The 266,388-nt window shown below is 43.7% G+C and overlaps 2 protein-coding genes across 6 annotated transcripts; one reads left to right on the forward strand and one right to left on the reverse strand.

Annotated features, from left to right (window-relative positions):
• Positions 1-41,674: 41,674 nt before the first annotated feature.
• On the reverse strand, positions 41,675-43,395 carry CCDC71L (coiled-coil domain containing 71 like). Its single transcript, XM_040415741.1, has one exon. It carries the CDS (start codon positions 43,261-43,263, stop codon positions 42,664-42,666), a length of 600 nt encoding a protein of 199 aa, XP_040271675.1. The 5' UTR covers positions 43,264-43,395; the 3' UTR covers positions 41,675-42,663.
• Positions 43,396-112,586: 69,191 nt separating this feature from the next.
• PIK3CG (phosphatidylinositol-4,5-bisphosphate 3-kinase catalytic subunit gamma) lies at positions 112,587-226,104 on the forward strand. Of its 5 annotated transcripts, none has more exons than XM_040412781.1 (12): positions 141,377-141,491; positions 143,796-143,836; positions 145,547-147,565; positions 151,458-151,523; positions 152,757-152,982; positions 160,648-160,751; positions 166,288-166,434; positions 168,165-168,255; positions 186,270-186,400; positions 192,487-192,598; positions 217,134-217,291; positions 225,382-226,104. In XM_040412781.1, exons 3-12 carry the CDS (start codon positions 145,559-145,561, stop codon positions 225,661-225,663), a joined length of 3,324 nt encoding a protein of 1,107 aa, XP_040268715.1. In that variant the 5' UTR covers positions 141,377-141,491; positions 143,796-143,836; positions 145,547-145,558; the 3' UTR covers positions 225,664-226,104. The 5 variants fall into 5 exon arrangements, with proteins under 5 accessions (XP_040268698.1, XP_040268715.1, XP_040268708.1 ...); XM_040412790.1 differs by having other exon boundaries at positions 141,433-141,522; XM_040412764.1 differs by lacking the exons at positions 141,377-141,491; positions 143,796-143,836 and adding an exon at positions 112,587-112,642.
• Positions 226,105-266,388: the final 40,284 nt, after the last annotated feature.

The following is a 266,388-nucleotide window of genomic DNA, read 5'->3' on the forward strand; positions in this document are numbered from 1 at the left end:
GTTTTGATAACAGCGTCTAATATACCTGCTACCTGGTCCTCTGGTGGTCCCATTTGTTTGGATCGACCACCAGAGGACACAGGTAGCTCAGTAAAGTCCCACCAAGCACCACTACACTACACTACACCCCCCCCCCCGTCACTTATTAACCCCTTATTAGCCCCTGATCACCCCTGATCACCCCTGATCACCCCATATAGACTCCCTGATCACCCCCCTGTCATTGATCACCCCCCTGTCATTGATTACCCCCCTGTAAAGCTCCATTCAGATGTCCGCATGATTTTTACGGATCCACTGATAGATGGATCGGATCCGCAAAACGCATCCGGACGTCTGAATGAAGCCTTACAGGGGCGTGATCAATGACTGTGGTTATCACCCCATATAGACTCCCTGATCACCCCCCCTGTCATTGATTACCCCCCTGTCATTGATCAACCCCCTGTAAAGCTCCATTCAGACGTCCACATGATTTTTACGGATGCACTGATAGATGGATCCGATCCGCAAAACGCATCCGGACGTCTGAATGAAGCCTTACAGGGGCATGATCAATGACTGTGGTGATCACCCCATATAGACTCCCTGATCACCCCCCTGTCATTGATTACCCCCCTGTAAAGCTCCATTCAGACGTCCGCATGATTTTTACGGATCCACTGATAGATGGATCGGATCCGCAAAACGCATCCGGACGTCTGAATGAAGCCTTACAGGGGCGTGATCAATGACTGTGGTGATCACCCCATATAGACTCCCTGATCACCCCCCCTGTCATTGATCAACCCCCTGTCATTGATCAACCCCCCTGTCATTGATCAACCCCCCTGTCATTGATCACCCCCCTGTCATTGATCACCCCCCTGTCATTGATCCCCCCCCCTCTGTAAGGCTCCATTCAGATATTTTTTTGGCCCAAGTTAGCAGAATTTTTTTTTTTTTTTTTACAAAGTCTCATATTCCACTAACTTGTGTCAAAAAATAAAATCTCACATGAACTCACCATACCCCTCACGGAATCCAAATGCGTAAAATTTTTTAGACATTTAGATTCCAGACTTCTTCTCACGCTTTAGGGCCCCTAGAATGCCAGGGCAGTATAAATACCCCACATGTGACCCCATTTCGGAAAGAAGACACCCCCAGGTATTCCGTGAGGGGCATATTGAGTCCATGAAAGATTGAAATTTTTGTCCCAAGTTAGCGGAACGGGAGACTTTGTGAGAAAAAAATTAAAAATATCAATTTCCGCTAACTTGTGCCAAAAAAAAAAAAATTATATGAACTCGCCATGCCCCTCATTGAATACCTTGGGGTGTCTTCTTTCCAAAATGGGGTCACATGTGGGGTATTTATACTGCCCTGGCATTCTAGGGGCCCCAAAGCGTGAGAAGAAGTCTGGTATCCAAATGTCTAAAAATGCCCTCCTAAAAGGAATTTGGGCACCTTTGCGCATCTAGGCTGCAAAAAAGTGTCACACATCTGGTATCGCCGTACTCAGGAGAAGTTGGGGAATGTGTTTTGGGGTGTCATTTTACATATACCCATGCTGGGTGAGAGAAATATCTTGGTCAAATGCCAACTTTGTATAAAAAAAGGGAAAAGTTGTCTTTTGCCAAGATATTTCTCTCACCCAGCATGGGTATATGTAAAATGACACCCCAAAACACATTCCCCAACTTCTCCTGAATACGGCGATACCACATGTGTGACACTTTTTTGCAGCCTAGGTGGGCAAAGGGGCCCATATTCCAAAGAGCACCTTTAGGATTTCACAGGTCATTTACCTACTTACCACACATTAGGGCCCCTGGAAAATGCCAGGGCAGTATAACTACCCCACAAGTGACCCCATTTTGGAAAGAAGACACCCCAAGGTATTCCGTGAGGGGCATGGCGAGTTCCTAGAATTTTTTATTTTTTGTCACAAGTTAGTGGAAAATGCTTATTTTTTTTTTTTTTTTTTTTTTTTCATACAAAGTCTCATATTCCACTAACTTGTGACAAAAAATAAAAAGTTCCATAAACTCACTATGCCCATCAGCGAATACCTTGGGGTCTCTTCTTTCCAAAATGGGGTCACTTGTGGGGTAGTTATACTGCCCTGGCATTCTAGGGGCCCAAATGTGTGGTAAGGAGTTTGAAATCAAATTCTGTAAAAAATGACCTGTGAAATCCGAAAGGTGCTCTTTTGAATATGGGCCCCTTTGCCCACCTAGGCTGCAAAAAAGTGTCACACATCTGGTATCTCCGTAATCGGGAGAAGTTGGGGAATGTGTTTTGGGGTGTCATTTTACATATACCCATGCTGGGTGAGAGAAATATCTTGGCAAAAGACAACTTTTCCCATTTTTTTATACAAAGTTGGCATTTGACCAAGATATTTATCTCACCCAGCATGGGTATATGTAAAAAGACACCCCAAAACACATTCCTCAACTTCTCTTGAATACAGAGATACCAGATGTGTGACACTTTTTTGCAGCCTAGGTGGGCAAAGGGGCCCACATTCCAAAGAGCACCTTTCGGATTTCACAGGTCATTTACCTACTTACCACACATTTGGGCCCCTAGAATGCCAGGGCAGTATAACTACCCCACAAGTGACCCCATTTTGGAAAGAAGAGACCCCAAGGTATTCGCTGATGGGCATAGTGAGTTCATGGAAGTTTTTATTTTTTGTCACAAGTTTGTGGAATATGAGACTTTGTATGAAAAAAAAAAATATAAAAAAAAATCATCATTTTCCACTAACTTGTGACAAAAAATAAAAAATTCTAGGAACTCGCCATGCCCCTCACGGAATACCTTGGGGTGTCTTCTTTCCAAAATGGGGTCACTTGTGGGGTAGTTATACTGCCCTGGTATTCTAGGGGCCCAAATGTGTGGTAAGGAGTTTGAAATCAAATTCAGGAAAAAATGAGGAGTGAAATCCGAAAGGTGCTCTTTGGAATATGGGCCCCTTTGCCCACCTAGGCTGCAAAAAAGTGTCACACATCTGGTATCCCCGTACTCAGGAGAAGTTGAGGAATGTGTTTTGGGGTGTCTTTTTACATATACCCATGCTGGGTGAGATAAATATCTTGGTCAAATGACAACTTTGTATAAAAAAATGGGAAAAGTTGTCTTTTGCCAAGATATTTCTCTCACCCAGCATGGGTATATATAAAATGACACCCCAAAACACATTCCCCACCTTCTCCTGAGTACGGAGATACCAGATGTGTGACACTTTTTTGCAGCCTAGGTGGGCAAAGGGGCCCATATTCCAAAGAGCACCTTTCGGATTTCACAGGTCATTTTTTACAGAATTTGATTTCAAACTCCTTACCACACATTTGGGCCCCTAGAATGCCAGGGCAGTATAACTACCCCACAAGTGACCCCATTTTGGAAAGAAGAGACCCCAAGGTATTCGCTGATGGGCATAGTGAGTTCATAGAACTTTTTATTTTTTGTCACAAGTTAGTGGAATATGAGACTTTGTAAGAAAAAAAAATAAATAAAAAAAAAATCATAATTTTCCGCTAACTTGTGACAAAAAATAAAAAGTTCTATGAACTCACTATGCCCATCAGCGAATACCTTAGGGTGTGTACTTTCAGAAATGGGGTCATTTGTGGGGTGTTTGTACTGTCTGGGCATTGTAGAACCTCAGGAAACATGACAGGTGCTCAGAAAGTCAGAGCTGCTTCAAAAAGCGGAAATTCACATTTTTGTACCATAGTTTGTAAACGCTATAACTTTTACCCAAACCATTTTTTTTTTACCCAAACATTTTTTTTTTATCAAAGACATGTAGAACTATAAATTTAGAGCAAAATTTCTATATGGATGTCGTTTTTTTTTGCAAAATTTTACAACTGAAAGTGAAAAATGTCATTTTTTTGCAAAAAAATCGTTAAATTTCGATTAATAACAAAAAAAGTAAAAATGTCAGCAGCAATAAAATACCACCAAATGAAAGCTCTATTAGTGAGAAGAAAAGGAGGTAAAATTCATTTGGGTGGTAAGTTGCATGACCGAGCAATAAATGGTGAAAGTAGTGTAGGTCAGAAGTGTAAAAAGTGGCCTGGTCTTTCAGGGTGTTTAAGCACTGGGGGCTGAGGTGGTTAAAGGGCGTAGTTTCCAAAATGGGATAACATTTTGAGGTTTTACTGGTACCTCATTGTCTCTTCAAATGCAACATGGTACCCAAAAACCATTCCATAAAAATCTGCCCTCCAAAAACAATATGATGCTCCTTCCCTTCTGAGCCCTGCGCTGTGACCATATACGGGGTGTTTCTGTAAACTGAAGAATCAGGGTAATACATTTTGAGGGTTTTCTTCTGTTAACTCTTGTTGTGTTACAGGAAAAAAAAATTGCCTAAAATGTAAAATATGCAAAAAATATTAAATGTATAAATTTCACCTCCACAGGTGAAACACCAAAGGGTTAACAAAGTTAACAATCAGTTTTAAATACTTTAAGAGTATAGTCTATAAAATGGAGTAATTTATGGGTGGTTTCTATTATGTAAGCTCCTCAAAGTCACTTCAGAACTGAATTAGTAATTAAGAAACTGGTTTGGGAAAGTTTCTTGACGATTTGAAAAATTGCTTCTAAGATTTTAAGTTAGCGCCCTAAAATAAAATGACATTTACAAAATTATGTGAACATGAAATAGACATGCTGAATGTTGATTAATAACTATTTTCTGAGGTATCACTGTCTTAACAGCAGAGAAATTCAAATTTTGAAAATAGCTTTTTGCTAATTTTCTGTAAATTTTAGATTTTTTATAAATAAAGTTAAAACATATGAACCCAAAATTACTACTAACATGAAATATGATGTGTCATGAAAAAACAATCTCAGAATCACTTGGATAAGTAAAAACATTCTATCACCACACGTCAGATTTGCAAAATTAGGCTCTGTCCTGAAAGGAAAAACTGCATCCTAAAGGGGTTAATTTTGGCAGTGCAAGGGTTAATGCGCCGGCATCAGTGTTTATTACAGATGCCGGCACATACAGCAGGGGTCCGGCTATCAGTGACTGCCAGACCCCTGCAGCCTATCGGGCAGGCGCAGTTCCTGCGCCCGCCCGATCAGAGCGCCGTAGCTGTATGGCGCTAGGATTTGTGACCCTGATACCAGCGCCGTACATGTACGGCGCTGGAATCCTACAGGTTAAGGTAATATTCGCCACTTTCTGGCTAGGGTTGACCAATGTATAGGTAAGATGACTATATCGTACATATTAATATAGCCTTTGTTTATATTCTGTGCTGTTTACTATATTTTATAAACCATTCCTGCTTGTTAGGCAAATCTTCTGTGCTGTCTGCATAGAAGTCCTGTCCATAAGATGGGTGCTGATGGGGGGTTCATGTGACCAGACACATCAATCAGCCTCCTCCATTCCAACACACCGCATCTGTAAGGGGATTATAGTGAATGGGGATCTGGTGGTGCCCTGCTATGCCAAATACAGTAACTAACTTTCTGAAATGTGTGAAAACATTGTGAGCTTAATGAGCACTTGGAGAGCTTGGCAAAAGATTTGAAAGTTTTACCCTAATTACAGTTTCTTACTGTAATAGACAATCCTGACTTCCAAAATGGCACCTGTCATAAAGCCTTTTATAACTGGTGTTGAGGGGATATCCACTGCCTGAATCAACTTGTTGACATAAAAATTCTCCCCATTTCAGACCCAAACTAAGTTTCCTCCTGCTTAAAGGCTATGTACACCTTTGGGGAATTTATTTTAAAATACTGCATTGCACTCTTTGGGCTGAAAATATATATTTTTAAACTGGTCTTTATTAAAAATATAGTGTCAATTTTTCTGTACAGAGCTGACATGCTCTAGTAGCAGCCTTTGGATTTTCTGTCTTTTCTGTCAGACCAGATGCAGATGGACTCCTTATCTCTGTTCTCTGCCCTTATAATACTCATTAAAGCTCAGTTCTTATCTTACTGATAAGAATGTGGCTTAAAGAGGACCTTTCACCAGTCCTGACTTGTCTGTTTTATTAGCTTCATGCATTCCCCATGTAATAACAATTCTGGAGCATCTATTCTTATGTCTCTATGTTGTGCCATTCCTTTATTATTTCTACTAGAAGTTATGAATAAATTGCTAGCAGTCTGCAGTAAGGGTACAGAGGGGTGGCAACAATCAGTTGGGTGTGTGTCCCTACATTGTCTGAAAATGGCAGCACTGATTGGATAGAGTGAGTCTGTGCAGGCACACCTCCCAACTGGTTACCTCCCCTCTGTACCCTTACTGCAGACTGCTAGCAATTCATTCAAAACTTCTTGTAGAAATAATAAAGGAACGGCACAACATAGAATAATAAGAATAGATGTTCCAGAATTGTTATTACATGGGGAATGCATGTAGCTATTAAAACAGGCATGTCAGGAGTGGTGAAAGGTCCTCTTCAAATAAGTGTTTACAACCTCTCATTGGTTTAGAGCTAAAGATTAGTAGATGACTGGCACAAAGTGAAAGTACCGGTCACACAGCTAGAAAATAGTTAACCCTTTTTTAGCCAAAAATGAGTAATATGCAATAATAAAAAAAATTGCCTCCAATGTATATAGCCTTTAAGTAAATTTTTCCTTTATCTACAGGCACATAGCTACATCTCTAGGGTGCTCCCTCTCGTCTCAAAGAAGTAGTCTAATGTTGCTTTACATAAGGAGCTATTTCACCCACCATCTCTGAGAGGTCGCATCTCACAATACTGCAAGTTTCTGCATGTCCCACTAAACTATGCTAATGTCTAGATGGCCTTTAATAAACGAAAGCGGTTATTCCTCAACTAATTCTATGTTGCCCCTTGCTGTTGAGTGTAGTATCAAATACCGCCCAGCCAGCCAACATACAGACATGGTACTTCAGGTAATCCACAGGGTATATATCACTCCAGTAAGGGTCTTCAAGATTGGGGATATTTCCCACAAATTTTTGTTTTTGATGCCAAGCCAAAGCGGCTGATCTCGGGGACTGCCTAATCATTCAACAATTCTGGAGATACCACTATCTATCTGGGCATTTTTACATAGCAGAAAACCTCTCTATTTGATAGCTGCAGCTGGTGTCAAGGCCACTCTCCACACCTGGATACAAACAGGACAGCCACTACTCAAGCTATATCTGGAAAAATGATCATTCATTATGAAGATGGATTCGGTGGAGGTGGCTTCCAAGAAAAAGAAACACACAGATTTTTTGATGTCTGTGAAAGCTTTATTGTGATATTACCCTTTCACACACAACATGGTCTTAAGGCAAGGATCTGCAACCTGGCTGTTCTCATAACTCCCACAGAAGTAAAAGCAGGATTCTGGGAGCGGTAGTTTCAGAAAAGTGTCGGAGGTTGCTGATCCCTGTCTTAGGGAATGCTATAAACTTATACTAAGCTTCAGAAAAATGTTCTGCTTGGGACACTCCAATTCCCTAGTGGTAGTCACTTCTGACAGCCATCACCCTTTCCGGTGCCGAGGAGTTCTGCATATTACACAAGATCCTCTAGATTATCTGATTGACCTCCTTGTAAGGTCGAGAGCTAATCATTAACATATATGGACATAGGTGTTGTATTGTTTATTTTAAATTTATGCATGTTGTCTATTGTTTCTCTATTGATTCCTATGAAACTGACATTGAGGCTCCCATAGGAATGAATAGAGAAACTGATTTCCCGTCCACACATAAGACACTGTGTCAGTTGGAAAATCAGATTTTCAGTCACTTGACACAGCCAAGGAACAGAAGGGAGGGGATAACTGAACTACAGCCAACGCAGCCAACGGTAAGAAAATTACCTTCACTACAATTTACATCATGTACCTTTCTAATAGGTCAGAGAATAGAAATGTTTGCAGAAGCATTTCTTTAATGACAAGGCCCCAGGATGACAGATCGGACTTCGTTTCTGTCCCTTGGTTTACCTGCTCATTTAGGCTCCAGGCTTTAACCGCATTGGTACAGTACCGTATTTTTCGCCCTATAAGACGCACCTAGGTTTTAGAGGAGGACAATAAGAAAAAAATATTTTTACTTAGACGTCAGATCAGACCACCAGACCCCCAATATTAATAAGACCCCAATCAGACCTCAGCTCAGACCCCAATGTGAATGACCCCAATGAGACCTCAGATCAGCCCCCAATTCCATAGATCAGCCCCCAATGCTTCAGATGACCCCTCTGCTTCAGATCAGCCCCCTGCCTCAGATCAGACCCAGTCTCACTTCAGTCCCAGCCTCACGTCAGCCCCAGCCTCAGATCAACCCCTGCCTCAGGTAAGCCCCAGCAGATGAGCCCTCTGCCTCAGGTCAGCCCCAGCCTCACAGCAATTAAAATAAAATAAAAACATTTACCTCTCCTGCTCCGGATGCCGCCGCTCCTCTCCTCCAGCTCTCCTGCTCTTCCTGCCATCGGCTGTACTGTGACCTGACACACTCTGTACGCAGATACAGCACAGCCGACAGCAGAGAACCTGGAAGCGGTGAGTACTGAGCCTTCACCGCTTCCCGGTCCTCCGGTACTAATGAGCACTTCCATAATGGAAATTCCCCCCCCCCCCCCCCCCCCCACTTCTGGGGGAAAAAATGTGTCTTATGGGGTGAAAAATGATTGTATTTTCACTTTGTCTTTATGCAATAATGTATTGTACTTATGTGATATCATGCTTGCTATGTCTGAACCTTCAAGTACAGAATTTCATGTTTAGTTGGTCTTTCACATCCTGTGATAGTCTGTAACATTTGTGTAATGGCCAGGATTTGTTTTTTGGTTTAATTTTTTTTTTGAAAACGTATTAAAAACATTAAAAGCGAGAAAACAGAACTCTGACCATCCTCATTTTCTAGCCCAAGGACGGTAGGCATTCCTAATGCTCTGGGCCCTCAGGAAGTGCCACAAGCCCATAAGTACAATCTACTGATGCCAAGTATTCATGAAGCAGATGATTCACACTTGATAGCTTCTTTAGTCCTAAAAATCTTAATTTACCTACATTTGTGATGAGAAAATAAGTCAGTATTTTTTCCTTAGTTTTGCAGCACAGTAGTAGTAAGGCTTTGTGTAATAGCACTATTGCCTTATCTGAATACAGCATTAGGCAGAGCTCAGAAGTGCAAAGGTGATTATTTTCACACCATTCCGGAAATTCCATTGACACGGTATGTGTAAGGGTATGTTTATGCGGCAAACTTGTTGCAGGAATTTCAGCGACTGTCTCATGCTACTTCAATGCTGTTTGTTGCAGCAAATCTGACACATGCAAACATACCTTTTATAATGTTTGGTTATTTTTAACTCTTTTATAACTGGGCGATTTTCCATTTTTTTGTTTTCATTTTTATTTTTCTGTTCACATAGCTGTATGAGGGCTTGTTTTTTGCAGGACAAGATGCCCTTTCTAATGGCATCATTGACAGTTCCATACAATATGGTGGGAAGCGGGAAAAAATTATAAATGGGGTGAAATTGGAAAAGAAAACTATTCCAGAACAGTTTTTTTTATTTATTTTTATTTATTTTTTATTGATGTTCACCGCACAATGAAAATAGGTACAATTTCCAATATATGTCATGAGTGATACATATTTTCTTTTTATAAAACATTATAAAACATTATAATAAACCATAAGACATAAATCACATTAGTATAACCATAACCCCCCCTCCCATTCCCGAAAACCCAAGGATATCTGTCAGTAACCCCCCGCTTTCCTCGAGGAAACAAAGAAAGATGAGGTAAGTATGGAATGTATAACAGTATCTGTGCACGTATTACATCTCAACAGACAGGTTACCCACTGTTTACTGTTTCTTTCAGCGATTCCCTGGCATACCATTCCGTGTATTGGAAAGTTCTCATGAGGGATGTGATTTCTGTTTGTGGAATATGTTTTCTAATAAAGGTCCTCCATTTGCGGAAGAAACCCTTGGTCTTCCTTTCTTTCTGTGTTTCTGTCATCTGAGATATCACCTCTTTTAGTTATGGTGTGCTTGGTTTCAACCAATGTTGTAGGAGACTTCTCAAACCTAATAGCAATGCTATATAGAATGTGTCGGCAGATAAGAACCATTTGGCCCATCTAGTCTGCCCAATATATCTGAATACTATGGATAGCCCCTGGCCCTATCTTATATGAAGGATAGCCATATGCCTATTCCATGCACGCTTAAACCCCTTCACTGTATTTGCAGCTACCACTTCTGCAGGAAGGCTATTCCATGCATCCACTACTCTCTCAGTAAAGTAATACTTCCTTATATTACTTTTAAACCTTTGCCCCTCTAATTTAAAACTGTGTCCTCTTGTGGTAGTTTTTCTTCTTTTAAATATGCTCTCCTCCTTTACCGAGTTGATTCCCTTTATGTATTTAAAAGTTTCTATCATATCCCCTCTGTCTCTTCTTTCTTCCAAGCTATACATGTTAAGGTCCTTTAATCTTTCCTGGTAAGTTTTAAACTGCAATCCATGTACTAGTTTAGTAGCTCTTCTCTGAACTCTCTCTAGAGTATCTATATCCTTCTGGAGATATGGCCTCCAGTACTGCGCACAATACTCCAAGTGAGGTCTCACCAGTGTTCTGTACAGCGGCATAAGCACTTCACTCTTTCTACTGCTTATACCTCTCCCTATACATCCAAGCATTCTGCTGGCATTTCGTGCTGCCCTATTACATTGTCTTCCCACCTTTAAGTCTTCTGAAATAATTACTCCTAAATCCCTTTCCTCAGATACTGAGGTCAGGACTGTGTCAAATATTCTATATTCTGCCCTTGGGTTTTTACGCCCCAGGTGCATTATCTTGCACTTATCCACATTAAATTTCAGTTGCCAGAGTTCTGACCATTCTTCTAGTTTTCCTAAATCCTTTTCCATTTGGCGTTTCCCTCCAGGAACATCAACCCTGTTACATATCTTTGTGTCATCAGCAAAAAGACACACCTTCCCATCGAGGCCTTTTGCAATATCACTTATGAAGATATTAAACAAAATTGGTCCCAGTACAGATCCCTGTGGAACCCCACTGGTAACATGACCTTGTTTTGAATGTTCTCCATTGACTACAACCCTCTGTTGTCTGTCACTCAGCCACTGCCTAATCCATTCAACAATATGGGAGTCCATGCTCAATGACTGCAGTTTATTGATAAGTCTTCTATGTGGGACAGTGTCAAAAGCCTTACTAAAATCTAGATATGCGATGTCTACTGCACCTCCACCGTCTATTATTTTAGTCACCCAGTCAAAAAAATCTATAAGATTTGTTTGACATGATCTCCCTGAAGTAAACCCATGTTGTTTTTCATCTTGCAATCCATGGGATTTTAGATGTTCCACAATCCTATCCTTTAATAGAGTTTCCATTAATTTGCCTACTATTGATGTCAGACTCACTGGTCTATAGTTGCTCGATTCCTCTATTATTTGTGGTTTGGGTTCTTCTGTGAAGATGTGAAAGAGCAGAGGCTCTGGAGCTAGTCTCAGGTCCTTGAAAGACGAGGATGCAGCACACCATAAACGCAAGGGGTGCACGTCCGGCCAGTGAGGACCAGCACCTAGGTCCAATGAACTAGAAGTGGAAAAATAGCCAGCAGCACTCCAGTTTAGCAAAGAAAACGTGTGCTTTATTGACCCAAAGTCAAGCGACGTTTCAACAGCTTGTTGCTGTCTTTATCAAGCCTAGTGCACATGTGTTACAAGCGTGCTTTATATATAGACATTGATCAACTAAAAATTTAGCATCAATTGAAGAAATACAATCAAAAACAATAAATGTAGTGATACATATGGTTACATGAATACATATAAATGACTGCCACGATCTGGCAGGTATAGTGCATACAAATAGTGAATCATTATTGCAACATCCTTTACATTATATGAAAAAGATCTTAACAAGTGCAGGTGAATACATTAATCACGTAAAATTAAAAACTCACTGTCAGCTGGGTGACTGTATGTAATTTGAATCGTGTGCTCAGCGGCGTTCCCATTCACTAACCGCGCATGCGCGAGAGAAACAAGTCTCGTGATTTTTCCGGCGCCTGGGGACTGACTGGCAACCACAACCAAGATGGCCGAGATAGCTCCACAAGTGATATGCGCATGTCCGAACCGTAGTAGGGGCGGCCTATCAGTCACTACGTAATCGTAGTTGTATACATGAATAATTAGATGCATATGATGAACAGTATTATAAAGAATTTCATAATGATGAAAGGGTCTAGGACACTGCCAGCCCGTGACCTACATGGGGATACATATACGATCACTAGATACAGAGCCTTATCAACCCATTATAACGGCTATAGGGAGACAATACAAACGGTGAAGAAAGGGTGTCACCCAACAATGACAGGTCATGTTAATGATCTATCAGTGTTGAAACAAGGGAAAAGTTGGCGTCGCCAGGACTTTTTTGCTTTCATTGCTCAGATTTGTTTTGACTAAAAACTATTTTTTATTCCAGGACGACGTCTTTGTCCAGTTGCGTGGGACGGCGATGGGGTCCAACGTGGCGCCCACGTATGCTAACATCTATATGGCCCACCTTGAGGAGTCTTCCATTTATGGCAGCCACCACTTCAGACATGTGCTGGGGTGGTGGCGCTATATTGACGATATCTTCTTGGTGTGGACGGGCGACACGTTGGGCCTCCTCGCGTTCCACGCATACCTCAACGAAGTCGATCCGACCATGAAATTTACCGTGGTTCATTCCACGGATAGATTGCAGTTCCTTGACACGGAGGTCCGGATCATGGGACGAGGTTTGAGTACAGATTTATTTGTAAACCCACTGACAAGAACACTCTGTTGTGTTATGATAGTCATCACCCTCGTTCCATGATCCGGTCCTTGCCTTTCAGCCAGTTCCTTCGTGTTCAGCGGATAGTCAAGGATGGACAAATGAGACACATTAGATTTAATGAAATGGGCCACAAATTTGCCACACGTGGATATCCAAAAAAATTGATCAAAGAAACCATCATGAGAGTGGAGAATCACTCCACAGTCATTAAGCCGAATGTTGCCCCCAAAAATCCACGCATTCCCTTCATCTCCCATTTTTCCACTGATAGTTCGCAAATTGCTACTGTCATTCGGAAGCATTGGAGTTTGATAGGGAATAGTTTTCCTCAGATTGTTGAAGTCAATACACCCCCTTTGTTTTCCTATCGGAGAGGGCGAAATTTGGGAGACAGATTGGTAAAAGCGGATGTGGGTAGTGCCAAGACAAGTGTGAGAACAATTTGTGGCTCCACTCGTACTGGGTGTTACCCTTGTTATCATTGCATAAACTGTAAACTTATGATCAAAGGAGATACATTTTTCAATCCAGCCACCAATGGAGTGATTAAAATCACTCAATTTCTTACTTGTGACTCATCCTACGTGGTCTACCAGCTGACCTGTCCCTGTGGGAAGTGGTATGTTGGTGAGACCACGTGGGATGTAAAGACACGGCTTAACCAGCACCGTTATTCCATTAGGAAGGAGAAAATGGATTTGCCTGTGTCTAAACATTTTAAGGATGCAGGACACACACAGAATGACCTAAGATTTTGCATTTTGGAACAGATAGAATTGGGGAGACGGGGGGGAGACAGACAAGCTCTCCTCAAAAAACGTGAGCTACACTGGATATATACTTTAAAAACTTTAAAACCCAATGGGTTAAATGTGGATTTTAGGCTTGATTAGTACTGTCTTATTCCGTTAATCATTTGATCCGTATTCCCAACTGTATGATGAATGCACATGTATACACACTAAAGCGTTTAACCAAGCGTAATTTTTCATGAGAATTTTACTAAAAATGTTCTCTCTTTTTGTTTTTAGACTTCAAATACTCTCAAGGTCATGACTGAGGTGCTGTATGATGCGAAGTATATTGCGGTTCTAGTTGGCTACCCATATTGTGTATTTTTTTTTTTTTTCCACACCATGATGTTTGGACTGCTGCTGCAACATTAATGCGGAGTTCCGTCCATACTGTGCTAGATGCCTGCCCAAACAGTCTTTATAACTTTAATAAATATTTCTATTAAATATATATATTTTTTAAGGAACTTGGATTATCTATATTATTTATTTCTATATACAATTACGGCTTAGAGACCCAAATGCATTGGTGATAGAGTGTCCACCCCTATGGGGGATTAGTGGCGGTTCGCGGGGTCATCCTGGCGACGTCAACTTTTCCCTTGTTTCAACACTGATAGATCATTAACATGACCTGTCATTGTTGGGTGACACCCTTTCTTCACCGTTTGTATTGTCTCCCTATAGCCGTTATAATGGGTTGATAAGGCTCTGTATCTAGTGATCGTATATGTATCCCCATGTAGGTCACGGGCTGGCAGTGTCCTAGACCCTTTCATCATTATGAAATTCTTTATAATCCTGTTCGTCATATGCATCTAATTATTCATGTATACAACTACGATTACGTAGTGACTGATGGGCGGCCCCTACTACGGTTCAGACATGCGCATATCACTTGTGGAGCTATCTCGGCCATCTTGGTTGAGGTTGCCAGTCAGTCCCCAGGCGCCGGAAAAATCGCAAGACTTGTTTCTCTCGCGCATGCGCGGTTAGTGAATGGGAACGCCGCTGAGCACACGATTCAAATTACATACAGTCACCCAGCTGACAGTGAGTTTTTAATTTTACGTGATTAATGTATTCACCTGCACTTGTTAAGATCTTTTTCATATAATGTAAAGGATGTTGCAATAATGATTCACTATTTGTATGCACTATAACTGCCAGATCGTGGCAGTCATTTATATGTATTCATGTAACCATATGCATCACTACATTTATTGTTTTTGATTGTATTTCTTCAATTGATGCTAAATTTTTAGTTGATCAATGTCTATATATAAAGCACGCTTGTAACACATGTGCACTAGGCTTGATAAAGACAGTAAAGCTGTTGAAACGTCGCTTGACTTTGGGTCAATAAACCACACGTTTTCTTTGCTAAACTGGAGTGCTGCTGGCTATTTTTCCACTTCTAGTCTCAGGTCCTGCTCCCATGTACGGGCAATACATATTTGGATGTTTTCCCAGAATTTTTGTACATGAGGGCAGTGCCAGATGCAATGTGTCAAGTCATCTCTTTCCAATCCACATTTAGGACATGCCCCAAGATAATCAGGCTTATCCAGTCTACCAGGGAAATTAAATGCATATATGGCATCCAACAGTAATGTGACTCCCTCCACTTTTCACATGGAACTGCTCTGCACATTGTTCCATCCCTGTAAAAACAATTCAGGTGTTGCTTTGATCTTAAGTTTCTTTTCCCATTTTTTGAAAAAGGTAGCTTCCACCTTTTTGTTCTCTGGCTCCCTTATAAGTTAATAAATACGTGAGAGCGTCTGCTTGGAGTTGGCAGATCCCAATGAGTTAATCAATGTGGTGTTGCTACATTCTATGGAGGGATTTAGCAGCCTTTGCCAGCAGAAATGAGTTACCTGGTGATATGGCAAAAAATGTGCTTTGTTAAGTTTGTATCTGTCACATAGTTCCAAGAATGTGAGATATCTGCCCTCTGAGGTCTGTAACAGATCCAGAAAGGAGTTAGTTACCCTTTCTCTCCATGTCTCAAACATCTTGCTATGTGTCCACTGGGGGGAATTCTGGGTGATGCCATAACTCCATTTCCCTTGAAGCCAGAAAGGGTCTCTTACCCAGTTTACGTGTTTCTTTTCAGGCTATCATGGTATCCCTGATGATGATCGATTGTTTCAGATGTGCTGGTAGTACACTTCTCCTTGAATGTAGTAGATTAACCAATGACCACGGAGCTGCCAGTTGTTGTTCCAGCAGGTATTTAGAATAATGGTGGGTCTTGTGTATCCAATCTATGCAGTGTCTAAATAGACATGAGATATTGTAAAGTCTCAGGTTGGACAAATTTAAGCCTCCGTTGCTTCTAGGCAACATTCATTTAGTAAGGGTTATCTGAGGTCTCTTCCCCGCCCATAAGAAGGTCGTGAAGGCCAACTGGAGCTTCTTTATATCCGAGTGCTTTAGTAGCATCGGAATTGTCTGGAGGGGGTACAATAGTTTTGGAAAGCAAACCATTTTGATTAAATGGCTTCTGCCTGTCAGGGACAGTGGAAGACTGCGCCATCTCAGTAGGTTCTTGGCAATCATTTTGAATAGGGGAATATAATTTAGTCGGTATAAGGAATTGGTTGTTTCCCCTATTTTGATACCCAGGTAGGTGATATATGAGTCAGCCACTGAGATTTGGTCACAGCTGTCGTGCAGGCGAGATTTCAGTGAACCAGTGCCCAGGGGCAGTATTTTGTATTTATCTATGTTGACCCTGAACCCGGAAACTGGTCCAAAGGAATGCAAGAGTTTTAGAACTTTTTCAAGTTCTTCTAGCGGGTCTGCCATAAAGAGGAGGAGGTCATCCGCAAAATGAGACGTGCGTACTTCTTTTCTTCCTACCCAAATTCCTCTGAAAATGTCTCCTTCCTCTAATATGCGCACAAGAGGCTCTAGAGCCAAGTTGAACAGTAAGGGTGATAGGGGGCACCCTTGGCGGGTGCCTTTATATAGGGTGAAGGGCGCAGAGAGGAAACCCCGGGATAGACACCCTTGCTTTAGGGGCCACATAGAGAACAGAGATAAATGTCCTAAAGAGGCCAGAGAATTTCATCGCATCTAGCACTGCCTCCAACCAATCCCATCTGATGTTGTCAAATGCCTTTTCTGCGTCAATTGCTACCAGCGAAGGTGTGGGGAGGCTGTGTGATGACCACTGTATGGTGTCTAACACTGTAAGCACCTTCCTTATATTGGATACCGCAGATCTGTATCTAATGAACCCTGATTGGGATGTAGTTATAAGACCTGGGATAATTAAGGAGAGCCTATGAGCCATGATTTTGGCGATAAGTTTAAGATCAACGTTTATCAGTGTAATGGGGTGGTAGGATGAAGGTTGCGTAGGATCTTTCCCAGGTTTGGGGATTCGTTTTGTGTATGCCATGTTGTCTGAGAGTGACAGGGAAGGGAAGCCATTAAAGACCCTAGTGAGGGGCTCCTTGAGTTCTTCCCCTAATAGTTTGTAGAATACCCCGGTATATCCGTCCGGTCCCAGAGGCTTATGTAGGTGTCGTTTTTTTATGGCTTTGAGTACCTCATCTTCTGTGATGGGTGTATTTAGTTCCTCAAGTTGTATCTGCGAGAGGGGCGGGAGAGATGTGCATTTTAGGAAGAAGTTTGACATGTGGCCTGCGGTGCCCAGGTGTTGGTATAGTGCAGCATTGTAGTCCCCTAGGATGGAAACTATCTAGTTAGGGTTTCTGTGAGTTACTCTGTGGACGTCCGTCAGATTTAGGATATGTTGCTGTCGCCTGGAGTTTTTAATAAGGGCAGACAGTAAGCGGACGGATTTATTGCCACCTCTAAAAAATCTAGCTTCCGTGTATGACATGTCTAGCTGCATCCTACGTTCATACCACAGCTCATATTTTTGTCTCGCTGTCTGCCAAAAGTGTTTGGTTTGAGTGGATGGTGCGGTTTGATAGTTTGTATATGTGGTGCGTAGTGTTTGACTGATCCCCTGAAGTTGTTTTGTAAGACCTCTTGTGTATGCCAATATTCGTCCCCTGAGGACTGCCTTGGCTGTGTCCTAGTAGACAGAGGGCACATCTACATCTGTTGCGTTATCCTCTCTGAATTCAAGGTACCAACCCCGCATATTATCGCTGAAATTTTGATCTTTGGACAGAAAAGAGGGAAAGTACCACAAAAAAATCACTTTCTCTCGGGTGGTGCTCCAGAAGGGTTATGGATATGGGGGAGTGATCAGAGATTATCATGTCATGTTTTAAGGGGTCAGTCACTCTTCCGTGTAGAGATTCGGCAATTAGGAAATAGTCAATTCTAGACCATGAGTCGTGAGGGGGGGAGTAGAATGTGAACTCTCTGGCGTCCGGGTTAGCGGTTCGCCAGACATCCAAAGCTGTATCCCTAAGAAAGGGGTCCAGAATTCCATCATGGAAGTGCGGTGTTGTTGATTGTTGGCGTGCCCCTTTCCTATCTTCATAGCTATTAATCACTGTGTTAAAGCCCCCCCCCCCCCCACACACACACACACACACACTATTCGGGAAGCTGTAGGGTCTCTTTCTACCATAATGGCCAGATCTACAAAAAATTGTTTGTTTTCCCCATTTGGTCCATACACGCTATATAGACTGATCTCGCCTGCCCCTGTAGTCAAATGTACATGACACCATCTCCCTTTGTCGTCAGTGGCCGAGTCATGTATGTTATAAGCCAGGTTCTTATTCAGTAACACCAATACCCCTGCTTTGCGGTTAATTGAGGGTGAGCCCAACACTTCCCCTACCCATGATTTCTCCATTCTAGCAAAGTCTGCAGCCTGAAGGTGCGTTTCTTGCAGTAGTGCTAGATCGGTGTGCTAGTGTTTTAAGTGCCTGAGGATTTTGTTGCGTTTTTTTACGTTCCAAGATACAATTCTCATGCTAGTGTATTCTATGTATAAAATATGAAGTAACGGTAGATACCTTCAGACATCCTATAGGTTCCCAACAATCCACTTTCCCCCCCCCCCCCCCCAACATAGGTATAAGAACAAAAGCATAAATGGTACATAACAAAAGTAACATTAGAGCTGGGGGTGCCAAATAATCTCTTTAAGACCTCTCCATGGCTCTCGCGGACCTCACTTTTTTCCGCATGTGTTAAGGCTACAATACTAGTACTCTCTCAACTGTTTAAGAGTTTCCTGCCTCGACTACTAGTAGATAGGAGAGCAACGTACATATTATTTGTTATACATATTAAATGCCACTGGTAATAACGTATATAAATAAATGGATGAATAGGGGGTTTACTGTCTCCTTTTCTCAACCTCAGGCTTTGGGGGTCGGCCAAACTAGCCTTTATCAATGTCAGGGAATCCCCCATTCATTGCCCCACCCAGTCTAGGTGCCGCGGCTTTTCTTATCTAATATTCCCAATAGGTAATAAGGTGACCCTTCAGCGTTGTCTGGAGTGCATTCTTGCTCGTCTTTGTTCCATCGGAAGTCCCAGAGTATTGTATGATCTTTTTTGATGTTTTGGACTCCATTTGGCTGTGTGCGTCGGAATCTCGGGCCTTCTTTATCCTCCTGTAGCACGATCGTCGGGTCGTCTTCTCCCAGTTCTTTGTAGGCTTCCTTAGGGGTAGTGTACGTTGTGGCGGTGCCATCTGCCCTGAAGACCTTTAGAGTTGCCGGGTAGATGAGCGAGAACCTCGTGTGTTTGCGATACAGCTGGGTGCATAGAAGTGAGAAAGCTTTGCGGTTTTTGGTGACCTCAACCGAGTAGTCCCCGAATAAAAGGATCCTCACCCCCCATAGAATAACAGGTTCCTTGCTTGATTTGAAAGCTCTGAAAATGGCTTCTTTGTCAGTATAATCGAGGTAGCGCATTATGACCTGCCTCGGTCTGGCTGGCAGTCTGTGCCCCGCAGATCTGGTCCCACTCTGTGCACACATTCAACTTTGTGCTAGTACTTGTTCGCAGATTTTAAGTAAATCCCCTGGAGGTATAGATTCTTGCAATCCCACCACTCTCAGATTATTGCGTCGAGACCAATTTTCTAGGTCTTCCAATCTATCCCATAGCCGTTTGTTATCTGCAAGAGTGTTTTGTAGTTTGTGCAGTATCGATTCTGTGGTGTATTCCACTATTTGAATCCTACTTTCTGCCGCTTCTATATGGGTGTCATGTTGTTGTAGCGTATGCTGTAGCTGCTGCATGGCATTTGTGATAGAGTTGGCTAAAGTCTCTTGCAGATCAGAGGCAAGATGTGAAGCTACCCCAATGGCAAGTTTCTTGTAATCTATGTGGTTTATCGGCATATCCCGATGTTAAAACTCTGATGGATCTCCCACCTTTTCTGGTAGTTCAGGCATTTCTGCAAGTTCTTCCCCCTCCTGTGGACTGGGCGCCATGCTGTAAAGTTCAGCGTCATCAAGTGGCGTGGGGAAGCCGCTTTGCTCTTGGTTTTCTTGCCCATGTTCAAGATGAAACGGTCCATGCACCGTCTCAGACTCCTAGGCAGGTCTCCTGTGTTTGCAGGCGTTCTTTTAAGAATGAACACGGGCAATCTGGCATGCGATATGGATGCGTAGTCGAGGAGCTCTCGCACTCTGCTGCCTCAAATGTCTGCACCGGAACTGGAGGTGGGGGTTTGTTTTTACAGCGTTCCCTGTATCATTAAACTGACCAGTTACTTTGATTCTCCAGGTCAGTACGAATCTGGCAATACCACATATGTATATTTTCATAGCATTTTTATACTGGGGAGGGGGGGGACTTGAAATTTTTTATTTTATTTTTTAGTCTCCATTTTCTGACCCCTATAACTTTTTTGTATTTATATATGCAGAACTATGTGAAGACTCATTTTTTGCAGGGTGATCTGTACTTTACAGACTAATCGGCCATTTAGAAACTTTTTTCAGTTTTTCCGTTTTTCGTATAGGATTAAATTTTAATAGTACGGACATTTTTGCACATCGGGACACCTATGATGTGTATTTTATTTTATTTATTTTTTCATTTTGGGCAAAGGGGGTGATTTGAATTTTAATATACACTGCCTGTCCCCAAAAAAAGTCGAAACCCCAAAAAACACACGCCTTTAGCTTTCATTACGGCACACATTCGCTGTGGCATTGTTTCGATAAGCTTCTGCAATGTCACAAGATTTATTTCCATCCAGTGTTGCAATAATTTTTCACCAAGATCTTGCATTGATGATAGTAGAGTCTGACTGCTGCGCAAAGCCTTCTCCAGCACATCCCAAAGATTCTCAATGGGGTTAAAGACTGGACTCTGTGGTGGCCAATCCATGTGTGAAAATGATGTCTCATGCTCCCTGAACAACTCTTTCACAATTTGAACTCGATGAATCCTGGCATTGTCATCTTGGAATATGCCCGTGCCATCAGGAAAGAAAAAATCCATTTATGTAATAACCTGGTTATTCAGTATGTTCAGGTAGTCAGCTGACCTCATTCTTGGAGCACATACTGTTGCTGAACCTAGACCTGACCAAGTGCAGCAACCCCAGATCATAGCACTGCCCCCACAGGCTTGTACAGTAGGCACTAGGCATGATGGGTGCATCACTTAATCTGCCTCTCTTCTTACCCTGATGCACCCATCACTCTGGAACAGGCTAAATCTGGACTCATCAGACCACATGACCTTCTTCTATTGCTCCAGAGTCCAATCTTTATGCTCCCTAGCAAATTTAAGCCTTTTTTTTCTGGTTTGCCTCACTGATTAGTGGTTTTCTTACAGCTACACAGCTGTTCAGTCCCAATCCCTTGAGTTCCCTTTGCATTGTGCATGTGGAAATGCTCTTACTTTCACTATTAAACATAGCCCTGAGTTCTACTGTTGTTTTTCTTCGATTTGATTTCACCAAACATTTAAGTGATCACCGATTACGATCATTCAGGATTTTTTTCCCGCCACATTTCTTCCTCTAATACGATGGGTTCCCACTATCCTTCCAGTTTTTAATAATGCGTTGGACAGTTCTTAACCCAATTTTAGTAGTATCTGCAATCTCCTTAGATGTTTTCTCTGCTTGATGCATGCCAATGATTTGACCCTTCTCAAACAGACTAACATCTTTTCCATGACCACGAGATGTGTCTTTCGACATGGTTGTTTAAGAAATGAGAAGCAACTCATTGCACCAGTTGGGGTTAAATAACTTATTGCCGGCTGAAAGATAATCGCCCATGCAGTAATTATCCAATAGGAGGCTCATAACTATTTGCTTAGTTAAATCATGGACAGGCAGTGGACTCATCAGTGGACTCAATGAACTGAATGGAATACTAGAAAACATAAAAGGGAAACAAAAAATACATAGAACAATGGTCACTTACAATCCTATATGACAAACTACACATAGAAAGACCAAATTGGTCATAGATGTTGGTTTCTACTTATTGGTTTCGACTACAGGAAAATTCCTTGTAGTGTAAAATGTAGGGACTTTCAATAACAAACGTCTGTACCAAGGTGTGGGTATTTGGGAGAGCGCTGAGTAGTGCACTATCTCCCATTTAAATAAGAAAGATATCCGGCTTGGTCCACCCCGTAAGTCCACCACACCTGGCTGTCATGACCCGCAAGCGGGACTCGTAACCCGCAGGTGGAACGCACGCCAGCAGCGTGCGTTCAACAGCACCGTTAGCAGGCACCACATGATATACGGGTTGCCGGAAGTGAAGTGAAAACTGTGTGTTCGCGTCACCCAAAGCTAGGCAACACTACAAGGAATTTTCCTGTAGTCTAAACCAGTAAGTAGAAACCTACATCTTTGACCAATTTAGTCTTTCTATGTGTAGTTTGTCATATAGGATTGTAAGTGACCATTGTTCTATGTATTTTTTGTTTCCCTTTTATTTTTTCTAGTATTCCCTTCAGTTCATTGAGTCCCTCTGATGAGTTCCGGTTATTTGGAACGAAACATGGCATGTAGGGCTTTATAATGGGATCATATAGGGATTAGGCCCTAATACAGGGACATGTTCCGTATGGGGTCGCCCCTATCTGGGCGTGTGCTCTGTGTCTGTTAGGCAGGTGACTTCTATAGCACCTGACCCTCCTGCCAGGTAGGGTAATACCATTAGGGCATAATAGGAGAACCATTCACTGCCATGGATCACAAGAGTGCCGGTCACAAGTGTTCTTTTGCCACCCAACATTCGGACATCCACGCCATCTGGCGCAGATTTTCCTTCTACTGAGAGTGGTAAGATCCACCCTTTTTCCTTCTATTACACTGTGAAATTAGTAGGTGGCGTTTACGTATTGTTGTCTAACCTCTCACTGCAATGTGGTTTGTTTACAGTCTTTTTTTTAATTACCATAGTAAAAGTTATGTTTTAATTATACCCAGTTCACAAAGTTTATGATAAGTAATTATATCTAGAAAGTAGACACAAATGGGGAAGCACTGGAACAGGAGCAACAGGAGACCAGTGAAAAGTATCACTTTTTTGTTTTTTTTAAACTGTAGGTTTTTATTAGGGTACTTTCACACTTGCATTGTTGGATTCCGGCAGGCAGATCCGGCAATCTGTATGCAAACAGATACCATTTGTAGACGGATCCGGATGCCGATCCGTCTCACAAATGCATTGCAATACCGCCCCTAGGACGGAACTCAATACCGGAAAAGTTTAACGCAAAGTACCCTAAGTACAAACGTACATATTTTCAGTAATACAGAAGAAAGAACACAGAATGGTACATCAAAGCACACGTAAGGGCACTCAAAGAGCCACTGAGATGTGGAAGAGTGCAAGAACATGCAAGGAGTATGTCAAGTGGGAGTCCCAGGGTAGCTAGGTTGCTTGGAATTGCTCCACTGCATTGTTGAGGGATGCCATGAGATACTCCAAGGATCTGATGTCGCAAACCCTAGTCAGCAGCATGGACTTGGTGGGAGGGTTAATCTGTTTCCAAGACTTGGCAATCTGAGATTTAGCTGCAGTACATATAGAGAGAAGCAGCCTGGAGAAACACTTATTCAATCCTGTGGGTGTAAGTTGAGCAGGTAGACCCTTTGGTCTAGTGGGACGGGGGACCCAAAGAGGGAGTGTGCCACCTCTTTCACCTCCTCCCAAAACGGAGTGATAAGGGGCATGTCCAAAAGATATGGTACAAGGAACCCACATTGCTCAGGCACCTCCAGCAGACAGATGGGATAGCAGGGTTGTAGAATGTAGGAGGGGAGGGGTATGGTACCAGTGCATGAGCAGTTTGTACTGGATTTCCTTATAAGTGGTGCAGATAGAAGACTGGGCTGCCCTGTTCTATATAGTCTGCCAGGTGGTGCTAGAGAGAGGCGACCCAAGGGCGGTGGTTCATTTATACATGTATGTATGATGGGGGGCCTTACCTTCTATCTCTGTAGACCGGAGGCAGTAAATAATAGAGATATCACTGAAGGCAACTTCCTAAAACTGAAATTTTTATTAAAACATCCAATAAAACAGGTCCCTACAGGACTGATATAATCGTAGTACAACAGCCAAAGACCTATCAAATAGGGATGGCTAGCATCAAAAACGGGTAGCACCAATGGGAAATCAATACCTATCCCTAAGCTTACCCTAAAAAGAATCTGCTCAGCCCAGAGATACACTTTGATGGTAGGAGTACTCTGTCCACTTGCCTCGGCTAGCCTGTCCTTACGCAGCCCTATCACTTATCTTATACACACATCTGATACAAATCTGATACAACAAACTAATACAAAGTACAAACTCCCAATTTGATACAGAATACACAGTCCCAACGCGTTTCCCCTTGTATCACACAAGTGTCACGGCGGACGTGCACAGTATAAAAGATAACACACCAACCAGGCTCTGGACGAGAGACAGGGGAAGGGTCACCTCCTAGTTTATCCCTGACCTCTTTCCCTGCACTGCTCAGCCCACAGGCAGACCTTGAAGGTAGGTGTGCTGTGTCCTCCAGCCTGGACTGAAAAAACCCTGAACTCCCTGAGATGGTGAAGTGGGGAGATAGGAGCAGCCTGCTCGCACAGAACCTGGATGGGATAGATGACACCAACAACCAAACAAGAAATTACACTTATCTTCTGAGAGCAGGAACTGACAGCCAACCTTCCCTCCAAACTTCCCAGACCAAAATGATCAGTATAATCCGCTCAGAGCACTTAGCTGGAGACCATTTAAACTAATGACTCCACCCAGTGCACCTGATGAGAGGCGGATCCAGCACTGCACCAAAACAAATGCTAAACTCGTGCTGCTATCCTGGCCGACCTCTGCACATCGTCAGAGTGGGGCATGACAACAAGGCTCATCAGGGGACAGATGGTATCAGTGTAAACATAGGATACCAAAATAGACAACAAGCATGCCCAAGATAAATCGATAAGCATAAAATACATAAGATAAGTAACCAAACTGGAGCGCCCCGACCTGCAGTGGTCTGGGATGAGATCTGCATCTCAGGCCCCCAGGAGCCCTCCAGCCTGTGAGAGGATGACGTCCATCTTTATCAGATAAGTTAGCTTTTTACTAACGGTCTTTATCTTTTCTGATTATCAGCATTACACTGTGTATATGTATCAGAGACTGACTATAGTCTCTTGATCTCATCACAGAGTGCTGCAGGTCAGGGGTGCACCAGTTTTGTTACTTATCTTATGTATTGTATGCTTATCGATTTATCTTGGGCATGTTTGTTGTTTATTTTGGTATACTATTTTTACACTGATACCATCTGTTCCCTGATGAACCTTGTGTATTACAAGGGGAAACGCGTTGGTACTGTGCATTCTGTATCAAATTAGGACTTTGTACTTTGTATTATTTTATTGTATCAGATTTGTATCAGATGTGTGTATTAGATAAGTGATAGGGCTGCGTAAGGACAGGCTAGCCGAGGCACGTGGACAGAGTACTCTTACCATCGAGGTGTATCTCTGTGCTGAGCAAATTCTGTTTAAGGTAAGCTTAGGGATAGGAATTGATTTCCCATTGGTGCTACCCGTTTTTGCTGCTAGCCGTCCCTATTTGATAACTCTTTGGCTGTTTGTACTTCGATTATATCGGTCCTGTAGGGACCTGTTTTATTGGATGGATTTATTAAAAGTTAAGTTTTAGGAAGTTGCCCTCAGCGATATTTCTGTTGTTATTGCAACTGTCTTTGAGTTATTATTTTCAGTGACTGGGTAAATAGAGATAAAACCTCTCGTCCCCGAGCCCAAGCGGCACAAACGTTCAAAAGGGGTGGGTAGTGACACCTTGAGTGATCCAAAGATAGAACTCATATAGTGACGGATCTGAAGGTAGTGGAAGCCCTCGAGTGCTCCTCCACACAGTCTTACAGAGCTAGGTCAGGTGAATGTAATGATACCTTTCACTTTCTTTATTCTGGAAAAAAAAAGTATTTTTAATCCATTTGCAAATGAGCAGTTCAGGGCACTGAGGGCGGGCCCAAGCGACTCTCTGCAACCTTGATACCATTACATTCAGCTGCGCTAACCCTATAAGGCATTGTGTCTGGTTTAACAGTGAATTTCCTAGTGAAAGACTCCATGATTTCTGGCGCAGGCGGCTGTCTAGCATGAAAGCTCCACCTATCTGATATTGATGATCTTTCAGGATAGACCTTCAATATCTAAGCAATAAAAAAAAAATATAGAAACGCTAGCGCCTGACTGAGATGGCTGCATAGTCATTCGCTCCGCTACAATTGCCGTCCTTAGCACCTGCTATCTTTAGCCTACCGGCCCAGTGATGGTGAAAATCGGGAACCCCAAGTCCGGTGAACACCCCCCAGCCAACAAGACTCCTGTCCCCAGCAGCGATATGGAAAAATTCCTCAAGAAAGCGGCCACCACGATTGCTGCACGGGAATCAAAGATGGCGCCGGCTCACTCCCTCAAGGCCTCGATAAAAGCCTCAGACCTCTCTGAGGGAGACAGCGATACGGAGGATCCCCAAAACAACAAGGAGCTTCCACTTACCAGGCGTTACCTGGACCAGGCTTTATGTAAAGCTATGGAGCCCGTTCTAAGTGAGATTTCGGCACTCCGCCGCGATGTGCAGCAGAATGGAGACCGAGTCGAGCTACTTGAAACCCACCAGGCCTCAATGCTGGATCATCAAGCAGCAACCACTCACTCACTACGCCGATGCAGCACTTACCTTACTGAGCTCCATAATGCCCTGGAAGACCAGGAGAACAGGGGATGCTGCAACAATTTGCGTCTCTGGCGAATCCCGGAATCGGTTCCCCCAGGTGAAATATCTTCAGCTCTCTACTGGGCCCCGATTTTGCCCTTGATATCATCATAGAACGTATCTACAGGGCCCTGCGCCCTAAACCCTAACCAGAGGAGCCTCCAAGGGACGTGATCTGTAAGTTCCTGAACTTTCAAGTCAAAACTGCAGTGTTAGACGCAGCCCGGATCCACTCTGACCTATCATTTGAGGGCTCCCAGATTGCGGTATATCAAGATCTAGCGCCTTCCACGCTTAAAAAATGCAGAGCCCTAAAGCCACTGACCGACTGGCAAATAAAATCCAATACAAATGGCCCTTTCCCTTTGGACTTTCCTTCTTTCACTCAGCCTTAATGTTTCGGGCTACACCGACCTTGACGCAGTATTCGACCACCTGGATATTCCTCCGTTGAGGATTGACAATTGGGAACTTTTCCGGGATGTCGCAGATCTACCAGAGCTCCCGACAGTACTGCCATTTGAACACCAGCGTACCCCAAAAGCGCAGAAGGCTAAAAAAAAGACCCCAGCAACCGACGCCTGCATTCCTCTGTCTCTTCATTTTATTGTTTAGGTGTCTTCTCCTTGCCTTCCCCATGTCTTCCATCTGTCCATGTACCCCTATGTTTGTCTTAAAGTACACGATTCACCACCCGATTTTTCTCTAGCTCTCCGCATGTATTCTCCTGCCTTATACTGCTTACCCCATCATGCTCCCCATTTTATAATGTGCTAGATGGTATATTACTAGGTCTTGTGACCAAATTCCCCCACCATGTCTTATGTGAATGTTGCTCTACATACACATTGTTGCTACTATGTTATGACTTCTGTTCTCACGGGTTTTCCCTCTCCCCTATTAGGTTTAAGGTACAAGCTGCTCCCATTCCTATCCTTTGAAAGGTGGCGTGCTACCCCTGGAACCCTGGCTTCTCCTTCAGATCAGATGAGTACTTTCCATTCTGGTTGTGTATTCTCCTGGAAGGATGAAACTCAGCCGCGATGTGTTCTTATTTACACACGGGACCATGGTTGATCTCCACATTTTATCCTATAATGTGAAGGGCTTTAATTCCCTATCTAAGGCTACTTTCACACCTGCGTTCGGGTGTCCGCTCGTGAGCTCCGTTTGAAGGGGCTCACAAGCGGCCCCGAACGCATCCGTCCAGCCCTAATGCATTCTGAGTGGACGCGGATCCCCTCAGAATGCATCAGTCTGGCAGCGTTCAGCCTCCGCTCCGCTCAGCAAGCGGACACCTGAACGCTGCTTGCAGCGTTCGGGTGTCCGCCTGGCCGTGCAGAGGCAAGCGGATCCGTCCAGACTTACAATATAAGTCAATGGGGACGGATCCGTTTCAAGATGACACAATATGGCTCAATCTTCAAACGGATCCGTCCCCATTGACTTTCAATGTAAAGTCTGGACGGATCCATTCAGGCTACTTTCACACTTAGATTTTTTTCTAAGTTTTAATGCAGACGGATCCGTTCTGAACGGATACAAACGTCTGCATTATAGGAGCGGATCCGTCTGAGCAGACATCAGACGGACCCACTCTGAACGGCACTGTGAAAGTAGCCTTAGAGAAGCCAAATTTTCACATTGCTGCGCATTTTGGGCTCTAGTGTGTTGTTCCTCCAGGAGACTCACTTCAGATTTATCCACTACCCCAACCTTGCATTTTCACACTACACCCTCTGGTACCACTGCGGAGGTAACTCCTCAGCTTCTGGGGGAGTTAGCATTGGGTTCCAGAGGAAAGTACCCTTTAAATATGTTAGATATATCCGAGACCCATAAGGGAGATACCTCCTGGTTAAAGGTCACATTGGTCCACAAATGTATACCTTCATAAACCTCTATGCCCCCAATACTAAACAAGCCCGCTGGCTTACTGACACCTCCCTGGTCATAGCCTCTTTTAAGGAGAGTATTGTGATTTTGGCGGGAGATTTAAATGGTTCCCTCAATTCCCAACTTGGCTCATCCTCACACAAATCGGCCCAATCCTTACGCTCTTTAAGAGCTATGAGAGACACTCTATGGAACCTCCAATTAGTAGACTCCTGGCGAGCACTTCATCCATGTGCTCAAGATTACACCTTCTTCTCCCATGTTCATAATACTTACCATCGCATAGACTAGATTTTCATCTCCAAAGAGCACTTCCAGCTCTGTCCTGAAGCTAAAATCAGTTCTATCCACATTTCTGACCACGCCCCTGTATTCCTTTCGATCCTTGCCCCAATGCACAATCCTAGATGTTTCAATTGGCGCCTTAACAAATCCCTTCTAGGTGACCCCAAAACTACTGAGAAAATTGCCTCCCTGCTTGATGAATACTTTGATCTGAGTAACAATCCTTCCCTTACGGCCCAAACTTTATGGGACGCACCTAAATGTTTCATTAGGGGCCAGTTCATTAGCATAAGCTCTCACCTGAAAAAACTCAGAGAAAGGAACATCGATGCCCTTCTCTCTAAAATACAAAAGCTGGAGTCTTCACATAAACGCTCCCTGTCCAATTCTCAGCTTCAGGAACTATCTAACATGAAAGCGGAATTGAAAGCTCTATTACAAACTAGAACTGCAAAATACTATCTCAACTCCTAACATAAGTTTTTTGCCCATGGTGACAAAACTACCAAAATCCTGATGCGTAGAATCAAGGCCAGGAGATCGGAAGATTATATACACCAACTATCCTCTCCTAGTGGAGACCCTATTTTATCATCCAACTAAATAGCCAAACAATTTAGGGACTTTTACAAAAACTTATACAACCTCCCTCCACCCCTCGCCCCTGAGTCACACTTTTCCCTTGTCTCTTCCTTTCTCGACTCGATCACCCTCCCATCTCTTACAGATCCTCAAAAAGTACTATAGCCGCTCCCTTCACCATAGATGAACTCTCTATAGCCCTCTGTCAGATGTCTCTCGGCAAAAGTCCCTGCCCGGATGGACTACTGGCCTCTTATTACAAAACCTTTAGGAAACAACTCCTTCCTCATCTCCTTAAAGTCTGCAATCTTTCCCTACAGGGTAACCCACTCTCCAGGGACATGGCGACTGCTCACATAGCTCTGATACCCAAAGAGGGGAAGGACCCCAAGCATTGCTCAAACTATAGGCCTATTTCTCTTCTTAATATAGACCTTAAGCTCCTAGCCAAGATGTTGGCCAATCGACCTGCAAATTTCCTACCCTTCTTAGTACATGGAGATCAGGTGGGTTTTATTCGCAATAGAGAGGGCAGAGACAATACGTCTAGAGTAATCAACGTGTTGTGTCACGCTAAATATATGTCCTCTCCCCTGCTTCTTCTCAGCACGGATGCTGAGAAAGCATTCGACAGAATTAACTGGGATTACCTGAAACAAGTGTTATTGAACTTCGGCCTCCCTGATCTCTATGTACAGGCTATCTTTGCTATGTATGCTCAAGCCACAGCTCTCGTCATGGTCAATGGAGACATATCCCCCCCTTTCCACATACATAATGGCCCTCGCCAAGGTTGTCCCCTTTCTCCGCTCCTATTCATTTTAACTATGGAACCTCTTCTGGCTATGCTGCGAGCAGATCCAGTCATCAAGGGCCTGGAATTGGGTGGACGGGAGCACAAGATAGCGGCTTTTCGCCGATGATGTAATGATAATGACCACCAACCTTGCGGACTCTATGGGGGCATTATATAAACCATCACATACCTAGGAGTGAAGATTAGCCCCCATATATCGGACCTCTTTTCCCTTAACTACACTCCCCTAAAGGCGTCCATTTTTAATGCTATAGACAACTTTCTTTCCACCGCCCCTTGGTTCAGACATAAGAACCTTCTCACATCCCTAATTTTACCCCGCCTCACTTACCTCCAACAGGTGCTACCAATCCCAGTCCCTAAGTCCTACTACATCTCACTCAAGCAAAAATTCAGAGCTTTTATTTGGAACAGGAAAAAAGCGAGACTCTCTTACTCTCTACTGTCCCAACCTCGGCAGACTGGTGGCATTGGTCTCCCAGACCCAGAGCTGTATAGTAAGGCAATTCTCCTAGCCAGAACCGTGGACTGGCAATGGAATCCTGGATACCAACCCTGGTGGCCTTGGAACAGAGCATCATAGGCAGACCTCTATGGGCTCTCTTACTAGGCCACCAAAACTTACCACACATCTCTCTCTCTCTGCCTACCCTATCGCTAGACGCTTGGAATTGGCTAGGCTCTTCCAATTTTCTATCCCCTTCCCCTCCCCACTTCTCACGGTTTGCCAACCGCTGTCCCTACACAATGCTGTCCAGGTATTAGAAACATCACCATGCCTCCTTTTTAGTAGCACCCAGTCCTACTATGTTAACTACTTCATCTATGTACTCATTTGATGATCTGCTTTCATCAGTTTCTTGTACCATGTTACACCTTTACTTGTGACTTGTAATATATATATTTTTTTTTAACGAAAATAAATAATAAAAAACAAACAAAAAAAAAAGAGAAACCTGCAATGACACCCATATTGTACTCCTGGAGGCCTAGATAAGGCAGGATAGTAACAGTACAAACACAGAAAGACCTGTAAGCAGCTCCCATCTAGGGTAGGTGCTGTCCCGAAGACCATCTATGCTATTGCTCTGTAAACCGATTCCTACTTTACTGCTGCTGCCATAAAGCATGCCCTACTGTATACAGACAATACAAGAAAGATATGACAAGTAGTACAGTATTTTAGATACCTTTACAGTTAAAACAAACTCCACAATCCGAAGATAATTGGAAGGATTTTATTTCTAACAACTTAAGTTACATAAGGTAAGAAAAATGGCATGATGCAATAGTGAGAGAATACTTTAGTTTAAGAGTCTGTGTGATTGTGCTAATTCACGTGAAACATTTAGAAAAAAAATGTTGGGAGAAATTTGACCTTTTAATGCAATTTATCAATATGTATATGAACATTGCATCACACTCAGCTGCAATTTATATCTCTTCAGTTATAAAGCGTAGAAAGATGAATCACTATAGGAAAAATAAAAATACACTAACATTTATAGGTTAATGTTACAACCGTGGTTTTCTAGAAATCCTGGGCTAAGCGATGTAGCACACTCTGCTATGTCTTTGGAGAGCAGTTTGGGATTACTAGTTGGGAGGCGAGTATTTAGAGACAATCCCCCCCCAAATTTTTTTTATTTTTTTAAATAAAACATAAACATATTAACTAGTTACCTGAACCTTAATATAATATACTATTTTGCTTGTGCCTGCAGTTACAGTTGTCTACATGCCAAGCTTTACTTACAGCTGAGCTGCTGTTCAAGAAACTTATTGACCACTTCTAAGCGGCCTCATAATTCTACACCTTTACCTACCAGTCATGAGCAGTCAGAGTTTCTATAGGATTCTCATTCTGCTGAGCATCATACACGATGAACATCATCTCCGCAGGAAAGTGGACTCAGTGCCAATGGTCAGGAATGTGACAAAGGTGTGGCTTAGAACAATGTTCCTCACCTCCAGTCCTCAGGACGCACCTGCCGGTCATGTTTTCAGGATTTCCTTAGTATAGAGCAGGTGATATAATTAGTGTCAATGCATCAGGACTTACCACAGGTATTCATTCTGTGGGATATTCTCAAATCCTGACCGGTAGGTGGGCCCAGGGGGCTGGAGTTGAGGAACACTGGCTTAGAGGACAGCAAGCAAACTGCAACATGGCAACTGACACAAATAAAACTGTGTGGGCACATTTAGAATTCTGTGCAAAAAGATTGCCATGTCTTAAAGGGGTCGTCCAAGTTACAGGTCTAAAACTAGAACCTGGGCCAAAATGTAAAAAAACTCAAATATCTCTCCACTTCCAGTAATGCTGCTACAGTCCTCCCCTCTGGGCTTTAGTAACTTGGTCTAATGATGTGCCTGTGTACCCCACCTGCAGCCAAATAACTAGCCTAAGTAGTGTATAGCACTTAGGTTACTTTCACACTAGCGGCACGGACCTCCAGCAGGCTGTTCCGCCGGGGAAACAGCTTGTCAGATCCGTCCTGACGCTAGTGACCGCGTGCCCCCGGACTGCCGCTCCGTCCCCATTGACTATAATGGGGGCGGTGCAGAGTTCCGGCGGAGGCACGGCAGCGCACGGCGAGAGGCTGCTGGAATAAATGTTGGACATTTCGTAGTTTTATTCCGGCAGCCTCTCGCCGTGCGCTGCCATGCCTCCGCTGGAACTCCGCACCACCCCCATTATAGTCAATGGGGACGGAGCGGCAGTCCGGGGGCACACGGTCACTAGCGGCAGGACGGATCCGACAGACTGTTCACCTAACAGAACAGCCTGCCAGAGGTCCGTGCAGCTAGTGTGAAAGTAGCCTAAGCCAGAGGCTAGTGATTGGTTGCAGCAGGTACATAGAGGGTATACTTTAATAATTTAAAGGGGTTATCCAGGTTCATAGCTGAACCCGGACATACCCACATTTTCACCCCCCTAGGGAACACGGTAGAAACAAAGAGTACAGAAAGTACAACTTAGGGTACTTTCACACTAGCGTCTATTTCGCCGTGCCGCCGGACTGCCGCTCCATCCCCATTATAGTCAATGGGGACGGAGCGGCAGTCCGGCGGCACGGTGAAATAGCGGCAGGACAGATCCGACAGGGTGAACAGTACCCTTAACCCCCCCAAAAACAAGCCCTCCGTTCCAGAATTATGGCTCTTGGAAGGCAGGGAGTAAAAAACTAAATGTAGAAGGGGTTCACAAGCCCAAAAGTTTTACTTTCTATGGAGGTCATTACAAAGAGACCACAGCACCTCACAAATCGTTGCCTGGATATTGTTTTCATGATCTACAATGTCCTGCATTTGGAAAAAAAACTCAAATCTGCTGTACCACTGCATATTTAGCAGATTGTTTATCTCAGCGATATCACCCAATCATGACAATCTCTGTAGCATGACCTGCAGCAATCAGCTGATGTTTATTAAATTAATACCTCAGGCTGTGCCCCCCGTTCTCTTTTGCCACCCTGCATGCTAATCAATAACATCGGTACAGGGAGGAGGAGACGGCCGTGTTTCTCAGGGGACATCTCCTTCTCCCTGGCTGTGAGCGGTCCAATCACAGCGGACCACGTCACCCATTGAGAAAAAAGAGCTCACCTTCCCTCTGGCTGTGACGTGCTCCACTGTGATTGGACAGCTCACAGCCAGGGAGGCAACGCCCCCCGAGAAACATGGCCGTCTCCTCCTCCGTGTACCGATGCTATTGATTAGCATACAGGGCAGCAAAACCGAACGGGGGGCACAGCGGTGCAACGGAGCAGTAAAAAAGAATAATCCTAATCCTCAGCTACAGCCTGAGGTATTGATTTAATAAACTGGTTAAAGGTCCTCTTTAAGAGTAGGTTCACACAGTTCTTTGGTGGAGGTTTTAAAGCAGATTTCAGCCAAAGCGGATTCAAAAGGAATGAGAAAATCTGCCTCAAAACCTGCTCCAAAAAAATCTGTGTGAACCTACCATGCCATTTGCCACAACTGAGCCAAGCATGATTTGTTCCAGAATATTGCCAACACATACTGTGTCGCAGGCTAAGGCCTCATGCACACAACAGTGGGAAAAAAAGTCTGTTAAAAACTGACACACTGTCAGTTTTTAATGGCCATTTTGCATCAGCATGTGCATCCATTTTCTGGCCGTGTGTCAGTTTTTAATGTCTATTTTGCATCAGTTTTTCATGTCATGACATGAAAAATGGATGAATCTGATTGGCAGTTATTTCTAGACCCACCCTTCTGAGAACACCCACAGTAGGCCCCCAGACTAAATAATGTCCCCTATGTAGGCCCCCAGCTAAATAAATGTCCCCCACAGTGTATACAATTTTTTTTATAGTGCCCCCAGCTAAAATAATGTCCCCCATGTAGGCCCCCAGCTAAATAAATGTCCCCCACAGTGTATATAATTTTTTTTATAGTGCCCCCAGCAAAAATAATGTCCCCCATGTAGGCCCCCAGCTAAATAAATGTCCCCCACAGTGTATATAATTTTTTTATAGTGCCCCCAGCTAAAATAATGTCCCCCATGTAGGCCCCCAGCTAAATAAATGTCCCCCACAGTGTATATAATTTTTTTATAGTGCCCCCAGCTTTAATAATGCCACCCGTGTAGGCCCCCAGCTAAATAAATGTCCCCCACAGTGTATATAATTTTTTTATTGTGTCCCCAGCTTTCATAATGCCCCCATGTAAGCCCCCAGCTAAATAAATGTCCCCCACAGTGTATATAATTTTTTTATAGTGCCCCCAGCTAAAATAATGTCCCCCATGTAGGCCCCCGGCTAAATAAATGTCCCCCACAGTGTATATAATTTTTTTATAGTGCCCCCAGCTTTAATAATGCCACCCGTGTAGGCCCCCAGCTAAATAAATGTCCCCCACAGTGTATATAATTTTTTTATTGTGTCCCCAGCTTTCATAATGCCCCCATGTAAGCCCCCAGCTAAATAAATGTCCCCCACAGTGTATATAATTTCTTTATAATGTCCCCAGCTTTCATAATGCCCCCATGTAGGCCCCCAGCTAAATAAATGTACCCCACAGTGTATACAATGTTTTTTATAGTGCACCCAGCTAAAATAATGTCCCCCATGTAGGCCCCCAGCTAAATAAATGTCCCCCACAGTGTATATAATTTTTTTTATAGTGCCCCCAGCTAAAATAATGTCCCTCATGTAGGCCCCCAGCTAAATAAATGTCCCCCACAGTGTATATAATTTTTTTTTATAGTGCCCCCAGCTAAAATAATGTCCCCCATGTAGGCCCCCAGCTAAATAAATGTCCCCCACAGTGTATATAATTTTTTTATAGTGCCCCCAGCTAAAATAATGTCCCCCATGTAGGCCCCCAGCTAAATAAATGTCCCCCACAGTGTATATAATTTTTTTTATAGTGCCCCCAGCTTTAATAATGCCACCCGTGTAGGCCCCCAGCTAAATAAATGTCCCCCACAGTGTATATAATTTTTTTTATAGTGCCCCCAGCTAAAATAATGTCCCTCATGTAGGCCCCCAGCTAAATAAATGTCCCCCACAGTGTATATAAAAAAATTTTATAGTGCCCCCAGCTAAAATAATGTCCCCCATGTAGGCCCCCAGCTAAATAAATGTCCCCCACAGTGTATATAATTTTTTTATAGTGCCCCCAGCTAAAATAATGTCCCCCATGTAGGCCCCAGCTAAATAAATGTCCCCCACAGTGTATATATTTTTTTTATAGTGCCCCCAGCTTTAATAATGCCACCCGTGTAGGCCCCCAGCTAAATAAATGTCCCCCACAGTGTATATAATTTTTTTATAGTGCCCCCAGCTAAAATAATGTCCCCCATGTAGGCCCCCAGCTAAATAAATGTCCCCCACAGTGTATATAATTTTTTTATAGTGCCCCCAGCTTTAATAATGCCACCCGTGTAGGCCCCCAGCTAAATAAATGTCCCCCACAAGTGTATATAATTTTTTTATAGTGCCCCCAGCTTTAATAATGCCACCCGTGTAGGCCCCCAGCTAAATAAATGTCCCCCACAGTGTATATAATTTTTTTATTGTGTCCCCAGCTTTCATAATGCCCCCATGTAAGCCCCCAGCTAAATAAATGTCCCCCATGGTGTATATAATCTTTTTAACCGCCCCTAGCTTTAATAATGCCCCAATGTAGGGCCCCAACTTAATGTCCCCCATAGTGTGTGTGTTTTAGGGCCCCCAGCTTTATAATGTCCCCCATGGTTTATATAATGCCCCCATAGAGTCCCACAGCCCCAAAAAAAACTAAAACCTCACCTTATCCACTTGCTCGCGCTGCAGCAGTCTCTTCTCTCTTCACAGAACAGGACGTGCCGAAGGTGCGCGATGATGTCACTGCGCGCTCCCATGTGGCTACGTCACCACGCAGACCGCAGGTCCTTCGGCAGGTCCTGCTCAATGAAGAGAGAAGAGACTGCCGCTCCGAGAGCAAGTGGATGAGGTGAGGGTTTTTTTAACCCCTAAATGACCTGTGTACCCATTTTAACGGCCGTTAGACGGGTGCACTCCTGTCAATCGGCCGTTAAAAACAGTCCCGTTAATTTCAATGGGGTCTGTCCAGCCGTGAAAACGGCCAAAATATAGGACATGTCCTATTTTTGGACGGACGCTATTCACTGGCTGTTAAAAGAACAGCTATGTGAATAGCCCCTTAGACTTTTTACTGGTGCTAAAAATGGCCGTGTGATGGCCGTTACTTAGTCGTGTGCATGTAGCCTTAGTTAGTCCCCTACAATAGCAGTTGATCACACAGAACCTCAGCAGGGTGGCAGATAACAGCTGGTCACAGCACTAGTTTAAAAAGGGGTTGTCTACACCTGTTACCCCTTACTTAATGTAAGTGATCATTACTCAACGCAGGCACCTAGGGCGTGAAGAGTAAGGGCTCATGTATTTTGCAGTCTGCAAAAAATATGGATGATGTCCCTGTGCATTTCGTATTTTGCGGAATGGAACAGCTGGCCCCTAATAGAACAGTACTACCCTTGTCCGTAATGAACGGACATACGAAAACGGAATGCACACAGAGTAACTTCTGTTTTTTTGCGGACCCATTGAAATGAATGGTTCGGTATACGGTCCACAAAAAAGACGGAATGGACACAAAGAAAATACGTTCATGTGCATGAGCCCTAACAGTAAGTAAGCTTGAGTAGTACTGGTCACATTAGACACGCTGCCCTATATGCAGACAGCAGGATAAGCTGAGCAAATTGTATACAGTTCTATAGGTCAGAGGGAAAAAACTAAAATCTGTATATTTAAAAAAGGGTTTTGCAGGACCCAGCTCTGCTCAGGCTTTGAGAAAAGGACGTAAAGGGGTTGTCAACTTTCTGGTAACTGGTGACCAATGTGTTTGTAAGATGACTATGCGGCACTTACTAATATAGGCTTTGTTAAAATTCTGTGCCATTTTCTATATTTCCTAAGTTATGCCACCTTGTTTGCCAAGTGTTTTGTGCTGTCCACACAGAGATTCTGTCCATAAAATGGCTGCTGATGGAGGGAGATTTGGTAAGTCTCACGAGAACAGGCTATGAGCATAGTACTTGTGTTCTGGCAAAATCGCCTTCTCCCTGGCTGCGATGTGGCCGGGAGCAATTTGACACGGTGACAGCCAGGGAGACTGAGACGCCCACTGAACAAAAGCAGAGGTCTACTCCCTGTACCGATGGTAATAATTAGCAGATCAGGCACCAAAACCAAATGAGGGGCATAGCAGCACAACAGAGGAGCGGATCATAAAAAAAATTTGCAGGATGGCATCTCCTGAATCTGGACTACAGTATGAGGTATTGCTTTTTTTGGGGTTATCCAATACTATAAAAATGTCCTACATATGCCGGGCCCCTCACAGTGAATATACTTACCCCACTGCCCGCTTCTCCTCGTGCACGGATGAAAACATCCGGTGTCGGGGAGGGGCGGTGGAAGCAGCCAATGGCAGGCGGGGAGAGGCCTCCCTAGCGTCACCTGCGATGCTAGGGTGGCTCGTCCCCGTCTGCCATTGGCTGCTCCCCCGACACCGGATGTTTTCATCCGCGCACGGGGAGAAGCAGCAGCGGTGGTGGGGGGACCAGGAGCTGCATAAGTATATTCACTGTGAGGGGCCCGTCTTATGGGGGACATTTTTATAGTATTGGATAACCCCTTTAAAGCCGTTTTCAGAGACATTAATACTGATTATCTATCATCTGGATAGGTCTCAGTATCTGCTCAGTGGGGGTCCAACTCCCCGGATCTCCACCAATCAGCTGTTGGAGAAGGCAGCAGCGCTTGCGGTAGCACCGGGGCCTTCTCTCAGCTTTCCCTAGGCCAGTGATGTCCTGTTCATCGGTCACATGGCCTAGGCACAGCTCAGCTCTATAGAAGTGAATGGGACTGAGCTGTGATACCAAGCACAGCCGCTATACAATGTACGGCGCTGTCCTTGGTGAGCACAGAGAAGGCTGCGGCACTCACAGGAATGCTAGTGCCTTCTCAAACAGTTGACCGGTGGGGGTCCCGGGTGTCAGACACCCAGAGGATAGGTCATCCGTAGGGATGAGCGAACCAACTTCAGCTGCTTCATTGATTCGATGAGCCGAAGTTATTACTACGCGAAGTCTCGTAAGACTTTATGTAATAACTTTGTGAACTATTACTGTAAAAAAACCTTGATACCGAACTCTGGTTCGGGTCGAAGTGGTACCTTGGAACCGAACCGGAGTTCGGTATCAAGGTTTTTTATAGTAATAATCAATTCCCGAAGTTCTAACACAAAGTCTCATGAGACTTGGCGAAGTAATAACCTTGGCTCATCAGAGCCAATACATTCTAATACTTACGGGGCGCTCGCTCCGTACAGTATTACAACAAATGCGAATCGACTTCGGATGAAGCAGCCAAAGTCGATTCACTCATCCCTAGTCATCAGTATTAAAATCTTGGAAAACCCTTAAGGCTAAAATTGGTTATGTAACCAAGCAGACTTGTGTTCCCCGAGTTGTAGTGCCAACTATATTTACTTCAAATAAATTAAACATCTACAATAAAATAAGTGACATTTTTAGGAGGGTTTTTCCAGTTTTAATGTGACTGTACCTCCGGAAGAGAGTTTCCAATATACCTCCCACATCTAAGTTAGAATGGTCACTCTAAACCAGGGGTGGGGAACCTGCGGCCCGCGGGACCATTTCATGTGCCCCCCCCGCTAGAACATATTGTGAAATTGCTAATGACTGCTTCCATTATGGCCTCCCTCATTAGCATGCGGGAGGCACAGGAAGGTGAGAACAGCGCATTGCTAGCTGTACTCCCCTTCCCTGGTCTCCTTCTGACCCCGTACAGTGTCAGGACATAGTGCACTTAGACGCGCACTATGTCCTTACTCTGTACGCTGTCAGGTCACAGTGCAGCGCGGCAGGGAGGTTAAGTGAATCTGCTAAGTGGCAGCGCCGTCCGGAACTGGAGAGGTACGTTAATAATTATTATTTTTTTTTTTATGTCTGATCCAAGGTCTGTTTGGGGCTGATCTGACGCTGGGGCGGGGGTTTGATCTGAGGCTAGGAGGTCTGATGGGGGTGTGATCTGAGGCTGGGAGGTCTGATCTAAGCTTGGGGAGTCTGATCTGAGGCCGATGTAGGCTGGGGGGGGTCTGCTAGGAGGCTGATGGAGTTGGGGGACAGATCTGAGGCTGAAAAAAGAGACAATGGCAGGGAGAGTTGCAAAGAAAGAGGCAGGGACAGTGGCAGAGAGGGTGAAAGCTGGGTGAACCCCTCTAGGTTTAGCTTGGCTGCCATTAATGCCAAATAAAGAACTAAATATATAACCTTCTCAACTTAAAAATTAGACTGCTATATGTGTACAAAATGGCACCTGTACAATTTGTAATATATAGTGCACGCGCCATTTTGTGCTGCTAAAATACAGCACTCTGGATTTTTTTTCATTGAAGCGCAATTTCTGTAACTTACCCCTAAGTCACTTATACGTTTGACCAAATACAACCGTCAAATTTTTAAGTTGAGAATTTTGTATGGCCTCCGAACGATGTTACAAATGGCCAAATGGCCCTCATTAGCAAAAAAGTTCCCCACCCATGCTTTAAACCCATCACACGACATCTCTCTTCATAAAATACTACATCCAACAACATCACATCCTTTACTAGGTTTCCAGGCTGGTCACTGGACTGGGATGTCACTCATGCAGCCAAGAAATGTAAGTGCTGTGCTCAGGGACCGAACTACCCCTCTCCCTGGCGCATGCACAAACTCCTGAATCCACTCCTTATGCGCCAAGGGACAAATAGTTCTGGTCCAGTCCACAGCACCTCCTCTATACTGGGCTGCGAAGGAACATCCTCCATCCATAGACCAGTCTGGAAACCTAGTAAAGCACATGACTTCGTAGGATTTTCCAGAGAGAAGCATCACATGGCCAGAAAGGATAATCCTCACGACAGCAAGTAGACAATATATTAAGGTGACTTGCTGGTTCCTTGGAGCTCCTTTATGCTGCTCCACTCCTTCTGCTTTATGACATGCATATCTAACATAGCAGGTACTCTTTAAAGTTTTGAGCCAAAGGTGCATTGAGCATCAAAAAATGGGCAACTTGCTAACAGATTCCTTTCAGAGGTTCTGCACCATTATTACTCGATTGCTACTGAACCCGATTCACAACCCTACATCTGCTACTCTGCCCGTAAAATGGCCACATATTGGGGACAAGAGTCTTCTGCGACCTCTGATGAAACCCACTTCTCATAGTTTCCTCTGTGTTTGAGTAAGTTTTGCTCAGTCAGACAACGAGGGCATGCATAGTCTGTTTGTCCAAGGTTGTGGAAGAACCAGTCTTTGCATATGTCCCTCCTTCTGTAGCCGTGTCATGGACAGAGCCGATGCAGGCCAGGTGGCTTGGCTACAAAGATAAGAACTGCACATAGCTTCTAAAAAGACTTTAGTAGCAAGTTGCCTCTTTGGAAACCATGTACAAGTAGTGGCCAAACCCATGGAGGTATATGAAACCACCCTAAACACCTATGCTGTGTATGGCCCAGTTTTGGGTTTCAAAGCCGCCGCAACCAAGAAGGGTGAGATGGACATCCAGAGGGTTGCAGACCTGAATATGACATGGAGATAGAGAACATGAACCATAAGTGATCCCCACATTTATACTTTGTCCTCCTCATGGAAACCAATTTGTCTTTAACCAGCTTCAAAAAATAAATAAAGTTTCAGTCATATTTTTTGTTATAGGCAGCTGCTTTATTTAATAGCCTACACTAGTTTTTATACACGTGAACCACTGTGGCACCAGACGATAGGCATGAGCCTAGGGAGTGGCACAAGGGCAAAAAAAACAAAAATATATAAAAAACAAAAAGGGTATATTCAACTTTTATAACAAAGTAGAAAGAAAGCTGTAGAAGGGTTCTGGAAAAAGCATTAAATAATCAGCACAGCACCAGAAACCGTCCAACAGTCACCCGCGGTGGTGCCGTAAACACGTGGATTTGTAGAAAGGCACATAAATCGGTTACAGGTGGCACCACGTGCACGGTTACCGCCGGGTGTACCTGTCATGTCAGCACCAGTCACATTTATGGAAAACAAGAATAAATTATCCTTCCTCAAAATGTAACAATACTGCGTCTTGCGCAAGTTACATGTCCACAAGAACTACAGCTATCCCATGCCCCGCGGAAAACATGACTGGCGACTGGACTAAAGGTCTTTATTAAACACCTAAAGAAAAGAAAAGAAAAAAAAAAGGACTACGTCTAGTTTGTTCATCAGGCTTGGCACATACAAAAGCAGACACTTGTAATGTTCTTGCAATTCCCTTGACCCAATGAAAAAAAAATATATAAAAAAATACTAGTTTGCATAAACAGGCATCCAGTCGGCACAGTTCATCGCCATCAGGTCACTTTCAGAATACTTGGCACAACATTAACATTAGTGATGTAAGAAATCAGTCTTTGGATAGGGGACTGAGGTAGTGACAATGCACAGGTCGCACACAAGGAAACCTGTTGCCAGAGACCTGGCATCGCAAGGGGCATGCAGGCTGCCATAGTCAGGGCACCTCTCCAGTGTCCCGTCCATGCTTGCTGGACTCCCATGTGGGTTCTGCAGCGAGTCCGGTCCCGCTCTTCTAGTAGTAGAGGAGTAAAGTGCGGTGAGAGACATGTAAACAGGCTGAGCACGGGTCACTGGAGCAGCCACCTCCAGAGCCAGCAGTCCGCTCAGGGCCACGCCAGGGGGAAGCGGCGGATCCTCACCACCGGCTGCAGGTTCACCTGCAGGATCTCCTGAGCCCTCCGGCAGGCAGCGGCCACCTTCGCCTGGCACGAGACGTCCCTGACCCGTATGGTGGGGAAGGTGGTCAGTTTCGGGACCGCTGCTTTCCAAATGTCCTCCAGCGATCGGCCGACCAAGCTCGGGACCTCCGAAGGGGTCGGGCTGCTGCAGCCGCTGCTGGTGCCGCTGGACTCCCGCCGGCGCTTTCTGCAGCTCAGCCTCATGCCTCTCCGCTTTCTCTTCAGCGGCGGCTTCTTGGGCTGGGCGGGCGGCTGCGGCGGCGGCTGCTCTTTGGCTTTCTTGCTGGAGAGCTGGCTGGGGTCCGGCACCACGGAGCGGCACGAAGAGTAGCCGTACACGTCCTTGCTGCGGAGAATGACCGGGGAGAAGTCCCGCTTCAGACTGCACAGGAAGTTCCACAGCTCCGTGTCCGAGTTCATGAAATGCTTGGACTCCGGTACGAAGATTTCCAAGGCGTCTTCTAGCGGCTTCATGCCCGCGAACACCAGCTGCGACCGGGAGTACACAACTTTGTCCTCTTCCATGACTCCCGCTGCCTTTGTCTGTCCTCCGGCACGGGCAAGCAAAGAGTTAAATTTATCGGCTTAAAAAAAAAAAAAAAACTTAACTGCTGCCAAAGCTTTATGAAGCGCCCCCCTTCTGGCCGCCTGGTTTAACGCAGGGCGCTCCGATACAAAACAAAATGGCTTCTTCGAACGGCCGCTACAGTTGGCTATATAGCTGCTTCTTTGAAATACGACATACCCCGGGCCCGCCCACTTAGTGGGGCTCCGCTGTGGCGATTGGCTAGCCGCAGCATAGTCGTGCCTGCATTGGTTACCGGCAGCACAGTGGGCGGGGGTTTTGCGGGCGTGAAGGGGGTGCTAAAAGTGGAGTAATAGATGTTGGTCCCGCAGTCTGGGAACGTCGGCCATGTTACTTTCCTGGCTCGAGAATGTTACTTTGTTTGACTTAGCTACTTTGTGGTGGCGCCCGGCTCTCAAGGCGTTCTCCTCAGAGGAAAGTGTCTGAATGGGGGAAAGGTGACATCAGGTGGCTCAGAATGAAGACCAAAGCCTTGCCATTGTAAGGAGGCTTAGCCGTGTGGTGGTCTGATGCCAGATCCAGTGGAGCTCATTATAAAGGGAAACCCATTCAGGCTGTAACTCCAGTTATAACTTAAAGGGGTATTCCCAATGGGGGCATAAGGCTAGGAGATACCCCCACCTCTAGGACCCGCACCCATCCTTAGAATAGAGCCTGCAATGTGCTGGAGGTCGCATTGCACATGCGCGTCCGCCCTCCATTCATTTCCAAAGCTAGCTGAGCAGTGCGCTCGGCTGTTTTTGGAAGTCCCGTTGAAATGAATGGGAAGCGCACCACACAAGCGTGGCCACCACTCCATTCACTTCTATGGGGTTTACAGAAATACCCAAGTCGGCACTCTACTATTTTTGGCGCTCCTATAGAAATGAATAAGGGGTGGCCGTGCCTGCATGGTGAGCCTTCCGGCACTTTGTGGTCTCTGTTCTAAGTATAGGTGCGGGACCCAGAGGTGGGACACGCACCAATCAGACATTGGGGGCCCCAGTGTCCAAGATGAGAATAACCCTTTAATGTAATGTAGTCAGGGGTTCAGTCTCTACTAATTCATGTATGGAAAGAGGCATCTCCTTGGGAAAAAGAACCATCTCAGTAGCGCCACCTTCTGGAAGTGGCTCCCTATAAGTCAAAGTTCGACTTTTTAAAGGGGTTCTCCAAGGGTATAAAATGTCCCCCCATGTGCCGGGGACCCCACATGGAATATACTTACCCCGGTCCCCGCTCCTGGTCCTCGCACATCCAGTGTCGCGGGGGAGCAGCAAATGGCAGACGGGGACGAGCCTCCCTAGAATCGCTGGTGACGCTACAGAGGCTCGTCCCCGCCTGCCATTGGCTGCTCTCCCCCGACATTGGATGCTTTCATCCCTGTACAGGGAGTAGCAGCAGCGGCGGAGCAGGGACCAGGGTAAGCATATTCCATGTAGGGTGCCCGGCACATGGGGGGACTGTGACAGTCTGAATATGAGTTACCGTCTGTCATTCCCTTATTCCCATGAAATAATATCGCCAAGAATCCACAGAGTAAAATATTGCTGGTGTCGCATAATAATTCACACAGGAGCCAGCGAGACAATGGAGTTTTGGAAACATACTAAACTCAATTTATAAAACAGGGCTTGGTCACATAGCTTTACAAGCCATCACTGTGTCTTTTCCAAGACAATGGCCAAGAGTGTTATCTTGTGTATTTTAATTAAGTAGATCAGTCTTGTGGTTAGAAGCAGACTGAATGTCTCAGAAGTGTGTGTACACATGTCCTTGATACACATAGATGTCTACGTCCATTGTTAGGAGTAGGTATCCAAGAGGATTAAGTAGCAAGGAGGTAAAATAACTGAATGGTTACTGGGAAGATCTTCACAATGGCCCCCCTTTTTCTCCCTGCTCCGGCAGATACGGTTGGACCTTTCCGGGTCCAGTGGTGGGTAACAAGTCTGTTTGTCGGGACAGTCCATCTGGGTTCCCATTCAACTTGCCTGGGCGATAGTGAAGTCGTAGGGCTGTAGGGCCAGACTCCATGGCAGCAAACTGCATTATCACCAGAGACCCGGTTGAGTCAGACCAGGGGGTTGTGGTCTGTGATGAGAGTGAAGGCGCGGCTATACAGATAAGGAGTCAGTTTCTTGAGAGGCCAGACACTCCTTCTCAATGGCCGCATAGCCGACCTCCCTAGGCAAAAGTTTACGACTCAGATAGGCCACCGGGTGCTCTCTTCCGTCCTCTCCGACTTGGCTCAAAACTGCCCCAGTCCAAACATGGAAGCGTCTGTATAGACAATAAAGCGCTTGTTAGGATCTGGGGCAGCCAACACAGGGGCATTGACAAGAGCTTGTTTTAGAGCTTAGAAAGCCACCTCACAGTCCAGAGACCACAGGACCTGTCGGGGTAACTTCTTTTTGGTCAAGTCAGTCAGGGGTTTGGCCAGGGCGCTATAGTCAGGTACAAAACGCCTGTAAAAACCGGCTGTTTCTAAGAAAGCCATGACTTGTGTCTTGGTACGGGGAGTGGGCCAATTAGCAACGGCCTCGATCTTAGCTGGCTCTGGACGTTGCTTACCACATACAACCCGGTGACCCAGATATTGTACCTCCGCCATACCGATGTGACACTTGTCAGGCTTCAAGGTCAGACCGGCCCCCCTAATCCTATCTAACACTGACCCTATGTGTTCGAGATGAGCCTCCCAAGTATCTCTATAGATGGCGATGTCGTCCAGGTATGCACACGCATAATCATGGAGTCCATCTAGGAGGCGGTCTACCATCCTTTGGAAGGTGGCGGGCGCGTTCTTCATTCCCAACGGCATAACCCGAAATTGGTATCGGACGAACGGGGTGATGAAGGCAGACTTGGGGACAGCATCTTCCGCTAGAGGTCAGATACTTCCCTTTAGATATGCGGTCAAGCAGCTCATCCATCCGGGGCATCGGATAGGCTTCGGTTACCGTTTTGTCGTTGAGCCACCTGTAATCGACACAAAAGCGGGTCGTGCCGTCCCGCTCTGGTACCAAGACCACAGGTGAGGCCCAAGGACTTTCGGAGTGTTCTATTACTCCTAGCCCAAGCATCTCTTCTATTTTCCTCCGCATCCTGTCCCTAACAGCTTTGGGAATGCGGTAGGGAGGTTGTCTCAAGGGCGCCTGCCCTGGGGTGTCCACCTTGTGGATTGCTAACTGAGTTTACCCGTTTTCCTTGGAAAAAGTGGCCTGTTTGGCTTCCAGCAGGAGGTTGGCTTAAGCCCGCTTGTGGGGTCCCAACTGTTCCCCCAGCTGGACTAACCCTATGTTCCTCGTCACCCCCAACAAGTCTGGTAAGGGTAAGGCTTCTGTGTCCTCCCGTGCTGGGGCACATATGGTCGTCACTTCCTCGGCCCTTTCTTTATAAGCCTTGAGCATATTGATGTGAAACGTCCGTTTCACATCCTCATTCTCGCAGCTGGCTATAGTGTAGGTGGTATCGCACACCTGCCCTATAACTTTATACGGGCCCTGCCAGGCCGCCTGGAGCTTGTCGGTTCGTACTGGCCTGAGGACCATGACCTTTTGCCCAATTTGAAAGCTCCGGTGCCTGGCTCTCCGATCGTACCATACCCTCTGGCGCTGCTGGGCCGCCCAGAGGTTTTCCCTTACCGTCTGAGCCAACTCCTCCATATGGTCCCTCAGCTCCAGCACATAGGGCACAATCAGAGTCCCCTAAATCTCTGTCTGGCCCTCCCAATGATCTTTGATAAGGTCTAGGGGCCCCCTCACACGCCTCCAGTACAACAGCTCAAAGGGCGAGAATCCCGTGGATTCCTGGGGGACCTCCCGGTATGCAAAGAGGAGGTGCGACAGGATTCGCTCACCGTCCCTGTAGGCCCCCGTGAACGTCTTCAGCATTTGCTTCAGAGTCCCGTTGAAGCGCTCACAGAGACCGTTATTCTGGGGATGGTACGGGGAGCTTGTCAGGGGTTTAATCCCGCAGATCTTCCATAGCTGCTGAGTCAGCTTGGCAGTGAACTACTTACCCAGGTCTGATAAGATCTCTTTGGGAAATCCTACTTGAGAGAAAATCTTGACCAGGGCATCACAGTCTCAGCATGAATGTTGGAGACCGCTACTGCCTCCAGGTAGCGGGTAGCGTAATCCACTACGGTAAGTAAATAGCGTTTGCCGGAGCGGCTAGGCTGGGTCAGGGGTTCCCCTCGTGAAGTGTTCCTCTATGATGGGCATCGGGATCATTTTAGCCTTAGGGTTGTCTTCCTTTTTTCCCACCCTTTGGCATACCTCACATGTCTGGCAATAATTCCGGACGTCATTGAATACCCCAGTCCAGAAGAAGCTCTGGGTTACCCGGTGCAACGTCTGGCGTATTCCCAAATGCCCTGCTAACGGGACATCATGCCCAATATGCAATAACTCCCGCCGGTACTTCCTCAGAATTACCAGCTGGCGTTTTTGCCGGGGTCCGGGTGCGTTGACCCGGGTCTCCGTAAGTCGGTACAGCCGGCCACCCTCCCAGACTAACTGCTTCCCCCTATTTCCCCTTGGCCTACCCTAGCCTTTTCCCTGTACTTCCTGAGTGAGTGGTCCTCCACTACTTCCCTCCCGAAGTCCTCTGGGGTGTCCCAGGGAAGGGGCTCTACAGTCAGGGGTGGGGTAGGTTGGCTTACCTGGGTCTCGATAGGAGGCGGATGGCTCTCGGCAGCACAGATTTGGGCTCTGGTGGTGACGGCTTGAGCCTCGTGTGTAGTTGCGAGTACCTACAAAAGCGGAGGTTAGTGGCTCAATGTCATTGCCCAATACGACCTCTGCGGGCAAATCCTTCATGACGCCCACATGGATATTGCTGGCCTCAGCACCCCAGTCTAGGTGGACCTGGGCCATGGGAATCCGATAAATAGCCCCTCCCCCCCCCCCCTGCCACTCAAACAGCAATAGTTTGTCCCGATCTGTCACGGTAGATGGGGATAAGAGGAACACCAAGTAAACAAACAGCAATAGGAAAACAGACTAGGCCCCAAAGCTAGGGAGGATGGAATGGTAACCTCCTAACAAATCCCTGAGCCTCTCCCTGACTGCTGACAGTATGAGCAAGTCCTGATGGTGAACGAACTCATACGCTGGAACCTAAGCCTGCTGACACTGTCGCAAACCCTAACTTAGGGAGCGGGGAATGAGACAGCCGGTACCTTCCACCGTGAAGGGACCAGCGTCTCCCTGAGACCTAGAAGCAACACAAGCCCAAAGGAGAAAACAGGAGGATTTAGCTTGAACACGAGCGGGAAGTAGAGGATCCACAAACAACCAGTATAGGACTCCATAAGGAAAATATCAACCGCAAAGTCAGCAGTAAGAGGCGGACTTAAATAGAGCCTCTTAAAGAGATAACGAGCAGAACCTGTGGAGAGGTGGAATCCTGCCCACAACAACAAACAGAAAGGAAACACAGAGAGACCTGTCAGATAGACTCACGTGCTTCAAGTCTATCCGATCTTCTCATATCCCTCACAGGGCAGGCAGTGACACGGTCGTTCCGAATTGTCAATCAAGTGTCTTTGAACAAGGGTGATGGTAGCGCCGCTGTCCCTGAGGTCTCGGGCAGTTTTCCCATTGACCATCACTAACTGATAATGGTGTTTCCGGTTGTCCATGATGGTAGACTGGACCAGGTGAGCTTTGTATAACGTGCCTAGGGGTTCCTCACGGCTTAACTCTTTGGCGTCCCAAGCAGGGGGTACGGGATAGTCCACACAATGGGCTGCAGCCCGGGAATTGGAGAACCCGGGGCGGGTACAGTTGGGGGGCTTCCAGTGGGCAGTTGTTGTGCAGGTGCCCCAGTTGATTGCAGCAAAAACACCAGGGCTCGTTGCCAGCTGGGCGTCATGGGTTGGAGTGTGTGGGTATGCTGGGGGGTTGGTACCTGGTTGCTGCCGGTGGTGGGGTCTCGGTCTGAAGGGGTTGTATCCGAGGCGTCGTACGTGCCGCCTTGCGGGTATCGGATTACTCGTCCGCGAGTTTGGCTGCTTCAGGTAAGGAGAGGGGTCTGCGGTCCCTTACCCAATCCCTGACGTCGGTCTGGATGTGGTCGTAAAATTGGTCCAGTAAAATGAGCTGCAGGATGTCATCCACTGTAGTGGCCTGGCAGCTTGTGACCCAATTGGAAGCGGAGAGCTGCAAGCGGCAGGCCCACTCTTTATAGGAATCTCTGTCCACTTTGCGGGAGTCTCTGAATTTTCTGCGGTACGCCTCTGGGGTTACTCCGTACCGAGCTAGGAGAGCCTCTTTCACTCGTGCATAGCTGTGGATTTCCTGCTCTGGTACAGCCCTGAAGGCATCAGCAGCTTTGCCCGACAGTTTTTCTGATAATATCGAGACCCATTTGTCGGCAGCCACTCTGTGTAGGGCACACTGGCGCTCAAAATCTGCCAGATAGCCAGCGATCTCGCTTTCATTTTTGTTAAAGCTTTTAAATGCGCTGAAGGGAATCTTCTGCGAATCAACTGTGCTGTTCACTCCGTTCGGTAGAATTGCTACCGTTCGCTGGTTTTCAGCCAGCCTCAGTTGTTGCTCTCGCTGTTTCCTTTGGTTCACATGCTCTGTCACACTATTGATCACCTGTAGGATGATTTTGGTAGTTGGGTTTTGCCTGAACAGTGCCAGTCGTTCCCTGATTTCCCTGTTGAACAGTAGTTCTGTCTCCCGACCGGTCGGTGTTGCCGCAGCCAAGTTCTCCCAGTCTAGCTCTATTAATTCAGCAATTATGACCCGCTTGGCTTTGTTGCTGGCAATCCCTCCACAAACTCCCAACAGTTCCTTTAGTGAGCTGCGCTTTAGCTGTGTGTACTAGCCTTCCATTCACTGTACACCAGTGCCTTCCTTGGATTCTCAGTGCAGGGAAAAAGGATGATCCCACTGCTTGCTACCAGTTGTGACGGTCTGAATATGAGTTACCGTCTGTCATTCCCTTATTCCCATGAAATAATATCGCCAAGAATCCACAGAGTAAAATATCGCTGGTGTTGCATAATATCCCACACAGGAGCCAGCGAGACAATGGAGTTTTGGAAACATGCTAATCTCAATTTACAAAACAGGGCTTGGTCACATAGCTTACAAGCCATCACTCAGGGCTCCAGATGGCGACCAAAATGGTCGCCAATGCGACTTAGAATTGCAAAATGGCGACAAGACTTTGTAGTCTTGTCACCATTTGCGCCTAGACCCTCCGCTGCTCTGCCGCTTTAAGAAGAAAGGTCTTGCATCCAGCAGACACACAGCAATCCAATAACAGAGCTCCGTACAGTACAGAGCTCTGTTATTAGTGAGGAGGCTGCTGATTGGTCAGTATCAGCGTGCTGCCGTACCATTGGCTGCTCCTCTCACAACCCCCTTCTGCCGTGCTGAACACAGCAGCTTGCTTTTCAGTTATGAAAACGGGGAGTGTGCTCACTGCCAACTGCTCCATAGACAAGGGGCAGCTAAAGTAGATGAGTTTTTCAGTCATGCAAAAATTTGGCGACTAAAAAATGTAATTTGGCTCCTAAATTTTTCAGATTAGGAGCCAATGTCTCCTTGATGTTTTTTTTTGTCTGGAGTACTGTCACTGTGTCTTTTCCAAGACAATGGCCAAAAGTGTTATCTTGTGTATTTTAATTAAGTAGATCAGTCTTGTGGTTAGAAGCAGACTGAATGTCTCGGAAGTGTGTGTACACATGTCCTTGATACACATAGATGTCTACGTCCATTGTTAGGAGTAGGTATCCAAGAGGATTAAGTAGCAAGGAGGTAAAATAACTGAACGGTTACTGGGAAGTTCTTCACAATGTTCACAGGGACATTTTATACTCTTGGAGAACCCCTTTAACAAGCCATGGGACATGACAAGGGAAAATAGCCAAGCCAAATATCCAGCTGTTTTGGGGAGCTTGCCCCTGATCAGTACAGAGGAGGTTTCTGGCTGGCTGAGAGCTATCTCTTGGGTGCAGCTCGGGTAGGGGTTGGGGTGCTGAATCGCTTTAAAGATACCTGCTGCGTATGGAGACTTTAGGAGTGCTCCATGTTAAAGGGTTTGGGCACTGTTATAGTATTTTACATTTCCTTACATATATTTTCTGTAATCTTTCCATCGTATGAATTCCCTTTCTTCCTGACCCCTGCTTTGCTGCTATTTTGTGGTCACATCCTCTTCTGTGAACAGTGGCTGTTCAGTTCATGACACCCAGTGGAGGACTTACCTCACCCACCTGTCCATTCAGTAGTGTGTGCTCCTCGCATTCATTTTAGTGCACTGACTCAGTATCATCCACCTTTGCTTGCTCCTGTCCCATCAAGTGTTATGACGTTTGTTGCGCAGATGCAGTAGGAAGCATTCTGCGCATGCCCAATCTTGTCCTGCTCTGCATGGGGATATACTGTATGCAGGCTGCGGTCCTAGTTTTCACTGTGCCGACTCCCTATGAAGTGTTTGGTGCATGATTTTTCTAAGCTAAACGCTTTATAGGGAATCTAACGAGAGCCAGCACCCTGCCTAACCTAAATTCATGTTGGATACAGCTCGTGACCGCTGCAGCCAATTACAGTCCTCAGAGGTGTGCATCTGAAAACAGTGATTGGCTGCAGTGGTGTGTTGCCAAATCCAGGCTTGTCACCGCTGCTGTTTGTAAACAAGCAGCCGTGGGAGAACCGGAGAAACTCTGCAGAGAAAGGGTGAGTACATAATGTTTTTTTATTTTAAGACATTTTCCAGTTTGTCCGAGATCTTTAATTATAACCCCTTTAACCTGTTGCGGACACATGACGTACCGGTACGGCATGATGTCCCGCTACTTAAGGACACATGACGTACCGATGCGTCATGTGTAGTTCTGATCAACGCCACCCAAATCATTGAGCAGGCATCCGGGGACAATGCGCGGGGGGGTCCTGTGACCCCATCCCCCCCCATGTCGGTCAATTCAGACCTGCGGTTTGTGCTTTTACATGTTGCGGCGGGCGACGGTGCCATCGGGTCCCTGTGCGGCTGTAGGGGGGACCCGATGGCATGGAAGGCAGCGCGATGCCTTTCTTGGGCATTGGCACTGTCTTCCGGTGACGAGCCTGTGAGATCCAGCCCCCTGGATCTCACAGGCCGGAAGCTGTATGAGTAATACACACTGTATTACTCATACAGCCAATTCATTCCAATACAGAAGTATTGGAATGCATTGTAAAGGTGATTAGACCCCCAAAAGTTGAAGTCCCAAAGTGGGACAAAAAATAAAGTAAAAAAAAAGTTGAAAAAATAAAGTTTCCCCCCCCCAAAAAATTAAAGTTTCAAGTAAAAATAAACAAAAAAATTGGTAAAAATTAGGGGGGGGAAAAGTAGATATATTAGGTATCGCCGCATCCGTATCGACTGGCTCTATAAACATATCACATGACCTAACCCCTCAGATGAACACCATAAAAAATAAAAACTGTGCTAAATAAACCATTTTTTTTGTCACCTTACATCACAAAAAGTACAACAGCAAGCGATCAAAAAGGTGCATGCCCACCAAAATAGTACCAATCTAACCGTCACCTCATCACGCAAAAAATGAGCCCCTACCTAAGACAATCGCCCAAAAAATAAAAAAACTATGGCTCAGAATATGGAGATACTAAAGCATAATTTTTTTGGTTTTAAAAAATCTGTTATTGTGTAAAACTTACATAAATAAAAAAAGTATACATATTAGGTATCGCCGCATCCGGAATAACCTGCTCTATAAAAATATTACATGACCTAACCCCTCAGGTGAATACCGTAAAAAAAATATATAACGGTGTAAAAAAAAGCAATTTCTTGTCACCTTACATCACAAAAAGTGTAATAACAACCGATCAAAAAGTCATACGCACCCCAAAATAACCTACCTGCTCTATAAAAATACCACATGACCTAATCCCTCAGGTGAATACCGTAAAAAAAAAAAAAGTGTAAAAAAAGCTATTTTTTGTCACCTTACATTACAAAAGGTCATACACACCCCAAAATAGTGCCAATCAAACCGTCATCTCATCCCACAAAAATCATACCCTACCCAAGATAATCGCCCAAAAACTGAAAATACTATGGCTTTCAGACTATGGAGACACTAAAACATGATTTTTTTTGTTTCAAAAATGAAATCATTGTGTAAAACTAATGTGATTAGTGATGTAATAATTGTGTATAAATAAAAAAATAGTATACATATTAGGTATAGCTGCGTCCGTGACAACCTGGTCTATAAAAATATCACATGATCTAACCTGTCAGATGAATGTTGTAAATAACAAAAAATAGAAATGGTGCCAAAACAGCTATTTCTTGTTACCTTGCCTCACAAAAAGTGTAATATAGAGCAACCAAAAATCATATGTACCCTAAACTAGTACCAACAAAACTGCCACCCTATCCCGTAGTTTCTAAAATTGGGTCACTTTTTTGGAGTTTCTACTCAGGGGGGCTTCAAATGGGACATGGTGTCAAAAAACCAGTCCAGCAAAATCTGCCTTCCAAAAACCGTATGGCATTCCTTTCCTTCTGCGCCCTGCTGTGTGCCCGTACAGCGGTTTACGACCACATATGGGGTATTTCTGTAAACTACAGAATCAGAGCCATAAATATTGAGTTTTGTTTGGCTGTTAACCCTTGCTTTGTAACTGGAAAAAAATTATTAAAATGGTAAATCTGCCAAAAAAAGTGAAATTTTCAAATTGTATCTCTATTTTCCATTATTTTTTGTGGAACACCTAAAGTGTTAACAAAGTTTGTAAAATCAGTTTTGAATACCTTGAGGGGTGTAGTTTCTAGAATGGGGTCATTTTTGGGTGGTTTCTATTATGTAAGCCTCACAAAGTGACTTCAGACCTGGTATTTTTTTATAAATAAAAAAAAAAAATTTTTACTCTATTTTACCAGTGTCATGAAGTACAATATGTGACGAAAAAACAATCTCAGAACGGCCTGGATAAGTCAAAGCGTTTTTAAGTTATCACCACATAAAGTGACACTGGTCAGATTTGCAAAAAATGGCCCGGTCCTTAAGGTGAAAGTGAGCCCGGTCCCTAAGGGGTTAAGTCAGATTTTTAGGAACAGAACACTGTACTCTTTAATGCTGGTCATACATAAGGGGGGAATTTATCATATGCCAGTTGTGATGTAGTTTGCATTGGCACAAAATGTGAGGCGTTAAAAGGTAACTGTTATCCACAGCATAGGGGATAACTATTAGATTGGTGGGGGTCCTACCACTGGGGGTGACCCCCACCGATCACAAGACCAGATACCCCTCGGAGTGCTTTGAAATGAATGAGTGGCAGGTCGAGTATGCACCTTGCCACTCCATTCATCTCTACTGGAGTTTTGAAGGCAGCCGAGTACAGCACTAGGCTATTTCCGGAATAAGTTATGCCCTATCTGGAATACCCCATTGAGTCCTGGGCAATTTTCCGTTTTTGCTTAGTAGTTTTTTACTACCTGTCTTCCCAGAGCCATAACCTTTTTTTTTTCATTCGCATAGCTGTATGAGGGCTTGTTTTTTGTTAGACAAGTTGTACTTTGTAATGACGCCATTTTATATTACATACGATGTAGTGAAAAACTGGGGAAAAAATTCCAAATAGAGTGGAATTGGAAGAAAACAACACAATTCTGTCATAGTTTTATGGGTTTAATTCGTTCCTTATGTGGTAAAACTAACTTGTTCTCTTTATTCTGTGGGTCAGTACAATTATAGCAATACCACATTTTTATAATTGTTTTAATACTTAAAGAAAAATGTTTTGATCGCCATATTCTGACCCCCATAACTTTTTTTTTATAGTTGTGTCTACGGAGCTGTGTGAGGGCTCATTTTTTGCGGGCAATATATTCTATATAATTGACTGTTTATGACTTTTTGGTCACTTTTGATATTTTTTTTTATTATAGGGCGAAGGGGGTGATTTGAATGTTTTATTTCTTTAAAACGTTTTTTTTGCTTTTTTTTTTTACCTTAGGGAACTTGACTATGCGATCTTCAGATCACTTCTCCCTAAGGCCCCTTTCACTCGGGCGAGTATTCCGCGCGGATGCGATGCGTGAGTTGAACGCATTGCACCCGCACTGAATACCGACCCATTCATTTCTATGGGGCTGTTCACATGAGCGGTGATTTTCACGCATCACTTGTGCATTGCATGAAAATCGCAGCATGCACTATATTCTGCGTTTTTCACGCAAAGCAGGCCCCATAGAAGTGAATGGGTTTGCGTGAAAATCGCAAGCATCCGCAATCAAGTGCGGATGCGGTGCGATTTTCACGCACGGTTGCTAGGAGATGATCGGGATGGAGACCCGATCATTATTATTTTCCCTTATAACATGGTTATAAGGGAAAATAATAGCATTCTGAATGCAGAATGCATAGTAAAATAGCGCTGGAGGGGTTAAAAATAAATAAAATAAAGATTAACTCACCTTAATCCACTTGATCGCGGAGCCGGCATCTCCTTCTGTCTTCATCTTAGCTGTGTGGAGCAACAGGACCTTTGGTGACGTCACTCCGGTCATCACATGATCCATCACATGATCTTTTACCATGGTGATGGATCATGTGATGACCGGAGTGACGTCACCACAGGTCCTGTTGCTCCACACAGCTAAGATGAAGACAGAAGGAGATGCCGGCTCCGCGATCTAGTGGATTAAGGTGAGTTAAATTATATATATATATTTTTTAACCCCTCCAGCGCTATTTTACTATGCATTCTGTATTCAGAATGCTATTATTTTCCCTTATAACCATTTTATAAGGGAAAATAATACAATCTACAGAACACCGATCCCAAGCCCGAACTTCTGTGAAGAAGTTCGGGTTTGGGTACCAAACATGCACGATTTTTCTCACGCGAGTGCAAAACGCATTACAATGTTTTGCACTCGCGCGGAAAAATCGCGCGTGTTCCCGCAACGCACCCGCACATTTTCCCGCAATGCCTGTGTGAAAGAGGCCTTACACTGCAATTAACTAGCAGTGTATGGAAAATTTGCTATATTCTAATGGAGCCTGCCACCTGCAGGCCTTCGGAAAAACTACAGCTGTAATAGCCTGGCACCCTTCTTATGGCTTCAGGCTATTACAGAGAATGATTGACTTCCCTGAACTCTGTGCAGGAAAGCCATTCAGGACCCGGAAGCATAGCATGCCCAGGGAAAGCCGTTTGAGATGCCAATGGTCACAATTGATCACAGCATCTGAGGGGTTCAATGTCTGCAATGAGTGTTATAGCCGATCACAGAAATTAGCTCCTGGTGTCTCCTGTTTAAAACACCAGAAACTCGGTTGCTGTGGTGCCACCTGCACTTGCAAGAGGACGCCAGTTTTAAAGATCCAACCAGCGCCATACATGTATGTGAGGGGTTTAAGCTTGTCTGGTTGCCTTTGGGACCCCGTCACATTTTGTGCAAGAAACCTTTTCTGCTAAATATGTGAGTTTTTGGCATCCCCTTTATGGTGCACGCGCCACATCGGCTAAATGCCAGCTAAATGTGTTTTTCACTGAAGCCCCATTCACTTTTATGGGGCTAGGGCTGCGTGAAAAAAGCAGACTATAGAACATGCTGCGTTTTCACGCAACGCAGAACTGATGTGTGACAAAAAAATACTCATGTACACAGACACATTGAAATTAATGGGTCAGGAGTCAGTGCAGTGCAGGTGCTATGCGTTCACTTCATGCATCGCACCCACACGGGAAACTCGCTTGTGTTAAAAGGGGCCTTAAGGTCAGTTCCCCTGGTAAAGAAGCACTCCCACAAAAAATTTATTCTCTGACCCATTAGAATGTTACATGGTGTAAATTGTAGTAAAGGTAATCCTCTTACCGATGGATATATTTGTGAGTTATCCACTTCCTTCTGGTTTTCAGCTGTTTCATGTGACCAACACTCTGGGGGACATTTATCAATAATGGAGTAACTTGCGCCAAAAAAATACCAACATTACAAATCAAAAGTGGTGATTTGTTTCAACTCATATATCAAAAGGGGCACACCACTTTTAAAATGTGACTTTTTTAAAATATAAACTTGATTATCCACCTATTTCTCTCGATATGTGACATTTTAATGCCAATAGCACTAAAATGTGACTTTTTTTTAAAAAAAAAGCGCCATTTCAGCCAACCCTGCCAGACCGCACTTGCGACTTTTGAAGCATATTTGTGACATTTCCAGTAGTAAATTGCGACTCAGGACGTTTTTGTTATTGGTTTGTTTTTGCTAAATGTGAATTTACAGAAATTCAATACAGAACCCTGTTGTTTAGCTCATTTGTATTAGATAAAAATAAGTGCATCCTGTTTTAATACTTACCTATCATTTGTTCCCACAACAACCTGGTTTTCTTTTCATAAATGTGACTTTTTGAACAAAAGTTGCATATTTATGCCATAAATGCGACTTTTTACACAAAACACTACGACATAAGCTGTCTTATTTGTCCGCAACAATTTGAGCATTTTCTGCCGATAGGAGGATGATAAATGAGGCGTAATATGCGCCAATTTGATAGCCCTGCCCTCTTTGACATTTATAACTCATTTCTGGCGTGACGCATTCTTTATGGTGAAAATTCTGGAGAAAATAGTTGATATATTTGGTTCAAATCAAAACGCCATTCTTTTTAGCGCATTTTACGCCATAATTCTGGCGCAACATGCTTAGTAAATGTCTCTGACTCTCCAATTGACACATCAGGGAAGATTTATCAAAACTGGTCTAAAGTTAAACTGACTTAGTTGCCTATGGCAACCAATCAGATTTCAACTTCATTTTTCACAGCTTCTTTGGGAAAGAAAGTTGGTTACTTTAGACAACTAAGCCAGTTTACCTTTTCACAAATTTCCCTAAATCTCCCCCATCGTCTTGTGTGTGGACAGGATGGAAGTCAGTTTCTCTTTTCTTTCCGAAAGGAGCTTCGATGTCATCCTCAGGAACAAATAGAGAAACTGACTTTATGTACTGTACACACATAAGACGCTGTGTCAGTTAGAAAGTCAGACAGAATACCAGAAGAGAGTGGATAACTCACAACCACAGACAACACTAAAAAGATTACCTTCACTACAATTTATGTCATGTACCTTTTTAAAGGGGAAGAGATTAAACATTTTTGTGGGAGTGCTTCTTTAATTATATGATCTCTGGTGGTCTAAGACAGTGAAGGGGTTTAAAGAGGCTGTCTCACTTCAGCAAGTGGCATTTATCATGTAGAAAAAATTAATACAAGGCACTTACTAATGTATTGTGATTATCCATATTGCTTCCTTTGCTGGCTTGGTTCATTTTTCTATCACACTATACACTGCTAGCTTCCATGGTAATGACCACCCTGCAATCCATCAGTGGTGGTCGTATTTGCACACTATATAAAAAAGCACCAGCCTATCTGGTGGCCGGGACCATGGGAGCACATATAGGCTGGTGCTTTTTTCTATAGTGTGCAAGTTTGGCCACCGCTCATGGATTGCAGGGTGGTTGTAACCATGAAAGCGAGCAGAATAAAATGTGATGGGAAAATGAATCCAGCCAGCAAAGGAAACAATATGGACAATCACAATACATTAGCTTTGTTTTAACTTTTTTACATAATAAATGCTATTTGCTGAAGTGACACAAACCATTTAATGTCAGTATAACTGGCGGTAGGGTAGTGAGAGAGTTAATTCCAGTATTCATTATGGCCATTGGCAATTAAAATGTTAATGCCAGTGTCTCAGATGATCTAGGGTAGAGAAGGAGTTAATGCAAGGATTCTTGGTGGTCTTGGGTAGTGGAAGTGTTAATGCTGCATACTTGGGGTCCAGTCGTTACTCACCTTGCCAGGCTCCAGTATTGTCCTGGCTATAGCAGGAAGCTGAACACAGCTTCCTGTTTCCAACCTGCACTGATCATAGGGTTGTGCCCTACATGAGCTCCTAGAAGAATCCAGCCCACCCCACCCCACCTCCAAATTATTCTTAAAATCCATGCCCATTAGTAAAACAGCCCTTACCCCAAACTTAATCCTAACGCATACAAAACCACATATAACACCTAAAAAAAAGTCTCAGAGACCCAAAAATACAACCCTTTCCTGAACACTATTATTTCACTGCCTCCTGCCCCTCACAAGACCTGAATATCCCAGAAGCCCATACATTCTAAGCTTTACCCTGATTCATAGAGATAAAGGAAGGGAGGGAATAGAGAGGACTGTACACCTGTAATGGTACTGCTGCACAGGTCTCTATGATCGGGAAGAGCATTCCTGAATCACTCCGCCTGGTCATTACAGAGGTTGTGCCAAGATGTAAATTTCTTCTCTATCCATGATTTAAAGGCAAAGTGTAATCAGAAAATGTCATTTTGTTTAAATCAAGTTTTTATGTTAAATATATTTTTAAAGAAATTATGTTGATGTTATTTTTAATTTTCCTTGTCAATGTCTATATAAATTTTTTTTTTTTATTCAGCAGTTTTCGCACTGGCCGCTAAACCTAATGGTAGGTGCCATTTCTTGGTCTGCACAGATCATTTTTCAGTAGTAATCTCATTATTATCACTGGCAGGATTAGAATGACAGAGATCACCATGATATGAGAGGATCCACTGTATAGATGATTGTCAAAGCGTACAGTCGTGGCCAAAAGTTTTGAGAATGACACAAATATTAGTTTTCACAAAGTTTGCTGCTAAACTGCTTTTAGATCTTTCTTTCAGTTGTTTCTGTGATGTAGTGCAATATAATTACACGCACTTCATACGTTTCAAAGGCTTTTATCGACAATTACATGACATTTGTGCAAAGAGTCAGTATTTGCAGTGTTGGCCCTTCTTTTTCAGGACCTCTGCAATTCGACTGGGCATGCTCTCAATCAACTTCTGGGCCAATTCCTGACTGATAGCAACCCATTCTTTCATAATCACTTCTTGGAGTTTGTGAGAATTAGTGGGTTTTTGTTTGTCCACCCGCCTCTTGAGGATTGACCACAAGTTCTCAATGGGATCAAGATCTGGGGAGTTTCCAGGCCATGGACCCAAAATGTCAACGTTTTGGTCCCCGAGCCACGTAGTTATCACTTTTGCCTTATGGCACGGTGCTCCATCGTGCTGGAAAATGCATTGTTCTTCACCAAACTTTTTTTGGATTGTTAGAAGAAGTTGCTGTTGGAGGGTGTTTTGGCACCAATCTTTATTCATGGCTGTGGGCAAAATTGTGAGTGAGCCCACTCCCTTGGATGAGAAGCAACCCCACACATGAATGGTCTCAGGATGCTTTACTGTTGGCATGACACAGGACTGATGGTAGCGCTCACCATTCTCTGGACAACCCTTTTTCCAGATGCCCCAAACAATCGGAAAGAGGCTTCATCAGAGAATATGACTTTGTTCCAGTCCTCAGCAGTCCATTCACCAAACTTTCTGCAGAAGATCAATCTGTCCCTGATGTTTTTTTTGGAGAGAAGTGGCTTCTTGCTGCCCTTCTTGACACCAGGCCATCTTCCAAAAGTCTTCGCCTCACTGTGTGTGCAGATGCGCTCACACCTGCCTGCTGCCATTCCTGAGCAAGCTCTGCACTGGTTGCACTCCAATCCCGCAGCTGAATCCTCTTTAGGAGACGATCCTGGCGCTTGCTGGACTTTCATGGACGCCCTAAAGCCTTCTTAACAAGAATTGAACCTCTTTCCTTGAAGTTCTTGATGATCCCATAAATTGTTGATTGAGGTGCAATCTTAGTAGCCACAATATCCTTGCCTGTGAAGCCATTTTTATGCAACGCAATGATGGCTGCACGCGTTTCTTTGCAGGTCACCATGGTTAACAATGGAAGAACAATGATTTCAAGCATCACCCTCTTTTTAACATGTCAAGTCTGCCATTTTAACCCAATCAGCCTGACATAATGATCTCCAGCCTTGTGCTCATCAACATTCTCACCTGAGTTAACAAGACGATTACTGAAATGATCTCAGCAGGTCCTTTAATGACAGCAATGAAATGCAGTGGAAAGTTTTTTAGTGATTAAGTTAATTTTCATGGCAAAGAAGGACTATGCAATTCATCTGATCACTCTTCATAACATTCTGGAGTAAATGCAAATTGCTATTATAAAAACTTAAGCAGCAACTTTTCCAATTTCCAATATTTATGTAATTCTTAAAACTTTTGGCCACGACTGTATATATTCCCTTCCCAAGTAAAGTCATTTCCTAGGTTATGACAATGTATGAGTGAGCGTAATGAAAAATGTCAGTTGTGGGTTTCCACAGTTCATCACTTTTGACCATTGAGCTCCACGCCTTAAAAGGACCGGAAACAACGACAGAATTTTTAATTTTCCATGTCAATCAATTTTTTCAATGTCATCCGTATTTTTTGCGGATCCGTTTTTTGCAAAATACATACGGTCGTGTGCATGAGCCCTTACAGGTTGTTGAAAAATGGCATGAATCCACCCTTGAGTGTGAAGTGCTGGGTGGCATTTTTAAAAATGTATGTCTACTTTTATACAATATATGGGTACGGGGTGTATTTTTATTTTATAAGTCAGTTGTGTATGTCAATTGTGGGATATTATATTGAACATTTCTTGTATAAAGCTTTTGGTAGTCTTTCTTTTTATCTTTCATTTCACTGTGTAAAAACAATATTCTAGCTCACAGGTTTCACAATAGCCATTGTTCCCAACAAAAGGCTGCGACTTCCTGTGTTGTAGAGATGTTTTTTTTTTTTAGCTTGACCTGTGTATGCTGGGGGCATGGTGATGAGTCGTCTTATCATCTCAAGCAGAATTACAATTAAAAGGTAACACTTCTATTATAAGGCTGGAGACATACAACACAGGATCTGCCATTGACAAAAGGTGATGTAAACAGTTCAGCTGCTCCTCCCACTCAATGACAATGGGTGATGTACACAGTTCAGCTCCTCTTCCCACTCAATGACAATGTGTGATGTAAACAGTTCAGCTCCTCTTCCCACTCAATGACAATGGGTGAGGTTCAGCTCCTCTTCCCACTCAATGACAATGGGTGATGTAAACAGTTAAGCTCCTCTTCCCACTCAATGACAAAATGTCAGAAGAAGGCGACTACCATCACACACGAATAGGGATAGTGCAGCCCTAAAACTACCTGTACCCACTATCCCTACTTACTTGCACGGTCACCCTAGGCAGTGAACCCAAAACTGGGTGGCAGTCCCTATGCAGAAATACGTGCAATGACAACATGCAAACAGGAAACAACAAACAAACACATGATCAGAGAGTAGTTATATGGTGAAAGATCAAACGCCAGTCAGACAAAGAAGTACAAAAAACGCTGAAGCAAACAACAAAACCAACACGCTAATAAGTCAAGAACTAGGACATCAATACAATACCAAATCACCAGAAGCCAAAAACGTAGTGACAATGCCAGTCCAGAAATCCAAGCCAGAGGAGTCTTCAAATAAAACAAGGCAACAGCAGGGGGAGCCAGAGGACAAGAAATTTACCAGCAGGTGCCGACCTTATATAGTGTTAATGGAACAGCTGCACGCCGGCATCCCTGCACACCAGGCAGAGCTGCCAGCTGAGTGTCCTGACGCTCTGGAGCCCCACTGCGCCTCATCATTGGCCCAGGGCTCCAATCTCAGAGCGGGCCGCACAGCTGATCTGGTTCCCCTTGCAACCGGGCGCTGCTGATGCACAGAGGCACCGCCACCCAGGGGAACCATAACGCAAAAGGTAATGTAAACAGTTCAGCTCCTCCTCCCTCTCAATGTAGAGTAAAAGGTAGGTAAAAAGTAGGCTCAGGTGGGTGTAATATTCAGAGGAGGAGATTTATTAAAACAACGCGAACACAGTATAATGCATTTCCGAAGGCGTACAGACTACTTCTGCCGTTCGGTATCGGAAGAAGAAGGTGGCATGACTCCGAAAGGTGTCATACTGTGTTTATTAAAACATACATTGTTTTAATAAGTATCCTTCTTGGAATCCTGCGCCCATCTGAGTCTGCTTTTTACCTACCTGTTAAGCCTCATTCACATGTCCGTGTCCATGCTTAAATCCATAAAAAATTATAAAATGAATGCATACAGCACAAGTCTGTGGAACATGGATGTGTGAATGACGCTTTAAGCCTCATTCATGTGCCCGTGCTTAAATCTGTGAAAAGGGGGTCAGTAATGCCTCCGTGACTATTTCCGTGTTGGGTCCGTGTGTCAGTTTTTTGCTGTCCGTGTGTCATCCGTGTTTCACTGACACTAAACAGCTGAAAAATAATTTTCAAAGCATCTATTCCTAATGATCCGTGAAACACGGATGGCATCCGTGTTACATTTGTGGTTTGCACGGACCCATAGACTATAATAGGCTTGATGGATCCGTTAACATGGACAAAACAGAGCATGCATCCATGCTAAAAAAAACGGACCCACGGACTGTGCTTAAATACTGATGTGTAAATACACACATTAAAATGAATGGAGATGTGTGCTGTCCATGGAGAACATGTATAGCACACGTCCTTGGAACACTGACGTGTGAATGAGATTTTACTCTGCATCAGGAATCTCCTGGATGACTGGCAAGCCGTGCTGTGGATGTCAGTGCCCCTCATCCCTTTTGGTGAGTGCAATCTTTAGAGGGAGTTCACATCATCGTTATTTTTCTATTCTTCTGATCCGTCAGAAGAACAGAAAAATAAAGAAAAACACTTCATACTGTGTTTATTAAAACATACACTACTCACAAAAAGTTAGGGATATTTGGCTTGTGGGTGAAATTTAGGAATGAATTCTAACCTTTACAGGTGAACTCACTGTGACCTTCTCTAAACTTTTGAATGCACATGTCCAACTGTTCAATGTTTCAGTACTTTTTGCACAACTTGCTGTTCTCTAACAAGGAGCTTAACAGCGAAATTCACAACAGGTGTTTGATCCATGAATTGCCCAATAAATTTTCTGGTTTGATTAGAATTGGTATTTAAACAGTCCTCCTCATCATGCTGTTCACATTTTGACATTATGAGAACAAAACGACACCCAACAATTGATCAACAGTACCTCGCCATTGCAAGACTTCAAGCAGGATGTTCTCAGACGGAAGTGGCCACTGAGCTTTGAGTGTCATCAGCACGTTGCAACAGAGATACAGAGAGACTGGAAGAGTCACAGAAAGGCATAGAAGTGGACGTCCTTTGGCCTCATCCCACACTGATGACCACTTCAATGTAAACAATGCCTTGTGGAACCAAATGATGAATGCCACACAACTCCAGGCACATTTAAGGGAGGTTAGAGGCACCCAAGTCATATCAGACCATTAGGAACCATTTACATGAGCGTGGTCTGCGTGCTAGATGACCTGCAAGGGTTCCTGACCATGTGCATCATCATTTTGCATGGGCCAGGGAGCATCTATGCTGGAAGAGGGACCAGTGTGGCGCAGTGCTGTTCACTGATGAAAGTTGAAAAAATTTGTGCGGCTGTTGACATCATTTAATGATTCTTTATTGTCTATTTATTACCCTATCTTTATTAGTAGGAGCGAATAACAAGAAATGGACTATTATCCATGAGGGTGTTGCGGTGTCATATGCACGCGTATATATATATACATATATATATATATATATGTGAATTGTTTAAGCATGTACTACCACAACTTTTAGTTTAAATGTGATATACTTATTCTATATATTTAATTTATTTTTATTGCTCTTATATTGTATGTGTAAGCGATGTACTTGCACCTTTGATCTGAAAAAATGAACGTCACTTCCGACTCAAAGTTAATTAATTTAGTCTGCACCTGCTCTAGGTGTATAAAAGCCAGTCATTTCCATGGGTAGCTTAGCCACTGATGAAGGAGTCGTAGCCAACTCCGAAACATGTTTGGTAACTACCCCATGGAATAAAGCATTCACCGGAGGATTCAAAGCGCTAAAAGGAAAAGGAAACAAAGAAACAAGGGATCGGTGATTATTCTATCTTGAGAAATCCAAGACAAGCCGGATATCTGTTCGTTTGGAGAGTCGACCTTGTGGCAGAGTCCACCCCTGTAAAGCATCTGTCTAAACACAGAAGGAACACATCGCTGACTGATCTCCAATACAGTACGGCTATATAAAAGCACCGAGGATCCCAAAGCCGCATTATCCCTATTTGCTGCAATTTGTGTAATCACCGCTTACCACACGTGGGACGCCACCTGTGATGTAGCAAAAAGCCGACATTACTGCACTACAAATTGTGAGTATAATCAGCTTCGGCTTTCCTTTATTAAAAAGCAGCAACATTGTACCGATTTAATATACATAGCGACTATTGAGTCGTAACAGCCACAGTGACTATTCAAAAAGACTTTATTCAATTAAGCAGATTCAGTCCCTACTTCATCTCTTGGGGCATTAATTGGGTTAAGAACCCATCTGGAAGGACATTATTTACCACTCAACGATTTTTGGTGCATATACAGTCGAATTATTGAAACTTTACAGACACAAAATATCCAATACCGCTAATTTATACAATTATATTGGGTTTTATTGTATTCAATAATATTTACCATTTTACCATTTTATTATTTTTAAGATTGTCACATTTTTCTGTGTTTTAATGTATGTTTATTCAAGAGTATATATCACTAATAAATAAAATATTGGTATATTAATCATCCGTGTGGTACCGAATATTTGGTGTGCCCTACCATTTCTCGTTTTTGATTATACTATTGTTTTTTGAGGATTGGGTGAATCCTCTCGGTAGGTGCACCCATTTCCACTCTTGAGTATACAGGTGAGCCCTCTCTAAATATCTATATCTTGAAAGTTGATTCACGCTGAGCAGAATTGAAGGCCGCCAACGATGTTGGAGATTTCAAGGAGAGCGTTGTTTGCCACTGTTTGCCTTTGGTTTTTGTGGTGTTACATTGTGGACAGGTGTGTCTGGTCCAGGGGTCTGCAACCTTTAAGACATAAAGAACCACCGAAGGGAAAAAAACTGGGAGCCGCAAAACCATTGCGACATTTAAAACAAATATAACACTGCATATATTGTTTCTTACCTTAATGCTATATACAGGATCGTGCAGTCAGCTGTCAATCTGAAGAAAAAAATGACTTTTTCACTTAACAATGTAAAATATATTTTTGCAAATTAATAGCTAATTAAAATATTTAATTTACCTTTACCAGACCCCCCCAATCATGTGCCAGTAATACCAGACCCCCCAATCATGTGCCAGTAATAACAGATCCCCCTCCAATCACGTGCCAGTAATACCAGACCCCCCTCCAATCATGTGCCAGTAATACCAGACCCCCCAATCATGTGCCAGTAGTAATACCAGACCCCCCCAATCATGTGCCAGTAATTCCAGGGCCCCCCAAATTCCCCAATCATGTGCCAGTATAATACCATGGCCCCCCCATTATGTGCCAGACTGCCAGTTAAAAAAAAAAAATTAACACTTATACTTACCTCTTTGGAGCGATGCGATGCAGGCCTCTTCTGGTCTGTGTCCCGACTCCAGCGCTGTATGGCTCAGCCGGCCTCTGATAGGCTGCCGGCCTAGTAGTGCCGGCAGCCTATCAGAGGAACAGGAAAGGGACACACCTCCCTGCCCTGCTCCTCCGCACAGCCTTCTGTTTGTATCGCTGTCCTGAGGACGGCGATACAAACAGATCACTATGGAGATGAGCGCTTCGCTTCCACAATGGAAGCGCTCATCTCAGTGCCTGCCCAGCTGCCGCCGCACACACACTGCCGCTGGCCTGGGGGGGATTTGATACCCCGCTTCCTACGCCCATGCCGGAGCCGCGGCAAAGGTTCAAAAGAGCCGCATGCGGCTCCGGAGCCGCGGGTTGCCGACACCTGGTCTGGTCAATACAGAACTGCCCTACACTTTATGAATGGTACAGTGACAAGCCCATACTACTTGAATAACATAATTAATCCAGTCATTAACACAGGCCTAATTTCATGGACAACAATGCACCAGCTCAGAGACTGGGGTACCTCAAAAGGAGTGGACTGCACTTTCTCCAGACCTAAATCCCATTGAAAACCAAGGGGATCAGCTGAGTTGCCGTGTAGAGGCTTGTAACTCTGTACCCCAGAACCTCAATGACCTGAGGAAAGAGTGGGATTCCATGCCTCAGCAGACAATAAGTTGACTTGTGAACGGCATGAGACGTCGTTGTCAAGCTATAATTGCTCAAGCACACATGACACAACTTTTTGTGACATTGACATTTTTGTGGGGGTGTACCCACCACTGTTGGTGGCTTTAGTTTCAATAGACTGTTTGAGATGAGGAAATCATCAGTGCATGCTTCTACTTAAATGCCCTACTTTCATGATATAATATCACTGTAGTGTGAACTTTTTACGTTTTCCATAAATTTCACCTGAAAGCCAAATATCCCTAACTTTATGTGAGCAGTGTACATTGTTTTAATAAATCTTCTTGGAATCCTGCACCTGTCTGAGCCTACCTATTACGATGCGTACTTCAGGAATCTCCTGGATGACTGGTGAGCAGTGCTGTGGATGTCCGTGACCCCTCACAGAGCATGCATCCATGCAAAATAAATGGACCCTCGGACCGTGCTAAAACATTGATGTGTGAATACACACATTAAAATGAATGGGGATGTGTGCTGTATGTGGAGAACACGTACAGCACACGTCTGTGGAACACTGACGTGTGAAGAAAGCTTTACTCTGCATACTTCGGTAATCTCCTGGATGACTAGCGAACAGTGCTATGGATCTCCATGCCCCTCATGCCTTGTGATCTGTTGTCCTGGTCTGGGCCTCTATTGGTAGGATTCAGATTTTCCCCACGAAGGGACAATATAGGGATTTTCTTCTTCTTCACTTTTATCTTACATTTCTAGGCTTAACCCCTTAGTGACGAATGACGTACTATGTACGTCATGATGTGATGTTAGTTACCGCATTATGACGTGCAGAGTACGTCATGAAATGAAAGTGTCACCGCAAGTATACTTGCGGTGACACTGGCAACCATAAGCCGCAATCAAAGAGGCCTGCCCAAGTCTTTAGTTAACCAAAAATTGAACTCTGGGGACATAAAGGGCCTTTGCAATGGGGACATCTTACTTGTAAAATATCAAGAAAAAAAGATGTCCTCATAATGACATCTATACATCCAAACAGTAACAGCCCTGTTCCTGTGCGCGGCACAAATACCACCGTCTGTAGGCTTTTCTGCATACAGGATTACAATAAATATATGGGTGGGGTGGACCTTGCAGACCAAATACTGCAGCCCTATAGCGCGGTCAGGAAATCCCGCATTTGGTATAAGAAACTTGCAGCCCACCTTATGCAAGTAGCCCTGTATAATTATTTTGTCATGTTCCAAAAAGCAGAGAACCAAGGAACATATCTGGATTTTCAAGAACAAATCATTAAAAATTTAATATTTGGAGAGCAGCGCCAGGATAGCAGTGGGATAGCATCATATAGTCATGCCAGCAGAATTATCCCAGGGCAACATTTCCCATCAGAGGTGCCCCCTACTGCAAACAAAAGCAGAGCCCAAAAAAGATGTAGGGTCTGTTACAAGAATGGGATACGGCGGGATACCATATATCAATGAGACACCTGTCCAGATAAGCCTAGACTGTAGTCTCTGGTTGTTGGATTCAGAACACGCCACGTGTCTATAAGCTGATGTGTATACAGGAGTTCCTTTATTCTATTTTGTGAGGAACAGGGGACACATGATTGGCCCCTTGAAGAGTCAGTTAATGGGTCAACAGGGAGATTAAGGTGACCCCCCCAGTACTAAAACACCTTTTGTGAAATCTTCTAGAGCTGTAAGTGTTTTCTCTAAAAAGTGTACCTGTCTTGTGTTTGGGGCATATATCGTCGCTAATGTAATGGTCATTCCCGCTAACTTACCTTTCACGAAGAGGTATCGTCCCGCTCCACCAGTGCGAGCGTCAATCAGTTCCCAAGGGACAGCGCTGGAAACTAGACCGGAGACTCTCTTTGTTTTGGAGTCAGGCGAAGTGCTGTGGTACACATGAGGAAATCGTCTGTCGGTGAGAGACTGGACAGCGTCTGAACGAAAATGCGTTTAAAAAAAAAAAGAATGCAACTTGTGCTCTTTTTTGCCATAGGAGTCTGAGGAGGGAGGATCTTTTTTCCGGGATATTCAAACCCTGTACGTTAAGAGACTCCAGTAAGATATCAGCCATATTGGTAGTTAGTTAGGTAGAGGAAGGTAAAGCAAAGAGAATAGAAAGTAAAGGAGGGAAGGGGAAATAGTGAACGAGACAAGAAACAGAAGGGAAGGAAAGAGGGATGGGCAAGAGGGGGGAGGAAAGAAGGGAGTTATCTGGGTTAAGTATAGGGTGAGACCAAGTCTCGTCAGCTACTCTAACAATTAGCAATAATGATAATAAACTATGTATTGTCTGCCCTGGAAATACTTCCAAAGAGGACAGTAAACACAGTACCATAGTGGGGGAAATTGGAACAACTGACCAAATAAGTAAACAAGAAACAGTAAAAGAGAAACCGTTGATCACTATTATGATGGAAGATCAGTTATCTATGGGGAAGCGAAGCTTCAGATTGTAAGGCGTATGGCCTCATGGTGGACGTAAGGTCTGCAGTAAACTTAAGCAGTAGCAAGATAATAATAGAGGCAATGTTGGTAAGTCGACGGGTTTCCTCGGCAAACGTCCGAGAACGAAACATGCAAAGGATGCCATGATGAGTCACATCCCGTAACAGGGCAGATTCAGGTGGTGAATACAGCAGAGGCAAGAGAGTCCAGAATGTGGAATCCTCGGGTGCACTCAGCGGAGCGGAGTGCGTTGGCGTCTCGATGGTGAGCGATGTGGATGTCCCCAGGTTTTGTTCGGACGACCGCTCGCAGAACGCTGAGGTATAGGTGGTTGGCTCCTCCAAAATTGCTCCCTGCTCGGGGTCTGGAGCTGAAGAAGAGGTGGTACTGTCCAGTCAGGAACTTGGAACAGAGGAATGTCCAGAAATTCAAAGGCCTCTGGTAGATCCTCTGGAGAGCGAACGGAAAGGGACAGATCTCCAGGCTTACATATTATGATGTGGAATGGATGGCCCCAGCAGTAAGACGCTCTTGTTTTCTTTATGGCCTCTAGGAGAGGTCGGACAAGTCTCCTCATGTAGAGAGTTAATCTGAAGACATCAGGTAAGACCAGGATTGATTGGCCCTCAAAGTGGATCTCTTTCTTCTCCCATGCTTTGCGAAGGATGTCCTCTTTTATTTTGTAGAAATGCACACGGCAAATTACATCACGTGGCCTGTCAGAGTCACGATTTCCCGGACCCGCGTCCTGTGGACCCTGTCTAATTTGATCTCAGTTTGTGGGGGTCTGTCAAGGATTTTGTTAAATATGGATACCACTGTGTTGTACAAGTGGTCACTGGAAATTGTTTCCGGGAGATTACGTATTTTAAGATTGTTATGATGGCCTCTGTTTTCGACATCATCGAGGTGAAAAGAGAAGTCTTTTAATTGAGAGGTGTGAGAGGTCAAGATATCCGTAAGACATCTTGGAAGAGGACACAGCAAATTGTTGTTCAAGGGACGTCACCCTTTCATCTATGGCCTGTACTGCGTCTTGCACGGCCCGTAAATGGGAAAAAAAAAAAACGTTTGTGTGCAGGAGGCCTCTTTCCCACGGGCGTGTGTGCCCCGTTGCCGTATTGCGGACCGCATTTGCGAATCCGCAATACACGGGTGCCGTTCCGTGGGCATTCGCATCACGGATGCGGACCCATTCACTTCAATGGGTCCGCAAATCCGGATATGCAGAATGGTGCGGAACGGAACCCTACGGAAGCACTACGGAGTTCTTCCGTGGGGTTTCGTCCCGTACTTCCTTTCCGCAAAAAGATAGAACACTATCTTTTTGCGGAACGGCCGGATTGCGGACCCATTCAAGTGAGTCGGGGATCACTAGTCCGCACCACTGACACTAAGAGTAAAACACCAAGGAGAGGACAGACAATACAGACAAACATATAATCCCAGGTGGGCGACAACAGCAGACCACCAAGGCCCAACAGGGAACCGGAGGGTAACATTCTGGAACAACAACCAGGGAACACAGCTACACAGCTCCAGTGGGTCAGTATAGAAGTCCAGGCAGGAAGCTCTATATCTGGCAACCAGAGAAGTGAGAGATGGGAATATAAGGAGGTTGGGATTGCTGGACAAGAAACAGCTGAGGAGGAGAAGCTACGGATCCCTGAGTGAGCCAAAAAGGATTGCAAGGCAAACCCAGAAAGCTACCATTAATAAACAGCACTGTCGTTAGACATAGAGCGCGCAGCCACCCGCTGCGACTTCCTGACCCCGGGTATAACGGAGTCAGACGTGGCTCTTGACACCCTCATGACAGTTTCCTTGCTGGCTTGATTCTAGGTGACCCTGACTCTGTCCGTATTAAGTGCAGGGAGCCGGTGGTCGTGTCCTCTCACTATTATAGGGTCTTCAGGTGTCACACAGTCTTAGGTACGTGGGCATGCAATCGTCTACCATTCAGACCCTTGCATGGGCATAGCAGTCAGGGAGAGCTCTTAGGGTTTTATAGGGCTCATATAAATCACAGAAAAAAATGCACCAAACGGATATGACACTGACTATACTGGCTAGTCATAAATGCAGATATTAAAAGCTGAGACTTTTGACAATATATTCCTGTCAGGAAAATATCGGAGCCCATCATGCACCACGTCACGGTCACTCAGCATGGCAAGGGGTCCTACCACTACGCTAACTATGGTGTGAACAAGGTGCGAAGGTGATGAAATCCAGCTCACAGCCAAGCTTCCACACAACCGCCTAGCAGGACAACTAGTGCAATGTGAACAAAGCCAGACTGTAAGCCACACCCATATCAGACCATGTGATGGAGGTTACCAGGTGCAAAGGAGTGTTTAAATGCCAGGTAAAGGCACATACACTACATATAAAACAAAACAAAATCACAGAAATATCGTGGCAAATATGGGGGAACTGCTCAAACCCCAAACACTGTGGTGCATGATGGGCTCCGATATTTTCCTGACAGGAATATATTGGCAAAAGTCTCAGCTTTTAATATCTGCATTTTTTGACTAGCCAGTATAGTCAGTGTCATATCCGTTTGGTGCATTTTTTTCTGTGATTTATATGATTATATTTTCATCCACACAACGCTCCATTTTGTGTAGGATGCCTTTGTGGTGCATGTGGACCACTCCGACATCCTCCATTGTATGCATTTTTTTGCTGGGGATAGTCGTTTGCTGTGGTCCACATGCGGTGCGACTGCTCCCCCAATGAAAAACACGCTACAGTGTTAGGGGTTTGAGCAGTTCCCCCATATTTGCCACGATATTTCTGTGATTTTGTTTTGTTTTATATGTAGTGTATGTGCCTTTACCTGGCATTTAAACACTCCTTTGCACCTGGTAACTTCCATCACATGGTCTGATATGGGTGTGGCTTACAGTCTTGCTTTGTTCACATTGCATTAGTTGTCCTGCTATGTGGTTGTGTGGAAGCTTGGCTGTGAGCTGGATTTCATCACCTTCAGACCTTGTTCACACCATAGGTAGCTTAGTGGTAGGACACCTTGCCATGCTGAGTGACCGTGACGTGGTGCATGATGGGCTCCGATATTTTCCTGACAGGAATATATTGGCAAAAATCTCAGCTTTTAATATCTGCATTTATGACTAGCCAGTATAGTCAGTGGCATATCCGTTTGGTGCATTTTTTTCTGTGATTTATATGATTATATTTTCATCCGCACAATGCTTTGGTTTGTGTAGGATGCCTTTGTGGTGCATGTGGACCGCGCCGACATCCTCCATTGTATGCATTTTTTTGCTGGGGATAGTCGTTTGCTGCAGTCCACATGCGGTGGGACTGCTCCCCCAATGAAAAACACGCTACAGTGTTTGGGGTTGAGCAGTTCCCCCATATTTGCCACGATATTTCTGTGATTTTGTTTTATAGGGCTCACCTGGATGTTTATTTATAAGTTCCAGCTATCTGCAACATCATACATGACATTATAAACCGCCATAACCGTCTTAAGCATGGATCCAGTTTCAGCCTTGATTGACCCCATGCAAGGTCTTTCGCTGGAAGTAGCAGATCTCCGTAAAACTGTGTCTCAGTTTCAGGTGACCGGTTCTGCTGGCGTTCATGGAGTTTGTTCCGAGCCTAAGATCTCGCTTCCGGATACGTTCTCCGGGGGTAGTGAGAATTTTCTTCACTTTAGAGAGGCTTGCAAACTCCATTTTCGCCTACTTCCCCATTCCTCTGGTGATGAGGAGCAGAGGGTGGGGATCATCATCTCGCTGCTCAGGGATAACGCTCAGTCTTGGGCCTTTTCGCTGCCGGTGGGGGCACGGCCCCTCCGATCGGTGGATTAATTTTTTGTAGCCCTGGGGCAGATATATGATGACCCGTATCGTATTGCTCTGGCTGAATCTAAACTGTGTCTTTTATGCCAGGGTAAACAGTCCGCAGAGATATATTGTTCTGAATTTTGGAGATGGGCAGCTGATACTGGTTGGAATGATGCTGCACTCCGAAGTCAATTTTGCCATGGTCTTTTGGAAAGATTGAAAGATGCATTTGCTTTTCATGAGAGACCAGCCTCGTTAGAGTCTGCCATGTCTCTAGCTGTTCGTATTGACAGGCGTCTTAGAGAGAGAGAGGAGACTACTCCTACCTGTCATATTCAGCCCAAGGACAGTGGGGCTGTCTCATTCAGTGTGCAGGGGTCTCAGTCTCTCTCAATCCCTTCTGAGGAGGAAGCCATGCAGCTGGGTTTGCTTGCCTCTGATAGTAGAGGATTCAGCTCTCAGAGGAGGGTTTGTTTCTGTTGTGGGGGTATAAATCATTTGGCTAATGTTTGCCCCTCTAGGAGATTCATGGAGTTTTCTGAGGGTAATAAAAGAAAAATACTAGGTTCCAGCAGAATCAATTCACATAAATAATGGGGTGTATATAGTATACATCTAAGTTCCAGCAGAAAAATAACCCCTAAAATCACAATTTTAATGATATGCCTTTAAAAAGGTCCCATATGGGCCTCATATAGAAACACCAAAAATTACATACAGACTAGTTAACTGATGGCAAATATCCAGCAATTAATCGAGTTACCTGGGGTGGGGGGGGGGGGGGGAGAATTTGTCCCTATAACCACCCCTATCCTAAAGCCTCAGCCCAGGGGAGACCCCTGATGGTGGAGACCCCCTGTCCACGTACCTAGACTAATGTCCCTATTGAGTCCCTACAAGGATAAAAAATTATTCTAGAGTACCCCAGGTATGAGGTGAGGATAATAGAGTGCCATTGGTACCATCATTGACTAAATATTGCTGGATATCAACGACAAAGTACAAATACATAACAAAAAGAGTCAGGGTTGATATAGTAGTCAAACACCTGATACAAATAGAGTATAAATGTCATAGATAGTCACGGTTGACAATATAGTCAAAAAACACCTCGACGCGTTTCCCCCTAGTCAATGCTGTGGGATCATCAGGAAGTAAAGATAGTAAAGACACTGTTGGTCTATGCAGTACTCATATAACAAGATATATGTTGGGACAAAGCCAGATTATATAAATACATCATCGCTCTACAGATAATTAATGCAGGGGGGTGCCATTCTAGGGCCACTCCACGAACAGCGTGGCCCTGTACCAGACCAGCCACCAATCACGGATGTCTTGTGCGGCTATGGTCTAGGTGCTGTGGTCTAGATCCGGGAGGCCAGAAAGAGGTGTATTCCCCGTCCTTTTGGACAGAATAATCATATGCCCAAATCAATAAAACTTCCGACACATATGTATTCAATTCAATATAGTGTATTGCGCACTTACAGTTGGAGGATAGGATACACCCTTGTTTGAGGAAAAAAGTGCTTTCCCCACCCTATTGGACAAAATGATCATATGCCCAAATCAATAAAAGACTTCCAGCATAGATATATCTTAAAATCAGTATGGTATACTGCACACTTACAGTTAGAAGATATAGTATGCTCCAATTAGAGGATATGATGGATCAGATAGCGTTCCGGCCGTCCTGCCATGTAAGGGTCTTGATAAGACACACGCTATAATTAGGAGACAGGAACACCATAAGTGCTTACAAAAAATTACTATGTCCCTCCAATCAGGGGTTGTGGTAAGTGCAACTTACGTCCTGCAGGTCTCCCTCCGTTTAGAGCTCCCCCTGGTAGGCGACCTGTTAGCCCACTGCAGGTGCATTTAAACCGCTAATAATTAGCGCCACTCACATCATTGGTTGATCGCACATTGTTCCGAACTGCCTCACTTTCGGGTGTTGTAACGCATATGCGTTCCAGGAGACAGTTTCCGGTTTCTTGTATTGGCACCACACTACTGTACCGGGGCTGCCTCTCTTCCTACTGTTGGAACGCACATGCGTTCCAACAGATCAATTCCGGTCCCTCAAGGGAAACATTGCTACGCATCTATCTGCTGATCATACAACCGGATGTATGTGCTCCCAGTTCCGGTTCCTGGAACGCACATGCGTTCCAAAGGACAGCTTCCGGTCCGGCTCAGACTCCTATATTAGTATAATACTGCTCGCAGTGTAGCCGGAACACATCCTCAGTTCCGGTCCCCTGGAACGCAAATGCGCTCCATCGGGCGACCTTTAGATCCAGTGGATAAGTATGATTATAAGCGTGCATCTGATATAAAAGACAACCCCCCCCCCCCAGTTCGGGTCCATGGAACATTTTGCCTTCCAGATCATGTGTCATCCATACAAGAGTCCCTCATTACTGGATCCCAATCCCCAGAGCCATATTTATACCCTATAATGAATAGCCATACATATAAGATAGTCTCTATGCTGAAAATATTAAAGCACATAAGCTATATTGGGATATTATTAGGCGCGGGTCAGTATGAAATTATGAGATCTAATATAGAATAATGGAGTGATATAAATACATTGCTACTACAGTAAAGTCACAGTAAAGTCCCTAATAAAAGAAAAAAAAAAACTCTAAAAACTTTCCATTTGCTACTATTGGCAAGGCTGATGCGGAAATTGAAGGTTTGCCGTTTGCTTGTAGTTCCCATTTTCTCCTACCTGCCAGGGTGGCGCTAGACAGCAAGAACATTGTGAGATTTTTGTAGATAGTGGAGCAGCTGTCAATCTCATTGATAATCAATTTGCAATAACGCATGGTTTCCAGGTATGCACTTTGGAAAAGGATATACCTGTTTTTGCTATCGATTCCGCTCCACTTTATCAAAGATCGTTAAAGGGCATAGTTCACAATATCCGTTTGACTGTGGTTGACGCGAGGATATTGAGGATATGTCGTGTTTCGTCCTAAGCGGATTACCTACTCCTCTAGTGTTGGGGCTACCCTGGCTCACTAAACATAACCCCACCATTAATTGGCAAGCAAGGCAAATAAATGGTTGGAGTGAGTTTTGCAGAGAGAATTGCCTCACGGCGTCTCTTTCAGAGGTTTCTACCAAGACTGTACCATCTTTTCTCACAGAATTTTCAAATGTGTTTTCCGAGAGTGGCGTCCAGGAGTTGCCCCCCTCACCGGGAGTACGACTGCCCTATTAATCTCATCCCAGGCACCAAGCTGCCAAAATCACGTTTATACAATCTCTCCCAACCTGAAAGAGTCGCTATGCGTACTTATATCTCTGAGAGCCTGAGAAAGGGACACATCCGACCCTTGAAGTCACCTGTTGCCGCTGTTTTTTTTTTTGTTAAGAAAAAAGATGGTTCTTTAAGACTTTGTCTGGATTTCAGGGAGTTGAACCGTATCACAATTCGTGACCCATATCCGCTTCCTCTGATCCCAGACCTGTTTAACCAGATTGTTGGGGCTAAAGTTTTTTCTAAGTTGGATTTAAGAGGGGCATACAACCTAGTCAGGGTCAGGGAAGGGGACGAATGGAAGACGGCCTTCAATACCCCTGAGGTTCATTTGGAGAATTTGGTTATGCCCTTTGGTTTGATGAATGCTCCGGCCGTCTTCCAACATTTTGTGAACAGCATTTTTTATCATTTAATGGGGAAATTTGTACTGGTGTATCTAGATGACATTTAGATTTTTTCTCCTGATTTCAAGACTCATCGGGACCACCTACGTCAGATCTTGCTGATTCTGCGGGAGAATAAATTGTACGCTAAACTGGAAAAATGTGTGTTTGCGGTTCCGGAGATTCAATTTCTTGGTTTTCTTCTCTCCGCTTCTGGTTTTCTCATGGACCCTGAGACGGTCCGCGCTGTGCTTGATTGGGAGCTTCCTGAGAATCAGAAGGCGCTGATGCGGTTTTTGGGTTTTGCCAATTATTACATAAAGTTCATTTTGAATTATTCCTCTGTTGTTAAGCCACTCACTGATATGACTAAAAAGGGGGTAGATTTTTCCTCGTGGTCGGTAGATGCACTTAAAGCCTTTTCTAGTATCAAAGAGAGTTTTGCTTCCGCTCCCATTTTGGTACAACCTGATGTCTCTCTACCTTTTATTGTTGAGGTGGATGCTTCTGAGGTGGGTGTGGGTGCGGTCTTATCTCAGGGTCCCACTCCTGCCAAATGGTGACCGTGTGCCTTTTTCTCAAGGAAACTCTCCTCTGCAGAGAGAAATTACGATGTGGGAGATAGGGAGTTGTTGGCCATCAAATTAGCTTTTGAGGAATGGCGCCATTGGTTAGAGGGAGCCAGACACCCTATTACTGTGTTTACCGACCATAAGTATCTGGCCTACTTGGAATCGGCCAAGCGTCTGAACCCGAGACAGGCAAGATGGTCTTTGTTCTTTTCTAGGTTTAATTTTGTTGTCACGTTCCGCCCTGGGGTTAAAAATGTGAAGGCAGATGCCCTGTCACGTTGTTTTCCGGGAGGGGGGAATTTGAAGACCCGGGTCCCATTTTGGCTGAAGGGGTGGTCGTCTCTGCTCTTTATCCTGATTTGGAGGCAGAGGTTCAGGCAGCCCAGGCAGAGGCTCCTGATCTTTGTCCTCCTGGGAGGTTGTTTGTGCCTCTCGCTTTACAAAACAAGGTTTTTAAGGAGCACCACGATACTGTCCTTGCTGGGCACCCGGGGAGTAGAGGCACATTGGATCTCATTGCTCGGAGGTTCTGGTGGCCGGCTCTTCGTAAGAAGGTTGAGGGTTTTGTGGCAGCTTGTGAGACCTGCTCGTGTGCCAAGGTCCCTCATTCACGGCCATCGGGTTCTCTCCTCCCGTTACCCATTCCTTCCCGTCCTTGGACGCATCTGTCCATGGACTTCATTACGGACCTGCCTCGTTCCTTGGGGAAGACTGTGATTCTGGTGGTAGTGGACCGTTTTAGCAAAATGGCGCATTTCATTCCATTTCCTGGGTTATCCAATGCTAAGACGTTGGCGCAAGCGTTTGTTGATCACATTGTTAAATTGCATGGCATTCCTTCAGACATCGTTTCTGATAGGGCACGCAATTTGTTTCCAGATTCTGGAAGGCCTTCTGTTCTCGCTTGGGGATTCGGTTGTCGTTCTATTCTGCTTTTCACCCGCAGTCGAATGGTCAGACCGAACGAGTCAATCAGAATCTGGTATTCTTTTTTGTCCCTTGCTGAGTTTGTTTTAAATAATAGCAGTTTGGGACATTCTCTGGAGAGGCGTCTTCTGGTTTACCTGATGAGGAGAGATTTTCCTCGTCTTTGTCATTTATTTGGCAAAATATTCAGGGTAATCTGAAGAGGATGAGTGAGAGATATAAGCGTGTGGCGGATAAGAGACGTGTGCCTGGTCCGGACCTGAATGTGGGTGATCTGGTGTGGTTGTCTACAAAGAATATATCAAACTGAACACTGGCCAATCAGCGCAAGACAGCGCAAAGAGGCAGCTGCTGATTGGCCAGTGAATTGCTGGGATGGCACAGGCAGCAGGAGCGGGCGCCGCAAACTACACACAGAGCAGCTACTCAGGGAGCGTATTATCCTTCCTCGCTGCCCGCCTGGCTGAAGACTGGTCATCTGCCCTGCCGACAGCAAGTGCAGTGGCACTAGTGAGTGCAGCCCCCAGCCCAGACTAAAGGACCGCGGTCCGCTCCTGACCGGACAGGGAGGGGGGGGGCTCATAGAGGACAGTCTGCTTTCCTCCTACTCTGTCCTTTATGAGCTTCCCCCCCTGAGTCCTTTATGAGTCCCCCCCCAACCCCTAATGCCCCACAAAATGCCCAGGGGGGGGGAATAGGAAGATAACACGCTGTCCTCCATGAGCCTCGCCCGAGTCCTCTATGAGCCCCCCCAACCCCTAATGCCCCCCCAAATGCCCAGTGGGGGGGAGGAGTAGGTGTAAAGCACACTGTCCTGAGCATTTTGGGTGGCATTAGGCGTTAGAGGGGCTTGTAGAGGACTCGGGGTTGTGGGGGGGAGTGGGGAGGCTCATAGAGGACAGTGTACCAGTCATTTGGGGGGCATTAGGGGTTGGATAACCCCTCTAACTCCTTGCTGCTGATACTGAGTGTGCACATAGCCACCAATCATATTCCCCCAACCCACCCACCCCCAAACACATCAGTCACCTTTTGGGGGGGGGGGGGGAGGGATAGGTGGCTATGTGGACACTCAGCATCAGCAGCAAGGAGTTAAAGGGGTTTGGGCAGTGGCATACTGCAACCGTTTGGGGTAAGAGAAGTGATGACAAAATGGCGCTGGTAGCAAAGAGGTTAAGATGTGGGGGATGGCCTACGTCCGGCTTTAGCACAGTGGACATAGGCAGGAGGAGCGATGTGTATGCGGGCTCCTGTCCTGCACTCGTTCAGCTGTGCTCGCATACATATCGCACCCTGTGTCCACTGTCCTGTGCCCACTCTGCTAAAGCCGGACATAGCCTATCTATGCCCGGCTTTACCAAATATCTATATATATACAGTACAGACCAAAAGTTTGGACACACCTTTTAATTCAAAGAGTTTTCTTTATTTTCATGACTATGAAGGCATCAAAACTAGGAATTAACACATGTGGAATTATAAACATAACAAACAAGTGTGAAACAACTGAAAATATGTCATATTCTAGGTTCTTCAAAGTAGCCACCTTTTGCTTTGATTACTGCTTTGCACACTCTTGGCATTCTCTTGATGAGCTTCAAGAGGTAGTCTCCTGAAATGGTCTTCCAACAGTCTTGAAGGAGTTCCCAGAGATGCTTAGCACTTGTTAGCCCTTTTGCCTTCACTCTGCGGTCCAGCTCACCCCAAACCATCTCGATTGGGTTCAGGTCCGGTGACTGTGGAGGCCAGGTCATCTGGCGCAGCACCCCATCACTCTCCTTCATGGTCAAATAGCCCTTACTTTCAAAGTTTTCCCAATTTTTCAGCTGACTGACTGACCTTCATTTCTTAAAGTAATGATGGCCACTCGTTTTTCTTTACTTAGCTGCTTTTTTCTTGCCATAATACAAATTCTAACAGTCTATTCAGTAGGACTATCAGCTGTGTATCCACCTGACTTCTCCTCAACGCAACTGATGGTCCCAACCCCATTTATAAGGCAAGAAATCCCACTTATTAAACCTGACAGGGCACACCTGTGAAGTGAAAACCATTTCAGGGGTCTACCTCTTGAAGCTCATCAAAAGAATGCAAAGCAGTAATCAAGCAAAAGGTGGCTACTTTGAAGAACCTAGAATATGACATATTTTCAGTTGTTTCACACTTGTTTGCTATGTATATAATTCCACATGTGTTAATTCATAATTTTGATGCCTTCAGTGTGAATCTACAATTTTCATAGTCATGAAAATAAAGAAAACTCTTTGAATGAGAAGGTGTGTCCAAACTTTTGGTATGTACTGTATATATATACACTCAATAGATGTCTTGGAAATAGCTCACCGACCCCACAACCACAGGAGGTGCACAATCTGATGATTCACCCTTCAAATTGAAATAACTGTTAATATAAGAATGGCACACTCATACATGCGGAGCCCCGCATATATATACACTCACCTAAAGAATTATTAGGAACACCTGTTCTATTTCTCATTAATGCAATTATCTAGTCAACCAATCACATGGCAGTTGCTTCAATGCATTTACGGGTGTGGTCCTGGTCAAGACAATCTCCTGAACTCCAAACTGAATGTCAGAATTGGAAAGAAAGGTGATTTAAGCAATTTTGAGCGTGGCATGGTTGTTGGTGCCAGATGGGCCGGTCTGAGTATTTCACAATCTGCTCTGATGGCTATTTCCAGCAGGATAATGCACCATGTCACAAAGCTCGAATAATTTCAAATTGGTTTCTTGAACTTGACAATGAGTTCACTGTACTAAAATGGCCCCCACAGTCACCAGATCTCAACCCAATAGAGCATCTTTGGGATGTGGTGGAACGGGAGCTTCGTGCCCTGGATGTGCATCCCTCAAATCTCCATCAACTGCAAGATGCTATCCTATCAATATGGGCCAACATTTCAAAAGAACGCTATCAGCACCTTGTTGAATCAATGCCACGTAGAATTAAGGCAGTTCTGAAGGCAAAAGGGAGTCCAACACCGTATTAGTATGGTGTTCGTAATAATAATTTAGGTGAGTGTATATATATATAGTTTTTGGAACATCCAGGTGCTATCGGATTGCTATCATCGAAGGAAAAATGAATTCCCAAGTTTATCAAGACATTTTGCAGGAGAACTTAAGGCCATCTGTCCACCAGCTGAAGCTCAACAGATGGATGTTGCAACAGGACAACGACCCAAAGCATAGAAGTAAATCAACAACTGAATGGCTTAAACAGAAGAAAATACGCCTTCTGGAGTGGCCCAGTCAGAGTCCTGACCTCAACCCGATTGAGATGCTGTGGCTTGACCTCAAGAAAGCGATTCACATCAGACATCCCAAGAATATTACTGAACTGAAACAGTTCTGTAAAGAGGAATGGTCAAGAATTACTCCTGACCGTTGTGCACGTCTGATCTGCAACTACAGGAAACGTTTGGTTGAAGTTATTGCTGCCAAAGGAGGTTCTACCAGTTATTAAATCCAAGGGTTCACATACTTTTTCCACCTGCACTGTGAATGTTTACATGGTGTGTTCAATAAAAACGTGGTAACATTTAATTATTTGTGTGTTATTAGTTCAGTCAGACTGTGATTGTCTATTGTTGTGACTTAGATGAAGATCAGATCACATTTTATGACCAATTTGTGCAGAAATCCATATCATTCCAAAGGGTTCACATACTTTTTCTTGCAACAAAGGGTTCACAAACTTTATTCCCAGCAACGTTTCGGACTACTCAATGAGGCCTTTGTCAAGCTATTGACAAAGGCCTCATTGAGTAGGCCGAAACGTTGCTGGGAATAAAGTTTTGGGGTCTTCACCCTGTCACCGAAAGCTGGAAGTGCTGCCTCGTTATTTGGAAAGTATATATATATATATATATATATATATATAAAAAAAGAAAAACAATGGCGGCACTGGAGAAACAACACAGGAAGGGTGCTATGTCCAGGGATGTAGCAGCTTACCCCGTCAAATATGGATGAAAAACGGACAGCACTCCAGGTAAAAGTTGATGGTGTTTATTCACCCATGTGGATGGCAACGTTTCAGCTCATACAAGAGCCTTTGTCAAGCAATGAACACAATACAAAAGGGGGTATATATAGGCCAACCCCTATGACATCACAATGTGATCAATTATCAGCCAAATACAACAAAGTGCAAATAGTGCATATGTGATACATAAAAACATAAGTATATCAATGTACAAAATATCAATAGATCAGTGGTATATATCAAATATATTATAAAATCAATGCGTAATCGCAATAAAGTGCATAAAGATAAATTGATGAATCAATAAACATCAGGTGTATCCTGGGATATATAATGAGTGGGAAGAACAAAACGATGCTGCCAAAGGGAGGAGGAGCAATGACATACCCGATGTCGCTCGATGCCACACATGTCGATAGCCGCCACGTCCGGCGTTCAGGTGGATGCAATGCGCAGGCGCCGAGTCGCGTGAGGGATAAGATGTAGCTTCCTCAAATGACGTAACTGGCGCATGCGCATGAGTGTCAAAAGCTGTGTCGGCCATCTTGAAAGTGGTAAAAACCTCATATGGGAAAAAACGCAGACAATAGACCGCAACAATGACGCGATATAGTGTGATCTCCTCACAAATCACAGTGGGAGTATGCGCAGAATGGCACTACTTAAATCAAATAGAAAAAGGTAACTAATGATGATCACTGTGTGTGCGCATAGCCTGACAATGAACAGAGTAGCGCAAAACGGAAACAGTGCCGTTCACCGAATTGTGTATCCATAAGGAACAGAGAGAAACGAGTGCATAACAAAATGCAACATGCTTCCCCAAGTGAGCCATCTGAAGCAATATACCCAGCAGCAATCATGCTGTGGGCATGCCACAAAAAGGCCCACAGTTCCCCATGGACACACATGTCATATAGGACACACAGTATACAGCGCAATATACCAATTATATAGAAATCTGAAAAAAGTATGACCACAGCAAAAAACAACAAAAACTCTGTATGGAAACATGTAGGCAGATACGGGACATCTCGGGTACGTCTCACTTCTCCAACCTGCAGCATCATTCGTGTCTGTGAGTGAAAGAAAAAAGAATAGAAATAAGAAACTGGCTTAATAGTGTTCAAAATACACTAAATACCCTCATAGGATAGACACATATCGCATATATGACAATTGTGGGGCAAACTACTCCACTAAACATATAACCCCGGGTTGTAATCCGCATTGAGACCATTGGGTCTCAAGCTGTTGAGGGTATAAATCCAAAAAAGCTCTCTTTTTCTCAGGATCAACACCCTGTTGCCCCCACGTCTGGGCATGGGAATGTGGTCAATGACCCAACATTTGAGATCTCTTTCGGAGTGTTGAAGCTCCGTAAAATGTTTGGCAACAGGGAGGTCCTTTCTTTTTTTGCGTATTGACAATCGATGATTGTTCAACCGCGTTCTGAGATCCGTCGACGTTTCACCCACATATAATAATTTACACGGACAGATCAACACATAAATTACATAGTTTGAATTGCATGTAAGGTGAAATCGGATAGGGTAAGAAACTCCAGTGGTAGGATGGACAAAGGTAGAGCCCCTACCCATGTATTTGCAATCAATGCAACACAAGCAGGGGAAACTACCCTTGCCATGTGTAGTTAAAGAAGTTTGAACAGATTTGGACCTAGGCCCAATGTCCGCTCTGACAAGTTGGTCGCATAGATTCCTAGATCGACAGAAAGAGAAGAGGGGAGGGGATCTAAATTCTAAGATCTCACTATGACAACCACCCAGAATACCCCAATGACGCTTGATGATGCGATTAATGGCCTCACTTTGTTCCGTATATTTCGAGATGAAGGGTATCCGACTGACGGACCTATCGGACACCCTCCTCTCCAAAGTGCTGCTCCTGTCTATATCACGGACCTTTTGTATATGAGAATCCAGGAGCTGGGTGGGATACCCCCTATTCTGAAATTTCCTGGACATATTGTCCAAGGCCAGGTCAACCTGTTCAGGTTCAGAAACGATGCGTTTAACTCTGAGAAATTGAGAAAAAGGCAAACTTTTGAGCATACTCCGGGGATGTCCACTATTAAAGCAAAGAAGGGTGTTTTTATCTGTGGGCTTGGTGTATAACCGTCTATGCAGCTTGCCCTGATTGAAAATGACCGTGGTGTCCAGGAACTGCAATTCAGTCTCAGAGTGTACCAAGGTGAATTGAAGGTCCCTGTTGACACTATTGAGAAATAGATGAAAATCATCAAGTTGGGCAACACTACCTGTCCATATGAGGAAGATGTCGTCGATGTATCTCCACCACCGCAGCAAATGGCTGCGGTGGTGTGATACAAGGACGACATCTTCCTCAAAGCACCTCATAAAGATATTAGCATACGTAGGTGCTACGTTAGATCCCATAGCCACACCCCTTTGTTGTTGAAAAAACGTGTCCTGAAAAAGGAAATAGTTGTATCTCAAGATGATCTGTAATAGATCAATGATAAACTGTCTAGCAGCCGTGGAGTAAGATGAAGAACTCAACATACGTTCAATGGCACCAATACCCAAATCATGGTCAATCGAGGTATATAATGAGGTGACATCGAAAGATGCTAGGTGGACCTCATGGACACCAGTAAAATCAATATTCTCCAGCCTACACAGGAAATCAGTCGTATCCTGTATATACGACTCCGCCCCTGTAGCAAAATCATGCAGGACTTTATCAAGGAAGATGGCAATGCAACTAAAGATGGAGTCCGAACCGGACACGATCGGGCGTCCGGGTGGATCAACAAGCGACTTGTGCACTTTAGGAAGAATATATAAAACAGGTGTGACCGGATGGTCAACAGTAAGAAAAGTGCACAAGTCCTCATCAATAGTGCCCGCCAGTCTGGCCTCAGCCAAACATTCCTTGATAAGTCTAGCTATGCCAAATTTAGGGTCAGCCTGAAGGACCGAATAAACATCCTTGTCATCCAGCTGACGTAGAATCTCACTGATATATTTACTGGTGTCCATGACGACGACAGCGCCACCCTTATCCGCAGGTTTAATTGTCAAAGAAGGGTCCTGTCTAAGTTGGTCAAGTGCTTCAATCTCCACCTTAGAAACATTAGGATGTTTAAAAACATGATCCTTACAACTCAATTTATACACGTTTATGTCAGCAGTGACAGCAGAGATAAATGCATCAACAGAGGCCTCATTGACAATGGGGGAAAAATGGCTCTTGATGGACAGATCGAGGCGTCTCAGGGAGAACTCGCTAGCCTGAGGCGCCGTGATCCGTGCCCTAGTGTTGAACCATACTTTTAACTTGATTCTGCGAAAAAATGCAGATAAATCAGAGTCCAGATCAAACCAGTTGGGGGAAGACATGGGACAGAAAGAAAGTCCTCTATTAAGAACACTCACTTGTGCTGGGGTGAGTATCCTACTTCCTCTTGTTCACCAGAGATTTGCTGGTCTGAGCTCTGGTTTTGTTGATTCTGGACACAGTTGGTTCTACGGTGTCTACGACCTCCTCTCCTGGTCCGACCACGTTTTTCCTTAGTGTGTCCACATTGTTCCCTAAAAAAGGAGTAGACGCTGCAACAGTAGCTGGTGTATTCCTTTTTCTCTTTCTTGGATCTTTAAAATTGGAATTCATGGTATCAGCCTGCCAAGTGTACACCACATCCTTTTTGTAGTCATCGGAGTCACGATTCCATTTAGATCTTTTACCTTCCTCCAATTCGGTTTTGGCACGTGCCACATGAGCCAATACGTTATCGCTGAACAATGCATATTCCTCACTGGACAAGGATGACCGTAATGTGAGGTCAATCTCAGCCGTATCATTGGCAATGGTGGATAATTCCTGTTGTAAATACTGGATATTTAACAGGATAAAATCAAGTGAATACCGATTGGATAGCATTTCAAACTTTTTGCAAAATGATGCATTATGTGAAAATAAATTAGGTCTCAGATTGGACCGCATGCCACGTGGAATTCTCTGCATTTTGAAATATTCACCAAGCGTGGTCATGTGTAGCCGTCTTTTTAGATAGGAACTCAAACTTCTTTTTGAGCTCATGAATAGAGGGGGTGTTCAAAAAAGCAGCATCTCCCCCAATGTCATGCAATATGCGATCGGTCTCCTCCTGGGAGTACATAGAGCCACATGGGAAATCAATGTCCGTCATAGTGAAGTGTCAACGGACAATATTCACAGCATAAGAGTAAAACGGTAAAAAATCCGTGCTCAGCCACCCAAGCGATATGAAAAAAAGAAAAACAATGGCGGCACTGGAGAAACAACACAGGAAGGGTGCTATGTCCAGGGATGTAGCAGCTTACCCCGTCAAATATGGATGAAAAACGGACAGCTCTCCAGGTAAAAGTTGATGGTGTTTATTCACCCATGTGGATGGCAACGTTTCAGCTCATACAAGAGCCTTTGTCAAGCAATGAACACAATACAAAAGGGGGTATATATAGGCCAACCCCTATGACATCACAATGTGATCAATTATCAGCCAAATACAACAAAGTGCAAATAGTGCATATGTGATACATAAAAACATAAGTATATCAATGTACAAAATATCAATAGATCAGTGGTATATATCAAATATATTATAAAATCAATGCGTAATCGCAATAAAGTGCATAAAGATAAATTGATGAATCAATTGATGGCCGACACAGCTTTTGACACTCATGCGCATGCGCCAGTTACGTCATTTGAGGAAGCTACATCTTATCCCTCACGCGACTCGGCGCCTGCGCATTGCATCCACCTGAACGCCGGACGTGGCGGCTATCGACATGTGTGGCATCGAGCGACATCGGGTATGTCATTGCTCCTCCTCCCTTTGGCAGCATCGTTTTGTTCTTCCCACTCATTATATATCCCAGGATACACCTGATGTTTATTGATTCATCAATTTATCTTTATGCACTTTATTGCGATTACGCATTGATTTTATAATATATTTGATATATACCACTGATCTATTGATATTTTGTACATTGATATACTTATGTTTTTATGTATCACATATGCACTATTTGCACTTTGTTGTATTTGGCTGATAATTGATCACATTGTGATGTCATAGGGGTTGGCCTATATATACCCCCTTTTGTATTGTGTTCATTGCTTGACAAAGGCTCTTGTATGAGCTGAAACGTTGCCATCCACATGGGTGAATAAACACCATCAACTTTTACCTGGAGTGCTGTCCGTTTTTCATCCATATATATATATATATATATATATATATATATATATATATATACATACACACACACACACACACACACACACACACACAAACACCCCAGTAAATTAACCTCATAAACCACTGTAGCGGAGCCATAGTGCGACATAGGCTTTGTCCGCCGGTATTCAAAGGGTTACTTCAGGATCAAGTAGTTAGCACAGGAAGCACAGCATCAGTAGTAAATAAAACCATCCACGAATATCCCATCCCTCTTCCCAATAACTGGACGACACACAGTATCATATCAGGAGCAGGACCCTGTTAAATGCCACAGGGAGACACCCACAGAAAATTATACATTCTTTAATCACAGACTGGTTACAGCCCACATAACCCCTCCCCTCAGCCTGAGAAGTAATCCAATCAACAGTCCATTTGAGACATCCATTGTAGCCATTGTGTTTCTACTGCACAACCAGACGAATGCTCAGCAGGTTACTGTTTCCTTTTTGTCTTACAAGTAATGAACCATAGGGAATTAAACATAACATTGTAAATCCAATCAACAGTACAGTTTAAATATCTATTGTAGCCAAACACAATCCGCTACAACCACTAATTAAATGCAATATGAAAGTTAAGATTGTAATAGGGAGAAGGTAAGGGAGATCTTGATGTTAGTGGTGTAAAATGATGATTTTACATGAAAGACTCCCTTTAACCACTGAATATACTAACGATAATGTCACGAGTTGGAGGTCCCAGGAGAGACCACCGCGTCGTCAAGAATAAACAAACGGACATCAGGTACAGACACATAAGGCTACTTTCACACTAGCGTTCGGAGCGGATCCGTCTGATGTTTCATCAGACGGATCCGCTCCGATAATGCAGACTAAAACTTAGAAAATTTTCTAAGTGTGAAAGTAGCCTGAGCGGATCCGTTCAGACTTTACATTGAAAGTCAATGGGGAACGGATCCGCTTGAAGATTGAGCCATATTGTGTCATCTTCAAGCGGATCCGTCCCCATTGACTTACATTGTAAGTGTGGACGGATCCGCTCGCCTCCGCACGGCCAGGCGGACACCCGAACGCTGCAAGCAGCGTTCAGCTGTCCGCCTGGCCGTGCGGAGGCGAGCGGAGCGGAGGCTGAACGCCGCCAGACTAATGCAGTCTGAGCGGATCCGCATCCATTCAGACTGCATCAGGGCTGGACGGAAGCGTTCTGCTCCGCTCGTGAGCCCCTTCAAACGGAGCTCACGAGCGGACAGCAGAACGCTAGTGTGAAAGTAGCCTAAGAAGTACGTATAGAAAATGAGGGGGCACACACACATGGGAAACACTGGATGATTAGGTAAATATTATTTAATATTCTAAAAACAAACCCCTAAAATATACATAAAACAATGATGTGACAACCTATAAATTCACATATATATCAATACTGATGGCAAAATCGTATATGCGCTGGCTTGAACAATGCTGTGGGTATGGTATAATCACATACAGTCCGTACAAGCAATATCTCAATTCAAGTGTAGATGCAAAATCGTATATGCACCGGCATGAACACTACTGATGGTATAGTGGCAAATAGTCCATACAAGCAATGTCCCAATTAGTGTAGAAAAAAGAGACCGCACAATGTGTTCCAATAATTGTGATGGTGTTGGATATCCGGAGAATCACACCAGTGATTCTATGAACTGTGTCCACTTGTGATGGAACACTAATGTCCAATGTTCAGAGATCAGTAAAGCACGTTTGGATAGACTTCCCAGTTACTTACAGTATCCAGCCGCTTATGCACCCGGTCTCTCCCCTCCTTGCTGCCTGGCCGCAGCGCTGATTTCCCAGGTGGCCGTGCCTGGCCGACTGTGGCGTCCCACGTGACCTGGTGATCTGGGGTTCCGGGCTGACGCTTAGATGACGTCACTGCTGTGCGGCGGCAATTTCGAATTCGTAATGTAATAGCAACCAAATCCACTCCACATATTGGAACAAGCTGAAAAAAGCACAATTGTAAGTGGGTCAATACCATTTAAAAGGAGTGAGAATCCACTCACTCGGTGGCCACTGAGGAAGGGGCGTAAGACCCTGAAACGCGTCTGGCATTACAGAGTGAGCGTGGATTCAAGTTAAAGACTAAAGAAACTGGATACCAAGTTGTAAGCGCAAGAGATTCACTTCCGAATTCGAAATTGCCGCCGCACAGCAGTGACGTCATCTAAGCGTCAGCCCGGATCCCCAGATCACCAGGTCACGTGGGACGCCACAGTCGGCCAGGCACGGCCACCTGGGAAATCAGCGCTGCGGCCAGGCAGCAAGGAGGGGAGAGACCGGGTGCATAAGCGGCTGGATACTGTAAGTAACTGGGAAGTCTATCCAAACGTGCTTTACTGATCTCTGAACATTGGACATTAGTGTTCCATCACAAGTGGACACAGTTCATAGAATCACTGGTGTGATTCTCCGGATATCCAACACCATCACAATTATTGGAACACATTGTGCGGTCTCTTTTTTCTACACTAATTGGGACATTGCTTGTATGGACTATTTGCCACTATACCATCAGTAGTGTTCATGCCGGTGCATATACGATTTTGCATCTACACTTGAATTGAGATATTGCTTGTACGGACTGTATGTGATTATACCATACCCACAGCATTGTTCAAGCCAGCGCATATATACGATTTTGCCATCAGTATTGATATATATGTGAATTTATAGGTTGTCACATCATTGTTTTATGTATATTTTAGGGGTTTGTTTTTAGAATATTAAATAATATTTACCTAATCATCCAGTGTTTCCCATGTGTGTGTGCCCCCTCATTTTCTATACGTACTACTTTCCTTCCAGGTCCTGAGGGTAGGACCAGAGGGTGAGCACCTATCCATACGTGATAGGGGTGAGCCGCTGTATTCCATATACGACAGACACATAAGAGTTTATTGCACAAACAAAAACCAGGGAAGGCAGCACAGACAAAACATGAGCTCTATGTACCGTCAGCACAGTGGGAGAAAACCCCCACTGCGCCACTGTCTAGTAATACTCCAGAGGGGCGTGACTAAGCAACTCCTGGTATTCACTAGGGCCCCAGAAGGTAGGGTTAGGCTTTGCCGCAGGAAGTTGCCAGGGTCCACTCTGGAGCGTGAACTAGACAGTGACAGCAGGAACGAATGGACAACAGGTACCAGAAGGTACCGACGGCACATAGGCAAACATAACAGACAGGCAAATACAAAACAGGGCAACTAATAACACAAGCAGAAATACATAGCAAGGAAACAGGAGTGACAATGAGCAGAGAAGGACTTGCTCCACCAGTGGTATAATGTGTGGCCTTGCGCATGCCACTCTGCTGCAAAGAAAGGTGCAGCAAGGGCTTGCAGAACACAGACATATGAGTAAACACAAAGTAACTAAAACATAACTGGCAGAACAGATAACAGAAAGACAGGAAAGAGGACGTCAAAAAGGACGGGAATGAACAAGTAGGAAACCCACAGAGCACAGACAGACAGACACGGATCCCATGGGTCAGCAGCATGGGAGAGTGAGTACAAACAAGGAGCAGGACAGGACAACACACACCAGGAGAGCTGACACAGAACTGAGGAAACCTCAGCCTTATATACAGGTTCCATGGGTGCAGCAGAGAGACCACACCCATGGAGCAGACAGAGGATTAACTCCTAATAGGAACACAGGGGAGTTAACCCATACAGAACCACAAATGACACACAGGAACGGAGCTGCAGCGAGAGCATAGACAGAAGGTCACAGCCAGAAGTAACGACTGTGACAGATAAACTCTGCCTAAATAGCTTATAAAATCTAGTCCACTTGCCACCTATCGGCAAGCGACTTTACCACTCCTTCTAATAATAAAGTGACCGTGACAACTAAATCAACAGGGAGGGAGGAGGGGCTGGCAGCAGATCTTCAAAATGCAGCTTGGTAGACAGTGTAACGCTGGCAGCCACAAAAAATGATATACCCAACATAACACCATCCAATAACCCCTTATCTAATTTACGAACTGTTGCTTGTTTTCCCTAAACGTCAATAAGCCCAGCCACAATACCCTATAGGGCACCTTCCTAACAAATCCCATGTTACCTCATCCTACCTTGTAACTTAGGCTGTAACACTGGTTTTGGCATGTTATATAACCCCAAAATGAGCAAATACACCATGTGGATCATCATAATCCCATGCAGATCCCTCCATATAGGAATTTCTGGATCTTTACCTTTGTTATGATTTATGAGTTGTTTGTCTAAATACTTAAAGGATAACTGTCGTATTTAAAAAAAAAAAATAGTATTGGATTGTGGTGATTAATATCACCTTGGCGGCCCTATTTCAACTTTTCACTGTGTATTCAATTACCCCTTAATTCCACATTTTTGTTCCCTGTACTGCCTACTTTTACCTGTGCTTAAAATAGGGTTGCTAGGCATGGTCCGTTATTACTGACAGCCAGGGACTGTAAGTAAATGATTAAAGCCAGGTCCTCCCCAGCAGCTGATAACAGTGCCTGGGCTGTGTGCACTTCTCCCTGTCCCTGCGCTTGGCAGATGCTCCCTCCCTCAGAAGAGCTGGAGAATGCAGAGTTCAAGCAGCGCACAACAGGGAAGGGAGATCTGCCATCTGCTCAATGTATAAATGAAAGCAACATGTGGTAAGAGGACCTCTTTGTGCTGCAGGAGATTAACCCTTTAGGGGGGAGGGCTCTGGTTACTGAGACTTTTGGGGGGTCTATTGTTACTGGCTAGTGAGGGCAGGCGGGATTAGCCTCAGGGTGAGGGCAGTGGCGGCCATCTTAACTGAATAGTGAAATTGCAGTTTTATGCAGACTGGTTGCTAAGGGCTGAATCTTATTAAATATGGGGTAAGTCAGTCTAATAGTAACTGATTCTGGAATATCATGTTATTAGTAACTACATATATGAAAATTGAAATTAGGGTCTAAATGTGACAGTTATCCTTTAACATTCTGTTATTACAGCGGTTCCCATTCCATCGATCAAACACAGAAGAGCAAAAAAGTCTCTTCTAAATGTGGTGGAGGTCTCCACCACAATCAGCGGAGCAGGCTGATGGAGATAGAGAGAAGGCCGGACCCTCCGATGATGGAGCGGCCGCTCCCCCACCTGATTGGGGAGAATGTAGCTGCCCCTTCACCACCTGATGTTGGCAAAATGAATATACCATCTGAACAGCTAGGACCCTCCTAGCCACGGGATTCCCTTCCCCCACCTCCAGAAGAGGAGGAGGAGGTCTACACCCCCCACCAGGAGGGTAAATATGTGCACACATCAATATAATTTGGTATACATAACATGTTCACAAATATTACACGATACCCCCACCACCCTGCATCTCGGGACTCAGCTGTAATGCACATTAACCCCTTACGGACACATGAAGTACCGGTATGGCATGTTTTCCGAGTCCATAAGGACACATGACGTACCGGTACGTCATGTGTTGTTCCGTTCACCGCCGCCCGGCTGACGGTGATCGGAACAAGGTGCCCTCTCAAATCATTGAGCAGGCACCTCAGCTAAATGCGCGGGGGGGGTCCTGTGACCCCCCGTGTCGGCGATCGCCGCAAACCGCAGGTCAATTCAGACCTGCAGTTTGCGGCTTTTACCTGGTGCGGCAGCGGTGCCATCGGGTCCCCATGGGGCTGTGGGGGAGACCCGATGGCATGGAAGGCAGCGCGATGCCTTCCTGAGGCATTTGCGCTGCCTTCCGGTGAAGAGCCTGTGAGATCCAGCCCCCTGGATCTCACAGGCCGTGGAAGCTGTATGAGTAATACACACAGTATTACTCATACAGCCAATGCATTCCAATACAGAAGTATTGGAATGCATTGTAAAGGAATATACCCCCAAAAGTTCAAGTCCCAAAGTGGGACAAAAAATAAAGTGAAAAAAAAAGTTGAAAAATAAAGTTTTCCCCCCCAAAAATTAAGTTTCAAGTAAAAATAAACAAAAATGTCATTTTCCCCAAATAAAGTAAAAAAAAAATGGTAAAAAATAGGGGAAAGAAATAAAGTATACATATTAGGTATCGCTGCGTCCATATCGACCGGCTCTAAAAACATATCACATGACCTAACCCCTCAGATGAACACCGTAAAAAATAAAAAATAAAAAATAAAAACTGTGCTAAATAAACAATTTTTTTGTCACCTTACATCACAAAAAGTACAACAGCAAGCGATTAAAAAGGCATTTGCCCACCAAAATAGTACCAATCTAACCGACACCTCATCCTGCAAAAAATGAGCCCCTACTGAGACAATCGCCCAAAAAATAAAAAAACTATGGCTCAGAATATGGAGACACTAAAACATCATATTTTTTTTAAAAAAAAAGCTGTTATTGTGTAAAACTTACATAAATAAAAAAAAGTAGACATATTTGGTATCGCCGCGTTCGTATCGACCAGCTCTATAAAAATATCAGATGAACACCGTAAAAAATGAAATATAAAAACTGTGCTAAATAAACCATTTTTTGTCACCTTACATCACAAAAAGTGTAATAGCAAGCGATCAAAAAGTCACAAGCACCCCAAAATAGAACCAATCAAACCGTCATCTCATCCCGCAAAAATCATACCCTACCCAAGGTAATCGCCCAAAAACTGAAAAAATTATGGCTCTCAGACTATGGAAACACTAAGGCTACTTTCACACTAGCGTTCGGGGCTCCGCTTGTGAGTTCCGTTTGAAGGGTCTCACAAGCGGCCCCGAACGGATCCGTCCAGCCCTAATGCATTCTGAGTGGATGCGGATCCGCTCAGAATGGATCAGTCTGGCACCGTTTGTCCTTCGCTCAGCAGGCGGACCCCTGAACGCAGCTTGCAGCGTTCGGGTGTCCGCCTGGCCGTGTGGAGGCAAACGGATCCGTCCAGACTTACAATGTAAGTCAATGGGGACGGATCCGTTTGAAGGTGACACAGTATGGCTCAATTTTCAAACGGATCCGTCCCCCATTGACTTTCAATGTAAAGTCAAAACGGATCCGTTTGCATTATCATGAACAAAAAAAAATAATAATAATTTTTTTTTTTTTTGTTCATGGTAATGCAAACGGATCCGTTCTGAATGGATCTAAGCGTTTGCATTATAGGTGCGGATCCGTCTGTGCAGATACCAGACGGATCCGCACCTAACGCAGGTGTGAAAGTAGCCTAAAACATGATTTTTTTTGCTTCAAAAATGAAATCATTGTGTAAAACTTACATAAATAAAAAAAAAGTATACATATTAGGTATTGCCGCATCCGTGACAACCTGGTCTATAAAAATATCACATGATCTAACCTGTCAGATAAATGTTGTAAATAACAAAAAATAAAAACGGTGCCAAAACAGCTATTTCTTGTTATCTTGCCTCACAAAAAGTGTAATATAGAGCAACCAAAAATCATATGTACCCTAAACTAGTACCAACAATACTTCCACCCTATCCTGTAGTTTCTAAAATGGGGCCACTTTTTTGGAGTTTCTACTCTAGGGGTGCTTCAGGGGGGCTTCAAATGGGACATGGTGTCAAAAAAAACAGTCCAGCAAAATCTGCCTTCCAAAAACCGTATGGCATTCCTTTCCTTCTGCGCCCTGCCGTGTGCCGTACAGCTGTTTATGACCACATATGGGGTGTTTCTATAAACTACAGAATCAGGGCCATAAATATTGAGTTTTGTTTGGCTGTTAACCCTTGCTTTGTTACTGGGAAAAATTGATTAAAATGGAAAATTTGCCAAAAAATTGAAATTCTGAAATTTCATCTCCATTTGCCAATAACTCTTGTGGAACACCTAAAGGGTTAACAACGTTTGTAAAATCTGTTTTGAATACCTTGAGGGGTGTAGTTTCTTAGATGGGGTCACTTTTATGGAGTTTCTACTCTAGGGTTGCATCAGGAGGTCTTTAAATGAGACATGGTGTCAAAAAAAACAGTCCAGCAAAACCTGCCTTCCAAAAACCGTATGGCATTCCTTTCCTTCTGCGCCCTGCTGTGTGCCCGTACAGCGGTTTACGACCACATATGGGGTGTTTCTGTAAACTACAGAATCAGGGCCATGAATATTGAGTTTGGTTTGGCTGTTAACCCTTGCTTTGTAACCGGAAAAAAATTATTAAAATGGAAAATCTGCCAAAAAAGTGAAATTTTGAAATTGTATCTCTATTTTCCATTAATTCTTGTGGAACACCTAGAGGGTTAACAACGTTTGTAAAATCAGTTTTGAATACCTTGAGGGGTGTAGTTTATAGAATGGGGTCATTTTTGGGTGGTTTCTATTATGTAAGCCTCGCAAAGTGACTTCAGACCTGAACTGGTCCCCAAAAATTCGGTTTTTGAAAATTTCTGAAAAATTTCAAGATTTGCTTCTAAACTTCTAAGCCTTGTAACATCCCCAAAAAATAAAATATCATTCCCAAAATGATCCAAACATGAAGTAGACATATGGGGAATGTAAAGTAATAACTATTTTTAGAGGTATTACTATGTATTATAGAAGTAGAGAAATTGAAACTTGAAAATTTGCAATTTTTTTACACATTTTTGGTAAATTTGGTATTTTTTAATAAATAAAAATGATTTTTTTTTTTTACTTCATTTTACCAGTGTCATGAAGTACAATATGTGACGAAAAAACAATCTCAGAATGGCCTGGATAAGTCAAAGCGTTTTAAAGTTATCAGCACTTAAAGTGACACTGGTCAGATTTGCAAAAAATGGCCTGGTCCTTAAAGGGTTTCTATCACTTGGTATGACATAATTAGCTGTCAGACACTAGCGATCTGCTAGTGTCTGCTCTGGCCAACCATCCTACTATAATCACTTGTGGGGCAGCGGTTTTGCTAAAAAACTAACTTTTATAAATATGCTAATGAGCCTCTAGGTGCTATGTGGGCGTCATTAGCACCTAGAGGCTCCGTCTACCTTCATACACAGACGCCGCCCAGCGCGTCCCTCCAGCCCGCCCATGTCCTCCTCCGTGTGACGCAGCGGCCGAATTCTCGCGCATGCGCCGTGCGCGGCTGTATTCGGCGCATTTGAGATGTCTGAGCTCGGAGCGGTCAGACATTCAATGCGCATGCGCGGATGTATTCGGCGCATGCGCATTGAATGTCTGACCGCTCCGAGCTCACATCTCAAATGCGCCGAATACAGCCGCGCACGGCGCATGCGCGAGAATTCGGCCGCTGCGTCACACGGAGAAGGATATGGGCGGGCTGGAGGGACGCGCTGGGCGGTGGCTGTGTATGAAGGTAGACGGAGCCTCTAGGTGCTAATGACGCCCACATAGCACCTAGAGGCTCATTAGCATATTTATAAAAGTTAGTTTTTTAGCAAAACCGCTGCCCCACAAGTGATTATAGTAGGATGGTTGGCCAGAGCAGACACTAGCAGATCGCTAGTGTCTGACAGCTAATTATGTCATACCAAGTGATAGAAACCCTTTAAGGTGAAATAGGGCTGAGTACTTAAGGGGTTAAGGAATCCTAACAAAACAGCCCTTAGTTAACATATCTGCCTGTTTAGCTGAGCAGCCTTTGCCCCCGGTTTCCAAGCGATTATGCCTGGGGGCCGGGTGTTTGTTGGTCCATAATAGTACGTCCCTGTGCGTCAAGTCACGTCCCGATGCGGCGTACTATTATGGGCCGGTCGTGAATTATTTAAAAGTGCCAACAATGAGGGGTCAACAGAAACTACATTACTAGAAAACAACAAAACTGCACCCTTTGGCCACATGCACATGACCGTTGTGTGTTTTACTGTCCCCAAATTGCGGATCCGCAAAACACGGATGGCGTCCGTGTGCATACCGCAATTTGCGGAGCAGCACGGACAGCCATTAATATAACTGCCTATTCTTGTCCGCAACACGGACAAGAATAGAACGGGTTATTTTTTTTTCCGGTGCCACGGAACGGAGAAACTTTTGCAGCCCCATTGAAGTGAATGGGTCCGCATCCAAGCCGCTAAAACTGCAGCTTAGATGCAGACCAAAACAACGGTCGTGTGCATGAGGCCTAACTCTGTAAAATACCTACAAACTATTAACTAACCAAATAAATAACGTTATACTCTATCCGAACTATCACTAAGCAAACAATACTATAATTAACATAAAGATCTATAACTACTGAATTTAGATGTAAATCGGCAGTGTTTAAACACATACTCCACACAAAGCACTAATTGTCGTGTAACATGAATTACAAATTAATTTTTTTTTTTTTTGTTTTACAAACAGTTATAAAGAAATGCATTAAACGGCTGGCCAAGATGCAGCGTGACCAAAGTAAAGACATGAAAGAAATCGAGAAGCTGATCATGAGGGTCAACCGAAAGGTTAACAACATGAATAAGCAGCACCTCCAGGGGATGAAGGAAATGGGGGAGCTACTTTCCCAACTTAAAAAGTTGCCCTAGAGGCCTTTTTTTTATTATTATGTTAATAAATAGTTTTTGAATGGTTATAATGCGTGCTTTCGTGTTTTTATACTGTTATGTTATGGTGTAATTTTAACTGATACCTTAGTTGTAAGGCCCCTTTAGTCCAGGGTCAAACTCATCTGGATCAGGATAGACAGCAGTAGGTACATGGTAACACTGTCGTATAAGGCCCACACATTAATCAGCAATGTCATGACATACAGCAGCAGGTAGTTGTAACGGTTAAGTATAAAGCCCACACATAATTCATCAGGGTCAGGAGTGTTGTCTCAGATGGCGCAAGCTGAGCATTTCTGCAAAATATCTGTGTAATCAAAATGTTCACTCCACTTCTCAATAAATACCTTGAGGGGTGTAAGTTTCCAAAATGAGGTCACTTCTTTTGGGTTCCATTTATTATTTCACACCAGGACCTCTACAGTTCTCAGCACAAGATGCTTAAATCACCACATTGGGCCTCAGATGTGCATGGTGCTTTACTACTTCTGAGCCCTGCTGCATGTACAGGCAAAAGTTTAGAGCCACATGTAGGATGTTTCTAAAACCAGAAAGCATGGCATAATAATGAGAGGGCTTGTTTTTCACACTGGCACACAATGGTCACAACATATTGGGCACTGAAATGGAATATCTGTGGGAAAAATTGCAATTTTCACCATGCATTATCTGCTGTGAATTCATTTTTGCAAAACACCTGTGGGTCAAAATGTTCAATACACCCCTTGGTACATACTGTAAGGGTTGTGGTTTCTAAAATGGGGTCACTTCTTTTGGGGTTTCTATTTTTATTTCACCTCAGAGCTTCTGCCGTTGCCAGCCAGTGCTGTATAAATCACCATACTAGGTCTCAAATGCACATGGTGCTCTTTCTCTTCTAAACCCTACAGTGTGTCCAAACAGCAGGTTATGACCATATATGCGGTGTTGCCATATTCAGAAAGAAATCGGTAACATTGTGGGGTGCTTTTTCTCCTGTGGAAAATATGAGCCTAAGGCGACATTTTCTTGTAAAAAAAAATTATATTTCATGTTCACAGCCAAGTGTTTCTAAATTCTATGAAATACCTGTTGGGTCAAAGTTCACTACACCTCTTGAAAAATTCATTGGGGCGTAGTTTCCAAAATAAGTAAATTTTTGGGTGGTTTCTATCGTAGGGGTAGAGTCTTGAAAACCATTCCAGCAAAATCTGCCCTGCAATAGCATATGGCGCTCCTTCCCTTCTTAGTGCAGCGGTGTTCCCATACAGCTGTTTACGACCACATATAGGGTGTTTCCGTAATCGTTGAAATTGCATAACAAATTGTAGGGTCCTTTTTTCTCATGTTACCCCTTGTGAAAATTAAAAATCTGGGGCTAAAGCAACATTTTATTGGAATTTATTTATTTTTTTAACAGCAGGGTGTTTCTAAATTCTATGAAACACCTGTGGGGTCAAAACACTTACTACACCCTTCAAAAAATTCCTTGAGGGGTGTAGTTTTTAAAATAGGGCTACTGGCAGGCAGCAAGTGCCTGTAATTGGAGTTCTATGCCTCACTAGCTAGCTGTGTGTTTGCTAATTTGGATCACTGACCTTTGCCTGCTGATTTTGACATTGCTTCTGATTATTGATTTTTCCTCTGACATCCTGGTATTTGACTCTTCTAGTTTGTGACTTCGCCTTTGTCTGCTGTCTCTGTCTCTGACATTATCTCCTGGTTTCACCTTGCTGTGTATATGTATCTGATTTTGGATATTGCACCGGTCATTGTTTTGTCTGTCAGGTTTTCACCTCTTTGTGTCTTGCTACCCTTTTTCCCATTTTGGTTTAGGCCCCTACACTTAGTTAAGAAGGGACTGCCATCCAGTTGTGGGCCGTCACTTAGGATTGATGTGCAAGTAGGTAGGGACAGTGGTGCGGGTAGAGCACAGGGCTGCAATATTCTGTACACTTTCATGACACCTACCACTGCACTGTGACCTGACGTGGCAGAGCTTTAGGTCATAGTGCACGCCTATGTGTACTACGTCCTGATGCTTTACGCAGTCACGACATGTGCAGTGTGGTGCCCGGAAGAAGACCAGGGAGCAGTCAGTACAACCAGTGCAGCACTACACTGACTGCTCCCCGCATCTCCTGCATACTGATAACCGCTTCCATAATGGTAGTGGTCATTAGAATTCAGACCATAAGACACTGCCAAGCCCCCCCCCCCCCGCCGCTTTTGGAGGTGCATCTCATAGTCCGAAAAATACGGTACTTAGAAGTTCAACTTCCTTCTAACCCACACCAAATCTACACCAAAAAAATTGTGGGGGTCTCTTTGTTTGGTTTGTCCCCAGTGAGATGTCATCTAATTAAAATGATTTCCTAAGTTATTGTTTTTGTTACAGACTTTAGCAGTGGTATTACGGAACACAGGAAAAAAGGTACTATAGAGATTTCATATGGGGCTCTGATTCAAGCACATGAACTAGCCTTTTTAACCCCTTCCTGACACATGATGTAATAGCACATCATGGCGGCAGGTGACTTGCCGCTATTTGACGTACTATTACGTCATGGTGATTGGGCGGGCACTGGAGCGGTGAACGCCCGATCACTGCAGGGGCCTGGCAGTCACTGATAACTGGGCCCCTGCTGTATCTGCTGGCATTGCTGTAAAAGCCGATGTTGGCGGATTAACCCCTTCTATGCCACGGTCAGTGCTGACCGCGGCATAGAAGGGGTTTGCGGTCAGTGAGGGATCTCATCTGGTCCCGACTCTGCGGTGCTGGGGACCCAGTGGGTAAGAAGGCAGCCCGAAGCCTTGCAAAGGCTGCCCAATGCCTTGCAAGGCATCGAGACCTGCCTTCTACAGAAGCTGAGGAGATCCTGCCACGGGCTGGGTCTCCTAGGCAACCTGTTAGTTTATTACTCAGTGTAATACACTAACAGGCAATTTATTACAATACAGATATATTGTAATGCATTGTAGAGGGGATCAGACCCCTAAAAGTTAAAGTTCCCATAGTGGGACAGAAATAAAGTTAAAAAAAAGTACAAAAAAGTGTTTTTAATAATAAAAAATTAAGTTTTTTATAATAAAAAATATTTAAAAAACACACATATTAGGTATCGCCGCATCCGTAACTACTGGCTCTATAAATATATCCCATAATATACCCCGACAGATAAACACCGTAAAAAATAAAAACTGTCATCCTACATCAAAACAGTGCAACGCCAAGCGATCAAAAAGACTTATGCCCCCAAAAATGAGATCCTACCTAAGACAATCGGCCCCAAAAAAACTATAGATTTCAGAATATGGAGACACTAAAACATCATTTTTTTCTTGCTTCAAAAATGCTATTATTGTGTTAAAGTGAAATAAAAAAAAAGGTATAAGTATCGCCACGTCTGTAGAAATCAGCTCTATTAAAATATCACATGACCTAACCCCTCACGTAAACACCGTAAAAGAAAATAAAAGCAGTGGGAAAAAAAGCCATTTTTTAGTCACCTTATATCACAAAAAGTACAACACCAAGCGATCAAAAAGGCGTATGCCCCCCAAAATAGTACCAATCAAACCGTCACCTCATCCCACAAAAAGTGAGGCCCTACCTAAGACAATCGCCCAAAAAAATTGAAAAAACTATAGCTCTCAGAATATGGAGACACTAAAACATAATTAGTTTCGCTTTAAAAATGCTATTATTGTGCTATGGTGAAAAAATAAATAAAAAAGTAGACATATCAGGTATTTCCGCATCCGTAGCAACCTGCTCTATAAAAATATCACATGACCTACCCCCACAGGTGAACACTGTAAAACGAAAAAAATAAAAAGTGTGCCAAAACAACCAATTTTTTGATCATCTTGCCCCATAAAGTGTAATAATGAATGATCAAAAAATCATATGTACCCAAAAATGGTACCAACAAAAACGTCAGCACTTCCTTCAAAAAACGAGCCCCTGCACAAGACTATCGGCAGAAAAAAAAAAAAAAGGGCGTTCAGAAAATGGGGTCACAAAAACATAATTTATTTTCAAGTAAAATTTAGAAATTTCATCTCCTTTTCCTTTAATTCTTGTGGAACACCTAAAGGGTTAACAAAGTTTGTAAAATCAGTTTGGAATAACTTGAGAGGTGTAGTTTCTAAAATGGGGTCATTTATGGGTGGTTTCTACTATGTAAGCCTCACAAAGTGACTTCAGAACTAAACTGGTCCTTAAAAAGTTGGTTTTGGACATTTTAATTTGAAGCCTTCTAATGTCCTAAAAAAATAAAATGACATTTACAAAATGATGCCAACATAAAGTAGACATATGGGAAATGTTAAGTAATAAATATTTTATGAGATATCAATTTCTGTTTTAAAAGCAGAGAAATAGATATTTTGAAAATTGCAAATTTTTCCAAATTTTTTGTAAATTTTGGATTTTTTTTATAAATGAAGGTGAAATATATTGACTCAAATTTATGACTGTCATGAAGTACAATGTCTCAAGAGAAAAAAATCTCAGAATGGCTTGGATAAATAAAAGTGTTCCAAAGTTATTACCACATAAAATGACACTTTAAATTTGCAAAAAATGGCCTGGGCAGGAGGGTAAAAACTGGCCTGTGGTAGCAGGGGTTAAGTTGCAACAAACCAAAGGGCTTACTATCCCAAATCTACAGCTTATAGTTTAGCAGTGAGATATGCCATGGACTGGATTGGTAGTAGGCAGTGGCATAGCGTGGGGAAGGCTAGGGGGGCTCCGGACACCAAACTTTAAAGGTGGCGCCCAGGGGCATAGTGGGAACTTAATGTGGCCTTGGAAAAACTTTTAAAATTGGCCCTATTTTATACTCGGGTCCATATTGACAGAAGGCAGTGGTAACACAATTACGCGGTGGCAGCAATACCATATTGTGGCACATTATACCACCCCAGTAGAGCCAAATACCACAGTGCATGACAGCAGCACAAAGTACCTCCCCCAAAACTGCACCTCTGTGATGGCCAGCCCCGGCTGCCAAATTCTGTCCTCCTATTCCAGTTCCCGAAGGATGGCAATACAGTTGAATTCAGGAATCAGAAGGGGAACATCAGATCATTACTTACTTAAGGTACTTTCACACTAGCGTTTTTCTTTTCCAGCATTGAGTTCCGTCCTAGGGGCTCTATACCGGAAAAGAACTGATTAGTTTTATCCCCATGCATTCTGAATGGAGAGCGATCCGTTCAGGATGCATCAGGATGTCTTCAGTTCAGTCTTTTTGCCTTTTCAGGACAGAGATAATACCGCAGCATGCTGCGTTTTTATCTCCGTCCAAAATTCCCGACGACGGAACTGCCTGCTCGAATCCTCTGCTGCAAGTGTGAAAGTACCCTTAGCAGGCGGCCGTGTGAAGAGCTCAGGTGGCTCCCTGGGCATCGGCCCACCAGGAATGTGTTACACATCCTTCCATCGCCATTCAGTGAGTGATTCACTGAATTGCGCTGACAGGATGCGCACAGTGAGCTGCCAGCAACAGAGTGAATGGCACTGCAAGGGGGCTAGTTATAGCCTGCGATGACCTCAGGATTACACCAGTCTGCAGCCAACGATAGTGCCCGGCGTGTGTGCATCAATGATTAATCAGGACGCGCACGCACTGATGAGTCATCACAGTGTGAATCTGGCTCTGTCTACTGCCCCAAACCAGCTTGCACGCTGATCCAGTGAGGGGCAGTAGCAGTGAAGCACACAGTCTCCAAGCACTCAGGCAGTGACCAAAATGTTGCTAAATTTAAAATTTAAAAAAATTAACTCACCCCATCCACTTGTTCGCACAGCCGGCATCGTCTTCTTTCTTCATCTTTCAGGACCTGCAAAAGGACCTTTGATGACGTAAGATCCTTCTATCTTCATTCAGCAGATCCTGCGCTGACGTCACCGCGCTCACCACGTGGTGAACGCGATTACGTCATCAAAGGTCCTGAAAGATGAAGAAAGAAGACGATGCCGTCTGCGCGAACAAGTGGATGGGATGAGTTAATTTTTTTGGAATTTTTTTTAACCCCTCAAGCAACATTTTAGTAAGCATTCTGTATTACGAATGCTATTATTTTCCTTTATAACCATGTTATAAGGAAAAATAATACAGTACATTGACTTTTATTAATTTACTAACATCATCTCCTAGCAACCATGTGTGAAAATCGCATTGCATCCGCACTTGTTTGCGGATGCTATGCCATTTTCACGCATCCTCATTCATTTCTTTGGGGCCTGCGTTGCGTGAAAAATGCAGAATATACAACGTACAAGTGATCCGTGAAGATCACCGCTCATCTGCACAGCCCCATTGAAGTTAATGGGTCCGGATTCAGTACGGGTGCAATGCCTTCACGCATTGCACCTGCACGGAATTCTCGCCTGTGTGAAAGGGGCCTAAATGGGCATTGTGAAGGGTAATGTTATTAGTAATGTTGGTCTTACTGCTGTGTAATGTGCACCAGACACCACCTGTGGGACGTGTTGTGTTTCGGCAACCTCCCCAGTAAAATACTACAGTAATTAAGAAACGATATAGCTGTTTCTTAATACTGCGGTATATTGCAGATACCGGGTATCACCTAACCTTATCTTCACGTTTGCAGAAGGACAGGCAAGCACAGATGCACATTCACATACTAATTAGTTACACAACCAATAGTTGACCCTTGACCCTATGTCTCATGTTTGTCATGAGACATATTCATTTGGCTATATCACATATAAATGGCAATATAACCAGTCCAGTTAATTTCCTGTAATATTCCTCCTAACATCAGATACAAATTAGAGAGGTGACTGTAAGCCTTTGGTCCCTTTCACACGAGCGAGTTTTCCGTGCGGGTGCAAAGCGTGACGTCAACGCATAGCACCCGCACTGAATTCTGACCCATTCATTTCAATTGGTCTGTGTGCATGAGCGTTGTTTTTCACGCATCAGTTCTGCGTTGCGTGAACATCGCAGCATGTTCGATATTCTGCGTTTCTCACGCAGCCCTTGCTCCATAGAAACGAATGGGGCTGAGTGAATAACGCATTGCATCCGCAAGCAAGTGCGGATGCAATGCGTTTTTCACTGATCGTTGCTAAGAGATGTTGTTTGTAAACCATCACTTTTTTATCACACGCGTGAAAAACGCATCAAAACGCATTGCACCCACACAGAAAAAACTGAACGCAATCGCAGACAAAACTGACTGAACTTGCTTGCAAAATGGTGCGAGTTTCACTGAACGCATGTGGACCTAATCCGTATCATTCTTGTGAAAGTGGCCTTTCCCTTCCCGAGACAGAAAGAAGAATGGTTTCCCTCTACTAAATGGAAAGGGGGACACTACAGTCAAATTTTCCTGTCTCCAAACATACACTACAGCTTAAAGGGAACCTGTCATCAACTTTATGCTGACCTCACTGAGGGCAGTATAAATTAGTGACAGAAATGCTGATTTCAGCAATGTGACACTCATCAGCTAAAAGTCAGTGGTTGCTGAGAACCAGCCTCATAATCATTGCAGACTGGGCCTGGAAAAGAGTCACGGCCACCCGAGAAGAGTTATGGTTATTCATAATCTCCTGCTCTCCTGCCCACCTGCTGATGATTGGCAGCTCTCCTAGTTCGTCCCCATACAGATTTGTTGTTTGCTCACAGCAGAGCATGTTTTGACAGGACAATCTGAGATTTCAAAGTGGGATTTCGTCCGACACGATGGAAAGGACACAGTGTATCTTCGGTATAGTTACGATTATTGTTAAAGTCCTTCAATCCAATTTTACAGCATGGCCATGCTTGCAGACGTGGAGGTGCTTTTATTACAGGTGTGCGATCCGGCCCATACGCGTTTCGGGAACTCTACTCTCAGACACCACTGATGAAGGGAAGGAGAGTTCCCGAAACGCGTATGGGCCGGATAGCACACCTGTAATAAAAGCACCTCCACGTCTGCAAGCATGGCCATGCTGTAAAATTGGATTGAAGGACTTTAACAATAATCGTAACTATACCGAAGATACACTGTGTCCTTTCCATCGTGTCGGACGAAATCCCGCTTTGAAATCTCGTGAGATCTTGGGTAAGTCAGCTGCAGCTGAACGAAGCCAGACGCCGGCAGTGTCCCGCGCCGCCCGACTCACGTTTGTAATAGATCGTCCACAACGAGGGAGGTAAGAAGCTTTTACATATAAGCTTAAATATCCACAGTGATTACGGGACTGTTCAATATTATTCAGCAAGCTGGTGCATAAGATCGGCACCCTACGTTTGTGAAACATATAGGAATATTCCAGTGTATGCAGTCGACCAGAGACTGAATTAGGATATTTACACCATCTACCTACATTGATGTCACAATATCAGCATATATCAATTGCGAAATATCTGTGAAACAGAACTGTAATTAGAGATCTCCTGGACAGGAGGACCTAAGATATTTCATTTAATAAGCAGATTCTCAATACTATATGATATCAATTGTTTTACAGCACTCTGGTTCAAATACCATCAATCAGACTATAACATACTGTGAAAAAATCATCCTTTCAACTTTATAATCCGTGGCATTATTTAAAGTGTATTATTTTAAGTATACTATTTAGGTTTTATGGTATTTTAATTGATTGACTTGATTTTATGTATGCACACGTGTTCACGTATATTGGATTTAATTAAATTTTATGTACTTTATGATCCAAATGAAGTGTGCTCGCCCATCATTTTAGTTTTACAAATTTACTCTCTAGAGGGTGGGTGTCCCTCCAATTTGGGTTAGTAGCACCTGCTCCACAGTTCCGTCCAGAGTGAGCCACCGCCCTACTGTTTGTATACCATATTTTTTTAAATCTCTGTTGCCTTTTTAGTAAAATACAAAGAAGGAAATTATAAACAAAACAGGATAATAATTGGATCAGCTTACAAAGTCAGACACAAAAGCATAAACCCATTCATAAAGTACACTGCTCAAAAAAATAAAGGGAACACTTAAAGAGGACCTTTCACCGATTCTTACCCTATGAACTAACTATACAGACATGGAGAGCGGCGCCCGGGGATCTCACTGCACTTACTGTTATCCCCGGGCGCCGCTCCGTTCTGCCGCTATGCCCTCCGGTATCTCCGTTCCCTAAGTTATGGTAGGCGGAGTCTGCCCTTGTTCTCCTGTAGCGCTGGCCAATCACATTGCATAGCTCACAGCCTGGGAGTCAATAACCTCCCAGGCTGTGAGCTCTGCACTGCGATTGGCCAGCGCTAGGGCAGACTCCGCCTACCATAACTTAGGGACTGGTATCTCCGCCTACTATAACTTAGTGAGCGGAGATACCGGAGGGCATAGCAGGAGAACGGAGCGGCGCCCAGGGATAATAGTAAGTGCAGTGAGATCCCCGGGCGCCGCTCCACATGTCTGTATAGTTAGTTCATAGGGTAAGAATCGGTGAAAGGTCCTCTTTAAACAACACAATGTAACTCCAAGTCAACCACACTTCTGTGAAATCAAACTGTCCACTTAGGAAGCAACACTGAGTGACAATCAATTTCACATGCTGTTGTGCAAATGGGATAGACAACAGGTGGAAATTATAGGCAATTAGCAAGACATCCCCAATAAAGGAGTGGTTCTGCAGGTGGTGACCACAGATCACTTCTCAATTCCTATGCTTCCTGGCTGATGTTTTGGTCACTTTTGAATGCTGGCGGTGCTTTCACTCTAGTGGTAGCATGAGACGGAGTCTACAACCCACACAAGTGGCTCAGGTAGTGCAGCTTATCCAGGATGGCACATCAATGCGAGCTGTGGCAAGAAGGTTTGCTGTGTCTGTCAGCGTAGTGTCGGAGCATGGAGGCGCTACCAGGAGACAGGCCAGTACATCAGGAGACGCGGAGGAGGCCGTAGGAGGGCAACAACCCAGCAGCAGGACCGCTACCTCCGCCTTTGTGCAAGGAGGAACAGGAGGAGCACTGCCAGAGCCCTGCAAAATGACCTCCAGCAGGCCACAAATGTGCATGTGTCTGCTCAAATGGTCAGAAACAGACTCCATGAGGGTGATATGAGGGCCCGACGTCCACAGGTGGGGGTTGTGCTTACAGCCCAACACCGTGCAGGACGTTTGGCATTTGCCAGAGAACACCAAGATTGGCAAATTCGCCACTGGCGCCCTGTGCTCTTTACAGATGAAAGCAGGTTCACACTGAGCACATGTGACAGACGTGACAGAGTCTTGAGACGCCGTGGAGAACGTTCTGCTGCCTGCAACATCCTCCAGCATGACCGGTTTAGCATTGGGTCAGTAATGGTGTGGGGTGGCATTTCTTTGGAGGGCCGCACAGCCCTCCATGTGCTCGCCAGAGGTAGCCTGACTGCCATTAGGTACCGAGATGAGATCCTCAGACCCCTTGTGAGACCATATGCTGGTGCGGTTGGCCCTGGGTTCCTCCTAATGCAAGACAATGCTAGACCTCATGTGGCTGGAGTGTGTCAGCAGTTCCTGCAAGACGAAGGCATTGATGCTATAGACTGGCCCGCCCGTTCCCCAGACCTGAATCCAATTGAGCACATCTGGGACATCATGTCTCGCTCTATCCACCAACGTCACGTTGCACTACAGACTGTCCAGGAGTTGGCAGATGCTTTAGTTCAGGTCTGGGAGGAGATCCCTCAGGAGACCGTCCGCCACCTCATCAGGAGCATGCACAGGCATTGTAGGGAGGTCATACAGGCACGTGGAGGCCACACACACTACTGAGCCTCATTTTGACTTGTTTTAAGGATATTACATCAAAGTTGGATCAGCCTGTAGTGTGTTTTTCCACTTTAATTTTGAGGGTGACTCCAAATCCAGACCTCCATGGGTTAAAAATTTGATTTCCATTTTTTTATTTTTGTGTGATTTTGTTGTCAGCACATTCAACTATGTAAAGAACAAAGTATTTCAGAAGAATATTTAATTAATTCGGATCTAGGATGTGTTATTTTTGTGTTCCCTTTATTTTTTTGAGCAGTGTATATGACAAAGAGCATGACAAATTCCACAGATTGTCTAATGCGCAGGTTGACAGTCTGTTTAGTGCAATATAGCATCAACTAGGAAAGAAAAGTACTGGCACAGCATCATAAGTAATAAAACAAGGTAGAAGACAGATAAGAAAAAAGAAATGAGTGTGGAAAGGTAGGATTATAGGGGTGGAATGGCACACCGGAAGCTAATAGACGTAAGTACAGAAATAGACCAGGCAGTAATCACCCTAGGGAGCCGAAATAAGGTAAAACTGAACAAGAGTATTATAAAAGGGAATGTGTCCTCAGAAAATGACCTATTGCTTAATTCACATTTTTATAGTAAGCATTTTTTAAAGAATTTTTGGTCATTTTTCTTTTAATTTTCCATGTCAATATCTATATTTAAAAGAATACCTATAATTGTAAAAAAAAAATACCTATAATAGTAAAAGAAAATACCTATAATCACACTGGTCACAAGGCCTACTAATATGTCAACACTTCCTATTCTGTGCAGGTAACTTTTTAGTAGCCATTGCTTTATCATCAAAGGCAGGATTACAATGACAGATATCACCTCTGTATGGTTAACACAGAATCCACCGTTCATAATAGGTGATATCACAACTTATCTACTCCCTGTTGGCCTCTGCAAGTCACAGAGAATGGCTAGAGACATTTCTCATAGAAGTCAATGGGCCCCGCTCCAACCCCGTGTGTCTATGGCCCAGTGGGCTGCTCTCAAAGAAATAAGCATTGACATATTTAGGCCTTTCACTAGTGTAGAAACTGCTTGATTTTAGGATTTTTTAATATATAAAGGGAATGAAAAATAAAAAATAAAATCATTAAGAATAAAAAAAAATGGGGCTCATTTATCCTAGACCGGTTTTTAAACACCGTTCCTTGATATCACTGTGCCGTAGGAGGATGCACCTAATCTATGACAAGACAAAAGGCTCGTCATCCACCAGCAGTCTGTGCTCCACAGTTAAAATCTACTAAAGCTGGAAATAATGGTAAGTATGACGTGGCCGATGACCCCACCCACATCGCACCGCTTTTTCAGAAAGTGGCGTAGAAATGCTATTTGCACCTACGGTAAATGTAGGCACAAGGGCATTTAAAAAATGTACTAGTTTTTTTTCAACAGTTTCTGGCATATATAGTACATGGGCGACTTAGTAAATGTTTAACATAAAACTTGATTTAAACAATATGTCATTTTCTGATCACACATTCCCTTTAAGATGGCCAGTCATATACTCCATATCACATATGTCTTTAAAGGGGTTGTTCACTTAAATAAATAAAAAATTATAATAATAATTTGCCCACCAGCTAGCTGTACCTGTGGAGCAATCCATACTCATCTGCTCCCTACCACTCCATTCTGGCTCCCTGGCTCTCTTCACTTGGACTCTTCTGGTCCTCGTCTGTCAACCTCCACACAGACGAGGGTCATTTGTGCTGCTGCAGCCAATAATCAGCCTCAGTGGTGACATATCCAAAAGCAGTGGGTTACTGCAGCTTGAGGACACTTCACCACTGAGGCCAGTTATTGTCTGCAGCAGAGCACAGGGAGCTGGAACAGAACGGGGGGATCACATGAGTATAGATTTCTGGCTGGGGAGAAATAAAAAATAAAAAACTAGAAACTCCTTTAACCCCTTTCTGTCTGACACCGCAATGTTCCTTTTTTTTGTTTTTATTTTTTACTCCCTGCCTTCCTGGAGCCATAACTTTTTAAAAAAAATTCTGCTAGCATAGCTAGGCTTGTTTTTTGTGGGACAAGTTCTTCTTTCTAATGGTACCGTTTACTATTGCATGCGATATAGTGAGAAGCTGGAAAAATTGGAAATGGGAAAAAAAATTCCACCATATTTTTATGGGTTTGGTTATTACAGTGTTGCCTCCATTCTCTGGGTCGGGGTGAGTACAGTGACAACACATTGATGCAGTTTTTCTTGTGTTTTAATACTTTAACCCCAGGGCAATTTTCCATTTTTGCTTTTCTATTTTTTATACCCTAACTTCCCTAACCCATAACTTTTTTATTTTTCCATTCACATAGCCATATGAGATCTTGTTTTTTTGCGGGACAAGTTATACTTTCTATTAGCACTATTTACTATTGCATACAATGTAGTGTAAGCTGGAAAAAATTCCAAATGGGGTGGAATTGGGAAAAAATTTTTACAATTTCACCGCAGTTTTGTTTTTATTTATGGTGTTCCCTATGTGGCAAAACGGACCAGTTACCTTCATTCTCCAGGTCAGTACAATTGCAGCAATACTGTATTTGTATAGGTTTTTTTTTTGTGTTTTAATACTTAAAAAAATAAAAACTTTGGAAAAAAATTATCAACAAATCAGAATAATTGGTTTACATGGTGAAAACAAGTCAGGAGAGTCCAAATTGAAAAAAAAAGAAAAGAAAAAGAGCATGGGGAAGATGTACGTGAGGTAAGCAACTACATGAGCATGTCTGCTGGTGTGTGCGGCAGCCTCAGCTATGTTCCGCTAGTATTTAGTAGGGACATAGTGAAATTCTCATAGACTCCAATGCTTATGCATTTGCTATTAGAAAGTACAACGTGTCCCGCAAAAAGCCAGCCCTCCTATGGCTATGTGAATGGAAAAATGAAAAAGTTATGGCTCTGGAAAGGTTGAGAGTAAAAAAAACAACTTGAAAACGTGACAGTCCTGAAGGGGTTAAACTAGGTCCTCAAAAGAGGCAATGAGTTCTGCTACTTCTGTATTTCTATGGGCTGGTCCTGAAGGGGTTAAACTAGGTCCTCAAAAGAGGCAATGAGTTCTGCTACTTCTGTATTTCTATGGGCTGGTGAATGGGAACATTTTGTGACCTCCATTCCACCACCTCCTAACTAAACGTCTAGCGTCCACTAGATGGCGCCACCGTCCTGAAGTAACTCCACAGTCACTTCACAGCAACGGAAGAACTGTGCAGAATAAACAAGACGGGGTAGAGAGGCGGCTGAGGGGAGAATATGGTGAGTAGACGTGGCGCCTGTGTTTCTTAGCCCCCCGTCAACCTACTCTTATGTAGAGAAGCACAGTGGAGGACGAGGGCGCCTAACAATGGCTGACAAAACAGGTCTCCCACATGGAGGACGATGGTGTCTTGTGGTCACGTCAGCTGGGTGATGCTAATGACGTGGTGTTACAGTAGTCACATGTGTGCCACCGGTGCCACAGCCCTTACCCTCAGGGGTTCTCTGACATGGCATTACATTACTGGGGTCTTCAGTATCTGACATGGAGGCTTTCTGGTACTTGGCCCTCTAGTACTCAACAATCAAAAGTGTAACATTTGCTCCAGATTACACCGAATGTATCAAGATGGTGCAACTATACACATGTATCTTTCAGATGCCGCTTCATCCGCTAGTATTTTGTGTTTGTGGTGTATAATACCTTTGGCACAGCTATTGGGCATGGTTTAGCTGCGCCTCTTTGACAGATCTATAGTGCAGAAGATGGCGCATGTGACTGCCACAGTGGTCAAAGGGTTTTCACGGCAGACCATTGCCAGTATTAAAGGGATTCTGTCATTTTAGCTACAGAGATTTTCACATCACATCAGTCTCCATGATTTCGTTTAAAATATACTAGTCTTAGGCCCCTTTCACACGGGCGAGTATTCCGCGCGGATTGAACGCATTGCACCCGCACTGAATCCTGACCCATTCATTTCTATGGGGCTGTGCACACGAGCAGTGATTTTCACGCATCACTTGTGCGTTGCGTGAAAATCGCAGCATGCTCCTCTTTGTGCGTTTTTCACGTAACGCAGGCCCCATAGAAATGAATGGGGTTGTGTAAAAATCGCAAGCAAGTGCGGATGCGGTGCGATTTTTCACGCACGGTTGCTAGGAGACGATCTGGATGGGGACCCGATCATTATTATTTTCCCTTATAACATGGTTATAAGGGAAAATAATAGCATTCTGAATACAGAATGCATAGTACAATAGCGCTGGAGGGGTTAAAAAAAATAATGAAACTCACCTTAATCCACTTGCTCGCGCAGCCGGCATCTCTTCTGTCTTCTTTTTTGCTGTGTGCAGGAAAAGGACCTGTGGGACGTCACTCCGGTCATCACATGGTCCGTCACATGATCTTTTACCATGGGGATGGATCATGTGACGGACCATGTGATGACCGGAGTGACGTCACCACAGGTCCTTTTCCTGCACACACCAAAAAAGAAGACAGACGAGAAGCCGGGCTGCGCGAGCAAGTGGATTAAGGTGAGTTTAAAAGTAAGTGTATGTGTGTGTGTAAAGTGAATGTAATTATGTGCACACCGTATGTGAGTGTACGTTTGCAAATGTGTGTTAAGTGTATATTGTGAGTTTGTATGTACGTATATATATATTACAATGTGTCTATATATATATATTTATATATACACACACTGTGTATATTATGTATGACTTTATAATGTATATGTATGAGTATATACTGTAAAATGTATGTTGTGTGAGTGTATATATGTGTAAACAAATATACTGTATGTCTGTATGTTCATATGTACAGTACAGACCAAAAGTTTGGACATACCTCATTCAAAGAGTTTTCTTTATTTTCATTACTATGAAAATTGTAGATTCACACTGAACGCATCAAAACTATGAATTAACACATGTGGAATTATATACATAACAAACAAGTGTGAAACAACTGAAAATATGTCATATTCTAGGTTCTTCAAAGCAGCCACCTTTTGCTTTGATTACTGCTTTGCACACTCTTGGCATTCTCTTGATGAGCTTCAAGAGTTAGTCCCCTGAAATGGTTTTCACTTCATAGGTGTGCCCTGTCAGGTTTAATAAGTGGGATTTCTTGCCTTATAAATGGGGTTGGGACCATCAGTTGCGTTGAGGAGAAGTCAGGTGGATACACAGCTGATAGTCCTACTAAATAGTCTTGAAGGTGTTCCCAGAGATGCTTAGCACTTGTTGGCCCTTTTGCCTTCACTCTGCGGTCCATCTCACCCCAGACCATCTCGATTGGGTTCAGGTCCGGTGACTGTGGAGGCCAGGTCATCTGGCGCAGCACCCAATCACTCTCCTTCATGGTAAAATAGCCCTTACTTTCAAAGTTTTCCCAATTTTTCGGCTGACTAACTGACCTTCATTTCTTAAAGTAATGATGGCCACTCGTTTTTCTTTACTTAGCTGCTTTTTTCTTGCCATAATACAAATTCTAACAGTCTATTCAGTAGGACTATCAGCTGTGTATCCACCTGACTTCTCCTCAACGCAACTGATGGTCCCAACCCCATTTATAAGGCAAGAAATCCCACTTATTAAACCTGACAGGGCACACCTGTGAAGTGAAAACCATTCCAGGGGACTACCTCTTGAAGCTCATCAAGAGAATGCCAAGAGTGTGCAAAGCAGTAATCAAAGCAAAAGGTGGCTACTTTGAAGAACCTAGAATATGACATATTTTCAGTTGTTTCACACTTGTTTGTTATGTATATACAGGGAGTGCAGAATTATTAGGCAAGTTGTATTTTTGAGGATTAATTTTATTATTGAACAACAACCATGTTCTCAATGAACCCAAAAAACTCATTAATATCAAAGCTGAATATTTTTGGAAGTAGTTTTTAGTTTGTTTTTAGTTTTAGCTATTTTAGGGGGATATCTGTGTGTGCAGGTGACTATTACTGTGCATAATTATTAGGCAACTTAACAAAAAACAAATATATACCCATTTCAATTATTTATTTTTACCAGTGAAACCAATATAACATCTCAACATTCACAAATATACATTTCTGACATTCAAAAACAAAACAAAAACAAATCAGTGACCAATATAGCCACCTTTCTTTGCAAGGACACTCAAAAGCCTGCCATCCATGGATTCTGTCAGTGTTTTGATCTGTTCACCATCAACATTGCGTGCAGCAGCAACCACAGCCTCCCAGACACTGTTCAGAGAGGTGTACTGTTTTCCCTCCTTGTAAATCTCACATTTGATGATGGACCACAGGTTGTCAATGGGGTTCAGATCAGGTGAACAAGGAGGCCATATCATTAGATTTTCTTCTTTTATACCCTTTCTTGCCAGCCACGCTGTGGAGTACTTGGACACGTGTGATGGAGCATTGTCCTGCATGAAAATCATGTTTTTCTTGAAGGATGCAGACTTCTTCCTGTACCACTGCTTGAAGAAGGTGTCTTCCAGAAACTGGCAGTAGGACTGGGAGTTGAGCTTGACTCCATCCTCAACCCGAAAAGGCCCCACAAGCTCATCGTTGATGATACCAGCCCAAACCAGTACTCCACCTTGCTGGCGTCTGAGTCGGACTGGAGCTCTCTGCCCTTTACCAATCCAGCCACGGGCCCATCCATCTGGCCCATCAAGACTCACTCTCATTTCATCAGTCCATAAAACCTTAGAAAAATCAGTCTTGACGTTTCAGCTTGTGTGTCTTGTTCAGTGGTGGTCGTCTTTCAGCCTTTCTTACCTTGGCCATGTCTGTGAGTATTGCACACCTTGTGCTTTTGGGCACTCCAGTGATGTTGCAGCTCTGAAATATGGCCAAACTGGTGGCAAGTGGCATCTTGGCAGCTGCACGCTTGACTTTTCTCAGTTCATGGGCAGTTATTTTGCGCCTTGGTTTTTCCACACGCTTCTTGCGACCCTGTTGACTATTTTGAATGAAACGCTTGATTGTTCGATGATCACGCTTCAGAAGCTTTGCAATTTTAAGAGTGCTGCATCCCTCTGCAAGATATCTCACTATTTTTGACTTTTCTGAGCCTGTCAAGTCCTTCTTTTGACCCATTTTGCCAAAGGAAAGGAAGTTGCCTAATAATTATGCACACCTAATATAGGGTGTTGATGTCATTAGACCACACCCCTTCTCATTACAGAGATGCACATCACCTAATATGCTTAATTGGTAGTAGGCTTTCGAGCCTATACAGCTTGGAGTAAGACAACATGCATAAAGAGGATGATGTGGTCAAAATACTCATTTGCCTAATAATTCTGCACGCAGTGTAATTCCACATGTGTTAATTCATAGTTTTGATGCCTTCATAGTCATGAAAATAAAGAAAAGTCTTTGAATGAGAAGGTGTGTCCAAACTTTTGGTCTGTACTGTATATATATATATATATATATATATATATACACACACACACTGTGTATGTTCTTATATTAGTAGATGTGAGTATATATGTGTGTACATACTGTATAGATATCTAGATACTGTATAAATATATATTTATAGGCAGAAGTGCTCAGTCGAGTCTTGTCCCTCCTCACTAGCTCAAGACTTGCTAAGGCCTCATGCACGTGACCGTATCTGTTTGCGGTCCACAAAACACGGATCCTGGCCATAAGCATGCCACCTGTTTTTTCCAGTCTAGAGAAAAGAACATGTTATGTTTTTATGGAGGGACACGGAAGAGGAGTACGGATGTGGACAGTACACAGTGTTGTACACAGTGTGCTGTCTGCATTTTTGGCGGCCCCATTGAAATGAATGTGTCCGCATCCGAGCCGCAAAAAACATGGAATGCATGCAGACCATAAATACTGTCATGTGCATGAGGCCTTATAGAAAGTCTGTGGTCCAGTCTTTCGATAGTGAGGAGGGACAGTACAAGGCTGCATTCACACGTCCGTGGTGTGTTGCGGGTTCGCAACACACCAGCCCGTCACCCCCATAGAAATGCCTATTCTTGTCCGCAGCTGCGGACAAGAATAGGACATGCTCTATCTTTTTGCGGAGCTGCGGACCCAAAATCGGGGCCGCGCCCCGCAATTGCGGCTGCAGACAGCACACTGTGTGCTGTCCGCATCCATTCCGTCCCCATAGAGAATGAATGGGTCCGCACCCGTTCCGCAAAATTGCGGAACGGATGCGGACACATTTTGCGGACGTGTGAATGGAGCCCAAGGCTGAGTATTTCTGCCTCCTTACAGGGTCTCAATACCCCGATTCCCACCAATCAAAATTGGCAGGTCACTATGACATTTAATATACCAATAGGTCTAGATCTACTACAATCACTGTAACTGGGATACTCTATTACCATTATCAATGCACCACAAAAAGGAGGAGATTAAATTCCCATAAATTTAAAATGTAATATTTATTCAAAAGACAACAATAAAATGACAAAACCTATTCATACCAAATACATAATAGTAGTCAACATATGTAGAGACATCTAATTAACAGCGCCACCTAACCTGAATAATGCACTTGTTGTATATGGCCAATGGAAAGGTACTATGTGGGGGAATGTGACCTGTGCACACTGGATAAGGTACAGAGGGAAATCCATCCTCTCTAAAAAAAAAAAAAAAAAGTGGCAGTACGTACTGATTCAAATACATTTCCAAATGCAAAGACCATGAAGTGACAAGATTACTAAAATGACTAATCTGGTGACCAAAAAGAATAATCATACCAGGGTGATGACAGGGTATGTGATCGCTGGCTCCTCAAGGAGGAGAGGATGGATTTCCCTCTGTACCTAAGGCCTCTTTCACACGGGCGTTTGCGCCACGTTGCCGTATTGCGGACCACATTTGCGGATCCGCAATACACGGGTGCCGTTCCGTGGGCATTCCGCATCACGGATGTGGACCCATTCACTTCAATGGGTCCGCAAATCCGGAGGTGCGGAACGGAAGCACGGAACAGAACCCTAGGGAAGCACTACAGAGTGCTTCTGTGGGGTTTCGTCCCGTACTTCCGTTCCGCGAAAAGATAGAACATGTCCTATCTTTTTGCAGAACGGCCGGATCGCGGACCCATTCAAGTGAATGGGTCCGCGATCCGCTGCAGCTGCCCCACGGACTGTGCTCGTGCATTGCGGCCTGCATTTTGCGGGCCACAGCACGACCACGGGGCACACACGCCCATGTGAAAGAGGCCTTATCCAGTGTGCACAGGTCACATTCCCCCACATAGTACCTTTCCATTGGCCATATACAACAAGTGCATTATTCAGGTTAGGTGGCGCTGTCAATTAGATGTCTCTACATATGTTGACTACTATTATGTATTTGGTATGAATAGGTTTTGTCATTTTATTGTTGTCTTTTGAATAAATATGACATTTTAAATTTAAGGTCACTATGACATGTAGAAAGTGTTTTTAAAGGAGAGTTACACTTTAAAGGCTATATTTGTTTGTCTTTCCAACCTGCTTCTTGTTTTTTTTCAGTTAAAAGGTTTACCTGGGAATTTGATATGGATGGTCTATCCTCAGGATAGGACATCAGTATCAGATCAGTGGGGATCCGACTACCGACACCCCTGCTGATCAGGTGTTTGAAGAGGCCACTGCGCTCACAAGAGCTCCGGTAAGCACTGTGGTCTCTTTGTAGTTCACCAAGCCCAGCGCCATACGTTAGCAGCGATGCTTGGTATTGCAGCTCATCTCTCTTCACTTGAATGGGACTGAACTGCAACTAGGCCATGTGACTGATATTTAGTGACATCACTGGCCTACCAGTTGATCGGCAGGTGTCCCGGGAGAAGGACGCCAGCCGATCTGATATTGATGACCTATCCTAATGAAAGTCTTATACACCTTGCTGGTACTGTACTCTGCACGAGAATCTGCGTGGAAAACCCATGTGTAATCCGCAATCAGTGCAGGCAGGCAATGTGTGAATGGGCTGTTTGTGCAATATTTCTTTTGGGGCCCCACTTAAAATTTTGCCCAGGGCCACATTTTGTCTAAAACTGGCCCTGCCTTCCGTGTCGAGACAGTGGTAGGAAGGGGAGTGCATCAGAATTAGGCCTCTTGCACATGATCGTATGACTTTTTCAGTATTTTGCAGTCCACAAAAAATACGGATGACGTCTGTGTGCATTCCGTTTTTTGCGGAACAGGACAGCTGGCACCTGATAGAATAGTACTATGCTTGTCCATTATGCGGACAATAATAGGACATGTTCTATCTTTGAACGGAAATACGGAAACGGAAAGCATACGGAGTACCTTACATTTTTTTTTGCGGAGCCATTGAAATAAATGGTTCCATATATGGTCCGTATACGGAACACAAAAACCGGAACGTAAACGGAAAAACGTTCATGTGCAAGAGGCCTTAAAGTGGCAGGGAAGCAATAAGGTGCCCCAGGGACAGCTTTTTTTCTTGCAAAGGAATACCCATTTCAAATTGTGTATATTGAAAAAAATATATAAGTTTATAAATATAAAATAATTCTATAATAAATATATAAGGTGAGGTCCAATATACAGCTAGAAACCAGATCGTTTCTGGAGCATTTTACTATGTTTATTCATACACATCTATTTCCCAGGTCAAAAAGAGGAACATTTACCCCCTTTACACATAATGCCATACTATATGGCATTATGCACAAGGGATTGTATATCATGTCATGTAAACCTCTCACATGCTGTGGTCAGTAGTGATCGCAGCATCTGTGAGGTTAGGCAGAGGGACGGGGCTCTCTCTGCCTTACGATCAGAGCCCCCACAGTGAAATAACAGGGCTCCAATCGGTTACTATGACAGCCTGGGGCCTGCTGAAGGTTCCCAGGCCTGTCACAGCAAGCTGTCTGTAAAACTGTGCACGAGGCACGGCTTAACAGACAAGCAATGAAAATATCATAGACAGTTATAGTTCTCTATTATGGTCTATGGGACAAGTGATCAGAAGCTGGCAGGTTATATAAGTTAAGATTAAAAAGTAAACAAAATAAAATTCAAATCACCCCCTTTTCCAATTTTACATATAAAAATAAACAATAAAAAAAATAAACAGTATTGCCACATCTAAAAATATCTAAGGCTACTTTCACACTAGCGTTGTTTTAATCCGGCGTTCAATTCCGACACTGGAACTGCCCGCCGGATCCGGAAAAACGCGTGAAAACGGATTACATTTGAATCCTGATCAGGATTTTTATCACAATGAAAAAATGCATTGGAAAAAACGGATCCGCCATTTATGGACTTTAACTTTTTTTTTCACATTTTTCGGGTTTAACATGCAAAAGCCGGATCCGTTTTGACTGAACACACAGCGCCAGATCCGGCGTTAATGCAAGTCAATGGGAAAAAGGCCAGATCCGGCGTTCAGTCAAAGTGTTCAGGCTTTTTGGCCGGAGGTAAAAATACTGCATGCTACATTTTTCTGAAAAGCCTGATCAGTCAAAAAGACTGAACTGAAGACATCCTGATGCATCCTGAAGGACTGACTCTCCATTCAGAATGCATTAGGATAAAACTGATCAGTTCTTTTCTGGTATAGAGACCCTAGGACGGAACTCAGCGCCGGAAAAGAAAAACGCTAGTGTGAAAGTACCTAAACTATTCAATTATAAAAATATTTTTCCTGAGCAGTATACAACATAACATAAAAAAAAGAATAGCAACAGGTAATTTGCCATTTTTTTTCACCATGTCCCTCCCAAAAAATTTAATAAGGGCTCGTTCACACGAATGTGTGCTGCCCGTTTCCATATTGCGAACCGCATTTGCGGATCGGCAATACATGGGCGCCGTTCCATGGCCATTCCGCATCACGGATGCAGACCAATTCATTTCAATGGGTCCGCAAATCCGGAGATGCAGAAACGGAAGAACAGAACAGAACACTACAGAAGCACTACGGAGTGCTTTCTGGGGTTTCCTTCCGTGCTTCCGCACCGCAAAAAGATAGAACTTGCTCTATCTTTTTGCGGAACGGAAGAATCGCAGACCCATTCAAGTGAATGGCTCTGCGATCCCCATTCGCCTGCCCCACGGAGGGTGCCCGTGCATTGCGGACCGCAATTTGCGGTTCACAGCACGGGCACGGGCTTCACACGTTCGTGTGAACGAGCCCTAACACTGATCAAAAAGTTGTACGTACCACAAAAATGGTACCAGTAAAAACGACAGTTCGTCTCGCAAAAAACAAACGTCCCTCAAACAGTTCTGTATATGGAAATATAAAAAAGTTATGGCTGTTAGAACATGGTAATGCAAAGAAAATATAGATAATAAAAATAAAGTAAAAAATATACAAATTTGATATCGACGTGATTGTATTGACCTGCTGAATAAGGATGTCATGTCATTTTTAGCGCACAGTGAACATCGTAATATCAAAACCAAAATATTGTGGGGCTTTTTTTTTTTTATTTTACCTCACAAGCAATTTTTTTCCCATTTTCCTATACAAGACATGGGGAATTAAATGGTGCCATTAAAAAAAAATATAGGTGCATCTCAATAAATTTGAATATCATAAAAACGGATTTCAGTAATTCAATTCATAAAGTGAAACTCATATATTATATAGATTCATCACATACAGAGTGATCTATTTCAAGTTTTTATTTCTTTTAATTTTTGTGATTATGGCTACAGCTAATGAAAACCCAAAAGCCAGTATCTCAGAAAATTAGAATATTACATAAGGGTTCAAGAGGGGCCTGGATGTATTTCTGGAGTGTAATAATATTACAGGCTATAGCTACTAGAGAGGGGTCGTTGATCCAGGGAGTTAGTCCTCATGCTCACGGCCTTTGTTGTGGTCCGCATCCGAGCCGCATTTTTTGCGGCTCGGGTGCGGACCCATTCACTTCAATGGGGCCGCAAAAGATGCAGACAACACTCCGTTGCTCCGTTCCGTGGCCCCGCAAAAAAAATATAGCATGTCCTATTCTTGTCCGTTTTGCGGACAAGAATAGGCATTTCTACAATGGGCCGCCCGTTCTGTTCCGCAAATTGCGGAAGGGACACGGACGGCTTCCATTTTTTGCGCATCCACGGTTTGCGGCCCGCGAAAAACAGAACGGTCGTGTGCATGAGGCCTTATTCTGAAATTTTTTCCCCTTAAGTGGGGAAAATTAGCTTGTACCTCAGTTTTTTTTCTGCCTTCCTCTGGATCAACTTGTAGCATAAGGGTCCATTCACAGATCCGCAAAACACGGACAGCGGCAATCTGCGTTCCGCATTTTGCAGACCGCACATTGCCGCCACTGATAGAATATGCCTATTCTTGTCCGCAATTGATTTCCGTTATAACAGGGTCATAACGGAACATAACGGAATCCATAAGACGGAAGGACGGATCCGGAAGGACGGATCCGGAAGGACGGATCCGGAAGGACGGATCCGGAAGGACGGATGCATTCCGTTTGCTCTCCGTCCTAATAGAAGTCTGTGGGAATCAATACGGATCCGTCTGGTTCCCGTTATGCAAGACAGAAAACAAAGTCCTGTCAACAGGACTTTGTTTTCCGTCTTGCATAACGGGACCCAGACGGATCCGTTATGTTTTCCCATAGACTTCTATTAGGACGGAGCAAAACGGAATGCCTCTTAAAGGCGTCCGTTTTGCATTCCGTCATAGTGCAAGTCTATGAGCAGCAAAACAGATCCGTCCTTCCGTCTTATGGATTCCGTTATGTTCTGTTATGACGCTGTTATAACGGAAAGCCATAACGGACTCCATAAAGCTAGTGTGAACCCACCCTAAGCCATAATCATCAACATTCAAAGAAATAAACACTTGAAATAGATCACTCTGTGTATAATGAATCTATATAATATGAATTATAATTCATTATGTAAAAATAATTTACATTTTTGGTGATATTCTAATTTATTGAGATGCACCTGTACACCTTGTCCCACAAAAAATAAGCCCTCTTATGGCTATGTAAATTCAGAGTTTAAAAAGTTATTACTCTTGGAATGTGGAAATGAAAAAAAAAAAAAAAAGCAAAAATGGGCCCAGTCCTTAAGGGGTTAAGGAGCAAAGAGGGACAGAGGGACTTGGGTGAAAAGAGGGACTGTTCCTCCAATAGAGGAACACTTTGGAGGCATGGATAACCATAGCCACTCTTCTCTGCACTTTTCAAAACTAGTGAGTGCTGGAAACAAATTCAAGATTTTTGCAGAAATACTGTATGTCATGCACCACGATTTGCAAGTATTTTAGAGGGGTATTCCAGTTTTGCAATTTTCCATATCAGCTGACAGGAAACAATACATTATCACTTACTAATAGTGATTGGTTATCTGCAATGCCCTGTTTTCCTGCACTCCGTCATGATCATGTGACATTCTCAGCTGTGTTGGCTCCCTGTCCTGATGATGTCACATGACCATCTGTGCCCTGTAGACACATCATCAATGACCTTGCCTCTGAGGTGTTCTGCTAAACGCTGTCCTCAGCAATGAGGCTGTGTCTTAGGGCAGGGTTTTCCAGCAGGGCTTCAAGCAGGCTTAGATCTGTGATGTTTGAGCTGGGAGGGGAAGGAGAGGTAGAGACCTGATGCTACAGACGCCCCCGTGAGTCTGGCGCTAGGATATAATCACAGGCGGGTTATTTATTAATCTGAAATATGCCTAAATTAGGCGTATTTCAGGTGCAGATGGAGGCGCAACATGCTGTTATCTGCGACTTTTCCCCGCTCACACCAGGTCTAAAATTGTAGGAGTGGCATGGACAAGGTATTTTATGTAACTGTAAAACCCCTGTAATATATAATAATTGAAAAACTGAACTCGGATTCCTTGAGTCAACTATTACAATATGTAGAGACATAACACACCGTTCTATATTTGCAGCATATTTCACCCACTTCAGTCAATCTGTGGTAAAAAAAAGGAATCCATTCATTTACAAGTTACATGTTGTGCATCGCCCATGCAGTAATTATCCAATAGGAGGCTCATAACTATTTGCTTAGTTAAATCCAAGTGGCAACTTTTTTTTGGACAGGCAGTGTGTAATATATATATATATGATGAAAAACGGACAGCACTCCAAGTAAAAGTAGTGGTGTTTATTCACCCATGTGGATGGCAACGTTTCAGCTCATATCAGAGCCTTTTTCAATCCCCTTTATCTCCAAATATACAGAACAAAGCGAGGAGATCAATCGCATTATCAAGCGACATTGGGGGATTTTGGGAGGTTGCCATAGTGAGATCCAAGAATTTAGATCCCCTCCCCTCTTTTCATACTGCAGGTCCAGAAACTTGCGTGATCAACTTGTCAGAGCAGACATTGGCCCCAGGTCTAAGTTAACACAAACTTCTTTGATCACACATGGCAAGGGTAGTTTTCCCTGCCTTTGCTGTACTGATTGCAAATACACTGCTCAAAAAAATAAAGGGAACACTTAGGCTCCATTCACACGTCCGCAATGTGTTTTGCGGATACACGGAGACACGGATCCGCAAAACACGGAAAGCGGCAATGTGTGTTCCGCATTTTGCGGACCGCACATTGCCGACATAATAGATTATGCCTGTTCTTGTCCGCAATTGCGGACAAGAATAGGACATGTTCTATTTTTTGCGGAAACGGAAGCACGGATGCGGAAGTGCGGATCCGCAAATGTGGATGCGGACAGCACATTCCGTCCCCATAGAGAATGAATGGGTCCGCACCCTTTCCGCAAAATTGCGGAAAGGATGCGGACACATTTTGCGGACGTGTGAATGGAGCCTTAAACAACACAATGTAACTCCAAGTCAATCACACTTCTGTGAAATCAAACTGTCCACTTAGGAAGCAACACTGAGTGATAATCAATTTCACATGCTGTTGTGCAAATGGGATAGACAACAGGTGGAAATTATAGGCAATTAGCAAGACACCCCCAATAAAGGAGTGGTTCTGCAGGTGGTGACCACAGACACTTCTCAGTTCCTATGCTTCCTGGCTGATGTTTTGGTCACTTTTGAATGCTGGCGGTGCTTTCACTCTAGTGGTAGCATGAGACGGAGTCTACAACCCACACAAGTGGCTCAGGTAGTGCAGCTTATCCAGGATGGCACATCAATGCGAGCTGTGGCAAGAAGGTTTGCTGTGTCTGTCAGCGTAGTGTCCAGAGCATGGAGGCGCTACCAGGAGACAGGCCAGTACATCAGGAGATGTGGAGGAGGCCGTAGGAGGGCAACAACCCAGCAGCAGGACCGCTACCTCCGCCTTTGTGCAAGGAGGAACAGGAGGAGCACTGCCAGAGCCCTGCAAAATGACCTCCAGCAGGCCACAAATGTGCATGTGTCTGCTCAAACGGTCAGAAACAGACTCCGTGAGGGTGATATGAGGGCCCGACGTCCACAGGTGGGGGTTGGGCTTACAGCCCAACACCGTGCAGGACGTTTGGCATTTGCCAGAGAACACCAAGATTGGCAAATTCGCCACTGGCGCCCTGTGCTCTTCTTTGATGAAAGCAGGTTCACACTGAGCACATGTGACAGACGTGACAGAGTCTGGAGACGCCGTGGAGAACGTTCTGCTGCCTGCAACATCCTCCAGCATGACCGGTTTGGCATTGGGTCAGTAATGGTGTAGGGTCAGTAATGGTGTTGGCCCTGGGTTCCTCCTAATGCAAGACAATGCTAGACCTCATGTGGCTGGAGTGTGTCAAAGTGTGATGCTATGGACTGGCCCGCCCGTTCCCCAGACCTGAATCCAATTGAGCACATCTGGGACATCATGTCTCACTCTATCCACCAACGTCACGTTGCACCACAGACTGTCCAGGAGTTGGCAGATGCTTTAGTCCAGGTCTGGGAGGAGATCCCTCAGGAGACCGTCCGCCACCTCATCAGGAGCATGCACAGGCGTTGTAGGGAGGTCATACAGGCACGTGGAGGCCAAACACACTACTGAGTCTCATTTTGACTTGTTTTAAGGACATTACATCAAAGTTGGATCAGCCTGTAGTGTGTTTTTCACTTTAATTTTGAGTGTGACTCCAAATCCAGACCTCCATGGGTTGAAAAATTTGATTTCCATTTTTTAATTTTTGTGTGATTTTGTTGTCAGCACATTCAACTATGTAAAGAACAAAGTATTTCAGAAGAATATTTAATTAATTCAGATCTAGGATGTGTTATTTTTGTGTTCCCTTTATTTTTTTGAGCAGTGTATATGGGCAAAGGCAGTGTTTTTGTCCATCCCACCACTGGAGTTTCGCACTCGATCCGTTTCCACCTTACATGTAACTCCAATTACGTGATTTATGTTTTGATCTGTCCATGCAAGTTACTATATGTGGGTGAAACATCGACTGATCTTAAGACGCGGTTAAACAACCACAGATTATCCATACGTAAAAAAAGAAAGGATCTCCCTATTGCCAAACATTTTACGGAATTTAAACACTCCGAGAAAGATCTCAAATGTTGGGCCATTGAAAATGTACCCATGCCTAGACGTGGGGGCAACAGGGTGTTGATCCTTAAAAAGAGGGAGCTCTTTTGGATCTACACTCTGAATAGTCTGAAACCTAATGGGCTCAATGTGGATTACAATCCGGGGATGTATTTTTAGATAAGCAGTTTGCCCTACATTGTTCTATATGTGATATGCGACTTTCCTCTGGTGATGCATAGTGTACTATGAACACCATTAAGCCTTTTTTCTCATTTTCTCCTTTTTATTTTATCTTCACAGATAAGAATGATGCTGCGGGATCGAAAAGTGGGACGTACCCTGTGTGTCTACATTGTGCCTACATGTCTTTATTTAGTCTATATGATTGTTTTTATCTTTGCTCTATCTTCAAATTGTGCCAGTAATATACTTGTTCTACTTATTAGCCTTTTATATTCCACAATGTGTGTCGTAAATTGGTGGTGGCCCCTGGAGAGATTTGGTGTGCTTCACATATGGTGACCGCGGCGTAGCCCGTCGTGGTCGCCACTATGTTATGCCCACATGAGATGTGGGTCTGTATCTTTGTTGAGATGCGGCCTCTCCCTTGTCTCCCATGGGTCCCCACCATAGAACACTGTATGAGTTCCGTGCTGCGCTGTCCTGTCTATTTCTACATGGACATGCGCACACACAGTGTTGGGAGGCTTTTACCTTTTGTAAAATGGCCGACTGAGCGGTCCGGCAGTTATGCGCATGCTCCCGCAATGACATGCGATGATGTCATGCCGTGGTCTTGACGCTACTTGGCGCCTGCGCAGTGTCTCCATCGGAACGCCGGAATCAGCGGTATGCGACATGTGTGGCACACGGAACAACGCTTGGGTATGTCACCGCTTTCCCCTCCCCTGTGCAGCATCATCTTCTCTTTCCCCACCCACAATTTGTACACCTGCATTCACTTATTAATCATTGCACTTTTATGGTATAATATATATACCTCATACTGTATTTTGATATAATATTGGTGCGGTTTTCCGCTGATGAGTAATGCACATTTGTCTATGCACTTTGACATTGTTTATGCACTATTTGCACTTTATTTTTTTATATATTGTTGTTAATTGATTGTACTGTGATGTAATAGGGGTTGGACTATATATACCCCATCATACACTGTGTTCATTGCTTGAAAAAGGCTCTTGTATGAGCTGAAACGTTGCCATCCACATGGGTGAATAAACACCATTGCTTTTTACTTGGAGTGCTGTCCGTCTTTCATCATTATTCGTATGGGGTAAGCAGCTACATCCCTGGACCTAGCACCCATATTGCTTTTTTCCGGTGCCGCCATCATTTTCTCTCTCTATATAATATACTACTCGCAAAGTAAGGGATATTTGGCTTTTAAATGAAATTTATGGAAAATGTAAAAAGTTCACACTATGGGGATATTCATATCACCTGTGTTCGAAGCGAGTCAACTTTTGCTTGGGTGGATGATTGTGTCTCATTGAGTCATTTGCTACAAGAAGAAATAAAGAGCAACAAGGTTTTATTGAGTGCTGGAACTATTTTTCCTTCTTTTTCTATTTGAGAGATTTGCCTGGTTCGTTCCTTGCACAGGGCTGTGGAATATGAGGTGAGCTGGATCTTTTTACTGACTTTAAGTCAACTTATTGTCTGCTGATAGCATGTCATTGAAGTTCTGGTGTACAGAGTTACGAGCCTCTACATGGTGACTCAGCTGATCCCATAGGTTTTCAATAGCATTCAGGTCTGGAGAAAGTGCATTCCACTCCATTTGAGATAATCCAGTCTCCAACAGCTGATCCCTAACAATGCGACCTCAATGAGCTGGCGCATTGTTGTTGTCCATGAAGATGAAATTAGGCCTGTGTTGTTCATACAGAGGCACAATGACTGGATTAATGATGTTATTCAAGTAGTATGGGCTTGTCACTGTACCATTCACAAGGTGTAGGGCAGTTCTGTATTGACTAGACATACCTGCCCACACTGTAACACCACCACCAAAGGCTCGTCTGGTGACAACAGTGGCTGATTCATAGTGCTCTCCTTGATGTCTCCGACATTGTTAGTGGCCATAATTTCTGCTCAGCGCGAATCCCCTCTTCCAGTGTAGATGCTCCCTGGCCCATGCAAAATGATGCACCTGTGCCTGGTGGTGTGGTCAGGTTCCCTTGTAGGTCGTCTAGCACGCAGACCACGCTGATGTAAATGGTTTTGAATGGTCTGACATAACACTTGGGTGCCTCTCACCTCCCTTAAATGTGCCTGGAGTTGTGTGGCTTTCATCATTCAGATCCGCAGGGCATGGTTCACAATGTAGTGGTCATCAGTGTCGGATGTGGCCAAGGGACGTTCACTTCTATGCCTTTCTGTGATTCTCCCAGTCTCTCTGTATCTCTGTTGCAACCTGCTGATTACACTCTGTGACACTCTATGCTCAGTGGCCACTTTCTTCTGAGAACATCCTTCTTGAAGCCTCGCAAAGGCAAGGTACTGTTGATCAATTGTTAGGTGTAGTCTTGGTCTCATGATGTCAAAATCTGAACAGCATGATGAGGACTCTTTAAATATTGAACCAGGAAATGTATTAGTCTATTCATGGAACAAACACCAGTTTTTTTAATTTTGCCATTAAGCTCCTTGTTAGAGAACAGCAAGTTGTGCAAAAAGTACTGAAACATTGAACAGGTGAACATGTGCATTCTAAAGTTTAGAGTCACATTAAGTTCACATGTAAAGGTTAAAGTGCATTTTAGGTTCATCATGAAATTTCACCCACAAGCCAAAAATCCCTAAGTTTTTGAGAGTAGTGTGTGTGTGTGTGTGTGTATATATATATATATATATATATATATACTGCCAGGGCCAGATTAAGAGCATCATGGGCCTGGTGCAGAAGATTTTAATGGGCCTTTTTATAGAAAATGAAAACAAATGAAAAAAAATTACACATGTAAAAATACGCATGCATAAAGTTTGAAGTGTGAACGGGTCTGCGTAATCCCATTCAAGTCTATTGGACTAAAGTTCATGCATAATTTTGAAGCAGATTTACGCACGGGTTTGCGTGTGAAAAATCTGCTGTGTGAACTTAGCCTAAGTGTACATCTCTGGCCACAGTTTAAATATACAGCCATCTATATAGATGGCTGTATTATGTATAGCCACCCTCCAAGGAGTTAACTAGTGCTGCTGGATATGTCATTCAGGAGCATGAAAAAGCTATTCACGTCTAGCTTTTCCATGCTCCTGAATGGCATATGTGTTTATAAAAGCTAATCTATTATAAGCAGATATGCCATTGAGGAGCTTGGAAAAGATAGGTAGGCAAGAAATAGTCACCTAGCTTTTCCATGCTCCTGAATGGCATATCTGCTTATATGCATACATGTTTATAATAGCCAAGCTATTACAGGGAGTGCAGAATTATTAGGCAAGTTGTGTTTTTGAGGATTAATTTTATTATTGAACAACAACCATGTTCTCAATGAACCCAAAAAACTCATTAATATCAAAGCTGAATATTTTTGGAAGTAGTTTTTAGTTTGTTTTTAGTTTTAGCTATTTTAGGGGGATATCTGTGTGTGCAGGTGACTATTACTGTGCATAATTATCAGGCAACTTAACAAAAAACAAATATATACCCATTTCAATTATTTATTTTTACCAGTGAAACCAATATAACATCTCAACATTCACAAATATACATTTCTGACATTCAAAAACAAAACAAAAACAAATCAGTGACCAATATAGCCACCTTTCTTTGCAAGGACACTCAAAAGCCTGCCATCCATGGATTCTGTCAGTGTTTTGATCTGTTCACCATCAACATTGCGTGCAGCAGCAACCACAGCCTCCCAGACACTGTTCAGAGAGGTGTACTGTTTTCCCTCCTTGTAAATCTCACATTTGATGATGGACCACAGGTTCTCAATGGGGTTCAGATCAGGTGAACAAGGAGGCCATGTCATTAGATTTTCTTCTTTTATACCCTTTCTTGCCAGCCACGCTGTGGAGTACTTGGATGCGTGTGATGGAGCATTGTCCTGCATGAAAATCATGTTTTTCTTGAAGGATGCAGACTTCTTCCTGTACCACTGCTTGAAGAAGGTGTCTTCCAGAAACTGGCAGTAGGACTGGGAGTTGAGCTTGACTCCATCCTCAACCCGAAAAGGCCCCACAAGCTCATCTTTGATGATACCAGCCCAAACCAGTACTCCACCTCCACCTTGCTGGCGTCTCAGTCGGACTGGAGCTCTCTGCCCTTTACCAATCCAGCCACGGGCCCATCCATCTGGCCCATCAAGACTCACTCTCATTTCATCAGTCCATAAAACCTTAGAAAAATCAGTCTTGAGATATTTCTTGGCCCAGTCTTCACGTTTCAGCTTGTGTGTCTTGTTCCGTAGTGGTCGTCTTTCAGCCTTTCTTACCTTGGCCATGTCTCTGAGTATTGCACACCTTGTGCTTTTGGGCACTCCAGTGATGTTGCAGCTCTGAAATATGGCCAAACTGGTGGCAAGTGGCATCTTGGCAGCTGCACGCTTGACTTTTCTCAGTTCATGGGCAGTTATTTTGCGCCTTGGTTTTTCCACACGCTTCTTGCGACCCTGTTGACTATTTTGAATGAAACGCTTGATTGTTCGATGATCACGCTTCAGAAGCTTTGCAATTTTAAGAGTGCTGCATCCCTCTGCAAGATATCTCACTATTTTTGAATTTTCTGAGCCTGTCAAGTCCTTCTTTTGACCCATTTTGCCAAAGGAAAGGAAGTTGCCTAATAATTATGCACACCTAATATAGGGTGTTGATGTCATTAGACCACACCCCTTCTCATTACAGAGATGCACATCACCTAATATGCTTAATTGGTAGTAGGCTTTCGAGCCTATACAGCTTGGAGTAAGACAACATGCATAAAGAGGATGATGTGGTCAAAATACTCAATTGCCTAATAATTCTGCACGCAGTGTATATGCAGATCTGCCATTCAGGAGCATGGAAAAGCTAGGTGAGAAACAGTCACCTAGCTTTTCCATGCTCCTGAACGCCATATCTGCTTATATGCATACATGTTTATAATAGCCAAGCTATTATATGCAGATCTGCCATTCAGGAGCATGGAAAAGCTAGGTAAGAAACAGTCACCTAGCTTTTCCATGCTCCTGAATGGCAGATCTGCCTTTAGGCATATCTGTTTGTAATAGCTGAACTATTATAAGCAGATATATCATTCAGGAGCATGGAAAAGCTAGGTGACAATTTCTCACCTAACTTTTCCATGCTATGCTCCTGAATGGCAAATCTGCCTTTAGGCATATCTGTTTATAATAGCTGATCTATTATAAGCAGATATACCACTCAGGAGCATTGAAGAGCTAGGTGACTATTTCTCACTTAGCTTTTCCATGCTCCTAAATGGCATATCTGTTTATAATAGATCAGGCTCAGCTATTATAAAGATATATATGCCTATAAGCAGATATGCAATTCAGGAGCATGGAAAAGCTAGGTGAAAAAAATCATCACCCAGCTTTTCCATGCTCCTGAATGACATGTATAAATTATACAGTATACAGTATAATAGGTGAGGTGAGCCAATGCTGATTTACTTACCGCCTATGAGTTGTTTTCTGGGCAGTACACTGAAGGTTGCTGAACGCGACTCACCGCTGGCAGCACCCCTGACTCCACGCAGGAAGAATTTTGAACTTCTCGCGCGCAGCAGCCGTCACAGTCTTTCACTTTACGGCATGGCCTAGGCCCCAGGGGAGGAGTCTGACGTGATGACGCAGCGCGGCGTGCACAGCTGACCTGTCACCTGACCTGATCTGTCAGCTGTCACTGTCCTGGTGAGTTCTGTAAAGGGCCGGCCTGGGAGATTTCTCCTTGCGCGGCACAGTCGGCACGGTTCGGTCCTACTAAAGGGTTGCGGGGCTGCCGCCAGGCAACCTCAGCGAGGCGGCCTATGCAGGCCTAGCTCCGGTTGGCATATGCGGGCAGGGCCGGACTGGGGATAAAAAACAGCCCTGGAAAAAGTTGCACACAAGCCCCACAGCATTGTGTCCTTATTTACTTGTTTATAAAAGGCGAAAGCATTCATTTTAAAACACGTGTATAAACACGAATATGAGTTTTGCCCCACAATAGCTCTTTTGTAGAACCCCCATTGTTTATATTATCACAGTAGACCAGCTTTTCCCAAAAAGGATGCGATAACGATATGCGATGCGATATTTTAAGGGAATTGTGCTAGAGGTCTATTTGCACTGTTATGGGGGATCTATGGATGACACTGTTATCGAGGGGCTCTGTGGATGACACTGTTATCGAGGGGATCTGTGGGTGACACTGTTATCGAGGGGATCTGTGGATGGCACTGTTATGGGGGATCTACGGATGACACTGTTATGGGGGATCTGTGGATGACACTGTTATGGAGGGGATCTATGGATGGCACTGTTATGGGGATCTGTGGATGGCACTGTTATGGGGGATCTCTGGATGGCACTGTTATGGAGGAGATCTCTGGATGGCACTGTTATGGGGGATCTGCGGATGGCACTGTTATGAAGGATCTGTGGATGGCACTGTTATGGGGGATCTGTGGATGGCACTGTTATACAGGATCTGTGGATGGCACTGTTATGAAGGATCTGTGGTTGGCACTGTTATGGGGGATCTGTGGTTGACGCTGTTATGGAGGATCTGTGGATGGCGCTGTTATGGAGGATCTGTGGATGGCACTGTTATGGGGGATCTGTGGATGACGCTGTTATGGAGGATCTGTGGATGACACTGTTATGGAGATCTGTGGATGGCACTGTTATGGAGATCTGTGGATGCCACTGTTATAGGGGATCTGTGGATGGCACTGTTATGGAGGATCTGTGGATGGCACTGTTATGGGGGATCTGTGGATGGCACTGTTATGGGGGATCTGTGGATGACGCTGTTATGGAGGATCTGTGGATGGCACTGTTATGGGGGATCTGTGGATGACGCTGTTATGGAGGATCTGTGGATGACACTGTTATGGGGATCTGTGGATGGCACTGTTATGGGGGATCTGTGGATGACACTGTTATGGAGATCTGTGGATGGCACTGTTATGAAGGATCTGTGGATGGCACTGTTATAGGGGATCTGTGGATGGCACTGTTATGAAGGATCTGTGGATGGCACTGTTATGAAGGATCTGTGGTTGACACTGTTATGGGGATCTGTGGTTGGCACTGTTATGGGGATCTGTGGATGACACTGTTATGGGGGACCTATGGATGATGCACTGTTATAGGGTATGTGTGCTATGACACATAGGGCCATGAAGGGGGCCTGCATAAGATGCTATATGTGTGAATGACACACATATAGCATATTATGCTGGCCCCTCTCATGGCCCTATGTGTCACAGCATTACTTTATTAATGTCTCCTCATGTGTCCTAAACCGCGCACATAACTGTCTTTGTATGCAAAGTCTTTCTTTACTGCTGAAACAATCGCTCTCCTATTGAAACTCCTATTGATATTGAAAATCACCAGCCTCTGTACTCAGCCTCCTACCTGATACACAGCCCTGAACAGCCGGATGACAGCTCTGCACAAGCAGCAGCTAGCAGGCTAAAGGACCTTCCATGATGCATGATCATGTGATCAGTCACCTGTGTGGGAGGAGTCAGGCTCCGGGCAATGTCCGTGCTGGAGCCTGCTGTTGGGGGCGGGGCCAGGGGATGGGCTCATCTCTCTGTCAGTCACTCTGTGTAATAACTGCACCAGTCAAGGAGCCTCCTCACTGTCGGCACGGCCGGCCGTGCAGCAGTCAAGGCTACAGGCCTAACGGGCCGTGCCAGTCCGGCCCTGTATGCGGGCTGCTGGGCCTATTTTCATGCAGAGGGCCTGGAGCTGCAGCTCCATCCGCCCCTACGTTAATCCGGCCCTGTATACTGCTCAAAAAAATAAAGGGAACACAAAAATAACACATCCTAGATCTGAGTTAATTAAATATTCTTCTGAAATACTTTGTTCTTTACATAGTTGAATGTGCTGACAACAAAATCACACAAAAATTAAAAAATGGAAATCAAATTTTTCAACCCATGGATTTGGAGTCACACTCAAAATTAAAGTGGAAAAACACACTACAGGCTGATCCAACTTTGATGTAATGTCCTTAAAACAAGTCAAAATGAGGCTCAGTAGTGTGTGTGGCCTCCACGTGCCTGTATTACCTCCCTACAACGCCTGTGCATGCTCCTGATGAGGTGGCGGATGGTCTCCTGAGGGATCTCCTCCCAGACCCGGACTAAAGCATCTGCCAACTCCTGGACAGTCTGTGGTGCAACATGACGTTGGTGGATAGAGCGAGACATGATGTCCCAGATGTGCTCAATTGGATTCAGGTCTGGGGAACGGGCGGGCCAGTCCATAGCATCAATGCCTTCGTCTTGCAGGAACTGCTGACACACTCCAGCCACATGAGGTCTAGCATTGTCTTGCATTAGGAGGAACCCAGGGCCAACTGCACCAGCATATGGTCTTACAAGGGGTCTGAGGATCTCATCTCGGTACCTAATGGAAGTCAGGCTACCTCTGCCGAGCACATGGAGGGCTGTGCAGCCCTCCAAAGAAATGCCACCCCACACCATTACTGACCCAATGCCAAACCGGTCATGCTGGAGGATGTTGCAGGCAGCAGAACGTTCTCCACGGCGTCTCCAGACTCTGTCACGTCTGTCACATGTGCTCAGTGTGAACCTGCTTTCATCTGTGAAGAGCACAGGGCGCCAGTGGCGAATTTGCCAATCTTGGTGTTCTCTGGCAAATGCCAAACGTCCTGCACGGTGTTGGGCTGTAAGCACAACCCCCACCTGTGGACGTCGGGCCTCATGGAGTCTGTTTCTGACCGTTTGAGCAGACACATGCACATTTGTGGCTTGCTGGAGGTCATTTTGCAGGGCTCCGGCAGTTTGATTTCACAGAAGTGTGATTGACTTGGAGTTACATTGTGTTGTTTAAGTGTTCCCTTTATTTTTTTGAGCAGTGTATATATACAGTACAGACCAAAAGTTTGGACACACCTTCTCATTCAAAGAGTTTTCTTTATTTTCATGACTATGAAGGCATCAAAACTATGAATTAGCACATGTGGAATTATATACATAACAAACAAGTGTGAAAAACAGGTGGCATGCTTATGGCCAGGATCCGTGTTTTGTGGACCGCAAACAGATACAGTCACGTGCATGAGGCCTTAGCAAGTCTTGAGCTAGTGAGGAGGGACAAGACTCGACTGAGCACTTCTGCCTATAAATATATATTTATACAGTATCTAGATATCTATACAGTATGTACACACATATATACTCACATCTACTAATATAAGAACATACACAGTGTGTTATATATATATATATATATATATATATATATATATATATATACAGTACAGACCAAAAGTTTGGACACACCTTCTCATTCAAAGAGTTTTCTTTATTTTCATGACTATGAAGGCATCAAAACTATGAATTAACACATGTGGAATTATATACATAACAAACAAGTGTGAAACAACTGAAAATATGTCATATTCTAGGTTCTTCAAAGTAGCCACCTTTTGCTTTGATTACTGCTTTGCACACTCTTGGCATTCTCTTGATGAGCTTTAAGAGGTAGTCCCCTGAAATGGTCTTCCAACAGTCTTGAAGGAGTTCCCAGAGATGCTTAGCACTTGTTGGCCCTTTTGCCTTCACTCTGCGGTCCAGCTCACCCCAAACCATCTCGATTGGGTTCAGGTCCGATGACTGTGGAGGCCAGGTCATCTGGCGCAGCACCCCATCACTCTCTTTCATGGTCAAATAGCCCTTACTTTCAAAGTTTTCCCAATTTTTCGGCTGAATTTCTTAAAGTAATGATGGCCACTCGTTTTTCTTTACTTAGCTGCTTTTTTCTTGCCATAATACAAATTCTAACCGTCTATTCAGTAGGACTATCAGCTGTGTATCCACCTGACTTCTCCTCAATGCAACTGATGGTCCCAACCCCATTTATAAGGCAAGAAATCCCACTTATTAAACCTGACAGGGCACACCTATGAAGTGAAAACCATTTCAGGGGACTACCTTTTGAAGCTCATCAAGAGAATGCCAAGAGTTTGCAAAGCAGTAATCAAAGCAAAAGGTGGCTACTTTGAAGAACCTAGAATATGACATATTTTCAGTTGTTTCACACTTGTTTGTTATGTATATAATTTCACATGTTTTAATTCATAGTTTTGATGCCTTCAGTGTGAATCTACAATTTTCATAGTCATGAAAATAAAGAAAACTCTTTGATTGAGAAGGTGTGTCCAAACTTTTGGTCTGTACTGTATATACAGGTGAAACTCGAAAAATTAGTATATCGTGCAAAAAGTTCTTTGATTTCAGTAATGCAACTTAAAAGGAGTTGCATTAGTGCAACTTAAAATTAGAATTTTGTGAAAAGGTTCAATATTCTAGGCTCAAAGTGTCACACTCTAGTCAGCTAATTAATCCATACCCCCTGAGCAAAGGGTACCTCAAAATTGTGACTTTGGGGCCTCATAAGCTGTAAACCATAATCATCCAAATTATAACAAATAAAGGCTTGAAATATCTCGCTTTGCATTTAATGAGTCTCTCTCGTATATTAGTTTCACTTTTTAAGTTGCATTACTGAAATAAATGACCTTTGCACGATATTCTAATTTGCACGATATTCGAGTTTCACCTGTGTATATGTATGTATGTATGTATGTATGTATATGTGTGTGTGTGTATATATATATATATATATATATATATATAATAAATTCCCAGCTCCACTAAAACAGCATACAATGAGGACACATGCAATAACAATTAGAAACTACCCATGGCGAACTCCACAACCAGGATGGCACTCGCATAGTCTCTAACCGTAATACAGAGCTGCCAGGCCCTAAACCGAATCTGCACCTAGCAATGTGGTGCATGCACTTAATAAAAGATTACGTTCTAGCAATTTCCACAGAACGATACAGGACATTCAATTAATACCATAGCGTTTCCAGCCAAGATTATTCATTCATGGTAGTGCAGATGTTTACTATGGTGTAATCTTTACTCGTTTGTTAACAGCTCCCATATTGTCCATAAAGCTAGTAATATGGTTTCTCTGCTTAAATAATTTAGCAGCATTTTAGCATTATTTTCTCAGGTTTTTTCTTTTGTTTGTTCATTGCATTTTGGATTGTAAAATTTAAGTGATCTTTTTAGGCTCACTGGCCTTTTTATCATAAAGCAGCCTGCTGAAGGTGGGATGAGGTTTTTTTGGGCATTTTTCTAAGTAACTTCTTGACATAACTTGTTTGGACAATGCTTGTTAAAAAAAAATCCCACTAAAATCTATGTGAAAAAAACCGTCAAACTCCTATGTGAAATAACTCTAAAGGTTCAAAATGCCAGAAAACCCCATTAATTCACATCTTAAACATTGCAGCATAGTTTGGGAACCGCTCTGCTCAACCAGGCCAGAGTCTGCTGTATTCATAAGTGGAGTGCTCCCCAGACCCTCTGACCACTAACTGATGGCTGCCATGTATCACTGGTGGGTAGGGCATAGGGGGTACTGCAGACTCCTAACTATGACTGTTGATACTATTTTGGTAACAGACTGGGCCCGTACTATGCTGCTCATAGACAGGGCAGAACAGTATGATGAGAGATCCACATTCAATTGTGCATCAACATCCAGATACTTGTATCACAATCATACCAATCTAAGGCTGGGTCTAAAGGGGTGGCCATATCTTCATCCACCTTCAACAGCCACATTTAAAGGTAATCTCTTAGTTAACCTGCAAATTGATGCCACCATTGTCCCAATTCATGCTTACGTTGTTCTCTATGGTGTGAAACTGACCATAGACACGCAGATAATTCAACTCATACAACCAATTACTATTAACTCTCTTCGATCGGGAGGTTAATGAAGTTGCTGTTGTGGTTACTTTTGTAGTTTTTGACAATATTTGTTTCACATACAAGGGGATGCATAGGAATTCATGTGTTCTGATTTGTAGTGGTGTATTTATTCCATAGCAAATAGTAAAAACCATTCACACTTACCAAAGTCAGTAGTGTGAGGCTGTTTTCACATATACGGTATATTTATTTGGTAAGGTTGGAAAAAGACACAGGTACACATATGGGAATCAATGCAAACTGGCCCAGATCCTTGTGTTTTTGGGAAAACCACATAACTTCCGACCTCACTGTGCTGGGCTGTAACATTGTGTGGGTTTAGTATAGTGTGTCCACCAACTATTTTCATTTTCATTTTGGAATTTTTGTATTTTCATATTATCCAGTGGACCTATAGCCTGCACTCATGTAGGGACTGTACTCAATATATTTTTTTTGACAGGTCTGCTGTATTTTGAGATAGATAGATATGAGACAGATTATAAATAGATATGAGATAGACAGATAGATAGATAATAGATAGATAGATATGAGACAGATGGATAGTTCGATAAATAGAAAGAACAACTTTTGTACGCTTTCCAAGTATCTACACTGCGTGCAGAATTATTAGGCAAATGAGTATTTTGACCACATCATCCTCTTTATGCATGTTGTCTTACTCCAAGCTGTATAGGCTCGAAAGCCTACTACCAATTAAGCATATTAGGTGATGTGCATCTCTGTAATGAGAAGGGGTGTGGTCTAATGACATCAACACTCTATATTAGGTGTGCATAATTATTAGGCAACTTCCTTTCCTTTGGCAAAATGGGTCAAAAGAAGGACTTGACAGGCTCAGAAAAGTAAAAAATAGTGAGATATCTTGCAGAGGGATGCAGCACTCTTAAAATTGCAAAGCTTCTGAAGCGTGATCATCGAACAATCAAGCGTTTCATTCAAAATAGTCAACAGGGTCGCAAGAAGCGTGTGGAAAAACCAAGGCGCAAAATAACTGCCCATGAACTGAGAAAAGTCAAGCGTGCAGCTGCCAAGATGCCACTTGCCACCAGTTTGGCCATATTTCAGAGCTGCAACATCACTGGAGTGCCCAAAAGCACAAGGTGTGCAATACTCAGAGACATGGCCAAGGTAAGAAAGGCTGAAAGACGACCACCACTGAACAAGACACACAAGCTGAAACGTCAAGACTGGGCCAAGAAATATCTCAAGACTGATTTTTCTAAGGTTTTATGGACTGATGAAATGAGAGTGAGTCTTGATGGGCCAGATGGATGGGCCCGTGGCTGGATTGGTAAAGGGCAGAGAGCTCCAGTCCGACTGAGACGCCAGCAAGGTGGAGGTGGAGTACTGGTTTGGGCTGGTATCATCAAAGATGAGCTTGTGGGGCCTTTTCGGGTTGAGGATGGAGTCAAGCTCAACTCCCAGTCCTACTGCCAGTTTCTGGAAGACACCTTCTTCAAGCAGTGGTACAGGAAGAAGTCTGCATCCTTCAAGAAAAACATGATTTTCATGCAGGACAATGCTCCATCACATGCGTCCAAGTACTCCACAGCGTGGCTGGCAAGAAAGGGTATAAAAGAAGAAAATCTAATGACATGGCCTCCTTGTTCACCTGATCTGAACCCCATTGAGAACCTGTGGTCTATCATCAAATGTGAGATTTACAAGGAGGGAAAACAGTGTCTGGGAGGCTGTGGTTGCTGCTGCACGCAATGTTGATGGTGAACAGATCAAAACACTGACAGAATCCATGGATGGCAGGCTTTTGAGTGTCCTTGCAAAGAAAGGTGGCTATATTGGTCACTGATTTGTTTTTGTTTTGTTTTTGAATGTCAGAAATGTATATTTGTGAATGTTGAGATGTTATATTGGTTTCACTGGTAAAAATAAATAATTGAAATGGGTATATATTAGTTTTTTGTTAAGTTGCCTAATAATTATGCACAGTAATAGTCACCTGCACACACAGATATCCCCCTAAAATAGCTAAAACTAAAAACAAACTAAAAACTACTTCCAAAAATATTCAGCTTTGATATTAATGAGTTTTTTGGGTTCATTGAGAACATGGTTGTTGTTCAATAATAAAATTAATCCTCAAAAATACAACTTGCCTAATAATTCTGCACTCCCTGTAGAGACATTTAAAAAGGAATAAGAGACGTTCTATGTACGTATAGGTTATTTTTCATCACTTTTCACTGCATGTTTCTCGTACTTGTTTCTTTCTATCATTCTGTTAAAGCACTGCCATATTGTGAACTAGCACGAATGTAATGCTTCAACTAATCAGCAGCTCATGAGCGGCTAATGCTGGGAGTCCGGGCGAGCTGCTATTTTCTTTACACGTATCTCTTATCTCAGAGATCTATCACTTGCATACAAGCAGTCAATGCAGCACAAATACAAAACTGTTGATGCTTTCTCCTATTCATTCTCGCCGTAGCTAGGGGAAGTGCAGAGTAGTTTTTCTAAATATGTAATCAAATGAATAATCAATGTGGTTTAAGCTTCCTTCCTGTTGCAAGCAGTACTTCCTCTGTAGCTAGAAGGAAAGGCCAGAAAGAGAGCAGAACAGATACTGAGGCTGAGACAGTCTCTTGACAGACAGCAGTACTGACAGCTTGTATGTAGCCCAGATACCAGAAATGAGTCTTCAGTGGCTTAACTTTTCTCAGCTAAGCAGGTAATTATTTCTGGTTTACCATCATTTGAAGGTATGTGGCTAAATCTCAGTGTGTTTCATTTTATTTGTATAAATTCAATGTAGTGACGCAGTGATTTATATTGCACCTTCTGTGATCTCTTCAAGACATGGCATGTGAGGCAACAGGAGAATAAAGGGATGGAGTATTGTCTACTTTGATGAGTCTTTTTAGTAAATGGCTATTTAGCAGAGTGTTAAGGTGTTAAGTAATAGCATGGAATATACAGAAATGTCATCAGTTGTAAGTCATCTAAAAGTAGAAAGAAGCTGAATATATCAATAGCATGAGGTCAGCAGTGACATAAGAAGATGAAAGATGGATGAGCAGAAGAGGGATAAATACATGTAGTGGGGTGCGGGGGGTCTCGAATAAAAGAGGACAGCAACTTGACATTGAGTGCTTTTCGATTGTACTTCTCACTAATGTCTATAAATCAACATATATCCAATGTATTTTTAATGTGTTGTGTTCATATTAATGTTAGGAATATTAAATAGATTTAATATGGTTCAGTGTAGATGAAGCTGTAAAAATATGTATTGTCAGTTGTTACAGTTCTTGCTTACAGCAGAGAACATGCTATCTCTTCCAACGGTAGTTACTAAATGTACAGGTTTCCCTTAGTTAATAAGGCCCCTTTCACACGGGTGAGGATTCCGCGCGGGTGCAATGCTTGAGGTGAACGCTCTGCACCCGCACTGAATCTGGACCCATTCACTTTAATGGGGCTGTGCAGATGAGCGGTGATTTTCACTCATCACTTGTGCATTGCATAAAAATCGTAGCATGTTCTATATTCTGCGTTTTTCACGCAACGCGTGCCCCATAGAAATGAATGGGGCTGCGTAAAATCGCAAGCATCCGCAAGCAAGTGCGGATGTGGTGCGATTTTCACGCATGGTTGCTAGGAGATGATAGGGATGAGCAACCCCGGACACCATTAAAGTAAATTCACTGTATTATTTTCCCTTATAACATGGTTACACGTCTTTTCCTGAATATGGCAACACCTGATATGTTGTCATACACTGCTGTATAGTTACACGGCAGGGCTCAGAAAGAAAGGAGTGCTGTATGGCATTTGGAGGGCAGATTTTGCTGATATGGGTTTTGGGCGTCATGTCTCATTTGAAGAGACCATGAAGTACCTATATAGTGGACACCACTGAAAAGTGACCCCATTTTGGAAATTACACCTTTAATTAATTTTTCAATGGGTATAGTGAGCACTTTGATCCAACAGGCTTTTCATAGAATTTAGAAACACTTGGCTGTGAAAATTTAAAAATACAATTTTTCCAATAAAATGTTCATTTAGCTCAGATTTTTTCATTTTCACATAGGGTAACAGGAGAAAATGCACCCCAAAATTTGTTACTCATTTTCTCCTGAATATGGAAAAACCCTACATGTGTTCGTAGGGTGCTGTGTGGACACACGGCTGGCCTCAGAAAGGAAGGAGCGCCATATAGATTTTAAGGTAAAATTTTACTGGAATGGGTTTCGGGCGCCATGTTGCATTTGAAGAGACACAGAGGTAACTCTACATTGGGAACCATCAAAAAGTTATCCAACTCACGGTGTAGTGAGTGTTTTACCCTGGCAGGCATTTTATTTTTTCCAATAAAATGTTCCTTTAGCCCCAGATTTTACAGGTAACACAAGAAAAAGCACCCCATGATGTGTTACCCATTTTTTTCTAAATATGGCAACACCTCATGTGTGGTTGTAATCTGCTGTTTGGAAAAACTGCAGGGTTCAGAAGAGAAAGAGCACCATGTGCACTTGAGGCCTATTTTAGTGAATTATACAACACTGGCCGACAACGGCAGATGCTCTGAGGTTGAATAAAAAAAAAATAAGTGACCCCGTGGTATTTAACATGCGGTGTATTCAGCATTTTGACCCACAGGTATTTAGCAAAAATAAATTAACAGCAGATGGTGCAAAGTCGCATGTGGCACTAATCTTTTTGCCTGGGCATGCAGCAGATCAGGAGAGAAAGAACACCATGCGTATTTTAGGCCAAGTGTTGTGATTTACACTTCTTTTGCTGACAACTGTAGAGGTTCTGGTGTGAAAAATGAAATGGGTTAAAGAGGTTGTCTGATGAAGGTAACCCTTGTACATATGCCCTGCTAGGACATATGAATGTACCCAGTTCGGACAACTCATCCAGTGTTTGTTTATTAGTTTACATTTTTTTAATTGTAAATTTGAAAAAACATTAATGATTTTGCTTTGGAAGTGTTTTATTCATATTCACTGCATTTTCACTACAGCTTTACAGCTTTTCAATATCTGCACTAAACCGTTAACAAAGGTAAGTAGCAGAGATGGCACACAGCATGCTAACCAAAGTCCATTATTTCCAATGGTCACTATGGCTTGTACAACAGTTGTATGACATTTGTGTGTGGATAATATCTTTAGAGCATATTATTCTGAATGACAGTTGCACCAGGGTTACCAAACTATTGTTTTTATTTTGTTTAGACAACTTATTCAAAAATCACAGACAGACAATGTTTTTATGGGTACATTACAAAACCAAAATGAATCATAGAAAACATAACTAATATCAATCTATTGCTTAGAACAGGGTTCCCCAACTCCAGTCCTCAGGCCCAACTTGCCGGTCAGGATTTAGGAGTGTCCCACCTGTGGTAAGTCCTGATGCATGGACACTAATTATATCACCTGCTCTATACTAAGGAAATCCTGAAAACATGACCGGCAGGTGGGCCCTGAGGACTGGAGTTGAGGACCACTGGCTTAGAATACTGATATCAGCACATTGGCAGAATTGTCAGTGAAATGTAAAATAACCACAATCCCAATAATATGTACAAAAATTATATGCTTAAAAAAAAAAAATCATCGAAGCATCCATTTCTTTCATGGACACCAGAAACAAAGGGTGACATTTATCAAATCACATACGTCAGCTTTTTGGCTTAAAAATGTTGCACGCGATGCCAATTACAGTGTTTTCTGTGACATTTTTATAAAATTTTGCGACATTTGCTGTTCCTCGCTACTTTTCAAAGTGGTCTATGTTTCATAACTAAAAGGGAGATTAGACCTGGATTATGGCACATAAGTCACAACCTATGCCAGACAACCCCTTTTACATATATAGATGTGAAAACACAAAAGAAACTGCAAATGATAAATGTCCCCCAAAGTGTCTTATTTTATGGACGGTTGGTAAACCAGAGTTGTACCGTGGTTAAAAGACTACAACAACCTCCATGCTGGTAACATTTGGCAAATAGTATAGGTGCCTATTACAGCTTTGTATGCTGCAGACACATAAACTCTATCCTCACATATACACTTTTCTATCATTAAAGGGGTTCTCCGGAATTTACATATTGAGCTCATCAATTTATATATTGATGACCTATCCTCAAGATATGTTATCAGTATGGGATCGGCGAGAGTCCAACTCCCAACACCCCTACCCTTCAGCTGTTTAAGGAGGCTTCAGCGCTGCCATAATCACCGTGGCCTCCTTGCAGCTTACCAAGCACATAAATTGTATAGTGCTATACTTGGTATTGCAGCTCATCCCCATTCATTTGAATGTGTCTAGGCGATGTGACCGATGAATGTGACGTCGCTGGCCTAGAAAGACGCCTAAACGCTCACTGAAACTTCTTTGTGCAGCTTCATTCAACTCCCGGGTTCCCCTACAATCTCTTATAGAGACCTAGTGTAATGATAGATCATCAATATGTAAATCCTGGAGAACCACTTTAAAACTGGGTTATTGAATGCTTACAATGAAGTCATGTAACCAGTAAATATTTAATCATTTATCATCTTCCATTGTTTTACTTACTGGCCAAATATTGTAAAACCATAGCTGTAAGCACCTAACATACTTCTACCTTTATGCTTTTGAGTTGTGTGCCTCATTATATTCTTACTCTTCTTTAAACAGTCATATGCATGTCCTGATACTAAGCATACTATGCATAGACCTGTCATCTATATGAATATATCATGCTTTTCTTTTCATTTAAAGCTGGCAGCTGGCATGGAGCTGGAGAGTTATGAGCAGCCTGTTGTTCTGAGAGATGATAACAAGCGGAGAAGACGAAAAATGAGACCTCACTCAGCAGCGGTATCAAACATGTTTTCCATGGAGACAATTCCTATTGAATTCATTTTGCCTACCAATCATAAAAATAGCAAAGTACAAGATACAATACTATTAGAAATTGCAGGCAACTGTACAGTTGAACAAATGAAAGCACAGGTCTGGATGAGCGCTATAGAGAAAAGCCACAACAGTGATTTTTACCACAGGCTTGCCCCAGACCAATTCCTCTTGCAATATCAGAAAAAGGGCCAGTGGTATGAAATCTATGACAAACATCAGGTGATACAAACTTTGGACTGTATAGTTTATTGGAAGGTTTTACAAAAAACTGTGGGAAAGATTTATATTATCCAGAAAGAAAAACCCTCAGAAGAAACACTGGAGTATCAAAAGCAATTAAATTATCTGATTGGATATGATGTCACTGATGTAAGTAATGTACATGATGATGAGCTAGAGTTTACCCGCCGAAGATTAGTTACCCCACGAATGATTGAGCTGGTGAAAAGAGATGCCCGGTTGTATTCAATGGACCCCTGGGTCACATCTAAATCTCTTCCAGAATATTTGAGTAAGAAGCTTTCCTCCAATAATATATTTATAATCATACATAAAGGTATGACAAGCCATACAATTAGAGTCTCCATCGATGACACACCAGATGTAATTTTGCAGAGCTTCTTTACAAAAATGGCCAAGAAAAAATCATTGTTGGACATCTCAGAGGAGCACAGTGAATTGGATTTTGTTCTTCGGGTTTGTGGGAGAGATGAGTATATCATTGGGAATGCGCCAATCAAAGATTTCCATTATATCAGGCAGTGTATTAAGAATGGTGATGAGATACATTTTGTTTTGGATGTCCCTCCTGACCCATCAGAAGACACAGTCCAGAAAGAAGAGTGGCCCCTGGTTGATGATTGTACTGGTGTAACAGGATTTCATGAGCAGCTTACAATTGATGGAAAAGATCACGAGAAAATTTTCACTATATCCCTTTGGGATTGCAATCGAAAGTTTAGAGTAAAAGTAATTGGGATTGATATACCAATTTTACCAAGAAATACTGAGCTGATTGTTTTTGTAGAAGCCAACATTCTTCATGGACAACAAGTGCTCTCCCAAAGGAGGACACCATGCAAGCCCTTTACAGAAGAAGTTCTATGGAATGCATGGCTTGAATTTGATATAAAAATAAGAGATATACCAAAAGGAGCTCTTCTAAATTTGCAGATATTTTGCTGCAAAGCTCAGACTACCACAGGGAAAGCTAACATACAGTCACCAGATTCTACTAGCTCAGATTCAAAATTTAAAAATCAGCTTCTATATTACGTAAATCTGTTATTAATAGATCATAGGTCCTTGTTAAGACAGGGGGAGTTTGTTCTTCATATGTGGAAAATTCCTGGTAAAGGAGAGGATCAAGGCAGCATCAATGCAGATAAGCTAACATCTGCAACAAACCCTGACAAAGATACATCAATGGCTATTTCAATAAGTGTGGACAAATACTGCCATCCTGTTGCTCTCCCAAAACACAAATCATTATCGGATCCCGAACTAGACAGGGCGAGAACGGAAATGCCCAATCAACTACGAAAACAACTTGAAGAAATTATATCTACTGACCCACTGCATCCACTCACTCCTGAGGACAAAGAACTTTTGTGGCACTTTAGATATGAAGTTATGAAGAACCCAGATGCCTACCCAAAATTACTGAGTTCTGTAAAATGGGGACAGCAGGAAATGGTGGCAAAAACATACCAGCTGCTAAATAAAAGAGAAGCATGGGATGACTGTTCCCTAGATGTTGGACTAACCATTCAGCTTCTTGACTGCAACTTTTCCGATGAAAATGTACGAGCTATGGCAGTCCAGAAACTGGAAAGCTTACAGGATGATGATGTACTGCATTATCTTTTACAGCTAGTACAGGTAATACTTTTCATATTTGCTCATCTAGTTCCTCAATACAGGTTTTTAATTTGACTAAGCACAATGATATATTTATGTTTCATGAACAAATACTTCTTCTTCTTTTATCTCAATTTGGATGCTTCTTTGTAGTTATTTTCCTTGGATAGTTGTTTTATTTGCTTTCTAGCAGGAGTGCTTAGGACAAATGAGAATCAGTCTTGAATATGCAGAAAACACAAAACACAAGCAAACTCTACTGTTGGATTTGAGCATGCAAACTCAGCAAATTGCACTTCCCAATGAATGTCTCATGTCAGATGTGGCAAATGCTGGTGATTTATGCAGGACAATACACTAGTTATCTTTATTATCTCATTTCTGACAACCAAAAATGGAGTAACATGAAAATAATCTGCCACTGCAAACACTAAGCAATAGATAATGCACAGGAAATAGTAAATATCCCAGCAATTCTTCTCATATTCCCCTCCTTTAATCCCATTCTATCTCATATTACAATTAAAACTGAGACATTTTTAATAAATCATCTCTATGCATTTTAGGAGACCAGCCTTTTTCTCCCTCCTCTTACTTACCTTTCTGAGACTGACCATGGCTGTTGCAGGACCCTCCATTCTGTGCTCTGTACTGGGACAAAACGATTATAAAGCCCCATCCCTGTTTACTTTAATTTATCTTAAGGTTTAGTGTCCTTTTAACCCCTTCCCAATATGTTGGGTATTTAAACATGGCTTCTATGTAGTCGTTACACAGCAGACATCTGCCAGCACAGCTTAGATCATGGACATTTAACCCCTCATATGCCGTGATCAATTGTCACCGCTGTATCTGAGTAGTCATTTCAAGGCAGTGGGATCAATCCGACGGCTCCCATGATGAGATTAACCACTTCACATCCGGCCATTTCCCCCTTCCTGACAAAGCCATTTTTTGCAAATCTGACTTGTCACTTTATGTGGTGATAACTTTCAAACGCTTTTACTTATCCAGGCCATTCTGAGATTGTTTTCTCAGCACATATTGTACTTCATGACAGTGGTAAAATTGAGTCAAAAAAATTCTTTTTTAATTATAAAAAAATACCAAATTTGCAAAACATTTAAAAAAATTAGAAAATTTCAATTTCTCTATTCTTATAATAGATAGTAATACCTCCAAAAATAGTTATTACTTAACATTCCCCATATGTCTACTTCATGTTTGGATCATTTTGTGAATGTCATTTTATTTTTTGGGTACGTTAGAAGGCTTAGAAGTTTAGAAGCAAATCTTGAAAATTTCCAAAACCCACTTTTTAAGGATCAATTCAGGTCTGAAGTCACTTTGTGGGGCTTACATAATAGAAACCACCTAAAAATTACCCCATTTTAGAAACTACACCCCTCAAGGTATTCAAAACTAATTTTACAAACGTTGTTAACCCTTTAGGTGTTCCACAAGAATTAATGGAAAATGGAGATGAAATTTCAGAATTTCACTTTTTTGGCAAATTTTCCATTTTAATTCATTTTTGCAGAAACAAAGCAAGGGTTAACAGCCAAACAAAACTCAATATTTATGGCCCTGATTCTGTAGTTTACAGAAACACCCCATATGTGGTTGTAAACTGCTGTACGGGCACACGGCAGGGCGCAGAAGGAAAGGAGTGCCATGTGGTTTTTGGAAGGCAAATTTTGCTGGGCTGGTTTTTTGACACCATGTCCCATTTGAAGACGCAATTGCACCCCTAGAGTAGAAACTCCAAAAAAGTTACCCCATTTTGGAAACTACGGGATAAGGTGGCAGTTTTGTTGGTATTATTTTAGGGTACATACTTTTTTGGTTACTCTATATTACACTTTTTGTCAGGCAAGGTAACAAAAATAGCTGTTTTGGCACCGTTTTTATTTTTTGTTTTTTACAATGTTCATCTGACAGGTTAGATTACGTGGTATTTTTACACAGCAGGTTCTTACGGACACGGCGATACCTAATATGTATACTTTTTTATTTACTTAAGTTTTACACAATAACAGCATTTTTAAACAAAAAAATGATATTTTAGTGTCTCCATATCCTGAGAGCCATAGTTTATTTTTTATTTTTTGGGTGATTGTCTTAGGTAGGGTCTCATTTTTTGCAGGATGAGGTGACTGTTAGATTGGTACTATTTTGGGGGGGGGCATACGCCTTTTTGAGTGCTTGGTGTTGCACTTTTAGTGATGTAAGGTGACAAAAAATGTTTTTTATAGCACCTTTTATTTTATTTTTTTACTTTACTTTTTTGTCCCACTCTGGGACTTCAACTTTTGGGGGTCTTATCCCCTTTACAATGCATCACAATACTTCTGTAAGGTGACAAAAAATTGCTTTTTTAGCACAGTTTTTATTAATTTTTTTTGACGGTGTTCACCTGGGGGGTTAGGTCATGTTATATTTTTATAGAGCTGGTCGATACAGACGTGGCAATACCTAATATGTCTACTTTTCTTTTTTTTCCCTATTTTTTTACAATTTTATTTTACTTTATTTTGGGAAAAGGACACTTTTTTACTTGAAACTTTTTTTTTTGTAAAACTTAGTTTTTTTTAAAACTTTTTTTAAACTTTATTATTTATCCCAATCTGGGACTTCAACATTACAGGGTCTGATCCCTGTTTCAATGCAGCGCAGTACATCTGTATTGTGCTCTATTGAACTGTTAGTGTCTTACACTGTAAGCCTGGGGGCTGGGCCTCTTAGCCCTCCGTACATCCCTGGCCCCAAGCCTTGGAATGGCTTAGGGATGCCATGGCAACCATCGAGTCCCCACTACAGCAGCGTGGGGACCCGATGGATGAGGTGAGGGAGCGCAAACCTCCCATATGCCGCGGTCAGCGCTCACCGCGGCATATGAGGGGTTAATTCACCAGCATTGGCGTTATCACCGATGCTGGTGGAATCAGCAGGGATCCGTCTGTCAGTAACCGCCGGATCTCTGCCGCTGATCGCGGCACCGCACGCTGGGGTGAGGAAAGACTGCAGGTCGAGAATGCTCGTCCTGGGGCACCAAGTACCGGCCTTTTAGGATGAGTATTCTCGTCCTGAGTCCTTGACGTGTTAATAAGAACACAACGATTTTTCCATAGACTGCTATAGTAAACTACAGTGGTCTATGACATAAGTTATATAATGATTGTATGTTCAAGCCCAAAGGGTCAAATCACTCCCATTTTACCATTTTATATATCAAAATAAATAAAAAATAACTTAATTGGTAAATCAATATCCAAAAATGGCTGAATTTAAAAAATATTTTATCCCGTATTATGAATGATGTAATGCAAAAACAGAATGAATAAAAAATTATCAAAATGTCATACATAACCCACAATGGTACATACCACAAAAAATAGCTTTCAAACAGTTCTGTAGAAAGAAATATAAAAAAAAGTTATTGGTGTCAGAATATGGCAAAGTATAGAATGCTTCTAAGTATTAAAACATAACAAAAACTCAATACTAGGTTGTGCAGGAAGCCATACCTGCACAACCTGCACAATAAAGCTAACATGTCATGTTTACTGTGCAATGAATGCCGTAAAACAAAACGCATAAAATAAAGGTGCAATTTACTTTCTTACCGAACTTGGTATACACAGGAAACTTCTGCACACCTCTCACAAAAAAGTTGGCAAGTATGCTCTATAGACGCTCAGGCTCCATTTTCCCTGAAGCTCTGCTCACCACAAATTCAGCGTATTGTGAGCTGAATTTTGTTAGTCAATGTTCTGCTTTATAAATGGCTTTAAAACAGATTATACCAATTCCATGACTACTAATTGAAACTGATAAATGGATTAGAAATGTGTTTAACACTTTAACCTGAAATGATAAATCAAACGTGTTTTCAATTACTTCTTATTTTTAGGCTGTTAAATTTGAGCCATATCATGACAGCGCATTATCCAGGTTTTTATTGAGACGCGCCTTAAGGGTAAGATATTTATTTCATTGATATATTTTTTTACTTCAAAGCAGATCTTTCAAGTGAATATGCTGCACTGTATAAGGGTACCATATTATAGCTACACGTCCATTATTCCTAGTAGCTAAAACAGCTCAATAAATAGTGTTATTTGGCTGATAGGAGTGATGAAGGAATGATGCACCACGACCTTCTAGCAGCTTTCTGTAGGCCAAGTGACGACACCTTCATCGATCACGTGGCCTATAGAAGTGAATGGGGCTGAGCTGCGATATCAAGCACAACCACTGTACAATGTACGACTAGTGGGGGTGTCAGACCCTCACCGGTCAGAGGATAAATAATCAGTATTTAAATCTCGGAAAACCCTTTTAAGTCTGCCTTCATGTACAGCTATCAGTAAATGACAGCCATCTCTTTATACACACACACACACAATGCTATCACAAAACTGTACATCAATCTTTTCAGCTCCTTCTGCTCTATAACATGCTGCCTGCAGCTTGCACTGCTGTTTATGGGAGTTCAGATTCTCCTGCGGGCACACTTTGAGTGCCTTACAAGCAGAAGCTCCATAGCACATCGCTGCTCCTGTCTGTACCAGCACTGCTCTGCTGAAGCCTGGCACAGAAGTGCACCACCAGGCTTTAGCAGAGTGGGCACAGACAGGAGAGGAATGTCTAATGTGAGCTCCTGAACTGCATCTCACTCACATGGATATGCAGGCTTTTAGCAGGGCAGAGCGGAGCGAGCACAGGTCAGGAGCTCACATGAGACTTTCCTCTACTGGCTCTGCTAAAGCCTGACATAGCACTACTGTGCCAGGCTTTGGGCGCTGGTAGACACAGGACAACTGATGTGCTATGGAGCTCCTGCCTGTACAGCGCTCAGTGCAGCTGCAGGGGAATCTGTACTCTGATACACAGCAGTGTGCCGGCGTACGGATTCTAAAGAGCAATAGGCACCCGAACTTCAGGTGCCTATTTTGCTAGGATAAGAAAAAATAAATAAATATATTAGAAAAATTGTCAGTGCATTTAAAGTAGGTTTTAATAAAGTTATTTTGAACATTTAGGTACACTTTAAAAGGAGATATCTTACACACTTGAATATATGTTCTTGTCAAGGATTATCACAAGTAAAGGAAGATGCCACCCCAAAATGTTCCTGTAGTTTTGTAGTGATTTACATGTGTGTTGTATCGTGCTACATTTGTGTTCTCAACGTGCTTTTATTTTGCAGAGTAAACGAATTGGCCACTTCTTGTTTTGGTTTCTGAGAAGTGAGATTGCGCAGTCGATGCATTATCAGCAGCGTTTTGCTGTAATCCTGGAAGCTTATCTGAGAGGCTGCGGCACCGCAATGTTAAATGATTTCATGAAGCAGGTTCAAGTTACAGAGGTTCTTCATAAAGTCACTATGGAGATCAAAAGTATCTCTGCTGAAAAATATGATGTAACTTCACAAGGTAAATGTCCTGGATGTCCTGTTTCTAGCAATATCTCCAATTGATTAAATATGGCATATTAGTGCTATAGATTATGGACTGCTTTGTTATGGTGAATCTTTTATTTGTCCCAAAATTATATATATTCTATTGCACTTTATTAAATAAAAGCAATGCTAATATAATTGCAGTAGAATTTCCCAATGTACATTGCACGGTGGCAGATAGTTTGCATACACTTATCAGTGTGACTCATCCTCTGGTAACTATAGGCAGAAATCCAGAAGGTAGTTGAATGATTTTATGCCAACTGTTATCATGCACACATAAAAGCCACATACACAGAACCTACATTGAAGCACACAAACGCCTAAGATGCTACTTAGATGCCACAGTCAATAGCAACCATGGGATTTAAGATGTTTGGCAGAGGTAGGGGGCTCCCTCTGTCTAGTAGATGGCATCCTGCAATGCAATAGCAGGCTAACAAAGCATTACTGTGGCAGCTTACAAAAGCACCTAGGCCTAAAGCCAATATCTGCTTATTAGGCCATGCCAGAATCATAGGTTGTCTGTTAGTGTATGACTTCAAGGCTATAATGTTTTGGATTACTATGCACTTCAAAGCATTACACAAAAGATCAAAGAATTGCAGCTTCAAGTCCCCTCGGGGGGAGGGGGAAATGTGTTGAATAAAATTTAATAAAGAAAAGTGTATATAATTTTTTTTTTATATAATGTGTATAAAAAATGTATATGTATGTATTTTTAATTGTTTGCCATGAAAATATACATATTTGGTACAGGAATAATGATAACACCTTGTACAATAAACATATCCCTACGCTATTTATACCAGACTATGCATTGCTTAAAAGGGTGGTCCAGGTTCAGGGCTGAACCTGGATATCACCTCTTCTGTATTCCCATAGTATGTATGAGAGGAGCATTTCCTTGCTCCAATGCTCCCCTTTGCCTTGCTTCATCGCGAGCCACGGTTTGTTGTGAGCCAGTGACATAGCGGGCTTCACAACACTATGCTAGGCGGAGACTTCCGCCTAAACAGTGCTGCCCTAGGCTGTTTTACACCGCCCATTTGTGCTAGTGACGTAACAAATGGTGATGTCCTGGCATAGTGTTGTGAAGACTGGTGCGTCACCGGCTCACAACAAACAGTAAGTAAAGTATAGACCGGCACTGTAATATAAGGAAACCGCAAGAATTTTATTGTGGTTAAAATGAGGCTAAAAGGGGTTTACACCGTGTAGGTAATAATAATAAAATAACAAAAAAAAACTGGCAAATGACATAAATTGCAATATAGTGGCTCACTTCAAGCGGATTATGGAAGCAGGTGCTACAAACCCAAATTAGAGGGACACCCACCCTCTGGTCAAATAGCTAATGAATAAAAAGGTAGTGGGTGAGCACTCAGACACTTGGACTTAATAAAATTTAATTAAATCAATTTAATGATACATGTACTAGTCATAAAATCAGTTAAGATAAATATAAAACATAACATAGAATATAATCACCAGTGGGGATCAATATGCTGGATTTCCACACTTGACATAAAGTGTTTGCAAGGTCCAAGCAGTGTGGACTGACACAGCAAGTAGCTGAGCACAAATGTGGTAGGTGCTCACCAATAGAAATCAATATGCTGGATTTCCACACTTGACATAGAGTGTTTGTAATGTCCAAGCAGTGTGGACTGAACCAGCAGGCGGCTGAGCACAAATCCACTAACCAAATTCCGAAGTGTCAATTCTCAGGTAAGATTTAACAAATACATCAGGCACAGATGAATAGCCAAGGTGTAATTAGGATGATAATACTTGTCTCCTCCGCAAGATTTTCGGTGCAATAAGTTATATCACAAGCTTAGTAGCTATAGGTATTAATCATACCTTCCGATAAGAGTCAATCCTTTGGGGAGGGATGGTTCTTACCTTCCTTCCTATCCACACGGGTAGCAGGTGGTGCAGGCTGGTGCCGGCGTCACGCTTCAAACTGTTCGCGCTGGTTATCCCGAACTAACGCGGGAGTTGGAGCGGGACTTGATTTGTCCGTGCGTGATGGTCCTCCGGCTGGAACAAAGAAGTTACCTCTTCGGTCTGTGTTTGTTTGTTCCTGTAGGGTTGACTGCAGCTGCAGTTGCAAATAGCGTGGCCACGCTAATGATCACGGAGGTACTGCTCACAGGTGTCCGGCCCAGACGCGTTTCGGGAATTAGCCTTCCCTTCCTCAGTGGCTAATTCCCGAAACGCGTCTGGGCCGGACACCTGTGAGCAGTACCTCCGTGATCATTAGCGTGGCCACGCTATTTGCAACTGCAGCTGCAGTCAACCCTACAGGAACAAACAAACACAGACCGAAGAGGTAACTTCTTTGTTCCAGCCGGAGGACCATCACGCACGGACAAATCAAGTCCCGCTCCAACTCCCGCGTTAGTTCGGGATAACCAGCGCGAACAGTTTGAAGCGTGACGCCGGCACCAGCCTGCACCACCTGCTACCCGTGTGGATAGGAAGGAAGGTAAGAACCATCCCTCCCCAAAGGATTGACTCTTATCGGAAGGTATGATTAATACCTATAGCTACTAAGCTTGTGATATAACTTATTGCACCGAAAATCTTGCGGAGGAGACAAGTATTATCATCATAATTACACATTGGCTATTCATCTGTGCCTGATGTATTTGTTAAATCTTACCTGAGAATTGACACTTCGGAATTTGGTTAGTGGATTTGTGCTCAGCCGCCTGCTGTGTCAGTCCACACTGCTTGGACATTACAAACACTCTATGTCAAGTGTGGAAATCCAGCATATTGATTTCTATTGGTGAGCACCTACCACATTTGTGCTCAGCTACTTGCTGTGTCAGTCCACACTGCTTGGACCTTGCAAACACTTTATGTCAAGTGTGGAAATCCAGCATATTGATCCCCACTGGTGATTATATTCTATGTTATGTTTTATATTTATCTTAACTGATTTTATGACTAGTACATGTATCATTAAATTGATTTAATTAAATTTTATTAAGTCCAAGTGTCTGAGTGCTCACCCACTACCTTTTTATTCAAATGACATAAATTAGTGGTTAAAAATATTAATAGTAAAAAATGGTTAGCAGCTGAAAAAAGGTGGTTCTGGAATTCAGCCTTCCAGAACTGATGGACTGATTTGATTGAGTAGTTCAAGACAGTGGGTCTTATATAGTGTTAGATATATGCGGTAGGTTGCAATAGATGCGGTAAGTAGCACATAGACTGACACTATGTAGAAAATGGTAGCACTGTAGCAAAGTAGCACTGGCTACCTTGTGTGGGTAGAATCAGTGTAAATGAGTTCAGTATGATATATGTACATCAGACAATAGCACAGCCAAACAATGTATTTATGCGTCTATTGGCAATATCATAGGATTCCAGGGATCACCAATTCGCCAATTCTGGCTGTTTGTGGTGTTCTATATTTGAAGGTTCCGATTATGTTCAATTCATATGCAGGTATTGAATACTTCAGCCTAGAGTGACAGTGTGGTAAGATGAAAAAAATGTTCACAGGCCAGTATCTGGTAGCATCCCACCAGATGTGTGCATAATGGCCGCTGTTACCTTGCTCAGTGTCCACTCTGTAACTGCCTGGTATCACGATCTTCTGTCTCTGCGTCAGTCTGCGATGGCCGATGTAGAGGTGAGGTTCCCGTATATGCTGTTCAATTAGACTGGCCTTCCTATGGTCGGTGTCCCACGTGTGAAGCGTTGGATACACTCCGGTATTATGCAGGCTTCTGAGATGCTGGGTGCGCGGGAGTGATTCAGGGAAATCTGTTAATGCTGGAAGCGCTTCCAAGACATAGATGTGTCTCTGTACGTATGCAGATTTCTTTCACCATACAATAATCCTTATTCATTTCCCTATGAATATAAGCAATCTTTTAGCATGCTGTTCCAACTGCTGGACCTCCTAAATTAATGGTATAAAACAAAGACTTTTTATTGCATTTACCAGTAGCATTGGATATACTTTTTTCAGTAATAAAGTTAACATATTATTTTACTGTGAAAAAATGCAAAGAACAATGGTGGAAATTCTAAATTTTTTTCCATTTCCATTCCCTCCTCCAAAATTCTAATAAAAGCTAAACCATAAATTACATGTGCCCTCAAATTGTGCCATTGAAAAATACAACTTGTACTGCAAAAAAACAAACAAAAACAAGCCCTCATATAGGTACCTTGATTTAAAAATAAAAAGTTATGGATTTTGGAATTCAAAAATGAAAATACAGTAAAAATTACTTTGTCATAAATTGATAAAAATGTTTGGTCCGCCTGATCGTTAATAAATTTAGCAATTTTGATTTTTTTTCTCCCAAAACTACTGTATATATTAATTTGCTCAGCTCTCCTTACTCTATAACACCATGTTCAATATGGTAGTTTCTCTTTAAAATGTAATTATGATCACATCGGTATCTTTGTGTAGGCTATAGTTTTAAGAGTTAACTGTAAATTAAAGTGAATGGTTGGTATAATTAATCCCTTGGCTACATCTCCTGTACATGTACTGTGGATGTTGGGGCTTTAAAGATGGCGCTTGCCGAGGAGCTGATGAGGCACCCTAGCTGGCGAGTGACTGCTGATGGTGTGTCTTTGATCTGAGATAACTCTGAATATGGACGTATATCAGATACTGTGGTCAATTGTGACAATGGCATCTGATTAGTCATTTGAAGGGAGGAGGCTCTTTCAGCTTACTTAACTAACCCCTTGTCAAGGCTCCCAGGCCTGCTGTAATAAAGTTCCTATTAAGACAAACAGGAACACAGTGATTTTTATCATAGACTGCAATATTATTAGATTGCATATAGTTTTTAAGAATAAAAAATTACTCAAATTACCCTCTTCTCCATTTTACAAATAAAAAAAAAACATGATTGGTATCACCACATACACTTCCTGTCCAAAAAAAAAGTCGCCACCAAAAAAAAGCCTTTTAGCTTTGATTACGGCACGCATTCACTGTGGCATTGTTTCGATAAGCTTCTCCAATGTCTCAAGATTTATTTCCATCCAGTGTTGCATTAACTTTTCACCAAGATTTTGCATTGATGATGGTAGAGTCTGACTGCTGCGCAAAGCCTTCTCCAGCACATCCCAAAGATTCTCAATGGGGTTGAGGTCTGGACTCTGTGGTGGCCAATCCATGTGTGAAAATGTTGTCTCGTGCTCCCTGAACCACTATTTCACAATTTGAGCCCGATGAATCCTGGCATTGTCATCTTGGAATATGCCCGTGCCATCAGGGAAGAAAAAATCCATTGATGGAATAACCTGGTCATTCAGTATGTTCAGGTAGTCAGCTGACCTCATTCTTGGAGCACATACTGTTGCTGAACCTAGACCTGACCAACTGCAGCAACCCCAGATCATAGCACTGCCCCCACAGGCTTGTTCAGTAGGCACAAGGCATGATGGGTGCATCACTTCATCTGCCTCTCTTCTTACCCTGATGCACCCATCACTCTGGAACAGGGTAAATCTTGACTCATCAGACCAGATGACCTTCTTCCATTGCTCCATAGTCCAATCTTTATGCTCCCTAGCAAATTTAAGCCTTTTTTTCTGGTTTGCCTCACTGATTAGTGGTTTTCTTACGGCTACACAGCTGTTCAGTCTCAATCCCTTGAGTTCCGTTCACATTGTGCGTGTGGAAATGCTCTTACTATTACATAGCCCTGAGTTCTACTGTTATTTTTCTTCGATTTGATTTCACCAAACATTTAAGTGATCGCCGATCACGATCGATCAGGATTTTTTTCCCTCCACATTTCTTCCTCTAATACGATGGGTCCCCACTATCCTTCCAGTTTTTAATAATGCGTTGGACAGTTCTTGACCCAATTTTAGTAGTTTCTGCAATCTCCTTAGATGTTTTCTCTGCTTGATACATGCCAATGATTTGACCCTTCTCAAACAGACTAACATCTTTACCACGACCACGAGATGTGTCTTTCGACATGGTTGTTTAAGAAATGAGAAGCAACTCATTGCACCAGTTGGGGTTAAATAACTTGTTGCCAGCTGAAAGATAATCGCCCATGCAGTAATTATCCAATAGGAGGCTCATAAGTATTTGCTTAGTTAAATCTGGGTGGCGACATTTTTTTGGACAGGCAGTGTATGCCCAAACTATTAAAATATAAAAGTATTTATATTAAAGTGAACACATAATAGGGAAAAAAAAGGCCAAATTGCAGTTTTTGGTCTCTTTACCTCCCTAAAAAATTTAAGGAAAAAGTGATCAAAAAGGACTCATGGGCCCGTGCTGCAGACTGCAAATTGCTGTCGTATTCGAACGCAGGACCATTCACTTGGGGTCCGCGATCCGCATTAGATGGTCCGCACCGGACAGAAGTGTCCGAAGGCACGGACAGAAAACCCACAATAGCACTACGTAGTGCTTCTGTGGGGTTCCGTGCCTCCATTCCACACCGCATCTTCTGTATTGCACACCCAATACGGGCAGCGGCCGACAACGGTCGTGTGCATAAACCCAAAGTCATACATACCCCAAAATGGTATTAATAAATACAATTAAATTTCGCCTTATATGAACAGCTCTGTGGATGGAAATATAAAAATGTTATGGATGTCAGAATATGGCAATGCAAAGAAATTAGTATTTAAAGTATATAAATATTAAAGTATTAAAACTATATAAATTTTGTATCACTGTAATGTTACTGATCTGCACAATAAAGTTAACATGTCATTTTAACTGTCCCCTGAATGCATGTTTTTTTTCCAATTGGGGAACTGCATCGAGGATTTTTTTGCCTCGATTACATCGATTAAATCGTTTCAGCCCTAGTTATGATGCACATTTATTAAGATCGGCATTTTAGATGCTGGTCTTAATAAAGGCCCAAAGCTGACAAAGGATCCACCGAAGTTATGAAGAGGCACAGGCCTCTCGATAACTTTGGCGCATTCAATGCCAGTTCTAAATGTAAGCCAGCTTCAGAGCTGTCTTATATTTAGACCATTTTCTACTCCTAAAACTGGTGTGGTCCTGCTGTCCGTCTCCTTCCCCGCCCACTCCACACCTACAATTTTACACCTGGTGTGAGCGGGGAGAAGTTGCAGATAGTGGCGCAACTAACTGTTGCGCCCCCATCTGCGCCTGAAATACGCCTAATTTAGGCATGTTTCAGTATAATAAATTACCCCCTATGTCTCTTTGAAGGCAGGAGATAAAAACGAAAAGAAAAAAAAAAACTCACCTTTTAAAACACCCTACTTGCCAATGCTGTGGCTCCCAGAAGTTCCTGCCAGACTGGAAGTGACAATGACCTGTTCTTTGTCATAAGACAACTTCAGCTGCTCATTAGCCGCAGTGTAAATGCTTAGGCCATTGATTGGCTGTAGCGTTCTCAAGACCAACAATGAGTTCCTGTCACTTCTAGTGTAGTAGGGACCACTGGGAGCCACGTTGGATGGTGTTTTATGAGGAGAGTACTTTTTTTTTTTTTTAACTAATAAACTGTTGCTTCCATTTGCTTGTTAATTATGCTGGACCCTTTTATTAGTTTAATACAAGTAATATGTATATATATTTATCTGTGAAATGCTCACATACCACTCATATATAGTACTTTTTGTTTCTTAGTTATCACTCAGCTACGGCAAAAGCTTGAAAAACTTCAGGGATCTCTTCTTCCAGAGAGTTTTAGAGTGCCCTATGATCCTGGATTTAGAGCCGGAGCACTGGTTGTAAGTCATAGCTAGTTTTCTTAAGTGAATTGTCTTTATCTTATTCTTAATGTATAAATTTAAATGAAAAATCATATTCTGGTGTTTTTTCTAATGTTAGCATAAGAAGCTTAATCATTGCATATTGAAAAGCTCAGCAATTTTCCAATTCCACTACATGTTCAAAATCTTTGCGAGCAGCTATTAAAAAGGAAGCTTTACACACCTCTAAAAGTTAAAGCGTCACTAACTTTAAGGCTAGTTTCACACTAGCATTCAGAGATCCAGCAGTCTGTTCCAGCAGGGAACAGCCTGCCGGTGCTCTCTGGATCTGGCATTGCCGGACGCTGTCTGAATGTCTGCCGGCCCTATTAACTATAATGGGGACTGGCGGAGAGTCCCCCAGTGTTATTTGTCCAGCAGATTCTCTGCAAATTTGCCAGATTTTCGCTGGTCCTTATTATGCCGGCGAGCATTCAGGCAGCGTTCGGCAATGCCGGATCCAGAGAGCTGCAGCAGGCTGTTCTCTATAATGCTGGTGTGAAACTACACTTCCATAATAACATGGTTTGTAAGGCTGAAAAAAGACATGAGTCCATTCAGTTCAGCCTGTTATCCTGCAAAGTTGATCCAGAGGAAGGCAAAAAAAAAAAAAAAAACATGAGGTAGAAGCCAATTTTCCTCATTTGAGGGGGAAAAAATTCCTTCCTGACTCCAATCAGGCAATCAGACTAACTCCCTGGATCAACGACCCATCTATAGTAACTATAGCCTGTAATATTATTACACTCCAAAAATACATCCAGGCCCCTCTTGAACTCTTTTAGTGAACTCACCATCACCACCAGGGCCGGCGCCACCTGTAAGGCGACCTAGGCAGGCGTGCGGTTTAAGAAAAAAGCGTTGTTTAAGTGGCGGCCGGGCCGGACAAGCCGCAAGTTTTTCTTTTAAAGTACGGCGGCGGGCCCTCCCCCGCACTGGGTGGCTGCCGCACTGCCCGGGCTGGCGCGTCTATGATTGTGCACCGCCCGGGCGCAGCCTGAAGAGAGGGACTGACAGGAGGGAAGTGCCTCTAATGTAGCGTGGCCGAGCTCTGTTCGGTCCGCGGTACAGGAGCTTTTGTTTCCTGTACCCGGCCGAACTGACAGGAAGTGCTCACTTAGTGTGCACTTCCTTTCAGTCCGGCCGGGTACAGGAAACAAATGCTCCTGTACCGCGGACCGAACAGAGCTCGGCCACGCTACCCTAGAGGTGGGGGGAATGAGAGTGACAAGGGAGGGGGGGAATGAGAGTGACAAGGGAGGGGGGGGGGAATGAGAGTGACAAGGGAGTGGGGGGGGGGAATGAGAGTGACAAGGGAGTGGGGGGGGGGGAATGAGAGTGACAAGGGAGTGGGGGGGGGGGGAATGAGAGTGACAAGGGAGGGAGGGGGAGAAGAGAGTGACAAGGGAGGGGGGGGGGGAGAAGAGAGTGACCAGGGAGGGGGGGAGAAGAGAGTGACAGGGGAGGGGGGGGGAGAAGATAGTGACAAGGGAGTACCCAGAGCCAGACCAAGAGCCAGACTGCAGCCAGAGACGAGATCATCTTATTGTCCTGTAGACAATGCAATATGTTTATTATTTAATTGTTTAGTTATTAATACTACATTGGAAACAAATTTACCTTACATTAAAAGGACACTATAGTCCCAGAACCACTACAGTTTAATGTAGTGATACTGGTACTGGTGTCTATAGCCTGTTCCTGCAGAGAAAAGACACTGTGCAGTACTGGTGTTAAAGGAGCACTATAGTGCCAGGAAAACAAACTCATTTTCCTGGCACTATATAGTTGTTAGGAGTGGGGCACCCTCGTGTCCCCCTCCCACTGGGCTGATGGGGTTAAAACCCCTTCAGCCACTTACCTTTCTCCAGCGCCGGCACTGGGAACTCTTCTCCCCGATCTTCTCAGCTGCGAATGCGCATGCGCACGCATTCAAAACTATGTTCTGCGTCTTCCCACTGTAATTTTCACAGTGAGAATCGCGGAAGCACCTCTAGCGGCTGTCAGGGAGACAGCTACAAGAAGCTTGATTAACCCTAAGGCCCCTTTCACACGAGCGAGTATTCCGCACGGATGCGATGCGGGAGGTGAACGCATTGCACCCGCACTGAATACTGACCCATTCATTTCTATGGGGCTGTGCACACGAGCGGTGATTTTCACGCATCACTTTTGCGTTGCGTGAAAATCGCAGCATGCTCCTCTTTGTGCGTTTTTCACGTAACGCAGGCCCCATAGAAATGAATGGGGTTGCGTGAAAATCACAAGCATCCGCAAGCAAGTGCGGATGCGGTGCGATTTTCACGCACGGTTGCTAGGAGACGATCGGGATGGAGACCCGAACCTTATTATTTTCCCTTATAACATGGTTATAAGGGAAAATAATAGCATTCTGAATACAGAATGCATAGTAAAACAGGGCTGGAGGGGTTAAAAAAAAATAAAAAGTCATTTAACTCACCTTTATCCACTTGCTCGCGTAGCCGGCATCTCCGTCTGACTCTTTTACTGTATAGGACCTGTGGAGAGCATTAACTATAGTTTAAGGACCTGGGATGACATCACTCCGGTCATCACATGGTACGTCACATGATCTTTTACCATGGTTATTCACCATGGTAAAAGATCATGTGACGTACCATGTGATGACCAGAGTGACGTCATCCCAGGTCCTTAAACTATAGTTAATGCTCTCCACAGGTCCTATACAGTAAAAGAGTCAGACGGAAATGCCGGGCATCGCGAGCAAGTGGATTAAGGTGAGTTAAATGATTTTTTATTTTTTTTTAACCCCTCCAGCCCTGTTTTACTATGCATTCTGTATTCAGAATGCTATTATTTTCCCTTATAACCATGTTATAAGGGAAAATAATACTATTTACAGAACACCGATCCCAAGCCCGAACTTCTGTGAAGAAGTTCGGGTTTGGGTACCAAACACGCGCGATTTTTCTCACGCGAGTGCAAAACGCATTGCAATGTTTTGCACTCGCGCGGAAAAATCGCGGGTGTTCCCGCAACGCACCCGCACATTTTCCCGCAACGCTCGTGTGAAAGGGGCCTAAGGCCCCTTTGACACGAGTGAGTTTTCCGCGCGGGTGCAATGCGTGACGTCAACGCATAGCACCCGCACTGAATCCTGTTCAGTTCTGCGTTGCGTGAAAATCGCAGCATGTTCTATATTCTGCGTTTTTCACGCAGCCCTGGCCCCATAGAAGTGAATGGGGCTGCGTGAAAAACGCATTGCTTCTGCAAGCAAGTGCGGATGCAATGCGTTTTTCACTGATGGTTGCTAAGAGATGTTGTTTGTAAACCTTCAGTTTTTTATCACGCGCGTGAAAAACGCATCAAAACGCATTGCACCCGCACGGAAAAAACTGCACAACTGAACGCAATCGCAGACATAACTGACTGAACTTGCTTGCAAAATATTGCGAGTTTCACTGAACGCATCCGTAGCCAACCTGTCACGCTCGTGTAAAAGAGGCCTAAGGGAAACATAGCAGTTCTTTTAATTTAAATGCTGAGAAAGGGGTGGAACATATGTGATGTCATGATATGGGCAGATCATCTGATAAAGGGGGGGTGGTGGCAATTTTTATCTTAACTAGAGCGGCAAAAATCCTTGCACCAGCCCTGATCACCACCTCCTCAGGCAGAGAGTTCCATAGTTTCACTGCTCTTACCGTAAAGAATCCTCTTCTATGTTTGTGTACAAACCTTCTTTCCTCCAGACGCAGAGGATGTCCCCTCGTCACAGTCACAGTCCTGGGGATAAATAGATGATGGGATAGATCTCTGTACTGACCCCTGATATATTTATACATAGTAATTAGATCTCCCCTCAGTCGTCTTTTTTCTAAAGTGAATAACCCTAATGTTGATAATCTTTCAGGGTACTGTAGTTGCCCCATTCCAATTATTACTTTAGTTGCCCTCCTCTGAACCCTCCCCAGCTCTTGTTCACAGGAGCCTAAAACTGTACACAGTACTCCATGTGTGGTCTGACTAGTGATTTGTAAAGTGGTAGGACTATGTTCTCATCACAGGCATCTATGCCCGTTTTGATGCACCCCATAATCTTTTTGGCCTTGGAAGCAGCTGCCTGACACTGGTTTCTAATGTTAAGGGCTCATACACACAAACATATTTTTGGTCTGCATCTGATTCGCATTTTTTGGGGGTCGAATGCAGACCCATTCACTTCATTGGGGCTGCAAAAGATGTGGACAGCACAGTTCCATGGACCAGCAAAAAATAGCACATGTCTTATTCTTGTCCATTTTATGGACAAGGATTAGGCTGTTCTATTAGGGGCCAGCCATTCTGTTCTGCAAAATGCGGAATGCACACGGCCAGTATCCGTGCTTTGCGGATCCGCAATTTGTGGACAGCAAAAAGGGCAACGGCTGTGTGCAGGAGCCATATATTTGCTGTCCACTTAAATTCCTAAGTCCATTTCCATGTCTGTGTTAGGCCTCATGCACACGAACGTATGTATTTTGCGGTCTGCAAAAAACGGATTCATAAGAAATACAGATGATGTCCGTGTGCATTCTGTATTTTGCGGAGCAGAACAGCTGGCCCCTAATAAAACCGTCCTATCCTTGTCCATTATGCGGACAATAATAGGACATGTTCTATTTTTTTCTGAAATGGACATACGGAATGCACATGGAGTAACTTCAGCATTTTTGGGGGACTCATTGAAATGAATGGTTCCGCCTACAGTCCGCAAAAAAAAAGGAACAGACACGGAAAGAAAATACATTTGTGTGCATGAGCCCTTAGCCGGTGTTTTGCTGTTACAAAAAACTTTTGATATTTCATAGAGACATATCGAAAGTTTTGATCGATGGGGAAACCCCCACAGATCAAAACTTTTCATCACATTTCATAGGGTTTTGAAAGGTTAGTGACACTTTAAGTTTAAGCAAAAATTGAACCATTCTTGGCAATCCTGTGAGCAAACTATCAGGACTAGAGAGAAGCAGTATAATATTATAATATTTAAAATGTGTGTGATTTGTGTGTGAGATTAAACAGATTTTTTTTCTTTGAAGATATACACTCATTAGTATTTATGCAGGCTTCATATTAACTCAAACCACAGTGCTACACTAATTCCCCTTTCTGACAGCCCTTTCCTCCATGTGCTACTGCAGATTTCTTAACCACAGACAAAAAGATTAGCTTAGGACAGTGCACAATGGAGAAGCTGAGTGTCTCCCTGTATATGGTGCTGACTGGTTGATATGCTGGCGCTTGCTCCTCATTGTTTTTTTCATAATAGACATGGGCAGTGAATCCGCCTCCTCTTTGCTATGATTATTATGAGACCGAACCATATTTTTTATTGGTAAACTCTCTGCAGTATGTGCTTAGTCTTCTAGACAGCAGGAGTAGTAAACTATTTCAGGTTTGCTAATTAAAAAGTTTAAAGTAGACATAGATATGAAGATGTTCAAGCACTGCTCCATTTACCCGGGATAAAAATATGTTTTCTTTACAAAAGGTAGAAAAGTGCAAAGTAATGGCCTCAAAAAAGAAGCCACTGTGGCTGGAATTTAAATGTGCCGACACAACTGCATTGTCAAATGAGACCATAGGAATAATATTTAAGCATGGAGATGACCTTCGTCAAGATATGCTCATTTTACAGGTAAAATCCGTATGACCAAAAAGTTAGTTTAAATTGACTCTCACTCATGTTGTAAACTTTTCAAGTGGGTCCATGCACATTATTAGTTGTCATGATAGGTTCATTTTATTGCATATCTTCATTAACAACACTCCACTTGACACCCAGGACACACATGTAGTACTCTTCCTTCCTCTCTTATGATTTTTAGGTCTTCTATACCGCACCCACAGGGGCGTAACTACCATAGCGGCAGACCATGCGACTGCTATGGGGCCCAGGGCAAGAGGGGGCCCAGTCTTAGTTGGGATCATCTCCTTTTCTACTGGAGGTGAAAACTTGGTCAGGACTCTACCCTCAGTCAAAAGCAGGGATGCCCAACCTGCGGCCCTCCAGCTGTTGCAAAACTACAACTCCCAGCATGCCTGGACAGCCTACAGCTATCAGGGCATGTTGGGAGTGGTAGTTTTGCAACAGCTGGAGGGCCGCAGGTTGGGCATCCCTGGTCTAAAGGAACAACTTTTAGAAAATGAAGCAGGGTTGTTGAAAAGGGTTTAGGCAGAAACCCTTCTGTCCTGTGTGGGGGGCCTGGTTTGATCCTTGCTATGGGGCCCTTCTCTATGTACGCCACTGCGCACCCATCAGACATTTATGGCATATCCTGTGGATATGCCATAAAAATCCCAGATGGGAATACCTTATTAACAAGAGAAATAATCTTCAGCAATACATTTGCAGATACCACATTATTATAATCACCCAATCCTTCTTTTTTCAGAAAGTAGTCTTAGGACTCATGCACATCACTCTATTGTGGCTCAGGATTTTACAGAGCCATAATAGTGTACCCAAAGAAGTTTGTGGGGCCTATGCCATACGTCTATATACCTCAGTTTTTTATAAGCAGGATGGAGCCAAGAACAGGCGTGTATGAGGGCAGATGTCTCATCAACTGCTAGACATCTGCCTTCGTATAGTTGTCTAAACAATGCTTTTCCAGCTCTAAGGCCTCTTTCACACGACAGCATGGCTTTTTCAGTGTTTTGCGGTCCGTTTTAAACGGATCCGTTGTTCCGTTTTTTGTTTCCGTTCCGTTTTTCTGTTCCGTTTTTCCGTATGGCATATACAGTATACAGTAATTTCATAGAAAAAATTGGGCTGGGCATAACATTTTCAATAGATGGTTCCGCAAAAAACGGAACGGATACGGAAGACATACGGATGCATTTACGTATGCATTCCGTTTTTTTGCGGACCCATAGACTTTAATGGAGCCACGGAATGTGATTTGCGGCCAAATATAGGACATGTTCTATCTTTCAACGGAACGGAAAAATGGAAATACGGAAACGGAATGCATACGGAGTACATTCCGTTTTTTTAGCGGAACCATTGAAATGAATGGATCCGTATACGGACCGTATACGGAACGCAAAAAACGGGCCGCAAAACGGGAAAAAAAAACGGTCGTGTGAAAGAGGCCTAAAACTGTGTAAAGTCTTTTATAATTATTCCACCAGAAAAAAATACTTTTATATGCCATTTTGTGTATGTCCATTTGTGTAAGGAAATTGTGCTGTTTTGTTTCCATGTATGTCTGTCACTATTCTGTTATCATAGGTGTCCTAGAGGTTGGCACTCACCAGCCATCCTTTTATGGTGCAGCAAATTAATATGCTAAAATTCCTAGTAGGAAACCCCCTATACTAGATTAAAATACATTCATTAAATGTATTATTTCTTGTGTTCAGATACTTCGAATTATGGAATCTATTTGGGAAGGTGAATCACTAGACCTTTGCCTTTTACCATATGGCTGTATTTCTACAGGAAACAAGATAGGTGAGTGATGGGGTGTGATACAGTAGGTAAACCCACACCGCAATATGAATTTATGTAGTGTACCGTTTTTATATTTATATTATTTTCACAAATAAAGGGGTTGTGCAGTGGATTCCTATTGATGACTTATTCTCTAGATAGGTCATCAATATCTGATCCGACTCCCAGCATCCCTGCCAATTAGCTGTTTAAAGAGAAGGCGGTGCTTGAATGGGACGAGCAGTTGTAATTACTTTGCCGCCCTGCAAGTGAGATGATGCGCAGTGTAATCTTGAAGGGGAAGCAGCACTTGTTTGATACTCTTGAAACTGATGGACCTTTAAGGTTACCTTTTAAGGCTACGTTGACACGACCGTATTTTCAGTCCACATACGATCCACATTTTTGCAGATCGCACGTGGACCCATTCATTTCTATGAGGCCCCAAAAAATACAGACAGCACATCAATGTCATCCATTTACTGTCTGCATCCATACGGCCGTGCTGCAAACGATAGAACATGTCCTATTTTTGTCTGTTTCGCATTTGCATTTGTCAATTTTTACAATGGGGCCCGCAATTTGCGGAAAACAAAATGTATATGGTCGTGTGAATGTAGCCCATCTGTTCATATTCTAAAGCCTATGTGGTCATATCGATCACCATTCCACAGGTCATTGATTATGTAATATAGTATATTGCAACTTGTGTGCTATATACAAAGCCTAGCTCTTGGCAAGCTAATTAGCTTTCATTAGATGATATCAAACACATTTACCAACTGGAGGAATATCATGAAAAAGAATCTGAGTGGATACTTTCTCTTCATTATCCTGTGGAGCAGCATTTTCCAGAAAAAGTGGGTTGTTGCTTATTTATAGAGTAGTGACATTTGACAATATTATTATTATTTAATTATTTAGGAATAGAGCTGTATATGTAATTGCATAATCACTGAATACCATTTACCACTTTATGATTTATACGTTTTGAATATGCATAACCTTCTGCATTGTATGTATACATGGCTACAAGTATATGGCTGTATGTCAGTAGTCTCAATAATATGTTGTTGATCCAAGCATTGCCTCTGTAACAGCCTCTACTTTTTGTAATTATTTTCAATTAGATTTTGAACATACTTGGGGAAAGTCACATCCATTCAACCATAAAAGCATAGGTGAGGTTGGGCACTGATGTTGGTTAGTAACTCACAGTTAGTTTTACAGTTCATCCCAAACACTTCATACTTAAGTGCCTATACAAAATAATAATCTTTATATGTATTAAGGCAGATTGCCTGGATTTGTGGGAGGGGCTGAGGTCCGCCTCCAGCCTATTTAGGGCACTCCCCTTACCTGGCTCCTGCATCATTGAGGTCTGAGCTTTGGAGAGAGGAGGTCGCTTGTGGAGTGTCTGGAGAGTTGCCTGCGAGTCGCTGATTTTCTGGGAGTTTTTCGTTGCCATCAGTTCTGGATTTGGAGCATTTCGGTTCTATTTTTCCGGCTTTACTCAGGTTCACTGTGTGTCACGTTTGCCCGTTAAACTGCGAGTCATCCATACGGTGCAGCCGGGGCCTCACGGTTGCCCCCTGTACCGGTTCATTTTTATTTCATTTCATCATATGCTGCACCAATGTCACTGTTTTCTCGTACAAGTCACCAGTATTTCATTTCTGTCACGCCTTGTTCATGCACAAATTTGTCTACACCGTACCACTATTCCGGTCGGCACCCCTGCTGCAGGCATGCAGTCGTTCCTGGGCAATCCCCCATTTCTGTTCATTTCATTTCACCAAACGCTGCACTAATGTCACAGCTTTCTCGCCCAGGTCACCAGCATTTCATTTCTGTCATGTCTTGTTCATACATAAATTTATCTGCACCGTATCACCACTTCGGTCAACACCCCTGCGGCATGCAGGCAGTGGTTTTCTGAGTCATCCATACGGTACAGGCAGGGCCTCACGGTTGCCCCCTGTACCATTTCATTTCATCATACGCTGCACCAATGTCACGGTTTTTCTCATACAAGTCACCAGTATTCATTTCTGTCACGCCTTGTTCATGCGCAATTTGTCCACACCGTACTACCATTCCGGTCAACACCTCTGCAGCATGCGGCAATGGTTTCTGGCCTAATCCCCCATTTCTGTTTCATTTCATGGACGCTGCGCTAATGTCACGGATTTCTCAGTCACGAGCATCTCATTTTGTCATGTCTTGTTCAAGCAATCCCACAGAAACAACACTGCGGTCAGCACCCCTGTGGTTCCAGGCTCGTTCCCCATTTCTTTTTCAGTCCATATCACCCCACAATCACCCACATTCATGCCCCCCCCCCCCCCTCATGTTCATGTGCACGGCTGCAGGAGCACAAATGCGTATGAGTTATTTCATACGGTACAGGCAGGGCCTCACGGTTGCCCCTGTACCGGTTCATGTCATCAATGCGCACCAATGTCACGGTTTTCATACAAAGTCACCAGTTTCATTTCTGTCACACCTGTTCATGCGCATTTGTTCACAAACCGTACCACCATTTCGGTCAACAGCTCTGCAGCAGACGGCCAATGGTGCCTGGATCAATCCCCCATTTCTGTTGTTTATATCACACACGCTGCACCCATGTCACGGCTTCTCGCAGCAATCACCGGCAGCTCATTGCTCATGCCTATTCTGGCGTCTCCCCACAGGACCGTCACTCCGGTCAGCTCCCTGATGGTTCCAGCCCCATTCCCCATTTCTGGTTATTTCATTTCACCCCTCAACATCCAACATTCATGCCCTCCTCCCCCCCCCCCCCCCTCCTCGTATTCATGTACACAGCACAGGGGCCAGCTGCGGTACACCCGGCACACCCCCCATTCATTTCAACCTTCACTGGGCTTACCGCTGCACAGACATCCCCTCCCCACCGCCTCCTGCCTGTTTTGCCGCTCCTCCTGCCGCGCGGCCGATGGCGCCCGGCCGCGTCCTGGTGCCTGGTCTGCGCATGCGCTGCCGGGGTTCTGCGCATGCGCGGCGATTTTGTCGGCGCATGCGCGGTGTCCCGGCGGCCGTGGGGGGACTCCGGACGAATGGGGTCAAACTAAATGGCTTTTCATTTTCATATGCTCCCAAATGTTACTCCTTACAAACAATCACATAAACTTCCAAGCATGATCCACATGATTCACTTAACTTCGCCAGCAACGTTCATGGCCCCCCCCCCCCCCCGTGTATTCACGTGCGCAGCTACAGGGGCCAGGGGCGGTGCAACCGGCACACCCCCTATTCATTTCAACCTCCTCTGGGCTGACCGCTGCACAGACATCCCCTCCCAACCGCCTCCTGCCTGTTTTACCGCTCCTCCTGCCGCGCGGCCGATGGCGCCCGGCCGCGTCCTGGTGCCTGGTCTGCGCATGCGCGGCCGGGGTTCTGCGCATGCGGGGGGCCGCCGTCGGACGGCAGGGGGGCCTTCCAGCGCGCCCCTCCAAGTCATATATCGCCCCAACAAAAGCTCAGGGGGCACCGGACACACAGGGGGCCCCTCCTGCGCAGGTTGCAGGGGGGGCTTCCAGCACGCCCCTCCAAAGTCAAACATCACCCCAGCAGCCCCACACAATAATTATAAACAAAAAAAAAAAAAAAACAGGGGGGAGGAGTTATCGTCTGGTTACTAATAAAGAAAAGAAAAAAAAAAAAGGGGGGGGGAAGAGATATCAGCTGGTCACCAAAAAAAAAAAAAAATAATAATAATTAAAGGACACAGACCAATACGTTCCATTGGATTGCAAAACGCACATTCCCACTTGTGCACGGCCATGCGCCACGCGCTGGTCTCTTCTCACACCAGGCGCAAGCTATCATTTCATGAACAACCGTCATGATCCTCCGGGTCATGCATATGTTCCATGTACATTGTCACATTTCATCAAACTATTTTATGTCTACCCTCCCCCTTTTTCAGGCGGTCAACCTATATTGTATTTTGCACTACCATGTATCCGGAGAATTTTTTCTTACCATCAGGTACGTTCACCTGCTTATTTAACAAAGTCTTCCTTACATTTCGAATGATCCCGTTAGGGTCAGCGTGCTGGCTTTAGGGGCACCATCATCCCACTAGGTTACCCCCTTCTTGGCTTCGCCAGCAGTTAGTGGTCCCGCGAGGCCGACACCCCGCCTCAAACGTACAGAGGCACCCGCCCAACGCGCCACCTCGTTAGTAAGCCGCCTCGCGTGTTGCATAGAGAGGGCCTCACCTGTCACTCCCTTCCCCTAGTCCTGTCTTACAGTCACCGAGAGGCCAACGCTCCTGCCACTACCACAAGTGGCCTCATTAACCCCTCGCGCCAAATCATAGGTAGAGCCTCTCAAGCCGCTTGGCAAATTAGCAGGGCCTCATCTGTCACCATGCAAGTATAATTTTTTCGCCATCCGGCCTAGCTAGCTTGCCAGCACGATCCTGTGTTTCCCCAAGCTAATCAACTGTTTTGTTTTACCATGTCTCTGGAAGGGATAGAGAACTTCTCCCTACCTGGCACCCCTGCTAGATCCGTCACTGCTACCCAGGGAGACGGTCTAGCCAGTCCAGCACCCATCAGATCCTGGACAATCCCGCGCATAACGACGGAGTTAAGGTGACGGCTTGTTCCTTTCCCCGCCACGGCGAGGAAAGCAGAGCTTTTCCGGCTGCTGCGCACGCCAATCGATAACAGGGAGGCAAGGGAAGGACCTAGCCAGTCCAGCACAGGGGATATACATACCATGCTGTCCTCTCTAAATGTCATCCATGTCTAAAGTCAACGCCAGGTTGGAGAGGCTGGAATCGGTCACTGCGACCCTCTCCTTGGCAGGGCCGGCAGCGTCACCGGCGCCGGCCGGATTGCCAGTGATCACGTCGACCGTTAGCCTGGAGGACCAAGAAGTCAGCCCGGCGCACATAATACCGGAGGAGGAACCTGGGGTACCCATCGCCACCAAGAAGACAGAAGGGCCAGACACGGTCATCACCTTTCCTGGGTACCCAGTTGGATTCAGCCTCAATGCAAGCCAGTTTGCCATCCGGGAAGATCCAGGACATTCTCGCCCACATAGACAACTACCTTCAACTCAGCACCGGCAACCGCAAAGAACTGCAGTCCCTGCTGGGCTCCCTGATCTTTGCCATGCGCATCCACCTCAGGGTCGCTCATTTATATCACGGCTTCTGCACCTCTCCCCTTTTTTCCTACACGACTCGCACAGGTTGTCCCTGGATGCCCACGCTGCGGCAGGTCTGGGCATGTGGGGGAGATTTCTGTCCACCTGGAATGGCGGGAGCTTGTTTCTCCCTCAGCCGTCGGACTCTTCCCCCTCTATCTGGTCAGATGCGGCATCTACCACAGGCTTCGCGGCCATTTTTGGGAACGATTGGCTGTGGGGCAGCTGGCCTCCTGCGGTCCGGGGTTTGGAGGGATTCTCCACTGCCTCAGCGCTTTTCAAGATCTACCCCATCGTGGCGGCTGCCGTAGCGTAGGGTCATTCATGGGCAAACATGTCGGTCCGGTGCTATTCAGACAACCATACGACCTGCCAGTTCATCAACAGGATCGTTCCAAATCTCTCACAATCGTGAGGTTTCTGCGGAGACTTCCTTGGTTGGCCGCTTGCAATGATTTCTTCTTACATTGTTTCCATGTCCCGGGGGGTGTGCAATACGGCAGCTGACAATCTGTCTTGCGTCAAATTTCAGGCATTTCATCAAGCTCTCTCATCAGCGTCACCCACGGCCTCCATCACTCCATTTCAAACAGCTCATTCTGGATTAGAAGGCATCATGCGGCATAGCCAGTCTTTGTCCCACTTAGCACTATCAGACAATACACATAGAACATACAACAGAGCGTTCACACTATTCAACAGGTCCCTGTTGGAACACAACATCACGCACCCTTTTGTCATGACGTCTCTTCCGGGGTTGCTTCTTTTTGCCACCTCAAACTCAAATGTCACACAACACCATCAAACTATATCTCACTGGCATTTCAACATCATATGCTAATCATACACCCCAATAACATCAGCTTCATGTCCTCGCACCAGATCAAATCCATACTCAGAGGTATTCAGGAAACGGAACCCGCACGTCCAGCCCAGAGGCTACCCATAATCAATCATATCTTCAAAGCATTATCCGACTTACTGGACGCCACGCCTCTTGAAACAGATACCAACTCCATCATCAAAACGGCAATTTACTTGGCCTTCTACGGATTCCTGAGTTCCGGGAAATTCACTACAGCCTCCATGACCCGAACCTCACCTTGTCTTCTTGTCTCCCACTTGTCAAAACACATGGTTCACTACATCCTGTCCTTACCTCACTCCAAGAATAGTCAGCACTTACCCGTCAACATTTCATATTACCCCACGCACAACAGATGGTGTCCAGTCAGGGTCCTGCATGCTTACAATCAGCGTCACAAGTTCTACCCTCTCAACTGCTACTTCAACTACATGGTTCGGTACTCACCACTACCACCTTCATGACCCATGCCGGGTCATCCCTCACACAACTAGGCCTCAACGCAGCCAACTACTCAGGGCACTCCTTTCGCATTGGAGCCACGTTCACGGCCTCCAGTGCCAACATCCTCACTCATGTCATCAGGGAATTGGGGCGCTGGGAGTCATCCGCTTACGCGCAATACATTCCCAATCCAACACAAGAGTTAAGAGTGGCTTTCCAAAACATGTCGGGTCAAGCTATTGATACATCAATTGGCTACAATAAACTGGTTTATTTCCATTTTTGCCCTCTTCTTTCTCAGGCCTACCTCATCCTCGGTTTCGGCACACCACAACCGACTGCACTCATTCCCTGCTTTCCCAGGGCTCTTCACTGTACTACCGTAAGCCCCTTACACAAGTATTAAGGCAGATTGCCTGGATTTGTGGGAGGGGCTGAGGTCCGCCTCCAGCCTATTTAGGGCACTCCCCTTACCTGGCTCCTGCATCATTGAGGTCTGAGCTTTTGACCCTCCCACCACTCCACTCATTTACAACTCATTTCTTCCATATCTTTTCCTTGGGTAGGCCCTCTTCTTTCTCAGGCCTACCTCATCCTCGGTTTCGGCACACCACAACCGACTGCACTCATTCCCTGCTTTCCCAGGGCTCTTCACTGTACTACCGTAAGCCCCTTACACAAATATATATATATATATATATATATATATATATATATATATAATATGTGGGCAGAAGGTGAAGCGTGGCCAGGGTGCCAATGTTGGCACCACGGCCTTGCGTCAACATCTGGAGAGTCACCATAAAGTGGCTTGGGAGAACCTTGGCTCCGATGTGGTGGTCCAGTCTGCTGCAGCAACCGCTGCATCACCCAGTGGCACGCTGCACCCGATTTCAGGCAGTCAAGCCTCCACTACCTCAGCCGAAGGGAGCTGTCTGTCGCTATCATCGTCTGCTGTTCCTGATGCTCCTGCTCCTCGTCAGTCATTCCGTCAGCAATCGATCACCGAAGCGATTGCCAAGAGACAACAGTATGCGTGCACGCATCCAACGGCGCAGAAGCTGAACATGCTCCTGTCCAAGTTGCTGCTGCTTCAGTCCCTCCCTTTCCAAGTGGTGGACTCTGCACCTTTCAGAGAACTGATGGCTTGTGCCGAGACGAGGTGGAGAGTCCCAAGCCATCATTTCTTTGCGAAAAAGGCAGTACCAGCCCTGCACAAACATGTAGAACAGAAGGTGGGCCAGTCCTTGACCCTGTTGGTGTCTGCCAAAGTGCACGGCAGCGCCGACCTGTGGGGCTGTAACTACGGTCAGGGACAATACATGACCTTTACGGCCCACTGGGTGAATGTGTATTCTGCACAGCCACACCAGCAACTTGGCCAGGTGACGCCGCTTCCGCCTCCACGTTGCCACGCCGCTGGTCCTGCGACAATGTCCGCCTTTGCCTCCTCATCCTCCACCGTGTCCTCAGCCTCCAATGCAGGGACAATTCACAGTGCCCCTCCAGCATACCACATGTGCATGGCACGGCAGTGTCACATTGTTCTGCACCTCATTTCCCTGGGCGAACGGAGTCACACAGGGGAGGAACTGCTCCATGTCCTTCAGCAAGAAATCGAATCCTGGCTTTATCTGCGACAACTGAAAATCGGAACCATGGTAACCGACAACGGGAAGAACAATGTGTTGTTGCTGCGTCAAGGAAGGCTGAGCCATGCGCCCTGCAAGACACACGTGTTCAATCTGGTTGTCAAGCGGTTCCTGAAGTCTTCCACCCATCTGCAAGACATCCTAAAAATGGCCAGGAAACTTTGCATGCACTTCAGCCACTCGTACACCGCAAAGCACACCCTCCTTGAGCTGCAGAACGGCATCCCCCTTATGCGACGTTTCCACCCGTTGGAATTCCACCCTATATATGTTGGACCGACTATACCAGGGCTGGCCAACCAGGGGCGCTCCAGCTGTTGCAAAACGACAACTCCCAGCATGCCCAGACTGTCTACAACTATCAGCCTACAGCAGGGCATGGTGGGAATTGTAGTTTTACAACAGCTGGAGAGCCGCAGGTTGGCCAGCCCTGGACTATACGAACAGAGAAAGTCCATCAACGATTTCTTGATGATGCAAGCGGATAGGAGTGCTCCACTGTGTAACTTCTATGTCAGCCAGTGGCAGCTCATGCGTGACACCTGCCGTTTGCTCAGGCCTTTATTTGTCAGTCGCCAGGACTACGGGATGAACTACGTCATTGTACTGCTTCATGTCCTGGAACAGATGCTGGTAACAATAGCTGGTCATAGGACAGGAGACGTGGCGCCTAGATCTCACGGCCACATGAGCCCTGTAGGGGCTGGACGGGAAGAGGAGGAGGAGGGGGAGGAGGACATTGGAGCACAGGCAATGTGTAGAGAAATGGGTGGTTTTTCTACTCAGCTGACAGGACAGGAGGAGCAGGAGCAGCCAGAGGAGCTACAGGGCGATGAGGAAGATGAGACAGAGGACCCGGACACACCGTGGCAGTATGCAGTGAAGATGGAGGCAGGGAGTTCCCCCGATGCATGCTCACTTGCTTGCGTAATGACAACTGAATTGTCACCATTCGGCAGAGGGATGACTTCTAGCTCTCCACCTTGTTGGACCCTCGCCAGAATGGGGGCCTTTTTTACACCCACCGAGAGGGAGGACAAACTGAACTACTACAGAGAAATCCTATTTAGTCAGTTGGCCACTGCCTATTTGCGCCATCATCCATCCTCTCGCAGGTCTGACCGGGGGCCCTCTGCGCTCACGTTCCACTGCCATGGCTGCTGGGGAGGGGTGGCAGGAGCAGTACCAGCTCCATCAGCAGCAGTCTGAGTAGCTTTCTTCACCCGCATAGTGAAGAAACTACTCACCAGCAGCAGCAGGTAGACCTGGAGCAGGGCCTGAACCAGCAGGTGGTGGCATACTTGGACAGCACCGTGCCAACCCACAATGAAGATCCGCTGGACTACTGGGCAGCCAACCTGGATTTGTGGCTGCAACTAGCAGAGTTTGCCCTGGAAAATCTGTCCTGCTCAGCCAGTAGTGTGGCATCAGAGCGGGTGTTTAGTGCGGCAGGGCCCATAGTTACCCCAAGGAGAACTTGCCTGTCCACCCAAAATGTGGAGAGGCTGACCTTTGTCAAGATGAATCAGGCGTGGATCAGCCAGGATTTCCAACCACCAATTCCTGATGCATCAGATTAGATCATCCATGGTGCCATACCAACACTTTGATAGAAGAGGCCGGTTTCTTCTAACTACCTGTCTCAGCTACTACTTTGGTGCTGCAACCTGCCAGATGCCACATATCTGATGCCAAGTTCTCCTTCTTTCACCCACCTTCGTCAGCGGGTACTGGTATTGCCACCCACCGTCCAACTCTGTTACTGGGTCACTTTGTGGTCTCCTGATGCAGCTGCTGCTGCCATCTCCACACTATGTCACCTTTCCACTCTGTGGTATCCTCCTGCTGCTGCCATCTCTACATTATGTCACCTTGCCACTCTGTGGTCTCCTGATGCTCCTGCTGCTACTGCCATCTCCACACTATGTCACCTTGCCACTCTGTGGTCTCCTGATGCTCCTGCTGCTACTGCCATCTCCACGCTATGTCACCTTGCCACTCTGTGGTATCCTCCTACTGCTGCCATATCTACATTATGTCACCCTCTGTGGTATCCTCCTTCTGCTACTGCTGCTGCCATATCCACATTATATCACCTTCCCACTCTGGTCTGATGATGCTGCTGCCGCCATCTCCACACCATGTCACCTTGTCACTCTGTAGTCTACTGATGCAACTGCTGCTACTGCCATCTCCACACAATGTCACCTTGCCACTCTGTGGTCTCCTGATGCTGCTGCTACTGCCATCTCCACACTGTCACCTTGCCACTCTGTGGTATCCTGCTGCTGCTGCCATCTCCACACTATGTCACCTTGCCACTCTGTGGTCGCCTGATGCTGCTGCTACTGCTATCTCCACACTATGTCACCTTGCCACTCTGTGGTATCCTCCTGCTGCTGCTTCTATCTCCACACTATGTCACCTTGCCACTCTGCAGTCTCCTGATGCTGCTGCTGCTACTGCCATCTCCACACTATGTCACCTTGCCACTCTGTGGTATCCTGCTGCTGCCATCTCCACACTATGTCACCTTGCCACTCTGTGGTCTCCTGATGCTGCTGCTGCCATCTCCACACTATGTCACCTTGCCACTCTATGGTATCCTGCTGCTGCCATCTCCACACTATGTCACCTTGTCACTCTGTGGTATCCTCCTGATGCTGCTGCGGTTTCCGCCACCCCCACACTCTGTCATTGGGCCATTCTGTGGTCTCCTCATGCTGCTTCCACCTCATCAATATGTTATAGCTCTATGGACTTCTCATGCTGTTCCCACCCTCCCCACTTCATGACTGGGCCACTATTTTGCTTTTCCGCCTCGCTGATATCATCATTTATTTAACCTTTCTTCTGATCTGTCAGAAGGAAGGAAAAATGAGACGCACAACGGATCCCGTCTGTGCAACAGCTATAAGGCCTGTATGGTCCTATCAGAATTGGCTTATGATTTGGTAGCCAAAAGCAGTAGTGGGTACAAAACACAGAAGACATGCAAATATTCCATTCATGTGTCATCTCTGTTTTAGATCCACTCCTGTTTTCTTTTTGGCATTAGCAATACTGATGGATTATTGAGCAAATGCTGACCGAGTGAAGGCGTATGCTCCACAGACAGGATCCGTATTTTGTGGGTTATTGTTCTGACGGATCAGAGAAAAGGCAAATTAATCAGTGACGTCAACACAAACTTACTACTGACACCCTCTCCACTTTGTCAGGGGGGCTCTACTTGTATAAGCGTTTAATGGAACAGGTTCTGTAGACAGGGTGTAAAAGGAGTGCGCTTCTTCTTGACACTAACGTAGACCTGTAAGGCCGAGTTGATACTTGAGTTATTTGGTCAGTTTTGGCCCCGTGACTGCCCAAATAAGTGAAGCATGCAGTGATTCTAAGAGCGACCGCTGTCATGTGCATGTCATACTGACTCACGGTATTATTTCACTACCACAGCAGACTACCTATGCGTGTTACTGCAAGGCACAGTGTTCTACACAACTAAAAAGGCTCTCTGCAGCCCTGAAATAACGTAATTCGACGCAAATTAATTCGGATCAAAGCAAATTTTTCCCCCAAAAATTGGCGAATCGAATTTTTTTAAAATTCGCTCATCTCTAATGGTAAGCTCTTGTGAGCCAGGCCCTTCGTGGTTAGAGTTGGAATTGTTGATTAGTTTGCTAATCTGTAATGTCTAAAATTTGTCTGTACATGCACCCTGGATTGTAAAGTGTTGGCATTATATATATATATATATATATATATATATGGCCATGTTGACCTCTTCCGGCAGCTTCACAAATAACTGCCACACCCCCGAGTACCTAATTTCCCCCCCAACACTACTCACTGGCTGACTGCTACTGCCGCTGCTTCCGTGAACCCATACACCACTCCTTTACGGGCAGGTAGGCTTCTGCAAAGCGGGTGGTCTTCCCCATGCCTGTTTGGCTCCCGACTTCCCACTGCTGCCACCCTCTGACTCCCGACCACGCTAGCAACTTGCTGGCTCAGCCTCTGCCTGACGGGCAAGCTGCCACCCTCTTCTCCTGATGATGACGAAGCCCCTTCTTCACCCAGCTCCCAAGTGCGATTGGCTTCATCATCATCGAGTAGTGTCTGCACGTCACTGATGTCCTCCTCAATGGTCTCTGAGTCAGGAGCCTAGCCACTCACAACACAAGCTCTTCCGCCACTCTCCTTATCACTACTTGCACACCTAGCGGAGGAAGCGGCGGATGTCTTCTCCAGATCTAGCTGGGCAGTAGCTTCTGACTGTCCTCTATTAGCTCTTCCTCACTGAAAAGTGGAGCTGATCCCACAGCATATAGTACTTCTCGCGGTGAGGAACAGAAAAGGACAGAGGCAGGTTGAGGACAGGTGAGGGCACAGGGCCTGCTCCCGGGCCATGCCAACTAAGAGTTGTCTGACGAACCCACCGACTGTCGGCTGGGGATGTCTGATGTCACTTGGGATGACGTGGATGACTGAGTTAACCAATCAAAAACCGCTGGGTTGCTGGTCAAGACACGACCGCTAGATGACTCCGGGAGCTCAGGTCTCTCGCTGCGACTCCTGTTGCCACGCCCCATTACTCTGCTGCGACCTCTGCTTGCGCCAGAAACATTTAGGCCTCTGCCACTCCTCTGTGTATGCCAGACATACTTGTAGCTGAACTAAACAAACAAACACCCCTAAAAGCGACAAATATATTTTTCTTTTTGTACTGAAATAGGCCACTAAACGCTTTCACCACAATTAACTGCAGAAGTGAACTGAGAATATATTTTTCTTGTTTTACTGAATTAAGACCCTATACCTGTGATGGCTAACCTCCGGCACTCCAGCTGTGGTAAAACTACAACTCCCAAGATGTACACTTGCTTGGCTGTTCTCAGAACTCCACAGAAATGAATGGAGCATGCTGGGAGTCGTAGTTTCACCACAGCGGGAGTGCCGGAAGTTAGCCATCACTGCGGCCTATACGCTTTCACCAGAAATAACTGCAGAAGTGAAATGCGTATATATTTTTCTTGTAGTACTGATATAAGATACTAAAGATACTAAGATATAAGCCACTAAAGGCTTTTCAACATAGCACTTGCAGCCCATTAACAAATGGCTGGAATGACAGAGCTATCTAATGGCTCTTTGGATCCCCAAATAATCTTTCCCTGCACTTGTAAATAGCTTTCCTATCAATGTCCCTAGCGCCTTCTGACGTCTCTCTTTGCACTAAGATGCTGTGAAATGATTCCTCCTTATCCTTTCCCTGCACTTATAAATCATTATTTTATTTTTTTTCACAATCAGGTTTTTCCAATTGCTATCCCTAGCGCCTTCACACGTCTGTCCCTGCACTCTGAACACTGGAAAATGTCTGACTCTAAAATGGCCACTGTATTTATGGGGCTGTGACATCACAGGGCTGGCTGGCTGCTGATTGGCTGCATGCAGACATGTCAATCTGTGTGATCCCACCTTCCCAGAGTTCCTTGCCCCATATCCTCAGTCCTCACACGTGTAGCCACCATTTTAGGAAAAATGCGATTCGTTACCACGAAGCGCAAGGAAATTTGCATTCATTCCACTTTGTCAGCTTCAATTCGCTCATCTCTACTTACCATCTATGAGGAAACCAGTAACACAAAAGCTAAATGTGCTTATTTTTACGATGGTCCAGACATTTTACACATAAAGCTACATTAGCCAGTCACAAGCCAGTATCTGTGTATGCCAGATATATGTATGTGTATGTGTTTGGGGGGAGGGGTGCATTTGTATTAGAAGGGAGATAAACAGAGATAATCAGATTAGGGAATATGATAATCTTGCCTAAAAAGGGAGACTGTGGATATTGGGAATTAAAGGGGTTATCCAGGAATTAAAAAAATGCAAATATTTAAATATTATTTTATAATATATATATATATATATATATATATATTCATTCACAAATACCTTTCATTACTTAGAATGGCTTGTTTTGTCTAGGGAGCAATCATTAGGAGAAATAAAATGGCCACCGTCCTATCAGTACACACAAAACCTGTCCTAATCACAAAAGAGGATAAGTTACTTCACCACAATGAACCACAGTGCTGCCTCATCCTCCTCTGTGTTCTGCTTGTCAGGAATCATGATCCTGAATATAGGTTAATCTCTGTGGTAATGGAGATGATGAGGAGACATGAGAGGAGGGTGAGGTGTGGCTAATGAGCAGCAGCACTTGTTTACAGTCTCCATTACCACAGCTCCACATTACCACAGCCTGTCCTGTCCATCCTCTCTGTACTTCATGTCTCCTCATGAACTAAATTCCCCAAAGATTCAGCTGACAGGTAGAGAGGAGGAGGAGAATGAGGCAACTATTTACCTCAGTGTTGTAAAGTAACTTGTCGTCATGTGTGATCAGGACAGGTTTTGTGTGAACTAATGGGACAGCGGCCATTTTGTTTCCCCTGATGATTGCTCCCCAGACAAAACGAGCCATTATAAATAATGAAAGGTATTTGAGAATATATTTATAATAAAGTAATATTTAAGTATTTTCATTTTTTTAATTCCCGGAGAACCCCTTTAAATTATTTGTCTGTGGTGGCACATTTTAGAGAACTGGTGCAGCCAAAGTAAAGTCTTGAAGATGGGGGTTGGACATTCAGATTATGGAGTATGTCAGTCTTAGGCCTCATGCACACCACCGTTGTGTGCATCCGTGGCCGTTGTGCCGTTTTGCCGTTTTCAGTTTTTTTTTTCACAGACCCATTGACTTTCAATGGGTCCGTGGAAAAATCGGAAAATGCACCGTTTTGCAGCCACATCCGTGATCCGTGTTTCCTGTCCGTCAAAAAAATATGACCTGTCCTATTTTTTTGACGGACAACGGTTCATGGACCCATTCAAGTCAATGGGTCGGTGAAAGAACACCGATGCACACAAGATTGGTATCTGCGTCCGTGATCCGTGGCCGTAGGTTACTTTCATACAGACGGATCCGAAGATCCGTCTGCATAAAAGCTTTTTCAGAGCTGAGTTTTCACTTTGTGAAAACTCATATCCGACAGTATATTCTAACACAGAGGCGTTCCCATAGTGATGGGGACGCTTCTAGTTAGAATATACTACGAACTGTGTACATGACTGCCCCCTGCTGCCTGGCAGCACCCGATCTCTTACAGGGGGCTGTGATCCGCACAATTAACCCCTCAGGTGCTGCACCTGAGGGGTTAATTGTGCATATCATAGCCCCCTATAAGAGATCAGGGGCTGCCAGGCAGCAGGGGGCAGACCCCCCTCCCTCCCCAGTTTTAATTTCATTGGTGGCCAGTGCGGCCCCCCCCCCGGACCCTCCTCCCTCCCTCTATTGTATTATTTTCATTGGTGGCAGATGACAGATCATTAAGCAATGCGCCGCACAGACCTGTCACTTACCAGTAGGAGGAGCTCCCGGCCGGTCACAGACAGCGCAGCAGGTAAGTATGATGCTTCTAATATTGCTAAGTAACCATGGCAACCAGGACTGCAGTAGCGTCCTGGTTGCCATGGTTACCGATCGGAGCCCCAGCGATTAAACTGGGACTCCGATCGGAACTTTCCACTGCCAACAATGATCGACGGGGGGGGGGGGGGGGAGGCCGCACACTGTGCCACCAATGAAAATAATACAATAGAGGGAGGGAGGGGGGGCCGCACACTGGCCACCAATGAAAATAATACAATAGAGGGAGGGAGGGGGGGCCGGGGGGACCGCACACTGGCCACCAATGAAATTAATACAATAGAGGGAGGGAGGGGTGGCCGTGGGGGGTCTGCCCCCTGCTGCCTGGCACCCCCTGATCTCTTACAGGGGACTATGATACGCACAATTAACCCCCCTCAGGTGCGGCACCTGAGGGGTTAATTGTGCGGATCACAGCCCCCTGTAAGAGATCGGGTGCTGCCAGGCAGTAGGGGGCAGTCATGTACACAGTTCTTAGTATATTCTAACTTGAAGCGTCCCCATCACCATGGGAACGCCTCTGTGTTAGAATATACTGTCGGATCTGAGTTTCACGATCTAACTCATATCCGACAGTATATTCTAACATAGAGGCGTTCCCATGGTGATGGGGACGCCTTAAGTTAAAATATACCATCGGATTGGAGAAAACTCCGACCCGATGGTATAATAGGGACTCCTGACTTTACATTGAAATTCAATGGTGGACGGATAAGTTTGCAATTGCACCATATTGTGTCAACGTCAAACGGATCCGTCCCCATTGACTTGCATTGTAAGTCAGGACGGATCCGTTTGGGTCCGCACGGCCAGGCAGACACCAAAACGACTTTTTTTTCATGTCCGTGGATCCTCCAAAAATAAAGGAAGACCCACGGACGAAAAAACGGTCACGGATCACGGACCTACGGACCCCGTTTTTGCGGACCTTAAAAAAAAACGGTCGTGTGCATGAGGCCTTAGGCTACATTCACATGAATGTATTTTGTTTCCATGTCCGTTCCATTATTTTTTTTTTTGCAGATTGGATGAGAACCCATTCGGTTCAATGGGTCCGCAAAAAATGCGGACAACACATCGTGTACTATCCGTATGTCCATTCCATAGCCCCGCAAAAAAATTAGAACATGTCCTATTCTAGTCCGTTTTGCGGACAAGGATATACATTGTTACAATGGATTCGCAAAAAACACAGACACCATAAGGACGTCATCCGTTTTTTTTCCGGACCACAAAACACATATCATGTGAATGTAGCTTTTAGAGCATAGAGCACAGGTGGAGTAGTAGACAGATATTAGGGAGGAGATGTAGTTATATGCAGCAGTGGAGATTGTTTTGGGTAAGTGTGATAAGTTTAAATTTCATTTAATAGCAGGTAGGCAACCACTACAGTGAGTGGCACAGGGTAAAAGCATTGGTGTAGCACAGATAGATGAGCCTGACTGCTGCACTCAGGGTACATTGGAGAGAGAAGACTTTAGTGAGGGGAAAACTGATTAGTAATGAGTTACAGTAATTGAGATGGGAATAAATCAGAGCAATTGTAAGAGTTTTTGCTATTTCCACAGAAAGAAAAGGGCAAATTCTGGAGATGTTTTTGAGGTGCAGGTGGCATGGGTCTGACAAGTTTTCAAGTGACTGAATATAGAGCGTTAAAGGAAAGAACTGTGTCTGTATCCCTGCTGCCTAGGCGTAATGGTTGCACACTGAGAGAAATATCTTGTTTAGGTAGATTAGTAGATTCTGAAAACTCAAGAAGTTCAGTTTTGAAGGATTCAATTTCAGACAGAACGAGGACCAGATTAATAGAAGCTCACAGAGAGTCACTGGTATTTTGTAGTAGGGCAGGGGTGATGTCACGGGATGAAGCCTATAATTGGGTGTCGTCAGCATATATACATAGGAATTGTACTGAAAGCCAAATCTGCTGATAGCTTGTCCAAGAGCAGAGGACCTAGGGCTGAACCCCGTGCAACCCCAAAAGAACGGAGAAGGGGGGGGGGGGGAGAAGTAGAGCCAGCAAATGCATCATAAGTACAGGTTCCACCTCTAGGACTTTCAGCTACCTTGAAAATATTTGCCGTTTTTGTGCCATAGCTTTTCATTGAAATCTATGGAAATTAGAAAAACTGTTGGACAAGCAGGCCTTATTTATATTGAATTAATTGAGGAAATAGGCTGTACAGAATAGGCAAATTTATTTGGCCATTTATATCATTTATGTTTAATAGTAATAATAATAATTATTGTTGCTGTATTGCTTATGAACTAGTAACGTTTCTTTATGTAGATTTATTTGTGTATTTAGTCGTCTTGCTGCTGCCTGGTAAAACCTTGACTTGTGTACAAAGCAATTCTATTTGTTTTCTTATATCTGTTCACTTTTCAGGGATGATTGAAATTGTCAAAGACGCTACTACCATTGCTCAGATACAGCAGAGTACGGTTGGAAACACTGGAGCATTTAAAGATGAAGTTCTAAGTCAGTGGTTGAAAGAAAAATGTCCACTTGAAGATAAGGTATTATTTTATAATGGTAATATTTAGTCCAGGTTATATAGCGGTAACAAAAACCTCTGTGAATATTTGCATTTTTTCTGAAATTTATTGAATTTGAAAATGATAGATAGTAATTAATTACTGATTTCAGGTAATTTGTCACATGAGATTCAGTGTATAATGGTTCAACAGTTTATGTGGTACAGACAAAAGCGTGATACAAATACTCATACTTACCTCCAGAGCTATTTTCCACTTGAAATAGTCTTCAGCTAGCATGCTAATAATATTCAACATTGTACAATTTTACAAAACAGGTATAAAATAACCACAAATGCGAATACCAGGGTGGATATGGCTAACAACAAAGTGTATTCTAAAAATAATCTAAATACAGCTTAGAAGAATTTAGATAGCAGCAACTGACATTCCACAAAAGTAAGGATCTTCATAACTAATCCATAGAAATTACAGATCCTAAACAAAATCAGTTTTTGTTACAGTGGCAAACTGTGTCTGCTGCTTACCCTGGGTGTATTGAAGCTAGTATTCAGGGAAACTTCTCTGTGATACTGTAAAGATTAACCTCCCCTCTTGCTTTCTGTTCAGCTGCTGACTAAGGTGCTGGTCAGCCCTCCTATTTATTCTGGACACTTTGGGGGACATTTGTTAAGACCAGCGTTTTAGACGCCAGTCTTAGGGTACTTTCACACTTGCGGCAGGACGGATCCGACATGCTGTTCACCATGTCGGATCCGTCCTGCGGCTATTTCGCCGGGCCGCCGCTCTGTCCGCCTTGACTATAATGGGGATGGGGGCGGAGCTCCGGCGCAGCACGGCGAAAGCCGCCGGACTAAAATTACTGCATGTCAGGTTTTTTAGTCCATATTATAGTCAATGGGGACGGAGCAGCGGCCCGGGGGCACGGCAAAATAGCCGCAGGACGGATCCTACATGGTGAACAGCATGTCGGATCCGTCCTGCCGCAAGTGTGAAACTAGCCTTAATAAGGTGCTGCACTGGCGGTGGATCTGCCAGAGTTATGAAGGGATGCAGACCATTTTCTACACCTAAACTAGGCAAAATGATGGATGAGATGGGCCTATCAGCCCCTCCCATTCCCCACCGATGCCATGGGGGAAGTCACAGTTTGCAGTACAGAGGACCTTTGCGCTGCAATCTGAGCCACAAATATGCCTACTTTAGGCGTATTTCTGTTTAATAAATGACCCCCTTTGTTTCACCTCTTTGCCTGAGTTAAGATGCCGTCAACTACACCGGGACTGTGTTGAGAGGTAGCAGCCTGGTGGGTCTCCTGCAGTGAAGACAAGATCCCTGTATAAGGGTTAAAGGGTGAAAACCAAGGGTTCATGAGGATAACGCCCTTACAGTTCCCAAAGTCAAACCGGTTAGTTGGTACAGTGGGTTCCCACCCAATTCCCGTTACATTTTTATTTTCATACATTATCCAAAGAATTACAGTAAGTTAAGGGAAAAGTTAATGGCTAATATCAGGTTAAGCTATAAACATTTAGAGATCATGGCCAACATGCACTTAGAGTTATGTTCTTAGTTTAAATGCAAGTACTGTGATCTTCCACGTTGCAGTGGTCTATGGTAACAATATTTTCAACATTCAGTAATCTTTCCTCAACCATGTAAGGCTATTTTCACACTTGCGGCAGTGTGATCCGGCAAGTAGTTCCGTCGTCAGAACTGCCCGCCGGATCCGCCGATCTGGATGTGACTGAAAGCATTTGTGAGACGCATCCGGATGCGCACCTGTCTCACAAATGCATTGCAAGAACGGATCCGTCTCTCTGCTTGTCATGTGGACAGACGGATCCGTCTTGTATCTTTTTTCACATTTTTACCGGTCTGCGCATGCACAGACCGGAAGGACTGATCCGGCATTCCGGTATTTTGAATGCCGCATCCGGCACTAATACATTCCTATGGGGAAAAATGCTGGATCCGGCATTCGGGAAAGTCTTCCGTTTTTTCGCCGGAGATAAAACCGTATCTTTTGCCTGATCAGTCAAAATGACTGAACTGAAGACATCCTGATGCATCCTGAATAGATTACTCTCCATTCAGAATGCATGGGGATATGCCTGATCAGTTCTTTTCCGGTATAGAGCCCCTGTGACGGAACTCTATGCCGGAAACGAAAAATGCTACTGTGAAAGTACCCTAAGTTGAAACCACATTCAACACAATGCCACGGACACTGCAGACACATTTGAAGTAAAGAAATCGGCGGCACTCACCACTTGCAGGATATCATCATTCCATTAATTTATTGCGAATAGCAAGATATGCACAAAAGCAGCACAGGGCTGGGGCGGACAAACCTTCACTTAGAACAAAAGCTGCGTAAGCGGTGTATGGCAGCGACGGCCGTTTCGCGCGGTTGTGCTTCTTACGGCATTTACTACGCGGGATGAGTAATATGATACCTTTATAGATCAGGTTGTTACGGACGCCAATTATGTGTATTTTTTTTATTTATAAAAAAAATGTAATAACATAAATGAACGGATATGAGAAAAGACCATTTTAATTTTATTTTTATTTTATTTTTATTTTATTTTTATTTTATTTAAATATTAATTTTTCGCAAGAATTTGTTAAATACTATAAGGACCTTTACTCCACGGAGGGAGTAGGGGGGTGTGAGGATATAAGTCTCTTTCTGGAGGGTGTATCACTCCCTAGTCTCTCCGAGGAGGACAGGGACTCGCTGAATGGCCCTGTGGAGCTGGAGGAATTACGGGATGCCCTCGGGTCTATAAAGGGTAATTCTAGTCCTGGGTTGGATGGTCTCCCCTTTGAGATATATAGAAGATATGGTGAGGTGATTCTCCCTGTACTCCTGCGGGTCCTTAATGAATCTATGGACAAGGGGGAGCTTCCTGCTTCCCTTTCGGAGGCGGTAATAACCTTGATAAGAAAAAAGGGGAAAGATGAGAGTAAGGTGGACTCGTATCGCCCCATCTCTCTTCTCAACACCGATTTTAAAATATGTGCTAAACTACTGGCAAACCGCCTAAAAAGAGTTATAGGAAAAATAATACACACAGACCAGTCAGGGTTTGTCCCGAAACGTCAGGTTCAAACAAATATCCGACGGGCCCTGCTGAACATCCAGGTGAGCGGGGAGGGTGCCCACTCCATCTTGTCACTGGACGCGGAGAAAGCGTTTGACAGGGTGGAGTGGGCATACCTCTGGAAAATAATGCATGAGATGAACTTGGGGGAAAAATATATTAGATGGGTGCAATTGCTATACAACCATTCGAAAGTGAGGATCAAAATTAATGGGGAGATATCCGAGTCGGTAGTATTGCAAAGAGGAACTAGGCAGGGGTGCCCACTTTCCCCCTTATTGTTTGCCATATTCGTCGAACCGTTGGCATGTAAGGTGCGAGCAGATGACAATATTAGGGGGTTTGGGGGAAGGGGTGTAGCAGACAAAATATGCTTATACGCGGATGACATCCTGTTTTTTCTGGAAGGGGGGGCGCAAATGGTGCCATACCTGATGGGGATAGTAAATCAGTTCGGCCGGATTTCTGGCTTTAGGGTGAACTGGATGAAATCCGTGCTGCTCCCCATCGGCTATGAAACTATGCGAACGGACATTAATGTTAAAATATTAAAACCCACAGAAGCATTTGAATATCTTGGAATAAAAATTAGTTCGCGACTACACTATATAGAACTTAACATCTCCCCCCTGCTAAAAAGGGTTAAAAACAAAATAAGTATTTGGCAAAGATTACTGATGCGACAGGCAGATCGAATTGCCATTATCAAGATGGTCCTGCTACCGCAGATTCTTTATGTTATTTCCTCCTGCCCTGTGTGGATAGGATCACTGTTTTAGTGTATTGGAAGGATTGATAAATGATCTAATATGGGGGAAAAAAAGGGTTAGGCTGAAACAAAAGTACTTGTGGTTAGATGAAGAAGATGGTGGTTTGTCCGTCCCCTGTTTCAGAGCCTATTATTATGCATCCCAGCTTCAGTGGTTAATGACAGAGGACGATAGACTGCGTTATTTCTTGGTGGGCGAAGGTCCTCAATACAATATTATTAGTGTCCTGGAAACTGGGATTATTAAAATAAAAGGTAGGAAGTGTCCAATTAGTAATATGATGCACTTAGTATGGGTTAATGTTAAAAAACTATTGGGGATAAGTTATTCACTAAAGATTACCCCTATATGGGGGAATATAAATTTAGGTGAATTTCAGAAGTTGGATGACTATGTATTCTGGGGAAAAAATGATATAAAGTATATCTCACAGATTGAGGCGAAAGGAAAGTGTAGGACACTAGAGGAACTGGGGCTTAGTATAGAATTAGACACCCTTACACGGTATAGATATACCCGATTAAAGCACGCATTTGACGCAACAGAGAATAAAGAGTATTTAGTCACTGAACACTCAGAATTTGCAGAATTCTGTTATCACAGTAACGGGACTAAAATATCAATTTCACAGATATATAAAAAAATTAAAAGGGGGCTAGGGGGTGTGACTAAGTTTAATAGTGAAAGAAAATGGACATTAGAAGTAGAGTCTAACAGTCTTGATTGGAGATGCATTTATAAAAGCATAAAAAGAAGCACTTTATCGAGCAATTTTCGGTTGATACAGTTCTTCATTCTCCACCGAACCTATATCACCCCTTGGGTGCTGAGTAGAATGTATAAAACGAAAGATTCTAGATGCTGGAAGTGCAAAGCGAACAATGCGGATTTTATTCACTAGATCTGGTATTGTCCTCCTATTCAGGTGTATTGGACGCAGGTATTTCAGGAGCTAATTAGATCAACTGGGTGCACTGCGCCACTTTAAATTTCTATAGCGGTGCTCGGATATATTAGGAAAATAGGTTTAGACAGCAAAAATGAAAGGAAATGGGCCAAAGGATTGATGCTGGTGCGGGTTGTGGTGGCTAGAGAGTGGGCGGCGGACGCACCACCAAATATTGAAGAATGGAAGAACCTATGTGATAGGGTGCAGAGATATGAATATGCCTGTAAGATAAAATAAAAAAGAACAGGGAAGGTAAATGGATATGAGGAAAGGGGGGAGATAAGGAGTAGGTGAGATGTGCTTAAAATTTAGAATTAATATAATGAAATGGGAAAGGAAAGGAAAATAGGAAACGAAGGAGGGAGGATTGAGATCCCAGACTGAAATCCCCGATATGAGATCATGAAATCAATCTTTTCTCTTTTTTTTTTTTTTTTTTTTGTAGAAACCACCACCAAGGGAGGGGGGGGGGGGGGCTTATAACATGTCTTTATAATTTGTTATTATAATTTGTTATGATATATGTAGGAATTAAAAAGAGGGGGGGAAAAAAAAAGGTTAATGATAGACTCCTGGTGAATAATGATAATTGTGTAACAAACTTTTGTGCATATTTGGGAACCATCACTGTTTATATCTTTTGTTCCCTGTCTGTTCTTTTGTTATTTTTTATATGCTGAAAATGAAACAAAAAATATATATAAATTTTCACTTTTTTTTTCACTTTATTTTTTTACGCAGCAGCAGTGGCCCGATGGAAGACAGAGAGAGCTTCCTCTCTCTCAACCCCCTGGATGCCGCAGGCAGCTGCTGACAGCGGCATCTATGGGGTTAAACGGCCGAGATTGGTGCCAGCACCGATTTTGGCCATAGCAGCAGAGTATCAGCTGTAAGTTACAGCCCCTGTAAGCAGTTTGGATGTTATTGTACGTCCAAATGCAGTAAATTACTTGCAATTTGGATGTACAGTAACGTCCAAATGCGTGAAGGGGTTAATACATTACACATGTCTGACTCTAGAACAATGGAGAGCTAGACTGGAGTATGAAATGTCAGTCTTGATAAATCCCTCCCCCCACAATGTTTTTATCATGGTCAACAAACTAGTATTTTAACAATAGTTTTTACATTCTAGGGATTTTCTCCGTTTTTAAGAATCCCTCAGGCTAGTTTTCTAAAGAGATTTTACATAAAGCAGGTGAATGTTTTACTTATGAAGCGTTACATTTGAGTTTCTCTAGTGTATATCACTAACACTATCATTTCACTATTTACTAGCTAAACTCAGCGGTGGAGAGGTTTGTCTATTCCTGTGCTGGATACTGTGTAGCAACCTTTGTACTTGGAATTGGGGACAGGCACAATGACAACATAATGGTAACTGAAACAGGTAAGATGATATTTATTTGCCTAGTATTTAGTGTGTACTTTTTAGGTGAACATGAAATGAAGTGTCATTTTTTTTCATCTAACACAGGATTGCTTTAAATATTTAATTTCTGCTAAATATTTAACAGCTCATAATGGCTCAGTGACATGGGAAATGAAAACGGATTAGCATTAAGCCTAGAATGTTCTCTTTTCTTATCTCATAAATATCATAAAGGCATTTATGGTTTGACGTCAGAACATTATTCTAGAAATATAAGTATATGCAGTATACGTCACCGATCATCCATAACTTACTTACATAAACCACTAATAGGTGAAGTAAATAACAATGATTATCTTGTGACAATGGCATTTGTCAAGGAGTAGGATATATTAGACTGTAAGTGAACAGTCAGTTTTTTGTTGATGTATTGGAGGCAGGAAAAACATCTCCAACATAGTAGGTCTTGTTGGGTGTTTCTGGTAAGCAGTGGTTAGTGCCTACCAAAAGTGGTACAATGACTTACAACCGGTGAGCTGGATACAGGTGCCCAATGCTCATTGATTCATAAAGAACAGCTACTGTAGCACAAATTGCTGAAAAAAGTTAATGTTGGCTGTTTCAGCACATTGTGTATGGGTCTACATAGCTAAAGACCAGTCATTATGGATATGCATGCCCCTGTCCACCCCAGAAAGGTCTTACAATAGACATGTGAGCATCAAAACATGGCAACTGGATGTACAATAAGCTGGTGAGCTGTGGAAAGCAGTGTGATGGTCAGGGCAATGTTCTGCTGAGATACTTTGGGTCCTGGCATTCATGTTGATGTTACTTTGAAACATACTGCCTACTTAAATATTGTTGCAGACCAGATATACCCCTTCATGTCAATAGTATTCCTTAATGGCTGTGGTCTTTTTCAGCAGGATAATGTGCCCTGCCACATTGCAAAAGTTGTTCAAGAATGGGTTGAACATGACAAAGGGTTCAAGGTGTTGACTTGGCCTAATATTTCCTCAGATCTCAGTTGGATCAAGCATCTGTGAGAGCTGCTGAAAAAACAAGTCAAATCCCAATTACTCTGCTGCTAGTGTATTGGTGCCAGATACCACAAGACATTTTCAGGGGTCTTGTGGAGATGATTTCTTGACAGGTCAGAGCTGTTTTGGGATGGCACAAGGGAAACCTACACAATAGTTTTTTTGTGGTTTAATGTTATGTCTGATTGTTGTACATTTGTAGTGCCTTGTGAAAGTATTTACCCCGTTTGGTGATTTTCTTGTTTGGTTTCATTACAACCTGGGATTTAAATTTATTTTAATTTGAAATTTATGTAATGGACTTGATAAGTCTAAATAGTTACAGTGGACCTCAATCTAAGTCTACTTTCACACTGGCGTTTTGGCTTTCAGTTTGTGAGATCCGTTCAGGGCTCTCACAAGCGGTCCAAAACGGATCAGTTTGCATTCGAATGCATTCTGAATGGAAAAGAATCCACTCAGAATGCATCAGTTTGCATCAGTTCAGTCTCCATTCTGCTTTGGAGACGGACACCAAAATGTTGCTTTCAGCGTTTTGCTGTCCGTCTGATGAAACTGAGCCAAACGGATCCATCCTGGCACAATAGAAAATGGATCCGTCCTCCATTGACTTTCAATGGTATTCAAGACGGATCTGTCTTAGCTATGTTAAAGATAATACAAACGGATCCATTCTGAACAGATGCAAATCCGTCCATGACGGATCCGCACAAAACGCGAGTGTGGAAGTAGCCTGATAGAGAGTCTGTGGCATGTTTTGGAAGACTGATGTACACCAATGCAACCCATCTAAGGTGAAGGATTTGGAGCAATTTTGCCTGGAAGAATGGGAAAAAAATCCAGTGTCTAGATTTACTAAGTTAATAGAGATTGGCATCTGTATTTGCACCAAATGGTGGCTCCACAAATATTGGCATGCACCTTAAAGGTTTTTTTTTTGTCTCAATTATTGTACCGTAATTCACAGATTATCCCTCATAAAACATAACCTTTATTAGGATCTATATTAATAAAACACCCCCAAAAAATAACAATCCAAAATGACAATTAGACAATGTTATCACGATCAAATATAGTTTGGTTCACCGTCTTGTAGATAGGGTGAAGATGAAAATCTCGGGTACTGTCCATATATCTGACCCTAAGACTGTGTACCCTGCATACAACTACGGAATAGCCTCCCCGATAGGGCCGATCCTGTATCAGGAACTTCCTAAATGCCCTAGGACGGCCCTAATTCGGGATAGACCTATAGAGATGAGCTATCACTAAATAGTTGACCAGACTAAGGCTACTTTCACACTGGCGTTTAACTGATCCATTTGAAATGCATTTGAAACAGATCCATCAATAAAATGACTAAACAGAGACAAACTGAAGCCATTCAGACGGATCCGTTCAAACGGATCCGTCTGTATTGCGGATCCGTTTGTCACGTTCGTTTCCGTTTTTGCATCCGTTTAGCGGATCCGTTTTGGAAAGAGTAGCATCTCTAGGTTCCCCCATCTTCATGTATTCAGATCCCCAGGGTTGTCATGCTCCTATATTTCTCCAGGACTATCTTGTTGAAATTCAAAGTTGGTCCGGCTTTGATAATGGACCACACCTTTCGGACTCTTGTACACGACTACATGCACTTAAAGATGTATAGTGTTCGTTAGCGGGCCATATGTCCCTGATCGTCATTGATCGTGCGTACGGGAGTACAGAGCATCATGATGCTGACCATGTTGTGCCGCAAACTGGGCTATTGTCCCGCGCTCATATGATCTATTAGTGCAAGACTATATCCCCGCGGGCAGCTCAACTTGCACAGAATCATTTCTATGGGAGAGGCGGGTATTAGCGCATGGTGGTGGACGTACCACGGAAAATTTCTTGTCCTCCAGCAACAGTGCTCCCCGCTCCGTTCTTGATATAGGTGCGGGTCCTACCAATGTTACCCACACCTATCAGACAATGGGGGCATATTCAAGCGAAATCCCCCCATTGTCTATGTGAATACTGGCAATGGTAGACCCCTGTCCTGGCGATCTACTGAGATGAAACTACGGGCCACAGGAAAGGATGCAGGGCGTAATTGTGGGGTGTGGAGAAAGGAAGGGTCTGAGGAGGAGGGGACCCAAGCATGTGTAGAGGTGGACGGAGTTTGAAAAGAAGTAGAAGGAAAATACTGGGCAGGAGAAGAATAAGAGACAGAAGGTAACACATGCTTGGGGGGGGGTGGGAAGGAAAAGGTTGGCGGTACTGGCCACTGGTGTGGGATGGGGGGTAGGTGTGGGATGGGGGTGGTGTTTCTTGGGGGCGGTACATAATTTCCCATGACCCATTCTCTAGCATGATCTTAAACGCATGCAACTGCTCGGGCGTCATTGAGTCCATCAAACTGATTATGCTTAGCCCATAATGGTAGTTTGGGCTGTGTTGAATCGCCGACTCCGCCCCCTCCCAGCGGCGATTCAAGTCAGCACTAAACTCCTTCTGATGTTCGGCAAAACCTTCTAGAGCGTCGGAAACTACCTCTACAAGGTTCGCATAATCAGTTCGATTTGGCCTACCAAATCTCTGCCAGCTCACCAGGACTCTCAAATTTTGGCGAAAACCGAAGAGCCTCTGTTGAGCGGAGGGATCCGGTAGGGGACTCGGATTATCCTGAGCCGATACATGAGGGACAGGAGGGCTGGCGCTGGCGATCTGTTCCGGTTCCGCCTCAGGAGGTTGTTCAGGCTCCCGATTGCTGCTGGCACTTCTGTAGGAACAAAAAAAAGGAAAGTTAGGAATTGTTCTTTAAATAAAACATCCATGTTCTATGCTATGTCTACCGTATACCATAGGGGGCTGGCCAAAACAGGGGAGCCAAACGCTCCGCTGTCTCAGACAGCCCCTTTACAATATTTTTTTTTTTTTACAGTTGTTAAAAATATTTACCTTCTTGGTGCCATCGCCTTTCGTAGGAACCCCAGGGCCGCCGTATGGATGTATGTAGTCCCTGAGGTTCCTCCGGAGCCACTCAGGGCCTGAACCTCCTTGTTAAAATCCCTCCTGAAGCGGTCCCGGATAGAGCGCCAACGCGTTGTAACCAGTTTGACTATAGAAAAAAAACATAAAAAATAAAATCAGCATGATGTAAGGAAAAGAACAATATTAATGTATTAAAATACATATTGTTTTACTTACCATATTTCTCCTGAGCCGCCGCATTTAGATCCCCCTAGGTCTCAAAAATTTCCGCACAGATGTCCCTCCAGAGCCGCTGGGTCCGATAATGATCAGCGTGGTGGCGGTCGGAGTGGTCCCATAATGATGGACGCGCCTCCACCAGTTGGATGAGGAGCAGGTTATCTATGGTAGGAACCCCGAACTCCTCATCTTCCCTGGTGGAGCCTCTGGAACCCTGAAAAAAAGGAAATACAAAATTAAATGTAAATCCTAATACAAAATGCAAATTAAAACTACTTAATTCAAGACTTACACGTCTACGACCGCCACGCTTATTCCCGCAGACTCTGGAGGCGACTGGGGGATCCTCGCTGGCGGCTCTAGGTGCAGATTGCTGAAACAAAAACAAAAAATGTTTTAAACAGAATGTATTTAAAATAAAAAATTATATATATACACTCACCTAAAGAATTATTAGGAACACCTGTTCTATTTCTCATTAATGCAATTATCTAGTCAACCAATCACATGGCAGTTGCTTCAATGCATTCAGGGGTGTGGTCCTGGTCAAGACAATCTCCTGAACTCCAAACTGAATGTCAGAATGGGAAAGAAAGGTGATTTAAGCAATTTTGAGCGTGGCATGGTTGTTGGTGCCAGACGGGCCAGTCTGAGTATTTCACAATCTGCTCAGTTACTGGGATTTTCACGCACAACCATTTCTAGGGTTTACAAAGAATGGTGTGAAAAGGGAAAAACATCCAGTATGCGGCAGTCCTGTGGGCAAAAATGCCTTGTGGATGCTAGAGGTCAGAGGAGAATGGGCCGACTGATTCAAGCTGATAGAAGAGCAACGTTGACTGAAATAACCACTCGTTACAACCGAGGTATGCAGCAAAGCATTTGTGAAGCCACAACACGCACAACCTTGAGGCGGATGGGCTACAACAGCAGAGGACCCCACCGGGTACCACTCATCTCCACTACAAATAGGAAAAAGAGGCTACAATTTGCACGAGCTCACCAAAATTGGACTGTTGAAGACTGGAAAACTGTTGCCTGGTCTGATGAGTCTCGATTTCTGTTGAGACATTCAAATGGTAGGGTCCGATTTTGGCGTAAACAGAATGAGAACATGTATCCATCCTCTGATGGCTACTTCCAGCAGGATAATGCACCATGTCACAAAGCTCGAATCATTTCAAATTGGTTTCTTGAACATGACAATGAGTTCACTGTACTAAAATGGCCCCCACAGTCACCAGATCTCAACCCAATAGAGCATCTTTGGGATGTGGTGGAATGGGAGCTTCGTGCCCTGGATGTGCATCCCTCAAATCTCCATCAACTGCAAGATGCTATCCTATCAATATGGGCCAACATTTCTAAAGAATGCTATCAGCACCTTCTGGAATCAATGCCACGTAGAATTAAGGCAGTTCTGAAGGCAAAAGGGGGTCCAACACCGTATTAGTATGGTGTTCCTAATAATTCTTTAGGTGAGAGTGTGTGTGTGTGTATATATATATGTGTGTATATATATATATATATATGAAATGAAGGAAATTAATACACCGCAGCACATCCAATGGTGAAAAAAATGGTGGAATCCTTTATTCACCCAAGCAGCGACTGTGAGTTTTTATATGGTCGTGTCAAATTAACATACATAAGTGATACTTAAGCAAAACATTCAAAATAAAGTACAAAACGTTTCATGTGAAAATATCCAGACATCATATTTGAGAGATAATGTAATCAAATACATAGATACATATGGCTCAAACATACAAGTCCGTCGGTGCATAAAACATATACATAATTTACACAAGTGGTAATCAACAGTGAATAATTGTCACCTGTGTATGTGACACCGTAGGAGGGCCAGGCATGGAGTCAGGCAAGCTCAATGGCAGGTGGATGCAGGATTGCGTACTATGCCCCATGGATACGGCGTCCCGGAACTGGAATTGCGCATGTCCATGACGTCACTGGAGGAGCGGTCACGTGTTCACGTGTAATGCATCACATGACCCTCGCGTCATAGACAGCATAGAAAGAACGCTTAAGTACAAGTGCAAGGTAATATGTAAAGGCCAAATATAAATCAGGATGATCTACCCAGGGTGCATTGCCGGGTGATGTGCCATCTTTCGATGCACCATCGTCCGGAATATGCAAATGGGGGAGGAGGGGACCAGCGGCAGCTGTTGCCCTAACTCCCCCTACATTAACCCTTGACGGGCAGAAAACTTCCACAATTAGCCGTATTGAATGAAAAAAACGTATTCAAAGGTGCATCAGTGTGAATCCAGATGTAGATACAGTATATAGAATATTGGAAGACTGGCACTCTCAACACATGGAGTCGTAAGGTTGCAGATCACAAAATTTATTATGGGTACATAAAAGGTTAAAATAATAAAATGTGCAATTCAATACACTGTAAGTAAATGAACACAATCTGGTATCAGTGGTAACAAATGAATCAAGGTGATAAGTTCATTTTATCAATGTTGCAGGTCCTTAAGAAATTGGCAACAAAAAAAGAACCTCCCTTTTTTTTCCTGATAAAGAAAGATCCAATATTGAAATACTTCAGTTATTTTAAACTTTGAGTATGATGTTCCTTTTCAAGCAGGCTGTATATTTTGGCAGTTCAGAATGTATCTGATAGCACCCACTCTATAGGTATACTTCGATGATAATCAATCCCTCCGGTATTTCAGGGTATATATAATGCCAGCCCGCTATACGGGCATGTCTCTATATCAGTCCGGCACTCTGAGACAGTGTATAGATGACAACCCACTATGTGGGCTTACCTTCTCCTTTATGTCGGACAGTCGCCCAAGTGTTCTGGGAGCTGCTGGAGGCCGGCGTCCCGGCTGTTCCTTAGTCAGCGTTCCACGTGGAGTCGGAGACAGAATCGTCGCTCCGGAAGTGACGTGGCGGCACTCGGGATTTTGTTCTTTAGTGTTTTCTTCGGCCAGTTGTATAAGGCACAAGCTCCGTTCCGTCCGATCAGGGATACAGTGCACTGTTATCCCGCAGAGTATAAGGAATATCTTCTTATAGCTGGGTCATGTGTAGATCTTTGTCCAGATCACTAGAAACCAAACGCGTTTCGAGGACACCTCTCCTCTTCTTCAGTGGTAATGACCCTACTCCATATTAGGTTGGTTTTTATACTCCTGGTTGGGAATTCCAAAAGTCAGACATGGAGTATTTATCAACATCATTTTTTCTCTTTTTAGATGCATTGGATATAATTTTTTCTTTTTTCATGAATATCCTCACCATTTTTTCTCATCCAGTATTTCATAAATTGCATTATTTTTCAATTTTTCTATTTGCGTTTTTATTGCGTTTTGAGTGCGTTTTTATTTGGCACATGCGTTTTTTTGGGAAAAGCTGCAGATCTTCTCAGGATATAAAGTCCTTCAAGGATTTTGTTGCAGCAGCTTTACTTAAGCTTTTATAGTGATTTTTATCAACCATTTTTGTAGATCATGTTTCAATTATATCTAATTAATTCATTTGTCATCTTTCATCATATGTTATATACTAATCAACATCATAAATACATATAATTAAAAATTGTAAAACAATCTCATTGTAAAAAATATATAAAATGTAAGCTGCATAATTATAATTCCCATTGAATGTGACATCCTGTTCGGATTGTTCAGAATATAATGGATATTATCAAAATATTCATCCAATATCAACAAGGTATAGGGGTTGAGTCGATTTTATACTTTAAAGGTATGGCAATAGTTCTTTTTGGGATTATAGATCGTTTTCTAGGTATACAATATTAGGTAGGGAGAAAACCAACCTAATATGAAGTAGGGTCATTACCACTGAAGAAGAGGAGAGGTGTCCTCGAAACGCGTTTGGTTTCTAGTGATCTGGACAAAGATCTACACATGACCCAGCTATAAGAAGATATTCCTTATACTCTGCGGGATAACAGTGCACTGTATCCCTGATCGGACGGAACGGAGCTTGTGCCTTATACAACTGGCCGAAGAAAACACTAAAGAACAAAATCCCGAGTGCCGCCACGTCACTTCCGGAGCGACGATTCTGTCTCCGACTCCACGTGGAACGCTGACTAAGGAACAGCCGGGACGCCGGCCTCCAGCAGCTCCCAGAACACTTGGGCGACTGTCCGACATAAAGGAGAAGGTAAGCCCACATAGTGCGTTGTCATCTATACACTGTCTCAGAGTGCCGGACTGATATAGAGACATGCCCGTATAGCGGGCTGGCATTATATATACCCTGAAATACCGGAGGGATTGATTATCATCGAAGTATACCTATAGAGTGGGTGCTATCAGATACATTCTGAACTGCCAAAATATACAGCCTGCTTGAAAAGGAACATCATACTCAAAGTTTAAAATAACTGAAGTATTTCAATATTGGATCTTTCTTTATCAGGAACAAAAAGGGAGGTTCTTTTTTTGTTGCCAATTTCTTAAGGACCTGCAACATTGATAAAATGAACTTATCACCTTGATTCATTTGTTACCACTGATACCAGATTGTGTTCATTTACTTAGTGTATTGAATTGCACATTTTATTATTTTAACCTTTTATGTACCCATAATAAATTTTGTGATCTGCAACCTTACGACTCCATGTGTTGAGAGTGCCAGTCTTCCAATATTCTATGTATTTTTAGCCGTGAAGGGTGTTTCACATTTAGACTAGAGCACCTCATAGTGGATGCGAGTGGGTGAGCTATTTCCTATATTCCTTTTATCGTAGATACAGTATAGTCAGGGATAAACCGCACATGTCCAGAGCATCCAATCCTCCTTCTGAGCTAAGCCCTTCCATCCACAGGTCCTATATGTGGGATAAAATGTGAAATAGAAAATATATTATCCAAATATATTTAAAATAAAAATAACAAATTTTTCGACACTGATATCGGCAAGGTCATAGAATCGGAAATATATACACTGCTCAAAAAAATAAAGGGAACACTTAAACAACACAATGTAACTCCAAGTCAATCACACTTCTGTGAAATCAAACTGTCCACTTAGGAAGCAACACTGAGTGACAATCAATTTCACATGCTGTTGTGCAAATGGGATAGACAACAGGGGGAAATTATAGGCAATTAGCAAGACAAAGGAGTGGTTCTACAGGTAGTGACCACAGATCACTTCTCAGTTCCTATGCTTCCTGGCTGATGTTTTGGTCACTTTTGAATGCTGGCGGTGCTTTCACTCTAGTGGTAGCATGAGACGGAGTCTACAACCCACACAAGTGGCTCAGGTAGTGCAGCTTATCCAGGATGGCACATCAATGCGATTTGTGGCAAGAAGGTTTGCTGTGTCTGTCAGCGTAGTGTCCAGAGCATGGAGGCGCTACCAGGAGACAGGCCAGTACATCAGGAGACGTGGAGGAGGCCGTAGGAGGGCAACAACCCAGCAGCAGGACCGCTGCCTCTGCCTTTGTGCAAGGAGGAACAGGAGGAGCACTGCCAGAGCCCTGCAAAATGACCTCCAGCAGGCCACAAATGTTCATATGTCTGCTCAAACGGTGAGAAACAGACTCCATGAGGGCCCGACGTCCACAGGTGGGGGTTGTGCTTACAGCCCAACTGTCACGGAACCATGAACCAGACGTACAACAAGAGATAAGTGAAAATAAGAAGGCTTTATTGAAAATAAAGCTGTAAAGCAAAAGTCCAAACGGATGGTGAAACCGAGCAGAGTCTTTGCGAAGCCAGAGGTCAGGAACCAGAAGGGTAGTCAGACGAAGCCAGGATCAGGAACCAGCAGGGTAGTCAGACGAAGCCAGGATCAGGAACCAGCAGGGTAGTCAGACGAAGCCAGGATCAGGAACCAGCAGGGTAGTCAGACGAAGCCAGGATCAGGAACCAGCAGGGTAGTCAGACGAAGCCAGGATCAGGAACCAGAAGCAGCAGCAGTCTTAGAAGCATGTGAACACAAGAGGACCAAGCAAGGAACTGAAGCCACAGACCTCCTATATATATGAGCTAGGCATCCAGCTCCTCCCAGGGGAAAGAGGAGCCGCAGGGTGGAAGGCTACAAGAAACCCAGAAACCAAGATGGCCGCCAGCACATGTCAAACGAAGGAGAGCAGCAAGCAGGTAAGACCATGACACCAACACCGTGCAGGACGTTTGGCATTTGCCAGAGAACACCAAGATTGGCAAATTCGCCACTGGCGCCCTGTGCTCTTCACAGATGAAAGCAGGTTCACACTGAGCACATGTGACAGACGTGACAGAGTCTGGAGACGCCGTGGAGAACGTTCTGCTGCCTGCAACATCCTCCAGCATGACCGGTTTGGCATTGGGTCAGTAATGGTGTGGGGTGGCATTTCTTTGGAGGGCCGCACAACCCTCCATGTGCTCGCCAGAGGTAGCCTGACTGCCATTAGGTACCGAGATGAGATCCTCAGACCCCTTGTGAGACCATATGCTGGTGCGGTTGGCCCTGGGTTCCTCCTAATGCAAGACAATGCTAGACCTCATGTGGCTGGAGTTTGCCAGCAGTTCCTGCAAGACGAAGGCATTGATGCTATGGACTGGCCCGCCCGTTCCCCAGACCTGAATCCAATTGAGCACATCTGGGACATCATGTCTTGCTCTATCCACCAAGGTCACGTTGCACCACAGACTGTCCAGGAGTTGGCAGATGCTTTAGTCCAGGTCTGGGAGGAGATCCCTCAGGAGACCTTCCGCCACCTCATCAGGAGCATGCACAGGCGTTGTAGGGAGGTCATACAGGCACGTGGAGGCCACACACACTACTGAGCCTCATTTTGACTTGTTTTAAGGACATTACATCAAAGTTGGATCAGCCTGTAGTGTGTTTTTCCACTTTCATTTTGCGTGTGACTCCAAATCCAGACCTCCATGGGTTGAAAAATTTGATTTCCATTTTTAATTTTTGTGTGATTTTGTTGTCAGCACATTAAACTATGTAAAGAACAAAGTATTTCAGAAGAATATTTAATTAATTCAGATCTAGGATGTGTTCTTTTTGTGTTCCCTTTATTTTTTTGAGCAGTGTATATATGTGTATATATATATATATACACACACACACACACACACACACACACACACACACACACACACACACACACACACACACACTTACTTCTTGACAGCCCCGGTCCGGGCTTGGTCCACCTCCCCTGGATGCTGGCGATTCCAGCACTGGTGAGCGAGCCCCGGCAGGTGACCTGGCCATAGCTGGAGAGCCCTCCGCTGATGATGATGATGATGATGAAATCTATAATAAGAGCACATACTGATTAATGCAACGAATCAAACAGTACAAACTCCAAGTCTTTATTTTATACTTACCGGCCACTGAATACGTCGGCGCCTTCTGGGTGGGTTTTTCCAATCGATGGATGTCTTCTTTGATGACATCTGTACGCAACAGAATACCAGACAAAATGCAGATAACGTTAAAGGAACATGTTTAGAGCACTATTTCCTCATATATCAACAAAAAATCTTTTATTTTTAATACTTACTTTTTAAAATATAGATTGGTGCTTGCCCACCTCAGAACTTTCTCAAATATTTTTTTTTTTGGACGACCCTAATAATAAAATGATTAGAAAAATTAATCCAACAGAAGCCATAATCCCCCCAAGTGCCATAATCACCCCCAGAGACAGAAGCCTCCCACAGTGACATCAGCCCCCCAGTTCCAAACAACCTTCCCACAGTGCCCTCAGCCCCCCCCAATGCCAGCAGCCCCCACAGTTCCAGCTACACACACCCCCGCAGTGCCAGCAGACCCCACAGTTCCAGCCACAAAAACCCCTGCAGTGCCAGAAGCACCGCACAGTTCCAGCCACAAAAAACCCTGCAGTGCCAGCAGACCCCCCAATTCCAGCCACACACATCCCCGCAGTGCCAGCAGCACCCACAGTTTCAGCCACAAACATCCTTGCAGTGCCAGCAGACCCCCCAGTTCCAGCCACACCCCCCCCCTGCAGTGCCAGCAGCCCTCCCAGTGCCAGAAGCCCCCCATAAAGGCAGCCCCCACCACCAGTGCCAGCAGCCCCCACTGTTCCAGACACACACACACCCCTTCCCAAGTGCCAGCAGCCCCCCTAGAAATAGAGAGATAGATAGATAGATAGAAAAAAATGAAAGATAGACAAACAGACAAAACTTCATATACTTACCAGTCTTCATCAAGTCGATAATCCAAAATGGCCGACGATGAGGGGAGGGACAGGAAGTTACTGGGCATGCACAGAGACGTGAACGGTTTCTAACGGATCCGTGTCAAAGCGGAGCCAGGACAAACGGATCCGTCCCCATTGACTTCAATTGTGAGTCCGGACGGATCCGTTTGGCTCTGCATTGTCAGGTGGACATCAAAACGCTGCAAGCAGCGTTTTGGTGTCCGCCTCAAAAGCGGAACGGAGACCAAGTGCAGCCAAACTGATGCATTCTGAACGGATCCTTATCCATTCAGAATCCATTGGGGCTGAACTGATCCGTTTGGAACCGTTTGTGAGATCCCTGAAATGGATCTCACAAACGGAATTCCAAACGCAGGTGTGAAAGTGGCCTAACATAGGTACATGAAATAATAAACAAAAATGTGCAATTGTTAAAAATCTAAATGTGAAACACAGTTAATAAATACAAAAAAATTCCAAAATATACCGCAACTCAAGCTTCAATAGTACAACTACACAATCTAAGTTGTCCATTCATCCATGGTTGTTGGTAAGATAGTATATATACGTATGGTTAATTCAGATACCTAATCTCTTAATATATGGTCCCAAGTTCCAACGCGTTTCACCCTGTTCAATCTAGTGCTCCTCAGGGGACAAAAAAAGCAGTGCACCGCAATCAGTGTCACCAACACCGATTCAACACAGGCCTAGTGCATGGTTAATTATGGCCAGGATGTCAAAACACTGACAATATCAGCTAGGTACATAGTGAATACATGTCTAGGTTCAAATAGGTGCTGAATACATTTCTAGATCATATTGTTTGTGTAAGCTAGTTAATTGCTGATTACATATTCTATAGGCTGATTACAAGCTGATTACATATCAAGGTCAAGCTGAGGCAAGTTAAATCCAAAACCTACACCAAATGTCTTTACAATAACCTGATTACATACTAATAATCAATATAAGTCACAAAGGTAAAGCTGACTACAATTCTGTTCCCTACGATACTAAAAATATGATTACCCCACCAAGATGATCAAAAATGTGACTGTATGAGACCCAATGAGCTCTCTACGCTGATTTTATGCTGATTATAAATATAAAAAATATATAAAGCTTGTCACATATGTTTCTTTCTCCCTCCAATAAAGGAATCAAAGCCAGGTCCAGTAATCATTCGATAGTCAATACCAAATATCGAAGGATGATATACCGAACATAAGTGTCATGGGGTGTTCCCCCCACAATCCACAGCATCCCACAGCTACAACACAATATTGGCACCTAAGTCATAAAAGAGTAGATTAATGTTATAATACCAGGCAGTTATTGGTGCAGATATATTACTGCACACCACTGAGCGGTCAAAGATGTACATATGCAGTATGATAATTACATACGCCCGCACTGCAACCAATCTACAGGAGAGACCGCTATTAAACAGCTAGATGATACTAGTCTCGGCCAACATGGCTGGTTACTTGCGTGCCGCCAGGGATAAATACATGTTGTCACAGCAGGAGACCTTCAGGCGGATGTCCAACATGATGTAGCGGGGACGCCAGAGTAGCGGTAAGACCAGCGTGTAGGATAGAGTGGAGGGTGGGTCTAATTCTCGCTGAGCTATTTAAATATTGTGCCAGTGTGCAAACCAAGGTCATATGACCCGCTCTTGATTGTGCCAAGTAGCGCAAAACTTTCTGATCTGGTGACCACCGGTCACAAGACCAAATTTCAGATCACATGACCGGAGAGTTGGCGTCAAAGTAACTATGACGCCAAAAGGATATAAAATACCCAGTTAGAATCGTATTGTTGGAGAGCGAATCGGAGGAGAGTTGTATCAGCCTGCACATCTATATATATTAGCAATACAGTGGTCAGATTAATATTTTAAAATCCATAGTGGGATGTGAAAAAAATAAAAATCTAAATATTAGGTTGTGAAGAAAGTTTCTAAGATATAAAATGAAGTTTTTATTGCATACATTAGCAATACATTGATATTAGTTTCAATAAAGAAAGAAAATAGGCTGGTTCCTCACAGGAAGCATGAAAAGTCAATATTCTCGTTGAGACCTGAAGGGGTGACCATATTAAGGGTATACAGTCAGGTCCATAGATATTGGAACATCGACAAAAATCTAACATTTTTGGCTCTATACACCACCACAATGGATTTGAAATGAAACAAACAAACAAGATGTGCTTTAACTGCAGACTGTCAGCTTTATTTTGAGGGTATTTACATCCAAATCAAGTGAACGGTGTAGGAATTACAACAGTTTGCATATGTGCCTCCCACTTGTTGAGGGACCAAAAGTAATGGGACAATTGGCTTCTCAGCTGTTCCGTGGCCAGGTGTGTGTTATTCTCTCATTATCCCAATTGCAATGAGCAGATAAAAGGTCCAGAGTTCATTTCAAGTGTGCTATTTGTATTTGGAATCTGTTGCTGTCAACTCTCAAGATGAGATCCAAAGAGCTGTCACTATCAGTGAAGCAAGCCATTAGGCTGAAAAAACAAAACAAACCCATCAGAGAGATAGAAAAAACATTAGGCGTGGCCAAAACAACTGTTTGGAACATTTTTAAAAAGAAGGAACGCACCAGTGAGCTCAGCAACACCAAAAGACCCGGAAGACCACGGAAAACAACTGTTGTGGATGACTGAAGAATTGTTTCCTGGTGAAGAAAACACCCTTCACAACAGTTGGCCAGATCAAGAACACTCTCCGGGAGGTAGGTGTATGTGTGTCAAAATCAACAATCAAGAGAAGACTTCACCAGAGGGAATACAGAGAGTTCACCACAAGATGTAAACCATTGGTGAGCCTCAAAAACAGGAAGGCCGGATTCGAGTTTGCCAAACGACATCTAAAAAAGCCTTCACAGTTCTGGAACAACATCCTATGGACAGATGAGACCAAAATCAACTTGTACCAGAGTGATGGGAAGAGAAGAATATGAAGAAGGAAAGGAACTGCTCATGACCCTAAGCATGCCACCTCATCAGTGAAGCATGGTGGTGGTAGTGTCATGGTGTGGGCATGTATGGCTGCCAATGGAACTGGTTCTCTTGTATTTATTGATGATGTGACTGCTGACAAAAGCAGCAGGATGAATTCTGAAGTGTTTCGGGCAATATTATCTGCTCATATTCAGCCAAATGCTTCAGAACTCATTGGACGGCGCTTCACAGTGCAGATGGACAATGACCCAAAGCATACTGCAAAAGCAACCAAAGAGTTTTTTAAGGGAAAGAAGTGGAATGTTATGCAATGGCCAAGTCAATCACCTGACCTGAATCCGATTGAGCATGCATTTCACTTGCTGAAGACAAAACTCAAGGGAAAATGCCCCAAGAACTAGCAGGAACTGAAGACAGTTGCAGTAGAGGCCTGGCAGAGCATCAACAGGGATGAAACACAGCGTCTGGTGATGTCTATGCGTTCCAGACTTCAGCCTGTAATTTACTGCAAAGGATTTGCAACCAAGTATTAAAAAGTGAAAATCTGATTTATGATGATTATTCTGTCCCATTACTTTTGGACCCTTAATAAATGGGAGGCACATATGCAAACTGTTGTAATTCCTACACCGTTCACCTGATTTGGCTGTAAATACCCTCAAATTAAAGCTGACAGTCTGCAGTTAAAGCACAACTTGTTCGTTTCATTTTTAGATCCATTGTGGTGGTGTATAGAGCCAAAAATGTTAGAATTGTGTCGATGTCCCAATATTTATGGACCTGACTGTAGGTCCATTTTGACTCTTTTTGTTTTAGCAACCTATCAACGTCGCCCCCTCTAATAGATTGCCTAATTGGTCTCAATCATTGAAAAATGTTACGTTTTGGGATCACCCAAATGGTAAAGTACCACATGTCTGGATAACAGCTTATCGCGTTTATTGAGAATATCTCCTATATTTTCCAAAATCCTTTTCTTGAATATTCTGCAGGTTTTGCCTATATATTTAAGTCCACAGTCACATTGGGCCAAATAAACAACACCAGTCGTATTAGTTGGCGAAAGAACGGGCCCTAAAGATCTTTGTTTGCTTGCTATCCATAAAGGTATCGCCTGTATGAATGTATTGACAGGCTTTACATTTACCGCACCTGAATGTGCCAAGTTTTCTATTGGTCAACCGTGTACTTTTTGTGGGCGTTTCAAAGAGGCTCCGTACTATTGAATCCCCTATACTCCGTCCACGTCTAAAAGTAATTGCCGGGAGCTTAGGAGGGAGGACTTCCTCCAAATCTGGACCAATACCGCCCGAGAATTTCCCGGATTTGATGGGATGCCGTATCAAAAGTCCCCATTATTCGGATCACCTCAGTTTGTTTATTCTTTTCTTTGGATTGAAGTAGTCTACCTCTATCCATGATGTTGCCGTTTCCCCACGCCTCATAAAGACTGGAGTCCGGATACCCTCATTGTTTGAAGCAATTAAATAATCTAGACACTTCACTAGTAAAATCATTATGATCAGAGCAGATTCTCTGAATTCTGAGAAACTGCCCTTTTGGGATCCCTCTTTTTAATGCCTTTGCGTGAAAACTGTCTCATCTTAGTAAGCTGTTAGTCAGCGTTATTTTACGGTATAGGGTTGTTTTAATACAGTTGTCCTCACCCCCTTTGAATCCGCGTATCAAGAAAATGAATAGAATCATGGTGCATTTCAAAAGTGAAAAATAATCCTATATGGCTCACATTTAGCTCCTCCATAAATAATGTAAATTCTTCCTTGGTTCCGGACCACAACAACAGAATATTGTCTATAAACCTCAACCATAACTGGATGTATTTGGTCCAGTTGGTCATAGACTCGGAGAATACGACAGTGTCTTCCCACCAGCCCAGGAGAAGATTTGCATAAGTGGGCGCACATGGGCTACCCATCGCGGTGCCCCTGAGCTGGTGGTAAAAATGACCGTCGAACACAAAGTAATTATGGGTGAGTATAAAATTTAAAAGTTGGATAACAAAGTGATTTGTGTTTAAACAATTCAATAGATCTAGTGTCCAAAAAATACTCCACCTCTGCCATACCTTTGCCATGAGGAATTGAAGTGTAGAGTGCCTCTACATCAATTGAGGCTAGCCATGTATTGGGTTCAATGGTTATGCCCTCCAACCGCTTCAGTAAGTCAGTGGCATCTCTCAGGTAAGATGGTAGGGCAACAACAAAGGGACGAAGGACTCGATCAATATAGGAGCCAGCACACTGAGTTAAGCTCCCTATATCCGATACTATAGGTCGGCCCTTGAGGGGGTTAGTCCCTTTATGAATCTTAGGGAGACCGTAAAAGGTAGCTACCCTAGGAGTTGCAGGTAGCAAAAAATCATGTTCCTTCCGGTCAATGAGTCTCCCCTCAAGGGCCTCCCGCAGTATCTGGGTAAGTTCTTGTAAAAATATGTCAGTAGGATCAGATTTAAGTAATCCATAACTTTTTGAATCCAAAATTAGTGACAAGCACATATTTTTTTATATTGTTGAAGATTTAATACTACAATATTACCGCCCTTATCTGAAGGCTTTATTATCAGATTTTTGTTTTTACTTAGTTGTTGAAGGGCCTCCATCTCAGTGGATGTATAGTTCATATAATACTGGGGAGGTTCTATTAGTTCTAAATCTCGAGTTACCGATTTCAGGAACAAATCAATAATGGCCTCTCCCAATGTTTTGGGGGGCATTTTATTACTTTTGTTCCTGAGGTTAGTGAAAGGGCACTGTCCCCTTGGACGTTCATTCTCATCTAATAATTGTACCAGATCTTCAAAGCCTGCAAGATCACTGGGTTCAAGTCCTAGTTCCTCACATCTCTTTTTAGCCGAGGACCTGAGGGTTTTTTGCCATCTCAATTTCCTAGTGAATAGGTGAAGGTCTTTCACCCAATCAAAGATGTTAAAGCGGGTAGTGGTAACATAGGATAGACCCTTTGTCAGGATACCCAGTTCATTTTTAGACAGGGTGATCCCAGAGAGATTCAAGACCACTGATTCATCTAGGCTGGTTGCTAGTGTTTACTGCCTTGTTGAGGGAATGCCTCTACGCGATCCCTTAATGTATAAGTGTTCGTCGGGGGCTGGCCTAAAAAAACTGACGTGTTGACATCGTGGGAGGAGGAAGAGGAGGATAAAGATGAAGACACCTTTTCCAGAGGAAGTTGTTGTGTTAGGCTACTTTCACACCTGCGTTTAGGTGCGGATCCGTCTGGTATCTGCACAGACGGATCCGCACCTATAATGCAAACGCTTGTATCCGTTCAGAACAGATCCGTTTGCATTACCATGAACAATGCAAACGGATCCGTTTTGACTTACATTTGAAGTCAATAGGAGGCGGATCCGTTTTCAATTGCACCATATTGTGTCAGTAAAAACGGATCCGTCCCCATTGACTTACATTGTAAGTCAGGACGGATCCGTTTGGCTCTGTTTCGTCAGACGGACATCAAAACGGTCCGCCTCCAGAGCGGAATGGAGGCTGAACGGAGGCAAACTGATGCATTTTGAACGGATCCTTATCCATTCAGAATGCATTGGGGCTGAGCTGATCTGTTTTGGGCCGCTTGTGAGAGCCTTGAAACGGATCTCACAGGCGGACCCAGAAACGCCAGTGTGAAAGTAGCCTTAGCTGTTCCCTCTCTATTTCTGTCTGTTCCCCCCCGACTAGGGGTCTTGAGATCCCCATTGTCTTGGAGGATATCTAGACTGATATTGATTCTGTTGTAATCTAGATGTATAATTTCTAGATCTCCCCCTGGAGCGACCCCTCCCCCTCCAATTGGTTCGTCGATTAGTGTATTGTTGAACTTGGCCCCCTTCTATATCCGAGCTATCTGCCTCGGAGAGAGAGGTTTCTGTCGCTGACCCTTTGTTGTTAGTCTGTATCACTTCATAAGCCGTTCTGTTTTTAAACTCAGTTAGGTCCTTGATAAATTGCCGATGTTTACGTTCTACCAAGGCTGATTTTATATCTATCAATATTTAGTTGTAGTTCGAGTTCCCTCTTAGAGAAGTCGGTGTGATCCCTAAATCTTAATGCTACTTCAGTTTGGTTCTTTAATTGTTTTTCTATAGATTCGATGTTTATTTTTTCTTGGTCCACCAATAATCTCATCAATCGTAGTGAACTCTCTGTAACCTCTGATTCCCACTTTAGTAACAATTCAGGGATACAAATAAGTTTTGCCGGTTTTTAAATATCCATAAACCCTTAGGAACAATACAGTTCTTAATATAGTTGTCCAGGGATTGAATCTCCCACCAGGACCTAAAGAATTCTTTATGAATGTTATAAAGGTCCCTGAATGTTGTTTTTATTAAGGGAGTTGTAGTGTTAGTGAATGTTAGTTCTTTGTCCGAAAAAATCTCATTTGCTTCCAAGAGAAACAAGCAAACAAAGATCTTTAGGACCCGTTCTTTCGCCAACTGTAATACGACTGGTGTTTATTTGGCCCAATGTGACTGTGGACTTAAATATGTAGGCAAAACTTGCAGAATATTCAAGAAAAGGATTTTGGAACATATAGGAGATATTCGTAATAAACGCGATAAGCCGTTATCCAGACATGTGGTGCTTCACCATTTGGGTAATCCCAAAATGTTAAATTTTTCAATGATTGAGACCATTAGACAATCTATTAGAGGGGGCGACGTTGATAGGTTGCTAAAACAAAGAGTCAAAATGGACCTATACCCTTAATATGGTCACCCCTTCAGGTCTCAAAGAGAATATTGACTTTTCATGCTTCCTGTGAGGAACCAGCCAATTTTCTTTCTTTATTGAAACTAATATCAATGTATTGCTAATATATGCAATAAAAACTTCATTATATATCTTAGAAACTTTCTTCACAACCTAATATTTAGATTTTATTTTTTTCACATCCCACTATGGATTTGAAAATATTAATCTGACCACTGTATTGCTAATATATACACTGCTCAAAAAAATAAAGGGAACACTTAAACAACACAATGTAACTCAAAGTCAATCACACTTCTGTGAAATCAAACTGTCCACTTAGGAAGCAACACTGAGTGACAATCAATTTCACATGCTGTTGTGAAAATGGGATAGACAACAGGTGGAAATTATAGGCAATTAGCAAGACACCCCCAATAAAGGAGTAGTTCTGCAGGTGGTGAACACAGACCACTTCTCAGTTCCTATGCTTCCTGGCTGATGTTTTGGTCACTTTTGAATGCTGGCGGTGCTTTCACTCTAGTGGTAGCATGAGACAGAGTCTACAACCCACACAAGTGGCTCAGGTAGTGCAGCTTATCCAGGATGGCACATCAATGCGAGCTGTGGCAAGAAGGTTTGCTGTGTCTGTCAGCGTAGTGTCCAGAGCATGGAGGCGCTACCAGGAGACAGGCCAGTACATCAGGAGACGTGGAGGAGGCCGGAGGAGGGCAACAACCCAGCAGCAGGACCGCTACCTCCGCCTTTGTGCAAGGAGGAACAGGAGAAGCACTGCCAGAGACCTGCAAAATGACCTCCAGCAGGCGACAAATGTGCATGTGTCTGTTCAAACAGTCAGAAACAGACTCCATGAGGGTGATATGAGGGCCCGACGTCCACAGGTGGGGGTTGGGCTTACAGCCCAACACCGTGCAGGACGTTTGGCATTCGCCAGAGAACACCAAGATTGGCAAATTCGCCACTGGTGCCCTGTGCTCTTCACAGATGAAAGCATGTTCACACTGAGCACATGTGACAGACGTGACAGAGTCTGGAGACGCCGTGGAGAACGTTCTGCTGCCTGCAACATCCTCCAGCATGACCGGTTTGGCATTGGGTCAGTAATGGTGTGGGGTGGCATTTCTTTGGAGGGCCGCACAGCCCTCCATGTGCTCGCCAGAGGTAGCCTGACTGCCATTAGGTACCGAGATGAGATCCTCAGACCCCTTGTGAGACCATATGCTGGTGCGGTTGGCCCTGGGTTCCTCCTAATGCAAGACAATGCTAGACCTCATGTGGCTGGAGTGTGTCAGCAGTTCCTGCAAGACGAAGGCATTGATGCTATGGACTGGCCCGCCCGTTCCCCAGACCTGAATCCAATTGAGCACATCTGGGACATCATGTCTCACTCTATCCACCAACGTCACGTTGCACCACAGACTGTACAGGAGTTGGCAGATGCTTTAGTCCAGGTCTGGGAGGAGATCCCTCAGGAGACCGTCCGCCACCTCATCAGGACCATGCACAGGCGTTGTAGGGAGGTCATACAGGCACGTGGAGGCCACACACACTACTGAGCCTCATTTTGACTTGTTTTAAGGACATTACATCAAAGTTGGATCAGCCTGTAGTGTGTTTTTCCACTTTAATTTTGTGTGTGACTCCAAATCCAGACCTCCATGGGTTGAAAAATTTGATTTCCATTTTGAAATTTTTGTGTGATTTTGTTGTCAGCACATTCAACTATGTAAAGAACAAAGTATTTCAGAAGAATATTTAATTAATTCAGATCTAGGATGTGTTATTTTTGTGTTCCCTTTATTTTTTTGAGCAGTGTATATAGATGTGCAGGCTGATACAACTCTCCTCTGATTTGCTCTCCAACAATACGATTCTAACTGGGTATTTTATATCCTCTTGGAGTCATAGTTACTTTGACGCCAACTCTCCGGTCATGTGATCTGAAATTTGGTCTTGTGACCGGTGGTCACCAGATCAGAAAGTTTCACGCTACTTGGCCCGATCAAGAGCGGGTCATATGACCTTGGTTTGCGCACTGGCACAATATTTAAATAGCTCACCGAGAATTAGACCCTCCCTCCACCCTATCCTACACGCTGGTCTTACCGCTACTCTGGCGTCCCTGCTACATAATGTTGGGCATCCGCCTGAAGGTCTCCCGCTGTGACAACATGTATTCACCCCTGGCGGCACCCAAGTAACCGTCCGTGTTGGCCGAGACTAGTATCATCTAGCTGTTTCTTAGCGGTCTCTCCTGTAGATTGGTTGCAGTGTGGGCGTATGTAATTATCATACTGCATATGTACATCTTTGACCGCTCAGTGGTGTGCAGTAATATATCTGCACCAATAACTGCCTGGTATTATAACATTCATTTACTCTTTTATGACTTAGGTGCCAATATTTTGTTGTAGCTGTGGGATGCTGTGGATTGTGGGGGAACACCCCATGACACTTATGTTCGGTATATCATCCTTCGATATTTTGTATTGACTATCGAATGATTATTGGACCTGGCTTTGATTCCTTTATTGGAGGGAGAAAGAAACATATGTGAAAAGCTTTATATATTTTTTTATATTTATAATCAGCATAAAATCAGCGTAGAGAGCTCATTGGATCTCATGCAGTCATATTTTTGATCATCTTGGTGGGGTAATCATATTTTTAGTATCGTAGGGAACAGAGTTGTAGTCAGCTTTGTGACTTATATTGATTATTTTTATGTAATCAGGTTATTGTGAAGACATTTGGTGTAGGTTTTTGCTTTAACTTGCATGAGCTTGACCTTGATATGTAATCAGCTTGTAATCAGCCTATAGAATATGTAATCAGCAATTAACTAGCTTACACAAACAATATGAACTAGAAATGTATTCAGCACCTATTTGTCACGGCGGACGTGCACAGTTAACAGATAACACACCAACCAGGCTCTGGACGAGAGACAGGGAAAGGGTCACCTCCTAATTTATCCCTGACCTCTTTCCCTACAATGCTCAGCCCACAGACAAATCTTGATGGTAGATTTGCTGTGTCCACCAGCCTATACTAACAGAACCCTGAACTCCCTGAGATGGTGAAGTGGGGAGAAAGGAGCTGCCAGCTCGCACAGAACCTGGACGGGTAAGATGACATAAACAACCAAACCAGAAAAGACACTTATCTGCTGAGAGCAGGAACAAACATCCAACCTTCCTTCCTAGCTTCCAAGACCACAATGATGAGTATAATCCGCTCAGAGCACTTTAGCTGGAGACTATTTAAACTAATGACTCCACCCAGTGCACCTGATGCGAGGCGGATCCAGCACAGCATCAAAACAAATACTAGACTCGTGCTGCAATCCTGGCTGACCTCCGCACATCGTCAGAGTGGGGCATGACACTATTTGAACCTAGACATATATTCACTATGTACCGAGCCACGCACCATATTTTGTAATTTTTTTGTATTTGTTAAATGTGTTTCACATTTAGATTTTTCACAATTGCACATTTTTGTTTATTATTTTATGTACCTATGTTAGTCTGGTTAACTATTTAGTGATAGCTCATCTCTATAGGTCTATCCCAAATTAGGGCTGTCCTAGGGCATTTAAGAGGTTCCTGATACGGGATTGCCTCTATCGGGGCGGCTATTCCGTCATTATAGGCAAGGTGCACAGTCTTAGGGTCAGATATAGGGACAGTACCCGAGATTTTCATCTTTACCCTACCTACAAGATGGTGAACCAAACTATATTTGACCGTGATGACATTGCCTAATTGTCAATTTTTTATTTTTTTTGGGGTGTTTTATTAATATAGATCCTAATAAAAGTTATCTTTTATGAGGGTTAATCTGTGAATTCTGATAACTATATTACCTCAACGATTACACCCTTTGACGGGTAATTGTCCTAGCTGTGAATTCTGTCTCAATTATTGTGTAAGTCACAGTAAAAATATTTTGCATATTCAAAGTGGTAAGGATGTTGAGTAAATCAAATGGCACACTCCCACAAACATCCATTTAAATTCCAGATAGTAATGCGTTACATAAACATTAATGCATACATAACATTACAGTGCATACATACATAAACATTAAGGAGGGTGAATACTTTTGTAAGTCACTGTAAGAAATAGATATAAATATTAATAATCCACCCTCTTACTGGGTTTTATTTGAAGGCTAGGATCAATAAATACAAGAGTGAATGTATAAAAGAAGTATATTGTATTCTATGGAAAATTGCTGTCAAGTTATTATTGACAATTATATGGAGATATAATTATGGAATCAGTAAGAAATAAAAGACAAGTTTGTACTTATAAATAGCAACAATTACAATATGTTATCTTAGCAACAAAGATTACAGTCTAAACTTACACAGTTCATTAAACTTAACATATTTTTTATTTTAGGCAATCTATTCCATATTGATTTTGGACACATCCTTGGTAACTATAAAAGCTTTCTGGGCATTAACAAGGAAAGAGTACCGTTCGTTTTAACACCAGATTTCTTACATGTGATGGGAACCTCAGGAAAGAAAACAAGTGAATACTTTCTTAAATTCCAGGTATTACTACATTTTATGTAATATTTACAATTAATCTCATTGATATGTAAGCACAAGTAAAAGAATAATGTACAAATGGTCTATGAACATCTAGCATCTGTCTAATCTATCTATTATATAAAGCTGACTGTATGTGTGTATGTATGTTCGCTAAAGGAATCCGCACCATCACATTTATAATCACGAAATTTGGCACACAGGTACATCAGTGTCCGCGAAGGTTTTAGACCGGGTGTCAGCGCTCTAGGACGTACCGTTCCTGAGATTTTCCCCAAAAATGCAAATATGGCACATCACATGGCCTACATTAGCCAATAGAAGCCTGCAGGTCTTTCTCCTAAAATCCCAACTGCCATACACACGGTCACATGACCCTTATCAGCCAATAGAAGCTCACAGGTCCTTAGCCTCCACATACGCACAGTTTTACACCAGGTTTCCATAACAACCCAGCCATTATTCTTCACTGCTGTAGGTCAGCTTTAAAGGGGCATGGCGCTGTGGATGACACTGTTAAGGGAGCGGAGTGCTGTGGAGGTAACCGTTAAGTGGGCAGAAAAACCCCCCCCAAAAAAGGGGGTCAGTCAGCACATACCAAACCGCAGAAGCACATTGCTAAGGCAGGGAACAACATTGAAAGACAGAAACATGCAATGCGACAATTAACTGCAATATAGAGTACAAAATTGCATAATAATAACAAGTGCTACACTATAAGTGCGAGATACTTGGCAAATCGTTTTGTACAAAATTATTTGAGCCCGTCTGCCGAGCATCAAGGCGATCTCTGTTAGACGGGTTCCTACGCTAAATTCTACCTGTTAGGTGCCATGACGGCTACCATACACTTCAGGGAGTGTAGCACTTGTTATTATTATGCAATTTTGTACTCTATATTGCAGTTAATTGTCGCATTGCATGTTTCTGTCTTTCAATGTTGTTCCCTGCCTTAGCAATGTGCTTCTGCGGTTTGGTATGTGCTGACTGACCCCCTTTTTTGTTTTTTCTTTGCAGTTTGTACTGGAGGTGTGGCTGCCTCCTCAGTCAAGCACTCCTAACCACCCTGTCTGCCCTATAGGCTGATTTTAATTAGTGTTAGTACATAGTCAGGCCTGCTCCCCTTCACTCACTGAAGCCATGGCACCAGGAGTGGGATAGTTTGTGGACTCTCACTGCAGTCCTTGGTAGCCATTTGGCGCCGGTGATGTCGTGGAGTGGGCCTGCTGTGTAACCTACACTCCCTGAAGTGTATGGTAGCCGTCATGGCACCTAACAGGTAAAATTATCGTAGGTATGTGGAACCTCACTCACTGAAGTGTATGGTAGCCGTCATGGCACCTAACAGGTAGAATTTAGCGTAGGAACCCGTCTAACAGAGATCGCCTTGACGCTCGGCAGACGGGCTCAAATAATTTTGTACAAAACGATTTGCCAAGTATCTCGCACTTATAGTGTAGCACTTGTTATTATTATGCAATTTTGTACTCTATATTGCAGTTAATTGTCGCATTGCAAGTTAAGTGGGCAGGTAGGGTGGCCATTCAGGCCACCCTCAAACGATGGACTTAAAAATCCCGCCCCCAGGTCCCACTAAGCCACGCCCTTGACTCGGTTAGGCCACGCTCCCTCCAACTCCGCAGCTGACGGGGATTGAAAAAACTTCTGTCACTGTTAAGGGGGCAGGATGCGGTGGAGGTCACAGTTAAGGGGACGGTCTGCTATGGAGGTCAGTTAAGGGGCAGGGTGCTGTAGAGGTCACTGTTAAGAGGGCGGGTGTTGTGGAGGTCACATTTTAAGGGAACGGAGCTCTGTGGAGGTCACTGTTAAGGGGGCGGGTTATTGTGGAAATCACTGTTGACGAGATGAGACTGTGAAGGTCACTAATAAAGGGACGGCCGCTGTGGAGGTCACTGTTAAAGGGGAAGGCGCTGTGGATGTTACTATTAAGGGGGCAGGCCATTGTGGAGGTCACTGTTAAGGGAGGAGGGGACTGTGGAGGCCTCTATTAAAGGGGCAGCAGGGTACTGTGAGGTCCCTTCAAGGTCACTGTTAAGGGAGCGGGATACAGTGGAGGTCACTGTTAAGAGGGCAGTGTACTGTGGCAGTCACTGTTAAAGAGGCAGTCGCTGTGGAGGTCTCTGTTAAGGGGGCTGGGAATGGTGGAGGTCAGTTAAGGGGACTGTAACCTATGGTCATAGAAACATAGAATGTGTCGGCAGATAAGAACCATTTGGCCCATCTAGTCTGCCCAATATACTGAATACTATGGATAGCCCCCGGCCCTATCTTATATGAAGGATGGCCTTATGCCTATCCCATGCATGCTTAAACCCCTTCACTGTATTTGCAGCTACCACTTCTGCAGGAAGGCTATTCCATGCATCCACTACTCTCTCAGTAAAGTAATACTTCCTTATATTACTTTTAAACCTTTGCCCCTCTAATTTAAAACTGTGTCCTCTTGTGGTAGTTTTTCTTCTTTTAAATATGCTCTCTTCCTTTACCGAGTTGATTCCCTTTATGTATTTAAAAGTTTCTATCATATCCCCTCTGTCTCTTCTTTCTTCCAAGCTATACATATTAAGGTACTTTAACCTTTCCTGGTAAGTTTTATCCTGCAATCCATGTACTAGTTTAGTAGCTCTTCTCTGAACTCTCTCTAGAGTATCTATATCCTTCTGGAGATATGGCCTCCAGTACTGCGCACAATACTCCAAGTGAGGTCTCACCAGTGTTCTGTACAGCGGCATAAGCACTTCACTCTTTCTACTGCTTATACCTCTCCCTATACATCCAAGCATTCTGCTGGCATTTCGTGCTGCTCTATTACATTGTCCTCCCACCTTTAAGTCTTCTGAAATAATTACTCCTAAATCCCTTTCCTCAGATACTGAGGTCAGGACTGTGTCAAATATTCTATATTCTGCCCTTGGGTTTTTACGCCCCAGGTGCATTATCTTGCACTTATCCACATTAAATTTCAGTTTCCAGAGTTCTGACCATTCTTCTAGTTTTCCTAAATCCTTTTCCATTTGGCGTTTCCCTCCAGGAACATCAACCCTGTTACATATCTTTGTGTCATCAGCAAAAAGACAAACCTTACCAGCGAGGCCTTTTGCAATATCACTTATGAAGATATTAAACAAAATCGGTCCCAGTACAGATCCCTGTGGAACCCCACTGGTAACATTACCTTGTTTTGAATGTTCTCCATTGACTACAACCCTCTGTTGTCTGTCACTCAGCCACTGCCTAATCCACTCAACAATATGGGAGTCCATGCTCAATGACTGCAGTTTATTGATAAGTCTTCTATGTGGGACAGTGTCAAAAGCCTTACTAAAATCTAGATATGCGATGTCTACTGCACCTCCACCGTCTATTATTTTATTCACCCAGTCAAAAAAATCTATAAGATTTGTTTGACATGATCTCCCTGAAGTAAACCCATGTTGTTTTTCATCTTGCAATCCATGGGATTTTAGATGTTCCACAATCCTATCCTTTAATAGGGTTTCCATTAATTTGCCTACTATTGATGTCAGACTCACTGGTCTATAGTTGCTCGATTCCTCCCTACTACCTTTCTTGTGAATGGGCACGACATTTGCCAATTTCCAATCTTCCGGGACGACTCCTGTTACTAATGATTGGTTAAATAAATCTGTTAACGGTTTTGCCAGCTCACCACTAAGCTCTTTTAATAATTTTGGGTGTATCTCATCAGGCCCCTGTGACTTATCTGTCTTCACCTTAGACAGCAAACTTAGAACATCTTCCTCTGTAAAGATACATGCATCAAACGATTTAATAGTCATTCTTTCTAGTGGAGGTCCTTCTCCTTTTTCTTTTGTAAAAACTGAACAGAAGTATTCATTAAGGCAGTCGGCTAGCCCTTTATTCTCTTCTACATACCTTCCGTCCTTTGTTTTTAATTTAGTTATTCCTTGTTTTAATTTCCTTTTTTCATTTATATATCTGAAGAATGTCTTATCCCCTTTTTTCATAGACTGAGCTAGTTTTTCTTCTGCCTGCGCTTTAGAAGTTCTTATAACTTGCTTGGCCTCTCTCTGCCTAATCTTGTAGATTTCCTTATCTTCATTGCTCTGGGTTTTTTTATAATTACAAAATGCTAGCTTTTTATTTTTAATGATTTGGGCCACTTCTGCTGAGTACCACATTGGTCTCCTCCTTTTTTTGCTTTTACTGACGAGTCTAATGCAATTTTCTGTTGCCTTCAATAATGCACCTTTTAAGTAGTCCCATTTCTCCTGGACTCCATGTAATCCGTTCCAGTCTGATAAGGACTCATTTATGACTAATTTCATTTTTGAAAAGTCTGTTTTTCTAAAATCTAAAACTTTTGTTTTTGTGTGGTGGGACTCTTTCACAGTTCTTATATTAAACCACACTGACTGGTGATCACTAGATCCCAAGGTTTCGCCTACAATGACATCATATACCGAATCCCCGTTTGTGAATACCAAATCCAAAATGGCCTCCCTCCGGGTTGGCTCCTCAACCACTTGTTGTAGAGATAACCCCAGTAGGGAATTTAGAATATCTGTACTCCTGGTAGAACTTGCTATTTTGGTTTTCCAGTTTATATCTGGAAGATTGAAATCTCCCATAATGATAACTTCTCCTTTCATTGTCATTTTAGCTATTTCTTCAACTAGTAGATCATCTAGTTCTTTAACTTGACCAGGTGGTCTATATATCACACCTACACGAGTTACTGCATGGTTAGCAAACTGCAACGTAACCCAAACTGACTCTATGTTGGCCTCACCAACTTGTATTAGGTTAGATTTAATGCTATCTTTCACATACAGGGCCACTCCTCCTCCTTTCTTGCCTTCTCTGTCTCTTCTGTATAAAGAGTACCCTGGTATGGTTATGTCCCAGTCATTTCTTTCATTAAACCATGTCTCCGTAACAGCCACTAAATCTACATTCTCAGATGCCATTATTGACCCAAGTTCATTGATTTTTTTACCTAAACTGCGAGCATTTGTAGACAGGACTCTGAGCTTATCATTTCTTAACCTCAGTGCTTCTGGCCTGTTCTGGCATTGTTTTGGGGGGCAATTGGACTCTTTTATTTTCACTCTTTTGCCCCCCCTTCCTAGTTTAAATACTCTTTCGCAAATTCTTGGAGTTGTTCACTAAGTACATTTGTTCCTTTGAGAGAAAGATGCAAACCATCTTTTTTGTACAGTTCCTTTCTATTCCAAGTAGAGCTATCATGAGAAACAAAGCCAAATCCTTGCTCTTGACACCATTTACCAAGCCATATGTTGAACTCCTTTATGCGCCTCTGCCTATCATTCTGAACATTATGCACAGGCAGAACTTCAGAAAATGAAATGGTGGATGCAAAATCCTGTACGTCATTACCAAGTGTGATAAAAGATTTTTTCACCTCTGACACTTCATTGCAAGCCAGGTCATTTGTCCCTAGATGGACAAGAACATCCACGTCCCCTTCCGGCTTTGCTTGCTTAACAATATTAATAATACGTCTTCTATCTCTTCTAGCAGTAGCCCCAGGGAGACATCTCACAAAACCATTTTCTTTAAGCTCCACACTTCTTATGATTGAATCACCCAGCAACAGCTGCATCCTTTGAGACTTCACTTTATCTTTTTTGTTGCATACATTAGACATAGGAGTCGATGGTTTCTCACCCTCTGTGCTTGAGTCCATATCCATGTTGTCCTTACATTCTGAGAGTGCTGCAAATGAATTATGGAGAACCACCGACTGTGGGACATGTCTTCTATCCACCACTCTAAGACTTCCAGAACCTACATTAACCCATCTGCCATTTCTGGGGGTCCTCTGTGGCAGTGGCATTGCAGCAGTCCTAGCTGGAGTTTGTTTAACAGATAATTTAAATATTTCAGCTTTCAAAAATGCAATTTCCTGCTGCAGTAAGGAGAACTGTCTACAGATCTGACAGCATCCGAATCTCCAAAGAGTGGAACATGAAATAAATGCACAACAATTCCTGCACTGAACCAAGTCTGCCATTTTAAAGAGGAGAAAAAAATAAAAAAATAAATTTGTAACTTTAAATCAAACAAATCTTACCTTTTTTTTTTTTGTATTGTTTCCACCTTCCAGCCTACCTCCTGACTATCTCCTGCAATATCTCTTTACTAGTACTTAATGTAGTACTTTCAGCTAATGAATTAGGCCAGCTAATGAGTCTGTCTCTATATATACACACACTCCTTCCCCAACTCCTCCCCCAGCAACAAATGTAACACCTTAGTGAGCTAGGCTCATTAGCAAACGCACAATAGCAAACAGCTGACCGAATTCCTTACCTCTTCTCAATCAATGATCAGCAAAAACAACACAGATGAGCCAGTTGGAGACTCTAAGCCAATCTCTTGCAGTATCTCTTGAATCTCTTCAGTCTGCTGCAATATCTCTTTACTAGTACTTAATGTAGTACTTGAAGCTAGTACTTTCAGCTAATGAATCAGTGTTAAGGAGCGGATGCTGATCCGGTGGCATACCAAGTCTCTGCTTGGCAGAGGCTTCCGCCTAGCATTTTTCCCAGTGATATCACAGGCACTAATGCCCGGGCTTTAGCGCTGCCCTAGCCTGTAGTCCGTAGGGTCCGCATCCATTCTGCAAATTCATTCTCTATGGGGCAGGAATGGATGCGGACAGCACACAGTCTGCTGTCTGTATCCGCATCCCAGAGCGCGCCCCCGATCTTCCGATCCGCGTCTCCGGAAAAAAATAGAACATGTCCTATTCTTGTCCGCAATTGCGGACAAGAATAGGCAGTTCTATGGGGGTGCCGACCAGGTGTATTGCGGATCTGCGATACACTACGGACGTGTGAATGGACCCAAAAATGTAAACAAAAAAGCCCTTGCATGAAATGGTCCGATGCTCATCTCAGAGGGGCTGCCTGGGTGAAAAAGGGGATATATGCTGGCATCAGTGAATACACTGATGCCAGCGCTTTAACCCTTTGTATGCTGCGGTCAGCACTGACTGCAGCATATACGGACTGTGTGGAGGGAGGGGGCTTCCTCCCTGTCCCCATCAGATTTCCGGTGATGGTGACCCGATGGCTGGGAAGGAAACCCAATGCCTTCCACAGGCATCGGGGCTTGCCTTCTACGGAAGCCCCCTGGCTGGGTCTCATAGGAAGGCTGTCAGTGTATTACACTAGTAATAAACTGACAGTCAATGCGTTACAATACAATTGTATTGTAATGCATTCTAGAGAGTATCAGACCCCCAAAAGCGAATGTCCCACAGTGCAACAAAAATAAAAAGTAAAAAAGGCTTTTTTTTTTAAATAAAATAAAAAAGTTTCAAGTAAAAAAAAAAAGACCTTTCTGCTCATCATGCAATATACAATAAAAAAAATAGACATATGGTATTAGGGGTTGCCGTGTCCGTAATGACCAGCTTTATGAAAATATCATACCCTACCCTGTCATATGGACGCCAAAAAAAATAAACGCACCACAATAGCCATTTTTTGGTCAATTTGCCTTACAAAAAGTGTAGTAGCAAGCGATCAAAAAGTACAATGTGCCTCATAATAGTATCCCTGAAAACTTGACCTCATCCTGCAAAAAATGAGCCCCTACACAAAATGATTGACACAAAAATAAAAATAAAATATGACTCTCAGAAAATGGCAACACAAAAACTGCATTTTTTTTTAAAATGCTTTTATTGTGTAAAGTTGCAAACAAAAATAAAAAAAATTGACATATTAGGTATCGATGCAGGCCATCATCGTCGGAAAAGAAGTCGCCCGTCTTTTAACCTTTTGTCCTGCTCCTAATAACAGGATTCATTTTAGTTTTGCCTAAAATGCTTTTCTTTTCTAAACACAGGCGAGCCCTGCTTTGGACTATCTATGTTGTGTCACTATCTCTATCTTTTTTAGAGACCGCTTGTCTAGATTGCTTGATGCTAATCACTAACAATTTGAAAGTTGTTATGATTAAGGTGTATCGACATACGTGTGGGGAACCCCTTTAACCAGACGAAAGCAGTTTCTCGAATTCTTCTTCTAACCGAATGTATAAATCTTTATTTTCAGGACGTATGTGTAAAAGCCTATTTGGCTCTGCGACATCATACAAACTTAATGATCATACTGTTCTCCATGATGCTCATGACAGGAATGCCACAGCTAACAAGTAAAGAGGACATTGATTATATTCGAGAGTCATTGACTGTTGGGAAAAATGAAGACAATGCTAAAAAACATTTTCTTGACCAAATTGAGGTTTGCAGAGATAAAGGCTGGACTGTGCAGTTCAACTGGTTCCTTCATCTTGTTCTAGGCATTAAGCAAGGCGTGGAGAAACATTCAGCTTAAATCTGCTGGGGACATGGTACAGTACACAGTATTCATGAATGTAAGGACCTCCCAATAATCACCGGGGTGTATTGATATAGTGATTTATTTTTCCTGAACTAAAATGGCGTTAACACACGATAATCATTATATGAATGACACTGATCTAGCTTTATATGTTAGCATATTTCTTGACAATTCAGAGTCTGAATTCTGACTTCTAACAAAAAGAAAACACTGAAATAAAACTATTTTAAGTTACTCATAAAACTAAGCATCTAGGCAAAAAATGGTATTGCCAAATTCACACCATGCGGTCTTTGATTTCATTTTACAACTCCAATTCCAAAAAAGTTCAGACACTGTACAGAATGCAATGATTTGCAAATTTCATAGACCCATATTTTGTTCACAATAGATCATAGAACACATATCAGATGTTGAAAGTGAGACATTTTACCATTTCACGAAAAAAAATAACTAATTTAGAATTTGATGGCAGGAACGCATCTCAAAAAAGTTGGGACAGAGCCATGTCTACCATTGTGTAGCATCCCCACTTCTTTTAACAACAGTGTGTAAATGTCTAGGAAGTGAGGAGATCAATTGCTGGAGTTTTAGAAGAGGCATGTTGTCCATTTTTGTCTGATGTAGGATTCTAGCTTCTCAACAGTCTGAGGTGTTACAGATCAGCGAATGTGGACCCACTGTGGTTTGGCTTTGGGCAAAACCTTGATGGTTTTATCCCTGTGCTCCCCTGGTATTCACCCTTTAATCCCAGTACAGGGATTTGGCCTTCTCTGCAGAGAAGCAAAGGACCACTACCTCCTGGGATAGTTCCAGTGTAGTTAGCAGCTGACCTACGAGGGTCAGGGACTCTGGTGCAAGCACGAGAAGCTCAGGACACCAAAGAGGCAGGAATAGTCTGAACAGCCAAATAACATGAATTTTCTGAGAATCAGACAGCACACTTGAAGCATAGTTGGTGAGAGACACAGGATAAACAGGCAGACAGAGTGATAATGAAGATACAAACAAGACAGGATGGCTGGATGCTTGGCAGGAAGACAGAAGAGGATTAACTAAAAGACAGAACTGGAAGACACTGGAAGCAGGGCAGGTACAAGCTGGAGAACAGACAGGAACAAACACAGGTAAATCGCTGTAGCAAAAGACTATCAATGCACATTTGCTGGTCACAAGTGAACCTAAAGCTCAGGTACCCACCAGCTGGACAGGGCACTTCAAATGCCCAGGGACACCCAGCCATTGGCTGGGGGAGAATTTGGAGACAGACACCCTCCAGCTCCTTATGCGCAAGGGTCAGTATTGATGATTGTGAACTATGGGCCCTCATGCAGCACTGCATAAAAATATTCACAGATTGGTGAACTTCTGCACATCTTTGCTTCTGAGAGACTCTTGGTTTGGTAAGTCTCTAAGGCTACTTTCGAATCTGTGTTTTATTCAGTGTTTTTAATTCAGGTTTTAAGATCTGGTAGAGGATCTCAAAACCTGAATTAAACTGATCTGGTGCATTTAATACATCTGGATGGCTCAGTTTCAGCTGGATCCATTTATATTAAATCAAAACACAGCAAACCGGATCCGGTGTGAAAATCATTGTAAGTCAATGGACACCGGATCCGCAACTGCATTCTGATCAGTTTTGTCCCCATTGACAATGAATAGGGACAAAACTGATCAGTTTAACTAGGGAGGTTTTGAGATCCACTGCTGGATCTCAAAACCTGAATTAAAAACGCAGATATGAAAGTAGCCTAACAGTCATGTGACTTAGGCTACTTTCACACTTGGGGTAGAGTGATCCGGCAAGCAGTTCCGTCGCCGGAACTGCCTGCTGGATCCGGCAAAACGTATGCCAACTGATGGCATTTGTAAGACTGATCAGGATCCTTGATCAGTCTTAAAAATGCCTGATCAGTCAGAAAAATGCATTAAAATGCCAGATCCGTCTTTCCGGTGTCATCCGGCAAAACGGATCCGGCATTTATTTTTTTCACCTTTTTTTCGGTCTGCGCATGCACAGACCGGAATGCCGGATCCGGCATTCCAGTATTTTGAATGCCGGATCCGGCACTAATACATTCCTATGGAAAAAAAATGCCTGCATTCAGGCAAGTCTTCAGTTTTTTTTGCCGGAGATAAAACCGTAGCATGCTGCAGTTTTATCTTTTGCCTGATCAGTCAAAATGACTGAACTGAAGACATCCTTATGCATCCTGAACGGATTAGGGTACTTTCACACTTGCGGCAGAGAGATCCGGCAAGCAGTTCTGTCGCCGGAACTGCCTGCCGGATCAGGCAAAATGTATGCCAACTGATGGCATTAGTAAGACTGATCAGGATCCTTATCAGTCTTAAAAATGCCTGATCAGTCGAAAAAATGCATTGAAATGCCGGATCCGTCTTTCCGGTGTCATCCGGCAAAACGGATCCGGCATTTATTTTTTTCACCTTTTTATCAGTCTGCGCATGCGCAGACCAGAAGGATGGACCCGGCATTCCGGTATTCTGAATGCCGGATCCGGCACTAATACATTCCTATGGGAAAAAATGCTGGATCCGGCATTCAGGCAAGTCTTCAGTTTTTTTCGCCGGAGATAAAACCGTAGCATGCTGCGGTTTTCTCTTTTGCCTGATCAGTCAAAACGACTGAACTGAAGACATCCTGATGCATACTGAACGGATTGCTCTCCATTCAGAATGCATGGGGATATGCCTGATCAGTTCTTTTCCGGTATAGAGCCCTTGTGACGGAACTCTATGCCGGAAAAGAAAAACGCTAGTGTGAAAGTACCCTTACTCTCCATTCAGAATGCATGGGGATATAACTGATCAGTTCTTTTCCGGTAAAGAGCCCCTGTGACGGAACTCTATGCCGGAAAAGAAAAACGCTAGTGTGAAAGTACCCTTACTCTCCATTCAGAATGCATGGGGATATAACTGATCAGTTCTTTTCCAGTATAGAGCCCCTGTGACGGAACTCTATGCCGGAAAAGAAAAACGCTAGTGTGAAAGTACCCTTACTCTCCATTCAGAATGCATGGGGATATGCCTGATCAGTTATTTTCCTGCATTGAGACGTTTTGACGTTTGCCGGAAAAGAAAAACGCTAGTGTGAAAGTACCCTTAGGCCCCTTTCACACGGGCGAGTTTTCCGCGCGGGTGCAATGCGGGAGGTGAGCGCATTGCAACCGCACTGAATCCGGACCCATTCATTTCTATGGGGCTGTTCACATGAGCGGTGATTTTCACGCATCACTTATGCGTTGTGTGAAAATCGCAGCATGTTCTATATTCTGCGTTTTTCACGCAACGCAGGCCCCATAGAAGTGAATGGGGCTGCGTGAAAATCGCAAGCATCCGGAAGCAAGTGCGGATGCGGTGCGATTTTCACGCACGGTTGCTAGGAGACGATCGGGATGGAGACCCGATCATTATTATTTTCCCTTATAACATGGTTATGAGGGAAAATAATAGCATTCTGAATACAGAATGCAAAGTAAAATAGCACTGGAGGGGTTAAAAAAAAATAAAAAATCATTTAACTCACCTTAATCCACTTGCTCGCGTAGCCCGGCATCTCCTTGTGTCTCCTTTGTTGAAGGACCTGTGATGACGTCACTCCGGTCATCACATGGTACGTCACATGATCTTTTACCATGGTGATTCACTATGGTAAAAGATCATGTGACGTACCATGTGATGACCGGAGTGACGTCATCACAGGTCCTTCAACAAAGGAGACACAAGGAGATGCCGGGCTACGCGAGCAAGTGGATTAAGGTGAGTTAAATGATTTTTTATTTTTTTTTAACCCCTCCAGTGCTATTTTACTTTGCATTCTGTATTCAGAATGCTATTATTTTCCCTTATAACCATGTTATAAGGGAAAATAATACAATCCACAGAACACCGATCCCAAGCCCGAACTTCTGTGAAGAAGTTCGGGTTTGGGTACCAAACACGCACGATTTTTCTCACGCGAGTGCAAAACGCATTAAAATGTTTTGCACTCGTACGGAAAAATCGCGTGTGTTCCCGCAACACACCCGCACATTTTTCCGCAACGCCCGTATGAAAGAGGCCTTAGTAGCATTTTCCTCCTCCAGCTGTTTTTTTATTAGTACCACTTACTTTTCCAGCCTTTTGTTGCACCTGTTCCAACTTTTTTGAGATGCGTTGCTGCCATCAAGTCCTAAATGAGTTTTTTTTTTTTTTTATGAAATCGTAAAATGTCTCACTTGCAACATCTTATATGTGTTCTGTGATTTAATGTGAATAGAATTTGGGTCTATGAGATTTCAGAAGTCAGTTAGTAGTCATCAATAGCTATTTTCTATTTGAAGTTTAAAAAGTTCATGATGATGACAGTGTGTCACCAAATGATGGAATCACAAGACAAGGAAGAATTTTTTTGTCTTTCCTTTTTTATTGTCAGATGAATCCTGTTTTCTGTTAATAGCAACATATTAGGAGATTACTATTTTTGTAGCTCCCTAATATATTTTAAAGTCATTTGGTAAGTCTTTAATTTTTTTAGCCTTGACTGGTAGCTAAAAGGAAAGGATATTTGTAATGCATTTTACAGTCACTGGTCAGGTTTCCTGATGCAGTTTTAGAAGCCAAAACCAGAAATAAATAAAAAAAGACGTGTCATTTCTGTCATTTCAATTAAATTCCCTTTTATGACCAACTCCTGAAACCACTTTCTTCCAAAACAGCATCAGGAACCCTGACTGTGTAGCTGTATCCTAATAATACAGACAGTGGGGTAGAACTGGCTTGCTTAGTTGCCCATAGCAACCAATCAGATTCAACCTTTCATTTTTCACAGCTCCTTTGGAAAATGAAAGGTGGAATCTGATTTGTTGTTATGGGCAACTTAGCCAGTTGCACTTTACACCAGTTTGCTAAATCTCCGCCAATGTTCATGACATGAAGATCTGTTATCAGCTACGCTCACAGGAACCTCACTGATGTACAAATAAAAAGTAATGCTGAACCCTACATTCTCTTTGTGAATTTGTTACACTAGAAATGTTACTACTCTGAGACTTTGTAATGTACAGTTAATCCCTCTGGTAGTAAATAAAAGTATAAATTAATTGGAATGTATAGTACATAGGGCCCTCCATTTCACCTGCTGAGCTGTGGCACCACCGATTCTCAGGCCTCTCTTCTGCCACTTAAGTTGGCCACACCATTTCTCTAACTACTCAATGCCCACTTGCAGCACGTTGACTTAGCGGAGGGGCAGCATGGTGGCTCTGTGGTGAGCACTGGTGCCTTGCAGCGCTGGGATCCTAAGTTTGAATCTGACCAAGGATATCATCTGCATGGAGTTTGTTCATTCTCCCTGTGTTCATCTGGATTTTCTCTGGATATTCACAATTTAAATTTAGATTGTGAGCTGCAGGGGACAGTGGGTAATGACAATGTCTCTAAAGTGCTGCGAAGAAAGAGATGCAAATGAGCTTTTAACAAGCTCTGCCTCTAATGCCACCTGGCACATGTATGGCCTATCACGCAGATTAAGGCGCTCTCTCCCCAAGGAGAGATAGTACCCCCCAAAATCTAAAGTGCTGCAGAATATATCGGTATAATAAGTAATAAATAAATAAACTGTGCATCGTTGTCCAGGACACTTCCTTCTTCCTGTCCATAGCAGTGCTACCCAAGAGCAGCAGGAAGAGGTTCCAGAATCAGCAAATTCACAGCGCAAAAAAAGTTAATGGAAGGCATAATATAAGTGTACTCTTCATTCACCAGATAACATGACATTTTTATTTGAAACCAGAGGGTTTCCTTAATTATTCAAGGCTGTCATTCATACTGAGGACTAAATGCCACACTTGCTTATTTATACTTACAGACACTTTCCAAACACACAGTGATACTAGGTGTTCCTGCACAAGGTATAGTAACTAGTCTTTTGTCATAGATACTTAGTATAGTCAGTCCACCTGACAGCTTGTCTCCCTTGAAAACAAAGGATTGGGCGTGTTGAAATTCAACATGGCCATCCCTTTTTCTCTGGTCATATGCCAATCAAACAGTGACTGAGCATTTCCTACACATTAAATGACCCAGCCTATATCTACAGCTTCTATCTTTTATATTGAGAACAAGGTCACATTGCTAGCTGTCTCAGAACAGCAATGATTGCATCCTTCTTCACCTCTTTCTGCAGCATAGTACAGTACAATGTAAGTAAATGGGATTTTGCAACAAACCCCATGTACTCACAATATAAAACTCCACAGTGGATTCTAGATATGCAGCAGGCTTAAAAATCACTCTCCGTTGAAATGCTATTGCATACTATACCCCAAAATTGGCAACAAAATAATGTAAGGCTACTTACACACCTGCGTTAGGTGCAGATCAGTCTTGTATCTGCACAGACGGATCCGCACCGATAATGCAAACGCTTGTATCTGTTCAGAACGGAACCGTTTGCATTACCATGAACAAAAAAGAAAAAAAAAAAAATTTTTTTTTTGTTCATGATAATGCAAACGGATCCGTTTTGACTAGAGTTGAGCGAACACCTGGATGTTCGGGTTCGAGAAGTTCGGCCGAACTTCCCGGAAATGTTCAGGTTCGGGATCCGAACCCGACCTGAACTTCGTCCCGAACCCGAACCCCATTGAAGTCAAAATGTAAAAATGTAGTTAAATCCCCTGCAAACAAATGTGGATAGGGAAATGAATAAAAATAAAAATAAAATAAATAAAATAAAATAAATAAAAATTAACCAATATCAATTGGAGAGAGGTCCCATAGCAGAGAATCAGGCTTCATGTCAGCAGAGAATCAGTCTTCATGTCATAGCAGAGAATCAGGCTTCACGTCACCCAAAACTGGAACAGTCCATTGTCAGATATTTAGGCCCTGGCACCGAGGCAGAGGAGAGAGGTCCCATAACATAGAATCTGGCTTCATGTCAGCAGAGAATCTGGCTTCATGTCAGCAGAGAATCAGGCTTCATGTCATAGCAGAGAATCAGGCTTCACATCACCCACCACTGGAACAGTCCATTGTCAGATATTTAGACCCAGGCAGAGGAGAGAGGTCCCATAGCAGAGAATCTGGCTTCATGTCAGCAGAGAATCAGTCTGCATGTCATAGCAGAGAATCATGCTTCACATCACCCAACATTGGAACAGTCCATTGTCATATAATTTAGGCCCCGGCACCCAGGCAGAGGAGAGGTTCATTCAACTTTGGGTTGCCCCGCAATATAATGGTAAAATGAAAATAAAAATAGGATTGAATGAGGAAGTGCCCTGGAGTACAATAATATATGGTTAAGGGGAGGTAGTTAATGTATAATCTGCACAAGGGATGTACAGGTCCTGTGGGATCCATGCCTGGTTCATTTTTATGAACGTCAGCTTGTCCACATTGGCTGTAGACAGGCGGCTGCGTTTGTCTGTAATGACGCCCCCTGCCGTGCTGAATACACGTTCAGACAAAACGCTGGCCGCCGGGCAGGCCAGCACCTCCAAGGCATAAAAGGCTAGCTCTGGCCACATGGACAATTTGGAGACCCAGAAGTTGAATGGGGCCGAACCATCAGTCAGTACGTGGAGGGGTGTGCACACGTACTGTTCCACCATGTTAGTGAAATGTTGCCTCCTGCTAACACGTTCCGTATCAGGTGGTGGTGCAGTTAGCTGTGGCGTGGTGACAAAACGTTTCCACATCTCTGCCATGCTAACCCTGCCCTCAGAGGAGCCGGCCGTGACACAGCTGCGTTGGCGACCTCTTGCTCCTCCTCTGCCTTCGCCTTGGGCTTCCACTTGTTCCCCTGTGACATTTGGGAATGCTCTCAGTAGCGCGTCTACCAACGTGCGCTTGTACTCGCGCATCTTCCTATCACGCTCCAGTGCAGGAAGTAAGGTGGGCACATTGTCTTTGTACCGGGGATCCAGCAGGGTGGCAACCCAGTAGTCCGCACACGTTAAAATGTGGGCAACTCTGCTATCGTTGCGCAGGCACTGCAGCATGTAGTCGCTCATGTGTGCCAGGCTGCCCAGAGGTAAGGACAAGCTGTCCTCTGTGGGAGGCGTATCGTCATCGTCCTGCGTTTCCCCCCAGCCACGCACCAGTGATGGGCCCGAGCTGCGTTGGGTGCCACCCCGCTGTGAACATGCTTCATCCTCATCCTCCTCCTCGTCCTCCAGTAGTGGGCCCTGTCTGGCCACATTTGTACCTGGCCTCTGCTGTTGCAAAAAACCTCCCTCTGAGTCACTTCGAAGAGACTGGCCTGAAAGTGCTAAAAATTACCCCTCTTCCTCCTCCTCCTCCTCCTGGGCCACCTCCTCTTCCATCATCGCCCTAAGTGTTTTCTCAAGGAGACATAGAAGTGGTATTGTAACGCTGATAACGGCGTCATCGCCACTGGCCATGTTGGTGGAGTACTCGAAACAGCGCAACAGGGCACACAGGTCTCGCATGGAGGCCCAGTCATTGGTGGTGAAGTGGTGCTGTTCCGCAGTGCGACTGACCCGTGCGTGCTGCAGCTGAAACTCCACTATGGCCTGCTGCTGCTCGCACAGTCTGTCCAGCATGTGCAAGGTGGAGTTCCACCTGGTGGGCACGTCGCATATGAGGCGGTGAGCGGGAAGCCCGAAGTTACGCTGTAGCGCAGACAGGCGAGCAGCGGCAGGATGTGAACGCCGGAAGCGCGAACAGACGGCCCGCACTTTATGCAGCAGCTCTGACATGTCGGGGTAGTTGCGAATGAACTTCTGCACCACCAAATTCAGCACATGCGCCAGGCAAGGGATGTGCGTCAAACCGGCTAGTCCCAGAGCTGCAACGAGATTTCACCCATTATCGCACACCACCAGGCCGGGCTTGAGGCTCACCGGCAGCAACCACTCGTCGGTCTGTTGTTCTATACCCCGCCACAAATCCTGTGCGGTGTGGGGCCTGTCCCCCAAACATATGAGTTTCAGAATGGCCTGCTGACGTTTACCACGGGCTGTGCTGAAGTTGGTAGTGAAGGTGTGTGGCTGACTGGATGAGCAGGTGGAAGGAGAAGAGGAGGAGGAAGCTGAGTAGGAGGAGGAGGCAACAGGAGGCAAAGAATGTTGCCCAGCGATCCTTGGCGGCGGAAGCACGTGCGCCAAACAGCTCTCCGCCTGGGGCCCAGCCGCCACTACATTTACCCAGTGTGCAGTTAGGGAGATATAGCGTCCCTGGCCGTGCTTACTGGTCCACGTATCTGTGGTTAGGTGGACCTTGCCACAGATGGCGTTGCGCAGTGCACACTTGATTTTATTGGATACTTGGTTGTGCAGGGAAGGCACTGCTCTCTTGGAGAAGTAGTGGCGGCTGGGAACAACATACTGTGGGACAGCAAGCGACATGAGCTGTTTGAAGCTGTCTGTGTCCACGAGCCTGAATGACAGCATTTCATAGGCCAGTAGTTTAGAAATGCTGGCATTCAGGGCCAGGGATCGAGGGTGGCTAGGTGGGAATTTACGCTTTCTCTCAAATGTTTGTGAGATGGAGAGCTGAACGCTGCCGTGTGACATGGTTGAGATGCTTGGTGACACAGGTGGTGGTGTTGGTGGTACATCCCATGTTTGCTGGGCGGCAGGTGCCAACGTTCCTCCAGAGGCGGAGGAAGAGGCCGAGGCGGCAGCAGCAGAAGAGGCCGAGGCGGCAGCAGAAGAGGTAGCAGGGGGAGCCTGAGTGACTTCCTTGTTTTTAAGGTGTTTACTCCACTGCAGTTCATGCTTTGCATGCAGGTGCCTGGTCATGCAGGTTATGCTAAGGTTCAGAACGTTAATGCCTCGCTTCAGGCTCTGATGGCACAGCGTGCAAACCACTCGGGTCTTGTCGTCAGCACATTGTTTGAAGAAGTGCCATGCCAGGGAACTCCTTGAAGCTGCCTTTGGGGTGCTCGGTCCCAGATGGCGGCGGTCAGTAGCAGGTGGAGTCTCTTGGCGGCGGGTGTTCTGCTTTTGCCCACTGCTCCCTCTTTGTCTTTTGCTATGCTGTTGGCTCGGTCTCACCACTGCCTCTTCCTCCGAACTGTGAAAGTCAGTGGCACGACCTTCATTCCATGTGGGGTCTAGGACCTCATCGTCCCCTGCATCGTCTTCATCCCTGACCTCCTGTTCAGTCTGCACACTGCAGAAAGACGCAGCAGTTGGAACCTGTGTTTCGTCATCATCAGAGACATGCTGAGGTGGTATTCCCATGTCCTCATCATCAGGAAACATAAGTGGTTGTGTGTTAGTGCATTCTATGTCTTCCACCGCTGGGGAAGGGCTAGGTGGATGCCCTTGGGAAACCCTGCCAGCAGAGTCTTCAAACAGCATAAGAGACTGCTGCATAACTTGAGGCTCAGACAGTTTCCCTGATATGCATGGGGGTAATGTGACAGACTGATGGGCTTGGTTTTCATGCGCCATCTGTGCGCTTTCTGTAGAAGACTGGGTGGGAGATAATGTGAACGTGCTGGATCCACTGTCGGCCACCCAATTGACTAATGCCTGTACCTGCTCAGGCCTTACCATCCTTAGAACGGCATTGGGCCCCACCAAATATCCTTGTAAATTCTGGCGGCTACTGGGACCTGAGGTAGTTGGTACACTAGGACGTGTGGCAGAACGGCCACGTCCTCTCCCAGCACCAGAGGGTCCACTAACACCACCACGACCATGTCCGCGTCCCTTACTAGATGTTTTCCTCATTGTTACCGTTCACCACAATAAGAAAAATATTATTTGGCCCAATGTATTGAATTAAAATTCAGGGCTTTTTTTACAGACACCTAACACTATCTGGCTATCTATTTAGGTACCGTATTACACTAATACAGGCACAGCAGTAATGACAGATTTAGCTGAATATAAATTTGAGGCCTATTATTTAGGCGCTGGGTGACAGGTATACGTTTACGGACAGAATTAGACTTGGATATGCACAGTAGCGTGTGTGTGAAGTTATTGAGAATGACCTTATCAGCACCTTGAATCTAATATACCCTTTTAGGGATAGATTTAAAGTAGGCCTGATACAGCAGAAACCACTAATTTAGAAAATTGCTAGGTTGGGAATTGTATTTCAACCCAGAACAAAAACTGTGCTTTGACGGACACAAAATAACTTGAGCAGCTACAGCAATAGCCACAGATTTAGCTGAATATAAATTTGAGGCCTATTATTTAGGCGCTGGGTGACAGGTATACGTTTACGGACAGAATTAGACTTGGATATCAGCACCTTGAATCTAATATACCCTTTTAGGGATAGATTTAAATAACCACACTATTGATGGTTAAATGGACTTGGTGGCAGCTTGCCCCTGATGTAGGATATAGCCAAAAAATAACCACACTATTGATGGTTAAATGGACTTGGTGGCAGCTTGAGCTGGCGCACCACAAGCCACAAAATGGCCGCCGATCACCCCAGAAAAAAGTGAATGAAAAACGCTCTGGGCAGCCTAAAAACAGTGAGCAATTGAATAGCAGCAGTTCAATGATCCACAGCTGTAGATCGATCACTGTCTTAAGTGTTTTGGAGGAGTTAATCACTGCCTAATCTCGCCCTAACATCGCAGCTGCAACCTCTCCCTACACTTGTAACAGCAGAGTGACGTGCAGCGCTACGTGACCCAAGCTTATATAGAGGCTGGGTCACATGCTGCACTGGCCAATCACAGCCATGCCAATAGTAGGCATGGCTGTGATGGCCTCTTGGCGCAAGTAGTATGACGCTTGTTGATTGGCTGCTTTGCAGCCTTTCAAAAAGCGCCAAGAAAGCGCCAAACACTGGACCCGAACCCGGACTTTTACGAAAATGTACCCCAAAATTCGGTACGAACCCGAACTATACAGTTCGGGTTCGCTCATCCCTAGTTTTGACTTAGGCCTCATGCACACGACCGTTGTTGTGTTCCGTTCCGCAAAATGGGGTTCCGTTGTTCCGTGATCCGTTTCCGTTTTTGTTTCCGTGTGTCTTCCTTTATTTTTGGAGGATCACCAGACAGGAAGGAAAGTAAAAAAAAATCTAAGACAGGTTTGCCATGCAAATGATAGGAAAAAAACGGACGCGGATGACAATCTTGTGTGCCTCCGTGTTTTTTAGCGGTCCCATTGACTTCAATGGTTCCGCGAACCGTTTTCCGCAAAAAAAATAGGACAGGTTATATTTTTTTGACGGACTGGAACCACGGATCACGGACGCGGATGACAAACGACAAACGGTGCATTAGCCGAGTTTTCAACGGACCCATTGAAAGTCAATGGGTCCGCAGAAAATCACGAAAAATGGCACAACGGACACGGAATAAAACAACGGTCGTGTGCATGAGGCCTTACACTGAAAGTCAATGGGAGGCAGATCAGTTTTCAATTGCACCATATTGTGTGAGTGAAAACGGATCCGTCCCCATTGACTTACATTGTAAGTCAGGACGGATCCGTTTGGCTCAGTTTCGTCAGACGGACATTAAAATGCTGCAAGCGGAAAGGAGGCTGAACGGAGGCAAACTGATGCATTCTGAACGGATCCTTATCCATTCAGAATGCATTGGGGCTAAACTGATCTGTTTTGGGCCGCTTGTGAGAGCCCTGAAACGGATCTCACAAGCGGACCCAGAAACGCCAGTGTGAAAGTAGCCTTACTTGTATTTCATTGCAGAAATTAAGGTGTAGTATTTTCACTATCTCGGAAACTTATGATTCTAAGGCCCCTTTCACACGGGCGAGTATTCTGCGCGGATACAATGCGTGAGTTGAACGCATTGCACCCGCACTGAATCATGACCCATTCATTTCTATGGGGCTGTGCACACGAGCGGTGATTTTCACGCATCACTTGTGCGTTGCGTGAAAAACGCAGCATGCTCCTCTTTGTGCGTTTTTCACGTAACGCAGGCCCCATAGAAATGAATGGGGTTGCGTGAAAATCGCAAGCAAGTGTGGATGCGGTGCGATTTTCACACACGGTTGCTAGGAGACTATCGGGATGGAGACCCGATCATTATTATTTTCCCTTATAACATGGTTATAAGGGAAAATAATAGCATTCTGAATACAGAATGCATAGTAAAATAGCGCTGGAGGGGTTAAATTTTTTTTTAAAAAAATTCAACTCACCTTAGTCCACTTGATCGCGGAGCCGGCATCTCCTTCTGTCTTCATCTTAGCTGTGTGGAGCAACAGGACCTGTGGTGACGTCACTCCGGTCATCACATGGTCCATCACCATGGTAAAAGATCATGTGATGGATCATGTGATGACCGGAGTGACATCACCACAGGTCCTGTTCCTCCACACAGCTAAGATGAAGACAGAAGGAGATTCCGGCTCCGCGATCAAGTGGATTAAGGGGAGTTACATTTAAAAAAATATATATGTAACCCCTCCAGCGCCATTTTACTATGCATTCTGTATTCAGAATGCTATGATTTTCCCTTATAACCATGTTATAAGGGAAAATAATACAATCCACAGAACACCGATCCCAAGCCCGAACTTCTGTGAAGAAGTTCGGATTTGGGTACCAAACATGCGCGATTTTTCTCACCCGAGTGCAAAACGCATTACAATGTTTTGAACTCGCGCGGAAAAATCACACGTGTTCCCGCAACGCACCCGCACATTTTCCTGCAACGCCCGTGTGAAAGAGGCCTTACTGTTGTAACTTCTTCTCTATTCTCTTCCTCAATGCCGGATTCCATCCATATCTCTGTCTATTTCACAACTGAGGATGGTGATTTCATAACATATTTCATATGGTCTATTGACTGTTTCACTGCACACAAACAGGTCATGGTTTGCATAGACCAGATCATTGACAAGGATTTGTTTGGTCTGGTAACTACATTTAGGTAAGAGCCTTGCGTTATGCCGTTCTGTTTAGTATACTGTCCTTAGGGGCAGTTAGAACAGGAGATGATTAAAACTGCCTAGTTATATAATAACACTGCTATACACCGCTATAACCTGACAATTCATGTTCCCATTGTACCTTCTTGTATTTTCTATACTGATAAAAGTTTAATAAAGACAGATTATACATAAAAATATCTAATGGTCTACCCTTTCAGGTGAATGCTTTAAAAAAAAACTGTGTCACCTGGCCTTACAAAAAGCATAATAGCGAGCGTTGAAAAAGTACTATGTACCCCAAAATGGTACTAATGAAAACTTCAACTCATCCCACAAAAAATTAGCCCCCACATAAGATGATAGTAGAAAAATCAAAAACATATGGCTCTTAGAAAATGGTGATACAAAAACAGGATTTTCTTTTCAAAATTGCTTTGTGTAATAGTGGTAAAATGTAAAAAAAACTATATAAAATTGGTATCTCTTTAATCGTACTCACTAGCAGAATAAAGATAATATGTAATTTTTCCCGCATGGTGTTCACCGTAATAACAAAACCCAAAAAGCAATGCCAGCGTTGCCTCCTTCTCTTTATCCAGCTCTCCAAAAAGCTAAAAAGCAACCAAAAAGTCGTATGTAACCTGAAAAAGCTCAGGAGAGAGAAAACTAAAATGTATGGTTGTCAGAAAATAGCTGTACTGGTCTTCAGAGGCTGATCAATAGCAGCATGTCACCCGTAAACCATTCCACCAAAATCTGCCGTCCACAAACTATATGGTGTTCCATCATCTCTTCTGATCCCTAACGTGTGCACAAACAGCAATTTACGACTACATATGGGATGTTGCTGTGTTAAGGAGAAAATGCTTAACAAAATTTGTGGTGCTTTTTTCTCTTGTTACCCCTTGTGAAAATGAAAAATGGGCTTATGCAACATTTTATTGGACGAAATTAGAATTGTGTAAGTACCTTAGTGTGCCTTCAAATGTAACGGCGTCCAAAAATATTCCAGTAAAATCCGCCCTCCAAAAACCATATGACTCCTATCCTCCTGAGCCCTGCTGTGTGCCTATATAGCAGTTTACGACCACATGTGGGGTGTTTCTGTAAACTGCAGAATCAGGGTAATAAATATTCAGGTTTGTTTGGCTGTTAACGTTTACTTTTTACTTTTTCCACAAAACTATACATCAATCTACTCAGCTTCTCCTGCTCTATAGCATGCTGCCTGCAGATTGCACTGTATTGTGTGGTGACAGGTTCTCTTTAATGGCATTCCGGCATCTACAAAACAGTCCAGGTAAGTGCCACAAATACTGACTGGGTCACAGGTATGCCCAAAGACATTGTTTTTATCTCTGCCTTTGTCCATTTACTTTAGTAGACTTTCCAGGACCATATACTTTATATTTCATCCTGTTGTATTTAAGCCATTCTTTTTAGGTGATCTTTAGGACTATACAATATATTATCTGTAACTACCACTAATCCTGCAATTATTTTTATTTATCCTGTTTGTATATATATATATATATATATATATATATATATACCAGAAAAAAGAGAGCGGCACTCCAAAAAGTAAAAGCGGTGAACCCTTTATTCACACCAGTGGTGAAACGTTTCGGCTCTGGTCACGAGCCTTCCTCAAGCCTCAAGGCTTGAGGAAGGCTCGTGACCAGAGCCGAAACGTTGCACCACTGGTGTGAATAAAGGGTTCACCGCTTTTACTTTTTGGAGTGCCGCTCTCTTTTTTCTGGTATTATTCATCAGGGAAACCAGTCTTTTACCTTTTGGGACGTGCACCCGCAATCTCCTTTGGAGCCAGTGCCGCCATTTTTCTCTTTTTTTTTATATATATATATATATATATATATATATATATATATTAGGAAAAAATTGGACTGCACTCCAGACGGTTTCTTCATTAAAACAACAGGTAGTGTTTATTCACTCATGTGGTAGCAGCAAAAAAGCGACGTTTCGGCTCAACATGAGCCCTTTTCAAGCTAGAAAAAGGCTCATGTTGAGCCGAAACGTCGCTTTTTTTGCTGCTACCACATGAGTAAATAAACACTACCTGTTGTTTTACTGAAGAAACCGTCTGGAGTGCAGTCCAATTTTTTCCAAGTGGGTAAGATCCAGTTACCGTACTTGGACTTTACACCCGCCTTCAATTGCTTCCAAGGTGGTGCTGCCAGTAGTTTTTTGCATTATATATATATATATATATATATATATATATATATTGACCTTAGAATGTGCACTGTGTAGGGTTATATAGAATATTTATCCATTTGTTACAGTTAACCTCACTATAACTGTACTTAGTGTACCACTGGATACTGCAGGTCAGGACGATTAAGGCAATACCACATTTATGTAGTTTTATTTTTTAGAGGCTTTATTTATCATCATCCAAGAAAGAATAACACTACACAGTGTAAAAAACAAACAACACTCATTCACACACTCATGCATACTACATGTCTTCATTAACAGTTCACAGAGGCTCATGTACAATACATTTAGAGAGTAGTACTATTTAGTGCAATCCAGCGTGTCCATATTTTATCAAACTTCTGTTGGCATAGAGCAGGGATGGCCAACCTGAGGCTCTCCAACTGTTGCAAAACTACAACTCCCAGCATGCCCACACTGCCTACGGCTATTAGCCTACAGCATTGCATGGTGGGAGTTGTAGTTTTGCAACAGCTGGAGAGCCTCTGGTTGGCCATCCCTGGCATAGAGGATTTTGTATAGTTGGATATATTTATTAAAAAGGTCAATCCAGTGAGTCAGACTGGTCGAGACAGTGGATTTCCAAGATATAACAAGCATTTTTCTAACACAGGAAAGAATGAAAAAAAAAAAACAACTATCATATGCTTCTCCTATCATATTCTCCATAATGCCAAGGAGGCATACCTGGAGAGTAAGGATCCTAGGAAACTGGAAGTAAGTACTGAGAAAGAGGAGGACCTCCAACCAAAATTGATTAGCCATGGGACATGACCACACCAAATGTATGTACGTGCCCATATCCGCATGACAGCGAAAACATACATCAGATGAGGAAGCAGCTATTTTTTTTAAGTCTCTCAGGGGTATAGTATATCCTATTTAAGAATTTTACTTGAATAAGTAAATCTCGAGCACTAACCACAGAAGAGAAATAGGAGCTCTCTACCACCTTTGATTTGTCTCCGCTGTTAGTGTAGGAATGTCTCTCAGCTATTTAACATAAGCTGTCTCAAAAGGCTTGACCCACTAGACTGTAATAAGGTATATGCTCTAGTTAAGGGTTTGGAGCAATTCGGGGTGCCAATGAGATCCTTTAGCTTGAACGGGGTCAGTGTAACCACTAGTGACCCAAATTTTGCCTGCGTAGCATGCCTGAGCTGGAGGTAGTGAAAGAAGAATTGTTGTGGAATCCCATGTTTTTCCCTGAAAACATCAAAGGTGGGGAAGTTATCAGTCGGAAATAAATGAGCAAGATACTTAACTCCTGCTCTCGGCCACATCTCTGTGGAAGTGTGGGAAATGAGGGTTAAACCAGAGTGGAGCTCTAGGCGAATATACACTGCTCAAAAAAATAAAGGGAACATAGAAACATAGAATGTGTCGGCAGATAAGAACCATTTGTCCCATCTAGTCTGCCCAATATACTGAATACTATGGATAGCCCCCGGCCCTATCTTATATGAAGGATGGCCTTATGCCTATCCCATGCATGCTTAAACCCCTTCACTGTATTTGCAGCTACCACTTCTGCAGGAAGGCTATTCCATGCATCCACTACTCTCTCAGTAAAGTAATACTTCCTTATATTACTTTTAAACCTTTGCCCCTCTAATTTAAAACTGTGTCCTCTTGTGGTAGTTTTTCTTCTTTTAAATATGCTCTCTTCCTTTACCGAGTTGATTCCCTTTATGTATTTAAAAGTTTCTATCATATCCCCTCTGTCTCTTCTTTCTTCCAAGCTATACATATTAAGGTCCTTTAACCTTTCCTGGTAAGTTTTATCCTGCAATCCATGTACTAGTTTAGTAGCTCTTCTCTGAACTCTCTCTAGAGTATCTATATCCTTCTGGAGATATGGCCTCCAGTACTGCGCACAATACTCCAAGTGAGGTCTCACCAGTGTTCTGTACAGCGGCATAAGCACTTCACTCTTTCTACTGCTTATACCTCTCCCTATACATCCAAGCATTCTGCTGGCATTTCGTGCTGCTCTATTACATTGTCTTCCCACCTTTAAGTCTTCTGAAATAATTACTCCTAAATCCCTTTCCTCAGATACTGAGGTCAGGACACTTAAACAACACAATGTAACTCCAAGTCAATCACACTTCTGTGAAATCAAACTGTCCACTTAGGAAGCAACACTGAGTGACAATCAATTTCACATGCTGTTGTGCAAATGGGATAGACAACAGGTGGAAATTATAGGCAATTAGCAAGACACCCCCAATAAAGGAGTAGTTCTGCAGGTGGTGACCACAGACCACTTCTCAGTTCCTATGCTTCCTGTCTGATGTTTTGGTCACTTTTGAATGCTGGCAGTGCTTTCACTCTAGTGGTAGCATGAGACGGAGTCTACAACCCACACAAGTGGCTCAGGTAGTGCAGCTTATCCAGGATGGCACATCAATGCGAGCTGTGGCAAGAAGGTTTGCTGTGTCTGTCAGCGTAGTGTCCAGAGCATGGAGGCGCTACCAGGAGACAGGCCAGTACATCAGGAGACGTGGAGGAGGCCATAGGAGGGCAACAACCCAGCAGCAGGACCGCTGCCTCCGCCTTTGTGCAAGGAGGAACAGGAGGAGCACTGCCGGAGCCCTGCAAAATGACCTCCAGCAGGCCACAAATGTGCATGTGTCTGCTCAAACGGTCAGAAACAGACTCCATGAGGGTGATATGAGGGCCTGACGTCCACAGGTGGGGGTTGGGCTTATAGCCCAACACCGTGCAGGACGTTTGGCATTTGCCAGAGAACACCAAGATTGGCAAATTCGCCACTGGCGCCCTGTGCTCTTCACAGATGAAAGCAGGTTCACACTGAGCACATGTGACAGATGTGACAGAGTCTGGAGACGCAGTGGAGAACGTTCTGCTTCCTGCAACATCCTCCAGCATGACCTGTTTGGCATTGGGTCAGTAATGGTGTGGGATGGCATTTCTTTGGAGGGCCGCACAGCCCTCCATGTGCTCGCCAGAGGTAGCCTGACTGCCATTAGGTACCGAGATGAGATCCTCAGACCCCTTGTGAGACCATATGCTGGTGCGGTTGGCCCTGGGTTCCTCCTAATGAAAGACAATGCTAGACCTCATGTGGCTGCAGTGTGTCAGCAGTTCCTGCAAGACGAAGGCATTGATGCTATGGACTGGCCCGCCCGTTCCCCAGACCTGAATCCAATTGAGCACATCTGGGACATCATGTCTCGCTCTATCCACCAACGTCACGTTGCACCACAGACTGTCCAGGAGTTGGCAGATGCTTTAGTCCAGGTCTGGGAGGAGATCCTTCAGGAGACTGTCCGCCACCTCATCAGGAGCATGCACAGGCGTTGTAGGGAGGTCATACAGGCACGTGGAGGCCACACACACTACTGAGCCTCATTTTGACTTGTTTTAAGGACATTACATCAAAGTTGGATCAGCCTGTAGTGTGTTTTTCCACTTTAATTTTGAGTGTGACTCCAAATCCAGACCTCCATGGGTTGAAAAATTTGATTTCCATTCTTTTATTTTTGTGTGATTTTGTTGTCAGCACATTCAACTATGTAAAGAACAAAGTATTTCAGAAGAATATTTAATTAACTCAGATGTGTTCTTTTTGTGTTCCCTTTATTTTTTTGAGCAGTGTACATCAACTCCAACGGCCTGAAAAAAGTTCTGTAAAAATTGACCAAACATGGGCGACAGGAAGAGGAAAAGAACTCATGGGTTGATACCTATATAGTAGGTTAATAAGACTTCATAGGACTCTAGGAGTTCCCCCGCTAGGGCCGTCTCCGTATTGCTATAATTTATGTCTACCCACCAATGTGAATAAACCAGCTGGGATACCAGGAAGTAATGATACATATTAGGGCAGAGAGGCCGCCAGACTGTTTTGGTGCTTGCAGAGTTAAACTAAACCCAGGAGATCGGCTATGCCAATAGAACGTGCGTAGGATGGCGTTCAAGAATTTAAAGAATTTCCTGGGAATAATAACAGGTGCAGTAGGAAGTAGGTACAGGAACTTTGGTAGATAAATCCTACCAATAAGTGTGTAAGAGGGAGGTGATCCCAAGCCTTCAACTTCATTTCAGTGTTCTGTAACAGTGCCTCTAAATTCCGCTCCATAAATTTGGACACCTTTGGCTGAACAACCACACCACAAGGTATTTTATAGAAAGTACATTGAGTAAATTGACAGGGAGTCCTGAATTGCATTGGTATTGGTAATTGGGGGACATAGTGTCACGTAAGTGATGTGGGAGGGAACACCACACCGACAACAGGAGGGAAGGGAAAAGGAACTAGGGCTCAAAGCTAGGGAAAGGGAAACAGACACCACCTATAGAAACCCTAATCCTAGCCCTGACTCCTATCCATATGAACAGACCTTGAGGGTAGGAATGTTCATACCCTGGATTGCCCTGGAATAGTGTCAGGGCTTGAGACGACCTGTTCTTTGCAATATGAAAGCGTCTCCTTGAGGCCTAGTAACAAAAGACAGAGGGGAAATAACAAAATATAAAAGGAAAGTAACACTTAACTTATTAAGTAAATGGACGAGCAGGAACTCAGAAGAGGACCACACACCAGCACTTCCAATACTAAACTGAAGCTATCAACCGCATAGCATGATGGGTGAAGCCAGATTAAATAGGAGAGTTGGAATGACCACTAAGCTACACCTGAGACAAAAGGTGTGGTCATTACCAGCAACAATACTTAAACAAGTGAAACCAAAAGAGGCTGTCAGATCACATCATGTGCAGCCAGTCTCTTTAATCTTCTAACACCTGTCACGTTAGAGACCGTGACACATAGGGAGAAGGGCTGATTTGTCCCAGTTTATTCTAAGGCTCGTAAATGACCCAAAATGCGTAGGAGTGCCACCAGGGAAGGACCCTCGTCTGCCAGATATACCAATGTATCATCCACATACATGGACACTACGGATAGTGGCCGCGAAAGGCTCAATAGCCTGGGCAAATATTAAGAGGGATAAGAGGCAACCATGATGTGTGCCCCTGTTAAGTGGAAAGGGGCCTGAGATATCTAGATTTGTTCTAATACATGCTCTGGGAGCATCATAAAGTAGTTTAACCCAATTGCAAAATTGAAGTCCAATATTAAAACTGGGTAGTAAATCCCAGAGATAGGGCCACTCAATTGAATCAAAAGCTTTGCAGCTATCTAAAGACAAAACAAAGCCTGGGGAATCAGAGCCCTCCGCAGCTGCCACGTTTAGAAATAATCTCTGGATATTGATATCAGTTGTCCTCCCTGACATGAAGCCAGCTTCGGCGGGGTGGAGAGATAATATTACTTTGTTCAACATCATAGCTAGTATTTTGCCAAGTATTTTAATGTTAGAATTAAGGAGCAAAATGGGGCGATAGGAGTCAGGCATCAGAGGATCCTTCCCTGGTTTAGGTAGGACCATTTTGGGATAATGCAGCATTGTACATTTCACATAATATGGGGTATTATCCACTCCTGGGATAATGCAGTATTGTACATTTCACATAATATGGGGACAATCATATCAGAATGGGCTTTATACCAATCCCCAGTAAGTCTGTCCAAGCCCCGGGTTTTCCCAAGTGGGAGGGTTCCAATGGCTAGTGAAATATCCTCCACCGTAATGGGAGCATCAGAGCCGCCTGCTTCACAGTAAGTCGTGATATAGTAAGAGTATTAAGAAAGGCACTGGTGGTGGTGTCAGGCGCTGGGCTCATGGACCAATAGAAGTTAGCATATAACGAACTAAAGATGGAATTAATCTATAAGGGCTCCGTGCATATTTTATTATCACTGGCCCTAACACATAGGATGGATACACACGGCCTGTCCGAACTGGCTAAATATGCCAGAAGCTTCCCATTCTAGTCCCCATACTCAAAAATGAATGCCTCTCTGGACAACAGCTTTTTTTGTGTTTGCTCCTTATAAAGCAGTAGAAGTTCCCTTTGTACTCGCACCCAGTTCCTTTTATGTATGTCCTGGGGATCATTTGCATATATTAGTTCTGCACTTTGTACTTCTGATGTTAGCTGTGTCTCCCATTGTTTTAGCTGTTTTCTATGAATAACTACCCCCGCCATGAATGCCCCTACAAAGCAGGTCTTGTACGCATCCCATCTAGTGGAGGATTCGGAGTGATCCAATTTATTAGCTATTTACCGTGGGGATTTCAAGCCAAGCCAGGTGCATGCGCCAGAGCTTGGATTTTTGGGAGGGCTCAGTAAAGAGTTGGAGTACCAAGTACCAAGACAGCATGGTCCAATATCCCTCTAGGGGTATAAAATACAACCATAACATGTAAAAGTAGGCCATTAGAGGCCAAAGCTAAATCAATTCTTGAAAATGACTTATGGGCCGAAGAAAAGTAGAAGTACCCCTTCTTATCAGGGAATTACCACCGCCATACATTTGTCAGTCCTAGTGCAGAGCACCATGACTGAAGGGGTACGGACGCTGCATTACTACCACCCAAACGGTCCAAATTCACATCCATGACAGTATTAAAATCACCTACACATAAAGTGGACTGGATGGGAATGAAGCTAGTTTTTGAGAAATATGTTCTAGGAGGCTAACATTGGAAGGGGGAGGCATATATATGATAACAATAGTGAATACAAAGGGGGTCATTTATTAATCTGAAATACTCCACTATTTGCGACTTTTCCACAATTGCTAAGGTTCTGATGTGAAATAAAAAAGAGCCCCCACCAAGAAACTACACCACTCAAGGTATTTATCTATGGGTGTAGTGAGCATTTTGACCCCACAGGTGTTTTCCAGAAATGAATTTGTAGTGGATGGTGAAAAGTGAATATGTAAGCTGTGCAGAGTGTACCAGATTGTAATAAAGTGGTAAAATTACAGGGTGCATAAAGGAGAAAATTAATAACGCATGGATGTGTGGTAGCAATTCTTTATGCACAACCCAGGTTTTTAAGGGCAGGTTTTACAATAATGGTGTCTTTTCGAATCCCCCTTTGGGTTCTTCCCTTCATTGCTGTTTGAGGGACTTCACCAGGGAGATGTTGCCCTCGTGCAAAACAGGCACCATCACTTCTAGAAGTGCTGGGCCCTCCCCCTTTCTGGTTTTGAAAAATTAGGGCTTTGATCGCCACCTTTTGAAAATAAAGGAATGATCCTGTCTGGCCTGCAGATTGAAATAATACGGAGGGCATTATATACTGCCAACTGTACACAATGTGCATGGCCACCTATATTTTGCACATGGCATTGTATGGCTTCAGCACTTGAAAGATTAACCCCTCCTTTGCACATATTGTAGTCCATGACGCAGTCTGGCTTGGGGTAGTGGTAACTCATACAGGGGAAGATGAGCTGCTGCTCTGGTCAGTACAAAGATATCCCTCTTGTCCTTGTACTTAACCACTAGCATGTTCTCACTGCAGAGAGCTCTGCTGTTGCCCTTTCTGAGTGGTTACCCGAGCAGGGACCTAGGGAGGTCTCTCTGATTTGTGGGTACCATTCCACAAGCTACAGTACCTCTGGAACTTAGGGACTTCAATAGTGTATTAATTATACACATAGTGGTGGTAACCCTGGTCTCACAGTATTTTCCCACTAACTCTTACAACGGGGGCTTATTCTTGTGGTTCAATCCAGGTGCCCTTTCTTTTGTAAACCCAGAACCTGTGGGTGGACCCAGAAGTACTCTCGCACAGCTTATACATTTTAGAAGAGGATTTGGGACTTGGAAATCAGGGATCCTGGAACTGCAAATCAAAAATTAAATTATTGAACACTGCAGAAATTCCAGGGACAGTTTTTTTTATACAATAGATAGAGGTGGAAGTGCACCACAAGTCCCAGCAGGCCACAGCATAACTGTCCCTATATACTGTATAACAGCTTCCCTCTGCCTCTCTGCACCTGCCTGTAGCAAGCGCTTACCGCTCAGTCAGGTGGCTAGTTCATTACTCTGCACGCCAGGAGTATACAGTCAGGTCCATAAATATTGGGACATCGACACAATTCTAACATTTTTGACTCTATACACCACTACAATGGATTTGAAATGAAACAAACTAGATGTGCTTTAACTGCAGACTGTCAGCTTTAATTTGAGGGTATTTACATCCAGATCAGGTGAACGGTGTAGGAATTACAACAGTTTGCATATGTGCCTTCCACTTGTTAAGGAACCAAAAGTATTGGGACAATTGGCTTCTCAGCTGTTCCATGGCCACAGGTGTGTGTTATTCCCGCATTATCCCAATTACAATGAGCAGATAAAAAGTCCAGAGTTCATTTCACGTGTGCTATTTGCATTTGGAATCTGTTGCTGTCAACTGTTAAGATGAGATCCAAAGAGCTGTCACTATCATTGAAGCAAGCCATTATTAGGCTGAAAAAACACAACAAACCTATCAGAGAGATAGCAAAAAGATTAGGCGTGGCAAAAACAACTGTTTGGAACATTCTTAAAAAGAAGGAACGCACCGGTGAGCTCAGCAACACCAAAAGACCCGGAAGACCACGGAAAACAACTGTGGTGGATGACCGAAGAATTCTTTCCCTGGTGAAGAAAACACCCTTCACAACAGTTGGCCAGATCAAGAACACTCTCCAGGAGGTAGGTGTATGTGTGTCAAAGTTAACAATCAAGAGAAGACTTCACCATAGTGAATACAGAGGGTTCACCACAAGATGCAAACCATTGGTGAGCCTAAAAAACAGGAAGGCCAGATTAGAGTTTGCCAAACGACATCTAAAAAAGCCTTCACAGTTCTGGAACAACATCCTATGGACAGATGAGACCAAGATCAACTTGTACCAGAGTGATGGAAAGAGAAGAGTATGGAGAAGGAAAGGAACTGCTCATGATCCTAAGCATACCACCTCATCAGTAAAGCATGGTGGTGGTAGTATCATGGCGTGGGCATGTATGGCTGCCAATGGAACTGGTTCTCTTGTATTTATTGATGATGTGACTAGTGACAAAAGCAGCAGGATAAATTCTGAAGTGTTTCGGGCAATATAATCTGCTCATATTCAGCCAAATGCTTCAGAAGTCATTGGACGGCGCTTCACAGTGCAGATGGACAATGACCCAAAGCATACTGCAAAAGCAACCAAAGAGTTTTTTAAGGGAAAGAAGTGGAATGTTATGCAATGACCAAGTCAATCAGCTGACCTAAATCCGATTGAGCATGCATTTCACTTGCTGAAGACAAAACTGAAGGGAAAATGCCCCAACAACAAGCAGGAACTGAAGACAGTTGCAGTAGAGGCCTGGCAGAGCATCACCAGGGATGAAACCCAGCATCTGGTGAGGTCTATGCATTTCACACTTCAGGCTGTAATTGACTGCAAAGGATTTGCAACCAAGTATTAAAAAGTGAAAGTTTGAGTTATGATTATTATTCTGTCCCATTACGTTTGGCCCCTTAACAAGTGGGAGGCACATATGCAAACTGTTGTAATTCCTACACCGTTCACCTGATTTGGATGTAAATACCTTCAAATTAAAGCTGGCAGTCTGCAGTTAAAGCACATCTTGTTTCTTTTTTTTTTTTCAAATCCATTGTGGTGGTGTATAGAGCCAAAAATGTTAGAATTGTGACGATGTCCCAATATTTATGGACCTGACTGTAGGGGGAGAGGTCACTGAAAGCACTGGCCACGCTAGTCAGTGAGCTTAAACGTAGTATGTAATGTATATTTAATTCATGTGTAAATCTATATTTAATTTAAACATATTAGTCTCCTGTCCCCACCAGGCTGTGAGGGAGCAGTGCAGGCAGAGGCCCGCAGCTCCCAGCACAGCCTGTCTCACTAGTCAGCACAGTATTATGCTGAGAGAACACTCAGCATAATACCATAAGTAAACGTTTTCCCTAAATAAAGTATATTAGAAAAATGTTCCCTGTCATTGTCCCTCCGCATTAGCAAAATAAAAATGGCATTTGCACTTTAAATGATTGAAATACAAGTTTTGCTGAATGTTTCCCCCAAATCTATATTTCAATCTGCTTAGTCCTCCTGCTCTATAACATGCTGCCTGTAGCTCAGATATCATGTTCACCGCGACTGGTTCCCTTTAAAGGGGTTGTGTTAAGTTTAGAAATGATCCTCTATAGAGGATAACTAACTGATCACTGGGGGATCCCCACGGATCCCGAGAACAGGTGTCCCGTTCCATTCATTCCCTATAGGAGCGGCAGAAATAGCTGAGCAATATACTCCTGGGGGTCCCTGCAGTCATACAGTACCCCCCACGATTGTTTAGTTATTCCTTATCCACAGGATAGGGGATAACTTATAACCTTGGCACAACCCGTTCAAGTTACATAGTCTGTATGTAATCCTGTCTGCCATCTGCTGTCAAAAAGTAAACATTTCACTGAAGAAATTCACTTTCACAGCAAGACAGAAAATCAAGGAAGAGCTTTTTCACAGCTCCAGTGTTTGCACATTACTGCTGGCTGGAGCCGTCATGTTTTGCAATGCATAGCCCCTCTGTGAGATGGTAAGCATACATGTCACTGTTTGTGTATACATGTTTGTGTGTGTGTATAGTTGTTATATGTGCCTATGAATATGTGTATCACAGTGTGCATAAGTGTGTACAGGGTATGTTGGTTTTGAGCACCCTTCCTCTGTTAAAGGCGTTGTGCCACGAACATTTTCTACATTATTCAAAACACATCTGGATCTGAACACTTTTGTATTTGCACGTAATTAAAAACTGAGTATAACCACTGAGCAATTCAATAAAATGTATCTGAATAGCGCCACCTTCTATTTAGTTTCAAAATGATTTTTATTGAGGGATTGAACAGATCATGGAGAACAAAACCAAGGACTGTGCTGTAATGAGAAGCCCCACGCAGGCGGCAGCCTAAAGAGGACCTTTCATGGGTCCGAACATTGTAAGATAATTATCTGGACATGTAGAGCTCTGTTCGTCCGCTGTGGCCCTGTTACCTTCTCCCGCACTGTATGGTAATTGCTACTAGCGGTTCACCAGGGAGGAGAAAAAAACTCCCAGGCTGTGAGCTCTGCGCTGCGATTGGAGAAGGAACGCCCAGGGAGAAACAGGGCAGGCTCCTCCCTGGTGAACCGCTAGTAGCGATTACCATACAGCGCGGGAGAAGGTAACAGGGCCACAGCGGGTGAACGGAGCGGCGCCCAGGGATAATAGTAAGTGCAGTAAGATCCCTGGGTGTCGCTCTACATATCCAGATAATTATCTTACAATGTTCGGACCCATGAAAGGTCCTCTTTAAGGCAGAGATACATAAATGCACAGTCAACAAAATAAAATACAAAACAGAAAACATATAAAACACAGGAAAGATATCCCATGAAGGGCATGGCTTCGGGAATTGTGTCAGTTAAATAGACAGGGTAGCAGGGGAGGATGATCATATACCACCCACAACTTGTATAAATAATGCAAATAGTAGATCGAAACCTCTCCCCAAACTCCTATAGTGTCAAGTATGGTAACCTGTGAGACGAGTGGGAGGGGAACAGCCAAGGCTGCCAGAGTTTCAGATAAGAGTCAACCGAGTCCCCTATAATATCTGCAATCTTTTTGTATATGGCCATTATATCCATTCATTGTAGAACTTCAGATAAATTGAGTCAGTACGCCATTTGGCCGCAATATGTATGCGAGCCGCTAACAAAAGGAATTGGGCCAATTTAAATGGTGCATACCTCAGCCCTATTGATTCGTCCCCAAGTAGACATGCAAATGGGGTTTTGTGAAAAGTGGTGCCCAGAACATTTGAGATGACTGAACATACATGTGACCAGAAAGTATTCACTATAGGGCACACCCACCTGATAAGGTAAATCGACCTTATGGAATCACAGGCTCGGAAACAAAAGGGCGCGACGTGGAATCACTCTTTGTTGTGAATCCTACAGATGTAAGGCCTACTTGCTTAAGTTCTGTAACCTACTGATGTCATTTTAACCACTTACCGTCACACTAACGCCGAAAGGCGTCATCTCTGCGGTGCTCCCAGGTCACACTAACGCCGATTGGCGTCATCTCGCGTGAGCCGAGATTTCCTGTGAACGCGCGCACACAGGCGCGCACGCTCACAGGAACGGAAGGTAGAGAGTTGATCTCCAGCCTGCCAGCGACGATCGTTCGCTGGCAGGCTGGAGATGTGATTTTTTTTAACCCATATCAGGTATATTAGACGCTGTTTTGATAACAGCGTCTAATATACCTGCTACCTGGTCCTCTGGTGGTCCCCTTTGTTTGGATCGACCACCAGAGGACACAGGTAGCTCAGTAAAGTAGCACCAAGCACCACTACACTACACTACACCCCCCCCCCCGTCACTTATTAACCCCTTATTAGCCCCTGATCACCCCTGATCACCCCATATAGACTCCCTGATCACTCCCCTGTCATTGATTACCCCCCTGTCATTGATCACACCCCTGTAAAGCTCCATTCAGATGTCCGCATGATTTTTACGGATCCACTGATAGATGGATCGGATCCGCAAAACGCACACGGACGTCTAAATGGAGCCTTACAGGGGCGTGATCAATGACTGTGGTGATCACCCCATATAGACTCCCTGATCACCCCCTGTCATTGATTACACCCCTGTCATTGATCACACCCCTGTAAAGCTCCATTCAGACGTCCGCATGATTTTTACGGATCCACTGATAGATGGATCGGATCCGCAAAACACATACAGGCGTCTCCCTGGAGCCTTCCAGGGGGGGTGATCACCCCATATAGACTCCCTGATCACCCCCCTGTCATTGATCACTCCCCTGTCAGGCTGCATTCAGATGTCCGTATGATTTTTACGGATCCACGGATACATGGATCAGATCCGCAAAACACATACGGACATCTGAATGGAGCCTTACAGGGGCATGATCAATGACTGTGGTGATCACCCCATATAGACTCCCTGATCACCCCCCTGTCATTGATCACACCCCTGTAAAGCTCCATTCAGACGTCCGCATGATTTTTACGGATCCACTGATAGATGGATCGGATCCGCAAAACGCATACGGACGTCTGAATGGAGCCTTACAGGGGCGTGATCAATGACTGTGGTGATCACCCCATATAGACTCCCTGATCACCCCCCTATCATTGATTACCCCCCTGTCATTGATAACCCCCTGTAAAGCTCCATTCAGACGTCCGCATGATTTTTACGGATCCACTGATAGATGGATCGGATCCGCAAAACGCATACGGACGTCTGAATGGAGCCTTACAGGGGCATGATCAATGACTGTGGTGATCACCCCATATAGACTCCCTGATCACCCCCCTGTCATTGATTACCCCCCTGTCATTGATCACCCCCCTGTAAAGCTCCATTCAGACGTCCGCATGATTTTTACGGATCCACTGATAGATGGATCGGATCCGCAAAACACATACAGGCGTCTCCCTGGAGCCTTCCAGGGGGGGTGATCACCCCATATAGACTCCCTGATCACCCCCCTGTCATTGATCACCCCCCCTGTCAGGCTGCATTCAGATGTCTGTATGATTTTTACGGATCCACGGATACATGGATCGGATCCGCAAAACACATACGGACATCTGAATTAAGCCTTATAGGGGGGTGATCAATGACAGGGGGGTGATCACCCCATATAGACTCCCTGATCACCCCCCTGTCATTGATCACCCCCCTGTAAGGCTCCATTCAGACATTTTTTTGGCCTAAGTTAGCGGAATTTTTTTTTTTTTTTCTTACAAAGTCTCATATTCCACTAACTTGTGTCAAAAAATAAAATCTCACATGAACTCACCATACCCCTCACGGAATCCAAATGCGTAAAATTTTTTAGACATTTATATTCCAGACTTCTTCTCACGCTTTAGGGCCCCTAGAATGCCAGGGCAGTATAAATACCCCACATGTGACCCCATTTCGGAAAGAAGACACCCCCAGGTATTCCGTGAGGGGCATATTGAGTCCATGAAAGATTGAAATTTTTGTCCCAAGTTAGCGGAAAGGGAGACTTTGTGAGAAAAAAATTAAAAATATCAATTTCCACTAACTTGTGCCAAAAAACAAAATTTCTATGAACTCACCATGCCCCTCATTGAATACCTTGGGGTGTCTTCTTTCCAAAATGGGGTCACATGTGGGGTATTTATACTGCCCTGGCATTCTAGGGGCCCCAAAGCATGAGAAGAAGTCTGGTATCCAAATGTCTAAAAATGCCCTCCTAAAAGGAATTTGGGCACCTTTGCGCATCTAGGCTGCAAAAAAGTGTCACACATCTGGTATCGCCGTACTCAGGAGAAGTTGGGGAATGTGTTTTGGGGTGTCATTTTACATATACCCATGCTGGGTGAGAGAAATATCTTGGTCAAATGCCAACTTTGTATAAAAAAAAATGGGAAAAGTTGTCTTTTGCCAAGATATTTCTCTCACCCAGCATGGGTATATGTAAAATGACACCCCAAAACACATTCCCCAACTTCTCCTGAGTACGGAGATACCAGATGTGTGACACTTTTTTGCAGCCTAGGTGGGCAAAGGGGCCCATATTCCAAAGAGCACCTTTCGGATTTCACAGGTCATTTACCTACTTACCACACATTAGGGCCCCTGGAAAATGCCAGGGCAGTATAACTACCCCACAAGTGACCCCATTTTGGAAAGAAGACCCCCCAAGGTATTCCGTGAGGGGCATGGCGAGTTCCTAGAATTTTCTATTTTTTGTCACAAATTAGTGGAAAATGATGATTTTTTTTTTTGATTTTTTTTCATACAAAGTCTCATATTCCACTAATTTGTGACAAAAAATAAAAACTTCCATGAACTCACTATGCCCATCAGCGAATACCTTGGGGTCTCTTCTTTCTAAAATGGGGTCACTTGTGGGGTAGTTCTACTGCCCTGGCATTCTAGGGGCCCAAATGTGTGGTAAGGAGTTTGAAATCAAATTCTGTAAAAAATGACCAGTGAAATCCGAAAGGTGCTCTTTGGAATATGGGCCCCTTTGCCCACCTAGGCTGCAAAAAAGTGTCACACATCTGGTATCTCTGTATTCAGGAGAAGTTGAGGAATGTGTTTTGGGGTGTCCTTTTACATATACCCATGCTGGGTGAGATAAATATCTTGATCAAATGCCAACTTTTCCCATTTTTTTTTATACAAAGTTGGCATTTGACCAAGATATTTATCTCACCCAGCATGGGTATATGTAAAAAGACACCCCAAAACACATTCCTCAACTTCTCCTGAATACAGAGATACCAGATGTGTGACACTTTTTTGCAGCCTAGGTGGGCAAAGGGGCCCATATTCCAAAGAGCACCTTTCGGATTTCACTGGTCATTTTTTACAGAATTTGATTTCAAACTCCTTACCACACATTTGGGCCCCTAGAATGCCAGGGCAGTAGAACTACCCCACAAGTGACCCCATTTTGGAAAGAAGAGACCCCAAGGTATTTCGTGATGGGCATAGTGAGTTCATAGAACTTTTTATTTTTTGTCACAAGTTAGTGGAATATGAGACTTTGTAAGAAAAAAAAAAAAAATCATCATTTTCCGCTAACTTGTGACAAAAAATAAAAAGTTCTATGAACTCACTATGCCCATCAGCGAATACCTTAGGGTGTCTACTTTCCGAAATGGGGTCATTTGTGGGGTGTTTGTACTGTCTGGGCATTGTAGAACCTCAGGAAACATGACAGGTGCTCAGAAAGTCAGAGCTGCTTCAAAAAGCGGAAATTCACATTTTTGTACCATAGTTTGTAAACGCTATAACTTTTACCCAAACCATTTTTTTTTTACCCAAACATTTTTTTTTTATCAAAGACATGTAGAACAATAAATTTAGAGCAAAATTTATATATGGATCTCGTTTTTTTTTGCAAAATTTTACAACTGAAAGTGAAAAATGTAATTTTTTTGCAAAAAAATCGTTAAATTTCGATTAATAACAAAAAAAGTAAAAATGTCAGCAGCAATGAAATACCACCAAATGAAAGCTCTATTAGTGAGAAGAAAAGGAGGTAAAATTCATTTGGGTGGTAAGTTGCATGACCGAGCAATAAACCGCTAAAGTTGTGGAGTGCCGATTTGTAAAAAAGGGCCTGGTCTTTAGGGGGGTATAAACCTGTGGTCCTTAAGTGGTTAAATATGATGTGTTTCTCGCAGTGTACTGATTCATGTTGTTACATTTTTTATGCCTAAATAAAATAATTGAACAACAAAAGGGCGCGACCGATAGATACGATTAAATCTTTCGGGCACTATGTAGGCCCTATGGAGAACCTTAAGGGAAGTATTGACTAGGCAAACCTGCCAACTACCTTTGCTAATAGTTTCACAGCATGCATGCCACTTAGATAGGGGCATCGAGGAGTGGATGTACTCCTCCCACTTTGATATGAAGGGCCACTTGTGATCAGTAGATGGAGAGTTTAGCCAGGTATAAAGACGGGAAACCAATCCCACCCTTTTAAAAGAATATAAAAGGAAGCGTTCTAAGGGAATATATATGCGATGGACGGGGATGCTCCCACGATGGTCCGTCAAATGGACAGCGCCTGAACCAATCTATTTAGATCTCTGCTGTGATGCTGAAAGTAATTTCCTGTCAATAACTAAAATAGGACATTTATTATTATTATTATTATTATTATTATTATTATTATTATTTTAATATGTGAAAGTGAAGCAGTTGAAGTCTTTACCTCAAATGGAAGAAACATGTAAGGAAAATAGGATAATTCAAATCCATTTTTGTTTAAATTGACAGTTATCTAGCATACAGTAAATACACTAAACATTATTGTGCTTCCATCAGATACTTGTAAGCTCATATAAGCCGAATTCTAATCAAATCAATTTGCATTCAGGAAAGGAGAGAATACAAGTCCTAACAGGGTCCGTCTGACGGCATTGACCATAAATGACATTGAGTAGCTTGGCATGTATTATAATACAAGCAAGCTACAAATGCATAACGATGCAAAGATTTTAATAAAAAAAACTATTACAAAGAGTGTTTTTTTTTATCACAAACAGATGTAGTGCAGTAAAAAAATTAATACAAAGTTGCCCATAGTCTTTAAGGCCTTTGGCGCACGAACGTTGTGTGCCTGTGGCCGTTTTGCGAACCGCATACTGCGGGTCCGCAATACACGGGCACTGGCCCGTGTGCACTCCGCATCACGGATGCAGACTCATTCACTTGAATGGGTCCGCAATCACGGAGATGCGGAACGGAAGCATGGATCGGAACCCCACGGAAGCACTACGGAGTTGAATGGGTCTCGATCCGTCCCGGCCGCCGCACGGACGTTGCCTGTGCATTGGGGACCGCAAATTGCGGTCCCCAATGCATGGAACAGATGCACAACGTTCGTGTGCAAGAGGCCTAAATCTGTGTCAGCGCATACATTCTGGTGTATATACTGACTGTGTATGACAGATGTGCAAATTTACCTTCCTGAGCTGCTTTTGTGGTGACTAATTGAAATGAAAAACCATTTGTTAAATAAAGCAGATCAAAGTTATAGCATTTAAATTATATTACAAAAACTACAGCAGTACACTGGAGGCTTTGTGCTTGTAGGGACTAGTTGTGCAACAATCAGCAAATAACAGTGAATAGGATCAGTTGATGGAGGTCAGCTGAGGATAAGCTGCACTGACTCTTTCATATAATGAGTACTATCACAGAACTGGGAACTATTACAGAGTCTAGAAAAAGCAATGTGAATTTAAACTTTTTTAATCCACTCAGGTGTGCATTTACTAAAGTAATTTTATTTTACTTTCCTTTAGGCCTCTTTCACACGGGCTTTGCGTGTGAGGGCCGGATAAGATGCAGAAGCGTCGTTGGAAAATAGGGATGGAGGGGTTAAAAAAAATAATTATTTAACTCCCCTCATCCACTTGTTTGCGCAGCCCGGCTTTCCTTCTGTCTTCTTCTTCGATGACCAGGAGGAAAAGGACCTGTGGTGACGTCACTGCGCTCATCACATAGTCTGTCACATGATCCATCAACATAGTCCCCATCCCGATCATCCCCTAGCAACCATGCATGAAAATCGCACCGCATCTGCACTTGCTTTCGGATGCTTGCGATTTTCGCACAGCCCCATTCACTTCTATGTGGCCTACGTGAAAAATGCACAATATAGAGCATGCTGCGATTTTCACGCAACGCACAATGTGCACAGCCCCATAGAAATGAATGGGTCCGGATTCAGTGTGGGTGCAATGCGTTCACCTCATGCATTGCACCCGTGCAAAAATCTCGCTTGTGTGAAAGAGGCCTTAAGGTTAAATCCCGTTTTTGTAAACTGTGGTGCTGTAAAACATAGCATGTACAGTATTATTGAAGATAAAGTCCAACATCTTTAATACTTTTATTTTCCACATATCCTATTTAGAGTTCAGCGGACACCTGGATGTTCGGGTTCAGCCGAAGTTCACAAAAAAGTTCGAGTTCGGGACCCGAACTTGACCCTGAACCCCATTGAAGTAAATGGGGACCCGAACGTTGGAGCACTAAAATGGCTCTAAAAAAGTCATGGAAAGGGCTAGAGGGCTGCAAAAGGCAGCAAAATGTGGTTAAGATCATGGCAAGTGCTCTGCAAACAAATGTGGATAGGGAAATGGCTTCAAATTACATAAAATGAGTAAAAATAAAAAATAATAGTCTTGATCTAGGAGGAGGATGTCCATATGGAGTAGGAGGTTGAGGAGGCGGTGTAGGTGGAAGCGGCGGTGGAGGATGAGGAGGTAGCCAACACAGTTTTTTTTTTCTTTTCTTTCTTTATTTTTGTTTAAATTTGGGTAGACCCCAAAACATTGGGAAATGTAAAAAAATAAAAGAAAGAGAAAGTGCGCTGGAGTATAACAATGGCTGGGTGAGGCCAGTATACATGTCTATTCTACACAAGGTACGGACAAGTCCTGTGGCATCCATGCCTGGTTCATTTTAATGAACGTGAGCTTGTCCACATTGGCTGTGGACAGGCGGCTGCACTTGTCTGTGATAACACCCCCTGCCGTGCTAAACACATGTTCAGACAATACACTGGCTGCAGGGTAGGCCAGCACCTCCAAGGCGTAAAGGGCAAGCTTAGGCCATGTGCCCAATTTGGAGACCCAGAAGTTGAAGGGGGCAGACCCATCAGTCAGTACGTGTAGGCATGTGCACACATACTGCTCCATCATGTTGCTGAAATGCTGCCTCCTGCTAAGACGTTCCATATCATCTAGTGGTGCTGGTTGTTGTGGCGTGCTGACAAAGCTTTTCCACATTTTGGCCATGCTAACCCTGCCTTCTGAGGTGCTGGCGGTGCCCCAGAAGCATTGGCAACCTCTTCCTCCTCCTCTGACTTCGCCTTGTGCTTCCACTGTGCCCCCACTGTCAGGTGGGAATGCTATCAGCAGCGTGTCTACCAGCATGCGCTAGTACACGCGCATCTTACGATCACGCTCCAGTGACGGAATTAAGGACGGTACGTTGTCCTTGTAACGGGGATCCAGCAGCGTGGCCACCCAGTAATCAGCACAAGTTAGAATGTGGCCAACTCGGCGGTCGTTGCGGAGACACTGCAGCATGTAATCGCTCATGTGTGCCAGGCTGCCCAGAGGCAATGACAAGCTGTCCTCTGTGGGAGGTGTATCGTCTGTGTCCTCTGTATCCCCCCAGCCACGCACCAGTGATGCCCATGAGCTGGTTTGGGTATCACCCTGCTGTGAACACGGTTCCTCCTCTTCATCCTCCACCTCGTCATCCTGCGTTCGTAACAACCTGATCTATAAAACGGTCATGTTACTTTCCCCACATGGTGAACGCCATAAAAAATAAAAAGTATGATGAAATTAAAATTTTGCCCACTTTACTTCCCAAAAAAGGTAAAAAAAATATATAAAAACGGTTAAAAAAAAAAGCCATTTTTTGTCACTTTACATCACAAAAAGTGTAATAGCAAGCGATCAAAAAGTCATATGCACCCCCAAAATATTGCCCATAAAACTGTCATCTCATCCCGCAAAAAATGAGACCCTAACTAAGATAATCGACCAAAAACTGGAAAAACTATGGCTCTCAGACTATGGAGACACTAAAACATGATTTTTTTTTGTTTAAAGAATTTAAATCATTGTGTAAAACTTACATAAATAAGAAAAATTGTATACATATTAGGTATCACCGCGACCATGGCAACCTGCTCTATAAAAATACCACATGATCTAACCTGTCAGATGAATGTTGTAAATAACAACAACAAAAAACTGCGCCAAAACAGCTATTTCTTGTTACCTTGCCTCACAAAAAGTGTAATATAGAGCAACCAAAAATCATATGTACCCTAAACTAGTACCAACAAAACTGCCACCCTATCCTGTAGTCTCTAAAATGGGGTCACTTTTTTGAGTTTCTACTCTAGGGGTGCATCATGGGGGCTTCAAATGGGACATGGTGTCAAAAAACCAGTCCAGCAAAATCTGTCTTCCAAAAACCGTATGGCATTCCTTTCCTTCTGCGCCCTGCCGTGTGCCGGTACAGCGGTTTACGACCACATATGGGGTGTTTTATGTAAACTACAGAATCAGAGCCATAAATATTGAGTTTTGTTTGGCTGTTAACCCTTGCTTTGTAACTGGAAAAACATTATTAAAATGAAAAATCTGCCAAAAAAGTGAAATTTTGAAATTGTATCTCTATTTTCCATTAATTCTTGTAAAACACCTAAAGGGTTAACAAACTTTGTAAAATCAGTTTTGAATACCTTGAGGGGTGTAGTTTCTGGAATGGGGTCATTTTTGGGTGGTTTCTATTATGTAAGCCTCACAAAGTGACTTCAGACCTGAACTGGTCCCTAAAAATTGGGTTTTTGAAAATTTCAGAAAAATTTCAAGATTTGCTTCTAAACTTCTAAGCCTTGTAACGTCCCCAAAAACTAAAATGTCATTCCCAAAATGATCCAAACATGAAGTAGACATATGGGGAATGTAAAGTAATAACTATTTCGGAGGTATTACTATGTATTATAGAAGTAAAGAAATTGAAACTTGGAAATTTTCAATTTTTTCCCAATTTTTGGTAAATTTGGTATTTTTAAAAAAAATTAAAATGAATTTTTTTGACTCCATTTTACCAGTGTCATGAACTACAATATGTGATGAAAAAACAATCTCAGAATGGCCTGGATAAGTCAAAGCGTTAAAGTTATCACCACTTAAAGTGACACTGGTCAGATTTGCAAAAAATGGCCTGGTCCTTAAGGTGAAATAAGGCTGTGTCCTTAAGGAGTTAAGGCTCACTGGCACCAACCACTCATCGGTCTGTTGTTCCATGCCCGTCAACAGCTCCTGCGCAGTGTGGGGTTTGTCGCACAAACAGATAAGTTTTAAAACTGCCTGCTGTCGTTTACCTCTGGCTGTGCTGAAGTTGGTGGTGAAGGTGTTACACTGACCGGATGAGGAGGCGGTAGAGGATGAGGAGTAGGAAGCAACAGGAGGCAAAGAGAAACGCCCTGCATTCCTCGGTGGTGGAAGGACATGCGCAAAACTGCTATCCGCCTCAGGCCCAGCCGCCACTGCATTTACCCAGTGTGCTGTTATGGAGATATAACGTCCCTGATCGTGCTTTCTGGTCCACGTATCTGTAGTTAGGTGGACCTTGCCACAGATTGCGTTGCGCACTGCAGACCTGATTTTGTCCCCCACGTGGTTGTGCAGAGAAGGGATGGCTCGCCTGGAAAAGTAGTGGCGGATGGGAACAGTATACTGTGGGACAGCCACCACCATAAGGTTTTTAAAACTATCCGTCTCCACCAGACGGAATGACAACATTTCAAAAGCCAGGAATTTTGAAATGCTGGCATTCAGGGCCAGGGATCGCTGGTGGGTATGGGGGCACTTCCTCTTTCACTCCAGTGTTGGGAGATAGACAGTTGAACGCTTCCATGGGACATTGTGGAGATGCTTGGTGACCCAGGTGGTGGCGTGCTGGCACATCCTCTGTTTGCGGGGTGGCAGGTGCCACTGTCACTCCAGAGGGGGATGAAGAGGCCGAGACTGCAGCAGAAGAGGAAGCAGGAGGAGCCAGAGACCTTTCTTGGTTTTTGAGGTGTCTACTCCACTGCAGCTCGTGCTTTGCACGTAGATGCCTGGTCATGCTGGTTGTGCTCATGTTTAGAACGTTTATTCCTCGCTTTAGGCTCTGATTGCACAGCGTGCAAACAACTCGTGTCTTGTCGTCAGCACATTGTCTGAAGAACTGCCATGCCAGGTAACTCCTTTAGGCTGGCTTTGGTGTGCTCGGTCCCTAGGTTCGGTGGGCAGTAGCAGGCGTACTGTCTAGGGGATGGCCACTCCGCTTTTGCACCCTGCTCCCTCTTTTGCTGTGCTGGTGGCTCTGTGTGACCACCGCCTCTTCCTTCGAACTACACAGGTCACTCACATGGCCTTGATTCCATGTGTGGTCGAGGACCTCATCGTCCTCCACATCATCTTCCACCCAGTCTTCACCCCTGCCCTCCTTGTCGGTCTGCACACTGCAGAAATCCACAGCAGTTGGCACCTGTGTTTCGTCATCATACGAGACGTGCTGTGGTGGTCCTCCCATGTACTCATCCTGAAACATAAGTGGTTGGGCATTGGTCTATGTGGATGGCCCTGGGAAACCTTGCTAGCACAGTCATCAAAAAGCAGAAGAGACTGCTGCATGACTTGAGGCTCAGACTAATTGGCTGATTTGCAAGGGGGTGAGGTGAAAGACTAATGGCCATGGGCTGCAGGTGCGAACTCTGATCTTTCAGCAAGGGACTGGGTGGGAGACAATGTGAAGTAACTGGAGGCACTGTCAGCCACCCAATCTACTATCGCCTGTACATGTTCTGGCCTCACCATTCGTATAGCTGCATTCGGCCCTACCAAATAATGCTGAAGGTTCTGTTGCCTACTCGCACCTGAGTAAGGTGTTTCACTTGTGCGTGTAGCTGGCACAGATCGACCACGTCCTCTCCCTGCAACAGGAGCTCCACCAACACCAGTAGCACCACGACCCGGGCAACGTCCCTTATTTGATGCTCTCCTCATTCTTTGCATTCACCCACCAAACTAACAGATGGTTTATGGCAGGCAACAATGTAACTGCCAATAGTCAACAATTAAGTTCACTGACAGTAAGGCTGTGTCGGTGTCATAAAGAGAATAAATTTCTTGAGATCACACAACAGTGTGACAGTCGAATTTTATACAATTACTTCACGGTCACAAAAAATTTGGATTTATCAACCAACAATGTAACAGCAGTATTCACTGGTTGTATTGGACTGTCAGAAATGCAGCGCAGGCCGCAAATGTACTATCTAGCACAAAAAGGGTGGTTTTTTCAAACCACAATATAACAGCAGTATTTAACGGTTGTATTGGACTGTCAGAAATGCAGCAAAGGCTGCAAATGTAGTATCTAGCACAAAATGGGTGTTTTTTGCAAACAAAAATATAACAGCAGTATTTAACGATTGTATTGGACTGTCAGAAATGCACAGTAGGCCGCAAATGTAGTATCTAGCACAAAAAGGGTGTTTTTTTCAAACCACAATATAACAGCAGTATTTAACGGTTTTATTGGACTGTCAGAAATGCAGTAAAAGGCCGCAAATGTACTATCTATTACAAAAAGGGTGTTTTTTTTCGAACAAAAACATAACAGCAGTATTTAACGGTTGTATAGGACTGTCAGAAATGCAGTGCAGGCCGCAAAGGTACTTTATGGAAATAAATATATGATTTTTTCACCCACAGTGAAACAGATGGATTTACTGATTTTATTTCACTATCAGATTTGCAGTGCATGCCACAAAGGTACTTTATGGGAAAAAAATATGATTTTTTTTCACCCACAATTAAACAGATGGATTTAACTGACTTTCTTTCACTATCACAAATGCAGTGCAGGGCGCAAATGTACTTTTGAGCAAAACTAAATAATTTGTCCCCCCAGAATCTAACAGATGGATTTACTGAATTGATTACGCTCACATATGCATCACAGGGGTACTTTACAGAAAAAAATGTGAATATTTCATCCCCTGGGTCCCTGAACTCACAGACGGATTACCTATATTATTTTCCCTTCCCCTGGCACATATGCAGTGCAGGTGCACTTAAAAAAAATCGGTATATGTTGCCCTCTGAACTAAAAGAACAGGATTAAATTATTGTCCCTGGCACAGACGGATAAAACGTATTTTTCTGAGTCACTGGGCTCAGGGCAGGGTATAAAAATGTTGCATTGCACCCACAAAAAAAAAAAAAAAAAAAATATCGCTGTAGATCGCAGAGTTAACAACAAGTTCTGAAATCAGATTCTTTCCTATTCTCTCCCTTAGCAGCAGCAGCATCCTATCCCTACACTAGTAAGAGCAGTGTGATGTGTGGTGCTATGTGACTCCAGCTTATATAGAGGCTGGGTTACATGCTGCACTGGCCAATCACAGCCATGCCATTAGTAGGCATGGCTGTGAACACCGAACTCGAACCCGAACTTTTACTCAAATGTTCGGGTTCTGGTCCGGGATAAAAAAATCGTAAAGTTCGGTATGAACCCGAACTTTACAGTTCAGGTTCGCTCAACCCTAAT

Source organism: Bufo bufo, chromosome 1 (genome assembly GCF_905171765.1).
Source record: "Bufo bufo chromosome 1, aBufBuf1.1, whole genome shotgun sequence".
Classification (NCBI taxonomy): domain Eukaryota; kingdom Metazoa; phylum Chordata; class Amphibia; order Anura; family Bufonidae; genus Bufo; species Bufo bufo.

Coding starts and splice junctions, on each gene's coding strand:
- CCDC71L (XM_040415741.1), bottom strand. CDS start 43,263: ATGGAAGAGGACAAAGTTGTGTACTCCCGGTCGCAGCTGGTGTTCGCG.
- PIK3CG (XM_040412764.1), top strand. Junction 147,566..151,457: donor ATCTTTTACAGCTAGTACAG/GTAATACTTTTC, acceptor TCTTATTTTTAG/GCTGTTAAATTTGAGCCATA. Junction 192,599..217,133: donor CATAATGGTAACTGAAACAG/GTAAGATGATAT, acceptor TTTTTATTTTAG/GCAATCTATTCCATATTGAT.